Source organism: Nelumbo lutea, chromosome 3 (genome assembly GCF_056320005.1).
Source record: "Nelumbo lutea isolate HS-2025 chromosome 3, American lotus-T2T, whole genome shotgun sequence".
Lineage (NCBI taxonomy): Eukaryota > Viridiplantae > Streptophyta > Magnoliopsida > Proteales > Nelumbonaceae > Nelumbo > Nelumbo lutea.
The window spans coordinates 117073084-117277129 of record NC_142686.1 but is presented as its reverse complement, the minus strand read 5'-3'; the positions used below and the strand labels follow the sequence as shown (position 1 = coordinate 117277129).

The 204046-nt window shown below is 39.5% G+C and overlaps 4 protein-coding genes, 2 long non-coding RNA genes and 1 other non-coding gene across 15 annotated transcripts; 1 reads left to right on the top strand and 6 right to left on the bottom strand.

Moving 5' to 3' along the window:
- Positions 1-10191: 10191 nt before the first annotated feature.
- LOC148867945 (L-ascorbate oxidase homolog) lies at positions 10192-12893 on the bottom strand. Of its 2 annotated transcripts, none has more exons than XM_088977336.1 (4): positions 12806-12893; positions 12294-12626; positions 11022-12134; positions 10192-10942 (listed from the first exon to the last, which is right to left on the bottom strand). In XM_088977336.1, exons 2-4 carry the CDS (start codon positions 12536-12538, stop codon positions 10642-10644), a joined length of 1659 nt encoding a protein of 552 aa, XP_088833462.1. In that variant the 5' UTR covers positions 12539-12626; positions 12806-12893; the 3' UTR covers positions 10192-10641. The 2 variants fall into 2 exon arrangements, with proteins under 2 accessions (XP_088833462.1, XP_088833463.1); XM_088977337.1 differs by having other exon boundaries at positions 12754-12891.
- A 15517-nt stretch (positions 12894-28410) lies between these two features.
- PUM23 (pumilio 23) lies at positions 28411-117003 on the bottom strand. 7 transcript variants are annotated; one of them, XM_088976807.1, is made up of 13 exons: positions 116455-116996; positions 109607-109966; positions 109344-109506; positions 108973-109265; positions 108370-108733; positions 107691-107996; positions 89511-89678; positions 82071-82214; positions 78477-78596; positions 71639-71824; positions 56148-56296; positions 34762-34944; positions 28411-29038 (listed from the first exon to the last, which is right to left on the bottom strand). In XM_088976807.1, exons 4-13 carry the CDS (start codon positions 109239-109241, stop codon positions 28546-28548), a joined length of 2382 nt encoding a protein of 793 aa, XP_088832933.1. In that variant the 5' UTR covers positions 109242-109265; positions 109344-109506; positions 109607-109966; positions 116455-116996; the 3' UTR covers positions 28411-28545. The 7 variants fall into 7 exon arrangements, with proteins under 7 accessions (XP_088832933.1, XP_088832936.1, XP_088832934.1 ...); XM_088976810.1 differs by lacking the exons at positions 109344-109506; positions 109607-109966 and adding an exon at positions 115801-116084; XM_088976808.1 differs by lacking the exon at positions 109607-109966 and having other exon boundaries at positions 116455-116995.
- A 12132-nt stretch (positions 117004-129135) lies between these two features.
- LOC148867942 (cytochrome P450 709B3-like) lies at positions 129136-138415 on the bottom strand. 2 transcript variants are annotated; one of them, XM_088976804.1, is made up of 4 exons: positions 137684-138061; positions 130466-130725; positions 129550-130117; positions 129136-129397 (listed from the first exon to the last, which is right to left on the bottom strand). In XM_088976804.1, the coding sequence occupies exons 1-3, from the start codon at positions 137698-137700 to the stop codon at positions 129912-129914; spliced, it is 483 nt and encodes a 160-aa protein (XP_088832930.1). In that variant the 5' UTR covers positions 137701-138061; the 3' UTR covers positions 129136-129397; positions 129550-129911. The 2 variants fall into 2 exon arrangements, 1 of the variants encoding a protein (XP_088832930.1); XR_016109669.1 differs by lacking the exons at positions 129136-129397; positions 129550-130117; positions 130466-130725 and adding an exon at positions 136990-137556 and having other exon boundaries at positions 137684-138415.
- LOC148867943 (uncharacterized) lies at positions 136867-137267 on the bottom strand. Its single transcript, XR_016109670.1, has 2 exons — positions 137129-137267; positions 136867-136914 (listed from the first exon to the last, which is right to left on the bottom strand). It is a non-coding gene; the product is annotated as an uncharacterized LOC148867943 (long non-coding RNA).
- A 4747-nt stretch (positions 138416-143162) lies between the features above and the next one.
- On the top strand, positions 143163-148078 carry LOC148867941 (cytochrome P450 709B1-like). The gene is made up of 5 exons (XM_088976803.1): positions 143163-143642; positions 144278-144501; positions 145963-146213; positions 146564-146948; positions 147470-148078. The coding sequence occupies exons 1-5, from the start codon at positions 143369-143371 to the stop codon at positions 147908-147910; spliced, it is 1575 nt and encodes a 524-aa protein (XP_088832929.1). The 5' UTR covers positions 143163-143368; the 3' UTR covers positions 147911-148078.
- On the bottom strand, positions 147895-178118 carry LOC148867939 (uncharacterized). Its single transcript, XR_016109668.1, has 2 exons — positions 177814-178118; positions 147895-148268 (listed from the first exon to the last, which is right to left on the bottom strand). It is a non-coding gene; the product is annotated as an uncharacterized LOC148867939 (long non-coding RNA).
- Positions 170871-170977, bottom strand: LOC148867940 (small nucleolar RNA R71). Its single transcript, XR_016112138.1, has one exon. It is a non-coding gene; the product is annotated as a small nucleolar RNA R71 (small nucleolar RNA).
- Positions 178119-204046: the final 25928 nt, after the last annotated feature.

The window sequence follows — 204046 nt, the reverse complement described above, 5'->3', positions numbered from 1 at the left end:
CCATTTCTATTCAATCCATTCACACTTCATTCATACATGAGATATTCTAACACACCCTAAACAATCCATCCACATTTCCTAGTCAATCCATTCACATTTCATTGAAGGTACCGTCAGCCTTCAAACAATGATACTTGATAATAGTTTGCATTCACATTTCCTAATCAATTCATTCACAAATCATTAAATGTCATGTCAGCCTTCAAACAATGAGACTTGATAAATATAAAGTGATGAGATCAGTTTATCTGATCCGATAATGAATACAGAGGATAACTACATGAAAACAAGTGATGAAATGTGGTTCCTGCTATAAGTGATCCATAACAGATGATAAAATCAGATTTGATAATGATAATGATAAGTGATCTTAAAATGTGGTTCATGCTCAATATAAGTGACCTACTAATAATAATATGATAAAAAGGAATACATGAAAATAAACCCATGACCATAACAGAGGACAACAACCACACACACACACACCTAGTGTTTAGTTGAGTTGCATTTGAACCATCCCTATCTCTCTCTCTCTCTCTCTCTCTCTCTCTCTATATATATATATATATATATATACAGATAGATAGATAGATAGATAGAGAGAGAGAGAGAGAGAGAGAGAGAACCTTCCAAATGATTTGGCTAATTAAACAACCCCCATGCCACAATCATAGTGAAGAATCCAATGATGCCTCCTATCATATATGGCCTAATTGTTAATGTGGATGGCTCTACAACCAACTTCTTAGAGGAATATGTTGTATCCAGTTGTACTTCACAATAGTTATAGTATACATCTTCAGCTTCTTCTCGACTGTTATATGAACAATAATAATTCCCCATAAATCCAACAACTTGCTTTTGACACTCGGGCCATGAGTCATACACACCTGGCTTTCTCCCCTTGAACACAACATAGGATTTTTTCATCCTACACACCACATCATTATGACAAACTTATGTGAGTATGTTTCAAAGCAACAGACAAATGATGACATATTGCAAACAAAGAGTTATAACAAAAAGTTCCATTATATCAATAAGTCAAAAGTATCAGTATAGAAGTAAGTACTAAAATGAGTGTTAAAAGCCACTATAGCTGCCACCAACTAGTTAATATGTTTTATCAGCAAGTGCATCAACCTAATTTTGGTTATAACAAAAAAGGGTAAAAGTGTTAAAGTTCCATTGTCTAAACTTCATAATAAGAGAAGAGGTACTATTGCATTCCACCAAAACCAGTCATCTTAGATATGATGGATAGGAATATCTGAGCCCTAAATGGCTTGTCCCTCACAAGGAAAATCTTTGCTTCCTTCTCATGTTCCGGACTTGGACTTAAGGTTGTTCATAAGAATGCCCAACCCGACCAAACCGACCAACCCGGACCGACCCAACCCGAGTCGGCCAGGTTTTCATCCGTACCGGTCGATTTCGGGTTGGGCTCATACATAAATCGATATGTCGGGTCGGTTTCACTTTTCTTGCGTGAAAACCGAAATCAACCCGACCCGAACCGAACTAGTATTGTACTAGTTTGGTAGTTCCTACTTCCTAGTTTGAGTAGTTTCCTAATTCCTACTAGTCTTCTACTTCTAGACTTCTATTAGAACTATAACTCTAGAAGGCCCATTAGGCAATTACAATTAGAATTCAATTAGGTGTCTTCTTTTAGTTTTTTACCTAGATTAGAATTTAGAAGGTTTCTAATTTTTTATTTTATTGACTACTTTTGTCTTATCTTAAAATCTTCTATTCTCTAACTTGGTTGGTCTGCCCCCCTCATTCCCTCAAGCTCAACTGATCAAGTCTCATTCTCAATGTCTCAACTTCAGTCATTCAAAGGTTAGTATTTATTTATTTATTTTTTAATTTAATGCATGTTACAAGTTGATATATTTTATTTGTGTTTTGTTTAAGTTTAAGCTTTGAAAAAAATCCAATTAATGATGATATATTTGCACAAAAAACTTTAGTTTTGTATGAAAAACCTAATCTATTTAAAATTTTAAGTATATATTTCGGTTTTAATTTAAATATATTTTATATTTAAAACTATTAAATAAAGATATTTCAGTTTTACATAAAAACCGAAATATCTGAAAAATTTTATATCTAAAAAATATATATTCTGAAATATATGAGATATATATTTCCAGAAAATATATATTCCAAATTTCCAATATATTTTATTTGTATGTATATTTTTGTTTATATATATATATATATATAGATATATATTAAAATACATATTTTAGTTTTAAATATCATTCCAGAAAATATCTTAAAAATAAAAACTTCAGTTTTCAGTGATCATACTTGTATTCTTTACCTGAATTAAATTTAGATTTACCTTGGACTCTTGAATATCAAATTATCAACTAATTTAGATTTTATTCGGCTTTGTACAGAAGCAAAACCGAAACCGACTGAAACCGACTCAACCCGACTCAAACCGACCAGGTCGGTTTGGCCTATCAGTGGGTCGGTTTCAGTTCCCACCTTAGGTAACCCGATCAGGTCGGGTCGGTTGGGAAAATCCCAATAAATCTACCAAACCCGACCCGTGAACACCCCTACTTGGATGTCATACCCTTCCAAGTCCATAACTTCCTTCTGTAAACGGTTTAAGAAATCCATCTCAATCTCCACTGTAAGTGCAGATGCAATTTTTGACATTGTAATATTCATTCTATCAATTACATCAATAAAGTCCTAGTTGGGCTTCAGTTTTGATCCATGCATTCTTTTTTGGAGCTTGAGGAACTTGCCCTCCGGTTATTGTTGGATACTGATTGAGTACCATTTTAATAGATGAATTCATCAACAGTCAGTGGACTCAAACCTTGCCATAGCCTTGTCACCCGAAGGCTGATCATTTCCTAGAACTTTTTGCATTTCCTCAAACATCTCCATCACCCCGCCTTTAACACACAGTGCAAGTTGATTGGCTTTCATTGTAGATGGCATCATTACTAGTTGCTAATTTTTAAACATTAATTAAAAAAACAAAATAAGCCGCATTTACCTTGATGTAATCATCCTAAACAACTGGGTCAGAGCATCTTTTGATATGGGGTGTTCTCATATTAATATTGAAACAGACAGTCATCTCCTTGCATATTGATGTGTATGCAAATGTCTGAAACCCCTTATCAATCTTGTTGCCCAATGCTACTTGATTAGCAAGTAGCTTAATTAATGCCTTGTCCATGGCATCATACTATCTTACTTGTCGACTTTGTCACCCTTGCTGGACATAGTTTGAGAGAAAGACAATACATCATTTCCCTTATTGCCATCTTTCCTATTACTGATAGATGTTCCTGTTGTATCTTTACTAGAGACCATCCCTACCAAAAGTGTTCAATTTCATGCAGTAAATAAATAACACATACACATGTACATACAATATCATAAAGAAATATTGAAAATATCTCTAATAATCAACAACATAAAAGTAAGCATATGCAATACAAAAATATAGTGTTTAAACAATATTGCTGATATATAAACTGTCTAACAAGTAAGTCATGGATATGTAATAAAACAAATAAATTGGATGGTTTAAACATTATAAGAACTGCAATCAATACAAATTGGTTCTAACAATGATGATGTGCAATTAATCCAAATACTACAACTCCCAATCATCTTCGCAATCTCCTCCAGTCCCGGGACATGTCTGACCCAATTTGGTCCCTAAATGTGGATCACCTTGCTAGTTCATTTCTTTGTAGCCTTGGTGCAAGAGAATCTGTATTGGCGCTTTCTTCCACAAATTCAACCCCATTGGATGTATTTTTCCTGTTCGCATCATGAATCTTTTCTTGGGTGTACCGATCATGTGGATCAACTCCCATGATATGGTTGTGAAACACACAACAAGATATAACAATCTTGACTTGTGTGTCAAAGATAAAATGTTGTGTTGCACAAGAATTGCCCTACGCTTCTCCATAACACCGAAAGCACATTCCACTTCATTTCTCAATGATGAATGTCTGTGGTTGAAAATCTCTCGAGGGGACTCTAGCAATTGCCCTCGTATCTCATTGAGGTGGTATCTGGTGCCTCAATAAGGTGCTAAGAAGCTTGGCACATTTCTGTATCCGGCATCTACTAAGTAGTATTTTCTGTATCCGACATCTACTAAGTAGTACCGTTAGAAGGCGAGGGGGGGGGGGGCAGCAGATCTCCTCTCACCCATCAGATGACTATTTTCTCACAGTCGAAAGCACAAATGCATACCCTAATTACATCGTCGAGCAAAGAGAGCAATATTGCATTAAAAAAATCGATGCAGTAATGTATTCTTCGATTGATACAACCTTGTCAAAAAATACAATTTTACACTCATTTTTTATGCATATATGTATCGCAAACAAATGCTTGCAAATGCGAACTAGAGTACATAAATACCTTGGTTCAACATTTGTATCCAAACAAACGCAACCTAAGAGTTAGGTGACGTTTGATAATGTTGAAGTCTATGAAAATCTAAAAAATCTATTATTTCTCTCTTAAATCTTAAAATCATTGTATTTGATTTTCAATTTTCCTTTTTTTTTTTTTTTACAAATGGGAGTTGTTTGGGTTGATATTAGTATGGAGTAGTGCATATTTACCATATTACCCCTAAAAGCATATGGTTTGTTACATTTTGAACCAAAATAACAATGTTTCATACATCTTTTAAGAAAATAAATTATAAACTAATAACCTATTATTTATTAAAAATAAGAATAATAAATAATTATTTAGTATTACTAAATTATAAAAATAGCAAAAAATTACTTTAAAATGCATAGGACTAGAATAACCCTTGAAAGCTTTCATCCAAAATATTAATAGGGTTGGTTAAATATTATTAAAGATTAACAAACAAGAATGAATGGGTAAAAATACTTAAACTACCCCCTATGTTTTGGATAATGGACAAAAACTTACTTAAAGTACTAAATTTTTGGACAATAGACAAAATCATCCCCATGTGACTTATATAATATTTATAAATCCCACTTTTACCCTTTTATAGTTGAAAATGTCTATTTTACCTTTCATTATTCTTCAAATTTTCAAAATATCTTTCGTCATTGAAAACCTCAACTAGGCTTGCTATAACGTCCATTTTGTAGAAAAAAGTTGAAAAAAAAAAGAATATAATAGGGGGAGTTCTGGAGTTGCACCATCATGGTGAAGTAACATGTCCTAAATTATGCTTTGTGGGTCTATTGAATTTATAGCTGATAAGTTAGCAATTTATTTCATCCTCATAAACCAAATTCAAAGTTGAATTTTCAACATGATATTGGGCATGTATTGGTGGTGTATTGGTACAATATGTGGCAAAAAAAGACATATAATGAAAAAAATGAAGGGGGAAAAAACCTTACTGCACCTCCTGCAAAATGATTTTAAAATTCCAAATCTCAATTCCAGAATACTAGATCTACAAAAAAATGCAAGAAACAAGTGTAAATCATCAAGTTTTTTTTTAGAATTTTTTAAGTTTTGAAAACTATGTAAGTTTTTTTTTTTCAATTTTTTTTTTTATAATATCTTGTGATTTTTTTTCCTTTTTAATTTTTCCTTCAATGCTTGGAAGTGTTTAAATACATGTTAATCTACATTTATTGTGTTAAAAATCACTATTTTTTGTGTTATGTGTAGACCCATGGAAATTATATGAAGACGTTTGGAAAAATATAAAATAACAAAAAAATGAAAATGTATTTTTTATGTATCTATAAAGACTTAATATGTTTTAGATCTATAGATGATCTATCATATCCATAGAGTAATTGAAAATTCTTTAATAATTTTTGTATTTTTGTATTTTTAGAATTTAAAAATAAATAATAATTGTTATATTTTTATGATCTAGACACAAGGTTTTAATATATTGCAAATCTATGGATGATTTATTATATCCACATAACAATTAAAATTTCTTATTCAATAATTATACAATTTTTTGAATACATTATACAATGTATTTTTTAGGGTAAGTATCTTAAACTACCCCTATTATTTGCGAAATTAACTAACTATACCATTACTGATACTACTCCACGTGACTTATAAATTTTTTTAAAACCCAATATTACCCTCATCTCATTCACCTCAACACCTGCATCGTTCAGAAAACCTCTTTGGTCGTTGAAATTCTCAAACCTCCTCCTCAGCACTAGCAGTCTCATCGAGGGAGAATAGCCGGGATTGTTTTTTCCTAAGAAATAGAGGAGAACCAGGAGGATGAGATCAGAGAGGACGACGAAGAGGAAATTGAAACTCTAGATTGATGTTCATCATCAGCTTCGTGGCGATGGTCTTTCGATCTAGAGGTGAAAAAGGAGGTGAGCAGAGAGAACTTGTTGTGTTTCTTCTTACGGCCATGCGTGGTGGTGTTTGAGGTGGGACTCACTTGAGGAGTACTATAAAATCGTTGATCAAAGTGATTGTGGTGCCAAGAGGAATCATCCGAGCGGCGGCAAATGTAAGGAGAGACGGAGCGGGGAAAGACCAGCGGCGGTGGATGTGAATTATGTTTCTGGCTTGGGCTTGGACTTGAGCGGCAATGAGAGCAAAGAGGCGCTCATGGAGACAAGAAGCGCAGATGCCGACGCTGTTGTTGAGGTTGAAGAGATGCTTCTTACACCTCATTTACCCAATTTGCACCGTTACCTCTCTCTCTTTCTTCCGTCTATTAGTGCCATGTTTTATTCTTATGGCTAAATTTGTTCTGGTCGTCGTTCACCAAAAAAAAAAAAAAAACCAATAAAGGAGGAATACAATTTTCCAGGTTGCCGATACGCCGAAATATCTTGATGACACAGCAACAGAAAGTGCAAACGATCCGTCTGGGCCGGAAGAAACACTGTGGAGGGTTGGTCCTCGTAAAGGTTTTCCGGAAGATCGATTGCGGTGGTTGAAGTTGCAGTATTCATGCATGTTGAAGAAGCTGAAAGATTGTATTACTCGGTAGTGAAGGACCCTTATTTCATCGTCCCTACCACCATAGTGGAAACTTATTTGACCGTCCCCATCAAATGGCCCTTAATGGAGCCACTAGAGAGTTCTCTTCATTGTTAAGTGGAGGTCATCAGACTAGAGTCGAACCTGTTTTGTTCCCCCATCTCTCGATCCCTGTTTTGTCCCCCCACCAGAAACCAATGTATCTACATGCTTGTACCTTCCAAGCAAAACCCACCAATAGCTTGGTAAAACCAAATATGCTCTCTAGAAGTGTTCACTTGAGACTACTGAGAGGAAAAAAATACGGGGCAGAATACATGATGAGAAATATCTCCTGCTGTGACGGAAACAGCTTTCTGATGTGAAACATTAATTGTAGGGTGGAGGTTCCTCGGATATTTAACATAGTTGCAACAACAATGGAGATGAGAAGAGGAAGAATGAGAGAAGAGAGATTCAAAATGCTTCATTTTGAACTCTGCAACTAAGTGATTGGTAAGGCAGAGAGAACGAAGTTGAGTCTCAGGGCATCAAGCTCTTTTCATGGCCGACTGTTCATTGGTTGGGTTTTATTTTGAAAATTGAGGAATAGTGGGGGGAAAATTTGACATTTCGTTTTTTCCCATTATCACTCCAACGATGTCAATTTTTAGAAATAGTAAGGGTACTTTAAGACAATATGTAAATAGTAAGGGTACAGTTAGTCAATTTTACAAATAATAGAGGTAGTTTAGAAGATTTACCCTTTTATGGTTAGATAGGATAGTTGGCTTTTCCCATCCCTTAAAACTTAAGAATTATACTTTATAAATCAAAGTTAAGAATTAGGTTTTTTAATGAAATGGAGAGGGGTTGCTAGAAAATGCAGCATCTCTGGTGTGAATGCTAAAATTTACTTTTATATGAGAAGTGAGATAACAACATTGCCGGTTGAGAATATGGTGAAATTTCATAGAGGTTCAAGTGTGGATGTAAGGATACTCCCAAACCATGTTAAACTTGCTTTGTGTCCAATTCTTTGCTTTGTTATCCATTGTCCTGCTTGTCTTGTTTGAAAGTTAAAACAGTTTTGAGATTGGAGCTTAGGCCATGTTTAGGAGTTCTTATGTAAAAAAAGTACTTATTAAATAAGTGCTTAAAAACAAGTGCTTATTTGAATAAGCACTTATTTGCATCTAGCACCCAATTTTTTTAAGTGCTTATTTAAAAAAAAACAAGCACCTTATTTCATATTGGGTGTTTGGTAGTATTTTTCTCCAATAAGCACTTAAATAAGCATTTGTGACTAATTTGTCCTTTGTTTTCTTTCAAATTTTATGAAAGCACTTTTATAAAAGTACTTTCGTGAAAGTACTTTTTTTATGAAAACACTTTTTGCACTTTTACAAAAGTACTTAACGAAAGCACTTTAATAAAAGCATTTTTATGAAAGTACTTTTATTAAAGCACTTTTACAGAAGTACTTTTATAAATGTACTTTTTTGAAAGCACTTTTGTGAAAATACTTTTATAAAATTCAACTAGGGATAGCTTTATAAGTGGTATTTTAAAATTCAACTAGGGATAATTTTGGAAGAAAAATTTGAATAACTGCTTATTGTATAAGCACTTAAAAAAAGTTGGAAATTTGGTCTTAAAAAAGTAAGCCCTTATTTTTAAAATAAGCACTTATTTTAGGCTCACACATTGCAAGAACTGATTTATTTTTGGTTTAAATCTGGTCTAGTTCAGTGCAAAGTTGATCCACAAATTCAGATTTCAAAATCTCTAGGAAACCAGTTCTCAGGTGGGGTTAAAAAATTTTTTAAATTCGCCCAACCATCCAGCATGGTTCGGCCACCCATGTGATGGCTTCTAACCTTTCCAACACTATTCCCATAGTCTATTTGATTCATACAAGAATCATAATGAGAACTGGAATCATATGGAATGGATTTCATTCCTAAGGGAGGGGGAGAGAATGGTCATTCCACCAGGAATGGGAATGAGTTTTCAATTCCACTCAACCAAATAGTTGAAAATGGAATGGCCCATTTGATTCTTATTCCATACTCCTATTTTTGAGAATCGACCAAGGCCCTATATATTTTTCTTTAGGGTAAATTGTTGAAACCTCCCCTAAAGTTTTTGATCATTGTTGAAACCTCCAATGAAGTTTGGTAAATGCAATCACCTCCCCTGAACTTTCTAACAAAGTTAAGTAGACCCATCTGTTAAAATCCTCTAACAAAAGACATGAAAATGTCCAAAATGCCCATACAATTACTATTGAGGCTGATTTCTATAAAAAAAAAAAACAACACAAACTTTATGAACAACAAAAAAAGAAAGTTTAAAGTTGTAGTTTTAAACTTGAGAAATTGATATGATAAGTAAATTTGAAAAATAAATCATTTTCAGAAAAAAAAGATTGGGAGGGCTTGGGTAGATTAGGAAATTAGGAAAATAAACATTTTGTTCAAAAGTAACTGGATGGGTATTTTTGACATTTTTGTGCCTCTTATTAGATGATTCTAATGGGGGAGGGTATACTAGCAATTGTGTTATAATGTACATGGGAGGTGCTTTCCATTACCAAACTTTAGAGGAAGTTTAAGCAATAGTCAACAACTTCAAGAAAGGTTTCAGCAATTTACCATTTTCTTTATTATGGTTAATTAATATAGGATTCAACGAAAGAATGTGAGTTAATTCCCTAAATTTAAAACTTAATGAGATGGAAATGAACGAGGAAAATCTAGTAGTTCAAATTATATTTTGTGTTCTCACAATTACAAAGGGACCAAATTAATAAAAAAAATATGGGTACTCTAGTTAAGAGCATGTTTGAGTAATTGTTAATAGAAATTAATACCTTAAATATAGGACTTATTGAGAGGGATTTGAACAAAATTACATTTTTGTACGTATAATTAGAGAGAGTCCAATTTCAAAATTTGGGGTATTTTAGTCAAGCAAAACTTCCACATTATCATTTATACTTAGGAGCAGCTCTTTACGAGAAGGACACCATCAATGAGACTGACGAAGTTCAAGAACAACTCCTTCTAATTTGTGCAAAAGACTTTTATTAGTCCCCGTTTTATAATTGTGGTAGGTTACAAGCACCATTTTGAAAATTTAAAGAAATGAAAGGTAAATTTTCAGTTGTGGTAGGTTACAACATTTTGTCTGGTGAAATTTTGGATGATTTAAGAATATATTTCCATTCCATTGTCAGAAAACAAGAGAGATGTTCGATTATTATTATGGATAATATGTAATTGGGTTTTAAAGAAGTAAACCCAATAATCAAATATCAGTATATAAAAATTTGCTGTACATCAAGAAATCAAGTGAAATAAATAGGTAGGAAAAGATAAAACTGGTATGGATAGAGGTGAAACAATAATGATAGATCAGGCCAATATTTTGATTCCTTAGGTCACTTTATAAATCACCTCCCTTTTTTGTGAAACATGAAATTACTCATAAACACATTAATTAATCACCTCCCTTTATTTTAAATTAATAAGGGAGATGATTATTTCCTTTTTCCCATAAAGGTAATTTATTCCCTTCTTATTAAGTATTCTTCTTTTGTCTTCACTTCATTGTTTGTTTTTTCTGCTTAGTGTTTCCTCGTTCTTTGACCCCGTGTGAAAACAATTGTCGGAGGTATATCTAGATGGTATATGGTGGGGGCTTGGGAAGGCCCTTCACTATGCCGCACAGCTTTGTGCCATCGGGGATGTTGTATTCGTCCCTGAGAGAGCGTGCTGGAGAAAGGACGCTGACATAGAGCTGCTGTCCTAGGTAGAATCTATCCCAAATCTCTGACCTCAGGTTCCACATTCCGGCATTGTCAAATGTGAGCAAGATGGCCGCCCACGACTTTGGGAAAACTTGGACTGTGTGCCGGCTCACAGCGTCAAGAAGGTTGTAGTTCTTTCTGCGTTCTGGTGTCCACTTCCCTGGTTCAATTCTGCCAAGGGAATAAATTAATTTGTAAAGCTAAAACGTCAGAATATAAATACGTATATGGAAAAGTCTCTTTTACTCACCCGACAGCAAAGAAAGAGTATCCATCCAAGTGCCATGACTGAATACTCTTCTCGTGGTTCTCCAATATGATTTCCACAAAGTTACGGAATGTAGCATTGAGGACGTTAGGTCCCATGACAATCTTGTCACTTCCTTTGTGTGCAGGTTCATCTGGGATGCTGTCGTACTTGAAAACCTTGTCTGCAACTCCGAAGTATTCGGCGAGCTTTAGTGGGGTATCCTTGTCGACGTGGGACATGCCATTAATGGCGTAGCGGAGCTTCCCATCTACGGTGCCAGCAGTATTGACAAGCTTGATGGTGCGGGTGATGTTTATGGCGCCATAGTGGTAAGAGCCTTGAGGATTGGGGCGGGCGGCGCTAGCCGTTAAGTTCCAGCGGAAGGAGCGGAATTGGTTGAGGGACCAGGCCCAGCCAACAGGTGCCTCAGGGAGGACAGGAGAAGCGGGGCCTTTACCGTTGGTGTAACGGATGATGCGCGTGGCACTAGTCATGTACTTGGTAAACCGGGTAGATGCCACCATGTAGTAATCTTTGGGCGCCTGGTTGGCTGTTACCAGCACAGAGTAGCACTGCCCCACATGAACGTCGAGGGAATCGTATACGTTCTGAACCGTGTGGGATCCCTCCATCTCCACCAGCTTCAGGGAGTGACCTTGGATCCTAAAGTTGAGAGAAGCCTTTAACCCAACATTGCAGACTCTGTACCTGTAGGTCTTGTGGGGCTTCATGGTGAAGAGGGGTTCATCCTTGTCCCCTTCGACCTTGCCTGACTTGCCATTAATGAGGACTCCGTCAGGCTTGCCGAGAGATCGGCCGGTGTCTAATAATTTCTTGAGGCTACTGTGGCCCTTGGAGTACCAGTCGCCGATAAGGACGGTGTAGTCATCTTCTGGGTCGGCAAAAGGGACCGGGATAAGCGGACGACTATTCACACGGAGGCCGCCGAAGCCACCAGCTGCTCTGTGCATGCCTATGGTCGGGAAGTAGAAGAAGCTCCCGATCTGATCCTTCACCTGGAAATGGTACGTGAAGTTTGTTCCTGGTTCGATGGGGCAATTGGTCCCAGGCATTCCATCTTGCCACGAGTTTTTCCTATGTTGAATGCCGCTCCTGTTACATCATCATCAATCAAAAGTCTCGTCTTTAACAGTGAAATCATCGTCACATGTCTTCTCCTTTTCTTTCTTCTTCATCTTTTTTTTCCTCTTCCATTTTCAATTAACGAAGCATCTATTTTGTTATACAGAGTTACAGACATACGGGACATACCATGTTAAGAGGAATGGCTCATCGAGATTATTGAAGACATTGACGACTACATTGTTGTTGGTGGTAGAGTTAATATTGGGACCGGGGAACTGTCCGTTGATGAGAATGCCTTGTTGCGAGACGCCCAGAGGAGAGATGGTGCCATAGGTCACGTTCCAAGTGAAAAAAATATAAGGATCTTCAGCTCGAACCACCACCATTGCCGAGATGCAACATAGAAGAACTAGCAACTTCATCAAGGCCATCTTCTCTCTCTCTTTCTCTTTGCACCCTCCCTTACTGAGAATCTTGTAACTCAACGCTCTCTCTTGGATTCGAGACAACAGAAACTAGCTGCAAAACAAATATAAAAAAATAAAAAATAAAAACACATAGAAAACTCTGTTCAGCGCGAATGATATCTCATAGCACACTAATTGAGGTCATTGCTAAAGGTAAGGACAAGGGACTTCTAATCAACCTTCAGTTAAGGCCTATCAAAATAAAAGCCTTCAACGAGCAAGTTTTCTTACAAAGAATTTAGCCAGAGGCCATCAGTTTGATATTATTGATGCATCTCTTGAGGATGGAGGACGTTTGTCTGCTCTCTTTTTATTTGCTCCATTTCATCATCCCCCTTTATAAAAGAAAGGTCATGGGAAGGACAAAGGACACCTATTCAAATCCGGAAACCTCTCCGGCCGTCAATGCCTTTCACTTGTTGCCCTTGCGTTGCGGCCCTTTCCTTCAACTGTTTCACCTCGTTACCACCGCGTATTGGACAAGTGTATCTTACTCCGATGGTATGGTCTCACGGCATATTGGTCATTAATTTTATGTCTATTTTTGTTTATTAATGTATTTTCTTTTTCTTGTCTTAATCGCTTTTTCCATTGTTGTTTGTGGCTTTGTGCTAAACTCCTGATTTTACCACTGAGCTCACATCCCGAAAATTTTCTGTCTCGTCCAATCCTATTCGAACACGCTAACTTCTTCAAATTAATTTGAAACTGACAGGCTTTTGGTTCTAATTGGAGATGGACGCCAAAATTTTGTCGAAAACAAACTACACTTATCTATCATTTCAGCTGCTCTCTTCCCTTCCCTCCCCATCGCTCCTTCACCCTCGCAACTTCATAAGTGTGAAACCCATTCTACAACTGAGCCGCTTTCCACAGTGAAAGACGACACTAAACCTATGGGCAACAAATCTAAAACCACGTCTGGGTTCCTCCATTATTTCTAAGATATTAAAGCTGAAATTTGATCCAGGTTCCTCCGTTTCTCAATATTAAAGCTGAAATCCGGTCTGAGTTCCTCCACTATTTCTAAGAACTTTCTCCAAACATATTATCTTTTAGGGATCTTCCACTATAAATATGGGCCAATAAACTGGACTGCAACACAGGGTTTTGTTTGAAATATAACTGCGATTTTGCATATTTTGACTTTTGGATGATTAAACATGCCATGGATGAGTTCCATTTCATGGATTAACCAGACTGAATTATCAAATACAATTAACCCGCTTCTTTTCTCATTCCCTCCTCTCTTCTCTTCTCCTCCACCACTGTCCGAGGTGCCTCTGCAACCCTCTTTGTTGCAACTCTCGCCGTCACTGCAGCAAAAGCGACGGTCATGGAGGAATTCAATTTAATGTCTTCGTCATCATTGTCATTGTCGTCATTGACCTCTTCATCATCATCGTCCACTAAGGCTAGGGGAGAGTTTTGATTCTCCAGAGTCTCCAGTCGTAGAATGATTTTATCTTTGTTGACTCTATTGATGGTTGGGTCTATCCTCTGGCATGGTTGCAGAGTGTAGAAGATTGTTGGTATTATTTGTTGGGAAATGGGGCCACTGAAACTTGGAGGGAAGCTTTGAGGTGCGTCCGGAGATATTGTTTTTACAATGTTATTTGCCCCCCCCCCCCCCCCCCCTTAGTTTCATTGAGTTTGATGTTGGATTATAGGCAAATCCGTTCCTAGAAAACAACAGCCTTGAACGAGAATATGCAACTAGCAAAGTTAAAGAGTCTCCAAAAAAATCTTTTGTAAGACCTAGCAGATCAGACTAAGAGAAAGAGAGAGAGAGAGAGACAAAGTATTTTAAAAAATTGTGCGAAATGCTTAATTCACGTTCTTTATATAGTTTCTGAAGAGTTGTCAAGAAAAGGAAGGTGCTGGTTCAGAGGAAGGCACCTTGAACAATCACAATTTTAAACATTGTGACTGTTTAAAAGGTAGTTAATAGTTAATGATTGTTAACTTTGAATTGTTCCTCTTGATCACACCCGATCGAATCATGGCCGTTGATCACATCAACTGTGTGATCAACGGCCAACATCGCACCAAAAAGCCAAAACCATCATTCGTGAGCCACGCAAGTGCAAGCAAAGTGTGCCTCTAAAGCGCTTCATTGCATTGCACACACGCGCGCACACCCATGCACACACATTGCATGGCAGTAAGCCTCCATACTCTCCTCTTCTATTTTTCAATGTGGGATAAGTTAAAAACTGATTTTAATATAAGAGAAAGGCTATTTTTCAAAACATGTGTGTAGGTGAAAATTCTCATGTAATTGACCAATCAAACCCATTGGATTTAATCTCTAATGAGATTAAAATCCATCATTTTCCATATCAGCAATAGAGAGCTTGATCCCAACTAGCTTTGAAGCTTTACTTCGGGACTCTTTCGTGTGTGTGTGTGTGTGTGTGTGTGTGTTCTTTCTTATTTTCCAGAGTCTGTAACTTGCGTACCCCATCTTCAATGAATTTAATTGTACAGTGGTAGGAAGGCAAGAGGAAAGATGTTATAAACTCGTGTACCTTGGGCTAAACCGTCATTCTCCCAACAAAATGCATAATAAGTCAGATGTCAAAGAAAAAATTTAGGGAGAATGACGATTCAGCCTAAGGTTAGAATTTTTAGGCCCAAAGTATAGTTGGGATAGTGCCTGCTTGGAATTGATGCTAATTCACAGGTGGTCATTTGTGTATAGCGTGGGGGTTTTGACATTTTGAATGTTTATAGGACTGTAGTGGAATTCAGAAATCTACATTGGGCCTATCCGTACCTTTTCAAAAAATTTATAGTTGTTTAAATTGGACAGCCTTACAGCCAGCTTCCTACAAGTCGCATAAGTTCATAAGGTTCTATATATTAAAATCAATCTCTATATAGTACAAGTAATGAACAGTTTAAACCGGCAGTCTTATAACTGATGTGTCACAATAATATAGACATTGTTAGGAATTGGGGTCACAGAAACTTGGAGAGAAGCTTTGAGGTGTGTCTAAAGATACTTTCTTTAGAACGTTATTTGCCCCTACTTATTTTATTGAGTTTTCTATTGGGTTATAGGCAAATTCATTCCCAGTATACAACAAAAACTTGGGCAAGAATTTACAACCAACAAAGTTGAAGAGTCTCCAAACAAACCTTCTATGAGATAGTAGTAGACCGAACTGTGAGAGACAATAGCAATTTTCAAAAACTTATGTTCATTTGCTTGATTCATAATCCTTAAATAACTTATGAAGAGTCATGGAACAGAGAAAGGTGTTGGTTCAGACAAGGTTCCAAAGTATCCAGATATAAACTTTCTAACGTTTGGGTCAGATTGGAAGTCGAAATCAGTATATCTGACCGTCTGTAGTGAACTACCATCGAGGATAAGACAATAGTCTTTAATCCTCCATAGGTACTTTAGTATTTTTTCATAGCAACCCAATAATTTTGTCCCGGGTAAGATTGGTATCTACTTACCACACTAACAACCTAAGTAATGTCTAGCTGAGTATACAACATAGCATACATGATGCTCCCTACAGCTGAGGCATAGGGAATCTTTCTCATGACCTCAATATCCTCAAGGGTCTTAAGTGACTTTCCTTTAGAGAGAATAACTCCATGCCTGAAATGAACAAATTTCTTCTTGGAGTTTTGCTTGTTGTATCTATTGACGATCTTGTTAACATAAGTAGATTGGAATAATCCAATTATCCTTATTGACCTATCTCTATAGAGTCGAAGTCTCAAGATGTAAGAGGATTCTCCAAAATCATTCATAGAGAATTGCTATGAAAGCCATACCTTCACCGTAGTCAACATTCCTACATCAATCATAATGTGTAGAATGTTATCTACATACAGAATAAACAAATGTAACCATATCTCCCTCTATCTTTTCGTAAACACATGGTTCATCCGGATTTTGCTCAAAATCAAACTGTTTGACTATTGAGTCAAATCGGATTTCTAGTTCTAGAAGCATATCCTTAGGTGAAAAGGTCTCAACTTTTTCATTAGGGCCATTCTTCCTCTTGTAGATCCATTTGCAACTGAATGCTTTCACCCCAGTGGGTGGGTCAACGAGAAATTAGAGGCCACTAAAAATTAGAAAGTTATTTATCACTGTGGTGATTTGCTTTTGATGTTTCAAATGCATCGCCATCGAATATTGATCTATTCAATTTGAATCTGATCTATTTCTAATGGGTTCTCATTAAGACTTGATAAATCAAATTTGAATCTAACAACGGGAGAATCTAATAATATGATTCAATTAGTTATCGGATCAAATCTAATGATATGTTTTTCTCTCAAAAAATAACAAAGAAACAAAATCTAATGATATGTTCTAATAGATATTCATGATTATATAGTGGCCATAGCCCTTGTTTGATCATTGTTGATGAAGGAGGATGGTTATCTCTATGCAACACCTTTACACACTTAATCAAAGTTTTTTTTTTCTTTTGTTCTTAAGTTACTATTATTATTTATTTATTTTCAATAAAATAAAAACTTATTTGGTTGTTACTTGAAAATATTTTTTTATGCATAGGGATACCAATATTGTTGGATTACTTCGGATCATATTTCCAGTTATTATTGGGTTAATTAATGAGACACTTCTCTAAATATGAAGGGTCTTCATCAAAGTTTTTAAAACCGACCCGGACAACGAATCGGTCAGGGGTCCGATTCCCAGGTCGAACGGTCCGACTATTCGAACCGAACGGATGACCAGTTCTGACAAAATATAAAAAAAACTATCAAAACCGTTGAACATTTCAACTGCCTGGGTCAACGGTTTGCTGACCCAAATAAACAAACTTGTTAGTATAAAATGACAAAACAATTGGAGATGGATATATTTTGAGATGTTTCCATGTCCTTTGGCATATTTTAGTGCCCTTGTATGTGGAATGGAGAAGTATGGAGGTTTAGTTCCTCTGTACATCACCGTATACAATGAAGAATTAGATTTTAGGGATGGAGGTTCATGTAACACTTAAAGGATTAATTTTGTGATGCTTTCATGACCTTTGGCCTATTCTAGTGCCCACAACATGCGGAATGGAAAAGTATGGAGGTTTAGTTCCTCCATACACCATCGTACTCCATAAACGATGATATTTTAGGGAAGGAGGCTCATGTAACACTTTAAGGATCTATTTTGTGATGCTTCCATAACCTTCGACTAATTCTAGTGCCCACAAGTGGAATGGAAAAGTATGGAGGTTTAGTTCCTCCTTACACCACCATACCCCATGAAAAATGATATTTTAGGGAAGAAGGCACATGTAACATTTAAAGGATCTATTTTATGATGCTTCCATAACTTTTATCTTATCTTAGTGCCCTAACATGTGGAATGGAGAAGTACAAAGGTTTAGTTCCTCCGTACATCACTGTACTCCATAAGCGATGAGATTTTAGGGAAGGAAGCTCATGTAAAACTTAAAGGATTTATTTTGTGATGCTTCCGTAACCTTTGGCTTATTCTCTACTCTATTCCACAAACTGGGGTCATTAGAATAAGTCAATGGGCATGGAAGCATCACAAAATAGATCCTTTAAGTATTACTTGGACCTTCTTCCCTAAAATCTCTTTCTTTGTGGAGAAGTACAGATGCTTAGTTCCTCTATACACCGTAATACTCCATAAATGATGATATTTTATGGAGTAAGGTAGTGTACAGAGGAACTAAACTTTCGTATTTCTCCATTCCTCAAGCTGGGACATTAGAAAAAGCCAAAGGGCATGGAAGCGTTACAAAATAAATCCTTCAAGTGTTACATGAGCCACATTCCCCAAAATCTCATCATTTATGAAGTACGGTGGTGTAGGAGGATCTAAACATCCATACTTTTCCATTCCACATGCTAAGGGAACAAGAACAAACCAAAGGGCATGGAAGTATTACAAAATAGATTCTTTAAGAGTTACATGAGCCTCCTTCCCTAAAATCGTACCGTTTATCCGACCAGTGGAGAGTACCTTGAATCTATTCCTATTGGTTCTGTTTTGGCACTTATAATTCAAAGTGAGTAGATTTAGCTTCTCTAGATATGTTGGGTTCATCTAAGTTTAAAGAGCGACTTTAGGGTTTTAATACACTTTGTTCTCTTGTTGGTTGATGTGATTATGTCAAGTTTTCACATTGTGGCTTTTTCTCATTCTTTAAACGGGTTCGTTCGAATTGATCCATGTTTATTGTCTTTGTTTTGAGTAGGTCAGTTTTAACTTTTTTATGGACTTGAGTTGATTTCCCTACTTCTCTAAATATGTCGGGTTTGTTTAACTTAGAATAATGAGATTAACTAGTCAGTGCTACAAGTTATGTGGGTTTGTTTAAGTTTGATTAACGAGATTAGAGTTGTAAAAATCTCTATTCTTATAAGTTAAATTGATTATTTCATTTTTTTTCTTCAAATTATTTTAGATTCTTTATACGAGATAGTTTGGGTGATCTAGGTTTATTCCTTTTATTTTCCTTTGCTTCGGTCTAGTTATATTTTTTAAAGGAGTTGAGTTGATTTCCTAGCTTATTTGGGCATGCTGGGTTTGTTTCAGTTAGTAAAGGCAGTTTTTTGTTCTCGTAGGTTTTGTAAGTGGGAATAGATTTGATTGCTGGTTGGTTGGTTGGACAGGGCTTGGTTAGTATTGGATAATGTGTTGTTGGTTCTACCTAGGTTTGGCAAGACGAAGTTTCCAATTATTTTAAAAATAGGCTTAATCAACCTTAGCTATATTCGTTGTCTACCAAATGGTTTTATTTATGTTGAGTTGGATTCATTTGTATTAGGATATGTTGGTTTGAAAGTGAGTTATCTAAAATTGCCTACATCTTGTTTCGATTTTGTTGAATTGCATTTATCTTTAGATTAGGTTGGCTTGGATAGTCTTGGATTGACTGGATTGATTGGATTGATTTCAGCTACGTTTTGCTTTGATGGCTTCCCTCTGGCAATGCCTTTATAGATTTGGTTGGATTTTGTTAAAAAATGTGGATTACTTCATCCTACACTTCTTTTATATCGGTTACTGAATGACTGATTCGACCGACCTTGCATTGTTTTGTTGGTCCGAATTTGTGTTGGCCACGCTGTGTTTCGGTTTGTGCTCTGTTGTAATGGATTCTATTGTGATGATTTTTATATGAGGTTGAGAGTCATAATGGTTTATAATTTTCAAAACCAATAACGTATTATCCTTAGGGTTTTTGAAGACTTTTCTGACTTAGTAATTGTAATCGATAAGAATAATAAACGCCTCAACAAACTAGAACTTCTATATTGGTTTTTAGAAGTCTAGTGAGATTGTTTGGCATAAAGACGTCTATGTGAACAGTGGAGAATACTTTGAATCTGTTCCTATAGGTTCTGTTTTGGCACTAATAATTCCTAGTGAGTAGATTTAGCTTCTCTTGATTTGTTGGGTTCTTCTAAGTTTAAACAACGGCTTTAGGGTTTTAATATGCTTGGTTCTCTTGTTGGTTGATGTGATTATGTCAAGTTTTCACATCACGGCTTTTTCTCATTCTTTAAACGGGTTTGTTTGGATTGATCCACATTTATTGTCTTTGTTTTGATTTGAGCAGGTCAGGTTTAACTTTTTGATGGAATGAGTTGATTTCCCTAGTTCTCTAAATATGTCGGGTTTGTTTAACTTAGAATAATGAGATTATCCAGTCAGTGGTATAAGTTTTGTGGGTTTGTTTAAGTTTGATTAATGAGATTAGAGTTGTAAAAATCTCTGTTCTTATAAGTTAAATTAATTATTTCATTTTTTTTCTTTGAATTATTTTAGATTTTCTAGATGGGATAGTCTGGGTTGATCTAGGTTTATTCATTTTATTTTCCTTTGGGTCGGTCTAGTTATATATGTTCTTATAAGTTAAAATCTCTGTTCTAAGCCTTGCACATCGTCTTACACATAAAGATAGGTGATAATCCTTGGTGAAGTTTTGGGAACTTCTAGAACAGTCTTAGAATATTCTAGAATAACCTCTTTGTCATGCACTTCCATGATTAAGCCTTGTAAAGCCTCTTTTATCCTTTTTGTTCTTGCCCTAATCATTGGCCCACCGATTCCTTGCAAAGGATATTGAGAATATTTGGGAATATTAGATTGAGCCATTCGGTTAGTACCTCGATCTCCATTATTCCCTCCTTTCTCGAAATGATTTATTTTATTAATGGCTCGACAGTCAACACACTTACGCCATGTTCCATCTTTCTTTGGGACTAAGATGACAGGAACCGAACATGGGCTAAAGCTCTCCCTTACAAAACCCTTTTGCACCAACTCATCCACTTGCCTTTGTATCTCCTTTGTTTCCTTGGGATTAGCTCTATAAGCAGGTCGATTTGGTATGGCGGAACTGGGTATGAACTGATCCCACTGTGATATATATCCATTTGAATATGGCATATCTCCAATATGGAAAACTATGTTAATGTTGTTCAAGTCCTTGATAAGCTGGTCTGTGGTATTAAGTAAGCCTAGCTGGTAATTGTTATATTCATTAGAACCATCACGCTCTACCTTTCCCATGTCTCCAAATATGATGATTTGCTGTAATAAATTCTACCCACAGTAAGGGGACAACTTGAAAGAATGAATCTTACTCCAAATGTATGAGCCATTAAATAATCGGTGACCAAGCTTGTAAGTATACACTGAATTAGGCCATAAATCTCTTAGGAAACTTGTATGTATAAAACTAGGATCACGCCAACCAACTGTCCGTGCTGGTGCACCACACATGCTGTTCCGCTGAAATGTCAAGAGTTCCATGATTTAGTATGGTGGAACCGGGTATGAAGTCTATTTGATGCTCAATACCTCTTAATAGAGGTAATCCATGGGGAATCTCCTCGGGAAATAGGTCCTCAAACTCCTTATGTGCTCATATGTTTTGTAAGTGAGAATAGATTTGGTCGATGGTTGGTTGGTTGGATAGGGCTTCGTTAATATTGGATAGGTGTAGTTGGTTCTACTTATCTCCTTGGGAAATAGGCCCTCAAACTTCAAGATTGGATTCTTTAAGGACTTAGTTTCCTTCAGGTTCTAATCTAATCAACTACAACTTGTTTTAGTGCCTCGTCATGTGGAATGGATAAGTATGAAGGTTTATTTCCTCTGTACACCACCTTACCCATTGAAGAATGAGATTTTAGGTATGGAGGTTCTTGTAACATTTAAAGGATCTATTTTGAGATGTTTCCATTCCCTTTGGCATATTCTAGTGCCACAGCATGTGGAATGGAGAAGTATGGAGGTTTAGTTGCTCTATAAACCATCATACTCCATGAAAATGAGGTTTTAGGGACAGAGGTTAATGCAACACTTAAAGGATCTATTTTGTAACGCTTCAATGCCCTTTGGCTTATTCTAGTGCCCACAACATGTGAAATGGAAAAGTACGGTGGTTTAGTTCATCCCTACACCAACGTATTCATGAAGAATGAGATTTTAGGGGATAAGGCTCATGTAACATTTAAAGGCTCTTTTTTTGTGATGCTTTCATAACCTTTGACTTATTTTAATGCTCTCAGCATGTGGGATGGGGAAGTATGAAGGTTTAGTTCCTCTGTACACTACTGTACTCCATAAATGATGAAATTTTAGGGAAGGAGGCTCATGTAACATTTGAAGGATTTCGTTTGTGACTCTTCCATGCCCTTTGGCTTTTTCTAGTGCCCCCAACATGTGGAATGGAGAAGTACGGAGGTATATTTCCTCCATAAACCACAGTAGCCCATGAACAATGAGATTTTAGGGAAGGAGGCTCATGTAAGGATTAATTTTGTGACGCTTCTATAATTGTAAAATTTGGATACAAAAAAAGTTCTGAAGTACCACAATTCGGTTTAGCCACTAATTGTTAAATTTTTTGTTGGCATCTAAAGGCATAAACTATTTATGATTTCAATGGAGAAACATGCCACTTCGTTTTGAAAACGTTCGGTCCTTGCCCTATGCAACACATGGGTCAATTACATTGAAATGACAGCATAGAAAAATTTGGGAAGACAAAAGGGCCATGTGGATGCTGTATTTAAATGAATATGCTTTGATCCTTGATTCTTTCTTTATTATTTTTTTCCTGTTTTAGTATGACTATGACATAATCACTTTAGTTGAAACAGGATATGACAAAATCACAAATTCATTTCCCATAAAAGCTAAGAAAGAAATAAAATGATTATCCAGTAAAATCATTAGAGGCCACTAAAAATTAGAAAGTTGTTTATCACTGTGGTGATTTGCTTTTGATGTTTCAAATGCATCGCCATCGAATATTGATCTATTCAATTTGAATCTGATCTATTTCTAATGGGTTCTCATTAAGACTTGATAAATCAAATTTGAATCTAACAACGGGAGAATCTAATAATATGATTCAATTAGTTATCGGATCAAATCTAATGATATGTTTTTCTCTCAAAAAATAACAAAGAAACAAAATCTAATGATATGTTCTAATAGATATTCATGATTATATAGTGGCCATAGGCCCTTGTTTGATCCTTGTTGATGAGGAGGATGGTTATCTCTATGCAACACCTTTACACACTTAATCAATGTTTTTTTTCTTTTGTTCTTAAGTTACTATTATTATTTATTTATTTTCTATAAAATAAAAACTTATTTGGTTGTTACTTGAAAATATTTTTTTTATGCATAGGGATACCAATATTGTTGGATTACTTTGGGTCATATTTCCAGTTATTATTGGGTTAATTAATGAGACACTTCTCTAAATATGAAGGGTCTTCATCAAAGTTTTTAAAACCGACCTGGACAACGAATCGGTCAGGGGTCCGATTCCCAGGCCGAACGGTCCGACTATTCGAACCGAACGGATGACCAGTTCTGACAAAATATAAAAAAAATAGTCAAAACTGTTGAACAGTTCAACTGCCTGGGTCAACGGTTTGCTAACCAAATCAACGTTTTTTTTTTTAGCAAAAACTGGATTTTGGGAAAAATTGGAACCGACCACCTAATCGGTTCCCAGTTTTTCCAGTTCGACCATCTGGTCTGGTCCGATTTTGAAAACCAGGGGCTTCATTAAGTCTCTTGGGGAATAATTCACCATGCTCATTTGGTTGTTTTATTCCTAAAAACAAGGAACTTAACCTTGGGTGTTGAGGTTATAAATATTCTCTCTTAACCATGTGAGATAGATCAAGCATACATGACCTCTAAATGGACTAAAAGCCTCCTATATGCTCCAGTCCTATTCAATTCAGTTGTCTCTAGTTACTTGCATCTACAAGCTTGTGTTTTTGGATCGTTGAGATCTGCACCATTACAACTTTTAGGTACATGATCAAATGCTTACAAGATAGAGATACTTGTTATGCAATCTTTAATATTTTTGGATTATTTAGAAGGGATTTTACAAAAGGCATCTCTAAAATTATAATAACATACCTAAATGTTCTAACCTTTCTAGTAGTCAGAACCGTTCTTGTCGCAATCTGCCAAATGTTGATTGGTTTTATTGGTTGTCGTTCCAGTTCGCCAACTGGTTGTTTACAGCCTTATTGGTGGCTTGAGATAGTTTTCATCTTACTACAACTAACCTATTGAAAGAAGTGGTAGGATCCATCGTATGGACGCCAAAACTGTTGCGGAATGGGTGGGCGCTTCTAAAGAACTCGATGAAAGACTGTGAGCACCACACGAACAACCAAGAACCTTTCTTGATTTTCTCTAACTGAGAACTCGAATTGACAGAAAAGGTGGCGGCGACTACTGGAGGAGAATGCTAGAGAAGAAGGTGGCGAACAACTATTTTCTTCTCTAGGGTTACCTGAGATCTTATCTCAAGAATGCAGGGTTCAAATTCAAGTAATTCGAATTAGGGTTTTCCTCCTCTTTCTTAGTGATTAAGAAAATCCTTCCTAATCATATTAGGAGTTTCCCTTATCCAAATCAGTATTTGGATTAGGACTCTTCTTAATCTTATCTACAGATTAGATCAACTTTTGGGCTTAACCTAATCTTAGATCCGCCCCTTTAAGTGACTGATCAAATCAGCCCAGATCAAAATGGGTTTTAGGCCCAATATGTATTAAGTGCTCAATAGTCTTCCAAACTGCTGCCCAGTTGGGCTTCTCTGTATGGCGTGGGACCGAAGCATTGATCTACACATCAGCCACATGGGTTTGGCCCAACCTCTGTTACAAGGCCTAGCTGAATTCACTAGAAAGCCCAGCGAACCCCTTGAGCCCATCACATGGACCCTATGTGCCCAATACTTACACTAGGTGGTCCTTGGGCCAAACCATCTTATAAAAACCCAGGGACTGCGAGCAGATGCAAGATTTGCCCATCAGGTATTATCCGAAATGGCCTTACACTTAACATCACAACCTATAATGATCAAACACTGCCCAAAAAAAGATGACCTCTCATTCGGCTGCAAGGAACAATGCTGCACTCTCTACTCACATGGATCCCGGGAATTAAAACCATTTGCAAACATTTTGAAACCATATATAAGTATATATCATATAGATAAATTTTGCAAAACAAAATTCCAACGATTGAAATCAACTGCCAGCAGTTTGGTTTCCATCAGAGATAGTGCATCCCCCATCATTACCTTTGTCCGACAAAGGGGCTGATCCCGTACTATGATCACCTACTCAGATGAATTCCCAGACTGTCCCAATATACCCAGGTTTTGACCACCGATAAGGATATCACTGATTGGCATATCAAATACAGCCCAATCCAACACCTAGTGTAGTACCATAATTGGGTCTAGGGGTCGGGTGTAACTTTTCAGTTTTGCCCATCAATCTCCAAGGTCTAGGGCAATATTGGAAATCTGCTCCGGTTCAAGGGTTCAAGTAATCCTACACTGCGTGTGCCTTGGGTCTCATCCCGACAGCTGAGACAAGCCACCCTAACAGTTGGCAGCACACCAGTGTCAGCCTTGGTAGGATAAATATCCCCAGACTTATCCAACGACCATGAACATTTAAAACATACACAAGTCTCATTAAATGTCCAGTTTTAAGGTCTTACACAGAAGCATACCACACAACATGAATCAAACATGTACTTTATTTATTTACATTAAATATCAAAAGTATATCAAAACTGATTGAAGCTAAGGGCATACAAAACTGTCTAACACCTATTACCTAAAATCTGAAAATTCATGACCAAATCATTGACAACAACCAACTAGTAGTGATAAGTTTTTGCTTTTGTATTTTTATAAAATAAAATTAACCAAACATTAATTGTTAGGACTTAAATTGTCATTAATGAAAGACTTCGACTTCTTTCTATTAATAGAAATATCTATTTGTTATTTCTTGATTTAATTTAGTATTAATTAAATATTCTATCAATCTATTTATTATATTACAAATTTCATTTAATATAAAAAACTAAATACAAAAACTAATGTAAGACTAGATGTCTTATTTCAAATTGAATTTAAAATAAACTTTATTTTTTTAGTTAAATTTATTTGATTTTTACTAATTTTTGTTATATTCTTATCATTTTCATTTATTTTAAAAGGAATTTAAATGTTTTCACCATACAAATAATAATTTCAAATTAAATGGTTAACTTTGAAACATCTAATGAAATATTATGGATATCTGCTCACTAATACTTGTTAACTTGTTTTAGTATTATTTATTTTAAAATTTCTAATTAATTTATCTTAGTAATTTTTTATTTTCCCTAACTTTCATTTGTTCGTATTGTATACTATTAATTATTAATTTTTTACTATTATTACATATCTAAGTTTTTATTGATTTAATATATTGAGATGGCAGAATTTAGGGATGGTAACAAGGTGGGCATAAGGCAAGGACCACATTTCCCATCCTTGTCCACAATTTTTAAATAACTACCATCTCCGTCCCTCATTCTTGTCGAGAAGAAAAATGAAGCTCAATCCCCCAATGAGGAACTTGACTTCAATCCCTGACTTTCTTTTTTTTATTATTATTATTAAAAGCTTGCTAAGGAAAAAGATTTATAGGAGAAAGAAAAATACAGTAATCTAAATTGGCTTAGCACTAAACTATCATCATTAATCACCAAGATAATATAGAAAATGAATTTGGCAAATAAATGTGATAGAATCATTAGAATTATATAGAGCTATTTTCAAAATTTGTTCAATTTGTCCTTTGGTTCCCTATTGGGGTGAGGACTTCACTCCCCATCCCCATCTCCATCCCTGTCCCCAGTCAGGTCCCGTTTGTTCCTTATCCTCATCCTTTTGAGTTGCGTAGGCTAGAACCTAGATACCCAATGGTTATCTTGGTTAACCAAATTAAATTGTCTTAAGCTTATTAAGTTAGTTTGGTTTTGTTAGTTAATTTAAGTCAATTAAGTTTAATCGATTAGATTAGAATAATTAATTTATCATATTAGGTCAATTATGTTAAATTTAGTAAATTGCTGATCTACTTAATTGAATTATGTTAAGTAAATTTGGTCCATTAAATATGCTTTGGATTCATTACATTTATTAAAAAATAATTAATAGAAGAGAGTTAAACAATTACAAAGTAATTTAATATTACTTCAATGTCAACTAATTATTGTTGATAAATTCTAGGGATTTTTGGCAAGTATTTATTATTAATCCATAATTAACTATGTTAGTATTTAATCATTTAGCTATTACTTAATAGAAAATTATTGCAAAATATTAATTATCAGAATATTATTTTTAATATTTATTAATATTAAAAATCTTAAACCAATAGTAATTAATTAACAAAGCTAACGACCAAAATAAGTAATTAATTACTATTAATATTATGGTAATTATTTATTAGTACTCCATAATTAATATTGTTAATTAATTAATTGTAAAATAGTTAATGTGAATTAATGTAGTCTTCTTAAGCTGATATGAAGCTACAGTGGTCACTCAAAGTGGTGACCATAGTAGCGATTCTGGGTGAAGAAAACTTTTTTTTTTTTTTGTTTATTGCAGTAGCGACCACGTCTGCGTAGTCGATCTGAACTCTGGCAGTTTTTTTTTTTTTTTATCACATAAACCTTTAATACCTTTCTTCTTGGTCTCCATCAACTTCTTCAAAGGAAAAGCAACTCAAAAAGAAGCAAATTTCGTCAATTTCCTGATTAGTTGAATCCAAAAAGAAAGAATTGATAAGTTGATCTACTTTTCTTCTAGCTAAGCTTCAATCCCGGCACATCTTTTTTTTTTCACTAATTTTTCCTGCTTTTCCTCATGGGTAATTTAACTCTTAAACTAATCCTGTGGGAACCCTTTGTTGTTCCTTGTTGGTTTTTGGCTTCCTGATTGGATCTTCAAAGAAGAGGTTGAGGAAGAAAATAGAGGTTATATCTCATCTGTTATTTATCTACGTTCGTTGGTTTGGAATACATACCTAGGAGAGGCTTTCTTGTCACTTTCAATCTCTAGACATGTGAAACCAAATCAACGTGCTTTCTTAGGCTTGCTTGTACTCTAAATAATAGAGCTCGACTTTCTTCTGGATGGAAATAAGAGTTTTATTAGTGATTTGTAAAAAAACACAATATTGAATATAGTAAAAACTGGAAGGTGGGCGACGTGGGTCCATGATAAGGTGGAGGAAGAAATAAGATGGGTGACGTGTCATATATACACACACACACATATATATATATATATATATAATTCACTTTGACCAGCTGTTGATTAAAAAAACTTAGACCAGTTGATTGTTTACCACATTTATGATACCGGTTGATTAGTTATGGAGGAACACTCTGTTTTGACACCTTCATGCGTTGGACGAGCATGCTACTATTATTCCGAAAATCATAATTAACGTAAATTAGAACTTTCAGATAAAATAAAATATTAATAACGAAAACTTACTCAATGATAAGAGGAACTAGAGCTGACCGAAAAACTTCAAAAAAAAAAAAAAAAAAAAAACAACACACCAATGTTGCATCTTCATCTTTTCGACTTTTTTACAGAAAATTTTGATTGGCTATCCTGCTGATGTCGTTTATTATCTTTCCTGTTCAAGGATTGTGGAAACCTTTGAACGTCTCCAACATTTGCTGTTGAGTTGCATGAATGAACTGCATTCTCAGCCAAGACAGATTTCCTTTTCTTTGTTTTGTTTTGGTTGCCTTCTCTCAACGCATCAACAACCAGGTCATGTTGGGAAATTTTCTTATTGCCTTGTTTTGCCTTTTGTTCGTGTTGCTTGACAGCAGAGAAACCCAAAGATGAAGTACTAACAGAAACCAAAGATTGATCAATTTCTTTCCTCATCTTCTTCAGGCCTTTTGGTTGTACTGGATGTAAAATGGATTGAGCAAGAAAACTACTGTTTACAGATGAGCCTGTTTTATCAGAGCCAAATTCAGCATAGAACTCTTTGTATGCAGTTTTTTTTGATGCTTGCTTCAACCTCCATTGATCAGGCCATGTAGCAAATCTGCAGTGACATACCAAAGACATGTATAAATTAATAAGCTCCATTGGTCCAGATAAAATTTAAAACCACTATGCCTATTGGTCTAAAAGTGGATCATGGGATTGGAGGATATTGCTAGCTGGGTGTGACTCTCAAAAATAAGGTTTCTTGGGCTGTTAATGAAGGGCAAAATATTAATACATAAGACGACCCTTGGCTCCCAAACATGGGAAGATTTTAAGCCCATTGGTCCTAGGCCAGAACCAATGGAGTAGAGATGGTGGATGACCTGATTGATTTGTTTTTTTGATCAATAACAGTGAATTTTATTAATAAGATGGAAAAGCTGAATTACAAGGAGCTAAAAAATCTGAACTCCCAAAAACCCTATAAACTCGAATTAATGAAACAATTACAAAACAGCCCAAAACATTGGGATTCTGTTCACCCCTTGCCTAGCAAGACCATCTGCCAGTGCATTAGCGCTTCTCACTATCCATGTACAACGGATTTCAATATCCTTGGTGAGCCACTTGAATTTCCTCTTTTCATTGCTGTATTTCCAGAGCGAACAACTGTCCTCTTTTAGCCAATTTACTACAATTTCTGAATCACCTTCTATGATCAATTTTTTAAAATTAATTTTATTGGCCCTTTGAATCCCTTCGAGAATTCCTAGGATCTCATCCGTCAAGGAATCTCCCACCCCAATTGGGCCAGAGTACATAGATAACAGGTTCACTTTTTCATCCCTTATGATCCCAACTCCGGAGGGCCCTAGATTACCCATGCTGCTGCCATCAAAATTCAATTTGGTAAACCCCTGAGGTGGAGGTGTCCAGCAGGAATTTGAAGTCTTCTTGATTGAGCCTAACTCCGCAATCTCCTTCCACTTTCTGGCCATCTCATCAACTGAGAACACTGCAAACAACTCCAAGGTTTTTAACCAATGAATCACCCTAATGTGGATAGTTTCCAGGATTACTTCCAAGCATCATTCCTTATCAGAAAATACCCTTAAATTTCTCTCCTCCCAGATAGTCCAGCACACTGCAGCTCTACCACATCTCCACATGATCTTTGGCCCTTTTGGTTAACCAGTTAGGCATGGAAGTAAATAAGCTTTGCACATCCGAAGGGGGAGTCCACCTGCAACCAAACAGAGAAGTAAACTATTCCCAAATGACTTTAACAAACTGGCAAAAAATTAATAAGTGATATCCGGGCTCACCATCAAATTCACAAAGAACACACCAGTGAGGAGACAAGCAGCTATTGGGCCTTTTTCTTTGAAGTAGATCCCCTGTATTAACTCTTTATAGAAAGGCTTCCCAACAGAAGCACCCAACCTTTGGAGGAATAGGTGTAGGAATCCGAGGGAGTGAGTGTCCAAATTCTACTATCTGACTTCGAAGGCTCAATGAAGACCCCTTCAAGAATGGATAATAAGGCTAAAATGCAGGCTAACTCTGTGTCCCTAACATCTCTTCTCAAGTTCAAATTCCAACCGAACCCAGAAGGTGAATTAGAAGGAACAAGAAAGGAGGAAATTGGCTCATTTTTAAGGGTAGTTATAGCAAAGAGGCCTGGAAAATTGATCTTTCAAAGAGGAGTTCCAAAACCACACATGTTCCCAGAATTTAATGAGGTTACCTGACCCATGGATAGAACAAGGGCAAGATGGTTTGAATAGCTTTCCAAGGAGAAGCTCTTGTAGTCCTTGCTAAGATCCTAGAGTTCCATCCATTGCCTGCCAGCCCATGTATACTTCCCACTATCTTAACCCACAGTCTTTCTTTCTCCAATGAGAATCTCCATAGCCATTTCCCCAACAGTGCTAATTTCCTAACCCTTATATTCCCAATTCCCAAACCCCCATCCATCTTACATCCACATACCACATCCCATTTGACCCTATGATCCTTCTTCTCCGCTCCCGGCTCCCAAAGAAAGTCTATCATTAGTTTTTCCAGCCTACTATCTGGGTGTGACATTCTCAAAAATAAGGTTTCTTGAGCTGTTAATGAAGGGCAAAATATTAATACATAAGACGATCCCTGGCTCCCAAACTTGGGAAGATTATAAGTCCATTGGTCCTAGGCCAGAACCAATGGAGTAGATTTGGTGGATGACCTGATTGATCACCGTAATAGATGATGGAAATGGGATGTGTCAACAATTCGCTACCAGAGTACATGATAGACAAAATCAGGCAGACTGTTCGGCATGTTTTGAGTGACAGTACAAATTGGTAATGGATGCCTGACAAGAGATGCATATTCTCCGTTAGAGCTACCCACTAGGAAAAACAAAGCCAAGAAGTAGAACAAGATGAGGCCCTACTCCCTCAAAGATCGGAAATTCATGTGGACATTGCTGTAAAAGCAGATTTATTAAAGAGAGGCCCTACTGATGATCCAATCTATCCAATATGCAATGGGGAGGATAAAAACATGTGTTATGGCATTTTTCTGTGGAAGCATGCTCATAGTGCATTAACTGGGTCTAAGATGAAATGAGACAGAGACCCAATCTTCATTTAGTGAATGGTTCAAGAGTTGGGTATATCTCAACACAAAAATCTTCATTGATGAGGAAGCTATTCTAGAGTACACTGCCACAGTGATTTGGAAAGAAAGAAACAGTTTCATTTTTATTTACAGTAATCCCAACCCCGTTTCTTTGATTTGAAAAGTTAACAGGTACATGATGGTGTTGAGAGAAGCTTGCAAGATAGTAAAAGAGATCAAAAAGATTCTTTTTAGGACTCCAAACCAGGGCAAGGGAAATGTGGATAATTGCTTTTTGAGAGAGGGCTAACCAGCTAAGCCTCCTTTAGCAATGTGTTGTGGGATCAACATGGCACCTTTTTGGTTAAGTATGGACCTTGTAATGCTGTTTCTGCACAGCAGGCTGAGGTACTTGCAATCAAGGAGTGCATTTTGATGATCAAAGAGCTAGATATTGACAGAGTACTTTTAGAAGGTGACTGTCAGGCCTTGGTGAAGGTCCTTTCTTCTTCAAAAACTACTTGTTGACGTGAATCTTGGTTTATTTGTTGTGATATTTTGAAACTAGCAGTAGATATTGCAGCCAAGGATTAAAATGTTGATGTCGGTGGAAATGTTGGTTGTCCAAATATAAGAAACATGTCAGAAAGGTCAGAAATATTGAATGGAAATATTGTAAAGATTATAGACATGGTGGAAACATTGTAAAATATGCAAAATATATAGAATGATATTTCATGAAATGATAAAAGAAGCATAGGCACACCTTTTTAAATTATTATCTTGTTCCAAATTACTAAACAAAGATAAGAAACTAAGGTTATAGACAAAATAATGCATTCTGAAGTTGCCTGTAAACCTTAAGATTCAGAGCTTCATATGATATAATGAGTTAAAGCAAAATCTAAACTCAGAGAAAATGTAAATGGATGTAATAAATCAACCAAATAATCTATTGCGCAAACAATAACTAGTATTTCACTTCATGTTTGAAATGAACATTAAGCTAGCCCAAAATGGTAATCATGTAAGTTAGGTGGGCAATAACATTATTACTCCACATAGCTGCAACATTGTCACCAACTTATGTTATAATACTATCTCTTGTACTTCACATAGTGTTGGTAGTGTTCACTGGGGAATATATATGTCGTGGAAGCTCTCTTAAACTCCACATAGTGCTGTAGTGTTCATTGGGGAATGTGTCGATTCCGATAAAATTTTGCGTCGCTACCCATGTAAATGGAATGTATCATGGAAATATTAGGGTGGTAAAAGGGTGGTAAAAGTATCTCAGAAGCAGGATGGTGGTAAAAGGATTGAGTTGGGTATGAGAAAAATTAAGGTGGGAGAGAATAGGATAGCAGGGGAAGTAGTTGTTAAATAACAGCAGGGATATAATAATGAGAGGGATAAGGATTTGAGAGATTCAATGAGTTGGAAAGCACAAGATATCACTTAAGGGAACATGTACTTTTTTGGCATTTATTTGAAGGGTGATGGTGGTGGATCTCAATCATGATTGAGCTAGGAACTCTGCTATTGATGTATTCGGTCGCAAGTCGGTTGGAACGGGTGTTACTGCAATTGATTCAAGACTGAGAAGAAAGCATCATTAGTTTTGGATACTAAACTGGTGGACCAAATGATGCATTCTGTACTCTTCAAGATACTAAACTGGTGGGGGAAATTGTCATAACCATAGTTTTCAAGTCGCCAACACAAGGCTAGGTGACAGGAGAAATTGCCATAACCTAGGTTCCATAACCATCTTTCCTTAATAATTATCCATAATTTTCACAAGAGAAGTATAAATTTCATATTTAACTCTAGAAAATCAACATTTTATCAGAAGAAAAAGAACAAAGGAAAGAAAAATAAAAAAATAGAGGGCCTGAACCCCTACTTTTATGATAGGAAAAGAAGAAAAGAAAAGGTGGAAGAAGGAGATCTAGATGAAGAAAATGTGTTGATTGGATAAAATTTTTAAGTTCTTCCCTTGCTTATTATTAGTTCAGGTTTTGAAATATTTGAGGGTTCAATCAAGGATCAAAATTTCGATAAGATACGCCCTTTATCGTGTGTATTGTATTGTATCTTTGGGGTCCTGATACACCTGTTTAAAGGGAGAAATTTTTTAAATAATATATATTTAAAATGAAATTGAAAACCAAAGAAATAAAAAAAAATAGGGGGAGCAACGTTATAAGTACCGATACACCTCTGCCAATACACAGAGGTGTATCAATACTTTGAGCCATGGGTTCAATACAACAATTAACAATGCTTGTGTTGATTAAACCCTAACAAATAAGAAAATAATAAAAATAAATTAGTATATAAACACATAAAATTGAATATTCTAGTTTAATAATGTATAATTATAATGTCAAAAAATTAATAATATAAAAGTATTTTATAACACAATGCACAAAATTGATTGGTGACTAGGTGAGGCGAGCCTCCAAGGGCGCCTACCTAGGCATCACCTTGACAACTATGGTCATAACCATCTAAATAGGGGTGGGTTCAAGCCGAGCCGAGCTGAATACTTGGCTATTCGAGCTTGGCTGGCTGAATATGTGTTAGGTTCGAGCTCAGCTCAACTCCAACTTGATTGCAAGCCAAATCTTTTCTAAAAAAAAAATATTGTAGATATAAAAAATATTTTTTTTATTTTACATACAAAAAATTAAGAATTGTAAACATTATTTATTTTTATACATATAAAAAATAAAAAATATACATATAAAAGTGTTCTATTTTACATGCGAAAAATAAGAATTATAAAAATTATTTATTGTTGTACATAAAAAATAAAAATATTATATATAATACAAATTATTTATTATTATATATTTATATATTTATATGCATATGTTATGTATGTATAAAAAAATTATTCAATGGGCTCAAGCTCAACTTGAAGCTCGATTTAAACCGAGTCGTGCTGAGCCAAGCTCGAATAGCTCGTGAGAAGTTCGGCTTGTTGCCACCCCTACATAACATTCAACATAGCATTCTACGCAATCACTTGAGAGAGTATTACTAATTTCAGAATATAATAGTCAAGTAGGTTTCTAGACTATCTGGTCATATTCTAGAAGCAACAACCATCCCATGCCTCAACCTTTGCATCATTCAAGTAGGCAATTAGTTAATTGAACTACAATGTCTAAATCTTAACTAAAATACATGATAAAATCACCCATAGAACAAAGACAATTAGCTTACCCATCGATATCTAGCTTCCTTAAGAGATGTGGGCCCTGCTTAGTCTTAGACAGCTGAACTCGTACGGCTAGGAGCTCAGATGCTATAGTCTCTTTCAGTGATACATTACTTGTAGTGAAACACTTTTCAACAATGAATGAACCTGAAGGGTGCATTGACAGCTCTCTAAATTGACCTTTGAGCCTTCAAATAACACCAAGAAGAAAGAACAGAGTAAACAAAGAGAGAGATTTAGAAATGCAAGAAACTTGCAAGTTGCAACTCTAGTGTGAAAGCATTTACATAGTCACATAAAAACAATGCCTGTAAAGGGGTGTGGTACTAGAAATCTCATTCTCAGCAACAGAGTCTTAGAATTGAAAATGTTGGCAGAATATAGAAGCTCACAAAAACAGTTGAAAATGTTAGAAATCCAGGATAAAACCTCAACAGAAAATATTACAATAACAATCAATACACACTCACAGGAAAAAAACATTTAAAGTAGCAGTGGTGGGATGCAACAAGTGAGTTATGCCATTGTTAGGTTAGGTCCCTGCATAGGTTTTTATTCTTTAACATGCTCCCTCATGTGAAAGCCCATCAGGCTTCAAGTGTGGACAAGCACAGGCTCACCTATACCTTGTGCTTAAATTTAATCAACTCTAAGTGGGGGCAACGAAGATTGAACACTAGACCACTTGATCATGTAAAGAGACTAGGCTGAATAGGCCCTAACAGCCTCTCTTGTAATATCTTTTATTTTATGTTGATGGGCCACACTTAATGGGCCTGTTATTTATTCTTCTTTATTTCCTTTATGTAACTGCCAAGCTGGCCGCCCACTTAAGGGCATACTTGTCATCATTAATTTTTTAGATCTTAACAAAATAGAGTTGGAGGAGAATGGAGAATTAATTTGACTCCTCTTACCTCTTCTTTTCGCCATCTTCTTCTCTTATATAGTTATTCAGATCGGTTTTATTCTGCTAATCACTGAATTTAAACTTGATATTAGAGGACTGATTTACATCTTGGTATCAGAGCAGGGGGCCATATCACTTGATAAGGGCATTGTAGACATTCCTATTCAATTATCAATAAAAGATCACTTTCTCATTTCCATATTGTTCACTCTGATGTGTGGGGCCATATCACATGCCAACCATGGGGGGTTACAAGTACTTTATCCTTTTTATTGATGATTATTCACGTTACACTTGGATTTATCTCATGAAATCCAGGGATGAATTGTGAAAATTTTTCATGAACTCATCCTCACGCAGTTTAATACTCGTATCAAAATATTCCGCTCTGACAATGCTAAGGAGTATTTTGAGAGAATCCTCTCCACCTATCTTGAAACTTTTGGAGTTATTCATCAAAGTTCTTGTTCCTACACTCCATAACAAAATAGGGTGGCGGAAAGAAAGAATAGGCATGTGGTTGAGGTTTCCAGATCCCTCTTGTTTGCATCCCATGTTCCTATAAAGTTTTGGGGAGATGCTATTCTTACTACTACCTTTCTGATCAACCGTATGCCCTCCCGAGTCCTTGGCTTTAAAACTCCTTTTAGTCTTCTCTTCCCGGATGAGGATCTCTTTTCTCTTCCTCTCCGTGTGTTTGGGTGTACTAGATATGTGCAAATTCATAGTCGCCAAAGGCACAAGTTTGAACCTAAGGCTCATAAGTGTGTTTCTGGGATATGCCTCCACACATAAGGGTTATTGTTGTTTTGATCCAGTTCGTGGCAGTCGCTTTGTATCTGATGAGCCCTTTGTTGCGTCTCCAGCCGTTTCTCTTCCCATCCCTTGTGAGTCCGATCATGGGGTGTCCACCTCTTCCACTAAGCCTACCTCTGATATCCCAGCTCCTCCTCCTTCTGCTCCTGCTCTCCAAAGGTGGTACCAAAGGCAGAGATTCAGACATGTGCAGGTTGTTTCCACTCCTTCAGAAGAGCGTCTTGCCACTCCCATCATTCCTAAGGAAACATCTCAGCCCTCTACTGACCCATCTCTGACTGTCCCAGACCTTGACCTTCCTATTGCTCTTCGCAAGGGCAAGCGGAAGTGTACAACCCATTGTATCTCCAAACACTTATCTTATAGCCTTCTCTCCCCTTCCTACTACTTTCTTGCCTTTGTGTCCTCCCATGTGATACCCAGGTCTGTACCGGAAGCATTATCTCAAGCTGAATGGAGGGATGCTATGATGACTGAACTTGATGCATTTCATAAGGAACCATACCTAGGATATTGTGGACTTGCCAGAAGGGAAGGAACCAGTAGACTGTAAATGGGTGTTTACCATTAAGTATCACTCTGATGGCTCTGTTGAGAGATTTAAGGCTCGGTTGGTTGCTAAAGGTTACACCCAAACGTATGACATTGACTATCTTGAGACTATTGCTCCTGTTGCTAAGATGACTTCAGTCAGGGTTTTACTTTCTCTAGCAGCTACTTTTGATTGGCCCCTACACCAGTTTGATGTTAAAAATGCCTTCCTGAATGGAGACCTGCATGAAGAGGTCTATATGTCTCTACCTCCAAAAGTGTATGGGAAAGAAATGAAAGGCAAAGTGTGTAAACTACACAAACCTGTTTGCTAAGCATGGTCACATGAAGCTAAAAGCCTTTACTGATGCAAATTGGGCAGGATGTATAGATGACAGAAGGTCCACCTCTGGTTATTGTGCTCTGGTTGCTGGGAATATTGTGTCTTAGAGGAGTAAGAAACAATCAGTAGTTGCTAGATCCTTAGCTGAAGCAGAATACAGGGCAATGGCTCATGGTGTGTCAGAATTACTATGGTTATGATCCCTTCTAGAGGAATTGGGGGTGGACTATGAGAAACCAATGGTGCTCTATTGTGACAATCAAGCTGCTATCAACATTGCACATAATCCTGTTCAACATGACAGAACTAAGCACATTGAGGTTGATAGGCATTTCATAAGAGAAAGAGTCTCTTCAGGAGAAGATTGTTTACCATTCATCACATCAGAAGAGCAACTGGCTGATATCTTGACCAAGGGAGTTCCAAGGGGGAAATTGACACACTATATAAGCAAGCTGGGCATGCTTGACATCTATGCTCAACTTGAGGGGGAGTGTAAAGAGACTGGGCCGAATGAGCTCTAACAGCCTCTCTTGTAATATCTTTTATTTCATGTTGATGGGCCACACTTAACGGGCCTGTTATTTATTCTTCTTTATTTCCTTTATGTAACTGCCAAGCTGGCCACCAACTTAAGGGCATACTTGTCATCATTAATTTTTTAGATCTTAAAAAAATAGGGTTAGAGGAGAATGGAGAATTAATTTGACTCCTTCTCTTACCTCTTCTCTTCCCCATCTTCTTCTCTTATACACTTATTCAGACCTGTTTTATTCTGCTACTAAATTTAAACTTGATATTAGAGGATTGATTTACATCTGATCAAACAGGCTCTGATACCATCTCAAGGAACGGTTCAACCTAAGAGCTTAAGCTATTAAGTGAGGTACCTGAATAGGCTGTTGTTCTCTAACAGTAAGGAAATATGCTTGGCACATCAATAAGTCCAACATAGTTGTCAAGGCATCATCCAAGCGATTAGACGCTTTTCAAAGAACGCCTCGCCCAAACGCCAACTATGTTAGATTGTTAGGCACATGCTTAGTGGGCTGAAGCAAATATATATTATATAAATAATTATTAAATAAAAAATAAAAAATAAAAAATATACAATATTTTATTGGTTGTTTTAGTTTTTATAATATAACCTATTGCATGTTATCATACTTTTGTTTTGAAAGTAAAAAAAAATGTTAATCTTCGAGGGTTTCACATTGACAATAGAATTGAAGTGTCGAACTGAGGAAGATGAGAGAACAACAACCACCATCATTCCCACACAGTCCTCTAAAGTCAAGGTGAGTTAATCAGTTTTCTTCTTCTTCTTCTTCTTCTTAGTTCTGTTCTCTGTTTCCTGGTTTAAAACAGTGGTTACACCCCATTTTCTCCTCTTCCTTTTTGTATCTTTTCTCCAAGTTTTTAAAACCATTTTATTGGACAAAAACAGGGGCTCCGCCTCCTTTCGTTCTTAAATTTCCTGAATGTTTTCACCTTTTTTTTTTCTCATTATTGGTGTCTGAAACGGGGGTGGAACACGGGCTCCGCCCCTTCTTTTATTCTTCATATTCTTTTATTTTAGTAGTTTTTTCACCAGCTTTTCTGGGTCTAGAACAGGGACTCTGCCCCCTTCTTTTGATCTTAATTTCTTCCATTTTTTCAGCTTTTTTTTTTGTTCTCATCATTGGTTTTTGAATGAAGGGCTCCATCCAAGTTTGGTTTTTTGGGAAGCTTATAAGATGCTTTTTATTATTAAAAAAAGTTGGGGGTCCGAAACACCTGTTTCCAGGTGTTTCGGACCGTATCTTTTTCAAAAGATACAATATGATACGCCTGATACGGGGCTTATCGTATCGATACTTTGAGCCATGGCTCCGTTCCTTCTTTTCTTTTTCTGTTTTAATATTTTTTCACCAGATTTTCTGGGTCTAGGACAGGGGCTCCGCCCCCTACTTTTCTTTTTCATTTTCTTCTTTTACTTTAGTATTTGTTCAGTTGCTCCCTATGTATTGTTGATCTAAGATAGGGGCGCAGCCCCCTTCAGTTCTTTCAAGTTCTAACTTTTAACTTGTAGGTTGCAACTCTAATACATTGTTTTGCCTACTTGAAGTAAGTGCAGAATACATAAAACCAATAAAAACTAGTTCAAAAGGGGTAGAAATCCATCGGCAAGTCTTGGTTTAAATTCCATCGCCTAGGCGAGGGCTAGGCAGCCGCCTAGGTGCCTGGGCGCCCCATGGTCGCCCAGCCTCGCCTTGGTGGCTTGACTTAAAGTATCAGAAATGCTAAGTGTATCAGAAAGACAAATTTAAAAGATATCGGGATACGCACGAAAAATTAAGATACACATGGAAGCGCATGGAAACACTAATGGGTGGTCCAATAAATCATAAAAATATATCAATAACATTAAATATAAGGCCTAAATGAGCTATTTATACATGAAAATCACATCCTTTAGTGATTTTTATGAAAAAAAATACATCATAATCATACGCGAACATAAGGGTATTCTCTAATAAGGTTATAAGTTATAAATACGAAATATAATCCTAATAATTATTTAAGGAAGCATTTTCTGTAATTTTTTTAGTAATTATTTATTTCTTATTCAAATAATTACTTTATTTTTTATTCCAAAAATTATACCAAAAGTTAAAAAAATGTAACAAGATATAACTCTATGGATGTGATAAATCATACACAGATTTACAACATGATAAATATTATGGTTAGATCACACCAATTAGAAAAGATATATGTTTTTATTCGAAAATTACAAAACGTTTAAAAAATAAATATTCTATGTTTTACAAAAATAATAAATAATAAATCTTTTTTATTCTAAAAATTACAAAAAATGATATATGTTAAAGAAATTTCAATAGATCTATGGAGATGGTAGATCACCCATACATCTATGACACAATTAGTCTTTAAGGATAGATTACACCAAAAGTATAAAATACTCTTTAGTTCTATTCAAAGTTTCAAACGAACCCACACTATATCTTGGCAGGATAAACCTCCCTAGTTTTATCCAACGACTGTGAAAATTATAAACCAACACGAGTCTCACAAGTGTCCAGTTTAAGGGTATTACACAGAAATACACCATATATAACATGAATCAATTATGCACTATTATTCATTTACAATAAAAGTCAACAATACATCAATCTGATTGGAGCGAAGGGCATACACTGTCTAACATATGTGAGGTCATTGTGGGGTCCCACACCATACAAATCAAACCAAAATTGGCCAAGCAACACTCTTGGGTCGTAATCCATATAGCTAATGGGCCTGAAGCCCATAATTAATATCACATGACAGCTTGACATGGGGTGAATCTGGGTTTGGAATAGAGTTCAGATCCAAATAAAGATTTGGATAATCTCCTAATTTGATTAGGAGAAGTACTCCACAAAGTTATAAAGGGAGAAGAGGGTAAATTGCTCAAGATCACCTCACAAGTCTGCTCTCTCTCCTTTTGTCTACCAAGAAACCCTAGTTCGACTACAGCTTTTGGGACTAATAGAGATCAGTTCTCTAATTTTTACAAGAAAAATTCATAGGAATTTCGTGCTCACGTCCTTAGTCCAATCCAAGCAGTTGGGTTGCAGTTTTGCTGAAAACTGCGTTGCTGAACCAAGTTCAACATCAAGCTACGCCATCTTCAATGGAAGCTGGTTTTAGGGACTGATTTGGGTGCGACCTTCCACCTTGGGATCTATATTTGTGGTATCCGTATCAGGTATACATCTCCCTCTTTGTTTGGTTTCAAATCTGATCTGATTCAGTGCAAGATCGATCCTAGAAAAATGCAGTCTTTTGAATTGTAGGGAATTCGATTCCCAGAAGGATTACGAAATTTTTGAAATTTCGCCCAGCCATTTAGCATGATTTGGCCATCCATAGGATGGATCATAACCCTTCCTTTCAGTGGTATCAGAGCACTAGAGAACCAAATTGGATTTGAACCAAAACTCAAATCGACAAGAACTAGTCTAGCTGATTTGAGCAGAGTTAGCAGATTTTCTGAGAAATTAGTTCTCAGAATTGGGCAAATTGATCTGAAATTTTCATGATTATATTCTGATATATTTTAGAACTGTTCTATTGTGAATTCTTGAATTCTTGGGCTGAATGTGTGATGGAGATCAAAATCATTGTGGCACTAGGTTCCGTGTACTCAAAAATTTATTATTTTGATTATCTGGTTTATAAGAATTTGTTTTTCTTTTCTAGAAAAATTGTATTAGGTTTTTCCATACGTAGGCAATAGAATTTAGGGTTTTTCTATATTTTTACATCGAAGAAATCATTGGAGCACGCTGAGAAGATAGGATTTGCAGATAGAGAACAATCTGCGAATTGGAGTTTTTGCAGGGTTGATTGTGAATCTTGACAGAGAATTTCAGATCATAAATTTTGTGAAATGTTGCATGTTTTGTGCACCAAACCCTAGGCCGATTTGACCAAATTTTGGTCCAATCACAACCCCTTGGATCATGGTTTATGTGACCCAAAATTGGTTTAAGCGAGACTCTTTTGAGTTCGACAGACCCTTACAGTTTCCTTTTCTAAACATCAGTTGAAAGGTACTTCCTTCTTTCCTCTATTTTTTTTATGAATGATAATAAATTTATTCAGATCTCCTTGCTTGGCTAACACATCTGAGAAAGTATTTGCTGATCTCCCCACCCACTGTACAGTGACCGACATATTCCTTGTCAACCAACTAAATTTCTTCATTTCATTCTTGTAACGCCACATAGCCTCTTCGGGAATTTTTCAACCAACCCACCACCACTTTGGAATCCCCCAAGATTGTTAGGTGTTGTACCCCCACCTGGTTTGCAAATTGCACCCCTTGTACAACAACTAATAGTTCTACCCTGATGGAGTCCCCAATTCCCAAGTGACCTGAGTAGAGCAACAAAATCTCTCCCTTCTCATTTCTCAAAGCACCCCCCATTCCGAATAATCTTGGATTACCCATGCTACTTCCATAAAAGTTCAACTTCAGTGAGCCTTCGGATAGAGGAGACCAACTTGTAGTTGATTTGTCCTTTAGGGATGAACACCTCGCTATTGCTGACCAATTTCTCCAAATGTCATTAAAGGAGAATTGATGAAAAATTTCCAAGGTTTTCAGCCAAGGTATTGCCCTATTTAGCACACAATCTTTCAATTCCTGACTACTCCTTTCCTTGAAAAATTCTAGCATTCCTTTCTTCCAAAGAGTCCAAATCAAGGCAGCACGAGCACATCTCCACATAATTCTCCATATTTTTGTAGGCAAATAAAAGGTAGAATGGTTGAAGAGCATGTGAACTTCTGCTGGTAGACTCCAACTACTCCAAAACAACAAAATAGCCAAGCCCAAAGGTTTGCAGAAAATGGACGACATTAATAGGTGGTAACAATCCTCACCGTGAGCTCTATGGAGGATACACCAATTAGGAGAAATACAAAGGAAAGGTCTTCTCTTTTGTAGGTTATCTTGAGTGTTTACTTTCCCATAGAATACTTCACAAACGGCATAAATTTTGGGAGAATTGGCCTGCACCAAATTTCTTTTGACAGAAAGGGTTGGTGAGTAGAAAGTTGAGAGATGGACTTGAAGAAAGAAGCACAAGTGAAGGTTCCATTGGGTCTAGGAGTCCATACCCTCTTATCTGGCTTGGAGGGATCCAAACAAACCTGATTAAGACAACCAAGCAAGACAGAAAGAGATTCAATTCCATCATCCCTAAGTCCTCTATGAAACCCAAAATCCCAAGTAGGATCTAAGGGTGTTCCCAAAGGTGAAAAAAATTTTGAGACCACCTCTTTTTTGTACAAAGAGGTGTTGTGAATGGCCTTCCAAGGTGTCTCCTACCCAAATATCCTCCCAAAAATGAACAGCGTTGCCAGAACAAACTTCATACCTGATAAAATTGAGGAATTGAGGAAGTGTGTTGTGAATGGCCTTCCAAGGTGTTGCTAGGTTAGCCTGCCTTGATACACCAGCATCCCATCCATTCTCTAACCTCCCATGAATGCTTCCCACCGCCTCATGACACAATCTCTCTCTTTCCAATGGCCATCGCCACAACCATTTCCCTAACAGAGCTTGATTTTTTCTAGTTACCCTCCCAAGTCCCAAACCCACTCTTCTTTACTTCTGCACACAATTTCCCAATCAACCAAGTGATCCTTTTTTTCTCGTCCCGACTCACATAAGAAATCTCTCATCAACTTCTCCAGCTTCCTAGCTTCCCTAATTGGTATCCTAAATACAAACAAAAAATAAGTAGGTAAGTTAGCCAAGATAGCTCTTATTAGGGTAATTCTCCCTCCTAAAGAGACAAAATTCCTCTTCCATGAGGCTAATCTCTTCTCAAACTTTTCTATCACTTGGGCCCAAAATCTACTCTCCCTAGGATTTGCCCCTAAAGGAAGCCCTAAGTATGACATAGGCCAAGCAGAGGTGGAACATTCAAGACACTCCGCAATAGCCTTGACCTCCCCTACCTCTAAATTTATACCCACTATGCAGCTCTTTTCCAAATTTATTCTCAAATTAGAAATACTTTCAAATCCTTTGATTAGCTCCTTTAGGTTTGCTACCTTTTCGCTAAATCATCCTTCACAAAAGATCATTAGGTCATCTGCAAATTGAAGGTGGTTGATGGGGACTTGGTGTCTCCCTAATCTCCAACCCCTAATGGCATCTTCACTATCAACCTTAGTAATGATCCTACTAATCACATCAGCTACTAAGGTAAAAAGGAAGGGTGAGAGTGGACCCCCTTGCCTGACACCCCAGCAAGCTGGAAAAAAGTCCCTCACCATACCATTTACCAGAATGAAGTAGTGACAAATACTGATACACCCAAAAATCCAACTACACCACTTGTCTCCAAATCCATAGTTTCGCATAACTTCTAATAGAAACTCCCAGTCCACCAAATCATAGGCCTTTTCAAGATCCAATTTACAAATGAAATCTCTCTTCTTCATTTCCTCCACCCACTCATTCGCAATTAAGATCCGATTTGTTATTTGTTGCCCTAGTTTCACTAATGATAGAAGGGAGGACTATTTTGATCCTCAACGAGAGCACTTTAGCCAGAATTTTATAGATGACTTGGATGTAAAGGAATCTCAAAATGGGTTGACCAAGGAGAACAGAGTGTATGGAGACAACTGAAAAAGGATTTGGAAGATGTGTTACTGAGGGAGGAAATTAGTTGGAGACAAAAATCTAGACACAAGTGGACATAGGAAGGCGATGGGAACACTAGGTTTTTCCATGATTTGGCAAATGGGAGACAAAGAAAGAATCTTGTGGCCAAGCTAGAGATAGGAGAGGAGGTGATTACCAACCAGGATGACATAGCCAGAAAATTTATGGACCACTTCAAATCAATTTATAAAAGACCTTTGAGTGAGAGAGCAGTTGTAGAAGGGGTGGAATGGCCAAGAATTGATGACGAAGTGGCAAGATGGTTGGAAAGGGATTTGAGGATGAAGAGATTAAGAAAGTTGTCTTTCTTATGAATAGATCCAAGGCTCCAGGTCCAGATGGCTTTACAATGGGTTTTTATCAAGTTTGGTGGGAGGTGTTGAAAGAGGATTTAGTTGAAGTCTTTAAGGAATTTGTAGACAATCGCATTATAAGCCCTGGAATCAATGCCACCTTTTTGGCCTTGATACCTAATAAGAATGATCTCTATTTCACTCTGTTTTGAACCCTACTCTTTGTTTAGAAGTGTGGTTTTCTTGCTCTTGTGATTCAATGGCATCAGAAAGGGTGGAAGTTCTCTCTATTAAGTTTAATGGTACGAACTATGCACTTTGTAAATTTAATCTTCAATTTCATGTGGAGGAAAAAGGTCTTTGGGGATATCTGGATGGATCTGTAGTTAAACCAGATGATTCAGACATTAAGGGTTTTAATCAGTGGAGAATTGATAATGCGAAAATCGCATCATGGATCCTAGGATCGGTTGAAACTGATATAGCAATTCCTAAGAGAGGATACAAGACTGCATATGAGATGTATGAGTATCTCGAGAAAGTATATCAACAATCAAACACCTTGAGACAATACCGGATAGAGGTTGACATCTTCTCATATCATTAAGAGGAAAGGAAGGTCCAAGAGCATTATGCTGGGTTTATTAACCTTTGGACAGAGTATCAGCTTGTACACATGGGAAAGGATCCATCGGAATGTTGCGTGAAGTATATGAAGGAACATTTTGATAGAAGGAAGACTATGCACTTGCTAATGCATCTCAAGCTTGAGCTTGGATTTGTCAGATCTAATATCCTGAACCGAGGAACACTTCCTGACTTGGATACTTTTCTTGGGGAAATTCTGAGGGTTGAAACCTGATTTGCCACACAAACTACTCTAGATGGAAGAAAAGGGTCCAACATTGATATTGTCTTCCTGGCAACAAAACTGAAGGGGAAGGACTTCTCTAAATACAGCGCTACGAGTGTAAGCAGTTCGGGCATGTTGTCTCCCATTGCAAGAAAAAGAATACATTCACTTACTGTAAGCAGTTCGGCCATATTATTATTGAATGCCCTGCTTAGCCTTAGAAAAGCAGTGGATCAAATCAGAAGAAAGGAAGCTACGAGGCTTATTAGACTGCTGTAGATGGAACTGATGCAGTATCCTCCATTACTTTTGTGGTTGGCCAAAATGACACTTCAGGTGGAATGTCTGAAGAATGAATTCAATAGCTCATGTCCTTGGTCATCTCTTCAGCCTTCTCTGCTATTGGTCTGTTTGGTAAGTCACCAACCTATTGTCCCTCACCGAATCATCTCTAGTATATATTGATTCAGGAGCCTTTAACCATATGACAGGGGCCACACTTTGTCAGTGTCCCAAACCCCATCTTCCCAATAAACACATTATTACTGCTAATGGTGAGAAATTAGATATCCTTGGATGTAATGATTTGTATTTATCTACTTCTAAGTCATCTCCATCCCATTTATCCAAAGCTTTATTTGTACCTAAGCTTACCACCAATTTAACTTCAACTGGCCAACTTGTAGAGGAAGGTTACAATGTCTCGTTCACTTCTGTTGATTGTTTGATACAGGACTAGCAAGCTGGGAGGTGAAGGGGAAGGACTGTAGACTAGGAACTATTTGCTATGGAATTTGAGAAGAATAAGCCTACACCTACTTCTACTTCATGTTTGATTTCTACTATTTCCAGTTTTGAATCGGTTAACTGTAATAATGATTGGCATTTGTGGCATAAACGCCTAGGCCATCCATGTTTATCCATTTCTATTGTTTCCTTTAAGAATGTGAATAAAGATTGCACCACTTGTGGTTTATGTAAGTCACATTTTACCTTTTCCTTCTTACTATGAGCATGCAAAAGTTCCTTTTTATTTAATACATAGTGATGTCTAGTCGTCTCCAGTAGTCTCACGGCTGGGATACAAGTACCTTGTAATCTTTATTGACGATTACACCTGTTTCACTTGGATTTATTTTCTTTGAAAGAAATCTAAAGTGTACACAGTATCGATGGGGATTTCCAAAACTATCAACATGGAATTCAACCCCAAAAATCTTGTCTAGGCACCCCACAACAAAACGGGGTACCCTCTTGGTTTTTGGTGGAGGCGACAACACTGTTGTGTATCTCATAAATCATCTTCCGTCATCTTTGACAAACCCCCAGACCTATCCATGCTTAGGGTTTTTGGTTGTGCTTGTTTTGTCCACTTTCCACCTCATGAACGTACGAAGTTAACCACACAAGCAGCTTTGTGTGCATTTATGGGGTGCAGTTTTGAACATAAAGAGTTCCTTTGCTATGATCTTTCAGTTCGTCGTATTAGAATCTCTGTAATGTAGTTTTTCATGAAAGCAAGTGTGCCCTTTGAACATATTGAAATTCCCAGCTCCTTCCAATTCCTAGTTTGTACAGTTTTGATTCTACAGGTACCTCAGACATTCCTTTCTCACCTCCACAACAACTTCAGACCTACTTCAGGAAGCAACGACCTTCTTCAGTCTCAACGCCCACCTCTGCTCCGCCACCAACTACTAATCCAATCACTCCAACTGCCTCATTAAGTGTACCTAATCTTCCCCATGAACCTACTATTCCCACTCTACGCCATTCCTCTAGAATTTCTCGCCCACTTGACCGTTATGGTTTTTCACCAAACTATAGCACTTTTTTCCGTTGTTTTATCTACCACAGATATTCCCAGATCTTACCAACAGGACATAGTAGAACCACATTGGAAAGCTGCCATGGATTTTGAGATTCGAGCCCTTCTTGAGAATGACATCTGGGACTTGGTTAAAACTCCACTTGAAACATCTCTCATAGGAAGTCGACGGGTCTACTCTGTGAAACTAAAATCTGATGGAAGCCTAGGCAGATACAAAGCTAGGCTAGTTGCACAAGGTTACAAAGAGGAAGGATAGACTATGAGGAAATCTTTGTTACTGTAGCTAAGATGACCACTGTACAACTTCTAATGGATCTATCTACAGCCAAACAGTGGATAATCCATCAAATGGATGTCAATTCTCCATGGGGAGTTGAAAGAGACAGTCTATATGAAACCCCTTTCTGGATATTGTACAGACTCGCAACTTGTTTGTCGTTTGAAGAAGTCACTTTATGACCTGAAGCAAGCTCCTAGGGCCTAGTTTGAGAAGTTCAGATCGGTCATCACCGATCTGAAACCCCTCTATGTCGACGACATTCTCGTTATAGGGGATGACATAGAAGGAATTGCTAGGCAGCAATAATTACTCAGTGAGTCCTTTAAGATAAAGGACTTGGGGCATTTAACATATTTCTTGGGACTTGAAGTGAGCAAAAACTCTCGGGGCTACTTTGTTAACCAACAAAAGTATGTGGCTGATCTCGTCATACTGGCAAATCTTAGTGACTTAAGATTGTGGATACCCCACAAGAACTGAACTTGAAACTCATCAAAGATGATGGTTCTCTCCTTGAAGATCCTACCCTTTATCGTCAAATAGTGGGCGGTTTGAATATCTCACCATGACTCGACCAGATATATCTTATGCTGTTCAGATAGTGAGCCAGTTTGCATCTTCCCCAAGACCACCTCATTTATCCGCAATTTATTGGACTATTAGATATGTTCTAGCCACCTTGTCACACGAGATATTCTTCTCTTCCTCATCCTCTATTAGCCCTATGGCTTATGTGTATGTTGATTGGGCTGACTGCCCTGACACCCGACGATCCACTACTGGCTGGTGTGTATTCATAGGCAACTCTCTTATCTCATGGAAGTACAAGAAACAAACTGCTGTGTCCAAATCTTCTACTAAAGCTAAATATAGGGCTATGTCTTACGTGTGTAGTGAGATCATATATGGCTTCAAGCTCTTCTATTTGAAATACTTCATCAACCACCATCATTTGTTCCTCTCTATTTACACAATGTCAGTTCAATTAAACTTGCTTCCAACCCCGTCTTCCATGAGCGTACCAAACACATAGAAGTTGATTGCCACTACATTCACGATCACCTTCTTGAGGGTACCATATCTCTTCCTCGTGTCTCTTCTGGGCTCCAACTAGCAGACTTGACTAAAGCAATGACTCGGGCTCAGCATTCATTTCTCATGGACAAATTGATGCTTATTCCTAGGCATCAATTTGAAGGGGAGTGTAGAGATTGTGAGAAGATCTAGTCGTAGGGCTATTTTTGTACTCTTTTTCTTTTGTACACTAAGGGCAGATTTGTCCTTTTATCTTTAATATAAATATATCTTTTAGGGTGTCGACTGACAAATTGGGCCACACCCACCAATCAGCTATGTTCTCTCTCTCTCTCTCTCTCTCTCTCTGAATTTTCGATCTGACTCTGACAACTTTTATTTTAAAATTTTCGTTTGAATACGCTTTACATGTTATGTTGATGTATTTTAATTTTAGATAATAGGTTTTTTAAAACATTTATTTTAAATTTTAAGTTTATATTTTTTATAAACATTATTTTTAATATTTTTTGCATTTCTTTTAAATTTCTTTGGCATTTTAGTAGATTTTTCTGACTTTTTTATTTTTTAGCTTTTTTTTTTGTAATTTTGTGCCTTGCTTAAGTTTCTTTTAGATAATAGGTTTTTTAGCTTTTTTTTTTTGTGATTTCATTGGCCCTTGTGCTTTTTTTGCGCCTTGCGCTTTTAAAACACTACCTTTTCCAGGTTCGAGTGGGTTGAGCTCAATTGAGCCTTCTATTGAAACCATTTGAGGAATCATATGACAACACAGTTGGTGATGTGATGGGGGAATCAAGAAAGGCGATGACAGACCAAACACACATTGTATAATTGTCTACTTCTAAAAGGCTGAAAAGGGCTAGCAAGCTTCAAAAGAAGATGTCATCCTAACTGCTGGCTGATTATTGAAAAAAACAAAAGTGGCGGATTACAAAGCCTTTGTGGGGAAGGACGACAGATATTTTTAAGCATTCTCTTAGGAAAGATGCAAGACAGGGTAAAGGTAAAAAGGAAGTATGGGAATGGGTGATTACCAGATTTTCAAGGGAAGAGGATGGGAGCTCTTTGAGAAGCAACATGTAGATTCAAGTGTAGTTCGTCTTCAAAGGGGAAATTGTGTGAAGTTCCATGAGGGGAAATGGTCTACAAAAGCTACAGGTTCTGTGAACGAAGCGAATGAGCAAGGGAAAGTAGATTCTAGTGTAGAAGAACAAGAAGTCTGCCTCCATCCAAATTCAGGGGAGCGATTGTGGCACAGATGGCAAGAAAATGCCAGTTTTAGAAGACACTTTTGCACAACAACCTCATCTTATTAGTAATAAAATGGTGGAGGTGCTTTTAGTTCCAGAGTGAAAAGCAAAATTACATTGAAGTTGAGTCCAAGAGTAAGGAGATAGTTCCAGAAATCAGTATTTTCCAGGATGAGCAAGTAACTGTTTCGGGTTTAGAGACTGATTATACAGTTGTGGAGCTTGGAGTAGTGAGATGATTGGGGAAAAGTGGGGCCTAGGCCTACTATTGGAATGGATGGATTTGGAGAGGAAAAGAGATGTAAGTTTTCCTGATGGAAATAGAGTTTTGAAGATTTGGCAGGTTGGAGAAAACCAAAAATTCAAATAATAGACAACTAGTTCATGTTACCAAAGTGTTTCATCGTTAAGGAAGGCCAGAAATAATAGGCAGAGTTCAGTTGGAAGCAATAGTGATCTGGATTTGTCAAAGAATGAGGTGGGAGAGAAGGTAATGGGTCTTTTACTAAAGCTCAAACAGATGTGTGGAGAGAAAGAGAGGACGCTGGGGCAAGAAGAGGATTCAGAAGAAGACAAGACTGAAAAGATGTGGAGGTAATTGCTGATAAAGTAAGGAAAATAGAAAAAAATGTGAGTTTGGAAGTGCTGTGGAAATGATAGTGAGAAATCCGGTTGTAGAAGGCGACTCCAAAATGATTATAAGCTGGCTACAGCAGAGTGAAAAATTCCCTGGTTGTTCAGAAATGAATTCAAGAAGATTAATCACCTAGCCAAGGACATGCAGTGATTAATTCATTGAACTCCAAGAGCAGCAAATGGTTTTGCAAATCAGCTAGCAAAACAAGGGGTTAACAGGGAACATTGTTTGTAGGCATAGTTGTAAGCCTGAAAATCAAAAGTTGATAGGTGGCAAAGTTTAAGTACTAGTGGGGTAGCCAAGATAACTCAGTTTCTGTACTGTTTCTCAATTTAATTTTCTTAATGAAATTCCAATTACTGATAAAAAAACGATAGTGGAAACTGAAGTCCAAGTGAGCAACTTATTAGGCTTATCTATTATAGGAGGGAAGAATTTGGGAGAAAAATGTTCCAGGAGTTGGAAAAGTGATATCCTTTAAATAAAGAAAAGCTTTTATGGGGAGTGTTGAAGGGGGGTGCTGGGCTTTGTAGTGTTTTTAGCAGCAAGTCTCCTTGTGTTTGTAAAATGGGGAAGAAAAAGTCTGTATTAAAAGGGATAGAGGGTCGTGGTGATGTGGGTTTTGGGTTTTCAAATTTTGTGGGTGATATGTTGTTACCTTGTTGTACCCTTTTCTTGTTTATTTAATATAAAAATTGCCTTTATGTAATACCTTGTTATATTTCAATAATGGTTTAATAAAAGGCAGCAAGGGATGGCCTATTGGTTGTGGGAACTAAAGGCTTTGTACATATTTGTGTTTTTCTCAACTCTACTTCTACCCATGTCCTTTTTGGTCTACTTCTAGTTGAAGGTGCTAGCTAGGCGTAGACCAAAATAGACATGGGTAGCAGTAAGAAATGATTTAAACACTAATAAATTAACAATGGAAAATTATCTAGCGAACTAAGGTGTAAGAACAGTGATTATCTAGCGAACTCAGCAAGTTCTCAATGAAAAATTACAGTTCTTGATTCAATTTCGAGTAAGGCATGCTACATACAGCCTTCCTCAGTCATATTGTGTGAACCTTTGAAACTCACCAACCTATAATTATTTAAACACTGAAAAGAACCCCTTGACTCCCTTTCCTTGTGAACCCCCCTGATATTATATTTTAAAATCAAAATATTTTCACAAGGTCATTCACCCAAGTTGGGCAGCACATGTTCCTTATTGAAGCATGAATTAATTATCATTCATCAGGTCACAAACACATGCATCAAGTGTAATTTCTTTTTGCATATTAAGGCCTTATGGTAGGGCTGTCAATGGGTTGGGTCTACCCAACAGACCAGAACCTGCCGAACTGATTACAATGATTCTGTTTCCACAATTTTGTCCCAATTAATAATCTGGTCAGTTCTGGTTCTTGACTGTCCCAAACTAATTTAGACCCATAACCATTATTTTATTAAATATATATATATATATATATATAAGATTTTATAAATTTTCTTATAATTTTTACCATATTTTATGTTTGAAATGGTAAATTTGAAAGAGTATACATATGATAATATTAGTTAAAAATGTTAACATAATAATTTTATATTTTTCTATCATTTTTATAAAGGTTATATTTTTTCATCAATAACAATAGCTTTATTAAGAAACAAAACCAAGAAAAGAACAGGGAGAGATAAACTCTCTTAGCTCCCCCATAAAGGTACAAAGAAACCAAAAAACAAGAAAATTAACAATTAAAATTGAGCCCAAAGCATTGCATCCCTATTCATCCCTTGCTTTGCTAGCCCATCAGCTATGGACTTGGCATTTCTTTTGACCCAAACCACTTTAACTTCAACATCCTGTGTTAACCACTTCAGCATTTTCCTCTCATTGCTGTAATTCCAGAATCCACTCCTCTCATCAATCAATCATCCCACCACTAGTTTGGAGTCACCTATGATTAGCTTACGAATGCCCATCTCCTTTGCCCTCTTAAACCGTTCCAAAACTGCCATTAGTTCAGCCATTAGACAGTCACCTTCTCCAATTGAGCCAGAGAAGAGTGTAATGAACTTCCCTTCCTCATTCCTAAAAACATCTCCAATTCCTAATGGCCCTGGATTTCCAACACTGGTCCAAATATTTAATTGGGGTCCAAGAAGGGATTAAAACATTCTTAACTGGGACTGAGGAAGCAATTTCCTTCCAATTACTTGTGAAATCTTCCATTGTAAAATCCTTAAAAAGATCCAAGGATTTAGTCCAGTGTACTACTCTGTTGAAAACCACTTCTATCATAGATTCTTTAGTTCTTTCCTTGTCTGAGAATAACCCTTGTTGAGTTGGGTCGACTTTAAGTTATTGGGCCCAGACTTTTATTTTTTATTTTTAAGTTGTTAAGTTAGGAAGTTATTGGGCCTTAGGCCCATTGGTTTATGTTATTTTAAGTTGTGACTGTTCAACTACTTAAAGTAGCCACCCTACTAAGGGTATTCTTGTAATCTTCCATTCTTATATTTTAAGTATATAAATCAAGAGGGGTTGGTGGCCTGAGGGGGAGATTTTCCACATCCCTCTCAGGGTTTTTGGGTGTGTTTGCTTTGCACATGTTCTTGGTCCCCACCGCTCGAAGCTCGATCCAAAGGCAAAGAAGTGTTTTTTTTCTTGGGTATGCAGAAAATTAGAAAGGGTACTACTGCTATGACCCAGTCTCTGAGAGTCGTATGTTACTATGGATGTCACATTTTTTCAGTCCACATCCTTTTTCTCGAAGGGTTCTTCTCATGGGGAGTGTTTTGGGGAAGTGAGTGAGCAATCTATTCCTCTTCCAATTCCAGTCCCTGTGTTCACTCCTGTTCTTCTATTCCTCACCATCAGCTTTACGAAGTACACACCAAAGAGAGGAAAAACAGTTGTTTGGTCTCTTCTTTTGAAGCAAGTCACAGGCATTGACTCTTTCCAAGAATGCTTCCCAACAAAAGCTCCCAACCCTAAGGGGAATAGGATTTTTCCAACCTCTTTCGAAGGAAAAGAAATGCCACTAGAATCATCAAGAAGCAGTGTTTTAGAAGGCATGGGAGGCGTACACCAGGAGGCGCTCCCAAAACACACTGAGGCGTATGCCAGAGGCGCTGACACCTCTGAGGCGTACGCCTCTTGCGCTTTTTTCATGAGGCGTGCTAGAGGTGTACGCCTCATGCACATCTGATATAAAAAGACAAAAAAAAAAAAGAAAAAAGAAGAAAGAAAAAAAAAAAAGAAAGGAAAAGAAAGGGAAGGGAAAGAAAAAGAAAGAGAAGAAAAAAAAAAGAAAAGGAAAGGGAAGGGAAGAAGGCTTATGCCTCCTTGTGTTCGGGAGGCTTATGCCTCTTGCGTTGTGAGCTACACCTCACGCCTCTAGGTAGTGGAACGCCTTGCGTCACGCCTCCACGTTTTAAAACATTGTCAAGATGTTAAGAGTATTGAAGAATGAAGCACAAGAAAACAAGCTAGAAGGTGAAAGGGTCCAAATTTGTCTATCAGATTTAGTGGGGACCAAGATATCAAGAATATCCAAAAGTCTGATATACTACCCATTTCTGTATCCCTAACTGCTCTTCTCAGATCCAAGTCCCAACCATACCCAGATCCAGAATTGGAAGGTACATGAAAAGTAGAGGCAACCTCATTTTTATTAAGGTTTTATACTATCAAAATTTAAATTCTAAGTTACTACTTAATAAGACCAATATAATTTTTGGTATAATCGGGTCCATCAGATCTGGACCCAACAGACCTGATTATTAACTGGGATGGTTCTGGGTCTGTGATTTTGTCCCAATTAACACTCGGTTTGGGACTGGACCACCCTGTCCCAACCCAGATGTGACCCGTTGACAGCTCTACCTTATGGAGTTGTACGACTTCCTTAAGCTTCCTAATCTTCTGTCAATTTGTCTCCTCTATTTCACATTTTTCCATTCATTTTTGGTTGCAGGTGGAATCCCACAGTGGACCTGAGGAGCTTATTCAAAACTGCTTCCTTATTCCACCTAGCAAGAAAGGTAAAAAATATCAAGAAGATGCACAATATCTGCAGTATTATGGCCGGTATGGGAGTAATGTAATAAAAGAATATTTGAAGACAAATGCCAATCCAAGGAAGGATTAATGGAAACAGAAAGCCATCATGACAAGGGTAGTGAATTGGGTGAAGACTTTGCCAACCTTGACACATATCTCCACAGATGACCTCATTAGGATTTGACAAGTCAGTGCTGCCTCATCCACGACTAGAATGAGAATAACACATAAATGGAGGCCTCCTACTGTATAAAGTTGAATTTTGATTGTTGCAGCCTAGAGAACTCAGTTAATTCAGAGGTTCAAGGAGTGTTCAGAAAACATAATGGGACTATTATGACATTTTTCTTAGGATCCACTGGACATGGAGGCTCCAATAGGACAGTACTCTTGATGGTGCTTGAAGGACTAAAGATGGGAAGGGATCTTAACTACAGAAACATAATAGTGGAGGGGGACTCCAATGTAGTAGTGGGCTAGCTTGCTGGCATATTGAGGGAAGTTAGATTGCTGGCATCTGAGCTGAATGTATGTTTCCAATAAACTCCTAGATGTGCCAACAGGCAACAGCAAGGTTGATGCTTGTCTAGACAAGGAATGAATATAGCACATTTATTTTGAGAGTTGGTTCTAGGGGGACCTAATATAAAAAGAAACTTGGGGTAGGTAGTGCATTCTAGCCTACAACATAACAACAGAACACTTTTTTTATGTACTATTGTTATTCCTTCTAGCAAATTAATAAAATATGTTGATTGTCAAATGTTCCCTGAGTACTGATGCTGCTACAAGTACTCTGGGCAGTTGAGAAGTATACAAGTATTAACTGTATATCAAAGTATAGAGAGGAAAATGACTCAGCTGTTATTCATAAAAAAAAAAAGACCAAGTTGTCAAGATGGTCACTTGACACCCCTCCAAATAGGAGGCACGGGATCAAACCTGCAGAACTGCAGACTCTCTGTGGTATGGCCAGAGGGCAATACATGCACCCTGCTCTGTACAAGAGGTAGATTGTAAAACAATATAGTACAAGATGTTGCCTACCAATTAAACAAGGCAGAACTAAACTATCAATTAAGGCTGTGTAGAAAAGAGATAATAAGTATTGTCTAGAAGATCATTGATACACCTTAATATAGGATGTCTCGTAGCCATATTGAGGTGCCTTCTTTATGTATTTAAAATTCTCCATAGCCCCCATATATCACCATGTCTCTTTGTTAAGTTAACACTGCACCGTATATCCTCTGGTATAGTACTTACACCATGTAACATAACAGTTTTTAAGAAGAAATATGCACCTCAACCTTTGCTTAACTTACTTCACAAGTAATTTGCGCTTATGCTTGGCAGAAGCATCTGAACCTAGAAAAGATTCCAGAACTCGTCCACCCCCTGCATCTTTTGCCACTTCAAGAACATGACCAGCCTCCATGGATATAATACTTATGACATAAGGCTGAATCAACTCCTGTGGACCATAAATAGGTGTTATAAGATGCATGTACGTGCTGGGCTGACATTAAAAATCACCAGGAGAGTAGAAGTCAACTCAACTTTTTCTATACAATATTAAGATGCTGAAATGAGTTGATGCAACAAAAATGTTAAAAGGCTCAGAATCAGCCAGTGTGTACCAGAACATGAGTACTCTTAACAATGCAAGCAACACAGATTTCTCAATAGACCAAAATAAAATTAAAAATGAATTAAACCAGACTTAAAAAGTACAAGGAAAGATGTATCAGCATTACATTACCTATGGTAAAAAATAAGATGCAAGTATTACGACATGTATCTAATATCGGATAAGTTACAGACAACATTCTGAAGAAATAAATTCACCTGATCAGACAATCTTAGTAAGTGGTTCATTATGGGATTATGATGATGAAAAAGATCCAGAAAATGATAAGCCTCTATGATAAGTCAGTTTGGTGGAATTGATAGTATAACCTTGATTATCTACTTCACAAGGTTATAAAAAATAAAAAAGAAAGGTGAATATTGGGTAGTTTGTGCCTATGGAGACAAGGTATGAGAGGAACAAGAAAAAGTTAATACGATATCATTATGGGTTTGTTCCCTGTTTTGGAATGGTAGAATACTGATGTATTTCATTCTATTGCCAATCGGCATATTTATACAGTAAGCTGCTGCAATAAATAGAAAGAAAAAAAAATAGAAAGAAAAGAAAATAGAAAGTACAAGAATAGAAAAAAATAAATAGAAAGAAAAACTTTCTAAATCAATCCTTCCACAATCCTAGGAATATATACAATTCTATTTTTACACAACTACAAAATATGGATCTGCACCAGTAACCCCACGTTTTCCAACACTCCCCCTCAAGCTGGTGAATAGAGATCCTCCATTCCCAGCTTAGCTATAATTCTTCGAAAGTCTGTACTATTGAGCCCTTTAGAAAGTACATCGGCCAGTTGTCCTTTTGAAGACACATAGGGAGTGCAAATCAACTTGCTGTCCAATCTCTCTTTTATAAAGTGTCAGTCAATTTTGATGTGCTTCGTCCTGTCATATTGAATAGGAATGTGAGCAATATTGATGGCTGACTTGTTGTCACAATATAGTTTCATAGGCTCTTCTCGTGGAATCTTCAGGTCTTCTAAAATTATCTTCAACCAGAGTAATTCACACACTCCTTGTGCCATAGCCCAGAATTCAGCCTCTGCACTTGACCGAGTAATTCACATTTTGCTTCTTACTCCTCCAAGTGACTAAGTTTCCTCCCCAATAAGGTACAGTAACCAAAAGTGGACCGTCTATCAACTGGAGATCCTGCATAATCGGCATTTGTATATGCTTCAAATAGTGCAGAATTCGATGAGTCCCCCATTTCTTCTGAATAAAATTCCTTTTCCTGGATTGGCTTTTAAATAGTGCAGAATTCAATGAGCAGCCTGCGGATGAACTTCTTTAGGATTATGCAAAAACTGACGTATTACACTTACAGCATATGCAATATCCGGTCGTGTATGTGCAAGAAAAATGAGTTTTCCAACTAGTCTTTGGAACATCTCCTTGTCTACACTTGCATTCTCGTTGACCTCTCCAAATTTATGATTGGGAATTATAGGCGTGGAAGCTGGTTTACATGCCATATTTCTTGTTTCTCTCAAAAGGCCTGTAGAGAACACTGATGTGGGCCCCACAGCTATGGTCCCACTGTGTTCGTAGGGTAGGATGTATTCTAGTCATCCTAGGGTTAGCTGGTGGTCAGTCGGTTATTTCAGTTTTATTTTGTTCTATTTGTTATTTAAATACTAAGGGCAGATCTGTCCTTTCCATGTAATGAGCATAACCTATAAATAGTAAATAGAAGTGGCGGCGACAAAACATTCAGATTCTGTCCCTCCTTTCAACCCTTTGTGTTCTACAGTTCTCTCTTCTCTTCCTCTTCTCTTCTCTACATTTTCCTTCAATTTTCGAACCTGAAATCTATTAGGGTTCAAGGCTGATAGCAGTCTTGAACTTCTACATGGTATCAGAGCAAGGTTAGGGTTTCTCATGTGAGTCTAGTCCAACCGACCACATGAGAACCATCTAGGGCTGGAAGATGAGAAAGTAGAGTTCGTTGATTGATTCTTGGAGATCGCCAGAGGGTTTAGCAACTGTTGAAGACTTGCCACGGTTGCAAAGTGTTGGTGATCAGGAAGAATCAGATAAGACTAGGGTTCGGGTAACCTTGGAAGGCAGCGAACAACATTCTCTTATAAGTTATATTATTTTCTAAGAGAAGTATAATCTGAGAAGATAGATTGGACCTATCTAGAAAGGGCGGCCGAACCATTCTAGGGTTTTCTTCTTTCTATTCTCTAGGGTTTGGTCATAACCTTGCGGCAAACCCTACTAATCTTGCTGCAAACCCTGCTGTTGGGCCGAGCCTTGTGATCTACCTGTGAAGCTCTTCTTAAGTTTTTTTTAGCATTGGTCAGTTTTAGGGTTTCATATTAACCCTACTACAAGTCTTATTTGTATGGTACTGCTTGGAATGTGCGGCTGAGAATTTTTTTGACTGATTAAAACATAATTCTGCTTCAGCATATCAGATCATTCTCCAAACTGTATTCAGATCTTTTTTGGGGTTTCGAACTCTTTTAAGGAGTGAAAACTGTACGGAGTGTTGCTGTTGTGTTTGCTAATTGGTTTCTGATCAGACTTATACTGGTTTCATGCACATATACGTGAATACAGATTAGTTCTATACTGATTTTTTATTGTGATTAATAGTCCAAGTGTTGTTCTTCGACTGTAGTAACCCTAATTTTGAGACTATTGCTTCCTGAACGAAATGAAGTTTAAAAATCAAGCAGAAGGCAGTTCTCGGAACAGCAGTTATGGTAGTGTTTCTAAGACATGTTTTCATATTACAACCATAAGATTTGATGGATCAAACTATTTGGAATGGGCCCAATCAGCCATGATGGCTATTGGGGGAAGGGGTAAATTAGGGTATCTCTGGGGAGATGTGAAAGAACCTTCCAAGGGAGACCCCATGTATACCAAGTGGGTCCAAGAAAACTACTTGGTTATGACATGGCTGTGTAATTCTATGTAGCCTCATATCAGCCGAAATTACTTGTGGGCAAAGACAACTAAGGATATATGGGATGTTATGAAAGAAACTTATTCCCAACCCCTTGATGTTGCTAGAGCTTGAATTGAAATGTGAAGTGAACACTCTAAAACAAGGAGAGAAATCGGTTTCGGTCTACTTCTCCACCTTGAAGTCCCTGTGGCATGAGATTGATCACTTAGAGACTCTTCAGTGGGAGAGTCCCAAAGATGCATAGACCCATAGAAAGCAAGTCGAGACAAATAGGGTGTTTGAGTTTCTGGCAAGTCTGAATTCAGAGTATGATATTGTGCGGCAACAGATATTGACCAGAGATAGTGTGACTCTCTCCCAGGCAAACTCCTTAGTGCATAGTGAAGAGACAAGGAGGAAAGTCATGATGCAACCTCAGCCGCTTACACCAGCCCTTGTAGCTGTTAAACCCAAATCAAGATGTGATTCAGAAAGAAACTTAAACTCACAAAAGAAACATGTTGGAAATTGCATTCTCATTTGGTCCCGACAAAGTTGAGAAGCAAGAAGGATAATGCTCATGTGGCCGTGAACACGGATTCAGCATCCTCGTCCGGCACAAGAGGCACACCTTTAGAGACCTTAGCTGCAGTTCGGGCTGCATTAATACAGTTGGAAAAGGAAGTTGGGAACTCAGTTCAGCCACCGCAGTCACCATCAGCCCCTGCCACATCTGCTTTCGCACATTTAGGTATTCGAGCCTTAGCCTACCATGCCTCAACTCCAGGTACTACTGAACCCTGTTGGGTAATAGATTCAGGTGCATCCGAACATAAGACTAGCTTGCCTTCATTGTTTATCACTTATCATTTGTCTTTTGGTAGGGATAAAGTATCTATTGCCGATGGTTCTCTTGTCCCCATTTCTAGCAAAGGTGACATCAAACTATCAGATATTATCTCCTTGTCTTCTGTCATGCATGTTCCTAAGCTTGATACTAACCTTCTTTCAGTTAGTAGCAAACATATGAACTGCTCAGTAACTTTCTTCCCTGACCGATGTGTTTTTCAGGACTTGGAGACGAAGAAGGTGATTGGGACTGGCCGTGAGAGGAATGGAATCTATCTGCTCAAGGAGAGTTCTCGTCGGGAACAGTCAGTGGATAAGAAGTCACTTGTTTCTCAGATTGTCAGTCCGGTTATGCTTTGGCATAACCAATTGGATCATTTGTCGTTTCGATCCTTAAAGAGTTTGTTTCCTACTTTGATCGAGTCTGTTGAGTCGTCCCAGTTGAAATGTGAAAGTTGTGAGTTTGCTAAACATTGTAGAAAATCTTATTCATTGAGTAATAAAAAGAGTAATAGTTCTTTTGATATTGTGCACACTGATGTTTGGGGGCCATATCACATCCCTTCTATGGGTGGGTACAGATATTTTTTGTTATTTGTTAATGACCATACTCGGTTTTCTTGGGTTTATCGAATGCGTTCACGAAATGACGTTCCCGCCCTGACCCAAAACTTCCACCAAATGATCCTAACCCAGCTTATTGCCAAGATCAAAGTTCTTAGATCTGATAATGCAAAGGAATACTTTGCTAAGCCATTGGCATCTTACCTTCTTAATCATGGGGTTATCCACCAGAGCACTTGCCCTCATATACCTCAGCAGAATGGGGTTGCAGAAAGGAAGAATAGGCACATCTTGGAGGTGGCTAGAAGTAATATGTTTACCTCCAATGTCCCTATTCGCTTCTGGGGTGATGCTATCCTCACGACAGTATATCTTATTAATCGGGTTCCTTCCCGGGTTCTTGATATGAAATCTCCTTCTTCCCTTCTATACCCAAATGAGGAGTTGTTTACTATTCCCCTTAAAACATTTGGTTGTACATGTTTTGTTCAGCTTCTCGGACCCCATCACTCCAAATTCGATCCAAAGGCCTCCAAATGCATCTTTCTTGGTTATGCACAAACTCAAAAGGGTTATTGCTGCTATGATCCTATCTCAGGGAAGAAGTTTGTCTCCATGGATGTCACTTTCTTTAAGGAGACACCCTATTATTCTCGGGTTTCTCCTCAGGGGGAGAGCAGTGATAGTGGGGATTTGGGTCCTTTTCTTCAGGGGGAGAGTAGTGAGGATAGGGTTAATACTTTTGGGGCTGTTCCCTTAACTATTCCATTGGGTGATGGGGGCTGCAATAGTGAGGGTGGTCAGAGGGATCAGGAGTTGAGAGTCTATCACAGGCGATGCAGGCAGGTTGATCCCGGTCATTAGAAGTCTAGGCTAGCTCCAACCTCTTCTGTGGCTCCAAGTCCAGGTATTACAGTCCCAGGGCCCACAGAGACTCCTTCCACTGTTGCCACTTCACCTCCCGCAGATGACCTTGACCTTCCCATTGCCGTCCGTAAAGGGAAACGGCATTGTACCACATCTACAACCCACTGCATTTCCCAGTTTTTATCCGATGATCGCCTATCTCCCTCCTATAGGTCCTATCTTACCTTCGTTGCCAATGTCCCTATTCCAAGAACAGTGCAAGAAGCCCTATCAATCCCAGAGTGGAAAGATGCAATGCAAGTTGAAATGGATGCCCTGTTGAAAAAAAATACATGAGAGTTTGCCCAAAAGAAAGAAACCGGTTGGATGCAGATGGGTATTTATTGTGAAGCACAATGCAAATAGCTCCATTGAGAGGTACAAAGCTCGGCTAGTTGCAAAAGGGTTCACCCAGACTTATGGTATAAATTACTTGGAGACCTTTGCCCAGTAGCCAAGATGATCACCATTCGAGTTCTATTATCTCTTCCAGCAAGCCACACTTGGCCTTTGTACCAAATGGACGTTAAAAATGCTTTTCTGAATGGAGAACTGCAGGAAGAGGTTTACATGCAGTTGCTTCATGAATTCTATGATACAGAGAATGGTAAGAAGGTCTTCCGGCTCAATAAGGCATTGTATGGTTTGAAACAATCACCAAAAGCTTGGTTTGATAGATTCAGACTAGTCCAGTCAGATCATACACTGTTCATCAAGAGGGTGGAGTCCTCTCTGACACTACTTGCAGCATATGTTGATGATATTGTGGTGACAGGAAATGATAGCCATGAGATTGAGTCCCTCAAACAGCTCCTTCATCAAGAGTTTGAGGTGAAAGATCTTGGTGCACTACGGTATTTTTTGGGTATGAGGTTGCTAGATCTAAACATGGGATTTTTGTCTCATAGAGGAAATATGTTCTAGATCTGTTGGCAGAAACTGGAAAGTTAGGTGTCAAGCCTGCGGATACACCCATTGAACAAAACCACAGGATTAGTGCAGAGAGTGGGGAGCCTCTTGAAGACAAAGTTATGTTCCAGCGATTAGTAAGAAAGCTCCTATATCTCTACCTCACTCGGCCAGATATCAGTTATGCAGTTAGTGTTGTCAGCCAGTACATGCATTCTCCTAGAACCATGCATCTTCTTGCAGCAGAAAGAATATTAGCATACTTGAAGAGATGCTCGGGTAGAGGTATACTGTTCAAGAACAACGACCACATGAAGGTGGAGGTCTATACAAATGTCGATTGGGCTGGGGGTGTTGACGACAGAAGGTCTACCTCTGGATATTGTGCCCTTGTGGGAGGTAACCTTGTCTCTTGGAGGAGTAAAACACTGAGTGTTGTCTCTGGCTCTAGTGCTGAAGCTGAATACAGGTCAATGGTTAACGGAGTGGTTGAAATTCTATGGCAGAGATCACTGCTTGAGAAGTTGGGAATTGAGTATGAGAAGCCCCTAATGCTATATTGTGAAAATCAAGCGGCTATTAATATAGCGCAAAATCCGGTGCAGCATGACAGAACTAAACATATTGAAGTTGATTGACATTTTGTACGAGAGAGGGTCTCATCACAAGAAGTGTCTCCCGTACATCACATCCAACATGCAGCAAGCAGATATCCTCACCAAAGTTGTACCAAGGAAGAAGCTAGAGGCGGGTCTATTATTCCCAACTTGAGGGGGAGTGTAGAGAACACTAGTGTGGGCCCCACAGCTATGGTCCCACTGTGTTAGTAGGGTAGGATGTGTTCAAGGTTGATAGCAGTCTTGAACTTCTACAAGGTCAACAACATACTTTTCTTGAGAGAGAAAGATGCCTTGTTTAGAATGTGCAACTTCAATTCCGAGAAAATACTTTAGTCTCCCCAAGTCTTTTATATCAAATTCTTTGACAAGGCAAAATTTTAATGCTTCTTCTCCTTTTTATCATTCCCAATAGCGAATATATCGTACACATAGACTAGTAGTGCAGTAACTCCTCCTGAGGCTGTGTTTGATAAACAATGTGTGGTCACCTTGACTTTGCTTGTAAGATGTACTAAGAATCACCTTAGTAAACCTTCCAAACCATGCTCTCGGAGATTGTTTGAGACCGTATAGTGCTTTCTTCAACCTACAAACTTTGTTCCCTTTAATGCCTTCTCCAAAACCCGGTGGAATGTCCATGTATATCTCCTCTTCTAGATCACCATGGAGAAACGCATTCTTTACATCAAACTGTTGCAAATCCCAATTATAGTTAGCACCCAACGACAATAACACCCTTACTGTATTCATTTTCGCTACTGGGGCAAAAGTCTCCTGATAATCAACCCCATAAGTCTGTGTATATCCCTTGGCTACCAGTCGTGCTTTGTACCTTTCTAATGACCCATCAGATTTGTACTTAATTGTGAACACCAGACCTGATCAAATTCAGCATTCAGTCCGACCAAAAAAATTCTTCAAGATCACAGCATCACCAGGGCACTTTGTGTCAAGAACCTGATAATGATCAAGCTCATGCCATAAATTTTGCAGCAGATTTGCATACTCTGTAACACTTCGGATCCCTTGTTTGGTCACCACTGTCTTCACTTTGACCTTATAGACACGAGCAGCGTCATGGGCTTTGGAATAGGTTTGTCGGACAACATCCCAAATAGCCTTTGCAGAAGGAAGAAACATACAAGTATCATTGATCTCGGGTGTCATTGAACTCCACAACCATGACATAATCATGGAGTCCACTTCGTCCCAAGCATCAAAATTTGGCTCGCCCAACTTTGGTCCTGTTCCAAGAAGGTGACTAATTTTTCCTTTTCACTTCAAATAGGTACGCACTAGTTGTGACCACTTCAAGTAGTTCTGGCCATTCAGTCTATATGTTGCCTGAATACTCTGCAAATCACCAGTGTCAGGATGAGAATTTGTTGCTTCTTCATCGGTCTGGATAGGAGCACTTGTTGCAGTCATGTCGGACATTGTTAATGTAGGAAAAATAAGGCCAGCAGGAAAGGAGAATAAAGGAGGGAAGAACTGGCCGGAATAAAGGAGAATAATGGAACACTTCTGAAGGCCAGAAGAGAAAAACACGAAAAAACTGGCAATGAAGGCCGGAAAAAAAAAATCTCAAGGTTGACAAACCTAGAGCTCTAATACCATGTTTTGGAATGGTAGAATACTGATGTATTTCATTCTATTGCCAATCAGCATATTTATACAGTAAGTTGCTGCAATAAATAAAAAGAAAAGAAAATAGAAAGTACAAAAAATAGAAAGAAAAGAAAATAGAAAGTACAAGAATAGAAAGAAAAACTTTCTAAATCAATCCTTCCACAATCCTAGGAATATATACAATTCTATTTATACACAACTACCAAATATGGATCTGCACCAGTAACCCCACGTTTTCCAACATTCCCCATATTCAATTTATATTCAGATGTTCCCCATAATCAACTAAAATTTGTCTAATTTTTCTTGACAAGTCATGTAGTCGGTCTATATTACTAAAAGGGGATAAAACTCCAAATAGTCTAGTAGTTATTACAGCATTCATTCTATTTCTTTGATTCCAATGATTTAAAGGTAAAGTATTACATTTCTTGTTTTTCTTTTTATTTGATAGGCAAAATTCAAATTTTATGAAAAATATGACAATATACAAAAGTAAAAAACATAAAGAAAGAAAGAAGTGTACTTAGACAAGCGAGTTCGATCTGCTCCTCACAAAGCGTACCTCACACTGACGTCACAGGAACATCCCACCATGTATCGAGAACATCTCCCATACTTCTATGTTATTATTCATGGGGGATCTCCCCAATGCACAGTGAAATGTGCCTGTGAGGTCAATGTGAGGTGGGACCTGTGAGAAGCAGATCCCAATTCTTGACAAGCTACCTACACCCAAATAGATTTATACAAATGGACTCCCTAGGAATCTACCTCTATACATTTGAGATCCATTAACCCCTAGCCTAACTAAAGCCAACAGCCATGCTGTTTACACTTCTAGGAGTACGCACCCACTGGAAAATAACCACCACTTCCAACTGCCAATAGATTTATAGCATCCATTTGTTAGACAGTATATGCCCTCAGCTCCAGTCAGATCGATGTATTCTAACATTTATTAGTGAATAAAATCACAGCATTATTATTTCACGTGTGTTTTGGTGTGTTTTATTGATTATTTTTATATTAAAGAGAAAGTAAAAGAGAGGTCAACTATACACTAAGTTTTGACCCTTGTAACACAACCAACACTTCACCAACTCCTCATAAAAATTATATTAAAAGAAAAAAGAATTTAGAAGAAAGGTTATAAGCCATCACCTAGAGTAAACCTCACACCACTACCCCAAACCAACCCTTTCTTTAACTATGAAGAATTTTAGTACAAGAATAAAGAAAGAGAAGGGAAGGGATAAACTCTATTAATCGTCCCCAACAGAAGATGCAATTACAACACAGCACAAAATAAACTATTCCTTCCCACCCCTTGTTTAGCTAGTGTATCAACAAAAGCATTTGTATCTCTTTTAACCTAATTGTAGGTAGCCTCTATCCCTTGTAACAATTCGATGGCTTTTCTATTCTCATAGATGTAGCACCACCATCCAGCCTCCTCTTCCTTTTGGACCCAGATTATTACAAGCTTAAAGTCACATTCAATTAACAACTTTCTGGTATTAAGCTCCTTAGCCTTTTGAACTCCTTTCATGATAGCCATAATTTCAGCCCTCAAGAAGCCCGTTATTCCAATTATACCTTATTAGATTGCAATAACATTTCCTTCCACATTCCTAAAGACTCCTCCAATGCCAAATGGACTTGAATTGCCTTCACTGCTTCCATCAAAGTTGAGCCTAACAACAACACTAGGAGGTGGGAACCAAACAAGCCTGACCACAACCTTAAAGGGGGAAAAACAACTACCTCCCTCCATTTCTTCTGTTAGACAGAATATGCCCTTAGCTCCAATCAAAATGATGTACATTATGACATTTAATGTAAATGAATAAAGCACATATTTGATTAATGTTATCATGGTGTGTTTCTGTGTAATACCCTTAAATTGGACACATATGAGACTCGTGTTAGTTTAGAATCTTCACAGCTGTTGGATAGATTTGGAGAGATTTGTCTTGCCAAAGCTAACACTGATGTTCCGCCCCAAGTTGGTTGGGGTGGCTTGTCTCAGCTGCCAGGTGAGACCTGAGGTACATGCAGTGTGGGTTTTCTTGAAACCCTGAACCAGACCAGAATTCCAGTATTGCCCTGGACCTTGGAGATAGATGGGCAAAACTGGAATGTTGCACCTGATGCCTAGACTCGATTATGATACTACACTACGTGTCAGATTGGGTTGTCTTTGATATGCCAATCAATGAGATCTTTAGAAGGGGTCAAAACCTAGGTATGTTGAGACAGTCCGAGAATTCATCTTAATGGGTGATCATAGTGACAGGATCAGCCCCTTTATTAGACAAAGTGAATGATCGGGGATGCATTCTCTCTGATGGAAACCTAAACTACCGGGATCCATGTATATATATATATATATATATATATATTATGGTTTCAAAATGTTTACAAAAGGTTTTAATTCCCGGGATCCATGTGAGTAGAGAGTGCAGCAGTGTACCTTGCAGCCGAGGGAGAGGTCATCTCTTGTCGGGCAGTGTTTGATCATTATGGGCTGAGAGGTTAAGTGTAAGACCATTGAAGGTAATACCTGATGGGTTAATCTTGCATCTGCCCACAGTCCTTGGGTTTTTATAAGGTGGCTTGACCCAGAGACCATTTAGTGTAAACGTTGAGCTCATTAAGAGCCCATGGTGATGGACTCAGGGGTTCACTGTCTCCTACAGTGAATTCGGCCAGGCCTCATAACAGAGGCTGGGCTGAACCCATGGGGATGATGTGTAGATCAATGTTTGGGTCCCACGCCATAGAAGGATATCCAAATGGGCAGCAGTTTGGAGGGTAAGTGAGCAGATGGACTTAATGGGCCTAAAGCCCAATTCGAACTGGCTTAATGAGATTAATTAAATAAGGGTGATCTTTATCTGCAGATAAGATAAAGGATTATCCTCATCTCTTAAAGAGAGTCCAGATTCAAATACAAGATTTGGATTAGGAAACTCCTAATGGGATTAAGAGAACCTCTCTTTAAGGCTATAAATAGAAGAGCAGGGCGAACCTCTAGTTCATCCAACAGTCTACTGTTTTAAGAGAGAAGATAACATATAGTCCGAAATCGTGCTCACTAGCCCTCCATCAGATTCTTGTTGAAGAATCAGGTTCTTGCTGAAGAGCCATCCTGTTGATTCTGCTTCATCCTGCACCGTGTCATCTTCGGTGGAAGCAATCTTTGGATCTTTCCTTGGGCGTGAACACCTTCATTGGAGGTTATTGTTACTTCGTATCAGGTATAACCCTCCACTCCCTTTTGGTTTCAGATCTAGTCTAGTTTGGATTCAAGATTGATACTTGAAAATGCCGTTTTCTAAAATAGGGAATGTGATTCCCACATGGGAGAGAGAGAAACTTTTGAAATTTCGCCCAACCTTCCTGTAGGGTTTGGCCATCCATATGATGGATGTCTCATCCCTTTCATCTTCATCACCCAGTAGACCACCTTAATGGTGATGGATTCAATAATAGCTTCTCTATTTCTTTCTTTTTCACAAAATATTCTCTGATTCATTTCTTCCCAGATTGTCCAACATACTGCTGCCCTTGTGCACTTCTAGAGCATTCTTCCCCTACTCTTTTACCAGCTTACGATAGTAGGAGCAAACAGGTTTGGTACATTAAGCAAAGGCTTCCACCTGTACCCAAACAAAGAAACCATTCCAAAATTGAAGAAGAAAAGGGGCAAGAGATTAATAAGTCATAGCAATTCTCACCGTTAACTTTGGAAAGGGAACACTAGTGGGGGGAAGGCACCAATTAGGTCTTTTTCTTTGTAGTAGCTAACAAGTACTGATTCTTTCTAGATACATTTCCTAGCACAGACCACCCACCCTATGTGAGACGAGTTTATTCCAAATCTCCCTAAATGGAAAAGAAGACACTTGGCTTTCACTCAATTGAATAAGGGATGAGAAAAAGGATGTACATGTGATAGTACCAGAGAGTGACAAGGTCCAAATCCTCCTATCCCTTTTATCAACTATAGTTTCCTCCCTATGGCAGGTAATGGCATAAAAAGAGGGTAACTGTCTTTAATGGCAGGTTACACCCAAAGATGGCCCCAGAATTTAATATGTGGTAAGAAGAGGGGTATAATGTAACAAATGGAATTCTAAATCAATTTGATATATATATATATATACACACACTTCATACTCGATTATATTTATTTGTAAAGTTGGTCTGAACGTAATGTTTTTACTAAAAAAGTTATAGGCTCAAGTTTCAAACAAGTTATTTTAAATTCATTTTGTTCATTTATTCATTATATATAAAATCCATGTTATTTTTAGTTCATTTTATTAATAGTATATAATAATTTAATCGATTTTGAGTTTAATTTATTAATGCTAAGAAATGTCTGATTCCATGTCAAATTCAATTCGAATTCAATATAAATCCGATGTAAAAGATTCCATTCAAATCTCAATATAAATAAACCAAATTTGAATCTACCTATGTCAGATTCAATCCTATCATTTGCAACCCTACTTCCGGATCCTCTTGTTGTGATACTGAAGGCTATGTTTCTCTCTACATCTCCCTAATTTTGAGTGTTGGTTTCCTTTTCACCCTGCTACTCTCAAGAAGGAATTGCTTTGCTTCAATCTTCACAAACCTTTTCCGGGAACCATGCTTCACAATCTTACCTTCCTCCATCACCCCAATGCACTATTTGATTTCATTAACCTCTCTTATCTCTCCCCCAACAGGAAACAAACAAAGCAGAAGAATTACAGTTGAGCCCAAAACAAAGCACCCCTATATACCCCTTGTTTTGCTAACCAATCAGCAATTGTGAACCATAATTCTTAGCAAAGGGAGGAAATACTCCATTGCCTATATGTATGACTTAGGGTTTTTGCAAGTTGGGATAGTAGACACAACACTATACTCATGTCAAAAAGAAATGTTGGGGAAAATACATCAGCCCAAGGTGGATAACCCCCAACTGAGTTGGGTAGCCTCTTCAAGGATCCTTTCACAAGGAGTGCAATATTCTGGTTGGAGTACAAGGAAAGAATTGCAATTATCTTAAAAACAAAAGGCCCAATCCTTTGGAATTGTTATAGAAAGTACAACATTCAAAGTGGATCTATCAAATAACAATTTTGGACTGCTTTGCACCGACTTTTAATGTATCGCATCCTAAGGGAAGCGAAACTAAAAGCAGCTTCATCCAGGATAAGAAACAACATTCATGTAGAATTGTCTCCCCCACAAGAAACAATATTCATGTGGAACTAGAAGAGGTTCTTAAGGAAGAAAGGAATTTCCTAGAGACAAAGTTGAGATGTAAATGGCTTTTGGAGGGAGATGGAAATAAAACTTCTTTCACTCCTAGGAAAGTGGAAGAAGAAAGAATCTTATCTCAAGCATGGATGTTGAAGGACATGTGATAAATGGGGAGGAAATTGTTATGGTTTTTGTGGAGCATTTTAAAACAATCTTTGTGCAAGGAACCTTGATTTGTGAGACTCAAAAAGGGATAGACTGAAACCCAATCAATCCTTTTATAGAAGAATTTTAGTATGCACGAGGTTCATGAAGCAATATTTCCAATGGAGAGATCTAAAGCTCTAGGTCCTAGAGGTTTCAATAGCTTTCTATCAAGATTGTTGGACAATCATAAAAGATGACTTAATGGATACATTTGTTGAGTTTCATCATAAAGGGGAAACTTCGCGAAGAGCAAATGCCATCTTCCTAGCCATAACGCCTAAAAAGAAAAAGGCTAAAACTCCAAGGACCTTTTGGACTTATAAATAGGGGTCTACATGCCTATCTTGGGGACCTTTTTGACCTCTTTAATCCATAATTCCCTCCCTCTTCCAAAAAGTGATAGATCATTGGAAGAATTCATGGTTTGTTGGGAATAAGTTGGGATGCAAAATTGGCACTTCACAGTTCATTGAACTCCCCTTGAAAGCAATGATACTTTTATTAATTCAAGTTGTTTGATGTAGGATGTGAGAATAGATTCCTGTTTTGGGAAGATCTTTGGATTGGTGGCTTGCCCCTTAAAATGCAATTCCCTATACTCTACTCTTTGTCCAACTACAAGTTTGAACTTGTTTCTAAAGTTTGTATGACCTCTACAATAGGGTTAAACTAGGGTTTTGGTTTCAGGAGGGATTTGAGGGATAATGAGTGTGACTCCCTTGTTCTCCTACTGTCAAAATTGGAAAATGTCTTTTTGGATCAAAACTCTGTTGATGCTAGAATCTGGTCTCCAGCCCCTGATCGCCTCTTTTCTTGTGCCTCCTTTTTCAACCTTCTAGTCCATTCATACTCTCTCTAGGGATGGATTTTCCAGTGAAGGAAATTTGGTGCAAACCCATCCCTCCTTAAGTAGAAGCATTATGTTCCTTGGAAAAATTAGCACCTCTGAGGTCATGACGTGATCCCTAAATTACTTGCAAACCTATCCAGATCAATGCACTTTTTCTTTTCAGATTTCGACTGATCCCTAATTTCCAGCTTTGCCAACATTAATAGAATATAATGTAAATCACAACTTCTTTCTACTATCATTTGCATCAGGAAAGAATTGTCAAGTAACATTCCAAGAAGCTCTAAAATGTATACAACAAATTAGACAATCCATGAAACAATCACCATACTAAGCACATGATGTCACTGACACTAAATTAAATCAATGTCATGCCCAGAAACTGTCACAAGCACTCACAATAGGCCAAGCAAAAGATAAATCAAAATTAGGTGCAAAAAATAGAAGAAAAAAAATTCAACATACACTTGGATATCTAAATACTGTTTGTAAAATCAAACACCCCAAGACATGCATGTTATCAGCCTTTGGCCAGCTCCAATTGGATTTGTCTTCACAAGAGAAGTAGCCATCTAGAAATAATATTCGAGGAACAATGCATCTGGAGGACTCATTTCCTGAACATACTGCAGCTGCAAGGGCTTCACAGCACTGAAAAAACAAGTAAATGAAAATAAATATCAATTTAACAAAAAGAATAACTTTTTTGATAGTCAAAAAATAAATCTTATTAATTAACATAGATCTGAATTAGTACAAGCAAAGATTAGAGAATTCCAATAGTGCATGTTTACAACAAAAATTAGTACAAGCAAAGTAAATGAAAATAAATATCAATTTAACAAAAAGAATAACTTTTGCCCAAAACAGTTGTTGCCTATTAACACCCCCCCCCCCTTGCTTTGCTAATGAACCCATCATCCCATTTGCAGTCCTCCAAACCCTTTTTTCTTTGAAAAGGTAAGGTAAAAATTTTATTGATGATAGAGGAAAAAGTTACAACAGCAACCCAATGGAATACACCGGGAAGACAAACATCTTACAGAACCCAAATGGAGTGAGAGTCAAGAAGCTGAAATACATTCTGATTTTCAAATTCTGAAACAACAGATAACCAGGAAGCAAATCTGTTGACTGCACTCTTTAAAAGATCTTCAGGAGATCTGGCTTTGTTGCAGAACACTTGGCTATTCCTTTCAGACCACAGGGATACCAGGATGACTGCGGGAATTGTTTTCTAGACCAGCTTATCTTTCAAGCTCAGACGAGATATCTTCCAACTGCACAGAACATCCTTGACAGACCAAGGCACAACCCAACTAATGCCAACCACGTTGATGAAGTGCTCCCACAGTTTAGCAGACACAGAGCAGTGAATGAAGAGATGATCCCCAGATTCAAGTACCAAGCCACAAAGGCCACAGATCAGATCTGGAATCTGAACTCCACGCCTAATCAGATTAGCTTTTGAGAGACACCTGTTTAAAGCCAGCACCCAGACAAGAAAATTAGCGTTAGAGGGACTGGTAGGAACCCACATCTGCTTGCTAGGGCCACAGATCACCTTGCCTTAGCTTATCAGCCATAGACTTGACTGAAAAGCAACCATCTCAATTCCATTTCACCTCCACTCATCTTCCACATTTGCAAAAAGAAGCTGATTTTGCAACAGCTGTAACAGCTCCAGCAGCTGCTCCAAATCCCAATCATGGAGGTTCCTTCTAAAGAGGGGACACCAAACAGCTGAACCTTCCACCCAATCATAGGATTCAGAAACTGAGGAATCGGGATTTAACGTAAACTGAAAGAGGTTAAGAAAAGCCTCGGCAAGGGGGATATTCATGCAAGAGGGGTGGTCTTTCCAGAATTTCAACATATTGCCATCCCCAACTTTGTACTCCAAACCTTCTGAGAATGAAGGGAAAGCTTTCATAATGCCCTCCCACAGAGAACAACCCCAAGTCTGAAAAGTATCCAAGGATTTCCAATTGTCCTCTTCCCAACCCCTCCACAAGAAATTCCTTTGAAGAGATTCTAACTTCTTGGATACCTTGGAGGGGATGGGAAAAAGAGAAAGAGTATGCAGCAAGGTTTGATAATGTACTTTTTAACAGACTCACTCTCCAGGAAGTCAGCTTCTTCTCCATTCTCTCTATTAATGGATCCCAGATAGCAGAGGAGGTTCATTTAGCCCCAAGAGGGAGCCCCAAATATTTCCCCTGACAAGCCAAAATCTCAGCCAACTACTCCAGATTTTCCACTTCTCCCACAAGAAAAATCACACTTTTCCCTAAGTTTACTTTAAGCCCAGACACAGCCTCAAACCAACAAAGGATGCCAAGCATAGAATCAAGCTGATCTGTAGAAGCACCAATAAAGCCCAATGTGTCATCAGCAAACTGGAGAAGATGAACCTTCTCCCCACCTGGAGAGATCTCAAAACCATCCTACAAACCTTCTGCAACAGCCAACTTGCTGAACTAAGTAAGCACTTCCATGAGACAGATGAAAAGCAGGAGGGAGAGGGGATCCCCTTGCCTAATCCCTCTAGAACCTTCAAAGAATCCTGCCACTTGTCCATTGATTAAAACAGAAAACCTAGGGGAAGGAACACAAACTTTCATCTAGTTCTTCCATTTGCGGCCAAAGCTCATTCTCTCAAGAACAAAGTCAACGCATCTCCAGCTTACATGGTTATATGCTTTCTCAATATCCAGTTTACACGCCAAGCCAGGTTTGCCATCCCTCCTTCTAGAGTCAATTAGCTCATTTGCGCTAAGTACACTATCCAACATTTGTCTACCTAGGACAAAGGCACCTTATTCTCAGAAATCACATTGGGCAAAATCTTTTTCAACCTTTCCGCCAAGACTTTTGCTAGAATTTTATAAAAGCTGTTAAGGAGGCTTATAGGCCTAAAGTCCTTTAGATTAACAGCCCTGGCAACTTTAGGGATGAGAGTAATAAAGGTGGAGTTCAGGCTTCTTTGCAGAGAGGAGCTGCTATGAAAGGTCCAAAACACATTCATAAGATCCTACTTAATAAAATCCCAACACTTGATATAGAACAGATTTGCAAAACCATCTGGACCAGGAGATTTATCATTTTCCATTCTTCTAATGACCTCCTTAACTTCCTCCGCTGTGAACAGCCTTTCTAGGAAAGCTTTTTGATCATTTGTGAGTCTTTTGAAAGGGGTACGGAGAGGAAGAGGTCTAATGGCTCAAGGTTCCTCATAAAGCTACTTGTAGAACGAAGAAGCAATGACTTTGATTTCAGCAAATGACTCACTCACCCCCCCAACCTGCTAATTTCTTCAACTTTGTTCCGGGCATTAGCCATCTTGTGAAAGAAACTAGTGTTTTTATCACCCACCTTCAGCCAGGTAGTTTTGGATCTTTGTCTCCACCTAATCTCATCTTTTACTGCTAGTTTATCAAAATTTGATTTGGCTTGGCACCTTTTCAATCTTTGTTCTTGGTCAGAGGACCGACTTCTTCAGCCCTATCAATATCTTCAATCACACTCAAACAAGCCCTTTTTTCTGTCTCCATAGCCATTTTATTCACAACCTCCAGATTTTAGCTTTTTCTTTAATTACATCCAAATTGCTTGCTAAGATATAGGAACTAGAACCAGTCACATGAAAATCCATCCAAATCTTGCCTAACATAGAGATAAAATTGTCTTCCTCAAACCAAGCATTCTCACACTTGAAGAGAGTATTGCTTCTTTCATGGGAGCCACACAACAGCTGAATGGGACAGTGATCAGAGACAGGTCTTGACAAGGCTACAGGTTTAAAAATGAAATCAGCAAAGAGACTCATTGTTCTAGATCTTCTCCTTCCTGTGTTTTTCTCTTCAGTTGACAAGGTAACATTAAAATCACCTCCAATCACCTAAGGGAAGAGAGACAGCCCTCTAATCCTAGTTAACTCTTCCCAGAAGCCATTCCTTTGGCTAGAGTCAATACGACCATACACATTTGTGACTTGGCACACAAATCCTCCTGCCACCTCCAACACTATAGAAATTGAAAAGTCACCAATCGAGTGGGAGATCAATCTGCACTTCATTGGGTCCAACATGATCACCAAACCACCGACACTACCCACTGTTGGTTTAGCAAGCCATTTAACCTGCCCAACTCGCTAGATACTCTGAATCGTAGCCACATCCAGAAAATCCAATTTGGATTCCTAAATGAGAACCACCTGAGAATTTGATCTTTTGAGAACATCAAACCACCATTCTCTGCCTTCCTGACCCCAACCGTCTAAAATTCCAAGACAAAACGTTCAGATCCATTTAGCTGAGCTAAAAGCAGAAGAAAGCAGGAAACAGTGGCAAAAACCCACTACTTAATATTTCTTCCCTTCACTCAACTAGCCTTCACAACAACCCGCTTTACCGTTTAACCCCTAAGTCAGACTTAACATCTCCCAACTTTATAGTCTCATCCGCTCCTTCCATTGACACCCCCAAAAATTTTCCCAGGCCCAAAAGTTTAGAGTTAACTCAAGAAGACAAAGAGGGCAAGGAATTATTAGCTGGCTTACTATTTTTAATTGGCTCTACAAGTTTCTTTCCCAGCTCTTTTGGCACCGCCGAAGAATCACTAGCCAGCAGTAGCAGTTCATGGCTAAGCGAGCAAGATGGTTTCAATTAGCTGCTTCGGCAACCACTATTGCTATCAGAGTTGCTTCAACTATGCTCTTTTCCAACTGCACAAGTGGAAGTTGGAGAGAGTCTCAACGACGAATCACTGGTTAATGGGCTCAAAGCCTTATCACAATCAAGGGCAAAACTCAAAGTCCTACCTTTCCCAATTTTTTCCACTAGCAGCTTTAGTCTAGGAAGATGAGGGCTTCGAACTAAGACGAGACCCATTAAGGCCCTTGGTTGGGTGGGTGAGCCAGTTTAGGCCAACCAGGACCGAAGACTAGATACACAATCTTGGTTCGATGAGGACTCTTAAGGTCTGACCAACCTCAAACCAAACTTTGGAATTCGGGTTCGGGGTTCTGGGGCGTTGGCTTCAATCCAACAGATCAACTCCCTCCACTACATATAAAGCTGTGAAGACTCCCCCAACTTCAGATCTACCCTCTCGCGAATATACCCATCTCCACTTTGTGCCACCTAGAGCTCCTCAGTACATTCCTTTACCAGTCTTTTCAAGGAATCAACATTTAAAGCATCACCCCCTTTTCTAAAATTTAAAACTTGAGAACCCCCCCTCTTCCCTCTTCCCCTCTACCCTCCCATATCGACCATCCAACTTTATGGAGATCAAACGGTCTACCTCATTTCTCCCTCCCTCGTTTCCGCCCCTGCCAAATTGATGCAACAGAGAGAATGTTAGTACCTTCTCTCAATGATCTCTATAGAGGAAACTTTCATCTTCCTCCTCAAGGAGTATGATAATTTTAGTGATTTCCAATGGCTGCCTCGACATCGGATGATACTCCTCAACTCCCTTAACCTCCAGCTTCCATCTACAAGCTATCGGAAGGGCCTTCACCCAGATACGCACCGAAAACACCACCTCACCAGCAACGATGTCCACTTTCTTTGGGATATTATTGCCATCTCTTATCTTCAAACAAACCCATTCACAAGTCACCAATCCATTAGGAGAGTCATCTAACTAGACAAAACCGCCACATGCATCCCCAATTACTCTTATTACATTTGGACAACATAGCAATAAAAAGAATCCATACACCCTAATCTAGGTTTGGTCAATCAATGGTTCCAATTTGATCTTCGACTCTAGGTAGAAACAACCTGTACTCACCCCGACCAATCAAGTAACACATTGAATCTCCCCACTCACCAGGAACCATTCCGGATCACCCACTCTGCTTTTGATCTAGACAAAAAAAAATGAAGAAGAAAAGATTGTCAACTAATTTTTCACACTAACTCCCCCCACCTCTCTCCATGCTCTGGTGGCCCAAAAATCCATCCGCTTCACATCAACCCCCTCAAGAAGTCAACTGACCAAGCAATTGTGCAAGAAGAGTCTTCTGGCTTCCGCACCGAATGAATCTGTGGAGATCACCATCCTACCTTCTGGCTTCTACAATCAGCATGTCAGCTCCTTCACCTTACCCCCCAAAATCATCTCTTATGTACTAGCTCCCAGCTCCCCATCTTCTAGATGCAGGTCAACCTCTTCTAGATGAGCCCCCCAAAAACATCTTCTCCAAGAAGCTACACACCTATGAGCCCCCATCTCAGCAACTTCCTAGGTCTTACCGTCATCCCAGATCTCCGACGACCATTTCACCGTAGTCCCAGCTTACCTTGAAAAATATTGTGTGAGTTCAACTCCTTGGTCTCTCTATGAGCCCGGTCGCCAGATGAATGTGGCAAACTGGCATTCATCTCCCTTGCTAGACTTTTGATTTAGAAATATGATTTAATTAGAGAGTAATAGCTTTCCATTTCTTAAAAAAAATAATAAGAAAACAAGGAATTGTATGTTAAATAGCCCCATAGTTGTCAAGGCGACGCCTAGGCGACAAGGCATCCTTGGAGGCTCGCCTCGCCTAATCACCAAGTAGTTTTCTATAGCGTTTGATAAAAAACTTTTATATTCTTAATTTTTTGAGTTTATAATTATAAAATAGATATTTTTAAAACTAAAATACTCATTTTGTGTGTTTATATACTTATTTCTTTTTATTATTTTCTTATTTGTTAGGGTTTAATCAACACAAACATTGCTAAATGCTGTAATGAACCCTCAAAGACGTCAAAACATGAACCAATAAGTAATGAAGAACTTAAAATGTTGTCCATTCAACACATTTTCTTCTTTTTCTTTACTAATTTTGTGTTTATATCCTAATTTCTTCTTTTTTCTTCTTCTTCCACCTTTTCTTTTCTTCTTTTCCTATAATAGAAATAGGGGTTCAGCCCCTATATTTTTTGAATTTTCTTTTATTTTCTTCTTTTTCTTATCATGAATATGTTGGAATATGTTGATTTTCTATACTTTAACATGAAGTTTATACTTTTCTTATGAAAAATATGGATATTTATTAAGGAAATATGATTATGGGACCTATGGAACTACCCTAGGATACATGTTTTTATTTAAAAAATTCCATTGCATAGGCGCCTTGGCAACTAGACGCCCCCTGTCACCTAGCCTCACCTTGGCGCCTTGAAAACCATGAATTTTAGAAATGTGATTGACCTACCGCTTGAAGATAACTTTCCACAAAGATTATTGGCAATAATGATGTAAGTATGTTAAAAAATTCAAGAAAAGTTGTTTAACTGCCAACCTGATCTTCAAATGTATGAAGTCTTTGACTTGCAGCTAAGAGGGAAGCAATTACTCCTGACCTTCCCATTCCGAGAAGCTCCTTAAATTTGGAACCAATTTCATCCCAGATCAATTCCATCTATGTGAGAAAATGAAAAAGAATATTTACAGAAAATTAAAAATTCTTACAAGGAGAGATTATAACTCAAATATACCTTTAATATAAATACGAGGAAACATCATAGAAGTAATCTTATTTTTATCAGCAACAGCAATCAGATTTTTTTTACATAAATAAAATAAGTTTTCATTAAAATTGAAAAAAAAAAATGTGCAATATCAACTAGGGTGAAGAGCTGGCAACCAAATTACAAAGACAAAAGAGAAAAATGAAAATTAAGATGCTACACCATTAACCCATTCAATAGTATTGCAAAATCCAATATGACGGCCTAAGAAAATTCTTGTAAAACCAATATCCAAACCATTATGGCATTTCTAAATGTCCACACAGTAATCTCACATTCGTTCCTTTTTGTCTTCAATAAGCCTTCTATTCCTTTCTCTCCAAATGCCACAACAAGTTGCAAATTGGATACAGCTCCAAAAACATTTTCCACTTTACTTCCATGTATTCTTGGCCACAAGGAGAAGATTTCGTCAGGATAATGTAGATGTATAACTTGAGATTTAAACAACTGTTAAAGTTTAGTTGGTAAGGGTATTTGTCTTTCCATTAGTGTCTATTATACTCTTTTATTCTTTCTCCTTGGAGTTACTTAAATAAGCGTAGAGACGTAAATTTATCTTCATTTATAGAATAATGTATCATGGATCAATAGTTAGGTGTCCGAATTCTCTAACTGCAAAACCCTTGTCTTGTTCTCGTCTTCTCTTCTCCTCTCAATCAGACCGTTCTTCTTTACTTCGTCTCTTATTTTTCTCCCTTTTTATTGCTGTTTATGGAAGATTACATGGTACCAAAGCACCTATAATCATCCTGGACATCTTTTGACACCACAAGAGACTTTTCCATTGAAAGAACATTCTCTCTACTTCAAAGGAAGACTTAGATCAAAAAGGACTGGTCGTTTTTGGGTATAGGAGGCGCATCCATGCCTCAGGTTTCAGTCGCTGGCAGGTTCTTGGTGGTTTCCTAGACTCCCTCTAATTGGCCGTCTGAAGAGGGGAGTGTTTCAAAGTCAGACAAATAATCTCAGTTTTCTTACAAGTTGTGGTGATCAAGTAGTGTGATGTGGTGTAGCAGCAGCCTGATTCTGTGGCTATGAGGTTGTGTCAATGATTTAGGTAGGTGGTGTTTTCTTTTTGATGGTTTTTCAGTGCTGAAAGTTGGGTACGGTAGCGTTCCAGCATTGTTTTATGAGTAAAAAGCCTACTTGAGTAGCTGTAAGCAATAGCATATTAACCAAACAACCAGAGCAGTGTCTTTTTGGTCTATTGGCCTGATGGCTACATCAAATAGTGGACCTAAATCTGCTGTGGTGATGCAGCAAGATTTTTTGAATTCCCAATTGACTACAGTCAAGCTTTATGGTACTAATTATATACCATGGGCTAAGTTGGTGGAAGTTTCATTGGTTGGGAGAGGAAATTTGATGTATATCAAGGAGGACCAGTCTAAGAGTGGATCTAAAGGGTTCAATGAGTGGGTATACAAAAATGCCCAAATCATGAGTTCATGGCATCACTATGGAATAGTATGGAGAATCATATAAGTACTAATCTTATGTTCCTGGAAACAACTAAAGACATTTAAGATCATACAAAACAATAATACTCTGGACAGGACAATGTATATCAGGAATATTTTGCCATCCAATAAGGTGATAAAACCATAGGGGAGTATTATGCAGATCTAAAAAGCCTAAGGAATGAACTGAACATATATCAGCCATTGCCCACTGACTTCGAGGTACAGCAAGAGCATAGCGAGCATTTAGATGCTGCCAAATTCTTCTCTGGGCTGAAGACTGAGTTTGAACTAGTACTGGCTCAGATTCTAACTAAAGGCCCAAATCTCCATGGGATATCTTTCCTATCTTTCACATTAAAATTATGGAGTAATTCCAATCAATGGTTCTCCCCAATCAAAGAATACTTAACTGGTCCAGCTTTAGCTAGTGCATATGATGTTTGCACTTCTAGGAATCCACCTGAATGAGATATTCAAATTTCAGCCTAGCAAATGAGCTTAAATAAAGGCCCATCTTGTACTAAAGTTTGCAAGTCTGCTTCTAGGAAATTTGTTACACCTAATGAAACAGAAAAGCTCAGAAGTATGCTGCTGCTGCAGTCCCTAATTACTCGTCCAAATCCTGATATTCCTGGCTTCCCAAAACTGCACCCATCAAAATTGAGCTTCAGCCCTTCCTCTAGTAGGTGTTTCTCATGGTTACCCTTCATTGTGGTTTAGCTCTTTGTTAGGCAGCAACTATTTTCCAATCTCTTAATGAATCATTCATTGATACTCCTTTTAACCCATCACAAACCATTACTCAGTGTACAGTTCTCACAAGTGTGAGTTTCAATCAATTATCACTACAGCTAATTATCCAATCACCAATTCCCTATTGGTTCTTTTAGGAAAAGAATTTTTTTAAATTATTATGATTCTAATGAAATATTGAAAAGTTTTTAATAATAAATACTCCAAATTTTTTTGATCAACTAATATTTCAAAATTTTAAACCTTAAATATGTAGTCCATCAATGAAATCTGAAATATCATCAACATATTGACAAAACATTGAAGATATTAGGAAAACAGATTCCTAAGAAATTTTATATCGCAACCAAGCAAAATGGGGAAATTTTGCCAAATAATGCCAATATTGATAAACATAATCACAACTTTTGTTTTCCAAAGAAAGAGTGCTACCTTACCTATTTAAGTGCCCTTTGTTTGTGGCAAATCCATACTAACACACTATTGATTGAAAGAGGACTTAAAAGAACTCATCCACTGCCTTCTTCTATTTTTATGCCTTTTTTTCTGTTTTATATTCCATCATGCAATCATGTTGTACCATAAATACTTAAAGAAACTTCACAAAAAACAATAAAATACAAACATATTCAACATTATTTCAAAAAATTGGAGAAAAAACAAATAAATAAATCTTTAAAATGATTTATGGCTGCTAGTCATTAATCAACTAGTCAACCTATTGATCAAAAAAAAAAAAAAATAGTCAACCTAGTAAGTGCTTAGTCCACCTAGGTGCCCATATGAACATTCACCGACTAGTTAGTGATGTCATGGTCTGGCCCTCAATTAATTAGTTGGTTATCAAGTCGATAACACTGGATTTAAATGGACAAAATACTGTGACCTATCATCTTGACTAAGCAATTTAAAGAACAACCCCAAGTAATGATGGCATGTAACTGCATAAGAACATATCTATGCTTTTCAAGGAACAAATATCCAGCCAACCATGTATTCAGAATTTTTTCCCCCAAGCAACTTGGGGAGCATAGATTCCCCATGCTATAGATGATATGGCCAATTTGCAGTAGGACACTGTAAAATGTAGATCTGGAACACTAAAATCAGAGAAAATGCAATTTTACAAAAGTGTATAGTACATACTTGACCTCGGCATCTTGTTGATGAAATTAATGCTTGCACAACAAAACTGCCACAATGATGACAAGAGACTTCATACAATGAATTCTTGAAGATTTTAGTGAGAATTTCATTGAACAAGGTACTAGGTGCCACTTCTAAAATAACCTGTAAAATGCATAAATTTCAATCATTAACAGAGGATGCCTGCATTAGGGAAAATATAGAACATATACAGACATATTAAACCAATAGCAAGGAGTCAAATGGAACGTAATACAAAAGAGGAGAAGAGGAAGAGAAAAGAGGGAGAGGGGAGGGCATAAAACAAGCAAGCAGAACATATTGCAGATAGAAAAGAACCAAAAATAAACCAAGAATTTTATCCTAAATAAAAAAGCCAGTGGAAAGTATCAATAACAGTAGTTGCACAGAAATGAGAAAATGCTAGCATTGGCATGGTCAACATGATCCACTTACCACCTTTAAGTCCTTAACTACATATTCCACATCTGATTCACATCGTCCTGATGCAGGAAAGATTGTTTGGAAAGAAACCATGGAGAAAGAAATCAATTTTCACCTAAATCCTCATTCCATGGAAGTTTCTTAATGCTTGGATGTTTTAGATTTTTGTACTTTCAAGTTTTCTATATTTATTTTCTAGTTTATTGGTATCTTGGGAATAGGGTTTCAAGTCTTCTAGAAAAGATCAAATTTTCTATTTATAGTAACTTTCAGACTAAATATTTAAAGTAATTGAGTAATTAATATTTATAACAAAATCATGATTTACTATTTTTAGAAATTTGTGTCCTTAAATAAGTCGGTTGCAATGGGATTAGATTTCTTTTTGATAGGTCACTAAGGTCTTATTCGAAGAATAAAATATTTACAAGAGACCCTGAAAGTTGTAGGATGTCTACCACTCCTATAAACTGGACCCCACAGTACAACTTTTTTCTGAAAATAGTAAAGTTTATTAGAAACAACAACAATACGATACAATAAGCTCCTTGGGGTAGTAGTAAGAACTAATACAAGAGTCAAAGTAGGATAATAGTGAGAACTGTGAGGCATCCCCCTTTGAACAAGGAAGAAGAAAGGAACGCTCAAGAAATATAAGTGAAATGATGAGAGTTAGAATAGATGGAAAGGAGTAGGAAGAAAAGATTGGAGGTTGAGAGGTTGATTTCTGATGTGGAAGGTGACATGAAGTTTAGTGGAAGGGGGGTAAAGGAAAAGCCCAAAGTAGGAGTGTCTAAAGAGGAGGTTGATTTTAAGAAAGAGTAACATAAAGATAATTAGCTGGAATGTGCGAGGAGTGGGGAGTGCTAGAAAAAGGAGGGTGACTAAGGAATTGCTTCGAAGAGAAAATCCAAACATCGTAATACTGCAAGAAACAAAAATTGCAGATTTGGATAGGAAGTGGATCAGGATCATATGGTGTTCAAGAGGCATCAAATGGTTGGATGCCTCGTCATGGGGAGCATTTAGGGGAATAGTGATTGTTGAGGGATGAGGCGATGTAGATCATGGAGGGACTGATAGGCATGTTGTCTGTGTGAGTGAAACTCAGGAATTTGGAGGATGGTTTTATGTGGGTGCCAACTAATGTGTATGAACCTAACAGTTAAAGAGAAAGGAATGACTTGTGGGAGGAATAATAGCCATTAGGGGATTGTGAGATGGGCCGTGGTGTTTGGGTGGGGACTTTAGTGTGATTAGGTTTTCAAATGAACCTAATAACACCCAGAAAATTATCTCCACAAGAGGTTCAATGAATTTATAGATTCCAGTGAGCTTAAAGACCACCCCAACCCCCTTGCAAGTTGGATTTACTTAGTCCAACTTCCAAGAGAACCCTCACTATTCTAAACTGGATAGATTCCTGTTCAACCCAAATTGGGAAAACCAAGGGAAAGAGTTGGTGTGTAGAGCTTTACCTAGAGTTACCTCAGACAACTGTCCTGTAAAAGTTAGGTCTTGAAGTCTTTTCGAGTGGCCTAACGTCCTTTAGATTTGAAAACATGTGGTTGACTCATCTGGATTTTGTGCATAAAGTAGAGGTGTGTGGAAGCAAGAGTAAAGTGGAGTTAGGTGGAAGGGAGTGAGATTCCATGAGAAGTAGAAGAGATTGCAACTAAAAATTTAAGAAGTGGAACAAGGATCATTTTAGGAGAATAGAAGCAGAAGATCGGTCTAATTGCCAAGATTGAGAAGTTGGAATGAAAAAGAAAATTAGGGGAGTTTTATTGAAGACTATATAGCCTTAAGATGGAGGTTTCAGGAGTTGGAAGTTCTACTTAGGTAAGACATTTGTTGAAGGCAAAAGTCAAGACAAAATGAATTAAGGAGATGGGAATACAAAATTGTCCCACATCTTGGAAAATGGGATAAGGCAAAAATAATTGTGGCCAAATTGGAAGTGAACAGGGAAGTGGTATCTAATCAAGAAGAGATTGATAAAACATTTGTGGATCATTTGTTGAAGATAAATAAAAAATAAATTTTATTGCTAAAAGGAAAACCAGTACATCATAACTAGGTGACAAGATTTCACCCCCACCATATTACAGTAATCTAAGAACAGCAAAAAAGAAAATATCAACATTTCAGTATCAAAACAGATCTCAGCATTCCTATTAAGAGTTCAGAGAAGTCCAAAAATCAGCTCCAATGTCTCTTTTCTGCAGTCCTTAAAACTCTGGAAGCAAAAACACCCAACCAATAACCGTTGAACTAATAACAGCTACCAACTCTTCCATACTTTTCTTTTTCCCCTTGAAGATCCTTCTATTTCTTTCATTCCATGTTTCCCAGCAGATAGCAAAAGGAATACATGTCCAAAGGATCTTAACTTTAACTCCACCTTGGATTCTTGGCCAACAACTGAAAATTTCAGCTGGATCAGCCAAAGGCCTCCTGTCCACCTTGAATGACTTGAAGAAATATGACCAAACAGGATATGAAAAGCTACAATGAAGCAAAATGTGAGACACATCTTCCTCACCATCACAGCACACATCTACTTGGAAATCGCAGACCTCTAAATTTTAGGTTATCCTGTGTTAGAATGCAACCTCTCACAATCAACCAAGCAAATGGTTCAGCCCTTGGTGGTACAGGCTTACCCCAAACACCCCTAATTCTGATCAGTGCCGAGTACATTGACTTGACAATAAACTACCCATCCTTACATTCTTTCCATAATCTGACATCTGCAACTGAGGGACTGATCTCCAAGGTCTGAAGTTTTGCCAGCAACTCCAAGCACTCCACCTCCCAATCAAAAAGGGGTTTTCTGAGATTTGGCCTCCAAACCATAGACCATTTACTACTTCGTAGCAATCTGAAATTGGCACTCCTTTCTTACTGAGATTACATAACCTTGGGCATAATTCAGAAAATTTCCCCACCCCCGACCAGTCATCCTCCCAAAACGTTATACTCAATGCACTTCCCACTTTCCATGTATAGAAAGGGATCATCAAGGAGTTAAAACTCATGATACCCTTCCATACACACGTTTCACCTCCTTTGAATCCGACCCAAGGTTCATCACCCCATACTTACAAGCCACCACTCTCCTCCATAGGGCATCCCTTTTTTTCCAAGACCTCCAAACCCACTTCCCAAATAAAGCTTTGTTATCATTAATGAGAGGAGAGAGGTTAAATGGTTACTTGGGCTTGGAAATTCAATTTCAATGGGTAAAGAGAACCGCTAATGCCTTTGCAGATAACTTGGCAAAGCAGGGGGTGGGAAGGAGTCAATTATTTTTGGCTATTCTGTAATTTTCTATTCGGGTTCTCCAGGGGGGAGCTAAGTCATTTTATCTACCCTGGAGTTCTTATGTAATCCTGATTATTTTTATAATATAAGTTCGTGTTATAGATCAAAAAACAGCTTTGTTACCATTTGAGATCCACCTAGAAGGAATTGATTGGCCACTCTTGGGTGATGAGGCTAGTTGTTGATTGAAAAGAGACTTCAAAGAGGGAAAAATAAGGAGGGCTATCTTTTCAATGGACAAATCCAAAGCCCCAAGCAGACAGGTTTACAATGGATTTTTATCAATATTGCTAGAAGATTTTGAAAGATGATTAGTCTTGAGTTGTTGCTAGGAGGGCTCTCTTCTTGCTTAAAGACTTCACCTACTCCTGCACCTGAGGTGTTGCATTCAACAACAAAAAGTCTTCATAAAATTTCGTACTAAGTCTTCATAACAAGGCAAGTGTACATAGGATTAGAATGGTTATCAAAGTTCTTTTAGGGGTTGAAGACCTTACATGAGTGTCCTTGTGTGCTGTCTTGATTCTGAAGTAGAATTTATTTTGGGACAACTTCCCAATTGAAGTTAAAGTCTATAAAGAGAAACCCAAGCCTTTATGTTTAGAATAAAAGCTTCTCTTTTTAAGAATAACAGTGACTTCATTAATTAATGATAAAAGAAAAATGTATTTACATGAGAAATGGAGCCCAATTTTTGGTGGAAAAACACCCAGTCCTCCTACATTAGAACACTACAACTGAGCTCAATACAATTTTTCCCTAGTCACACCCTGTTTCTAACCCAACAAAAATCGGCATTCAGGTCTTCTGCCAGCTGTCCAATCTCCCTCGTGATTTCTGTACCGCCATCTTCCTTTTTTTTGATAAATGTACTGTGGTCTTCCTTCACTGTTTTTTGTCATCCAATCCACTAACTTTGGATCCCCTTTCACCACAATGTTTATTCAATTCAGCCTCTTATACAATCTCAAGCCTTCCAGTGCAGCCATTCGTTCTGCTTTCAAGGAATTACCTTGTCCCTCAGAACCTGAGTACAACAACCACAACAGACCCATTTTGGTCTCTAATTACCCCTTCAAAACCTGCCATCCCTGTATTTCCTAAACAGCACCCATCAAAATTTAACTTTGAAAGATTGGGTCTAGATGGAGACCATCGCAATTGCAGCAGTGACCTTGAGGTTGATGATGCAGCTATCCAATTCCGCCCTCTACACATTTCATCCATAGAGAATGGAGTGAACATAGTCAGGGTTTTTGACAAATGGACTATCATGATTCTAATACTCCCTATAATTTATTCCACCTCCCATGCCTCCTCCTGGAAGATTCTTGAATTTCATTCTTCCAAACTTGCCCAAATTTTGGCCACCCTAGTACATCTCCATAGAGCATTTCCTCTCCTAGAAAATAGGCATAAAAGCTGAATTAAGCAAGCTTCTCACATCAGTTAGCGCCACCCACCTGCTCACCATAAAAGAGACATATTTTCTTCAAGTACTAGAAACAAATGAGCAGGAGATTAACAAGTTGGTATAAAGGTTCCCCACTTGCATTACAAAGAGCAGGAGATTAACAAGTTGGTATAAAGGTTCCCCACTTGCATTACAAAGAACGCATCAATGAGGAAAAAGATCCAAGAAGAATCGTAGACCAGAATATACATGCAGCTTAAAAAGTTGACTATTTGAAGAACCCGAGATAAGCTCGATTTTACTACAAAACCCTCCCTGGACCATGAAATCCCCAATCCAAAACATTTTTGTTTACACTTTCCTTAGCTAGCATGTCAAAAGGGTTATTTGCTGCCCAAGGTATGCAAATGAGTGGTTCATGACATCATGTTGGATACAAGTGATTTGATTTCTCTCAGAGTAAGTCTAAGATTCCAATGACCTTTTTCTGAAGTGAACCATCCACAGTCTGACAGTCACCTTCAATGATGAGATCAGACCGACCATGAATGTTGCACAGTCTCAGCACCTGAAGCAGTGCTTAGAATGAGCTCTCCTTCATGGTTTCGTATTGCTCCACCTATTCCTGATGGACCCGGATTACCAAGGTAGCAACCATCAAAATTGAGTTTTAGCGTATCTGTTATTGGTCACTCCCAAGTTTTGGTGATGGTTGTCTGCTATGTCCATAGCTTGCCACTACATTTCAGCCTCTAAGATATAGTTCATCAGATTTCTTTTAATTCTTTTCTGTCCATTAACCAATCTGCAACCTTTACCATTATGTTCTCCATTGAGTGTGTGCACCTCAAGATTTTTTTGGTGTTTCCCAAGGAAAAATGGTCAAGTATTTCTTATGGAACATGCAAGTCTTTCCGAAACGAAGAAAGAACTGGGACCAAATCTTTGTAGCAAAGGGGCAAGATAATAGGAGGTGCTTGATATTCTCCCCAGCTTTGAAACATAGTACACACACATGAGGGGGCTGATACCAGTTCGGTCTCCTTTGAAGCATTTCATCCATGGTGAAGATTGTGATACTCTTCTTTCACTCTCTAGAATCGTATCCTTTTTCTCTTTAACTTTTCTTTTTTAAAGTATCTCTTCCCCTCATAAATCAGATCTGCAACTCTCGTTTTCCTTCCTCTTTTTCCAAACATATTCACCCTAGTAGGACTTTTTCTCCTGGTCCTACATCTCCCTAAAGGCCATAAACCAATGCCCTGCTATCTGGGGTCTTGGGAGGGGTTGACTGGATACAGACCTCACCTTTGGCCTTTTTTGGCACAAAATGGCCATTCTCATAGATGTCCATGACAGCAATGACTAATTAAAAATGAAAGAAGCATGTGTCCTAAGCAGTAAACAGAACATTCACTAAGGTCAAAACCCCCCAAGATAATGATACCACAGTGAACCCTGAACAGTAATCAGGAAAATCCCAACATAATTCTTCATTTTCCTAGTGTACTTCAATCTACTTTTGTGTGCGTTCAACTTTTTAACCCAAAAAATGATTTTGACTTTATGTTCGTTTATCTTCAAGTATGAATTGCGTATTTTGCTAGGAGGGCCACATTAGTTTCCTTTCATGAGCACACATAAAAATGTTATCAACGATTCTTTAAAGATATTAAGATACCCACTACAGGCTTTAACTTCACCAACTGGTTTTCATGTCCTGGATCTAATCTTTCCAGATCTGAAATCTTTCAGTTTTGGATCCCTCCTAATGAATTAAATCAATTTTTATTTCAGTGAGTGCCCTCTAGAGAATCCAGGGCTTTGTAGGACTTGAATGGCCTTTAAAGAAAATAACAATGTGTTCTATCAACACATATGGGCTATAAGCTATCAGCACAAACAAGCATGATACATAATTGTCTATAACCTATCATCACACACAGGTAAGAAGTTTATAAACTACATTGCACATTCATTACATCAAAAATTACCAATTAAAGGAAAACCCATTACATAAAAAAAAGGTCTTTTACAGTACCTAGTATGAATTTATACATACTCAAAACTAAAATGCCATGACTGCATTTGTGGTTTGTAAATAACCAATATTCAGCTCAGTTATAGATTGTAAATCATGATATCATATCTTTCAAAAATGCAAACAAAAAAAAAACGTAGGTTAATATATCAAGTATAAAGATAAAGAAAAACACAATTGCAACATTGTGCACTATGAAGATTAGGCAGCCTACCTCCATTAAATGGCTATAAGCAGTATCCTTAAGCAGAGCAAGAATATCTTTCACTACAGTACTTTCTATGGTGTCCCCTTCCATAAAAGTTTTCTCAGGACAGCCAAGAAGAACTGGAATTACATGCATTAATTCTTGATCCTCTCCTGTTAATAGCTTTAAAGCAGTCTGCACAAAACAGTTCTGACTTAGATCACTAGATCACTCAGTTCACATAAGATTACATTTTCATTTAAAACATAGAAACATCTTCACAAGAATAACCACATGGCATAAGCTGCCATGTAAACCGGTCACAGAGTTCAAAAAACCCACACACCCGATGACTTCACAGAAACCAAGACCATATCAAGAGGCCTAAGCAAGAACAGCAACATCATAATGCCACATACTCTGCCCCAACCACCAAAAATAAGTAAATGAACAAACAAATCAAATCAAACAGACAAAACACAAGCATAAACTCCACCAGTCAAGCCCTCACCCAGAAGGAAAAACTCAACTGAATTCACATTAAGCTCAAATATACACAAATCCTGTCCCACCATGGTGCTCTACCAAGAGCCATGTTTTTTGTAAAATTATAAGTCCAATGATTTTCTACAAATTCAGACCACTATTACCCGAAAACCAAAAAAAAAAAAAAACACTTCACACCCCATGTTCTTTGGCCTCCCCTTGCTCATTTAGAACCTTTGTATAAATTCACTCACTGGTGAAATTATTAGTCATCTATGCTTCGTCCAGAAGGGAGAAAAAAAAGAATAAATACCCAGCTAATCACTTGGAAAGACAGAGGCAGTTGGTGTGGTGGATCTAAAACCTTAAAGTTTGAGTTGCAGTTTCACCGCTTCAGCCTTCATTGAGAGCTAATTATTTCATGTTGTTCTTTCAATGTAGTTGGCTAATCTGTTCACAGTCGGCGGCCTATGTTCTGATGTAGTTTCGGCAAGAAACAAAAGAAAGAAAAGAGAAAAAAGAATATAAGAAAATAGCAACTACAGTAACTAATTTACTGCACTATTTCTCCACACTCCCCCTCAAGTTGGAAATAGATATTGGTCATTCCCAACTTGCATAAGTCTGTCTCTAGCTTGTTCTTTGTAACTGTTTAGGTGAAGAGGTCAGCAAGCTGCATATCAGAGGCAACATAGGGAAGGCACACTTCTTGAGAGGCAACTCTTTCTCTAATAAAATGCCAGTCTACCTCAATATGTTTGGTCCTATCATGCTGTTTTGGATCATGAGCAATATTAATAGCGGACTGGTAATCACTATACAGCATCAGGGGCCTTTCATATTCAATCTCTAACTCCTCAAGTAGGGATCTTAGCCATAACACTTCAACAACACCATTACCATAGATCTATACTCTGCTTCAGCACTAGAGCAGGCAACTACATCTTTTTTCTTACTCCACCAAGAAACAAGGGCACAATAACTTGAAGTAGATCTCCTACCGTTAACACATCCAGCCCAATCTACATTAGTATACACCTCTATCTTCATGTGGCCATTATTCTTGAAGAATATACCTCTGCGTAGACACCTCTTCAAATAGGCAAGCATCCGCTTGACTATAAGGAGATGGGATGTTCCAGGAGACTACATATACTAACTAACAACACTAACAACATAAGAAATATCAGGACGTGTTAGGCATAGGTAGAGAACCTTTCAACCAATCGTCGATACATTCCTTTATCATGTGGCTCACCTCCTTCTGCATTTATCTTATGATTTGGCTCAATTGGTGTGTTTGTTGGCTTAACTCCCAATTTATCAGTTTCCTTTAAGAGATCAAGGACATATTTCCTCTAGGATATGAAGATACCATGCTTAGACCTTAGTTACTTCAATTCCTAAGAAATATCACAAATCACCCAGATCCTTCACCTCAAACTCCTTACTAAGTAACTTCTTCAGAGAATTAATCTCATCACTATTACTGCCTATCACCACAATATCATCAACATACACGGCCAGAAAAGTTAAGGTTGAACATGTTTTCTTGATAAAGAGAGTGTGGTCAAATTGAGCCTACACATAACCAAATTTCTCCAAGGCAAGTTTGAACTTGTCAATCCATGCCCTTGAAGACTACCTCAAACCATACAAAGCCCTCTTCAGTCAACAAACTTTCTTTCCAATATCCCCAGCATAGAAACCTTAAGGCAACTCCATATATACCTCTTCTTGTAAACCACCATTCAGGAAAGCATTTTTAACATCCATCTGGAACAACGGCCATGAGAAGTTTGCAGCAAGTGACAACAACACTCTAATAGTGTTCATTTTGGTGACCGGTGCAAAGGTTTCCACATAATCAATACCATAAGTTTGTATGTATCCCTTAGCAACCAGTCGGGACTTGTATCTTTCAATTGAACCATCTACATTGTACTTCACTGTAAATACCCATCTACAACCAATAGGTTTCTTCCCTCTCGGCTGACCCACCAACTCCCAAGTATCATTTTTGATAAGGGCATCCATCTCAACTTTCATTGCTTTCTTCCACTCAGGTACTACCAAGGCTTCCTATACTATTCCAAGAATAGGTATGGCAGCAATAGTCACCAAAATGGGCTTATATGAAGGTGAAAGGTGGTCATAAGAAAAAAAACTAGGGGACGCAATGGGCAATAGATGAGGTGCAGTGTTGTTTCCCTTTGCGTATTGCAATAGAAAAGTCAAGGTCATTGAAGGAGGCTGAATTTCAGTGGTGGTAGTGGGCATGTCATATGTAGTAATTGTGATACCTAGATGTAGTGTTGTAGAGGAGATTGAAAGTGGCCTAGACTACACACTATCGGAACCAATCTGCCTCCACCATCATCTATGAAACACCCTCAACTCTCTACACTTTTGGCAGTCCCCCTCACTACACTCCCCTTCAGTGACAAGAATTGACAATGAGCCTTCCTGAGCAAAGACGTCCTGCTCAACATTCTCCCCTAGAGATGAAATCCTAGAGTAATAAGGAACATCCTCAAAGAAGGTAACATCCATAGACACAAAACAAGTACTAGAGACTGCATCATAACAACAATAGCCCTTTTGATTTTGTGCATACCCGAGAAAACTACACTTGGCTACCTTAGGATCAAATTTAGAATGGTTAGGTCCAAGGATTTGAACAAAGCAAGTGCATCCAAAGGTCTTAAGGGGAATAGCAAATTGGTCCTTATTAGGATACAGCAGGTTAAAAGGAGCTTTCATGTCTAAAACCCGTGAAGGAACCCTATTGACAAGGTAAACAGCTATGTGGATGGCATCACCCCATGAGCATATAGAAACATTAGCACTTATCATGATGCTCCTACCAACTTCCAAAATGTGCTTATTCTTTCTCTTATCTACTTCATTTTGTTGAGGTGTGTGAGGACAGATACTCTAATAAATAACCCCATGCTAAGGAAGATATGAAGCCAAGGGTTTTGCAAAATACTCATGGGCATTATCAGATCTAATATTTCTGATTCCGATGCCAAAATGGGTCAAAATCATCTCGTGGAATGCACGGGACAGAGTAGGTACCTCATCTCAGGAACACATAAGGTAAACCCATGAAACCAAGAGTAATCATCAACAAATAATAGGAAATATATGTATTCCACCATTGCAATAATGTGGTATGGCCCCTAAACATCAATATGCACAATTTTTAAATGAGGAATGCTTCTTTTTTTCCTCAAGGAATAGGTTAATCTACAATGCTTTGCAAGTTCACAACTCTCATACCTCAAATTGGACACTTGGACTGACTCAAAACAAAGTAGGAAAAAGACTCTTCAAAGACCATAAAGATAAATGACCCAACCGATTATACCAAAGCATAATCTATCTCACAAACTTAGACACAAAAGACCTCCTAACTTCTTTATTCCTCCTAGGTGGATACTCTAGCAAGTAGATTCCATTTGTCTCACGGCCAATCTCATTCACCTTCTTTGTTGCCAAATCCTGGAAAACACACCAATCAAGGAAAAAGGTTACTAAGCAATTTTGACTTTTTTTGTAATACTACTAACTGAAAGCATATTGGTGCTAAGTTTAAGGACATGTAGGATTGCGGACAAAGAGATGGAATCAAACATTCTGATATATCCCTTGCCAGAAATAGGTACAAGGGATCCCATCAGCAATAGAAACTTTATCTCTACCACCAGAGTATAAGGAGTAAGAGGTAAACATAAAGGATAAACTAGTCATATGGTCTGAAGCACATGAATCAACAATCCAAAAAAGACTATATTACTTAGGGTTGAAGCATTATAGGTAGTAAGCCTGAGCGTGAGCAAAAGCCAAGGTGGTAGTGGCAGTGTATATGGGTGCAAGTCAAACGGGTTGGGTCGGGTTTATGGTCAACCCAAGCCCAAATCTGAAATTTTGGCTTAAGGCTCAAGCCTGAGGTAAGACACGATCTTTCCAACCCACATTGTAATTTGATGCACTCGCGTTGGGATCAGGTTCGTCAATGAAACCTCTCTAAAATTATACATGTAAGTATGCGTTTATGCAAATATGTATACATATATGTATTTTATTTTTGGTAAAACATGAATGTATATATGTAAATATGCATACGTATATGTATGTATGTATGTAAGTATGTATGCAAAATTTTACACATACACATATTGGGTTGGGTTCAAGCTACCTAAGGACTACGGCTAAGCCCGGCCCAAAAAAATAAAAAAGCCAAAATTCTTGGGCCCGAGCCTAGACCGAGAACCAAAAATCCAAGCCCAACTCGTGTCAAATTTTGAGTTGGGTCGGCTCAGACTCGAGTTGGGCCTTGCCCAAGTTGCCATGTTGCACCCCTAGTAGTGGATTTCAAGGTAGAAGATGTACAATTATTGGAGACAGTTACATTAGCACTCCCCTTCTTATTCTTAAGTCTTGCTGGAACAAGATAGGGCTACAGCTTCCAACAAGTGTCCCTAGTGCGCTTTGGCTTCTTACAATAGTAACAAATTATCTCCCTCTTCTCTTCCCTTTTTATATCCCCCTCCTTATCACCTACAGGCTTCGGTTTCACTACTGCCAATGCTGATTCCATGGGGTGGAATCTATAACATGATTTTCCTTTTACTCTCTTCACTGTGTACTAGTTAATAAGCCTAAGACAAGGTGACATTGTCCCTAGTAAGTAGTTGTTGACTCACAATGTCATAATTTGAATTCAGCTCAGCAAGAAAATAAACACTCTATTTGTCTCAACCAACTTCTTGTATGTTGTTGCATCCTTTTGGCTTTCCCACTCAATGGTCTCCAAGTGACCAATTTCATGCCACAAGGATTTCAATGTGGAGAAATAAACAAATACAGGTTTCTCTCCCGCTGTTTAAGAGTGTTCACTTCACTTTTCAGCTCATAGGCCCTAGCAACATTCTAGGGCTGTGAGTATGTTTCCTCCATATTCTCCCAAATTACCTTAAAAGTTTTCACCCATAAGAAATTTCTACTAATATGGAGCTGTATAGAATTGCACAGCCAGGTCATCACTAGATAATTTTCGTGAACTCATTTATCATAAGCTCCCCCCTTCTTCCAATAGCCATCATGGTTGATTGGGCCCATTCCAGGTAATTTGTGCCATCAAACTTAATAGTGGTAATCTGAAAAGAATTGTCTGACATATTTCTAGGCCCCATGGATCCTTCTCCAAATGTCTTTGCTTTGTTCCCAATGGCCTACATGTTAACCAGACCACAAAAACTCACAGCTATCTAACAAAGAGGCCGAAAAAGGTTTCTGTACAGAAACCCAGTGACAATTACAGCTCTGAAATAATCCTTCAGCAACCTAGTATCAGTACCAATAGAAGAAAAAATAAACAAGATTCTATAACCCAAAGACTGATCTGTTTCTAGAGAAAAAACCTAGAACCAGCCCTAGAGAAAACCAGAAAATCCGGCCGTTCCTCCCAAAAGAATCCAATCACCTTCTACAAGCTGTCGATCTCTGAATGTCATTCCAACGTCCCAAGGAAGGCTTAAACCCTTAAACTTCTATCCAATCCCAAATCTCTGAATCTTCCTGGTTGTTGGTGATCTCCAAAATTACACAGGTCTTGGGCAGCAACAGACTTCTCCAAAAACCTCCAAGAATCAAGCATACCAAGCTGAAAATTCCAGCCTTAATTTAACCTCATGTAGTTGGTTGGGAGAACCCTACATGAGCCCTAAACTTGGCTCTGATACCAAGTTGGCTGATCTGTTCACAGTCGCCTGTGTTCTGATGTAGTTTCAGCAAGAAACAAAAGAAAGAAAAGAGAAAAAATAATAGAAGAAAGCAGGGGAGAAGAGAAGAGAAGAGAAGAAGAAAGGCGCAGCTAATCAGTCTGCCGCTCACTCTCTCAATTAGTATTTATATGTTTCTAATATAAAAATCAGTACAAAGACATAAATACCCCTGCCATACAAGTAACTCTAACAGCAATATAACAGCAACTAAAAGACATTATAAAAAACTAACAGCAACTAATAAAAGAAAACAGCAATTACAGTAACTAATTTACTGCACTATTTCACCACAATATGGTGTTACTACATGTACATGTTTTGTGCATGATTGTCACTCATTTACCATGTAAATGTAATGCTTCTTGTAATATAGGGGTTGTCCCCATTTTTTGATTTAGTAATACATACATTGATCATATTTATCAAAACAAGTTAAATTTGCAGACTATATAGGTACTTTTCAATCTGAAGCTTTTCAACTTCAATTACTCCACTGACTACCTTACATGATTTTAGGACTTATACACAGGTCCCCAGTGAGTTAAGTCAAGTTTCAATTTTTAAACTCTCTCCAAAAGAAAATTAATTGCTCAATCTTTACAACATCTATACAAAGAACCTGAAGACTGGAGTTCTAAGTAGGTTTCAAGAGAGAAATGAGGCCCACTTTGTCACAGGGCTTTGTGGAGGTGACAAGGTGGAGGAAAGCCCAGAAAGTGGAGGCTAAAGATTTTATGTTTGAAGAAATAAGAATCAAAGGGTGTTACAGCTTGAAGATAAGGGAGTTGAAGAAAGCTACAGTTCTGGTGGAAGGTTTGGAGATAATTGAATGGCTGAAGGATTTTTTGCAAGCAGCAGCAACAAAAGGAAAACAGACATGCTGAAAGGAAAATAACACAAAGTGTAGCAGGAGATACGTGGTGGAAAGTAAACAGAATGCAAAAGGTTTATTCATATCTCTTTCAGAGTTCTTTGACAATGAAAGGAAACAAATAGTCTGCTTCTCTGATGGAAAAAATAGTCAATGATGGCGAGGAGTGACTGAGATCATGACTGGCTTTATAGATTGAAGGAACCCAGAGACAAAGGAGAAGGAGTAATAGTCAGGGTGATTGGGTTGCCGTTCCACCTGTGGAAACATGATGTAGCAGTCTCCATTGCCTTGTTATGTGGAGCTCGTCTGGTGGGGAGTTCTGGGGAGATTTGAGATCTGCTGCTTTGCTGTTAAATGGAGTGAAACCAGAGGAGATACCTAGGAAGATTACTCTTCAGGTTGAAGTGCTGTCTTTACAGGTTTGGTTAGTGATGGTGCAAGCTGCAAAATAGTAGATCAGAGAACCCGGGGTGGCTAACCCGGCGAGGTTGCTCCGATGCTTAAGTCAGTACTATACTGTGGATGCAAGCTGAATACTTGAGCGCTTGAATGCTATGAGTAAATAATCAAGCGTACCTCTCTTTTTTCTCCTCCCCCTAGGTCTTTGGGGCTGGTGCCTTTATATAGGCATTGTTCAGTGTGAGCCTCACGCACCGCATCCAAGATTTCCGAGAGATCGTGCCTAACCAGTCCAAAATCCTTGGAGGTAAACATCATGCACGTTGACCACCCTCCAGAACGTTCGGTACGTGGGCCAACTTCCAAGAATCGTAGAAGTGTCGGGATATGCATGACGAATTTGTCAACGAGCACATCTTGCAGGTCGCCACCTGGACCTCAGTCAGGCTGGCACGCCCTCAAGGGAGGTCGCTCCTTGCGTCGAGGTCACTTCAGCCAGTGACGAGGTGCTGCAGGTTGGCCCTGGACGAGGTGCTTCTAGCCGACCTGAATTGTGGTCAAGATCGCCAGGTTGGAGGTGAAAGCAGGTCGCCGGGTCTAAGCGAAGAGAACCACAATCTGGGTCTCCAAGTCATTGCTTAGGTGGTGTCTATGTGTCAACTAGTTGTTCCAAGATGCCATGTGTCATGATGTCATTGGAGGGCCAAATCCGCCCTCATCAATTGCCCCCCACTCTCGAGCTGAGTGTAGCTCGGCGAAGGGAGGAGATTGCTCCTTTTGGCCCAAGATGACTGATTCGATTAGTTCGTAGTCGCAAGCGTTCTGATTTACTTCTCAGATCGGAACAGTTCGAGAGCGAACCCATCCTCTCAAGGAGAGGTGCAGTAGGTACCCCGAGGACATCTACCTTATTAGGGATGCAACCATCAAGGGGTTCTCCAATCCGACCATTACCTCGAGAGCGAAGCTTACCATGTTGTTCTCAAGGGGGGGGTTCTAACTGCGTGACTGCTTTATTAGGTCGCTCCACCTAAGTAGACTTCAACGCAGTGTCACTCGAACTGGTTCTCAAAAGAGTAGCCAATGAGTTCGACGCGAAGCCTAAAACCGAGGTAGAGGTCGATTGTTAAGAGATCAGCCAGGTTTGTGTTTGTCATGGTGCCGAACTGGTATGCCGAATAGGTACTGTATTTTGTCCTCCACTCCATTGCATAAAAGTTTTCTAAATGTGGATTACCCCGAGGTGCCAAACTGTATGCACACCGATGAGGCTAAACGCGAACTGTTTTTTTATTTTGCCCATGCCGAAGAGGCGACTAAGTATAAGCCCGAGCTAACGTGGATAAGTGTGGATTACTAACGAAGTGTCGGGTTGGCGAGCTAGGCTCTAATAGGAATAACCCGATCTCAATGTAAGCCGAAGTGAACAAACATAATAGGGTATGTGCCCGTCCTACCTGCGCACAAGCTACTTTTTTATTTTCCCATGCCGAAGAGGCGACTGGGTCTCATGTGGTGTCGAGGTCTTTTATTAGCTCAGCACCTTAGCCCTTGGGCTCTGGGAGCGACTCGCGGTCCACTCTCCTTATCCTTATTTAGCCGACGTGTGACCTGACCTTTCCGCCTAAGCGGGTGGCCATTCTGTAGTAACTTCTCATATGGCTGCTTCTACGCCATCCTATGGGATTATCTTCTTTGGTGAGTGCTTGCGAGACCACAACGTACATGTTCTGCCCCCCTTGCGAGGGCATAATGATGTTGTCAGTGTGAGTCGGCAGTTCAGGGCCACGGCTGCACTGCATCAGCCTCGTTAGTGACGCCGGTGTGAGTCACCAGCTTGCGCGGGAGCCTTGGAAGGATCGACCTGCGAGGACATCCATGCACTCCGTTGGTTGCCAACTCCCGCGGAAGCCATGAAGAGCTCATCTTGTAGAGGTGACCTCGCAAAACAAGGCTGATGAGGCCTCGTCCTAGCTGACTGCTATTGAGGATGTTCTGTTGTTGTCTACATCGGGCTTCTCCCATGCTCAGATCTGGAAATTCATGCTTCATCTCATAGAACTACTACGCTTCAATCCCAACGGGAACCACTAATGGCTCTACCGCGGGGAGAGGGGCGTTCACATACAGTAGCGGTGTATTTATCTAGGGCACTGGGGATGCTGAGCTTGGCCTGAACTTGTTTGCTTGTCACAGGGAGTTCTCAAGGTTCATCATAGATGTTTTTGCCCCCCAATAATCGGTAATCGTTCTAGGTGTTGATGCTGCTCAAAAGTGCCTTTGAGTTTATAAAAAATGGAAATTAGAAAGTGAGAACTTTAGTTTCTAAAAGGTGAGATCTTAGCTTTCTGAAAGAAGAGGACTTAGCCTTTTAGAAGGTGAGATCTTAGCTTTCTGAAAGAAGAGGACTTAGCCTTTTAGAAGGTGAGAACTTAGCTTCTTGTAGTGTTTCCCACAGACGGCGCCAATTGATGGTGCACGATCTAGATACTCCTAGCTGGAAGATGATCCGAACTCCAGTTGCGCGGCAAGCTGGACCAAGCTACAAAATAATAGATCAGAGAACCCGGGGTGGCAAACCCGGCAAGGTCACTCCGATGCTTAAGTCAGTACTCTACTGTGGATGCGAGCTGAATACTTGAGTGCTTGAATGCTAGTGAGTAAATAATCACGAGTACCTCTCTTTTTTCCCCTCCCCCTGGGTCTTTGGGGCCGGTGCCTTTATATAGGCATTGTTTAGTGTGGGCCTCACGCACCGCATCCAAGATTTCCGAGAGATCGTGCCTAACCGGTCCAAAATCCTTGGAGGTAAACATCATGCACATTGACCACCCTCCAGAACGTTCGTTGCGTGGGCCAACTTCCAAGAATCGTGGGAGTGTCGGGATATGCATGCCAAATTTGTCAGCAAGCACATCTCGCAAGTCACCACTTGGACCTCAGTCAGGCCGGCATGCCCTCGAGGAAGGCTGCTTCTTGCGTCAAGGTCACTTTGGCCAGTGACGAGGTGCTGCAGGTTGGCCCTGGACGAGGTACTTCTAGCCGACCTGAGTTGTGGTCGAGGTCACCAAGTTGGCGGTAAAGGCAAGTCGCCAGGTCTGGACGAAGAGAAACCATGATCTGGGACTCCAAGTCATTGCTTAGGTGGTGTCTATGTGTCAACTAGCTGTTCCAAGATGCCATGTGTCATGATGTCATTGGAGGGTCAAATCCGCCCTCATCAAGTTAGCTTCCTCCATTGAAGCTTCTCTGTGGTTACGCCAAACAGGAAGATGTACAAGTGGAAGAACAGGCCCTGCATGGCTGCCTAGGATTGGAGGATCAGAAGATGGAAAGTTTCATTAAAATAGCCAAGCAAAACTTCGACCATCCAAAAGATATGGGCAGTGAGGAAGGTCAAATACATGGGTTACAAGGCAAGGGACTGACAGCAAAAAGATCCTTTGCTCAGGTGTTAGCTTTTGGTGCCAAAAATTCAAACAAGCTAGACCATTCATCTCCAAAAGGAAAAACCAGTTTGGCCAAGGATTTCAAACCGGCTATTAAGAGAGTTGAGCCATCAAGTCAAGCCGAAGGGAGCGTTGACTCTTTAAAAACTCATGTGGTTGAACAGTTAAGTGGGGTTAGGCTTAACATTTCATTTAGGCCTTCTCAAACAGGAAATTTTGTTACTGGACCAACTGTAAGTGGCCCATAAGTTATCACATGACTCTTTAAAACCACACGTGACTGAGGAAGGATTGATGCTAGACAAGCTTAATCATCTAGCGTTTTCCCCATCAAGCTCTTCTAAGGCTTCGAAGAAGTCAAACCAGAGAAAAATATGTCGTGACTTTCCAAAGATCGTCACAATCCAAGGCCAATTTGATGGTGCGACCTTGAAAACCTTGATTCAGACACACACGACATGATCAGTATAGGAAATGTAAATCTGCAAGATTCGAAGGACTAGTGGGAGGATGAAATTTAAACACTGCTATTCTATTCCCAGAGAAGGTAATATGTGTTTCGGGAGGGTGTGGAAATGGGGTGGAGCAGAATAAGGTGGAAGACAAGGATTAAAAGTTAAAGACCTCAACAACCGATGCACCACACAAGGATGAGGGGAACTTAGCAGCAGCTTTAAAGGACGATCAGGGTACATCTACTCTTGCAAACAAATCCTTTCCAAAAAACAGGCAAGTGAATTACAGTTTGGAGGAGCAGGATTCTTCTCTAAAGGTTTACAAGAAAACACCCTGAAAGGAAAATGTACCAAAGCCTTTTTCGGCTGTAGGGATTGAAAAGGTTTTGATTGAACCAAGTTTACCCCAACAACCAAATCAGACTGAGGAAAGGAGCTCTGGTCAAAATTCTATTGCTGATATCCCAACACAACTTGTTGTCCATTCCTCTCCTATCAGGCCAGGTATGCTTGTGTCCATTCAGGTTTTGTTACTATTCGGGATTTTGTGCCTAAAACAGGTACCTTGGCATCACAGCTGGAAAGAACAGCCAGAGATGGAGTAGAAGTTGAAGGGTGAGGTTAGAAATAGAGAAGAAGTTTCATTGTTAGAAAAAAGACAGTTGGAGGAAAATTGAGACACAAGAGAAAAAGCAAAGAGGGGAGTAAAAGAAGGAAAATGAAAGTGCGGACAGAGGGTATAAAGATACTGGAGAAGAGATGGAATACAGAAAGAGTGAAGCGATAGAAGAGAAGGAATTAGAGGAGTCTGAAATGGAAGAAGCAGAAGAAGAGTCGTTAGCTGAATTTGTGGGAAAATTGGGATGTAAAATAAAAAATCCGAATGAGCTGAAAATGTTCCTAAAGAATAGAAAAGAAGGGAATGTGAAAAAAAGAAAGATGAGTGAAGTTGGCTGAAGCAAGATGTGGAAGGGGATAAAAAAATCAGTGAAAGAAAGGGAAGGGGTAGGAAAGGAGAAAAATAGGAAGAGAGGAGGTTAGGGACAAAATAAGAAAGCAAAATGAAGATTGTGAGTTGGAATGTGAGAGGATTGGGGAATGCAAGAAAGAGGGCATTAATAAAGGAGCTACTGAGAAAAGAAAATCCAGATATACTCCTAATTCAGGAATCTAAGCTCATGACATTTAATAGTAGGTGGGCAAGAAGTGTATGGAGAGCAAATGGCATCAGTTGGGCAATGAGTCCCTCTTGGGGAACTTTCGAGGGAATAATGACTTTGTGGAAAAATGAAGCTATTGAAGGAGAGTTGATTGGAAAACTTTCAGTTTCTGTTAAATTCAAATAGGTGGGTGATGGTTTTGAATGTATGGCCCCAATGGATACAGGCAGAGGAGTTAATTGTGCAAAGAGCTAGGAGACATAAGAGGATTATGGTAAGGTCCTTGGTGCTTAGGAGGGCATTTTAATGTAATTAGATTCACCAAGGAGTGCAATAAGATGCAGCAAAAAAACACTACAAGTATGAGAAAATTCAATGAGTTTATCAATGTGTTTGAGCTCAAAGAACTGAATTTGTCGCATAGTTGTTTTACTTGGTCAAATCTCCAAGCTGATCCAATTTGTTCAAAATTAGACAGATTTTTTGTTTACTGCTGATTGGGAAGAATATTGGGGAGATTTGATGCCAAGGACATTGCCTAGAGTCACCTCTGATCATTGGCCAGTTTTGATTAATAAGGTGGAACGTAGGAATAGTGGACCTATCCCATTCAAATTCGAGAACATGTGGCTATCCCATCCAGGTTTTAAGGAGAAGGTGAAAGAATGGTGGGTAGCAAGTGATCCAAGGGCTCAGTGGGAGGGTATGAAATTTCAGTGGAAGCTGAAAGAGTTGAAAATCAAAATCAAAGAATGGAATATTCTTCAATTTGGGAGGCTTGAGGAAAGAAAACAACAGTTGATGAATCAGATTGAGGAGTTAGATGCAAAAGAAGAACAAGGTGAGTTTGGGGAAAGGGAGAAGGAGCTTAGGTGGGAGCAGAGGAAAAACCTGGAGGAAGAAGAACTTGATCCCTAAGCTAGTGATAAATGATGCAATATTGACTCAACAAGAAGAAATTGAAGGGGCCTTTGTGGAACATTTTAAATCAATCTTTAGAAGGCCTATGTCTAGCAGATTACAGATTGAGGGTTTGGAGTGGCCAAGATTATCGGAAGAGCCAAGGGTGTGGCTAGAGAGAAGCTTTTAATTGGAAGAAATAAGGGTAGCCATATTTTCAATGAATAGATCTAAAGCACCTAGTCCTGACGGTTTTACGATGGCTTTCTATCAAGACTACTAGGAGATTCTGTAGGATGACATCCAAAAAGTGTTTTCTGAATTCTTTGAAGAGGGGGTGATTAATCCAGGCCTCAATTCCACCTTCATGGTTCTGATCCCAAAAAAGGGTGATGTCTGTCACCCCAAAGAATTCAGACCCATTAGTCTGGTACACAGCCTTTACAAAATCATTGCTAAGGTGCTTTCTCGGAGGATTAGAGAGGTGCTACCCTTAATAATTTCCCCAAATCAAGGTGCCTTTGTGAAAAGTAAACAAATTGTGGATCAAATCCTAATTGCAAACAAAAGTGTGGAAGACTTCAAAAGAAGTGGGAAGAAAGGGTTAGTGTGCAAATTGGATCTTGAAAAGGCATATGATATGGTGGATTGGTCACTTCAATTAGAAGTCATAGAATCTTGGATTTGGGCAAAAATGGTGCAAGTGGGTGAAAGGTTGTATTAGGACTTGCCACTATTCCATTTTAGTTAATGGAAGGGTGGTGGATCATTTCCAGACTACCAGGGGCATCAGGCAAGGAGGTCCTTTCTCCTTTCCTGTTCACTCTAATTGTTGAAGTCCTAGGAAAACTCATTGAGAGAGCAAACTCTAGAAATTTGGTGAAAGGATGTGGAGGGTAGGAAGGAATGGGGTCCTCCCAGTAACACATCTACAATTTGCCGATGACACAATTCTTTTCTGTGGTGGAGAAGAGGTGAGTTGGATGAGTAACCTAAAGCAAGTGATCAATGTTTTTGAAAAGGTGACTAACCTTAAGGTTAATTTGGACAAGAGCTGTGTGATTGGCATTAATTCAAGTGAAAGTGAAGTGGAGGATAGAGCCCGAACTTTGGGATGTGAGATTGCACAATGGCCATTGATCTATTTGGGGCTGCCACTAGGGGATAACCCAAGTAAAAAGAGTTTCTGGAACCCGGTGATTGAGAGATTCACTAAAAGGTTAGCATCTTCGAAGAAAAACTACCTATCCATGGGAGGCAGAATAACTCTGATTAAATCTACATTGGCAAATCTGCCAGTGTACTTTTTGTCGGTGTTCAAAATGCCAGGAAGAATATGTGGGGTTTTGGAGAAGATAATGAGAGACTTCTTATGGAAGCTAGGAGAGGAGAAAAAAGATCAAAGGGTCATGTGGGATATAGTTACCAAAACCAAAAATGATGGTGGGCTTGCTTTAGGTAATCTGCAGAAAAAAAAAAAAGGAACCTCCGCTGAAGGAGCTCTTCCCTTCCCTGTATTCTCTATCACGTTTTAAAAATGAGCCAATCTCCACTTTTTTTACCTCTTCTAGTTCATCCATTGATTGGAATTTGAGTTTCAGAAGGGCCCTTGGAGACTTGGAATTGAACCTCATTGCTGACCTGCTAAAAGTCCTTGAGGGGGTGACTATTGATCCATTTAGGAGAGATAGTAGGATCTGGACGACTTCTCCTTCTGGTGTCTTCTCATGCTCCTCATTCTTCAAAGTTTTGGCCCATTCCCCACCTGTCTTTGGAATCCCTTTTCCAGTTTTGGAAGTCTAGGGTAGACCAATTCCTCCCATAATTGGTGCATTTTGTTGGGAAATTTTCCTTGAAAAGTGTAACACTTGCGACTTACTTAAAAGAAAAAGGCCTAATCGGTGTTTATCCCCACATTGGTGCATCCTTTGTAAGAAGAATCATGAGAATTGTTATCACTTACTAGTTTCTTGCCCATTTGTTTCAGAAATCTGGTGTTGGTTTTTCTATCTTTTTGGATGCAGGTGGACCCCCCCCCTCAAATGTACAAAGCCTATTCCATTCTACTACTGTTAGGGGGCTGAATAAAAGAGGGAAAATTCTATGGAGATGTGTAAGAGCAGCTGTATGTTGGACTGTTTGGGAGGAAACGAACCAATAGACTTTTCATGGGAAAGAAAGAAATAAAGCTATAATTATTGAATTAATTTCCATAAAGGTGATTCAGTGGGCTAAAACCTTGCAACTTTTTGAAAACTACTCAAAAGGAGATATCATCCAGAAGTGGAAAGAAGTGGCTTGGTCAGTTCCAAGGAAGAATGTATTTCACCCAGTCTCCAGCTTCAGGATTCACTAAATTAAACTTTGATGGAAGCAGCAAAGGAAATCCAGGTCTGTCAGGTAAAAGGGGAGCTTTCAGGAATGATGAAGGTCAAATTATCGCATTGTATCGGGTCCTATTGGTTTGGGGGACTCTCTTAGAGCTGAAATATTGGTTGTTATGGAAGGGTTAAAAAGAGCTCAAGAGTTAAATATCAGAAACCTGATAGTGGAAGGTGATTCTAAATTGACTATCAACTGGTTAATGAAAGATGATTCTAGTTTGTGGAAGTTTCTGAATGAAAAGAAGAAAACTAGATATCTCATACAAAATATGGAAGTCAAGTTTCAGTGGACTAAGAGGTGCGCCAATTCCTTGGCAGATTCATCGGCTAAACAAGGGGTGGGAAGAGATAATATGTTCTGGGAAACTTTGTAATCTGAACTGTTCTCTTGGGAGGGTTAAGAGTTTTTACCCCTCCCTTTGTATTTTTCTATATTAATATCTCTTAATAAAAGCCTTTGTTATTTATCAAAAAAAAAAAAGACAAGTGGAGGAAGTGGAGAGAATTTGGGAGCAAATTTGTGTTTTGTTGAAAGAATATAAACAGGCAGAGTTGTTAGAGGTAACACCAAAAAAAACCAAACCCCCTAGGGGGCAATTTCCATGCAAAGAAAGGAATAGGTAAATCTATGATGTCAGGAAAAGAAACAATTAACAAAAGCAAAAAGAAAAAGAAAAGGTCCGAGATGGAAAGACTAATTTCAGACATAGAAGGGGACTTGGAATTTAGTGGAAGAGGGGAGAGGAGGAAGGCTCTAAAGTGAAGTTAAAAGGATGGTGTGGAGGGTCTCATTCTACAACCAAGTTGATGAAGATCACTAGCTGGAATTTGAGGGGTCTAAGAAGTGTGAAAAAAAGAAGGGTGATAAAAGATCTGTTGAAGAAGGAAAGGCTCAACATTGTATTGATACGGGAACCCAAACTAGAAGATCTAGATAAAAGATGGGTTAGAAGTGTGTGGAAAGTAAGAGGAATGAGTTGGTTCTCAACTCCCTCTTGGGGAATCTCTAGGGGAATTAATTACTTTGGAGAGAGGATGTGGTAGAACCATTAGAGAAGCTGATAGGTAATTTTTCTGTATCCCTTAAAGTTCTGGATGGTGGAGGATGGCTTCACATGGGTGTTAACCAATGTGTATGGGCCAAATAATTACAAAGTGCGGAATGAACTATGAGAAGAGCTCTATGGAATTCAAGGAGTATGAGAAGGCCCTTGGTGCTTGGGTGCAGATTTCAATGTAATAAGGTTTCTAAATGAGTAAAACAATCCCTAACAATCTATCACAACTAGCATGAGGAGGTTCAATGAATTTATCAACAGTTGTAATCTAAAGGAGTTCCCTATGCTATAGGCCAACATCACTTGGTCCAATTTCCAGGAGAATCCATCTTGTTCAAAACTAGACAGATTCCTTTTCAATGAAAGTTGGGAAGCACATTGGAGGGGTCTGGTGGCTGAAGCTCTGCCCAGAGTTATCTCAGATCACTGTCCCATAGAGCTAGGTGAAGAGACATTTGGGCTTGGACCTAAACCCTTTAGGTTCAAGAACATGTAGTTGACACACCCGGACTTTGTGCATAAAGTTTAGAAGTGGTGGAGAGAAGAGATTTGGGGAGTGAGTGAAGTGGAAAGGGGCTAGATTTTATTTGCTGGCTTAATAAAATCTTACTCGTTTAAAAAAAAATCTTTACAACATCTATTATATATATATGAAAGAAATTACCTGACCATGCCAATCAAGAATAGCCAATAACACTATTAGGAATCAAATGCAGTAATCAGTCTAATTACATTTTGATCAAAAATGCAGTATCAGTAATCAGTATAATTATGCTCCCAAATCCATTGTGTATTCAGGTAGATTCCTAGGAATTTAAATTCAGTAGCAGATGCTCTTGCGAAATCTAGGGTGGGCAAGGAATTTTTGTATAGCAATATAGAGCTTCCTGTTTAATGGTTAGGGAAGGCTTTTTGTTTCTTTTTGTTTGATCTTCCTCATATACATCTTGTATATCCTTCTCTTTTTTTAATGAAATTTTCCTTCTTCTCAAAAAAATTATGCTCCCAAACCTCAAAAGGAAAAATAAAAAAAGAAGAATTGGATATATGAGAAGCAGAATACATGCCTTCAGAATGAAGTTACCTGACAATGCCAATCAAGAATGGCCAATGCTATTAGGAATCAAATGCAGTAATCAGTTTAATTACATTTGTTGATAAAAAAACAAAGTATAATTGTGCTCCCAAACCTTAAAAGGCAAAATCAAAAAAAAAAGAAACATTGGATAAATGAGAAGCAGAATACATGCCTGCAGAACGAAGCTGCTATACTGGTCAACCTGCAGGATTCTAATATCTTCCCTAGCACATTTTAACATCTCTGATACAAGATATTTAAGTAGATCTGGAAAACCCTTTTGAAGATCTGGTGGTTTATCTCCAACCAAACAGGTTGCCCTGAGATTCAACCGCTCAGCTAGAATGTTAGATGACTTTCTAACATGAAACTCCCTTGAAGAATCCAAAGGTACTCCTTTACAGAGACAAAGAAGACTCCGAAGAACATGAGATCCATATGGGCTACACATGATCTTGACAGGATTTAATACAACCACCTGAACCCAAAAAAAAATGGAATAACAAAACCTAAACAAGGTTAGTGGAGATAGTAATTACTACGTATACATAAAGGATGGTTTTGCCAATGCCAAGCAGTACACATGTGAGGCATGCAATGGATAGAAACTATAAGGATGATTATAACCCATAACCATGTGATTTACAGATTTCTTCCCAGAACATCTGTCATGTTAATCTGATTCATCCCTTTCTTAAGCTTATCATTTCTCCTAATAAAGCCCACCCAACAGAAAGCGTCGTTCCCTGGATGTGAATCATGTGTACTAATGGCAAAAGTAATCCATCCCTATAGTTGATAAAAAAGATATTCCTTATCTCCTTTACTTGATAAACAACAAATTCAGATACCTGGCATATCTTAGTTAAGGTTGACTGAATGATAGAATATGCTTCTCTATCCTGAAGATGTACACCTAAGGATCGCAGAGCTGTCTCAGCAACATGAGAGCCAGATTTATCCATAGCAATAAAAGGAAACTCATTTGCACAGCTCTCTAGGAAACCACAAAGCTGGTAAAGTTCACAGCCTTCAAGTAGAGTTTGCAGAGTGTGGCTTATGATATAATCAGTGGCAATTTCTAGTTCCTTTCCTCTAGTTTCTTCTAATGCATTGCAACATATCACTGAGCGTTCCTCCAAGTCAACTCCAGTTCCTTCGAAAAGATTTGCAATTTCTGAGAAGTATTTTGCTGTTTCAGGATCAACCTGTTTCCTACATGGATTCATTTAAATGACAAGTATGTTTGTAACAACCGTCATGCAAGAAAATTGAAAAGATTTATTACATTAATGGAGGTCATACAATGGCTCAAGACCAAAAGAAAAGAAAAGAAAAAAAAAAAGGCCCTAGTAACCAAAATTTCTTTAATTTTCTTTTCTTTCAGGATGGTGGTGAAAGAAAGCAGAAACACTTAAAATTAAACTGAAGAAAAAAGCTGTCACTAAAAGAACCTGAGAATCATTTTCTGTGCCATAGATGCACTCTGATGCTTCAACGATGTTTGAGCCTTTACAATTTTGTCAGGCAACTTCCCAGGTGGATTTTCTGCAGGTTGATCTTCACTAAAAGCACATCGTCTTTTCCCTAATCTCCTGTTCTTGCTCTTCTTTTTTCTACCCTGCTTAGATAAATGATCCTCCCCAGCTGTATCACTGCTATACACCAAATTATGTGTTTTTGGCCTTCTTGATTGTAAAGCCTTGGAACCAAAACAAGCCATATACACCTCACTAGAGCTTTTCTACTGAAAATAATAGAAAAAATTTTAAAATCCAAAAAAAATAAAGAACCAAAACAGATTACTCAAAATGAAGCAACAAACCTATTAAAAGGTCATCAGTAAAATAAGCATAATGGCATCTTTTGTTGAGTAAAAGAATTCCTCTTTGTTTGGTTGCAGTGGACTCCTCTGATAGGCACACAGCTAGGCCCATTACCACTAATCGGCCCAGCAGCATGATACCCATATAGCCTTACCCGAAGACCTATGTGAGGGGACCATGTCAGCTAGTTAGTTACAACTGAGAGCTTACCCCATGTGATGTAAGGGGCTATAAGTATCAGAACCGCAATAAAGAAAATCACCTTTCTGAGCACCAAAATCATCTTCTCTTCTCTTTTCTTCTGTAGGAGGCATGAGCTCCCTCGAAGAAGCTCCCGAGGTAGGCAGTACCCTACCAAGTGGTATCAGAGCCTAATCTTGGGTTGACACCATGGTGGGAACGAGAGCATCCATAAGTGATGAACGTATTGAGAAACTGGAGGGAGACATCACTGAGATCGAGGTGGCTCTCTCAACGGCCTTGGCCAAGCTGGAGAAGGCAACTGTCAGCGAGAACACTGAAGGCGAGAGAGAAGGTACTAGCCAATCAAGCAACCGATCTGGAGGAAATGGAGTGTTGCGATAGACCAAGATCACCTTACCAAACTTCTCAAGTGAGGACCCTGTACCATGGATTTATCGAGCTGAGAGGTACTTCGAGTACCATGAAATACCGGGGAATCAGAGGATTTCAGTCGCTGCTATCCATCTAGAAGGAGAATATATTCTCTGATTCCAGTGGTTTCACCAGTCAAATCCCCATGTGACTTGGGCGGATTTCACCGATGCTCTATATGTGCGATTTGGACCCACTGGATTCAAAAACTATGATGAAGAACTTGCTAAATTCAGACAGATTGGTTCAGTGAGAGAATACCAGGTAGAATTTGAGTGTCTATCCTCTAGGGTACAGAGGTGGCCGGAATGTGCTATGTTAGGCAATTTTATTGGAGGGTTGAGGAGGATATTCGGGTGGAGGTGAAATCCATGCAGCCTCTGACAGTCATGGCTGTTGTAGGGCTGGCCAGGCCTTATGAGGAAAAACTCGGCAGACTCAAAAAACACAGAGTCGACCTCAGAGACCCCTATTAAAGACTCCTATAATGCGACGTGGCCCTAAAGACAGAACCAGCCCAGCCCCGACCATTACGGGACCCACTATACTAGATACCCAAGGCTTCAAGCCCAATGTCCCATATAAAAAGCTAACATGGACTGAGATGCAGGCTCGTAGGGGCAAGAGCTTATGTTACAACTGTGATGAATGATTCGGCCCATCAAGGCCCAACAAGCTTTCTTGCTACAAACAGATGAGTCGGAAGAGGAAGAGCGTGTGGGGGAGGGTCTTGAAGAAAATAACCCAACTAGCCTTGATATGATATTCGAGCTTGGCCCGCCCGAGATTTCCTTACAGGCCCTCACCATTCTCACATCACCCCAAACCATGCGCGTTATGGGTCAATTGAAGGGTCAGGAGGTATCTATTTTGGTGGATAGTGGGAGTACATGAACTTCAATTCAAATGACTTGGCCATCCAGATGGGGGTAACCCACCTCTAAATTCAATGCCCAAGTTGCCAACGAAAGTCAAATACCATGTGAAGGAGTCTATAAAGACATGGAGCTAATCATCCAAGGGGAGGTTTTTTGCATTGATTTGTACACATTGGGCTTCAGTGGGGCCGACATCATACTTGGGGTACAGTGGTTGCAACAACCAACTACCCTCAACTCCATAAGGGGGTCCAGGCTACTAGTCCCACAACCAGCTACCCTCAACTCCATCATCAAAACCAGTTGGGACCTAAATCGGCCCACCTTGATGCTCTTAGGGGCCTGCACCCCTGGCCCACATCTAAAGCCCACTCTCAACAAAGACGGCATGGGCAGCCCAAATCCATTGCTACAAGAAGTATTGACTAAGTACCCTAAAGTTCTCCATGAACAACAAGGGCTTCCTCCAAAGAGAGTTCAGGACCATCGAATTCCCATCGTACCGGGCACAGCACCAACAAATGTCCGGCCCTACCGGTACCCATACTATCAATGCCAAGAAATTGAGTGCTTAATGCAAGACCTCCTACAAAAGGGCTTCATACAACCCAGCAACAACCCATATTCTTCCCTAGTTATACTAGTGAAAAAGGACGATTCTTGGCAGTTTTGTGTGGATTACCGGGCATTGAATTCCATTACAATTAAGGACCGGTAAACTGGACCTCAGGTCCGGGTATCATTAGATCTGAGTCCACAATGGCGATGTGCATAAAATGGATTTTAGGACTCATGATGACCAATTACAAGTTCTTAGTCATGTCGTTCGATTTGTCCAATGCACCGTCAACCATCCAATCACTCATGAATGACATTTTCAGGCCCTATCTTCATAAGTTCATTTAAGTATTTTTATGGCATTCTTATCTATAGCTTTGATTGGGAGCAATATCTCCTACATTTGAACCTAACATTGGATGTGCTAAGGCAAAATCAGCTTTCAGCCAAGCTCTCCAAATGTGTCTTTGGGCAGGGAAAAATACATTGTCTTGGTCGTGTGGAGCAAGGGGAGGTGAAGCCCGGTCCTGAGAAGGTAGCAAGTATAAAGCATTGGGCCCGACCCACTTCAGTTAGACAGTTGCGGGCCTTCCTAGGCCTAACTGGGTACTACAAAAGATTCATCAGGAACTATGGGCTGATGGCAGCACCACTGACCCAACTTCTTCGGAAGGAAGCCTTCCGCTAGACGGCGGAGGCCCAACAAGCCTTCAACTCCTTGAAGACAACAGTTTCCACTCCGCCCACACTGGTCCTACCAGATTTTGAGCAGCCTTTCGTAGTGGAATGTGACGCATCCGGCTTTGGCATTGGAGTTGTTTTGATGCAAGGGGGTAAACCCCTGGCTTATTTCAACAAGGTTTTCTTCCCTCATGCCAAGGCCCAATCCACCTATGTTAAGGAGCTAACGGTTGTCATCCTATCAGTCCTTAAATGGCGCCACTACCTTCTTGGACGACGTTTTATCATTAGAACCGATCAACAAAGTCTCAAATATCTACTGGAACAGCATCTCCTTATGGAAGAACAACAAAAGTGAGTGTCTAAGTTGTTGGGGTTTGATTATTTGATAGAATACAAAACCGGAGCTTGTAATCGGGTAGAAGATGCCCTGTCAAGGCAAAATGAGTTACAATTGATGGCAGAATCTAGACCCCTGTACCCACCACTGGAGGTTCTTAAGTAGGAGATAATGAACAGTGAAGAGTTGGGGCCATCAAAAGAAAGTGGGTCAAGGATCCAACCAAAACGTTGGGCTACATCGTGAGGGATTCCCTCTTGTACTATAAAGGAAGACTAGTTCTACCTTCGACGTCTCCACACATAACAGAGCTTCTACAGTTGTTCCATTCCTCCGTTGAAGGCGGTCATTCAAGGGTACTAAGGACCTATCGTCGCATTACAGCACACTACTACTAGAGGGGAATTAGGAGGCACGTGCAGATCTTTGTGGCTAGTTGCCCAACCTGCCAACAACAAAAATATGATACTCAACAACCAATTGGGCTCCGTCAACCCCTCAAAATACCAAACCAAGTCTAGGACAACGCCACCATGGATTTCATCACCGGTTTACCACCCTCTCAAGGCAAGACAGTGATCATGGTGGTAATGGATAGACTTAGCAAATATGCCCACTTCTCAACCTTGTCGAACCCATTTACAGCAGCACAGGTGGCAGATCTGTTCATGAGAGACATCACAAAACTGCATGGAACACCAACCTCCATCTTCTCTAACTGGGATCCTTTATTTATGGGAAGATTTTGGCAGGAGTACCTTCAAATCCAAGGAACACACCTACCTTACTCCACGAGTTATCATCCCCTATCCGATGGGCAGACAGAGGTAGTTAGCAGATGCATCAAGACCTGCTTGAGGTGCTTCACAAGGTAGAGACCAAAACAGTGGTTGAAATGGTTACCCTGGGCAGAACTATGGTATAATTCCACCTTCCATGTGACTACCGGGATGACACTTTTCAAGGCCTTGTATGGGAGAGACCCCCCTGCCATTCTCCCCTACGAGGCAGGCTCCACAACAGTAGTTGCAATAGACAAGTACCTCGCCATTTGAGACTTTATCTTGCAAGTGCTTAAGAACAATCTACAACGAGCTCAACAGGTAATGAAGGATACCTATGACTGCAAACACCGTCCCTTGGAATTCCAGCCTAACGACATGGTTTACTTGAAGCTTCAACCCTACCAGCAGACCTTAGTAGCCAAGTGAGCATGGCAGAAATTGGCTCCCAAATTTTATGAACCCTTCAAAGTCCCTAAAAGGGTCGGGTCAGTCGCCTACAAGCTAGAATTACCAGTGTCTTCCAAACTCCACCTCGTCTTTCATGTATAGAACTCAAGAAGCAAGTGGGTCAAGAGCACAAAACTCATGCAACCCCTCCAGCTTTCACTAAGAAAGGAGTCATGATCATGGACCCCCACAAGCTCATAGACTTCTGCTAGGTACGCAAAAGAAGCTACTACATAGAGCCCTGGTCATGTGGAGCAACCTGCTGGAAGAAGATGTGGGAGGAATTGTTTGGAATACAAGGCTTGTGGGGGGGGGGGGGGGGGAGGGGGGGGGGGACCTTGGTGTGTGGGTGGAGATCTTAATGTAATCGGATTTTGTTTGAAACCAACAACCCACATCAGACTATCACAACTAGCATGCAAAAATTTACCGAGTTCTTTAGTACTTGTGAGTTTAAGGAGATTCCCCTATTGCAAACCTTTTTCACTTGGTCAAACTTCCAAGAAAACCATGTCTGCTCTAAGCTGGATAGATTTCTTTTCAACGAAGGGTGGAAGAATCATTTGAGTAATTTAGTGGCTAGAGCCCTACCTAGAGTTAACTTTTGATCACTACCCTACTAAACTTGGACAAGAATCCTTTGGGAATGGACCAAGACCCCTTAGGTTTGAAAATATGTGGTTAACTCGCCCGGATTTTGGGAATAAGATAAAGGAGTGGTGGAATGAAGATTTGAGAGGAGTGAAGTGGAAGGGGGTTAGATTCCACAAGAAATTGAAAAGACTTAGAGCCAACCTGAAGGAGTGGAACAATGTCCAATTCGGGAGAGTGGAGAAACAAAAAGGCCTCCTAATATCTCAAATTGAAGAACTAGATGGAAAGAAAAACCAGGATTCCTTGAGTGTGCAAGAGAGAGAATTGAAATGGAAACATAGAAGATGTCCTCTTGGGATAAGAAATCTCTTGGAGGAAAAAATCAAGGAATAATTAGCTTAAGTAAGGTGACGGGAACAAAAATTTTCCATGCTTTAACCAATGGGAGGAGGAAGAATTTTGTGGGTAAATTAGAGGTCAGTGGTGAAGAGGTTTCCTCCCAGGATGAAATAGCAAATATTTTTGTGAGGCACTGTAAAGCAATCTTTAGGAGGCCCTTAAATTAGGTAGAATCTGGAAGGGTTTGAATGGCCAAGATTGGGGAGGACCTTAATGTTTGGTCAGAGAGGAGCTTTGAAGAAGAAGAAATAAGACGCAATTTTTTCAAAGGATGGATCAAAGGCACTAGGTCCATATGGTTTCACTATGGCTTTTTATCAAGATTGTTGGGAGGTGATTAAAGATGATCTCATGGAAGTTTTCAAGGAATTTGAATATGGTTTCAAGGTTAGTCGGCAATTAACGCCACTTTTGTCACCCTAATCCCCAAGAAGGTGAAGCTCAACACCCTAAGGATTTTAGACCTATCAGTCTGGTGATTAGTTTATACAAAATCCTGGCAAAGGTGCTCTCAAGAAGGATCAAAGTGGTGCTCCCCTCAACTATTAGTCAAGCTCAAGGGGCTTCTATACAAGGAAAGCACATAATTAATCAAATTCTAATAGGTAACGAATGTGTGGAGGAATCTCCGATAAGGATTTGTTTACAAGCTAGATTTAGAGAAAGCCTATGACTTGGTGGATTGGACTTTCCTGGTGGAGGTACTTGAAAATGGTGGGTTTGGAGAAAGGTGTTGTAATTGGATATTTAGGTGTATAAGCTCTTGTCATTATTCAGTGTTAGTTAATGGTGTTGTAAGAGATTTTTTTCCAACCTCTAGAGGACTAAGACAAGGTGACCCTTTATCACCCTTCCTTTTCACCGTTGTAGCTGATGTGCTTAGCCGTCTAAAGAGGAGCCCATTAGGGGTTGGAGAATTGGTAGGAGTAATCTTCCGATCACCCACTCCAATTTGTTGATGATATAATAATCTTTTGTGAAGGGGATGACTTAAGGAGGGTGAGAACAAAGATCAATTGGACCAAAAGTTATGGAGTCTACTGTAAAGTGCTTAGATTGCCCCATTTCCTCTTGGCCTTTGTCCTACTCAAGTCTCCCTCTTTGAAAAAAGATTGGCCTCATGGAAGAAGAATTACATACCCTTGGGTGGTAAAGTTACCTTTAGCTCCCCAACCGCTGACAACCACCAGTCCAACCTCATGTCTATGGCCCTTTCTTTTATCTTCTACCCTTTTAAAACCTCCTCTACGAAGTCCATCAAGTTAAACATGAACAACCATAGCTCTGGATTGCTTGCCTCCTTCCTTCACCCCTATCTCCCACTTAAAACCTCCAACCAGGCAATCCTCAACACAGAGATAGAGTAAACAACAGATCAATAGGACAAGGAAAGCAAATAATATATTAAGATTAAAAACTTCCCCAGCCCTCCTATCAGAACTCCTTCAATGTGAAAGCCAACAAAAGGAATTAGAAGGAGTAGTATCACAGTAGAATCCCGATGAAAAGACATGAGAAAACTAAGAGTGAAGAAATCAGATTCTCAGAAATTCTAGGCACAAGCATCTTCTTAAAAAAAAGTACTAGAGAATGAACATATATACATAAGCAACGACAGGACTAGGGGAGATTGAGAGCATATAGGAGCTAGTTCGGCGTGAGCTTCATCACCAGCTCCGGTAGCTCCCCTCCTCCCTCTTAGATCTCAGTTATTCCACAATAATAGAATGAAAGGAAATCAACGCATTAGTAAAGAACAAAAGAAAACAAGAAAAAAAAAGTAAATTAATATAGGGTAGAGCGTAGGGTATACCTTCTATGTTCTGGCCTGAACCTAGTCGATGTGAGGGGGAGACCTGAGCTTGTTGTAACTTCAGGATGTCTCTCCTTGGACGAGAATGATGACTGCGACTGGTCTGGAAAGATTTGATGAAAAAAAAACGGGCTTCCAACTTCGGTTTCGCCAAGAAAAAGCTTTAAGCCTATGCTAGAGCAAACGAGAGAGAACAATGCACCACTGCTGCGATTCGTTCGTTCTTGCCGGCGGGAATGACAGACAAAAGACTAATGGTCGGAGGATAAGTCAGAAGAGAGGAAAAAAAAAAAGGAGAGGGAAAGGTGAGCAATTTTGAGAAATAGAGGAAATGGGGGAAATCCTTGCCGCCGCTACTCTGTTCTCGTCGAGAGGTAGATGACGATGAATAGTGCCGAAAATCCCCGGGAGAATGCAGGGAAGAGCGGAGATTAGGAGAGAGGTCAATAGAGGAGGTCGGAGTGGGAGCTTGCCGCCGTCGCCTCTCTTCTTCGTTCGAATGGGGAAGAAGAGGAACAGTCCCTTCGAAATTGATAAGGACCGACTCCCTTGAACATAACAAATTGGCTTTTATAAAGGGGGAGTGGCAGTTTCGTGATTTTTGGAAAACTTAGGGTCGTTTTTGTAATTTTGGACACTCAGGTCAAACCGAGTTCAGGGGTCAGACCGGGTCCTGGTTCAATGATGAGTGGATTTAAGTCAAAAAAAAGTTGAGGGTTGAAATGGATCTAAAGAGAGAGTGGGTTTGTGTGTGTGGCCTGGCAAGATTGGTCAAAATTGAATCTTTTTAGATGGAAAGTTAAATGAATGTATGTTTGGCTGAAATTTGGCAAGGTGGGGTTTCCGAGCATTCTATGTTGATTAGTGGGATCTGATTGGCCCAATTGGGCCCAAATTTGGCAGATCTGGAAAGGGTTCGATTCGATTAATTTGGGGCCTCAAAATGAAATCTTTTGGATCTTGGGAATTTGTTTGGTTTAACAAATAAGAAGGTCCAATGAAATCAACTCAATAGGCTGATTAGCGATATTATCAAAGATTAGGACATTAAGGGAATAAATGGTTGATTATGGCCTACAGTCTTTTGCTAGATTCATCGACAAAGCACTAGGTAAACACGACGCCTCCATTCTATGCTAGCTCAAGAAACAAATCAAAATGAGTGCATACCCCACCACAATGACTTCAACCTTATGACTGCCCTAGTTTAAGCTATCAATGATAGTTTTACTTGTGGATATGGTTGCGAATGGATATTGCTATTTTGAACTAATAGAATAACCCCTATTTCCTTAGACATTTATATCGGTGGACCATTGATTAACAATTATTATTTCACAAAGCTATGCCGTTGAGGCTTATTTTAATTTCATGGCCAAAGGAAAACGCTCTCCTGCAATCATTTCAAAGAAAGTGGCAACTCTGTCTCCTTCCAAGTTTGGGCAGTCCCCTTTCTTGTTAAAGCTTATTACTTTATTATCAAAATGACAAAAAGAACATCTAAGCAACACTCGAAACATCAAGCCAATGAAATTGAACTTATTATGCAAATTGCGGAATGTGATACTGAAAAAACGAATCAAGACCTTTATTAGGCAAAAAAAATAATTGACTAAAAAATTAAGACATTTTCATTATTATAGAGCAATGACAGCATGGCCAAGACCTTTGGGTTAGCTTTATCTTGTTTTTGTTTCTTTGACAAAAAGAAACATCTAAGCAACACTCGAAACATCAAGCCAATGAAATTGAACTTATTATGCAAATTGCGGAATGTGATACTGAAAAAACGAATCAAGACCTTTATTAGGCAAAAAAAATAATTGACTAAAAAATTAAGACATTTTCATTATTATAGAGCAATGACAGCATGGCCAAGACCTTTGGGTTAGCTTTATCTTGTTTTTGTTTCTTTGACAAAAAGAAACATCTAAGCAACACTCGAAACATCAAGCCAATGAAATTGAACTTATTATGCAAATTGCGGAATGTGATACTGAAAAAACGAATCAAGACCTTTATTAGGCAAAAAAAATAATTGACTAAAAAATTAAGACATTTTCATTATTATAGAGCAATGACAGCATGGCCAAGACCTTTGGGTTAGCTTTATCTTGTTTTTGTTTCTTTGACAAAAAGAAACATCTAAGCAACACTCGAAACATCAAGCCAATGAAATTGAACTTATTATGCAAATTGCGGAATGTGATACTGAAAAAACGAATCAAGACCTTTATTAGGCAAAAAAAATAATTGACTAAAAAATTAAGACACTTTCATTATTATAGAGCAATGACAGCATGGCCAAGACCTTTGGGTTAGCTTTATCTTGTTTTTGTTTCTTTGACATTTTCCCTCCCCTCTTCAAAGCTTTGAACTTCGAATAATGGATAAAGTATGTAATGACGCACAATCTGAATGCTCCTTCGTGTACTATGATTCGGACTCTGACTGGACGTTGACCTGGCTAGCCGAGCTGTTAGAACTGAACTAATGTTTGAGTGTTCGAGCTGATGTGTGCTGCAAGGAATGGAAGATGAGAGTGCCTAGGTGTCTTTTACCTGGGGAGGGCACTATAATGCTTAAGTCAGTCGGTGTTTGAGAAGCTCTTTGAAAGAGTGAGAGAGCTCTAGAAGTTTAGTGCACGTACCTTTTTGGGTGAATCTAGGCACTTTATATAGGTTCCTATACTCAGGAGGTTCAATGTAACAGTTTTGAGCTCTTTGTGGAGTCGTTTTCCTATTTTCCTAGCTTGTTAAGGTGTCGATTGAGAGATCCTCGTGGGGGTTATGGTTCATCTAAGTGAAATCAAGGCAAACAACACGAGGGGGGGGGAGGGTCGTTCTAACAATCACGCTATTGGCGCCTTAGGTAGCGAACTGCTAGGGACGGTTAGCAAGCTCTTCCTTGCAAGACGCCTTAGGTCCCCTTAGCTCGGCCGACCCCTAGGACAGGTCATCGTAATCTTACGGATTTGCCAGCTCGGCTGCATCGAGGTGGAGGTCGGCCTGAGCGAGGTGTTCCAAGCTAACTTTCCAAGCAGGTCTGTCGATTCGACGTCGAGGTGTTATTTGGGAGCCATGTGTCGCTAAATGACTAGGAGGACCAAATTACCCATCATCAATTGTCCCCCACTCTCGAGCTAGTGTTAGCTCGGCAAATAAAGTAGCTCTTAGTGTGGGTAATTGGCCCAGCTAGTTCATAGGTCATCCGACTCGCTTTGTAACTAGGTCCCAAGCTGAGTGAACCGCGACCCTATTTTTGAATTTCGAATATGACATGAGAAGAGGGCACACGCAGGAAGGATTTCAGAGAGGTGTGCGATTCGAGCGAGCTAATTTTTCAAATTTCAAAGAAGGGCACGCTCAGTGGGTGCGCAAATTTGGATTTCAAATCTTCCCACATGTGCCGCTAGTCGTAATCCTGTTGTCAACGTGCTCTGGACCGTCGATCTACATTTGGAGGGCCATAAGTATGGGGTCCCCCATTGAGGTCCCCGCTCAAACTGTTCTTCTCTTGGAGTTTTCTGGGTACTATGCTTGGCGAGCTGAGTTGGTCTATTAGTCCGAGCTCTGTTTCTTGTTGGTCCGAGTCCTACCGCCGTCATCTTCATTTGCCGTTCACTTTTTCCAATGAGTACCCTAGTTCTCGCAATGTCTAATATTGAGTCTGAGGGTAGGCTGCCCGATGATAGGTCGGAAAGCAAGGCGAGCTCCTCGGGGGAGGGCTCAATCGAAGTATACTGTGATGATTGTTTGGTGGAAAAAGACATGAGGTTAAGGAAGTAATAAATATATTTGAACTGATTGAGTTGACTGGAGAGGAAATAGTCGGGCTCTATTACAGGTATCAAATCCCTAATGAGTACCGCCGAATCAAGCCGGCTGCTAACCATTATCCATGGAATCATTGGGTCAGCTCGCTCCCAATGTAGTCCGAATTCTGGTTGGGCTGATTGGTTTGTGTCACCATCGGAACTTCCCGTTGAGTCTGGAGGTCTTCTCCACTTTGGTTCATATGAAGAGGATCTTCGGTCCATTATGCTTTTACCTTCCCTTTCGCAATGGGAGGAAGGTATTAGTTGATTTTCCCAACAAGGTCAAGGGGTGTTGCCAAGAGTCAGGATGTCGAGCTTCAGGTTGCGCTTCCTAAGCTCATCCAAGAAAAGGTTCAGGTAGAAGGGCTTCTAGTCGAGCCCATGCTTGTTCAAGTTGGTCTGAGTCGTGTAGGTAGGTGGGCCGTTAGGGTGTAGCGTCTACATTTCATGCTTCTTCCTTTTGTGTATATGTAGTCGTTTTAACAGTTTGTCTTTTCTCAAATATGACGAGCTTGACTTCCATGATGAACATTGACAAAGAGAGGAGGTTGGCTAGGAAGAAACGGAGGGTGGAGCATCATTCTTCTGTTGAAGGAACCTCAACCAGTGCCGAGGTGTGGTCACCCGGCTCTACTCCTCCCGTCGTTGACCTAGAGGGAGATGACAAGACGATGTGTATTGATCAGTACCTGACCCTTGCCACCTTCCAACCTCAGGTCGACCAAGAGGAGCAAGAGGTCTGACCTTATGTTGGGAACCTTCCTCCCTTTATCCCCTGCATTGCTAATGTCTCAGTGATAGATCGGTTTTACTACCCTCATGTGGCCCTTCGGATAGCCCAGGGGATGCTTCTCCTTGAATACATGCACCATTACAGCGAGCTGGATCCTGTCAATGCCGGAGCTCGGATGACTTAGTGCATCATGCAGGTTTGTCTTCTTTTAGAGTTTCTTGATCATTGCCTGCTAGATATCTTATTATGATCTTGATCTCTATAGGCGAACACTTTCGATCAAGTCAAGTTGGATCGCATCCATTATGGGCAGAATGAGAGGGCCAACATGCAGGCGAGCATTTGCTAGCTTCAGGCCAAGATGTAGAGGCTTCAGGTTAACTTAGAGGGGTAGTGTCAGCGCTTCCATGAGATGAACCGGAATTTGCAATGCAAGTTGACCGAGGCGCAATGCGAGCTGGAGGAGAGGCGATCGAAATATACTCAAAATTCAAGACATGCTTCAAGTTGGGTAGGAGGCTATTGCTTGTTTCTTAATGTCCTCAAAATACAAGAAGAAAATGGTGGAGGACGACATCCATTTAATGAAGAAGGGTTTCAAACTATGTCGCCGCTACTTGAAGTCATTGTATCCTTCTCTTGATTTTGGCTCCATTTCTGTGCGTTGTGTGTCGGACGAGCTCGTCATGTAGGTGGATAAGGAGCCCTTGACCCCAGAGGAAAAGGAGGACGATGGTGAAGAAGGGGACGAGGAGGGTGGCAATGATGAGGCCCAGGATGATGATGGTGGTGAGTAGCTCAGCCCTACAGCTTAACTGGTCTAGTGGTGGTGGTTTTTCTATTATTTCCGGGTGCCGGTGCGCTCCTGTAAGCTTTTATGGGGCCTGTGTTCCCTATTGATGTCCGAACTGCTGAACTCCCTTTCTTTTTCTTTTCTTTTCTTTTTTTATCCTTGTATGGCCATTTGACCTTCTTTTATCTCTTCAATGGAACTTGATATTTTCATAATGTAGCTTTTGCCCCTTGTTCATTTAGCTTGGTTGGTTTGTCATTACACTGGTCGAATATGACTCTGTAGTTTTAACTCGTTGATATTTGCTTTATGTAATTCTTGGTCGAGTTATAGTCTAATCTTCGATGAGTTTTAGCGAACTTGTAAACGTAGCTCGAAACATTTTGCTTTAAAGGTAACACCTACGCAAGTTATCTATATTATAGGCTCAGGGTACTGCCTTCCCTTCAAATGTTTAGAGCTCATACGCGTTTCCGCCTATAATTTTGGAGACCTTGTAAGGGCCTTCTCAATTCGGGCCGAGCTTTCCTACGTCGGACTCAAGTACCATAACTTTCATGAGTATCGGGTCGCCAATCCTAAATTGGCGTCTCTTAACTCGGGCATTATAGTATCGGGCTACATGTTGTTGGTATGTTGTTGTTTGAATGTAGGCCAGGTCTCATACTTCTTTTACCAGATTGAGATTTGCTCGTAAATCTTCTTCATTTGTCTCTTTAGTGAATGCTTTAGACTACAACATTGGTACTTCCATCTCTGTTGGTATTACTACCTTGGTTCCATACACCAAATTGAAAGGTGTTTCACCAGTTGTTGTTTTGATAGTTGTTCGGTAGGCCCACAGTACACTGGGCAGCTCATCCACCCATAAACCTTTAGCTCGGGAGAGCTGAGCTTTGAGGCTGCGGAGGATCGTCCTATTAGTTACTTCAGTCTAACCATTAGCTTGAGGGTGGGCAACTGAGGTGAAAATTTGCTTTATTCCCAATTGTACGCACCAATCTTGGAATCCAATCTCTTCAAATTGTTTCCCGTTGTCTAAAATCAATACTTTTGGTAGGCCAAACCTACAGACGATGCTCCTCTAGAAGACGTTTTAGATGTTGCGAGTTGTTATAGTGACCAATGGCTCGGCTTCCACCTATTTTATGAAATAGTCCACCGCCATGACTAGAAACTTTTTCTGACCTTTTGCTGGTGGAAAGGGGCCCAGCAAGTCTATGCCCCATTGCACAAACAACCACGATCTAGTTAAGTACATCAGGTCGGCAACGGGTTGGTGTAAGATGTTGGAATGTCATTGGCATTTATCACAGTGTTGGACCAGCTCGGCCACATCTTCTTTCAAGGTGGGCCAATAATACCCTTGTCGTAGAGTCTTCTGAGCTAGGGCCCTCCCCCCCAAGTGTCACCCGCAGAGCCTTTCATGGACTTCATAAGACACTTGATTCGCTTCAGTTCGACGTAGGCAGCACAAATAGGGCAATGTGAAGGATCTTCTGTAAACTAGCTCGCCTTTTATCATGTAGCGAGCTAATTGTCGTTCTATTCGCCAAGTTGCATTTTTCTCTATTGGTAATATACCCAACTTTAGGTAGCTGAAAATTGGATCTATCCAGCTTGGCTTTGTAGTTACTATGTGGAAGACCTCTTCCACCCCCTTCTCTATCGATAGGCGAGGTAGCTCTTCTATGTAAACTGTTCTTTTTGTCGAGCCTATCATACTTGCTAACTTGGAGAGAGATTCAACTTCTGTGTTTTCCAATCTCGGAATCTACTGGAGGTACTGGGAGTTGAAGTTGGGCAGGAGTTCCCTGACCTTATCCAAGTAAGTTGACATGGAGGGTTGTCGCGCTTCGTACTCCTCGTTTACTTGATTCACCACTAGTTGTGAGTCACTATAAGCAATGAGATGCTTGGCTCCAACCTCCTTCTTTAGTGCTAGCCTGACTATTAGTGCCTCGTACTCAGCCTCATTGTTTAAAGCTTGGAATTGGAACTAGAGCGCATACTCCAGTTTTACCTCGCTAGGTTCGTAGAGTATCAACCCAGCTCCGCTTCCACTCTGATTGGACGAGTCATCCACATGAAGTATCCAGGGCTCCTCATCCCATCTTGCAATCTCATGAGCTAGGGGCAGTGCCGCACTGGTTGAATCTTTCGATGTGGGAGCAGGCTCAACCACTTCAGGGGTTGGCGAGTTGAAGGTGCACTCGGCAATAAAATCTGCCAGAACCTGCGCTTTTATCATTGGTCGTGACTCATAATGGATGTCGTATTCACTGAGCTCTATTGCCCATTTTATCAGTCCCCCCGAGACCTCGGGCTTCTGAAGAATTTGCCTCAAAGGTCGATCGGTCAGGTTAACAATGGTATGGGCCTGGAAGTAGGGCCTTAGCTTTCAAGCGGCGAGCACTAATGCAAAGGCGAGCTTTTTCTATATCAGGATACCTTGTCTCAGCAGCATGCAGAACCTTGCTCATGTAGTCTATTGGTTGTTGTACCTTGTCGACTTCTCTTACTAGGATTGAGCTAACCACCTCGTCACTTGCAGAGAGGTAAAGTTTGAGCTCATCTCTGGTCTCGGGTCTGGTTAACAGGGGAGGCGAACTAAGGTATCTTTTCAGCTCATCAAAGGCGAGCTGACACTCTTCAGTTCACTAAAAGGCCTGGTTTTTCTTTATAGCCTTAAGAATGGAAGACACTTCCCAATCGATTTGGATATAAATCAGTTCAAGGTTGCTATCCGACCGATTAGTTTTTGAGTTTCCTTAATCAAACTAGGAGGTCGCATATCTAGAATTGTTTGGATTTTTTCAGTGTTAGGTTTTATGCCATGTTGGTTTACTATATAGCCCAGGAACCTGCCCGAGGTTACACCAAAAGCACACTTATTTGGGTTAAGTTTTAACTTATGCTTTTTTAAAACATTGAAGACAAGATTCAAGTCGACAACTAAATCATTTGAAAAACGGGTTTTTACTACCATATCATCAACATAACATTCCATCTTGTTTCTAATTAAAAAAAAAAAGATATACAAGTCACTAGAAAGTTACACAAGCATTTTTCAGTCAAAAGGGAATGACCTTGTAACAATACAATCCCATCTCAGTTACAGAAGCTGTCTTTTCTTGGTCTGTAGGTTCCGTCAGGATTTGGTTATAACCGGAACAGGCATCCATAAAGCTGAGCAGCTCGAACCCTGAGGTTGCATCTGCCAAGCGATCTATGTGGGGCAAGGGAAAACTGTCTTTTGGGCATACTCGATTTAAATCTGTGTAATTGACACACATGTGCCACTTGCCTTTGGCCTTTTTTCACTAGAACCGGATTCGCTATTTAGCTTGGGTATTAGACTTCTTTCACGAAGTCCGCTGTCAACAACTTCCCCACCACTTCGTTTAGTACTTGCCACCTTTTCGGGGCAATAATTCTTTTCCTTTGCTGGACGAATCTAATTGTAAGGTCAACATTAAGTTTGTAATTATGAGCTCAGGGTCTATGTCGGACATTTCTGCTGCCGATCAGGCAAACACATCTAATTTATTTAACAAAAAACTTACCAATTTAGAGTGTACAGTCTCTGTCAAGCGAGCTTCAATTTGTAGTGCTTTTCCTGGCTCTTCCTTGGAGACTAGGACCAAAATGGTCTCTTTTGTAGGTCAAACTCGCTCTTCAATATTTTCGAGATGTGCCTCCAAATCTATGTCGACGATAATTTTGCTTTTCGCCTTTAAGGTGGCTACGCAGCATTTATGTGATTCTAACTAGTCACCCCGCAATACGCCAATACCAGTGTTTGTAGGGAACTTCACTACTAAGTGGTACGTTGAGATGATAGAGGGTATGTAGGATAGGTCGGCCTAATATTGCATTATAAGGAGACGGGGTGGCAACTACCAAGAAATCATGGTAAATCCCCATGGTATGAGGAGGCGAACTCGCCTCGACTGGGACTCTTACTTTATTGACAGGACGAACTAGTTCTCCACTAAAGCCTATTAAAGGGATGTCGGCAGGCTGTAAATCTGTCTTGCCGAGCTCCATGCGCTCAAAGGCTTGTAGGAACAGAATGTCAGCCGAGATGCCAGAGTCAACAAGGATTCTCTTCACCCTGAAGTCGTTTATGAGCAATCTGACTACCAAGGCGTTATCATGCGGGTATTGGATCCCTTGCATGTCATCCTTGGTAAAATAAATTACCTCTTCTCTTCTAGGTCACTTTGATGGGTTGCTATTTTCCTGCTCTAACTCCTTGATCGAATTTTTGCTTGCCGAAGTGGTGCACTCAGCAATGATTGACCCACTGATGGTCATGTTTATGGTCCCTCGAACTGGTATTTCTGGCTTCTGTTGATTCAAGGGAGCTGGTTCCTGCTCCCTAATAACTTGGGGTGCTTCTTTGCTTGTTCCTTCTTCAAATTGCCACTCGTCTTTAACAAACTATCTCAGGTACCCCCTCTTGATGAGGTCCTCTATCTCATTCCTGAGGTTCCAATAGTTCTTTGTATCATGGCCAATATCTTTGTGGAAGTGGCAATACTTGTTTGGATTCCTAGTAGTTGGGTCCCCCCTCATCCTGGGTGGCCACTTTACATAATCATTTGACTTAATTTGCATTAGAATCTCCCCCCTTTTGCATTTAGGGGAGTAAAGGTCCTTTTGTACACAGGTGGGGTTCTTGACCGCTTGCTTGAACCTCTAGCCAGTGACTTATTTTTCTTGCACGGCGAGCTGTTATGCCTACCCTTCGGCGATCTACTCCTCTTGGGGGACTTGCTTCTTCTCTTAGTTTTACTACTACTTGCTTATTCTTTTGCTCGCTTTTTCTTTCCAAACAGCTCGGACCTTGATCCCAAGGCTTCTTCGGCTTTGATAAACTTGTTTGCTATGGTGAGAAAGTTCTCCATTGTTGTCAGTGGATTCAATTCAATTTCCCACTACAAAATGGGGTGTCATACACCATTCTTAGCTGCGATAAGATGTACAAAGGGGTCTAGGTCCGGGATCTAAAGGCACTCCATGTTAAACCTTTTGATGTAGTCCCTTAGTGTTGCATCTGATTTTTGTATCACATTCAACAAACAGGTCGCTAACTTGGAGTGTCTCTTGCATGTAGCTTTACTGTTTTCCTTCCTTTGGACCACACTCCCTGTAGGTGCGAGCTGGCTTTTCTTTCCAGCACAATGTGCTCGCCTCTTGTGTCTCTTCTTGGTGTCTCTAGATGAGCTGGAGACATCTGTCCTGACAGGAGCTGTACCTCTGCATTCTACTGGGAGTTGGTTATTATGTGTCGTGTCATCAACACGGTGCTGGTTGTTGTTATGTCCTGTTACTCTTTTGGAGACTAGAATTTGACTGCAAACCCATGGCGGAATTGGCTCATCCTAGCTGGCTTGGTTCAGGCCAGTGTTCTGCGGAGGCACCTATTGACCGTGTTGAGGTACCTGCTGGAGAGGCACTTGTTGGAGAGGTATTTGATGTTGTTGTAGTTGTTGCTACTGCTTTTGCTATTGTTGTGGTTGCCCCCTGCCGTAGAGGCGAACTTGTTCTCCCAAGATTTGAGATTTTCGCTCATCCCTTGCACACACCACACCATCGTAGAACTGGCACGCATCAACCACTGTGAGGGATATTGTGGGCTCGACCATAGGGGGGGCACATTCACATTTTTTGGTGTTCTAGATGGGTGCAAGGGAATGTTGATCTGGCCAATGGTAATGATAGGGATTTGGCCATTGACGTTGTTGTTGTTGTTGGCAGGCAGATTGCTTGAGGATGCCATTAATGAACTTTGAAAGGAAATAAGAGAACTTAGCCTTTTGTTACAGTTCCCATAGACGGTGCCAATTGATGATGTGCAATTTGAATGCTCCCTCGGGTACTGTGATTCAGACAATGACTGGATGTTGACTTGGTTGGCCGAGCTAATGTTTGAGTGTCTGAGCTAATGTGTGCTGCAAGGAATGGAAGATGAGAGCACCCAAGTGTCTTTTACCTAGGGAAGGCACTCCGATGCTTAAGTCAGTAGGTGTTCTTTGAAAGAATGTGAGACTCTAGAAGTTTAGTGCGCATACATTTCTGGGTGAATCCAGGTGCTTTATATAGGTTCTTGGACTCAGGGGGTTCAGTGTAATAGTCTTGAACTCTTTGTGGAGCCATTTTCCTATTCTCCTGGCGCGTTAAGGTGTCAGTTGAGAGATCCTCATGGGGGTTATGATTCATCTAAGTGAAGTCGAGGCGAATGACACGGTGGGTCATTCTAACGATTGCGATATCGGCACCTTCGATAGTGAACTACTAGGGGCGGTTAGCGAGCCCTTCCTCGCAGGTCACCTTAGGATCTCTTAGCTCAGCCAGCCCCTAGGATAGGTTGTTAAAGTCATGTAGGTCTGCCAACTAAGCCATCCTGAGGTGGAGGTCGGCCCGAGTGAGGTGCTCCTAGCTAACTTGCTGAGATGGTCTGCTGATTAGGCGCTGAGGTGTTATACGAGATCTATGTGTCGTTAAATGAATAGGAGGACCAAATTACTCCTCATTAGTATGCATGTGATAAAATCATGGGAAAACCAAAAAATGAACGTGCAAGTGCGTGCCATTGGTGGCATGAATGAAATGCGAGAAAATGATGCAATGTGTGGCCAAGGTGGGACGAAACGCATTAGGGAGGCAACCTAGGGTTGTTCATTAGGTGCAATGAAGTATAGAATTAACAAGTAAAATTAATGAAGAGATGATTATTTCACTTGACTGAGATACCTTATTTTTTTTTTATTACCCTGGTCGAACCCAAGCGCCATTGCCCAGGCTGCCTATGTACCCCTCGTGAGGGATCAGACCGAGTGTAATTTGGGCTATTTACAACTTTGAAAAAAAACAAGAGAACAAAGGAACACAAAATTAGATGATCAAAACTCATGGTATGCTGCTAAGGCTAAAGATTCCACTATCGATAAGATTTTGCATTGCAAGCTGGAGAGGAACGTACTGATCAATAAGATGTCCTAACATTTATTGATAATCACAGAATGTATTTGACCTATACCCTCGAGGAAGCAAATTTGGAACCAGTTTTGGCTGAAGTGGAACCAAATGTCCTTTTTGTATCAACTGAGGAAGTAACTAAGAAAGTGGCACTAGCAGTGGTGTAAGCTTTCTCCTAACCCTTCTACCCGATTTGGTAGGAGAAGTGGGATTATGGCCTAAAGGTCCAACCCGCTGATAAACAGTTTGTGTTTCATTAACTTCCTGAGATGGTGGATGGTTTACAATTGGATTGTAGCTTCTTGATCAAATGTCATGCTCAATTCTCTTCTCGTAGTAACTATACCCTTAAAAACCTTGAAATCCCGATACTTCATGAATGTTGAGAAAAGTGGTTATAAGGCCCTCATAAACAACTCGATGAATTCTTCTAAAGGGATAGAGTCTCCAATTGAGCAGCAATAGATCTCCATTGACATGTGTAATCTGCAAAAGTTTCTTCAGATGTTTTCCTTAAATCTTTCAACGTCCTCCTTGTTGAAGTCAAATCTATGCCTGAATCAAACCGTTCCAGAAAAGTTGTAGCCAACTGATTCCAAGTCTTCTTTATTATCTGCTTCAAATGACACAAACCATATTAATACTGCGAATCTAGCTTTAGTGCTAGTCATGTTAATGACACAAAACCTCCCACTCTAATGCTTAAGTCCGAAAGGGGATTTTGTGAGAATATGAGAGAGAGTTTAAGAGCTTTAGTGCGCATACCTCTTTTGAGTGGATTTGGGGCTCTTTTATAGTTCTTTGAGGTTCAGGTGCCATTAGGCATCTTTGAGTCTCTTGCGGAGCTGTTTCCATAGTTTAAGGCATGTTGGCGTGTCAGTTGCTAAATTCGCACGGAATTTACAGGTTGTCCGCGGGTCTTGTGGCGCACAGTTCGACGAGTTGTTCTTTTGGTCGCGGTAACGATGCCTGCGGAGTTGTGAAGCGGGAACGGTTTAGGCGAGTTTGTGTTGGCGACAGCCTAAGCTCACCCAGCTCGGCCGCCCACTTGACGTCGGGTGTCTTGCGTTGACTTGTTGGGTTGTCCTGCTGACTTGGACGATCTGTTGTCAACAGTGTCCATGTTGTCAACCGTTAAGCTCATTAACGGTCAAGCTTGAGCCCTGTTGCTTCTTAGAGTCTTCTGAAATTCCCATTATCAGTCCAAGTAGATCTTCCCCATTGTCATGATTAGAGTCCCCAAGATTTTCCGTTCTTAGCTTGCTCTCAATTATTGACTTCAATTTGTTTCTTAGCCTCTTCTCAAGGTCGATTCCATTTTGTTGGGATATATCTGCATCAGGCATTAGATTGCCTAGTCTGTTAATTCTGTTCATATATAAAAATGGCAAAGTACTGAAATTGGTATGTTGCAACTTACAAAGATTAAAAAAATGGATATGAGTGAAAAGGAAATAGAAAAGAATAGAAAATAAAAGAAAATTTTATCAGAAAAATAGATATATGCTATAATTCCATCACAAGCTAGGGTACGTTGTTCACTACTTTGAAACATGAACTCGCATTCTCAAGCTTGTCAGCCCTAGAATTTACCATTGCAGAAAGCAATCCCCCCTTTAAAACATTGTTCCGGTAACGAAGAAAAGACTAAAAAGATAGAGGGATATTAGTAGTTACTCACTTCCAGGTATGTAGACATCTGCCACGGAATCTATGACCATTCGGTGAAGCTTCCTCTCTACCTCAAAGACTTCCTTCCCTTCCTTGTAGCTGGTCCCAAAAGAAGTATGAGCAATTATATCCGCGGTTAATTCCATGAATTCTTTATGCACCTCGATTTCCTTGCATTGATCATTTGTCTCAGCAACTTGATCAACCCAACGATCAAGGGTTGATAGAGCACACGCCGCCATTCTCTTTGTCATTCCCTTTATAATATACCTGGCCAGATAACCTCAGTGCAACACAGGTGAATTGGGTTGGATTGAAATCAACCCAAACTTAATCCTAAAGGTGCAACCTAAGCATAACCCAACACAACTCGCGTTGTGCTTATGCTCGGGTTGGGTTGATCCTGGATTCATAGTCACATTGTGTGGGTTGGTCGGGTTTGAACAAATTTATGAATACATTTTTATATGGTCAACTTTCATTGAAAATTGTTACATATTATAAGTTAAAAATATTACTATTTGTTTTTTTTTTTGAAATTTGATAATTGTTATAGATAAAATTGTCAAATAATGTAATAATAACAATTGCCAAATAATTATAAAAATTATCAAATATAAATTAAAAGAAATTATCATTATTAGACATAAATTACTACTAATTATAAAAATTAATAAAAATAAATCAAAAGAAATTATCACAAATTAGTAGACTTTAGGATGATAGTTACTTAAAATTATCAAATAATATAATCTTAAATACAATAAAATAATTTGCCAAAAATTATCACAAATTAGTAGAAATATCCAAAAATAGCCACTAAATTCCATAAAATCGATAAATTACTATAATTTGCCAATAAACTACCATATAATAAATATAATACATTAGTATATATTTACCAAGAAATTAGTATATAATAGAAATTACCAGAAATTATAGAACTTAGCAAAAAAAAAAGCAACCACTAATTTCCATAAAATATTATATGTACCAAGAATTATCATAAATTATTATATAATAGAAATTACCAGAAATTAGTAGAACTTAGGGAAAATAACCATTAATTTCCATAAAATATGATAAAATAGATGAAATTAGTATAACTTTGTAAAAATAACCATTAAATTCGAAAAATTAGTAGAACTTAGAATGATAGTTACTTCAATTTATCAAATAATATGAACCTAAATAAATTACAATAATTTGTCAAAAATTACATTTCGTTTTCCCATTTTATTAGATTTTATGGCCCAATTTAAGAGTATAGTTAATTGGAAATATGTATAAATTTCAAAAAATTATATATATAATTGAAAAAAAGAGATTGCTTTACATAAATATAATGCATATATATATATATATATATATTTGTTTGTGTGGGCTAGGATCGGGTTGGATTGGATTAGGCTAGGGTCGAGAGGCCTCAACCCAAGTCCAACCCAAGTTCAGCAAGCCCAGCATGCAGCCAAAATATATAGGCCGAACCCGTGCAAAAATTTGGATTGGGAGGTTGGGCTCTGGTTAGGCCCGTCCAAGTTTCACCCCTACCCCCACCCTGCTCCATACACCTACACTCAACCAAAGCAAATATTTCAATGCTATAATGTCAATGAGTCAGAATTAGTAGAGGAGGTTCACTCAACCCGAATCAATCTAAAACCTGATCAAGGCTGATCAGAATTTAACTTGATAGGGTCGGGTTAGTGCGGGCTTACCCCTTAACTCGACCCACTGACATCCCTAAATTGGTAGCAAAAAATGAGAAAGATTTAGAAAACCTTTAATTTGTCAATGGTGAATGCAGGATTGACAGCCGTCCTGTGCCGGACCCAACAAGATACGAATCAAGAAGAAAAACACCCTATAATATAACTAAGTGTACCTCGTCGGACATACATAATAAGATAATAGCTCCACTCTCTTATTAGAGTAATCTATTACTACTAGCCACTGCCCAAAGCAAATGGGTGAAGATCCATAAGTAGAACGGTTTTTACGCGTTCAACTATTTGGCTCCATGACAGGTTTAGTAGATCAGAAAGCGTGCTCCAGCATTATGCAACTTGATGGTTTGCGAATGATAGTAACAAAAAAAACAGTAAAATATAAGATAGAGAAGAGAGAAATGAATTTAGTAGATCGAGAGAAGAATTCTGTAGATGTATTATATTGTTTTTCTCTGATATCCGAACCAGTACAGGAGGGAGATATTTATAATAGCTGGAGTCGGTTGAAGGTGAACCGACTTGCATTGAACAAAGACTGATATTAACTCACCTTGGGAGCAGAATTGGCTGACTTGGGAACTAACTAATCTTGGGAGATGTGACGACTCATATTGAAAAGAAACGAACATTGGAAGTAGCTTTACATTGGAAGAGGACTTGATTCTCTGTTTCTCAAGGATGACTCGAGAACACTAAATTAATGTTCCTGAAAATGTGTAGCAGCATTTAATACTCCTCCTTGGTGTACATTTCAGCAACTCCAATCATGTCTCGTAACAAATCGAACTTGCTTTTTGGTAGTGCCTTTGTGAGTATGTCTGTTAACTGTTTTTCAGTTTTGCAATGTTTGAGCTCTATTTCTTTATTTTCTTCTGCTTCTATGATAAAGTGATACTTGATGCCAATATGTTTGGTTCTACTGTGAAATATGGGATTCTTTGCCATTGCAATTGCAGATTTGCTATTGCAGTAGATTTCAGTAGCACCAACTTGTGGTTCTCCCATATCATCAAATATCCTTTTGAGCCATATAGCCTGACTCATTGTTATTGCTGCTGCAATGTATTCTGCTTCAGCTGATGATTGGGCAACAGTTTCTTGTTTCTTTGAAGCCCAAAAAAATATTCCTGATCCAAGTGTGAAAGCATAACCAGATGTGCTTTTCATGTCATCGAACGAATCTGCCCAGTCACTGTCGGTGTAGCCAATGAGCTTAGAGTCATGTGTGACTCTGTACCAAATTTCATAGCTCTTTGTACCTTGCAAATGCTTTAGTATTCTTTTAGCTGCTCCATGATGAACTTGACTTGGGTTTTGCATGAATCTTGATAGTAGACTAACTGCATACATGATGTCTGGTCTTGTAGCAGTTAAATAGAGAAGACTTCCAATCATATTTCAAAATTATGATTCATTTGCCTTTGGTGAGCCATCTTCCTTTTTGAATGCTTTAGTGTTGTCTAATGGAGTGGAGACTGTTTTGCACCCCTCCATTTTAAATTTATTCAAAAGAGTTTCTGTATACTTCTTTTGTGAGATGAATGTCCCTCTTCTTTTTGAGTTATTTCAATTCCAAGAAAGTAGTGCATTAGGCCTAAACCATTCATCTCAGAAGTCTTCATCATGTCTTCTTTAAACTTCTTGACCATCTTCTCATTATTTGTAGTATAAATGAGATCATTAACATATAAAGAAACAATGAGAGTGCCATTTGCACATTGAATCTTGATGTAGAGTGTTGGCTCATTATGGCTCCTCTTGAATCCTTGTTCAAAGAAGTAATTATCGATTATGCTATACCAAGTTCGTAGAGTTTGTTTTAAGCCATATAGTGTCTTTTTAATCTGAGAACTTTGTTTTCTTGTCCTTGCACCATGAACCCTTGAAGTTTCTCCACATAGATTTCCTCCTTAAGATAGCCATTGAGGAATGCAAATTTTACATCAAGTTGAAAAGTTTTCCATTTCTTTTATGCAGCTAGTGCTATCAATGCCCTGATTATATCAAGGCGAGCAACTAGAGCAAATGTCTCATTGTAGTCGATACCGTATTGTTGTGAGTATCCTTTGGCAACTAGCCTTGCTTTAAGTTTCTGGATTGAGCCATCTGAGTTAAGTTTTGTCTTGTAGATCCACTTAATTCCAATAGTGTCTTTGCCTTGTGGACGATCTACAAGTTCCCAAGTCTCATTTTTTTTCAATCATTTTTATCTCTTCATTCATAGCTTTTCTCCATTTTTCTTCCTTAAAAGCTTCTTCAAAGCTTTCTGGTTCTATGATCATCAAGTTGCATGTCTCATATATTTCTGTTAAGGATTTAGTTCGCCTTGGTGGTGAGTTCGGAGTAGACTGTGAAGTTTGTTCTGGTTTTGATTGTGTTGGCAAACTGATTTGATCACGATCTTCTTCAATTCTTTGACTTGGTAATAGAGGCAAGTTGATAGTCTTTCTTTCAACTTCTTTTGTCTCCCAATTGTATGCAACATTTTTGTCAAAGCTTATGTTTCAATTGATTATGAGTTTTTCTTTCCTTAAGCTATAGATTCGATAGCCTTTTGATTGAGTGCTATAGCCTAAGAAAATTCATTTCTCAGTCTTCTCATCCAGTTTGCCTCTTTTCTCTTGTGGGACATGTGTGTAGCATATGCATCCGAAAACTCTGAGATGCTTTGCTAATGGTTTTTGCCCACTCCAAGTTTCAATTGGTGTCCTATCTTGCACAACTTTAATAGGACATCTGCTAAGCAGATAGACAATAGTGCTTGCTGCCTCTGCCTAAAAAATTTTGGGAGGACTTTTTTCCATGAGCATGGCTCTTGTAGTCTCCATAACGGTTTTGTTTTTTCTTTTGGATACTCCATTCTGTTCTAGAGTGTACCCAACTGTAAGTTGATGCTCTATGCCTTCATCTTCACAGAACTTGTTGAATTCATTAGAGGTGTATTCTTTGCCTCTGTCACTTCTTATGGTCTTGATGTTGTGACCACTTTGCTTCTCAACATGGGCTTTGAATTTTTTAAAAATATTGAAAACCTACGATTTTTCTTGCAAGAAATAAACCAATGTCATTCTATTATAATCATCAATGAAGATGATGAAATACCTGTTTTGATTATTTGATGGAATACGCATCGGACCACAAACATCTGTATGAATTAACTCCAATGGCGCTTTGGCTCTCCAAGCTTTGCAGGATGGGAATGATTGTCGATGTTGTTTTTCGAGCATACACCCTTCACAGACATTGTTGAACTCCTTGATAGCAGGTAGGTCACGCATCATGTTCTTCTGCTGAAGAATCCTTAATCCATGGAAATTATAGTGTCCGAATCTTCTATGCCATAGCCACGACTCGTCCACTTGTGTTTGCATTACTATATAACTTGCATTTTTCCATTGAATGGGGAAGCACTTGTTTTCTGTCATTTTTGTTTTTGCAATTTCAAGGGATTTGTCTTGCTTATCATAGATTGTGCAAGAGTTTCCCTCAAAATGTAGAGAGTAACATCTTTCTATCATTTGGCCCACACTAAGTAGATTTGATCAATGTTAGGGACTAAAAGTACATCATTTATGTATTTCTTGCCTTGTTTGGTGTCAACAACAATGGTGCCTTTGCCAGTTGCTTCCATGAAGTCGCCATTACCAATTTTGACTTTTGCCTTGATTTTATCAAAGCTTTGGAAGATGCTTTCATTTTTAGTCATGTGATTACTACACCCACTGTCAAGATACCAAGTGTTATTTTTTTCTTCTATTGCAGAATGACAAGCATAAAAGAGATTATTTTCCAAATCTTTCTTTTCTGAAAAATTAGCTTGATGGGTTTTCTTGAATCTACAAACTTTTTCAACATGGCTAAATTTTTTACAGTTTTGGCACTGTGGTTTTCCTTTAAACCAACAATCTTTCTCCAAGTGATTTCTCTTCTTGCAAATACCACATGAAGAAAACTTGTCATTATTTTCTTTTGGTTTTCCTTGTGACTTTCTTCCATCAACTTTTGGTTTATGAGATCGCAGATTAACTTTAGACTAAAAGGCAGATTCAACCGAATTTTAATTCTACCTGTCACGCCTATTTTCATGTCTCGAGAGAGCCCATCAATTTTGTTGGTGATAGTGTTTCTAGATCCTTTGTTTCTTCTATCACCGAAATTATTGGATCATATCTCTCTGTGCAAGAGATTATAATTTTTTCGACTATTTTCTTGTCAGAAATAGTCTCCCCATAGGCTCTCATTTGATTTACTATTCCTTTAATTCTAGAATAGTAATCTTTTGCAGTCTTATTATCCTTCATCTTAAGATTTTCAAAATCCTTTCTTAACTTCTGCAATTTAACAGTGCGCACCTTGACAGATCCTTGGAACTCCTCCTGCAGTGTATCCATGCTTCTTTTGCAGTTGATACGCCCATGATTCGAGGAAATATCTCCTCAGCCATTGCTTGTTGTAAGTAGAATGTGCTTGACAATCCTTTTGTTGATTTTCTTCATAGATCTTCTTTTGATTTGCTGAAAGAGTAGAGATGTCTTCAGCAATGCAGAATCCTTCCTCAACGATTCTCCATAAACTTTGTGACCGAAAATAAGTCTTCATTTTGATAGACCAGAAGTCATAGTTTTCTCTATTGAAGATTGGAAGAGAAAGGGTGGAACGATTGACTTCTGCACACATTGTTTAAAAGAACTCACGCCCAAGAGATTTGATCAAACGTGCTTTGATACCACTGATGGTTTGCGGATAATAGTAACACAAAAAACAGTAAAATATAAGATAGAGAAGAGAGAAATGAACTTAGTAGTTCGAGAGAAGAATTCTATAGATGTATTGTATTGTTTCTCTCAGATATCCAAACTAGTACAGGAGGGAGATATTTATAATAGCTGGAGTCGGTTGAAGGTGAACCGACTTGCATTGAACGAAGACTGATATTAACTCACCTTGGGAGCAGAATCGGCTGACTTGTGAACTAACTAATCTTGAGAGATGTAACGACTCATATTGAAAAGAAACGAACATTGGAAGTAGCTTTACATTGGAAGAGGACTCGATTCTCTGTTTCTCAAGGATGACTCGAGAACACTGAATTAATGTTCCTGAAAATATGTAGCAGCATTTAATACAACTTGCAGATCCGATCAAGAAAACAGGTTGTGCCCTTCTCTCATTCCATTAAGCTTTGGCATGGTGCAATTTGCAAAGCTAGCTTCATCAAAGACTGTTGTGGTGCTCTCTCTCTCTCTCTCTCTCTGAATCTCCGGCCAATAAATACATTCCAACACCCTACTACATGCTGAGTCTCACTTTTATTATGGGTCCTAATCTCATGGTGAGATGTACCGCGTTGGATCATAAGTGTTGAATACTCCTAAAATCAATTTAGATACAGGTTCAGCTCAGTATTATTTCTTTTTTAGTTGATTTTACCTAAGATCAGATATTTAACTAAAACTTTGGAAGAAAAAAAATAAAGCTAAAAGTGAGGAAGAACTGACCATACTGCTGAGACCATCTGTGATAGTGAGGGAGCACCTTAGGAGTGACGTTGTGAGAGGACGGATCCATTGGTGTTTGTTTCTCTTCTTCCTCAATCTTCATCATCTCATTAACTGAACCAGAAAGGAGGTGGTAGGCAGGGCCTGTTATACCTTGTTTCTGGAAGTGCTTGGTTATGGAATAGGGCTTCCATATCAAATCCATGAAGGCCTTCCATGCATTAGTGATCACCGTCACCACAAAAAGTGTTCCGACAACCTAAACGTAACCCATTTCCTCACTTACGCACGGCCGTGGGAAGGGGAATAGAATATGATGCTATTGATTTTTGGGAAGAGCAAGCGTGGGAAGCATCGGCCGCCAGTGTCCAAGCCCACGTGGAACCGTCCTGCGACGTTCAACCTTTATTACTGGACTCCTCAACCACCCTTCTTGTTCAACTTCAACCTCCATCCTCTCTGTGTGTTAATTGTCATGAACGACAGCAATGTTGGATCCAAAAATGGAGAACGGTAGCTATTGATTTTTGGGAAGAGCAAGCGTGGGAAGCATCGGCCGCCAGTGTCCAAGCCCACGTGGAACCGTCCTGCGACGTTCAACCTTTATTACTGGACTCCTCAACCACCCTTCTTGTTCAACTTCAACCTCCATCCTCTCTGTGTGTTAATTGTCATGAACGACAGCAATGTTGGATCCAAAAATGGAGAACGGTAGCTATTGATTTTTGGGAGAATGATCAATCAGCACAGATCAGAATTTTATAATCCATAGTACAGGAAAAATGCATGCTGACGGTGAATTGATGTTAAATTTAAGGGGAGAGGGTTGATTTTTCTTCTTCGAAAGTGGTGACATCGTTATAGTGCTGGCTGTTGCGGGATTTGATTAAGACGATTTGGAGATAAGATATTGATATGCGACTTCTTATTTTAAATTTCAATAATCACATAATTTGAATTTGAATTTAAATTTCAAATTTTAAATTTCAAAAAAAATAAAAAATTAATATTTTAATTTTTTTTGCATTTGCATTCCAACATTTAGGGTTTGATATGTTCTAGAGCATGCATCATATAGGATTATTTAATTGCTGAAATCAACTTGTTAGTTGTTAATGTGTTAGGGTTTTTCATTTTTTTTAATTGCTCTCTTTGTTGAATTATTTTATTTTATTATTTTATTGTTGAATTGCATATTAGACATAACTGTTCATGTAATTAGTTGCAGTTATTTTGTTTATTGTGTTTTTCTCTTAATCCATTTAAGGGCAATCCAATTTAAATAAGATAAGGTGGAGATTTCATCAATCTTCCTTAGCCCAAAAGCCACCACCCTTTTATGTGCGGTTCACCATAAACCTTAATTTAGAATTTGGATAACAAGATCCTTTAAAAGGCCTCACACATTTGGTTCAAAAGTGTGTTGAATTTTAGGGAAACTTGTGATTATTTTCCATAACTGGCGGTTGGTGTTTAAGGAAAGAAGTTAATCGGCTAAGCCTAAGCGGGCTTTGTGGTTACTTAATTAGGTTTTTGTGAGAGCAAGGGGAGCTTCCCATAAGCCCACCTCTTAGGTCAGCCCCTAGGCTGTTTGTGAAATGCTTGCATTTTTTGAAAATATAAAAATTTAAATTTAAATTTAAATTTTAGGAACTTAAATTTTAAAATCTAAATTTGAATTTAAATCTAAAATATTTAAATTTCAAATTAAAAAAAAAGAGAAAATAAAAAATTTAAAAATTAAAAATTGAATTTAAATTTCAAAATCTAAATTTGAAATTAAAATTCAAAATTTAATTTTCAAATTTCAAAAAAAGAAGAAAAAGGGATTTCTGAGTTGTATGTTGGGAAGGAGAGAAATAGTAGAACTCATACTTGAGATAGACAGATACCTCCTCCATCACCACCAACGCAACCAAATGGCCAGGATCGATGATGAACAACCCAAAAAGCTGAAGGAGTATTTCACTCCGCTCCAATATAACTCTTCATCCTAAATACAGTTGTCGGATACACAAGCCTTGTAGTATGAGATTAAATTAAAAATTAAAAATTGAATTTAAATTTCAAAATCTAAATTTGAAATTAAAATTCAAAATTTAATTTTCAAATTTCAAAAAAAGAAGAAAAAGGGATTTCTGAGTTGTATGTTGGGAAGGAGAGAAATAGTAGAACTCATACCTGAGATAGACAAATACCTCCTCCATCACCACCAACGCAACCAAATGGCCAGGATCGATGATGAACAGCCCAAAAAGCTGAAGGAGTATTTCACTCCGCTCCAATATAACCCTTCATCCTAAATACAGTTGTCAGATACACAAGCCTTGTAGTATGAGATTAAATCAAACACATTCCAGATGCTCCCCTCTTTCTACGGGAACCCGGGTGAGGACACATACAAGCACATAGATGATTTTCTGGAAATCTGTTCCACTGTAAGGATCCAAAGCTTTAATGATGATGCCCGTAGATTAACTCTTTTCCCCTTCTCCTTAAAAGACAAGACTAATCACAAGTTGAGAATTATAGAGAGACTTATTTGAAGTTGGGCAGAAATGCAATAAGAATTCCTTAGAAAGTTCTACCTATAGGACGAACCAACACCATGAGAAGAGCCATCACTGGTGTTACATAAACACTGGGTGAACAAATTCACGAGTCTTTGGGTCCAATTGCCACCGCTAGAGCTAACTACATATCTTGTTTGTATAACATGATTTGTTAGGAATAAATTTGTTATTATATATCTTGCTTGCTTGGTTGATAGGAATGAATTTGCTAGTCAATTTATTTTCATGTTTCTTAGCCACCGCCTTTGACCTTTCCCCACTAGAAGACAACCCATTCTCCTAACAAATTGTAAATCCATGAAACAACTCAAGAAATCCACTCATATCTATCAGAACTATCAATAATGTAACCAACTATTACATTCTTAGCTGTTTTAGGCGTCATTTGAATGGTCCATATCTCCTAACCATTCAATCAATGTTGGTCGGTTTATTCCCCAAAATTTAACTGACAGCCCAAAAGCAATCCATATACATGATTTTTTTTATTATGCTAATTGATTGGATTGTTCAGATAAATTATATAGAGGAACGCATGAAGTAAACCGCCATTCCTTGTTTAATGATGTCTCAACAGCCAAATTATATATATATATATATATATATATATAATTTTTTCTTTTTCTTTTATACCTGTTAAAGAAATTTTAAAATGATGAATAAAACATTATAGTCACAGATTACTATTGGTCTGGTGAAAAGAAATTCTGCAACACCGTCTAGAATAAAATGATTTTAATCTTGAAATAGGGAAGGATTGGATGTGAGTTCAGGATCATGATCTGCTACAAATAAGACATGTAAAAGGGTTACCCAATCATCAGTGAATATATGGATTTCTGATGCACATACCCTTGACCGGTTTGTAGCCCATTGTGTGTGTCTTGTTTGTAGTAGATTCAGCCTGAGTATGGCTTTGAATTAAAATATGTAGGGTGAGCTCGGGTGGGGTAGCCAGCAACAGGCCTAATCTAATGCTCACCCAGTCATCCATGGTCAAGATGAGCCATGAGTGACAATGTATGCACTGCAACCTATTAGCTGACTTTATGTTCTTTTCAAAGGCGGCCTATGATTTCAGAGTAGTGGTGGCAATTGGGCGGGTTGAGTTGGGTTTGGTTTGGATTGAGTTTTAACCCAATCTATTTAACACGCTAATTTGTTAATGATCCAATTATATAAAATTGAATGGATTGGGTTCAATCCAAATCCACTTTAATCCAATCCAATCCGCCCAAACCCATTAATCTTATATTTATGTGCTTAAAATAAAAAACTAACTCTTTCTTAACAAATAAGTTAGTCATAGTTTAGTGGTAATAATAGATACAAGTGGTGAATGTTCAAATCACATTACGTTATTAAAGCTTTGGATCCTTACAGTGGAACAGATTGCAGAAACACATCTATGTGCTTGTATGGGTCCTCACCCGGGTTCCCGTAGAAAGAGGGGAGCATCTGGATTGTGCTTGATTTAGTCTCATACCATAAGGCTTGTGTATCCGACAACTGTATGTAGGATGAAGGGTTATATTAGGTGGAGTGAAATACTCCTTCAGCTTTTTGGGCTATTCATCGTCGATCTTGGCCATTTGGTTGCGTTGCTGGTGATGGAGGTATCTATCTATCTCAGGTATGAGTTCTACTATTTCTCTCATTCCCAACATACAACTCAGAAGTCCCTTTTTCTTCTTTTTTTTGAAATTTGAAATTTAAATTTTGAATTTGAATTTCAAATTTAGATTTTAAAAATTTAAATTCCTAAAATTTAAATTCAAATTTGAATTTTTGAATTTTGAATTTTCTCTTTTTTTTTTTTTGAAATTTGAAATTAAAATTTTTGAGATTTAAATTCAAATTTAGATTTTGAAATTTATGTTCTTGAAATTTAAATTTAAATTTGAATTTTTAAAATTAAAAAAAATGCAAGCATTTCACAAACAACCTAAGGCATGTGAGAGGCTCCCCTTGCTCTCACAAAGACCTAATTAAGTAACCACAAAGCCCGCTTAGGCTTAGCCAGTTAATTTCTTTCCTTAAACACCAACCGCCAGTTATGGAAAATAATCACAAGTTTCCCTAAAATTCAGCACACTTTTGAACCAAATGTGTGAGGCCTCCAAAAAGATCTTGTTATCCAAATTTTAAATTAAAGTTTAGGGTGAACCGCATGTAAAAGGGTGGTGGTTTTTGGGCCAATGAAGGCTGATGAAATCCCCACCTTATCTTATTTAATTTGGATTGCCCTTAAATGGATTAACGGAAAAACACAATAAACAAAATAACTGCAACAAATTACAATACATGAACAATTATGTCTAATATGCAATTCAACAATAAAATAATAAAACAAAATAATTCAGCAAAGAGAGCAATTAAAAAAAATGAAAAACCCTAACACATTAACAATTAACAAGTTGATTTAAGTAATTAAATAATCCAATATGATGCATGCTCTAGAACATATCAAACCCTAAATGTTAGAATGCAAATGCAAAAAAATTTAAAATATTAATTTTTTATTTTTTTGAAATTTAAATTCGAATTCAAATTATGTGATTACGTGTAGGATTTGGGAGGAATAAGAAAGTCGCATATCAATATCTTATCTCCAAATCGTCCCAATCAAATCCCGCAACAGCCAGCACTTTAATGGTGTCACCACTTTCGGAGAAGAAAAATCAACCGAGAAATACGGATACATCCGATGCAGAATTTTGAATTCCAGCCCTCTCTCTCCAGGTCAGCATGCATTTATAAAATTCTTATCTGTGCTGATGATTCCACCTGGAATTTTGAATTCCAGGTCAGCATGCATTTATAAAATTTTTTTGGAAGTTGAACATGAAGGGTGGTTGAGGAGTCCAGTAATAAAGGTTGAACGTGGCAGGATGATTCCACGTGGGCTTGGACACTGGTGGTCGATGCTTCCCACGCTTGCTCTTCCCAATAATTCATGTCATGACATCATCGTTTACTTGTCTTTCTGAAACCAACCGGTCAGAAGAAAACGCAATGGCAGTAGTATATAAACACAGGCATGAATCTTAATGAACTAAGATGGTAGCATCATATTCTGTTCCCTTTCCCACCGCCGTGCGTAAGTGAGGAAATGGATTACGTTTTGGTTGTCGGAACACTTTTTCTGGTGACAGTGATCACTATTGCATGGAAGGCCTTCATGGATTTGATATGGAAGCCTTATTCCATAACCAAGCACTTCCAGAAACAAGGCATAACAGGCCCTGCCTACCACCTCCTTTCTGGTTCAGTTAATGAGATGATGAAGATTGAGGAAGAAGAGAAACAAACACCAATGGATCCGTCCTCTCACAATGTCACTCCTAAGGTGCTCCCTCACTATCACAGATGGTCTCAGATGTATGGTCAGTTCTTCCTCACTTTTAGCTTTATTTTTTTTCTTCCAAAGTTTTAGTTAAATATCTGATCTTAGTTAAAATCAACTAAAAAAGAAATAATACTGAGCTGAACCTGTATCTAAATTGATTTTAGGAATTAGGATCTTCTACCAATAAAACATGCTTCAACACCTATGATCCAATACGGTACATCTCACCATGAGATTAGGACCCATAATAAAAGTGAGACTCACCATGTAGAAAATGTACTGGTAGGGTGTTGGAACGTATTTATTGGCGAGATTGAGAGAGAGAAAGCACCACAAGTCCTTGATGGAGCTAGCTTTGCAAATTGCACCATGCCAAAGCTTAATGGAATGAGAGAAGGGCACAACCAGTTTTCTTGATCGGATCTGCAAGTTGCATAATGCTGGAGCTTTAACGCTTTCTGATCTACTAAACCTGTCATGGAGCCAAGAAGTTGAACGGGTAAAAACCGTTCTACTTATGGATCTTCACCCATTTGCTTTGGGCGGTGGCTAGTAGTAATAGATTACTCTAATAAGAGAGTGAAGCTATTATGTTATTATGTATGTCCGACGAGGTACAGTTAGTTATATTATAGGGTGTTTTTCTTCTTGATTCGTATCTTGTTGTTGCAGGAGATTGCTTCTTGTTTTGGTTTGGGACCCAGCCGCGGTTGTCTATAGTGGACCCTGGCATGATCAAGGAAGTTCTGAGTACCAAGTTCGGATACTACACAATTGACAAGCCCACTCCATCTGTAATGGCACTGCTTGGAAATGGCTTGCTCAATCTCACGGGATTGGACTGGGTCCGGCACAGGAGGGCGGTCAATCCTGCATTCACTATTGACAAACTAAAGGTTTTCTAAATCTTTCTCATTTTTCGCTACCAACTTAGGGATGTCAGTGGGTCGAGTTAAGTGGTAAACCCGCACTAACCCGACCCTATCAGGTTAGGTTCTGATCAGCCTTGATCAGGTTTTAGATTGATACGGGTTGAGTGAACCTCCTATGCTGATTCTGACTCATTGGCATTATAGCATTGAAATATTTGCTTTGGTTGAGTGTAGGTGTATGGAGCAGGGTGGGTTTAGGGGTGCAACTTGGACGGGCCTAACCAGAGTCCAACCTCCCAATCCAAAGTTTTGCACGGGGTGGGCCTATATTCTTTGGCTGCACGCTGGGCTTGCCGAACTTGGGTTGGACTTGGGTTGTGGTCTCTCGACCCTCGCCTAATCCAATCCAACCCGATCCTAGCCCACACAAACAAATATATATATATATATATATATATATATATATATATATATTTGAAATTTATACATATTTCCAATTAACTATACTCTTAAATTGGGCCATAAAATCCAATGAAACGGGAAAACGAAATGCAATTTTTGACAAATTATTGTAATTTATTTAGGTTCATATTATTTGATAATTTGAAGTAATTATCATCCTAAGTTCTACTAATTTTTCTAATTTAATGGCTATTTTTACAAAGTTATACTAATTTCATCTATTTTATCATATTTTATGGAAATTAGTGGTTATTTTCCCTAAGTTCTACTAATTTCTGGTAATTTCTATTACATAATAATTTATGATAATTCTTGGTACATATTATATTTTATGGAAATTAGTGGTTTTTTTTGCTAAGTTCTATAATTTCTGGTAATATCTATTATATACTAATTTCTTGGTAAGTATATACTAATGTATTACATTTATTATATGATAGTTTATTGGTAAATTATAGTAATTTATCTATTTTATGGAATTTAGTGGCTATTTTTGGATATTTCTACTAATTTGTGATAATTTTTGGCAAATATTTTAATGTATTTAGGATTTTATTATTTGATAATTTCAAGTTATTATCATCCTAAAGTCTACTAATTTGTGATAATTTCTTTTGATTTATTTTTATTAAATTTTATAATTATTGGTAATTTATGTCTAATAATGATAATTTCTTTTAATTTATATTTGATAATTTTTATAATTATTTGGCAATTGTTATTATTACATTATTTGACAATTTTAATTATAACAATTATCAAATTTCAAAAAAAAATTCAAATATGTAACAATTTTCAATGAAAGTTGACCATATAAAAATGCATTCATAAATTTGTTCAAACCCGACCAACCCACACAATCTGACTATGAATCCAGGCTCGACCCAACCCGAGCCTAAGCACAACGCGAGTTGTGTTGGGTTATGCTCAGGTTGCACCTTTAGGATTAAGTTTGGGTTGATTTCAATCCAACCCAATTCACTTGTGTTGCGCTGAGGTTATCTGGCCTGGTATGTTATAAAGGGAATGACAAAGAGAATGGCGGCGTGTGCTCTATCAACCCTTGATCGTTGGGCTGATCAAGTTGCTGAGACTAATGATCAATGCAAGGAAATCGAGGTGCATAAAGAATTCATGGAATTAACCGCGGATATAATTGCTCATACTTCTTTTGGGACCAGCTACAAGGAAGGGAAGGAAGTCTTTGAGGTAGAGAGGGAGCTTCACCGAATGGTCATAGATTCCGTGGCAGATGTCTACATACCTGGAAGCGAGTAACTACTAATATCCCTCTATCTTTTTAGTCTTTTCTTCGTTACCGGAACAATGTTTTAAAGGGGGGATTGCTTTCTGCAATGGTAAATTCTAGGGCTGACAAGCTTGAGAATGCGAGTTCATGTTTCAGAGTAGTGAACAGCGTACCCTAGCTTGTGATGGAATTATAGCATATATCTATTTTTCTGATTAGATTTTCTTTTATTTTCTATTCTTTTCTATTTCCTTTTCACTCATATCCATTTTTTTTAATCTTTGTAAGTTGCAACATACCAATTTCAGTACTTTGCCATTATTATATATAAACAGAATTAACAGACTAGGCAATCTAATGCCGTTTCTGATGCAGATATATCCCAACAAAATGGAATCGACGAATGTGGATGCTTGAGAAGAGGCTAAGAAACAAACTGAAGTCAATAATTGAGAGCAAGCTAAGAACGGCAGATCTTGGGGACTCTAATCATGATTATGGGGAAGATCTACTTGGACTGATGATGGGAATTTCAAAAGACTCTAAGAAGCAACAGGGCTCAAGCTTGACCGTTAATGAGATTATAGATGAATGCAAGACATTCTTCTTTGCTGGGCATGAGACGACCTCAAATCTGCTAACATGGACTATGTTCTTTCTAGGAAAGGACCTTGAGTGGCAGAAGAGGCTCAGGGAAGAAGTTCTTTCCGTTTGTGGAATTGGTGTCCCGGATGTTGACAAGGTTTCTAAGCTAAAGCTGGTGAGCTATATTTTAGTCGTCGTGTGTATTGTATTAAACTTGCTCCTCAGGTAACCGTAATTTAATCCATCATCACTACCTATATATAAGAGAAACTACCTCTAGCCTCCGTCCTATTATCCTTAATTCCATATCTCCCTCTTCTTGTACCCAATTCTAGTTTTTACATGCATAAGTGACAAGGCATATGTAATATATGTCCCCTCCTTCGTGGGGCATGCTGTCCGATGCCTGTATATAATAGCTTTGAATCATCTCGTAGATCCATAACATAAATTAATCATCCAAAGTAACACAGGGACTTCTTCATTGCAAATGTGAGTAATCACACCAATTCACTTGTTTATTTACCCAAAATATTATTTCTACATGGTTAATGACGATTAATTTCTCATATTTGTTGGCCAGCAGATCCTGTATATGTTGGTCTAATTGATCAAAACTTAATGGTTACTAGATGATAGAAGGACATTGTTATAGAAATATGCTTGCATGACTGATTTTTTGTTTATGTTTTGCAGATGAACATGGTTCTTTATGAAACTTTAAGGCTCTATAGTCCAGTGATCTTCACAGAGAGGAAGGCTGCCCAAGACATTAAACTAGGAGATTTGACTATCCCAAAGGACACTGTGGTTACATTCCCCTTCCCCATTATCCATCGGAACAAGAAATATTGGGGTGATGACGCAGATGATTTTAATCCACTGAGGTTTGCAGATGGGTTCTCCAAGGCAGCAAAACACCCAAACGCTCTAATTGCTTTCTCCATGGGTCCTAGGGTGTGTATCGGGCAAAATTTTGCAATGCTGGAGGCCAAGATTGGGATGGCTATGATCCTTCAAAGGTTTTGCTTCACTCTATCCCCTAATTACAAGCATGCCCCAGTAAATAACATTCTTCTTCAACCTCAATTTGGTGTCCCCATCATTCTGAAACCAATACATGCTTCTAACACATAATTGTAATGTGATCCTTTCCACATTTAGGTTGGAAATACTCATGGCTCCTAAGTTACCACCTACCTATATATCCTAATAATAGGGCGATTACAATCCAAGTCAGTTTTAAGTGAAATCAAGATGGTCGTGTACAATTTTCTTGCATGAATGACATTTACATCTTGTATATGTCTCAGAATACCTCAGTTGACTTTCCTGGTTGCAAACAACATCGATCTTCTCTTCTTTGGCAGTAATATATAGCAGCAGCGCCCCTTTCTTCTTTGTTCGGTCACCTCTCTCTCTCTCTCTCTCTGTTTTTCCTTTTTCTCGCTGCACTCACCAGTCATTAGACCGCACCACATTAGACAACACTGACCTGGAATCAAATAAGATGGTTAATGCTTGTAGCAGAGATATTGGATACAAAAATAGAATTCAGAGAAAGACATTATGGACAGGTCTCTCTCTTATTATTATTAAATATTATTTTTTGATAAAGACCATAAGGGCTGGGACGGGTAGCATAAAGTTGGGGTGCAACACAGGTCTCTCTCTATTTTGCTTTTTCCAACCCACTCACTAGTCCACTTCACATTTCATTCTATTGCAATTATAGGAAAAAGTAGTGGATTTTTACTATAAGGAAATTGAGGCTTGCTAAGTGCTGACTTGCTGAGATTCTAGTTCGGGTTTCGGGCCTAGGCCCGGTATTCGGGATTTTATGAGGTCAGGACTCAGGCCCAAATTATAAACCTGATGTTCGGGCCGGGTTGAGCTCGAGCTTGAACAAATTCTGTCTGTCTTGGAAGTTTTTTCAGTAAAAGAATGGCAACCTGAAGTAGTAGAGCCAGAGGTTCATCGTTAGAGACTAAAAAAGCAAAGAAACTTAAAAAGCCCCCAGCCTATGGAATGGAGAAGTATGGAGGTTTAGATCCATCGTACTCTATGAAGAATGCAATTTTAGGGAAGCGGGCTCATGTAATACTTAAAGCATCTGTTTTTTGATGCTTCCTTTGGCTTATTACAGTGCCCTTTGGCTTATTTTAGTGCCATCAGCCTATGGAATGGAGTACGAAGAAGCATGTGGCACTCCATTCCCTAGACTGGGGCTCTCAATTCCACAGGCTGGTTTTGTGATGCTTCCTTGCCTTTTGGCTTATTCTAATTCCCCCATCCTGTGGGATGGAGAAGTACAAAGGTTTAGATCCACCATACACCTCTATACTCCATCAATAATGAGATTTTAGGGAAGCAGGGTCATGTAACACTTAAAACATCTATTTTGTGATGCTTTCTTGCACTTTGGCTTATTCTATTGTCCCCAGACGGGGGGGGGGGTGGAAAAATACGGAGGTTTAGATCCACCATACTCCATGAATAATGAGATTTTAGGGAAGCAAGCTCATGTAACACTTAAAACATCTATTTTGTGATGCTTCCATTGGCTTATTTTAGTGCCCCCAACCTGTGGAATGGAGAAGTACGAAGGTTTAGATCCTCCGTACTCCATAAAGAATGAGATTTTAGAAAAGCGGACTCATGTGCCTATAATAAGCCTATAACAACAGCATGCAATGAACAAATTACCGGTATGTTTCCAGATGTAGAACAGCTCTGTGATTCTTAGCTACTCTAATCCATGTGCTTTTGGCCTGCCTGTAGCTCACAACATGACAATTCAGGATTCATATTCATGGCAAAAAGTACAAACCTAATAAGGGAAGCAGGTCTAGACTCTGAAATAGGGGTGGCAATTTTTCACCCAACCAGCTGAACCCACCCATCCCACCCAGTATCTAACCCGCCCAAACCACCCATTTACTTGGCGGGTTGTGATCAACTTGTCACCCAACCCGCCCATTTAAATGGGTTGGGTTGGGTTGGGTTATGGATAACCGTTGGGTTACCCATTATAGACATTAGTATTAATTCCTTAGCCTTTTTTTTGCATTTGAATTAAATAATTTATAATTAATACATTAATTATCTATTAATTATTGACTAAATTTAGTTTTGTCTTGAATCAACACGCTTCACCCAACATAAATCCAAATCAATTTGACCCAAGTCCGAACTAGTTCAACGCAGTCTGACCCGATCCAACATATACTGATCTGGGTCGACTCGAATCCGAAATAGACCATGGACAGGATGGCTTGGTACTACTTGCTTTACCCGGTTTGGGTCGTCCAGTCCAACCATTATTCACACAGCCCGGCTCAACTCGGTACAAACTAATCCGAGTCGACCTGAATCCGAAATGGGTCGGACTGGGTGGGGTCTGAACCCTAAACCGCCCTGCTTGCTTTGCCCAATCGGTTCGGCCCCAAATCCATGCACTAACCTGATACGAGCCGGCCCAAGTCAACCCATCATTTGGCTGAACTGGTCCAGTCTGGTCTGACCGGATTGAACTGGCCCGACTAGGTCTAGCCCAACCGAACTAAATTGGTTCAGTTCGGATGGGGTTTGGTCCGACCGGATTGAACCGGTCTGATTGGGTTTTGCCCGATTGAACTGAACCGGTTCGGGCAGGGTCTAGTTCGACCATACTGATTCGAATCTAAACGGTTCAACCACTCTTGAACTTGATGTGATTACCTCGAAGACAATCCAACTAGATAGTTCAAGTTGGTTTGACCAGTTTGAACCTATGTGGTTCATTAAATCTGAAACCCAAACATAACTTGTATAAAAATAACATAATGTGAATTTAATCTTCACCACTTGTATAAATAGCAACTATTATTACCACTAAACTATGACTAACTTATTTGTTAAGGAGTTAGTTTTTTTGTTTTAAGTACATAAATATAAGATTAATAGGTTTGGACGGATTGGATTGGGTTAAAGCGGGTTTGGATTGAAACCAATCCATTCAATTTTATATAACTGGATCATTGACAGATAAACGAGTTAAATGAATTGCTTAAAACTCAACCCAAACCAAATCCAACCCAACCCGCCCAATTGCCACCACTACTCTGAATCATAGGCCGCCTTTGAAAAGAACATAAAGTCACCTAATAGGTTGCATTTACAGTTCTATAGTGCATACATTGTCACTCATGGCTCATCTTGACCATGGATGACTGGGTGACCATTAGATTAGCCTGTTAATGACTACCCCACCCCATCTCACCCTACATATTTTAATTCAAAGCCATACTCAGGCTGAATCTACTACAAACAAGACACACACAATGGGCTACAAACCAGTCAAGGGTATGTGCATCAGAAATCCATATATTCACTGATGATTGGGTAACCCTTTCACATGTCTTATTTGTAGCAGATCATGATCCTGAACTCACATCCCATGCAGGGTGGTGCAAAAAATTTTTTGGTTTCTGAACCAGACCAATAGCAGTCTGCTAACCAATCCTTCCCTATTTCAAGATTAAAATCATTTTTTTCTAGATGGTGTTGCAGAATTTCTTTTCACCAGACCAATAGTAATCTGTGACTATAATGTTTTATTCATCATTTTAAAATTTCTTTAACAGGTATAAAAGAAAATATATATGTGTGTTTGGCTGTTGAGACAACATTAAACAAGGAATGGCGGTTTACTTCATGCGTTCCTCTATCTAATTTATCTGAACAATCCAATCAATTAGCACAATAAAAAAAATCAGGTATATGGATTGCTCTTGGGCTGTCTGTTAAATTTTGGGGAATAAACCTACCAACATTGATTGAATGGTTAGGAGATATGGATTTACAATTTGTTAGGAGAATGGGTTGTCTTCTAGTGGGGAAAGGTCAAAGGCGGTGACTAAGAAATATGAAAATAAATTGACTAGCAAATTAATTCCTATCAACCAAGCAAGTAAGATATATAATAACAAATTCATTCCTAACAAATCATGTTATACCAGCATTATATGTAGTGAGCACTAGCGGTGGCAATTGGGTAGGTTGGTTGGGTTTGGTTTGGGTTGAGCTTGAATCCAATCTATTTAACCTGCCAATCTATTCATGATCTAGTTATATAAAATTAAATAGGTTGGGTTTAACTCAATTCCGCTTTAACCCAATTCAAATCACTCAAACCCATTAATCTTTTATTTATATACTTGAAACAAAAAAAAAAAACTAATTCCCTCTTAATAAGTAAGTTGGTTATAGCATAGTGGTAATAGTAGTTGCTATTTATGTAAGTGGTGAAGGTTCAAATCACATTATATGCATATTATTTTTACAAAGCAGCAAAGCCATTTGGCTATTTTTGGGATTCGGGTTAGACCAAACCATTTAGGTTCAAACCGGTTAGACCAACTTGAACTATCTAATTGGATTGTCTTCGAGTTAATCACATCAAGAGTGGTTGAACCGTTTAGATCCAGATCTGTCCAGTCGGACCAGACAAGACCAGTTCAGTTAAAAGGCGGGTTGACTTGGACCAGCCCATATCAGGTTTGTGTATGGGGTTGGGACCAAACCAACTAGCTCAAAGTGGATCAGGATAAGTAAGTCAAACCGGTCCAGATTCGGGTCAGGTTGGACTGGACTATCTGAACCCGGTAAGGCAATTGGACCAGATAGGTTGGTCGAGTCCGGACCGAATCTTCATGTACGGCCCCATTTCGCATTCAGGTCAACCCCGGATCGGCTTGCCTTGGATCAGGTCGAGTTCGGACTGAGTTGACTGACTCAAACAAACTGAACCGAGGTGATCGGGTATATTCATATTTAAACCAAGTTGAGATGGTCCGAACTCGAGTCAAGTTACTTGCCCCGAGTTGGGTGGGTTCAGCGGGTTGGGTGAAAAATTTCCACCCCTAGTGAACACCACTCATTAAGGTACTCAAGAATGAACCTATTACATCATGAGGTTTGACATCTCCAACTAAGCATGAACTGAAGATTGAACTTGAACCAATACTAAAGGGAATAATTTATCAACTCTTTCAAACAACACTCTAGTTTGAAAATTAAGAAATAACTTCTCATAAAGCAGCCAAAAGTTACCTAATAGGAAAAAGAAAAAAATAAGGATACAAATTAAGACTACAAGTTTTCATATTGCATTTCCTGCTGGGAATTAGGATGATTTATTAGTCAATATTCTTGCTGTTGAAGAATCAGAATAGAAGATGTAGAAACTTGTATATCCTCAAATCCATATCCCAACTATGGTATATCAATTTCCCAGAAAACATGACCAATGTGGCATCCTATATAAAGTAATCAAAATTGAGTTAATATTGCTATATGCTATTGATGATTTGGGTATTGCATATTGTACCCACAAAAATAAACAAACTATGGGCATGATTATGCAAGAAATTGATAGAGCCACATATTCAAAAGCACTTATGTGTATGATAACAACATCTGGCCAGCAAGTTTAACAGAGAATTACCTCTTGAACTGATGGGAATGTAGGCTTCCCGCCGTCCTCTAAGCCATGGAGGTTTCCTCCAAGATAACAAGGCAAACTTAATTTATATATGTGATCACATAACTTTAGTAAGAGGAAAACCACAAAACCTCCACTTTCATAATTTTCAATATTTTATTAAGGAAATAGCTCCGCTGGAGATTTAGAGACGTTGCCTAATGTCTCCTGAACCTCAAATAACTATAAAAGAGCCCCAAATCTACTCAAAAGAGGTATGCGCACTAAAGGTCTTAAACTCTCTCATATATTCTCACAAAAGTTTTTGACTTAAGCATCAGAGTGTTCTCCTATGTAAAACCCACCTAGGCACTCTAATCTTTCTTCTTTACAGCTCTTTCCAGCTCGGAAGTATAGATACCAGCTCGGCCATGCAGCTCGTCACTACCATATCAAGACCTTGTTTGAGCCCAGTTGCTGAACATGAGAGAGTGAGCAGATCGCACTTCATCAATTTGCGTCGTTTGTGGGAAATGTAACAAAAACCTAGAGTATGTTCTTTCATTCTTTCCCAAAAACTTATCCATGGAATCTTCCAACAACCCTTCTGCTAATAACAATGTCAATGGCTAGATCCCCACAATTACCATAGGCCAGATCGACGTTCCTCTACCTCCAACTGAAGCTCAAGGCAACATAAATGTGCCTCCCCTGGCTGTTTGACCCTGCAGCACCCTCCGCGGCAGTCGATGTACAGCAATTCAACAACCTAGTACGATGTGTACATACCATGACTGAACAACTCAGGACCTGGGAGAACTGATTCGTCTTCATTACTAGACAATAGCAGCATCAACAACAATATTAGCAACAGTGGCACCCTCAAGTACCCACCCAGCAAGTGCCGCGGGACGGTCAGCAAGTACCACGTAATAGTCAGCAGCAACCACTTAACATTCAACAAGTGCTGGCCAGTGACCAGCAAGTGCCACGCAACATCCAAGAAGTACCCAAGAACAACCAGTACCTGCCTCCTCAAAACAACGAACTGAACCGTGAAGACCCACCTCACCCACGGATACGTAGCCAGGTTCAAGTCCCTGACAAGGTTGATGACCGAGACCATGCTCATGCTACAGCTCGAAATGATCAAATCCCATCAGAAAGCCGTGCTGAGGTTCCTGTTGGGACTGACGTCGCTAGGTCTACTGAAGACACTAAGAAGCACAAGAAGCACACAGACTGTGCCTGAAGGAAGATTCATCTCGCCCATGCAAGTAGTGAAGCCCAACATAAGGAAAACAACGTAGCTACCAGCAGAATGGTTTCCCTCTCTCAACCACCTCGTTTGACGTGGAAAACCCCATTGGCCTCTGAAATCCTTAAAGCCCTAAGGCCAAAGAACTTTCGGGCCTCAACTCTAGAGTCCTATAGAGGTAAGACAGACCCGGAGGAACACAAGAACAACTTCCACGCCCTAATGCTCCTTCATGGAGCAAACAACGCCAGCATGTGTATAACATTCCCCACAACACTGAAAGAAGAAGGCTGGCTCTAGTACTCTAGATTGACTTCTCGTTCCATAAAAAAATGAGACCTGTTTGCCAAGCATTTCATCAACCAATTCACCACTAGAAAAAGACACTCCAAATCGGTGACCTGCCTATTTAATGTCATCCAGAAGCCGAATGGAACACTGAGTGAATACATAAGGAGGTTCAACATGAAGCATCTACAGATCCCGAACCTGGATCCTGCAATATAGCTTATAGCAGCAAAGAAGGGAGTGAAACATCACAAGCTCAAATGGGAACTTGAGCAACACCCACCAGCTACCATGGACGTGTTTCTTGATGTAGCTCACCAATTCATCAAGGCAGAAGAAGTAGTGGGATCAGAATTTGACTAGAATAGGAAGAGGAAACGAACTGAAAAAGAGGCAAGTACAAGTAGAACCAAACAAAGGAGCAAGTCTCCCAAAAAGAGAAAATCACCAAGAGGTAGGCACAGCAGCTCGCCATGCCAAAGAAGCAAGTCGCCAGCTAGAGGGTCAAACAGGGGATCAAGCACACCACCAACATATACCGAACATTCACACCACTGAATACCAAGAGGAAAGAAATTTTTAAGCAAATCAAGTCCAACGACTATGTGAAATGGCCACCCAAGATGAGGGGGAACCTCACCACTCAAAACCCAAACAAATACTTCCATTTTCCCAAAGACATAGGACATGACACAGAAAATTGTTGGAATTTAAGGAATGAAATCGAATATCTCTTCAAAAGAGGCTACCTAAGGCATTTTGTCAAAGATGAACGGTGACCTGCAGTAAGGGAGCTGGAACAAGAAGATGGCAATTCGTCCAAGCGCCCCCGGAAAGAGGAAGTAATCTACTTCATTGAGGATGATATGCGTGGAATCTAGTACCCACACAACGATGCCCTGGTGGTAAAACTATTAATAAATGATTTCAAGGTAAAGAGGATTTTAGTGGACTCCAACAGCTTGGGGGATATTTTGTTTATAGAAGCCTTCAAGAGAATGGAGCTCAACAAGGCAAGCTTACAGCCCACAGATAGCCCATTGGTAGGATTCAATGGCGAAGTAGTTCGCCCAGTTGGTAGAGTGAGAGTACCGATTAAGGTGGGCTAACCTCCCCACATAGTACGCTTTGAGGACGAATTTTGGGTGGTTTCCACCTCATCGCCATACAACGTGATCTTGGGACGACCAATCCTACATGTGCTGCAAGCTGTTGTCTCCACAGACCACCTTCCATTGAAATTCCCAATGGATACAGGAATGGGAGTGCTACGAGGAAACCAGCTGGAATCCAGGAAGTGTTATGTAGCATCCTTGAAAGCAAATGGCAAGATTGTCTCTGATATTGACCTAGAGCCACCATTGGAAAATACCGAAGAAAGAGCTCGCCCGACTAAAGAAACCATTGTAGTACCAATCTCCAGAACTGAACCCAAAAAAACCCTCCAAATCGGAGCTTGCTTGATAGAACCCCTGCGATCTGAACTGGTAAGCTTCTTGCTAAATAACTTAGATATTTTTTCCTAGTCGGCTACAGAAATGCCCGGCACAAACCCTAGATTCATAACTCATAAACTCAACGTTGACCTTACAATTAGATCCGTCCGACAGAGGAAAATAAACCTCTCCCTGGAAAGGTGGCATATAGTAGACGAGGAAGTGGGAAAACTGCTAGCAGCGGACTTCGTGAAGGAAGTCCAATACCCGAGCTAGATACCAAATTCAGTTCTTGTAAAGAAGGTGAACGACAAGTGGCGAATTTGCATAGACTATACAAACCTGAACCGAGCTTGTCTGAATGACATCTTTCCCTTACCTAGAATAGACCAATTAGTGGATGCGACCTCGGGATTTGAGTTGCTCAGCTTCATGGATGCCTGTTCAAGTTATAACCAGATCCTTATGGATCCAAAAGACCAGGAGAAGATTGCTTTATTACTGAAACAGGCTTGTACAGTTACAAGGTCATGCCCTTTGGTTTGAAAATTGTTGGGGCGACCTTCCAACGACTTGTTAATTTTGTTTTTTCCAATTTAATTGGTGATAAAGTAGAATGTTATGTAGATGACATTGTTGTAAAGAGTCTCTTTTCAGAGAATTTAATTTCTGATTTAAACCTTGTGTTCAATGTTTTTAGAAAGCATAATTTAAAATTGAACCCAAATAAGTGTGCTTTCGGTGTGACCTCAGGTAAGTTCCTGGGTTACATCGTCAGCCAGCATGGTATAGAGGCAAATTATGAAAAAATCCAGACTATCCTAGACATGAAACCACCTAGCTCGGTTAAGGAAACCCAAAGACTAACCGAACGGGTGGCACCTTTGAACTGATTTATGTCCAAATCAGCTAGGAAGTGCCTTCCCTTCTTCAAGGCTATAAAGAAAAACCAAGCCTTCGAGTGGACTGAAGACTATCAGCTCGCCTTTGATGAGCTTAAGTGGTACCTCAACTCTCCTCCTCTATTGGTAAGACCCGAGACTAGGGACGAGCTCAAACTCTACCTCTCCACGAGTGATGAGGTGGTTAGCTCAGTCCTGATAAAAGAAGTGGATAAAATACAGCGACACGTGTACTACATAAACAGAGTCCAACATGCGACAGAAACTAGGTACCCCGACATAGAGAAACTTGCCTTTGCACTGGTGCTAGCTGCCCAAAAGCTAAGCCCATATTTTCAAGCCCACACTATTCTTGTCCAAACCGATTAACCACTAAGGTAAGTCCCCCAAAAACTTGAGGTCTTAGGCAGATGGACAAAATGGTCAATAGAGCTCAGTGAGTATGACATCTGGTACGATCCGGGCTAGTAATAAAAGTGCAGGTCTTGACAGACTTCATTGCCAAATGTACCTTCAACTGGCCACCCCCTATGTTGGCAAAACCAGAAGCGGAAGCTTAATCCAATGCGGCACCACCTCCAGCTTGCGAGATAACAGGCTGGAACGAGGAGCCCTGGATACTTCATGTTGATGGTTCATCTAACAAAAGTGGGAGCAGAACTGGGCTAATACGACATTGCGAGGAAAAGCTGGAGTACGCGCTCTGGTTTCAATTCTGCGCTTCAAATAACGAGGCTAAATATGAGGCACTATTGGATGGCTTGGCACTAGCAAAGGAAGTGGGAGCTAAACACTTAGTATTTTGATTCATGTACTATTGCGAGGACAATGTATGCCCTTAGCTCCAATGAGATTGATGTACATTATGACATTTATTGTAAATGAATAAAGTACATATTTGATTCTTGTTATAGTGGTGTGTTTCTATGTAATACCCTTAAATTGGACACTTAAGAGACTCATGTTAGTTTTGAATGTTCATAGCCGTTGTATATGTCTGGGGAGATTTATCCTGCCAAGGCTGACACTGATGTGTTGCCAAGTGTTGGGGTAGCCTGTCTCAGCTGCTAGGGTGAGATCTGATGTACATGCAGTGTAGGTTTATTTGAAACCCTGAACCGGACCAGAATTTTGGTATTGCCCTGGACCTTGGTGATTAGTGGGCAAAATTGGAATGTTACACCTGACCCCTAGACTCGATTATGATATTGCACTAGGTGTCGGATTGGGCTGTCTTTGATATGCCAATCAGTGAGATCCTTAGAGGGGGTCAAAACCTGGGTATGTTGGGACAATCCGAGAATTCATCTGAGTGGGTGATCATAGTGACAGGATCAACCCCTTTGTCGGACAAAGGTAATGATCGGGGATGCACACTCTTTGATGGAAACCAAGACTGCCGACAGCCAATTTTATTCATTGAAATTTGTTTCTGCAAAATATATTTATATAAAGATATACATATATATTATGGTTTCAAAATGTTTGCAAAAGATTTTAATTCCCGGGATCCATGTGAGTAGAGAGTGCAATACTATTCCTTGCAGCCGAGGGAGAGGTCATCTCTTGTTGGGCAGTGTTTGATCATTATGGGCTGAGAGATTAAGTGTAAGATCATTGAGGGTAATACCTGATGGGCTAATTTTGCATCTGCCCACAGTCCCTGGGTTTTTATACGGTGGTTTGGCCCTGGACCACTTAGTGTAAGTGTTGGGCCCATTAGGAGGCCATGTGATGGGCTTAAGGGGGTTCACTATCTTTTCAGTGAATTCGTCCAGGCCTTGTAACAGAGGTTGGGCTGAACCCATGTGGCTGATGTGTAGATCAATGTTTGGATCCTATGCCATACAAAGAATCCCAACTGGACAGCAATTTGGAAGGTTAATGAGTACATAGACTTATTGGGCCTAAAGCCCATTTTGAATTGGTTTAGTTAGACTACTTAAAGAGAGGGGCGGATCTGGGATTGGATCAGTAGATAGGATAGGGTCTTACCCTATCCACTCAGAGAGTCTAGATCTGAATACAGATTTGGATCTAGAAACCTCCTAATGAGATTAGTAGAGAGCTGATCTAATATGCAGATAAGATAAGGATTTATCCTTTTCACTTAAAGAGAGTCTAGATTCAAATAATGATTTGAATCAGGAAATCCTAATGGGATTAGGATCTGATCTCTTTAAGCCTATAAGGAGGAGGGGACAAAACATCCAATTCTTCCTAGCATCCCATCAGATCTCAAATCATTAAGAGAGGAGACAACAATAGTGTGACTGCGCCTTTTTCTCCCTGCGTTTTCCTCTAGTTGGCGCCCTAGCCAGTTCGATCTCCATTGTTGTAGGATTGATCAAGAAGCGTTCTTGATATCAGTCTTTGGTGAAAAACTGATTGGGAGTCATGCTCACCTACCCTCTAGCAAATTCTTGGTGAAGGATTTGGTTCTTTGGAAGAACACTACTGATTGGCCATCCATATGATGGATCTCTCATCTCCTTTAGCGAGTTGCTATGATTAGCGCATACGCTACTTTCTCAATCTCCGGGTACCTGGTTTCTGCGTTCTACAAAACTTTGCTAGCATAGTAGATGGGTCACCGGACCCGATCTACTACTTTGATTAGTACCGAGCTAACCACCTCGTCACTCGTATAGAGGTACAAGTTTAATACATCCCCTTCCTCAGGTCGAGTCAAAACTGGGGTGGTACCTAGATATCTTTTCAGCTCATCGAAGGTGAGCTGGCATTCTATAGTCCATTTGAAGTCCTTACTCATTTTTATGTCTGTAAAAAAGGGTAGGCAACGGTTTGTCGACTTGGACATAAAGTGGCTCAGGGCGGCTATCCGGCCAGTCAGCCTGTGAACCTCTTTTATTTTGCAGGGTGGTCACATATCTAGGCTGGCCTTTATTTTTCTGGGTTGACTGTGATGCCATGTCAGTTGACTATATAGTCTAGAAATTTACCCGAGGTGACTTCGAAGACACACTTGTTGGGATTTAATTTCATATTGTATTTTCGCAAATTTTGAAAAACACTTTGTAGATCATTCAACAGGAAATTTGAAAACTGGGTTTTCATGACCATGTCATCAACATAACATTCGATTTTATTGCAGGTTAACGGCTCAAAAAGCTTTATTTACAAGGTGTTGAAAGGTTGCCCTGGCTTTTTTTAGTCCGAAGGGCATGACCTTGTAGCAATACAACCCGAGCTCAGTTATAAAGGTAGTTTTTTCTTCGTTGGTAGGGTCCATCCTAATCTGGTTGTAACCGGAATAGGCGTCTAGGAAGCTTAACAACTCATGCCCTGAGGTCGTGTCCACTAGGCGGTAGATCTTAGGCAGCGGGAAGCAATCTTTCGGGCAGGCTCTATTCAGGTCAGTGTAGTCGACGCACATGCGCCACTTGCCATTGGCCTTCCTTACCAGAACTGGGTTAGCTACCTAGCCTGGGTAATGGACTTCTCTGATGAAACCAGCCGTTTAGAGCTTCCCAACCTCTTCATTGACTATCCTCTAGCATTCTGGGTGAGGTTGTGCTTCTTTTGTCTTACCGGCCTGACTAAGGGGTCGGTTTTCAATTTATGAGTTAGAATTTTGGAGTCTATTTCGGGCATTTCTGCCGTGGACCTAGCAAAAAGATCTAAATTTTTGAGTAAGAAACTTACTAGCTGGGAGCGGAGTGGCTTGTTGATCAACGAACTGATCTGAAGAGTTTGGTTGGGTCATCGACTGAGACCGGGATGTGGACCATCTGCTTTGTTGGGGCATCTCATTCGTCGGCATATTCCGCTAGTCGCTCGAGCTCGACATCAACCACTAGCTTTGCTTTCCCATTGAGAGCAGGTACGCAGCACTTGCGAGATTCGAGCTGGTCACCTTGCACAACTCCTACTCCATAGTCCATTGGGAACTTCATCGCCAAATAGTAGGTGGATACTATTGCACGTAGGATGTGCGTAATGGGTCGACCTACTATGGCGTGATAGGGAGAGGGAGTCGCGACCACTAGAAATGTGTGCTCAAACTTCGCAATATTTAGCCACGTGCCGACCTCTATGGGTACCGTGACTCATCTGAGAGGTTTGACCTCCTCGTCACTGAATCCTACCAGGGGAGTGTCTGCCGGCTTTAGATCGCTTTGCTGTAGTTGTAGCTTGTCAAAAGTTTCCTTGAACAGTATATCTGCCGAGCTACCTGAGTCCACCAGGATGGGCTTGACTTCGAAGTCATTGATCCTCAGTTTTACCACTAGATCATTGTCATGAGGATACTGGATCCCACGTGCATCGTTCTCTGTGAAGTATATTGGTTTTTCAAGCTGAGTTCATTTTGGCGGGTTTTCCTCTTCATTTTCAAGCTCGTGGATTGAGGTCTGTCCGGATGCCGATGTACACCCCGCGTGTTAGACAGTCTTGTATGCCCTTAGCTTCAATTGGATTTGATGTACTTTTGTTATTTAGTGGAAATAAATTAAAGTGCATGCTTGATTCATGTTGTTTGGTGTAATTCTGTGTAAGACCCTAAAACTGGACAGTTATAGAAACTTGTGTTAGTTTTAAATGTTCACAGCCATTGGATAGGTCTGGGGAGATTTATCCTGCCAAGGCTGATACTGGTGTGCCACCAAGTGTTGGGATGGCTTGTTTCGGCCATCTGGGTAAGACCCAAGGCACAAGCAGTATGGGATTGCTTGAACCCTTGAACCGGACCAGATTTCCAGTATTGCCCTTGACCTTGGAGACAGATGGGCAAAACTGGAAAGTTACACCTGACCCCTAGACTCGATTATGACACATCACTAGGTGTCGGATCGGGCTGTCTTTGATGTGTCAATCAGTGAGATCCTTAGTGGGGGTCAAAACCTGGACATGTTGGGGCAGTCTGAGAATTCATCTGACTGAGTGGTCATAGTGACAGGATTATCCCCTTTGTTGGACAATGGTAATGATCGGGAATGCACTCTCTCTGATGGAAACCAAACTACTGGAAATTGATTTCAATCGTTGGAATTTTGTTTTGCAAAATAAGATATATATATATATATATATATATATATATATATGTACGATTTCAAAAGATTTGCAAAAGGTTTTAATTCCCGGGATCCATGTGAGTAGAGAGTGCGGCACTGTTCCTTGCAGCCGAGAGAGAGGTCTTCTCTTGTCGGGCAGTGCTTGATCATTAAGTGCTGAGAGGTTAAGTGTAAGACCATTTTGGATAATGCCTGATGGGCTAATCTTACACCTGCCCACAGTCTCTGGGTTTTTATAAGATGGCTTGGCCCAGGGACCACTTAATGTAAGTGTTGGGCCCATAGGGTCCATGTGATGGGCTCAAGGGGGTCACTGAGTCTTTCGGTGAATTCGGTTGGGCCTTGTAATAAAGGCTGGGCTGAACCCATGTGGCTGGTGTGTAGATCAATGCTTGGGTCCCACGCCATACAAAGAAGCCCAACTGGGCAGCAGGTTGGAAACTAGTTAAACACTGAACACTTAATGGGCCAAAATCCCATTTTGAACTGGGCTGATATGATCACCAGTTCATAGGGCGAATCTGAGATTAGTGTTAGTAAAAGGATTGGGTTTTTGACCTTATCCACTCTAAGAGACCAAATTCAAATTAGATTTGAATCTGGTAACCTCCTGATAAGATCAGGAGTTAACTAACTTAATATGCAGATAGGATTGAGATTAACCTCTATCCAAATACTGATTTGGATTGGGATAACTCCCTAAATATTGGGAGGTTTCTTAATCAAGAAGAAAGAGGAGAAAACCATTGCAGAAATATCAGATTTCGAACTAGGGGGTTTGAGTAAGCAAGAAACACATCCTGCAATCTGAGATTTGATCTCTCACAGACTCCAGAGAGAAGAGACAATTCTGCCCTCTTCATCCCTGGATTTCTCCTCCTTCAGCCGCCGCCACTACCTGTTGGAAGATTGGATATTTGCAGCAACATGAAGTCAAGAAAGCAGTTCTTGACAATAGTCTTGCAAGAAAGACACTAGGATTCGGTGTTCAAGGTTTCCAGAGGGTTCTTGTGAAGAATCCAGTGTGTAGGACGCACCCTACTGGTTCCGTTCCATCCACAGCTGTGTCATCTTCAGCAGGAGCGGATCTTGGTTACATCTTTGGGCGTGAACACCAACTTTGGGAGATATTATTTATCCGGATCAGGTATAATCCTTCCTGTTTCCTTTTGGTTCAGATCTTGTTTGTTTATGGTTCAAGTAGGATCATTGAATAATGTATTTAAATTTAGGGAATATGATTCCCAGTTGGAAGAAGGTAGAATTTTTTTTTTGAAATTCGCCCCCTTTCCGCACCTTTCTTGGCGTTCATTAGATGGATTCTTCCATTCTTTCACCGCGATGATGGACCCGCCAGTAATAATATTGATTACCCCACGGATCGGTATTTCCTCGGGTAACTGTCATGGCAGTTGCTCATTCTTGCTGCTGGTCTCAGGGGCATTCCTTCTCTGGTCCCCCTGTCGGTCTGCTTGTTGATCTACTTGGCCTCTCTTTTCTCATTGTATCACATTTTTCAAGTATCCGTGGCGGATGAGCTCCTCAATCTCGTCACAGAGGTTCCTACAATTTTCTGTGTTGTGCCCATGGTCATTATGGAAATGGCAGTAGACATTCCGATTCCCTGTTGCAGGATCTCCCCTCAACCTTGGAGGCCATTTGATGAATGAGTCCTTAATGGCCATTAGGATTTCTCCTCGTTTAGCGTTTAATGGCGTGTAGTTCATTCTTTCAACATGTAGAGTCCTGGAGCACTGACCTGACTTGCGAGTTCACGAGGGAGATCGACTTCTGGATTTGTTTCTTCCCCTACTCGGAGACTTGCTTTTTCTTTTTTGTCTGCCATTAATTGTGTCTTCATTGTCTCTTTTCCCTTTTTCTATTGGGTTATCATCCTTCTAATTGATTTCCTCTTCGATATCGATGAACTGATCGGTTAGCTTGAGGAATTCGGTGATGTCCTTTGGTTTATTGGCCACCACATGCCATTTAAATTTCCCATGGGTTATTCCTTTCTTAGCTACTGTGAATCTTACCGCCAGGTCTAGGTCTGGTATCTATAGGCAGGTGTCATTGAAAAGCTTAATGTAGCTTTTGATCGACTCTTCTTCTCTTTGAACTACGTTGAGAAGGCTTTCTTGTGACCTCGGACACTTCTTGCTGGGGATGAAGTGCATGGTAAATAAATCTGAGAACTGCAACCAACTTTTGATCGATCCCAGCGTGAGGTTCCGATACTAGGTCCGAGCTACCCCTTTAAAGATACTGGAGAAGGCCACACACATACAAGATTCATCGGCCCCAGCTAGGTGCTTCTGGGACTGGAAAGAGTCCACATGGTCACTAGGATCGAAGGACTCGTCATACTTGTCTAAGGGAGGCATCTTGAAGTCTTTAGGCATCGGGGTCACCAAGAGCTCGGGAGATGGGGGAGACGACTTGGAAAGTAGGGGAGGGGTGGCCTTTGTAGCCACCAGGCTCACTTCTTCCTTACCTTTGGCTTGCCCTTCTTGTTGGCTCGGCCTTGCTAGATGGTTGTTCTAAGCCGAGGTACGACGTGCCTTGCGACGTCTCCGCTGTTGTTTCTTTACTAACTCAAAATTGGTGCTGCTGATTTCAGTGTGCTCCGGTACCGCTCTATCGCGAGGTAACTCCTGGTTCGTTATGCAATTCTGGTGCTGGCTATCATGGACAAAGAGGCCCTGTCTCGAGTTCGCACCTTGAACCCCAAGTTGGTTACCTGCTAGCAAGCCGTCGTTTTCCTGATGTGAATGTCGAGGAGGATTGGCCCTGTTAGGATGTGTATCCCCAGACCTGTTTCCGAGGTTCCCTTGTGAGGCAAGTGAAGTAAGCTGACCGTCTCTTCTCCCACGGGGTGAGACCTGACTCCTGCAAGGAATCGGGACATGGGAGATCTCTTTGCCTCGGTGGGGAGATCGGCTGATATTCTGGTTAACCCAAGGTTGGTTATGATTTTGATGGGCCCTTGGGTGCCGAGGTGGGACCGACTGCTGGTTCTACGGCCTGGGTACCTTGATCATAGGCCTCAAATCGCAATCTGGGTACCTTGTTCTATACTGGGATCACTGCCTCTGTACCATATGTGAGGTTGAAGGGGGTCTCACCCGTCGCGGTCTTGATAGTAGTTCGGTAGGCCCAACGAACACTGGGCAGCTTGTCTACCCACAATCCCTTTGATCAAGCTAGGCGAGCTTTCTATCCGCAAAGTATCATCTTATTAGTTACTTCTGCTTGTCCGTTCGCTTGAGGGTGTTCCACCGAGGTGAATTTTTACTGAATCCTCATCTCGACACACCGGTTTCGAAGCTTAATATGTTCAAATTTCTTCCCATTGTTGGATATCAGCACACAGGGTAGTCCAAAGCGACACTATGCTTCTCTAGAAGAAATTCTGTATGCTACGAGATGTGATGGTTACCAGGGGTTCAGCTTCCACGCACTTCATAAAATAATCTTCTGCTACAACCAAGAACCTCCTCTGCGCTACTGCTGGCGGGAAAGGACCAAGGATGTCAATTCCCCACTATGCGATGGACCACGAGCTGGTAAGGTATTTCAAATCAACAGTAGGTTGGTGGTGGATATTGGCATGCCTCAAACATTTGTCGCACTTCTTGACGAGTTCAAGTGTGTCCGCTTACATCGTGGACCAATAATAGCCCTGCCTTAACACTTTCTGTGCGAGGGCTCTGCCCCGCAAGTGTCCACCGCACAAGCCTTCATGGGTGTTGCAAAGTACGAGCTCAACTTCTGAGCATCGTAGCTAGCATAGGTAGAGGAGCGAGAAGGATCTCTTGCCCAACCGTCCTTCTAAGATGACGTACTTGGCTAACTGATGCTTTACCCTCTGGGCCACATTGCATACTACAGGTAGGGTCCTATGGTGTAGGTAATCGGTGAGCGAGTCGATCCAGCTCGGTTCCGCTTGCAACACGGGAGTGACATCTTTTGCCCCCCCCCTGAGAATGTTGGGTCTGGGTAAGTCCTCTATGTACACAGTTCACATAGTGTTGTCTCTCGTGCTCGCTAGACGTGATAAGGTATTTGCCTCAGGGTTCTCGACCTTGGAATTTACCTAATAAAGTAGGAGATGAAGCTATGCAGGATCTTTCTAACTTTGGCCAGGTAAGCTACCATATTTGGGCCACGGGCTTCGTAATCGCTAGTGACTTGGTTGACCACTAGTTGTGAACCACTGCTTATGATAAGGTGCTTCGCTTTCATTTCCTTTTCTAAGTTTAGCTCGGTGATTAGCACTTCATACTCTGCCTCATTGTTCGACACCTCAAATCCAAACTAGAGAGCATACTCCAACTTCACCTTGCTTGGGCCATACAATATTAGTCTTGCACCGCTTCCCTGCTGTCGTCAACGTGGAGGATCCAAGGCTCCTCGTCCTAGGTTGGGACCACTTTGACTGGGTCTGGTGCCGTACTGGTTGATGCCTCCGACGTGTGAGTGAGCTCGATCAATTCAGGGGTCGCTGCACCGAACGTGCACTCTGCTACGTAGTCTGCCAAGACTTAGGCTTTGATTGCTGGTCGTGGCTCGAACTGGATATCGTATTTGCTCTGCTTGATGGACCACTTCCTTAATCTTCCAGATACCTCGGGTTTAAATAGAATCTTCCTCAAGGGTTTGTTGGTAAGAACAACGGTAGTGTGGACCTGGAAGTATGGGTGTGGTTTTTGGGCTGCTATGACCAACGTGTATGCTAGTTTCTTGATCTCTGGATACCTAGTCTCTGCATCCTACAAAACTTTACAGACATAGTAGATGGGTCGTTGGACCCGACCTACTTCTTTGATCAATGCCGAACTAACAACTTCGTTGCTCACGGAGAGGTATAGTTTTAACTCGTCCCCTTCTTCAGGTCGAGCTAAAACTGGTGTGGTACTTAAGTACCTTTTCAACTTTTCAAAGGCGACCTGTCCCTCTTCAGTCCATTCGAAGTATTTGCTCTTTTTTATAGCTTTAGAAAATGGTAGGCATCGGTCTGCCGATTTAGACATGAAGCGGCTTAGAGCCGCTATCCGGCCAATCAGCCTCTAGACTTCTTTTATTTTCTAGGGTGGTCTCATATCTAGGATTGCTTTTATTTTTTCCAGGTTGGCCTCCGAAGACACATTTATTCGGATTTCTTTTCATATTATATCTTCTTAAGATTTGAAAAACATCATTTAAATCATTCAACAAAGAGTTCAAAAATCGGGTCTTCATGACCATGCCATCAACATAACATTCTACTTTATTTCCGATCTACGGCTCAGAAACTTTATTTACAAGACGTTGCAATGTTGCCCCAGCATTTTTCAATCCAAAGGGCATGACCTTATAACAATATAGCCCGAGCTCAGTTATGAAAGTGGTATTGTCTTTGTTAATAGGATCCATCCTAATCTAGTTGTAATTGGAATATGTATCCAGAAAACTCAGCAACTCGTGCCCTAAGGTTGTGTCCACTAGGCAGTCAATCTTGGGTAGTGGGAAGTAGTCTTTCGAGCAGGCTCTATTCAGGTCGGTGTAGTCGACGCACATGCGCTACTTGCTATTGATCTTCTTCACCAGAATTGGGTTGGCCACCCAGCTCGGGTAATGGACTTCGCTGATGAATTCTGCTGCAATGAGCTTCCCGACCTCCTCATCGACTACCCTCCAACGTTCTGGGGTGAGGTTACGTTTCTTTTGTCTTATTGGACTAACTAAAGAGTCGGCATTAAGCTTGTGAGTTATAATTTTTAGGTCAATCCCGGGCATCCCTGCCGTGGACCAAGCAAAATATCTAAATTTTTAAGTAAAAAACTTACTAGCTGAGTTCAAAGTGGTTCGCTGATCGAGACACTGATCTGAAGAGTTTTGGCCGATTCGATGGCAGAGACTGGTATGTGGACTATTTCTTCTTTTGGGGCAGTTTGTTCATCGGTTAACTCCGTTGGTTGCTCAAGCTCGACGTCCTCCGCTACCTTTGCTTTTTCTTTCAAAGCGGCCATGTAACACTTATGGGATTCAAGTTGGTCACCTCACACAACCCCGACTCTGTAATCAGTTGGGAGCTGTATCGCTAAGTAGTAAGTGGATACTATAGCACGCAAAATGTGCATGATAGTCCGACCTACTATCGCAATGTAGGGGGTGAGAGTCGTGACCACCAAGAATGTGTGCTCTAATTGTACAATGTTTGGCCATGTGCCCGACTCCATGGGTACTGTGACTCGACAAAGAGGCCTGACCTCTTTGCCGATGAAACATATCAAGGGTGTATCTACCGGTCTCAGATCGCTTCGTTGTAATTGTAATTTGTCAAAGGTCTCCTCGAAGAGCATGTCTGCTGAATTGCCTGAGTCTACTAAGATGCATTTCACCTTGAAGTTGTTGATCCTTTGCTTCACTACTCAAGCATCATCATGCGGGTACTGAATCCCACACGCGTCATCCTCCGTGAAGTAGATCGGTTCTTCGAGCCAAGGTCGCTTTGGTCGGTTTTTGCTTTCATTCTCCAATTCAAGGACCAATGTCCTCCGATGAGAATGAAAAATATCATATTTTTCTCCCTTAATATTTAGTCTTTTATATTTATTTTATGCCCGAATTCACTCATTATTCTTATATTTTGGTTTAGGGCACGGAAGGGGGCGTTAAGTGAAAAATAAGGCTAATCGGGTAATTTTACACAGTTTTGGTGCCATGTGGTTGATTGAGCATAAATCTCCCATTCAGACTCCGATTGAGATAATTCAAGATGCGTTGGAAATATAATAAAAAAATATACAACTTTCATGTTTTGAGTTTTGATAGATTCGGAATGCATATAGGTTATAATCGGGCCATAATTATCTACAACTGTAATGGTGACATGTTGAAGACATTCCTTAGCCTTGAAGCTTTCATCTGCGAATTCACCACTCGCCCACTCACACAAAAACTTTGTTTTATCTTATTTTTTTGAGTATTTTCTTGAAAAGTCAGATTTGGAGATTGATTACCTAGAGAAATTTTTGGAGATTTTGTAGGCTTCTTTTGGGGGAAGTAGAGAGAAAGAAAAGAGGAAAAAACATAAAAAAAGGCAATAAGAAAACGAGTGGCTGAACCTCTCTTCTCTTATCTTCTCCTCTCTTCTCTATTCTCTGATTTTCTTGAGTTTTCACCATGACCATGTGTGGCTAAACTCTCATACTTGGTTGAAGGAAGCAGAAGCCTCAGAATCCACCAAACTGTGAGATCTAATTTGATTTTTATTGTTTGATTCATGCTTTGAATATTGAATGTTTTTCTATGTTTATGTCTATGATTGTTTCGTTTGATTACTAGGAGGCCACTAGTATATTATTCGTTACAATCTCTTGCTAGATTAGATATCAAATTCGTAATTGTTTGATCCATCTAATTTGCGAAGCAAGTAGAGTTTAATGGTTTGCTGCATTAGAAATCGTTAGATCGTAGGAAGAACACTCGACTAAATTAAATGCAACCGCTTGTGCTTGTGTTGTTTAGCTTCATCGATCTCTAATGCTTAAGGCTATTGTTGGATTAAATCTTTAACACATGTTTAGGGGTTGTTCAGTAGTAAGGGTTAAGAGGATCGCTTGTTTTCTGATTAACTATGATAGGGAGATGCGGGAAAGTAATTCCTATGATGAATATTTGAAGTGTGAATTGATTTATTTTTGCATCAATGAGCAGTAGTGAAATTTTGATGGTGGATGTTATCCTAGACCAATATTCATTCTTTTGGTTAGTTTCAACACTCTAAATTGCCTTGCTTCCCATTTAAATTTTGTTCTTTTTAATTTTGATTATCTTTCTTTTAATTCAGGTTTTCGTTACATACACCCCCTTCCATCTTTGATTCACGTAGCACATAATTTAGGTTAGATACTCTCTATGGGAACGATCCTTACTCGCACTACTGCATTTTATTTTTACAAGTATAGGTTTTATTTTTGGGTGCCTTCGACAGCATGCCAAATTTTGGCACCGTTGCCGGGGAGTTTTTCTATTATGTTTTTGTGCTTCTTGTGATCATTCTTTTGTTTTTGAATTTTCAATTTTTTTTTATCGATCACTTTGATTGTTTGTGTTTTAGCGTAGATTCTTTTATGTTTTATTTATTTATTTATTTTTATCATTCTAGATTTATTTTTATTTTTATTTTTTTTATGGTATGTCGTTCATGGGTTATTAGGGTGATTTGCAGTTCGATCCAGAAATAAAGGGAACTTTGCGTAGGTTAAGGAGAGAAGCTCGGAGTCATTCTGAAGAGAATGATCTAGCTCTTGATTCCCTATCCTTTAACGGTTATGATTTGAGAGAAGAGGACATCATGGCTAGAAACCGAACCTTGAAAGAGCTCAATGCACCTGATTTGAATCAACAACGCTTATGCATAACTTTTCCTGTTTTAGATGCTGATGCTAATTTTGAATTAAAATCTGGACTGATACATCTCTTGCCCACTTTTCACAGTCTTGCAGGTGAGGATCCTCACAAGCATTGCAGGTGAAGGAGTTGCATGTGGTGTGCACGAATATGAACCCCACGGGGTGACTGAAGAACAAATCAAGTTGAGGGCCTTCCCGTTTTCTCTGAAGGATTCGACTAAGGATTGGCTCTATTATCTATCCTCCGGGAGTGTTACCACATGGAACGAAATGAAGCGGCTATTTTTAGAGAAATACTTCCCAGCTTTAAGGGCAGCCAACATCAGAAAGGAAATATATAGTGTATGACAATACAATGGGGAGTCCCTACATGAGTATTGGGAACACTTTAAGAAATTATGTGCAAGTTGCCCCCATCATCAAATCAGCGAGTAGCTACTGATCCAATATTTCTATGAGGGTGTTCAACCTACTGATAGAAGCATGATTGATGCTGCTAGTGGAGGAGCTTTAGTAGATAAAACCCGCAAGGCCGCGAGAAATCTGCTTGCAAATATGGCGACCAACTCTCAACAGTTCGACTATAGGCTTAACCCTCCATCAAAGTATGCTAATGAGGTAAATATTTCTTCCCTAGAACAACAAATTGCAAGTTTGACTTCTCTTGTTTGTCAAATGGCTATAGGTAACATGCAAACGATAAAGGCTTGTGGGATATGTTCAGTAGTAGGGCATCCAACTGATATGTGCCCAACTCTTCAAGAGGAGCCCGTTGAGCAAATAAATGCAACAAGTGGTTTTCCAAGGCAACCACAAAGGAAGTATGATCCCTATTTGAGCACATATAATCCAGGATGGAGGGATCATCCCAATCTCGGCTTTGGGAATCCACAAAATCACCGAGTTTCTAGCAATCAGCCGCACCCCCCTAGACAACAGCTAGCCCAAACTTCTGATTCATGTATGTCTTTAGAGGATATTGTTAAATCTCTTGCCACAAATACTTTGTTATTTCAATAGGAAATGAAACAATTTCAGCAAGAGATGAGGGCCAGTATCCAACGTTTGGACAATCAGATGGGCCATATGCCGACCACAATTAATCGGTTAGAGGCGTAAAGTTTGGGGAAATTACCCTCTAAAATGGTTGTGAATCCAAAAGAAAATGCAACTGCAATCATTCTGGGAAATTACAGCTAGGGCAGCCCCCGCATTGTCAAATCATGAAAAGGAGAAAGACATCACTTCCGATGATGATGAAGTACCTAAGCGTAAGTTTCCACCTCTTTCCGATTATAAACCGATACCTCCTTTTCCTAATGCTTTAGCAGGTTCTAGAAAAGATGAGCAATATAAAGACTTCTATGAGACTTTTCGTAGTTGCGAGGTAAACATTCCACTCTTAGATACTATTAAACAAGTACCTCGTTATGCTAAATTCCTGAATGAGGTGTGTACACGTAAGAGAAAATAAAAACTAAAAGGATGTAAAAAGGTGAGAGTAGGGGAGAATGTTTCTGCAGTTATTCAAGGAAAATTCCATACAAAATGCAAGGATCCAGGTATGTTCATTATCCCCTGCATCCTAGGTAACATTAGAATTGAGAAGGCCATGTTAGACTTAAGAGCTTCTATTAATGTCATGCCATATTCTATATATACTTTTTGAAACTTGAACCTTTGAATAAGATTGGTGTAGTAATTCAATTAGTTGATAGATCTAATGCCTATCCTAAGGGTGTAGTTGAGGATGTTCTTGTGAAAGTTAGTGATTTGGTTTTCCTTGCTGATTTTTATGTGCTTGATATGGATAATGGTGATCAAAACACTCCTATTTTGTTTGGGAGACTATTCTTAAAAACATCAAAGACTAAGATAGATGCTCATAATGGCACACTCACATGGAATTTGATGGTGAAATTGTTAAGTTTAATATTTATGATGCCATGAAATATCCTACTGATGATAATCCTATTTGTTCTGTTGATGCGATTGATTCTTTGGCACAGGAAGTCTTTGAACTCGATGGGAAGGATGGATTAGAAGTTTCCATCAGCAAGCATCTTGAGAAAGAGGAGGCAATGCTGAATGCTGATTTGCAGGAAACTATTGCAGCATTGGATGATTTTCTAGAGTTACAACAATCAGGTAATGCTCCTTATGTTATATTGCCGATTTCTGACAGGAGACCTTTACCCTCTGTTTTGTAGGCCCCCATTCCAGAATTGAAGCCTCTCCCTAGTCGCCTCAAGTACGTATTCCTTGGAGACGGAGAGACGTTACCGGTGATCATCTCTAGTAGCTTTAGCGCACCACAAGAAGAGCAGCTTGTGCAGGTTCTCAAGGAGAATAAGATGACTATTGGTTGGACGATTGCGAATATCAAAGGAATCAGCCCGTCTACATGCATGCATCGCATCTTGCTTGAAGAAGGAGCGAAACCTTCCCATCAACCACAAAGAAGGCTGAACCAACTCATGATGGACGTAGTGAAGAAGTAGATCCTTAAACTTCTTGAAGTCAGAGTGATCTACCCCATTTCTGACAGTAGTTGGGTTAGCCCGGTTCAAGTGGTTCCCAAAAAGACAGGTATAACTGTGGTGAAAAATCAGAATGATGAATTGGTTCCCACTCATATTCAGATTGGGTGGCGGGTTTGTATAGATTATAGAAAAATAAATGCTGTAACCCGCAAGGACCACTTTCCTTTACCTTTTATTGATCAAATGCTTGAAAGGTTAGCTGGTCATTCTTACTACTGTTTCCTTGATGGCTATATAGGGTATTTTCAGATTGCAATCGTTCTAGAAGATAAGGAAAAGACAACTTTCACATGCCCATTCAGGACCTTAGCATATCGTCGCATGCCCTCCCCAACCACTTTCCAAAGGTGTATGATCAACATATTTTCAGATTACATTGAGAATATCATAGAAGTCTTTATGGATGATTTCACAGTTTATGGAGACTCCTTTGGTAACTGTTTGCATAGCCTTACACTTGTTCTTCAAAGATGCATAGAAACTAACCTTGTGCTGAATTCTGAAAAATGTCATTTCATGGTTGAACAAGGTATAGTTTTGGGTCATGTTGTTTCATCTAGGGGAATTGAGGTAGATAAATCTAAAATTGATGTTATTCATTCTTTGCCTTATCCCACTAGTGTGCGGGAGGTTCGTTCTTTCCTTGGACATGCAGGTTTTTACAGGAGATTCATCAAGGACTTCTCCAAAACAGCATTACCCCTATGCAGGTTGCTACAAAATGATGTGGTTTTTGAGTTTGATGAGGCATGTGAAAAGGCATTCGATAGGCTGAAAGAACTACTGACCTCTACCCCAATCATCCAGCCCCTAGACTGGAATGTTCCTTTCGAGATAATGTGTGGTGCAAGTGATCATGTAGTAGGCGTTGTCTTGGGTGAAAGAATTGGAAAAGCATCTCATGACATTTATTATGCTTTGAAAACTTTGAATGATGCTCAGAAAAATTACTCCACCACTGAAAAGGAGCTTTTAGCGGTTGTTTTTTTCTTTAGAAATGTTTCGATCTTATTTTCTTGGTACTAAAGTCATTGTTTATTCTGATCATGCATCTCTTCGTTACTTGATGATGAAGAAGGAGTTGAAACCAAGATTGATAAGGTTTGGCGGGTTTTCCGAGCCGAGGTCGCTTTGGCGGGTTTTCGCTTTCATTCTCCAATTCAAGGACCAAGGTCCTCCCAACTGCTGATGTACATCCTGCAATGATGGATCCGTCGGTGATCATATTGATCATCTGCGAACTGGTCTCTCCTCTGGCAGCTGCCGAGGTGGCTGCTCATTCTGCCTGCTAGTCTCGAGGGCATTCCTCCTTTAGTCCCCCTGACAATCCCCCTATCGGTTTGCCTGTCCCCTCTTCTCGCAGGATGTAATTTTTCAGGTACCCGCGACAGATAAGTTCTTCGATCTCATCGAAGGGATTCTTGCAATTTTTTGTGTTCTATCCATGATCTTGGTGGAAATGGCAGTAGACATTTGGGTTTTTGTTGTCGGGTCTCCCCTTAGCCTGGGAGGCCATTTGACGAGGAGGAGTCCTTAATAGCCATTAACACATCTCCTCGCTTATCATTTAGAGGTTTATAGTTTGTTCTCTCTACGGGCGGAGTCCTGGAACGCCGACCTGACTTGTGCCTGCTCGAAGGGGACCTGCTTCTTGGCTTGCTTCTTCCCCTACTCGGGGACTTGCTTTTCTTTCATTTCTGCCCACTGTTGCTCGTCCCTTCATTCTCTTTTTTCCTCTTTTCCAATGGTGTATTGCTAGTCTTTTGGTTAATCTCCTCCTTGGTACTGAGGAATTGGTTTGCCAACTTAAGGAACTCGGTGATATCTTTTGGTTTGTTGGCTTCCACATGCCACTTGAACTCTTTGTGAGTGATTCTTTTTTTTGCTGTAGTAAGTCGCATCGTTGGATCAAGGTCCAATATCTGTAGACAAGTATGGTTGAAGCGCTTGTTGTAGCTTCTGATTGATTCTCCTTCCCTTTGAACCACGTTCAGAAGGCTTTCTTATGACTTTGGACATTTTTTGCTGGTAATGAAATGTACAGTGAACAGGTCGGAAAACTGTGCCCAACTTTTAATGGAGCCTGACGTGAGGTTCCTATACCAGGTTCGGACTACCCCCCTGAACGTGGTGGAGAAGGCCACACACATGCAAGATTTGTCAGCCCCGGCCAAGTGCATCTGAGAATGGAAAGAATCCATGTGATCGTTGGAGTCAAATAACCTGTCATACTTATCTAATGGGATACCTTGAAACCTTTCGGCATTGAGGTTGCTAGGAGCTCGGGAGATAGGGGAGATGATCGGCTAAGCAAGGGAGGCACATCCTTCATTGCCACCGGGCTCACTTCTTCCCTTTCTTTAGCTCGCTCTTCTTGTTGGGTTGGCCTCGCTGGCAGACTGTTTCTGGCCAATGAGCGATGCGCCTTGTCGCATCGCCATTGTTGCTTCTTCACCGGCTCAGCGTTGGTGCTGCTGACCTCGGTCTGATCTGGTATCTCGGCATCATTACGGACATTGTCACGAGGTGGATCCTGCTTTCTTCTTGTTGAGTTCTCCTGGTTGTGGTTTCGCACCGGCTGTCACGAGGCACCGAAGGGTTTGTCCTTGAGTTCACACCTCCAGCTCCGGGCTGGTTGTTATCTCCTCGCCATCCGTTGTTTTCCTGTTAGGAGTGTTGCGATGGGTTGGCCCTGTTGAGCTGACTATCCTCAAGCCTATTTCTAAAGTTTCCTTGTGAGATTGGAGGGGTATGCTGACCGTCTCTCCTCCCATGCGGTGAAGTCTAACCCCTGGGAGGGACGAGCACCTTCAAGGTCCCTCACCCCGATGAGGGGATCGACAGACATTCTGGATAGTTCCAGGCAGGTTCTGGTTCTGGCCCTGGCGCAACCTTGGGTGGCGGGGTGGAATTCGCTGCTGGTTCGACTGTAGTGGTGGGAATTGCTGCTGATACTGTTGGTACATGCAATACTGTTAATAATGTTGAAGCTGTTGGACCTGCTGCATCTAGATCTGTATCGTCTGGAGACATTGAACGAGGTCATGGAATTGGGAGTGCTCAATTCCAGGGGGGTCCATGGATGGCTCAAAGAAAGTTACGCCCACTGGGGGAATCAAGACGCTCACTTGCATGGTGCCCTATGGTATGAACAGTGATGGGACCCCTGAAGCTGTGAGGGGAATTGTAAATTGTCAATTCATACCGTGGGGTCTTGGGGGAAGGTTGATTGCTGATCTTCCCCCCCAGTGGCGTTCATCTCGATGCTTTTTCCGGCATTGTTGGAAGAATCCATTGAGATAGATCCAAAGCTAAAACTACAATTGAGATTGGGATGACCTTTTGATTGGTTCCCACAGACGACACCAATTGATAGTGCGTGATCTGGATACTCCTAGTTGGAAGATGACCTAGACCCTAGTTGTGTGGCGAGCTGGACCAAGCTGGATGATAAAGGATCAGAGAACCCAGGGTGGCTAACCCGGTGAAGCAACTCCGATGCTTAAGTCAGTACTGTATTGTGGATGCAAGCTGAATATTTGAGTGCTAGTGAGCAAATAATCGTGCGTACCTTCACCTTGAGGATCGATGCCTTTATATAGTTGAATAGTCGTAATCCTTACGAAAAGGCTTCAGAATCCCCAGACTGCATATATAAGATTCATTCTGTTTTTGAAGGAGAGCAATGTGCCAGTTGATAAGGTTTATCACTTTCCTCCGATTCGGACGGTGTGAGGATGAGCCCTGTTATTAGATGTTGTGATCTTGGGAGATTTGGAATCCGTTGGGGAAGCTTTTGGAGTTGATTACGTGGTTGTTCGACTCTTTGGTCCCAAACTTGCACCTTGGTTCTTTGGCTTCGAACTAGATTTGGTACCGAGGTGCCTTTATGGCGAGGTGCTCAAGGCCCCGGGCTCCTGAGCTGCTGGCAAGGCTCCCTTGCTGAGTTGTCATCCTAGTGACTGATCGTGTCCACGTGTACCTCGGTTGTTAGGTCGGGCCAACTTACCCCTCATCACACTCGGATTTGTAATCGATCATCTTAAAAGTCAACTAAATTCGCAATAGCCTATTTCTTTATATTTGCATCTTCAATGGTATATTTCTTTTTCAAAGTAGAGTAAATTTTCTTTGAAACCTTATAAGTACAGTAAATATCAAATAGAGAATTAGATAACGAATTCAGGATCTGGGATCTATCGTGTCATCTTTCTTGAACATCTAATTAATAACACTTCTAATATGTTCATGTTCTTGATTCGATTTAGTATATTTAGCAAGGTTTTTAAAAACGAACCAGAAACATAAATGGTCAGGGGATTGGTTTTTGGTTAAGCGGTTCAACTGTCCGAGTCAAATGGTTTGGCCCATGATGTCATAAATAAATTAAAAAATAAAAAATATATTTTCAATTTTGGGAAACATCCGACCTTCAGTCTTTCAAACCTAAAGGTATAAAATTAAAAAAAAATACAAAACTTTTGGGTGTGGTTCCCAATTGAGTGTTAGCTTGTTAGGCTCAAAATTGGTGGTTCCCAAGGAAAACTTTTGGGAACCACCAATTTGGGAACCCAAAAGCTTTGCATTGTTTCTTTTTTGATAAAAGAAAACAATGTTTTTGAATTTTATAACCTTCACTCTCTAAGGACTGAAGGTCGGGTGGTTCCCAAAAGTTGCAGATTGAACAAGCATGGGAGAATAGTGGGCAGGAAATATACCATCACCTCCAATACAAGTAAGGTTGCAAAATCGCCACTGCAAAATCATTGGTCGCTACTGCAAATCGGTTGCCAGACCTGTTACTACCGCAACCCACAACTCTTATTGTTGGATCTGTTGCAAAATCAACGCTGCCGTTGTAGACGAAGCTCACCGTCATCACCGGTCACTGTCATTGTCGGTCGCCACTGCAAATCGGTTGCCAGACCAATAGGTTGTGGCCACCACAGGTGGTCGGTTGGGTGTGACAGATGAGAGGAGGGAAGGGTTAGAACGAAAATGGGGTCGTTCTAACCCTAAACATAAGAGGGATTGGGGACATGGGGTTATTTTGTTTTTTGTTTTTTTCTTTTATTTAAATCAGTGAAAATAAAAATGATCACCTACGAACCGCTGCCCGGGTTGAATGGTTTAGCGGTTCGACCGCCGGGTCAGCAGTTTTCTGACTTTGTCAACGGGTTTTAAAGATTTACCGATTTATAGTATAACTGAACCTGGGGGCTGAACGGTTACTGGTTTCTATGATCTGATCATCCGGTCCGGTCTGGTTTCCATTATATTTAGACAAAATATAAGTTAGATTATGATTCTCAAGAAAAATCATGATTCTTTTCAAACCGGTTATGATAATTCTTTCCATCAAAGGATTCAAACTTTGACAAACCAAGATAAGGGTTTTCCACAACTATGGAATTAGTTTTAAGATTGTTGGAAAATTATGAGAATTTAGATAAACTTATCGATAACAATTGAGTTGTGGCGAGTGTTTGCTTTTCTTAAAATTGATTTTTTCCCCTTTTGGAAAATGTTTGTTGGTGTAAAAGGTTTCTAGTGGTTGGACTCTAGAATACAACAACTCTCACCCTTGGCATTGTTTGCATTCACGACCCAAAGTAGCAAACCATTACACTATGTATACCTAAAATGATACCAATAGGAAAAAACAATTCAATGGGAAAGAGAAAATTGTAATTAACGAGAAGCATTTTTTTTTTTAATTTCAACATCAGAGAAATACAGACAAGCTCTATGCAGATTTCTGATTTCTATTGCAGAGCTATAAACATTAAAAATGGCAACAAACCACACTCAATAAACCAACGCCCATCCCTGAATTGGCATCAATTCCTACCTGGCACCTACCCATCAGTACTTTGAGTGTACAAATTTTGACCATGGGTTGAATCGTCATTCTCCCTTTCAAAAACCACTAGAGAGTGCTCAACCAAAAAAAAATGTCTTCTGCTTTTCTTATGACCTCTCCCACATCTAGGAGAGTCAAACCCGTAAAGAATGCGGGAGCATGGCTCAAAGTATCGATACGATATGTCCCCTGTATCGGGCATATCGTATTGTATCTTTTGAAAAAGATATGGTCCGAATCGCTTGTTTCCAGGTGTTTCGGACCCCCAACTTTTTTAAATAATAAAAAAACATCTTATAAGCTTCCAAAAAAACCAAACATTGAAAAAAAATTGTAAAAAAGTGTGTATCAGTTGTTTCTCAGTACTGATATGATACGATCGAAATGCGTATCGTATTGATACTTTGAACCTTGTGCGGGAGAGAAAGCAATTTCAAAATATAAGAGAAGAGGACTCGCAAAAACAAAGAAAAGTAGAAAAACACCACCACATGATGTGGTGAACAGGTGCATGCATGTAAGCCTTGCCTAGCCTGGCCTGGCCAAGTGTGTGCATGTGCATGCATGAGTCCAGGTGTATTCTCTCCACAGGTCTTATATAGAGGTGTAAATCGGGCCGCCCCGCCCGTGGCCTGGTATGACCTGACACGAAGGCCCACGGGCCATGCCAGGCCCGACATGAAGGTCCCCCCCCCCCCCCCAGAGGTGCCCATGAAGGGATTAGAGATCCATCATATGGATGGCCGAACCCTACAGGTAGTTTAGGCGAAATTTCACAAATTTCCCCTCCCCTCATTTGGGAATCACATTCCTTGTTTCAGAAAATCTATATTTTCAAGGATCAATCTTGAATCATAAACAAAACCAGATCTGAAACCAGAAGCAGGAGAGGGATATACCTGATACGGAGAAATAGTATCTCCCAATGGAGGTGTACGCCAAGGAAGGAACCAAAAACTGCTCCCACTGAAGATGGCACAGTGTAGGATGGAGCAAAATCAACAATGTTCGTCCAACGAACCGAACCCTTCACAAGAATTTGCTAGAGGCTGTGAGCACAGCTTCAGATCAGCCTTTCTCCAAAGGCTGATATCAAGATCCAATCTTGATCATTCCTGCTTAAAAGAGGAGATCAAACTGGCAGTTATGGCAGCGGCAGGAAGGAGGCGGCAAGGTGAAAATAGCTTAGTCTCACTAGGTGCTATGTTCTCTCTCTGATGTGAATGTGATGATCTTCTAAAGGTTGCCGCCCCCTTCTCCTTTTATAACCTTAATGGGATCAACTCATAATCCCATTAGGAGTTGCTGATCCAAATCATATTTGGATTTGAATTCCTTTTAAGAGATAAGGATAGACCCTTATCTTATCTGCATATTAGATCAGCCCTCTCCTGATCTTATCAGGAGGTTTCCGGATCTGAATCTGTATTCAGATTTGGACTCTCTGAGTGGATAGGGTAAGACCCTATCCTATCTGCTAATCTAATCTCAGATTCGCTCCTTTATTTAATTGATCAAATTAGCCCAGTTCAAAATGGGCTTTAGGCCCAATAAGAGTATGTGCTCACTTAACCATCCAAATTGTTGCCTAGTTGGGCTTCGTTGTATGGCATGGGACCCAAGCATTAATCTATACATCAGCCACAAGGGTTTGGCCCAACCTTTGTTACAAAGCCTAGCCGAATTCACTGGAAAGCCCAGTGAACCCCCTGAGCCCATCACATGGACTCTATGGGCCCAAAACAAACACTAAATGGTCATTGGGCCATGCCACCTTGTAACACCGAGTGACTATGGGCAGATGTAAGATTAGCCCATAAGATATTACCCTCAATGGTTTTACACTTAACCTCTCAGCCCATAATGATCATACACTGCCCGACAAGAGAGAACCTCTCCCTCGGTTGCAAGGAACAATGCTGCACTCTCTATTCACATGGATCCCGGGAATTAAAATCTTTTGCAAACAATTTGAAACCATAACATATATATAATTTTATATCCGTATATAAAATATATTTTACAAAATAAATCTCAATGATTGAAATCGGCCACCAAAAGTCTTGGTTTTCATCAGAGAGAATGCATCCCCGATCATTACCTTTGTCTGACAAAGTGGTTGATCCTGTTACTATGATCACCCACTCAGATGAATTCTCAGACTGTCCCAACATACCCAGGTTTTGATCCCCTCTAAGGATCTCACTGATTGACATATCAAAGACAGCCCAAGCCCACACCTAGTTTTGCCCACTAATATCCAAGGTCCAGGGCAATACTGGAAATCTGGTCCGATTTAGGGTTTCAACTGCGTGTACATTGGGTCTCACCCTGGCAATTGAGACAGGCCACCCCGACACTTGGTAGCACACCAGTGTCAGCCTTAGCAGGATAAATCTCCCCAGACTTATCCAACGACTGTGAACATTCTAAGCTAACATGAGTCTCATTATGTGTCCAATTTAAGGGTATCACACAGAAACACACCACAAGAACATGAATCAATGATGCACTTCATTCATTTACAATAAATGTCATAAGTACATCAATCTGATTGGAGCTAAGGGCATACAATTGTCTGATAACCCAATGATTAGTTTCAGCATTTTGGAGGTTTTTTTATAGAAATACCCCCACAGCTATAAACAACCATATTAGGGGGGTATTTTTGTATTTTGCTTATAGGGAGTTGAAAAAATGACATAAATGCCCCCCTACAACTATATAGCAACTAGTTTAGGGGGAAACTTTGGGCAAAGTTTAAGTAACTTTATAGTGACCAAAATACCCCTCCCAACAACTAAATAACAGATAGTTTTTTGGGTGTTTTGGGCAATTGAATTATGTTCAATTCTTATAAATAGCCCTATACTCCACCATTCTCATCACACCAATTCAACAATTCTCTTATTCTCTTCTCTCTCTCTCTCTCTCTCTCTCATACTCATACATTCTCAATTATTTGCAATATGAGAAATTCATTTTAGCTAATTGTATGATTCTTCATTCTCCAATTCTCAAGTCTCAACTTTATCGAAGTTTTGACTTTCAACAAGAGGAATGCTTGCTCAACCAGCTTAAGTATCTCAATTCGGGAGGCTTGGACGTTGAAAGGCTTCAACCGTTGAAATCAAGTTGGAATTTTGAGCCGGCAATCCGAGTAAGTCAAATTAGATTAATTTTTATCTTTTTAGAATAAAAAAAAATGGCTATCTCTTCTAAAAACCGATTCCCCAACATGTTCACCATGGATGACATTCAATCGCATCACGATAGTGTTAGCACTGATGCAATTGATGTCGATGGAAGTGGTACTTTCACCCCTGGTAGTAGTGATACTAGGGAAAAAGGAGGGCTTCCAAGCTGAGTAGCCTGGTTTGGAAAGTTTTCAAAGTAGAGGATATTGATGGGAAGGGGAAAAGGGCCATTTTCCAAAAGTGTAGGAAAGACATTAGTTATTGCAGCATGGGTGGTACGAGTCATTTGAGCAGACAATTGCTCACACATGAGCTAGAAGAAGATGAAGGGAGAGAAACAACCCAAACACAGATCAGAAGGGGTATTAGTTTTGGTACCCACAATATAAAAAAGTTTCTAGGAATACTAGAAGAACTAATGCTTTAATTTTTTTTTATTCATATAAACAAAATTTAATTTCTTTGTTAGCAACTCTTAATTCTAAAGTTGCAATTACTTCAGATGTTTGGACATCCAAATTCAATGTTAGTTATATTTGTTTTACTGGCCATTTTATTGATGAAAATTGGCTTTCGAATAAATTAAAAGAATCTTAAGTTTTACTGGGCTTGAATTGCCACATAGTGGCCCAACTATTGCTGCAAGTATTTTAAATACTTTGCATGCTTATGGAATAGAAAACAAATTGTTTTCTATTAGTTTTGATAATGCCATCAATAATGATTCTACAATAAATCTTTTAAAATCTCAATTAAAACCATGCTTAAATTGTAAATTATTTCATATAGGATGTGCATGTCACATCTTAAATTTATGTATTCAAGATGCCTTGAATATTATTTCTACTCATATTTCAAAAATTAGAAATTGTATTGTATATATAAAAAGTTTAGGGGCAAGAAAACAAAAATTTAAATATTTATGCCAAAATTATGGTTTAAAGTATAAACATTTTATATTAGATGTAAAGCATAGGTGGAATTCTACCTATGCAATGTTAGAAAGTTGTATATCTCATAAGCAAATTCTTTCAGATTTTTATAATCTAAAAATGCCTAATGATATGATATTAGAGGAAGGCTGAGAAATGGCAGTCTGTATAAGAGATTTTTTAAAACATTTTTATGATGCAACAAATGATTTATTTGGAATTTATTATCCAACAAGTTGTAATTTACCATATCAATTAATGGTAATTAGCGATTGTTTTTCCAAATATAGAAATTATCCACAATTTCAATGTATTTTTGAAATTATGGAAAATAAATTTAAAAATGTCAGTCGGCGGGTTGTTTGGGCCTGGTTGTCAAGTCGGCGCCTGTGTCAGTTGGCGGGTCAGTGTCTAGGCCAGGTTGTCAGGTAGGAGATCTTCCTGCGATATGCCACACTACTCCTGTACCGAACTTCTCTACAAGTGGCGAGCAGTGGCATGCTGCTTATGGCGAGTTGCTTGTGGCGAGCTGCCTATGGCGAGCTGCCTGTGGCGAGTTGCCTAGCTCGTGGGGTATGCATGCCGAGTTTATCGGTGGGCGTCTTATGGACAGCTTGGCCGGATCATGTGCTAGGCTGATCCAGGTCGGCCAGGTCGCACAGGCCACGTCAGGTCGTGTAGGCCGCACGCAGGTTGCGCCAGGTCGCGCAGGCTGCGCGCAAGCCGCGTGCAAGTCGCGCTAGGCCGACCAGACCGGTCCCTAGATGGGTCACCAACTTCGTAAGTTGTTGGCTGGGTGTTTGCCTAGTTGTCACGAGGTGCCACGTGTCACAATTCCACTAGAGGGCCAAATCTGCCCTCATCAGGTGTGAAGCTAATGCCTACAGTATCTTCTTTTTCTAGTAGAGGATTTAAATATGGCTTAACATGGAGAGAGAGAGAGAAAAAAAGAGTAATGTGAAGAGGTAAAGTTTCCAAAAGGGTAAATGATCCCTTGAATTTTCATTTATGACAAATACCCCCTTTCATTAGAGTTCTATCAGTTATCTTAGAAAAAGATTCTCATTCAGTTATTTAAAATTTTTAAATACCCAAATGACCCTTTTCTTATTTACTAGTAATTAAGCACATGTGTTGCATGTGGTAATTTTTTCTTTATATTAATTACTTGAATTTTAGATATATCATAGTTAAGATAGAAACTAAAAATTAACAAAAGTAACAATATTCTTAAAGATAAATTTAAATATTTATTATTCAATTATGACATCATGGGTTTCTTTGAAAAGTTGGACCACTGACCCACCATCTAGATAAGAAAATAGTTTTGCTTTTCAATTAGTTTTAAATTAGGGAAAATTATAGTTGGAGCCGGTTGTACATTTAAAATTAGGCTACAATTAGTTGGTCCATAAACCAACAAAACTTTGACAACTGATTCTACATTTCAATTTATAAAAACCCTCGCCATGTCATCGGAGGCTTACGTGGTTGCTGCCAACATGGGACTCTTAATCCATGTTGGACACAACAAAAAACTTATATTGGAATTGCCTTTTAATTTTGGGTGATTGGAAAATAAAAAGTGGGTTTTTAACTCTCTCTCTCTCTCTCTCTCTCTCTCTCTCTCTCTCTCTCTCTCGATCTCCCTCGCACTCTTTCACTCATAGTCATTTTTATCTGCTCAATGACTATGTGATTTGAAAATAAACAAAAATGCTTTTTAGTTTTTGTATTTACGTTCTCTATATCAGTTTCTCTCATTCTCACTCTCTTTACCTATCGTTCTCCCTCAATCTCTTTCATTCTCATTCTTGGTCGATCTCTCATTCTCCCTTAATTTCTATCGTTCTCCCTCAATTTCTCTCCCTCTCCCTTTCTCATTTTTTTTATTTTCTCACACACTTATATGGTATTAATAAGATCGTATAAAAGAACATGATACCAACTTGGTATGGTTAAAAAATTATCACACCAATTTGATAAAAAATCACAAAAAGCTAATGAAATTTACACCAATTGGAGAATGATAGAGATTGGGGGAGAAAGAGATATTGACCGAGAGGGAGAGTGAGAGAGAAGAATGAGAAAGATTGAGGAAGAACAAGAGAGAGAGAGAGAGAGGTTTTGATTTGGCTACAGACTGAAGTTGAGAGAGTGGGAGATAGAGGAAACGAGAGATCGAGAGATGACTGTGAGAGTGAGAGAGAAGGGAGGGAGATCGATAGATAGAGGGAATGAGAGAGAAATTGAAAACCTATTTTCAGTATAGGTTTTTTGTTGTATCCAACAAAGACTAAGAGTCCCATGTTGGGAACAACCACATAATCCTCCGATGACATGGCGAGGGTTTTTATACTTTGAAATGTAGAGCCGATTGTTAGAGTTTTGTTGGTTTTAAGACCAACCTGTAACCTAATTCTAAATGTACAACTGACTTTGACTATAATTTTCCCTTTAAATTATATATTTCATTTACATTATATAAAATATTTTTTATTTATCATACTTAATTTTGTTTGTCTATGGTATCATTTGACTCAAACCACTAACCCACCATCTAAAAATAAAAATTATTTAATTTCTAGGTTGACATTAAATTTTGTATTACATTTCCATCATTGATAAAATTATTTCTTATGTTTAAAACTTATCTTTGTTTAATATAATAAATGCACAATATTAGAGATGTACCCAATGTTTTATTTTTTATAAATATATAACATTAGATATGTGCCCAAAATTTTCTCAATCTTTTTTATTTTTTTTTTATTTTTGTGATTCTTTGTGTTTTCTATTATTAAAAGCTTTATTATTTGACTTTGACATCATTTCATTTCTAGGTAGATTTTGAATTTGGCATTCCATGTTCATCATTAAGAAATATACTTCTTATATTTCATAGTTATTTATAAATTTTTATTATTTAATTATGGCATTATTTATTAATCCATTTGACCCTAAATGGTCGAATTGCTTACCCACCAGTAGGAGGGAAGAAAATGGTTTTGTTCTTAAATTACTTTTCAAAATGTTTATTTTTATACTATTAAAATTAATATTGTGGATGAAAATACAAGAATTTAATGATGAGAAAAATATATCTTAAATATAGGATTTAATGAGAGATAATTGGAAAGTATTTTTTATTTCCAATTGGTTGTAAACTTTACACTCCATTTTCACCATTAATAAAAACATTTCTTATTTATCATACTTATTATTGTTTAATATGTATGTTAAAAATGTTCCAATTTATTTTTTAATTTCTATTTTTTCACTTTATCTATTTTTTTTTAATTTTATTATTTATTCGTGGCAACATGGACTAACCCATTTGACCCAAAATGATTTCATTTTTTACCCCCACCTAGATGAAAACACTATTTTTGCTAAGTAGATTTTAAAAGTAAAAGCTTTTATATTATTGGAATTATTAATTTATTAAGTATGGATTTAATTAAAAGAACTTAATGATAGAAGAAACAAAAATGACTTAAATTTATGATTCAATGGACATGAATGCAAGTTAATAACTTAAGTGTTGGATTTTTTGAGAGAGAATTGACTGCATTGAATATCTTTAAATTGCCTATTTTCAACTCATTTAATATCAAGAACGATTACCCTATTTGCCCTCATTTTTTTTTTATCAATAAATATAAATATAGAGGAGTAAATTTTGTCCTTAGAAAATTCCAAAAGTATTCTTAAGGCCATTTGTACTTTTTAAAGTAGTATAGATTTGAACAATTTATGATTGAATTGGTTTTCTATATATAATATTGAAGTCCTCTTAGTATCTCTAATAGATCTTTGTAAATTTCTGGATGTATTTAGTATTCAAATGAAATGGTAGAGTATCTTTCTTTTTTATAGATGTAAATTCAAGGTTTTCTTTAGTTTTTCTTAATTTATTGAAGGAAGGAGTGAACAATTTTTATATTTTAAGATGAAAGGGGCATTCATGTTAGTGAAATTATGAAACAAGAATTTAAAGAAACTTGTTTTTCTTTGTCACTAAAATGATTCTTATTATTTTAGTTGGTTTCGTTCGGAGAAAATGGAGGTATTTTTGGGTTGATTAAGGTTTAAGAAAGAAAAGAAAATAAAGAAAGTTTATATGGGTATTTTAGTAATTTAACACATTCTATGATCTAACTTATGACTAGGGGTATTTGTCATAAAGTGAAAGTCTAGTGGGTTTTGTCCTTTATGAAAGTTCATGGGGATAATTGCCACTGACCCAATTGTATTGGCTGGTCTTTGTCACAAATTAAACTTCAGGGAATAATTGTCAACAACCCCATAGTATTAGAGGGTCTTTGTAATTTACCCTTTTTTATAAAATGGAGACATACGGGTAATCTATGTCCACTCAAACTAATGGAAGGGGTTAACAAGTATAATTTAATCCAAATGTTAGGAGAGGTTTCTGGTGATGTCAAAGTTGAGGGGAGGTCAAAGCAATTGTCAGAAATGTTAAGGGAGGTTTAAATAATTTACCCTATCATAAAATTAATATTTCCTATTTAAAGTTAGGGTAAATTGTAGATAGATACCCTATACTTTGGGAGTAGTCTCACTTTAGAGTCTAAACCTTCAAATGTTCCACTTTTGTACCTATCCTTCCAGAAAATGCCCATTTTCCAATTCTGGTTATTCATTATTCATCTTCTTCTACCTTTAGACTTTGGATGTAGACCAGTGGTGAAACTGGCAACAAAGTAGGCTGTCACTGGTCTATTATTCGGGGCAAGGTTCAAAATATCGATACACCCAATACGCTGGTAGGGGCGTTTCAATACTTGTTTTTTTACTATTTTTTATTTTTTTTCTCAAAACTGGTTCAGCGGAGCCAGTCTAGGACCCCTCCATCCTTTGAACTAGTCAGACCCCCGATACACCCACTGTAGGGGCATATCAGAAGGGTCTCGGAATGATACGTATCAGCCGATACGTAACGATACTTTGAACTTTGATTGGGGGTAATCTCACTTTCAAGCACTTACTTTGTTGGCATTAGGGGTGTCAATTGGATTGGATTTGGTCCAATCCGATCTAGTCCAATGTGAGTCCATTATAAATGGACCAGGTCCACTCTCAATGAATGTTTTGGACCAATTTGGATTGGTCCAATTCAACGTCTAGATCCTCTAACCTATTCAAAATTGTTTCGGTTTTGATTGGTTTCAACCCAAACCCGGTCTATTGACACATATATTCTTATCTTATATCAATGGACTAGATATTGGCTTAATCCAACCCAATCCAATATAAATTTGTTATGGATGGACCAAGTCCAATCCAATCTAATAAATATTTGGGCCGAATTGGTCCAATCCAATATGTCTTGTTGTTTTGTCCAATCCGTCCAAATTGATTTTGAACTGGACGGGTTCCAATCCAAAACCAGTCCATTGACACCCTTAGTTGGCATTAGTTTGTATTCAAAGTCCAAAGGTACATGAGAGATGAATAGTGAAAAAAAGATTCAAAACATGGACATCTTGTAATTTTACCCCTTATCTTAATATTAGTTTAATGAATTTGGACTTAAATGCATATTTTTGGAAATTTAGGTATTAAAATGACACATTTGAATGTTCAATCCTTAAAGTGAAACTACTCCCAAAGTATAGAGTGCCTATTTCCAATTCACCCTTAAAGTTATAGCCATAGAGCCCAGCCCTGGCCAATGATCACCCTCATTACTATTGTTAATTAAATTGATCCAATCCATTTTCAGCCCATTTTAGATACCAAAGCATCTCTAACTCATTGGTAGGTTTTCTAACTCCTAGGAGGAGAGACATGGATCAAATCCCATTGCCACTAAGTTTGGGGGGTTAAGGGTATGAGGGATGGGCTAGCCCTTGTTGTGTATCCTCATAAAGCCTTGGTTCCAAGTCCCAACACAAGTTGATATTTTTTCATGGGGCTAGGTTGTGTAGTGGAAGAAACCTATGCAACATCTGAGCCTATATGGCCAAGACAAGCCTTTTGTGATGTAAGGGCCAATTGTTAGCTTAGAGGACACACGTATTTCTCTCATTGTACAATTTAACCCTATAACAATTCGTATAAGAGCAGAAACAACTACTAACATAATTGGTATCAGAGCAATCAACTAGGAGTGAGCAAATGGGTAGGTTCTACCCGAAACTGAATGGAACTGACCTCAAAACGACCTTGAATCGACCCTATTTGATCTGTTAGAGGGTAGGGTCTGGTTCTAAATTCTTGGCACTATCCCCCACTGAGGTCACTTCTAGGGTATAGGTGTTTACCCTACCCGGACTGACCTTGGTAGGCCTTTGTGGAACTGAACTTCGAACCAAAATTGCCTTGAAATAAACTCCAAAATATTTTTTAGGATGTGAAGATTTGACCCCAAGCACTCATTGTTATAAAATCCATGGTTTCACTTGACCATTGAGTTACTTAAGTGATTTGATCATTTTTTTCGTCCATTTTAATATTTGTATGTATCTAATAAATAATGTAAAAGGTAATATTTACAAAATTTAAATCATAATGACAAAATTTCAACCACATCTTAATATATTATGATAATCTTCATATTAAATTACTCAATTTAATCAATAAAGATGATATAAGTTTTAAACTATATATTATCATTATTAAAAATCAAGTTTTTGAAGGACATGTTTCATTTGTTTTATGAAGGGGAAGAGTAAAGAAAGAACAGGTTCCATAGGTAGACCTTGGAACCGACCCCAAAACCACCAAGGCCGGAACCGACCTTCATAGGGTAGGTTCCGGTTCCAAAAACCTAGAGCCGACCCTATAGGGTAGGTTCCAGGTTTAGGTTCTGCCATGGAACCTAACCGAACTAACCCATGCTCACCCCTACAATCAACCACCTACCGCAATAATTGGTATTAGAGCAACAAGTGAGGTCATCAAAAGTGGTCATCCTTCAAGAGTAACATCAATGTAAGGTGTGGTCCATTTGCACTCCCACTCGTTGGGTTTGGGCAAGTAACAGACAACTGGCTTGTTAAGAGGCCTTACATTGAGTCCCCTTTCTAATGACCCTAATAGGAGTGCTTGTGTTAGGGTAGTTGCACAATCTATTTTCACTCACAAGGCATATTGTGGTGGTTTGAGTAGGGGAGTGCATAAGTCCTTCATATACATCAGTTGTTGTCCATTCTAGTAGGGCATGAATGGTGTGTTTACATCTTGGCTTGTAAAAAGGATGGACCATTGTTCTGTAACCTTTCAAAGGCATTATTAAGATGGGGAGAACAATCTGAAATTGGTTTGTGTTGATGGTTATTAAAAGAATATCATTGAGGTGGTAGCATTAGTTCTAAAAGGGTCCTAAAGATCAAAACCACAATATTGGAAAGCTAGGAATGTAGAACCATTAGTTGTTTGAGCATGGTAGCATAGGAACTAGATCTTGCATCAGTGGAAATATTCAAAATACAAGGTAGAAAGTCTGCAACATCACCATTAATAACACATTAGCAGGTGCATGTTTGACAACATCATGGGTAAAAGTTGCCTACACACAACACAAAATATGGTCAAGACCTTAAGACTGAGGAAAATGGACCCCCTCAAAGTGAAGTGGTAGTCCAAAACAGAGATGAATTATACTTTCAAGGGACAAATAAGCATAGCCATGGCATGGTTTGACTAACCCCAAGATGGAGGGTGAAGTTTGTAGACTAGCATGGTGAAGTGGTTTCCCAAAACATAGATGCCAACAACAAGTGAAGGCCAAATCGTGTTTAAATGTGTGTGCATTTCTTTAGAGAGATCCATTCATCTTTTCTACCTCAAGGCTCAACCCAATTTGTAGTTTCCATCCACCAAGGGCATTGTTTGAATATGACATTAGATTGAGTGGGGCAGCCTGTCACAATCAAAAAACAAGTTTAGTTTACCTACGCTTGGTGGGCTGCATTGAATGGCATTATTGTAAATTTTGTGAATATGATTTTTCGAAGAAGTGATGTTATCTTTTAGTAGAGTCTCAAAAGCTTAACATCTTCGTTGAGTTTTAATAATGACCACACATCCCTTATAGGGTGGTCGACCTCCTATGTTGCCTACCCTTGGCACTCTAAAAACCATACGTCCCTTATAAGGTGGCCTTGATTAATGACTACAAGGCTACTAGGGTTCCTCATGGGCACACATTCAAGGGGATAGTGCATGGATCAACACTACATATCATGCAAGAGAGGGAGGCTTTATATGAGGGTTGGTCATAGTGTCCCTTCACTTCCCCAGTCCCATGTATAAGCTAATCAAGTTATCTTGCATTTTAATACTCGAATTTATTCAATGCCCAATATTGCCTAGCATAGCCAACGTTGACTTAATCCCTTTTTGGCACATAAGCGACACTTCCCATGGATAGGCAAGTAGGCAAACAAAAATCCTGACCAAAAACAGTGAAGTCATGATTCAATGCCACTGGCCTTAATGAAACACATAAAAAAACCTACACTGGACCCTTACATCACAAAAGGCTTGTCTTGCCACATGGGCTTGGACATTGCATGGTCTTTTTTTTCTGCTACACAATATAAGGCTGTGAAAATTTGGTTTGGGCAGTCCATGTTCAATTGTTCTTTCCAAATCAGTTACCCACAACCTTACCCTAGTACACCACAAGTGCACATGGGAGATGCTCACACATTGGAGATCACATTTATGCTCCACTCGCACCCCACGTGCTCATCTCAGTGTGCATTGAGAACATCTCTCCTACTTGTCATTGCCATTGTGAGACACGATACAACCAAAACGGGATATGCTATGAACGGAAGTGTATCATAGCCATATAGATTTGTATCGGCCTGTATCATATGGTATTGGTCGATACACACCGATATAGGCCGCTATGCATCGATACACAATGTTTCTCTATAACAAAAGTGCAAACATGGCGATTCGAACTCAGATCACCAAAGCACACCCAAAGCCTTGCACCTTAAGTGCAATTCTAAGCCACTAATCCACTTTTGTCCTTTTGATAATAAATAAAATAAAATAAAATAAAATTTATTAACTTCTATCCTACATGTGATTTTTCAATCTCTATTACCAAAGAAAATAAAACTCTAACTAAAATTTCAAAACGAATACAAAAAGAACTAAAATTTCAAAAGAGAATAATATTCAAAAATAGTATTTTATAAACTAATACAATAAATTATCTATCAAATCCATGTTTATATAAAAATATGATTTTTAATATCAAGAAAATTATACAAATAAAATATTAAGAATAGAATAATTATTTTAGTACTTAAAATTTATAAATTTGCAAATGATATGCATATTAAAAAAATTATATATTTTTACAAATTATTAATTAATATTAATAAGTAATAACAATATATTTATTATTTATAAAAAAGAAAAATATTGTTTATAAAATATTTAAGAATATAACATTAAATTGACTTTATCAAATCCATTAATCTACACTTATTTCAAAAAATTGTTTTTCATATTAGAAAAATTATATAAATAAAATTTTAATAAAGGAATAATTATTTTAGTAATTACAAATTATGAATTTTTATATGATACGTATATTATAAATTTTAACAAATTTGATATATTTTAAGTTAAGATTAGATTTTTATAAATTATTAATTAATATTTTAATTTGTATTTAAAAATTTATATTTAGTTGACTTTTTGTTAATGTTAAAAATAAAAATAATTTATTTAATAATTAAAATATAATAGGTTCATATGTTTAGTGTCTTGGACTCTTAATTGATGAATTATAAATAAAATTATATGATATCTATGCATCGTGATATAATAATTTAATTATAATATATTTCTTCCTATATATCACTAAAATATACATTTTCTATGTATTTATATACTACTTGTGATTATTTTGATTTTAAAATTAATGATATTATTGTATTTATAAAATTTGTATGTATTTTCCTAGCTTATTCATACATATTCATATTTTTCATCCGTATCCATGCGCTTTTTAAAGCATATCCGTATCCGTATTCGTTTCTGAATTATCCGATACTTTAATCCTTGATTATTTCATCGGATTTGGATCAAATGAAAAGAATCCGAATAAAAATCATATCGAATTCGGATGAATTGGTCCGATAAAAATCTGACCCTACTATATGAGACTAAATCAGCCACCCACAAGGTTACCCCCTAGAACGTCCCACACCACATCCTCGTTGTGTATTCGGAACATCTCCCAATGATAATCCCATAAATGATGATGTCATCATTGGGAGATGTTCCCAATACATGGCGAGGATGTGATGTAGGACGTTGTGGGGGCAATAAAAAGGGGTGGTTTGAACTCCTAATTAAGTATAGGGAAGATTCCCGATAGGTACCTTGTACTTTAGGCCAAGTGCCAATTTAGTACCCGAACTTTAAAAAGCGGCAATCTAATATCCAAAATTTCATTTTGCGACGATTTAGTACATGGCATTAATTCACCGTTAAGTATCATAGGAAAAATACGAATGCCCTTTAAGTGTCATCTAATTTTCTTTTTCAACCTTCTATTAATAAAGCACAACGATCTTAGCTTCCCACTAGCTAAACTAAACACAAAGCATAAGAATTCAAATATATGAAAGCAGAACAGGACGAAGCAGAAGCCTTATCGCTCTCTGATCTACCGATTATGGAAATCAAGAGAGAGAAGCATTAAGTGAGGAAATTAAGGCTCTTGAAACCGAAGAGGGCTTCGAGTTTGGTTCATGAGGTGCCTCTCTTTTGACAGAATCAGAAATGTGTGCAGCTGACGTCGTGTTCTTTTAGGCTAGATCCTACCTTTACGACTCTCGGTTAACTTTGAAACGACGTGTTCTTTAATGCATCAAACTCAATAACAGTGTGAAATGTGTTGGATGATTATAAGGCAAGGATATTAGCTAGAAACTTTACATCAAATGTTGGATTAAGTAGTACTTTACCTAATATATCCCTGGCCATGTCTCTGAAACGAAGTTGTCGCTATCCAAGTTGTTCATGGTGTTCGAGCACCAGGGAGAGCAGATTGTAGGAATAGAATGTGAGTAGAGCACCTATAGTCAGGCACAACACTCTGGCAACCCAACCCAGCAAAACGCAAATGGTAAAACTCAGAAGCACCGGAGCTACAATCAAAGTTATTAGGTGATATCCACAGTGCACCCATGACCCTACAATTTTAAACACAAACATGCAAACCCCCCTTCAGTCTTCCATGAACTTCCTCTCTCTCTCTAGAATAGTTATTATTCAAGAGGACAAAAGTAAAAAAAAAAAAAAGCTAAAAATCAATATAGAGATGAAAAGGTGAAGATAAGTCCACCTTTGGATTTGAGAACAAAGAGAGCTCCGGCGTCAAGATCCTTATGATGATGAAGTTAGGCCATGGAAGAAGAATGGTTCAGTCTGGCTTTCATCAAATTTGGAAGTGTAAGAACAGTACTCATCTTTCTCTCCACAGATTGAAACTTGTAAAGGTGTATGAAATACAAGGGCATAGAACAGAAAGAAAAGGAGTTTCACTTATAAGAGTAAGCATGGTCAATGGTCTAGAGCTTCCAAATTCATCAAATACCCACTTATAATTACACTGCTATTGAGTAGTTGTAAGTGTTCAGTTAGTGCAGTTGAAACAGTTTCTTCAAGGGTACTTGTTTCTAAGGCCAAAAGTAACAGAAGAATCTCAAACATGAGTGAAAGTGATCAATAGAAACATCTCATGAAACAACAGCAGCAGCAGCAGGATGAGGGAAAGCAAGCCATATCTCACCATCGCACATTTGAGTGGTTAAAGGAGCTCTCGATTACAGATGTGCCACGGGAAGCTCAATAACAAGTCTCTCTCATGTTTATTCCAACGAGAACCCTTTTTTCTCTCTCTCATCTTCCACAATTCTTGTTCTGCGTCTGCCGTAGTTCTCTTTCTCTCTCTTGATCAAGAGCGTCAAGCATGGGCCATGGTGGCAGCTATGGTGGCGAACTGAGAACACCACCCCTCCCGCTGGCCATGGTGGGGCCAGCGGTGTGCCCTGGCTCTTGTGTTTTTCATCAGACGGTCTGAACTGGACTGTTGAGAACTTGGCTTGGACTCTGTTTCATTTTCTTGAAAAAGAAGATGATGAACAATGTATTTAACTTAATTGGGTAATTTTGACATTTTCAAAAGTCTTAAATCACACATGAGGTCATGTGATATACATAAATGACGGTCCATTAACAGTAGGTACAAGATTATCGCATTTCAAAAGTTCGTATACTAGATTGTGACCTTTTAAAGTTTGAGTACTAAATTGACAGTCAGCCTAAAGTAGAGGGTAACTATCAGGAATTTTCCCTTAAAGTATTTATGGTATCAACTATCAACCTAATTCGACAAGACAACATATATAACTTTGAACCCTAGGACCTGTTCTAATTGAGTCTGGATATCTTGCACATCTCTTTCTACACATCTTCCTGCACAACCTCTTGTGTTGTGCCATGTCAGCATTAAATGAGTTAAAGTATTTATATGTGCAAGCAACTAAACGGATATTGGTAGAGACTTCCATTTTTTAATTTTTCCCTATTTTCAAATTTTAAAATATATCAAAAGAGTAAAAAGGGCACAACTGATATAAACATTTGTGGAAGAGAAACACATCTTCCTCAAAGGTTTTCCATCGAATGCAAGCTTGAATTAGTAGTTTGCTAATAATTCAGTTACAAAAATCCACCATTGGTGAAAAATCATTCATTTGGGCAGGAAAGAAATTGAAGGAAATATTTTTGATTTTTTCTTTCAAAGAATGAGATCGAACAGGAAAGAAAAAGTAAGAAATCCAAAAATGGGAGGGATCTATAAAAAAGTTTCAACATCAAAATTTCCAAAGGTTAAACCAGTTAAGCCTTTCCTTGAAAAATACAAATGAAACGAATACCTTTGTTTGAAAAATGAATACCTTTGTTTGAGAGACGATAAATCAGATAAGCCTGAGATGCCATTAAGGCAATGGAGAGGAGTTAAATTTGCAGGAGAACGTGAGAAACACTCATGAAACGATAATGGGTTGGGTTTCTCAAGGAAATTTTCACAATTGGTACTAGACATGTTTCTCCACCGAAGATCAGAATAATTGATATTTGAGAGGAAGGAAATGAAGCCTCGGTGTGAACGTTGTCAATCGTTCGTTAAGTTGCTTGCACATACAAATCTTTCACTCAGGAAGATGTGTAGAATGAAATGTGCAGGAGATCCGGACTCGTTTTAATTACTCATTACAAAGGATAAATGACAAGACAGCCGAACAGGATAACATTAGGAACGTAGGATCTAATAAAGCGTCGATTAAAACTTGAAAGCTCATCTAGAGTATTCTATTTTGTAGGGTTCTCTTCTTCATTTTAAAGACTATTCTCTATCCTGCTCTTAGTTTCAATAGATCAACCATGCTGAAAATCAACATGCTAGAAATCGACAACATTGGCTTGCTGAACTGGGTGAGGATTCATTGGTCTAACATCTATGCCATTTTAATACTCCCAGTGAAACAGGAATACAAATCTCTATTAGTTCTTTCTTTATGATCCTCTTGTCGTTTTTCAGTGTAGTTGATGAGGGGTAATTTGGCCCGACCTAGCAATCGAGGTATGCATATATGTGATCAGCCAGTATGGTGGCAACTCAGTAAGGGAGCCTCGCCAGCAGTTCGGGAGCTCGGTACCTTGAGCACCTTAGCATAAAGGCACCTCGGCACCTAATTCAGTTCGGGGCCAAAGGACCAAAGTGCCAGGAGCCAAAGAACCGAGGTGCCAGTTCGGGACTAAAGAACCGAAGTGCCACGTAAGCAACTCCAAAAGCTTCTCCAACGGACTTCGAATCTCCCGGGATCACGATGTCTATTAACAGTGCTCATCCTCACCCCGTCCGAATCGGAGAAAAGTGATAAACCTTATCAACTGGCGCATTGCTCTTTTTTAGAAATGGAACGGATCTTATCTATCCATCTCAGGGATCCCGGAGCCTTTTTGTAAGGTTCATGGCTACTCAACTATAAAAGGGCATCAAGCCTCAAGGCAAAGGTACGCGCAATTAATCACATTCAAGCTCTCTAGCATTCATACTTAGCTCTCAAACACACAGAATACTGACTTAAGCATTGGAGCGACCTCACTGGGTCTTCCACCCCAGTCCCTCTGAGCACTGTCTTGTAGATTGATCCAGCTTGCCACGTGAGTATGTCCTGACAGTTCTCCAGCTAGGAGCCTCCAGATCGCGCATCATCAATTGACGCTGTCTATGGGAAACAATCAAAAGGTCATCCCGATTCCAGTTACGGTTCTAGTTTTAGCACCAACCTCAATGGATTCTTCCAGCAACACCGGGAAAAGCATCGAGTTGAATGTCACTGGGGGGCAAGATCAGCGATCAACCTTCCCCCAAGGTCCCATGGTATGTATTGGCCAGTTTACTATTTCCTTTATAGCTTCAGGGGTCCTGTCATTGTTTGTACCACAGGTTACCATGCAAGTGAGCGTCTCTCTCCCTTTAGTGGGTGCGACTTTCTCTGAGCCATCCGTGGTCTCCCTTGGAGTCGGGCACTCCCAATTTCATGACCTTGTTTAGTGCATCCAAACGATACAGATCCAGATGTAGTAGGTCCAACAGTTTCAACAATATCAACAATACTACCTGTACCAACAGTATCAGCAACAGTTCCCACCATTGCAGCCGAACCAGCAGCTAATTCCACCCAGAACCTAGGGTTGCGCTAGGGCTAAAACCAGAACCAACTAGAACCAGCCAGAACGTCTGCTGATCCCCCATCGGGGTGAGGGGACCTCGCAGGTGCCAGTCCCTCCTAGGGGTCAGACTCTAGCTCGTGGGAGGAGGGACGATCAACACACTCCCCCAGTATCACAAGGAAACCTTAGAAATAGGCTTGAGGATAGCCAGCTTAACAGGGCCAACCCACCATGGCACTCCGAGTAGGAGAACAATGGGTTGAGGAAAGAAAATAACCAGCCCGAAGCTAGAGGTACGAACTCAAGGCCAGTCCCTTCTGTGCCTCGTGATAGTCGGTGTGAACTCCACAACCAAGAGAACTCGACGAGAAGGAACCAAGACCCACCTCGTGACAATGTTTGTGACAATGCTTAGATACTAGACCAGACCGAGGTTAACAGCACCAACGTCGAGCCGGTGAAGAAGCAACAATGGAGACATCGCAAGACTCGTCGCTCCTTGGCCAGAAATAGTCCGCTAGCGAAGCCAAGCCAACAAGCAAAGCGAGTTAAGGAAAGGGAAGAAGTGAGCTCGGTGGCAACGAAGAATGTGCCTCCCTTGCTTAGTCAGTCATCTCCTCTGTCTCCCGAGCTCCTAGCAACCCCAATGCCAAAAGACTTCAAGGTTCCACCACTGGACAAGTAAGACGGGTCATTTGACCCCAATGATCTTGTGGATTCTTTTCAATCTCAGATGCACCTAGCCGGGGCTGACAAAGCCTGCATGTGTGTGGCCTTCTCCACCACATTCAAGGGGGTAGTTCAGACCTGGTATAGGAACCTCGCAACGGTCTCTATTAAGAGTTGGACGTAGTTTGCCGAGTTGTTCACTACGCATTTCATTACCAGCAAGAAATGCCCAAAGTTGCAAGAGAACCTCCTCAACGTGGTTCAGAGGGAAGGGGAGTTAACTAGAAGCTACATCAAGCGCTTCAACAACACTTGCCTGCAGATACTAGACCTCGATCCAGTAGTGTGTTTCACAGCAACGAAGAAGGGAATCACCCATACAGAGATCAAGTGGCATGTGGTAGCCAACAGACCAAAAGATATCATCGAATTTCTTAAATTGGTAGACCAGTTCATCTGTACCAAGGAGGAGATTTACTAGAAGACTGATAATTCACCGGCTGAAAAGAGGAAGAGAGAGAATGAAGGGATGGGCAACAGTAGGCAGAAAGGAAGAACAGTAAGTCCCCGAGTAAGGGAAGAAACAAGTAAAGAAGCAGGTCCCCCTTGCGTGGCCACAAGTCAGGTCAGCATTCCAGGACTCCATTAGTAGAGAGAAAGAACTACACACCTTTGAATGCTAAGCGAGGAGAGATCTTAATGGCCATTAAGGACTCCTCCTTTGTCAGATGGCCGCCCAGGCTAAGGGTAGACCTGGCAACAAGAAACCCGAATGTCTACTACCATTTCCACCGAGATCATGAACACAACACGAAAAATTGTAGGAATCTCCACGACGAGATCGAGGAGCTTATCCGTCGTGGGTAGCTGAAGAATTACATCCTGCGAGAGGAGAGAGGGCAGACAGACCGATAGGGGGACTGTCAGGAGGACCAGAGGAGGAATGCCTCCGAGACTAGCAGGCAGAATGAGCAGCCACCTTGGAAGCTACCAGAGGAGAGGCCAGTTCGCAGAGTGATCAATATGATCACCAATGGATCCATCATCACAGGATGTAGATCAGCAGCTTGGAGGACTTCGGTTCACGAATTGGAAAGCAAAGGCGAAAACCCGCCAAAGCGACCTTGGCTCGAAGAACCTATCTACTTCACGGAGGATTACACGCGCATGATCCAATACCCGCATGATGATGCTTTAGTAATGAAGCTAAGGATCAACGACTTTGAGGTGAAATGCATTTTAATGGACTCAAGCAGCTCAACAGACATACTCTTCATGGAGGCGTTCGACAAATTGCAGTTGCAATAAAGCGACCTGAAGCTGTCAGACACACCCTTGATAGGGTTTAGCGGCGAAGAGGTCAGGCCTCTTGGTCTAGTCACAGTATCCGTGAAGGTAGGCACATGGCCGAACATTGTACGATTTGATCACACATTCTTGGTGGTCATGACTATGTCCCCCTACAATGCGATAGTAGGTTGGCCTATCACACACATTTTATGTGCGATAGTGTCCACTTACTACTTAGTGATGAAGTTTCCAACTGACTACGACATAGGGGTCATGCGAGGTGACCAACTTGAATCCCGTAAATGTTACGTGGCCGCTCTGAAAGGAAAAGTAAAGCTAGCGGAAGATGTCGGGCTTGAGCAACCAGCGGAGTACACCGAAGAGCAAGCTACCCCAAAAGAAGAAATGGTCCACATACCTATCTCCGATGCCAAACCAACCAGAACTCTTCAGATCGGTGTCTCGATTAGAGAGCCACTTCGAACTCAACTAGAAAGTTTTTACTTAAAAATTTAGATATTTTTGCTTGGTCCACGACAGAGATGCCCAAGATTGACACAAAAATAATAAGTCCCAAGCTTAATGCCAACCCTCTAGTCAGGCTAGTAAGACAAAAGAAACACAACCTCACCTTGAAACGATGGAGGGTAGTCGATGTGGAGGTCGGGAAGCTCCTTGCGGCAGACTTCATCAGGGAAGTCTATTACCCGAGTTGGGTGGCCAACCCGGTTCTGGTGAAGAAGGCCAACACTAAGTGGTGCATGTGCGTCGATTACACCGAACTGAATAGAGCCTGCCCAAAAGACTACTTCCCACTACCCAAGATTGATCGCCTAGTGGACGCGACCTCAAGGCACGAGTTGCTGGGTTTTCTGGATGCCTATTCCGGTTACAACCAAATTAGGATGGATCCTGCTGACCAGGACAATACCACATTTGTAACTGAGCTCGGGCTATACTGTTATAAGGTTATGCCCTTTGGAATGAAAAACGTTGGAGCAACATTCCAACGCCTTGTAAATATAGTTTTGAGTCGTTGATCGGCAATAAAGTAGAATGTTATGTTGATGACATGGTCGTGAAGACCTAGTTTTTGAACTCTTTGTTAATTGATTTAAATAATGCTTTTCAAATTTTAAGAAGATATAATATGAAATTAAATCTGAATAAGTGTGTCTTCGGAGTCACTTTGGGTAAATTCCTAGGCTACATAGTCAACCGACATGACATTGTAGCCAACCCAGAAAAAATAAAAGCAATCCTAAATATGAGACCACCATGGAAAATAAAAGAAGTTCAGAGGCTGACTAGTCGGGTAGCAGCCCTAAGTTGCTTCATGTCTAAATCAGCGGGTCTATGCCTCCCCTTTTTTAAAGCAATAGAAAAGAGCAAAGATTTTGAATGGACCGATGAGTGCCAGCTTGCATTTGACGAGTTGAAAAAGTACCTAAGTAGCGCACCGGTTTTAACTCGACCTGAAGGAGGGGATGAGTTAAAACTATACCTCTCCGCGACTGACGAAGTAGTTGGTTCGGTACAGATTAAAGTAGATCGGGTCCAATGACCCATCTACTATGTAAGTAAAGTTTTGCAGGATGTAGAGACTAGGTATCCGAAAATCGAGAAACTAACATATGCACTAGTCATAGCAGCCCAGGAACTACACCCATACTTCTAGGCCCATAGTATCGTTGTTCTCACCAACAGACCCTTGAGGCAGATTTTGCTTAAGCCCAAATGTTTGGAAGATTAATGAAGTGGTCCATCAAGCTGAGCGAATACGACATCCGATTCGAGCCACGACCAGCAATCAAAGCCCATGTCTATGGAGACTTCGTAGTAGAGTGCACATTCGGCACACCGACCCTTGAATTGACCGAGCCCGCTCACATGTCAGAGGCATCAACCAGTGCGGCACCGGACCTGGTCAAAGTAGTACCAACTTGGGACGAGGAGCCCTGGATCTTCCACATTGATGGCTTGTCCAACCAGCGAGGAAGCGATGCGGAATTGCTACTTTACGAACCAAGCAATGTGAAACTGGAGTATGTTCTCTGGTTCAGATTTAAGGCGTCGAACGAGGCAGAGTATGAAGTGTTGATTTCCGAGCTGAACTTAGCAAAGGAGATGAGAGCAAAGCACCTTATCGTATGCAGCGATTCACAACTGGTGGTCAACCAAGTCATTGGCGACTATGAAGCCTGCGACCCAACTATGGCAGCTTAACTGGCCAGAGTCAAAGAGAACCTGCATAGTTTCAGCTCCTGTTTCATTAGGCAAATTCCATGGTCCGAGAACGTTAAGACCGACGCCTTATCATGCCTAGCGAGCATGGGCGACAACATTTTGTGAACTGTGTACATAGAGGACCTACCTCGACCCAACATTCTCGGGGGGGGGGTGCAGAAGAGGTCACTCCCATATTGCAAGCGAAACCTAGCTGGATCGGCCCGCTCATCGATTACCTGCTCAACGGGACATTACCCGTAGAACGCAATGCAACTCGGAGAGTATAGCATCAATCAGCCAAGTACGTCCTCATAGCCGGATGACTATACAAGAGATTCTTCACGCTCCCCTACCCGTGTTGCTTGCGACCCTCAGAAGCTGAGTTTGTACTTTGTGACACCCATGAAGGCTTGTGCGATGGACACTTGGGGGGCAGAGCCCTCACACAGAAAGTGTTAAGGTAGGGCTACTATTGGCCCACAATGAAGGCTGACTCACTTAACCTCGTCAAGAAGTGTGATAGATGTCAAAGGCATGCCAATATTCACCATCAACTTGCTGCCAATTTGATGTACCTTACTAGCCCGTGACCCTTCACGCAATGGGGAATCGACATCTCGGTCCTTTCCCGCTGGCAATCGGGCAAAGGAGGTTCCTGGTTGTGGCAGTAGATTACTTTACGAAGTAGGTGGAACCCAAGCCCCTATTAACAATCACAACTCATAACATAACAAAATTTCTTCTAGATGAGCATAGTATGCCGCTTCGAACTACCCGGGTGCTGATATTCGATAATAGGAAGCAGTTCAAAGATATTAAGTTCTAAAACTAGTGTGTCGAGATGGAGATTTAAAAAAACTTCACCCCAGTGGCACACCCTCAACAAACGGACAAGTAGAAGTAACTAATAGGGCGATACTTCACGAATTGGAATCTCGCCTAGCCTGAGCAAAGGGATTGTGGGTGGGTGAGCTGCCCAGTGTCCTTTGGGCCTATCGAACTACTGTCAAAACTGTGACGGGTGAGACCCCCTTTAACCTCACGTATGGTACAGAGGCGGTGATCCCAGCAAAGATCAAGGTACCCACATTGCGACTTGAGGCCTATGATGAGGAAGGAAATGATGATGAGCTCCGTACCAACCTAGACCTGGTAGAGGAGGTGCGAGACCTAGCCTACATCCAGACTACGGCATACCAGCAGAGAATAGGTCGGTACTATAACGTCCGGGTCAAGAAGCAGTAGTTTTGTGTCAGCAACCTAGTTCTCCGGAAAGTTATGGTACTTGATCCCGTCGTAGGTAAGCTTGGATTGAACTGGGAAGGTCCGTACTGTATAAGACGGGTGTTCGAGGAAGGCACGTATGCACTCAAGACTTTGGAAGGGAAGCAAGTACCTTGAGCACGAAACATCGACAACCTAAGAAGGTATTACTTATGAGTCTATGACTCCAAGGTAAAATTCCCCTAAGTCCATGGGGCCACTGAATTGGTCAAAAAGACGGCGAGCTAGAGAGAGGACTATGAGTCACTCCCAAAAGCCGGTAGTTTGGCTACCGAGTAACCTATTCAGGGAAGACCACATCTTTGCTCTTGAGGAGACCAAGCTTCGGGCTCAAGATGCTCTGAGCTGGGATACCGCTGCCCAATGGGGTAGCCTCCTGATCTTGCTGGGTCTCGAAAGATGTAGTTTCCTCAGGGAATTGGCATGGGGAAGCCCTATCCTGGTCCTCCTCGACCAGGTCGATTACCGGGGGATGTTCGGTGTCAGCTAGGGGTTTGGAGATGGTGACACCAACGCCCAAAGTGAGAACCTCCTCTTGAATGCGGGCCTTCTTGGAGACCCTCTTATTCTTCTTAACCTTATGGATGCCTTTGAAGAGCTTGTTGGTAGAGAAGTCGGCCATGATGACTGCAAGAAAGCAACGAACAGAGTCAGATGCAACATCAAAGTAAAACAAAATAAGAAAAAGAGTACAACAGTTAGCGACCTACCGGGAGGACTTAGGCTAGCTTGCGTT

What these genes read in the sequence shown, in the direction of transcription:
- LOC148867945 (XM_088977336.1), bottom strand. Translation starts at nt 12,538, where the DNA reads ATGGCCTTGATGAAGTTGCTAGTTCTTCTATGTTGCATCTCGGCAATG. An exon ending in GAGCCATTCCTCTTAACATG is followed by an intron (nt 12,135 to 12,293) that starts GTATGTCCCGTA and finishes ATGATGTAACAG; the next exon opens with GAGCGGCATTCAACATAGGA. An exon ending in TACTCTTTCTTTGCTGTCGG is followed by an intron (nt 10,943 to 11,021) that starts GTGAGTAAAAGA and finishes TTCCCTTGGCAG; the next exon opens with AATTGAACCAGGGAAGTGGA.
- PUM23 (XM_088976806.1), bottom strand. Translation starts at nt 109,241, where the DNA reads ATGGCTTGTTTTGGTTCCAAGGCTTTACAATCAAGAAGGCCAAAAACA. An exon ending in ATAGCAGCTTCGTTCTGCAG is followed by an intron (nt 89,679 to 107,690) that starts GCATGTATTCTG and finishes TGTTTTGTGCAG; the next exon opens with ACTGCTTTAAAGCTATTAAC. An exon ending in AAGCGCAAATTACTTGTGAA is followed by an intron (nt 34,945 to 56,147) that starts GTAAGTTAAGCA and finishes TGTTATTTGAAG; the next exon opens with GCTCAAAGGTCAATTTAGAG.
- LOC148867941 (XM_088976803.1), top strand. Translation starts at nt 143,369, where the DNA reads ATGGATTACGTTTTGGTTGTCGGAACACTTTTTCTGGTGACAGTGATC. An exon ending in CAGATGGTCTCAGATGTATG is followed by an intron (nt 143,643 to 144,277) that starts GTCAGTTCTTCC and finishes TTGTTGTTGCAG; the next exon opens with GAGATTGCTTCTTGTTTTGG. An exon ending in AGGTTTCTAAGCTAAAGCTG is followed by an intron (nt 146,949 to 147,469) that starts GTGAGCTATATT and finishes TATGTTTTGCAG; the next exon opens with ATGAACATGGTTCTTTATGA.
- LOC148867942 (XM_088976804.1), bottom strand. An exon ending in AGATGTCTACATACCTGGAA is followed by an intron (nt 130,118 to 130,465) that starts GTGAGTAACTAC and finishes TGCCTGATGCAG; the next exon opens with ATATATCCCAACAAAATGGA.